Below are 251,547 nucleotides of genomic sequence, written 5' to 3'. Positions count from 1 at the left end.
GCAAAGAATGAGAGGGAAGAAAACTGTTCCTACAACTTGTCCCTTGTCTTTGCCACACGGTTCTTTGAACTGTGATGCCATACATAAGTTTAGAAAGTTTCTAATGAAAGAGTTCCCGATTAGACCCATACCCTTGGCTTTTCTACCCCAAAGTACGACTCACTCAGGAAATGGCGATTTCATCATTTGGGAGAGAAACTGAGTAATTTAGATCCAGAAACAATTCTCAAAATTTGTGTTATCTGGTTTGAGCAGTTTTAGAACATTTTTCTTTGTTTGGTGTGCTATGCAGAGGCCTCTGTGGACCTAAAGGTGACTAGGACTTAAGGTGTGTGCTCTGGCCTTTCCCTATTTCCCCTTATATTTTCATTACCTATCTCCTTCCTCGGCCACAATCTGAATACTGAGAGAAGTAATTATACTACTTAGAATAAACTTACACTCGGAATTTGGCAAATCCCTTGTCATATTTTTTCACAATAATCACAGGAAACCACTCATAACACCAGGAACCAATGTAAATAGGAAAATATTTATAATGGGGAGAGCCAAAGGTAGGTTTTGTTTGTTTTTAAATTGTGTTCATTAGAACAGGTTTTTCTGGATCCTTAAAACTGAGTGTGCATTCCTTGCCACTAAAGGCTCTTCCCCAGTCTTACAGCTGATAGTATCCAAAATCTTACCAAATTGCTTCCAATATTCAGCTCAAGAGGCCACAAGCTGGCAGTCCATGGGCCACATTTGTCCCTCAGGTAGATTTCCTTTGGCACATCAAATGATTTAAACATATGAGTGGTTATTAAAAATATGAAATTTCACATAAAGCTTGATTCTCAGACACATTTCCCTTCCTGGCAACAGTTGGCTAAAGCTGAACAGCAGCTGCCCAGATAGATTTGAGTACCAGGTCCCTGAGGTGCCCTGCTCCATGTTGCTTAAAGTGGCTACCTTACTGGTCAACACCCAAAAAGCATTTGATTTTTCCCACTGCTGCACTAAACAAACTTACATAATGTATAAATGCATTAAGGAAAAAAAAATCCTCTACTTCTTCCAGGTAGGATCTGTGTGATAATCAATCATAATGAGAACTTGCCATGATCTAGTTAATTTATAGGTGAGGGGAAATGATATTTTAGACCCCTGAAAGTATCTCTGAAATCCAGTTTGACATATTCATTTAATCTCACCTTCCCTGGATTCTCATTTACACTAACTCATTAATGGACAACCTCTGGATTCCCATTCTCTATGTGCTCACAAAAGCTCCAGTCACCTACGATGCAGGCATTCTCCCACTGAGTCTGCTGTTTGTAATTCTTTCTTAAAGTTTGAACTTCACAATGTCACACATGAACTGGACCAGGAGGTTAACTACATTGAACTAGACTGGCAAGAGAACACTAGAGTCTGTCACTTGCTATGGTTTGAAGTGTAGTGAATAAGACGATGTTTCACCTCCTCGTCTACAGTTTGCATTTGTGCAGAATAAAAGTATGTGCAGAGCAATCACCATGATGCTTCAAGGATGTTCTCCTAAAAGAACTCCAGTATCACACTATCCTTGGAAGTTTCACATGTTGTTCAATATAGAGTATTGGACAGACTTTGAAAATTGAAGTAGATCAAAAAGTATTAAAGCCAAAAAGGACCAACGAGTTATTAGCTAAGTTTTCAACTAAAAAACAAAGCTAAGGCCCAGAGAGGCCAATACATAGTCATAAACAAAACCTCATCCTTTCCCCTTTCCTACTCTCATGCTAATTGTATTAAGCTTTTTTTTTTTTTTAATCCTTCTAATAATATCTTTTCCTGGTTGAAACCCCCAACCCACTCATTGGATTGTAGCCAAAGGTTCACTCTAGAGAAGCTTTAATATTTAAATAAAGTCATGTTTGAATGTTTCCAACCTGGAATATATTGTTCAGACATAGAATATTTTTGTCAGTCTTTCTTAGTGCCTGTGGATTTTTGTGAAAATGTAAAAGAGGAAACTTATATAATATTTCCCTCAGAATTTTAAACTATATTTTCTTTACAGGTATTTATAATGTACCAATGCTTTTATCAGAATTTTAAAAAGCATAATAAATTATATTAAAGAACCAAAACTTTCCTGAGAATAAGAAAGTTTCATCCAATAAAATATTTTTGAAAGGCATGTTCCTCTGCCAGTGAAAATAAACGTATAATATGTATGTGTTATGATATTAAAAGTGACATTTGTCTAATAGCCTAATACAATGTGTTTAACATGCGTGGTCTTAGCATTTTTAAGGGAACTCCCAAATTATACACTTGTATTAACCAGAATATGTAAAATATGCTTATACATCTGAAGAATAAATGGTTTCTCACTAAGTTAAAAAGGAAAAAAAGCTCATGTTTCCAACAAAAACAAAATCTCCTTCTCTATGTTTCTAAAATGAACTATAAAAAAGAAAAATTGAAGACGTACATTAAGAAGATAATTCCTTTTAGGAAAAAAAAGCTAATTCATTTTGAGACAAATGGACTTTCTCAAAGTCAATTTAAGAATTTACTTCAACAGGTATGTTTCATTTTCCTTCATAGCTCAGTTTCTTACTATTTTTTCATTAAAAAAATTTTTTTAACACTTACTCATTTTTGAGATACAGAGAGAGACAGAGCACGAGCATGGGAGGGGCAGAGAGGGTCACAGAATCCGAAGCAGGCTCCACTTTCTGCGCTGTCAGCACAGAGCCCGTCACAGTCTCAAACCCATGAGCAGTGAGATCATGACCTGAGCTGAAGTCGGACACCCGACTGAGCCACCCAGGTACCTCTCTTACTTGTTTTGACAACATCCCAAGTTATTTGACTGAGTCTTCACTGAAGTGTTGAGGAAAAAAAGCAAAGCACAAACCAAAGGGACTTACTATGTGTAAGAGAAAGGACTTCAACACTTCATCAAAAATGACTTTTTTATAGGCCAGATACAGTAGTTCCACATTAACCAACCCCCCCCCCCCCCCCCAGCCAGAGGCCACTTATCAGAAGTTCCCAACTTCCAAGTTTAATCTCCCATCTTCAGGCCCACATTCCTCTCTTGCTTCAAACCTCCATCCCTGGAATGGCCACCCAGCCACTTCAGAATCTGTCTTCTTTCCAGGAGTTGGTTTTCCCCCAGACTCCATTCCTTTCTTCTGAGTTACAAATATTAATTCAAAATAAAATAATTTTTCCAGAATTCCAGAAGAACTTTTCTAACTGGCTTTTGTCCTCAAAGTCCAGCAATCTTTAAAGTCTACCCACCAGGAGGGCTGAAGATAGCTCTCTGGTTACTTTTGAATGCTCATTTGGTAACTATTAGATTAGCCATGTATAGGCTACAAATCCAAATCCAAATCCAAATACACACTGAGATAAACATTAATTCTTAAATACAATTTCAATCCCTAAGAAAGAAGAGTAATGTTTTCCTAACTGCCTCATAATTTTGTAAGGCTACAGTACTAATACACATGATGATGATGATGACGACAGTTTTTGGTCCAGCATTCTCAAGGCATGTGGAGGGAGGCAGCAATCACTTTCCTGGTTTCTATGCCAAACTTCTGCCATGTGTGTTGCTTCATCCTCTTGCCCCTGTGGGCCAAGGGTAGTTTCCTGGGTCATCTATGTTAAGCTTGACCCTGTGATTTCTTTTGGCCAGTGGACATGATACAAGCAAAGACCTTCAACGTGCTTATACAATTTGGCCTGGCTTTTGCTTTTCGGTCATCTAGGGCAATGAGAAGAGTGTGCCCCAGGGAACTACTGCCTCTTCAACCTGTTTCCAGAACAAATATATATGGAGCAGATCTAAATTCTGGATCCAAATCGAGCCAACTCACAGCATGAAACAGAGCTGACCAGATGAGGACTACCTGAAGAAGCTGAACTGTTACCATGGCAGTTAGGAGAATGAGAATAAATACTTGGAAGCAACTGAGTCCTGAGATAGTTTGTTATGCAGCCTTACGTGCAACAAAACTGACTAATACAATAAAAATTCCATTTATTCATTCCCCTATCAGTACCATCCCTCTCAAATTGTGCCTTCTTGAGCCTAGAGCACAAAAAAAAAAAAAAAAAAAAGAGGCAGTATTAAATCATACACCTCTTAATGCTGATTCCATAGCTGAAAAAGGCCTTGCCCAAGCTTTGAAAGTTTCATTTTTAAAGGTAAGTCTCAGCTTAGTTCCTCCTGAAATCAAAACTGAGATCATGAATGACTTTTGTACAGGTAATTTATTTTGCAGGTAATAGTGGAGAGCAGAAGTGACTCACACATACTTGAGAGTAGCATGGAATAATACTGATCAGCTCAGGACTTCCCAAAGACTAGAACTGATGTTTCAGCTGATAATGGCATTGGCAGAAGATAATTCAGAACAGACACGTAGGCTCCCCTTACTCCCCCATCCCTACCCAATCCAGTGCCTCAATACTTAATGTTATCTTCTCTCCAAAGTTAGATGCAACCCTAGGACAAGAGAAGAAAACTTGATTGGCTTACATCAAGTTCACACTATTTATTAGAAAGGGAACTCTTAATAGAACACAGTTCTGTTACAAAAAAAAAAAAAGAAGTAATTTTTGCTCACCTGAGTTTTGGCTTGCAATCTGTATTTATACAAACAGTTTATATTGCCTGTCCATTGCTACACATAGATATTATGAAATCATTACTCTATCCTCAATGTAGGACAAGGAAGTGACTATAATTTTTGTGTCTACCATTCTTAAGGCATGTAGAGAGAAGCAGAAATCACTTTCCTGGTTTCTATGCCCAACTTCTACAATGTGTGTTATTTCCACACATTATTTCCACAATGTGTGTTATTTCTGGAACTCCACAAAGCACTTTTACTCTCCTCTATACCCACATACCCACCACTTCCACCTAAGCCCATATTATAAGTATCTTCGTGAATGTTTACCTGGGGAGGGGGACATAAGTTCAGAAGGAGTTCTTATTCATGGAAGAAGGCAGGGGAAACATTCCCAGATTTGTTCCTGCAGCGTGGTCGTGATTGTTCCCTTCCACCTTTGGTTCCTTTATCCCTGTCCCTAGGAGTCCCAGTGACTAAACATCTAGAGTTCTAAACATCTAGATGATGTTTAGAAGTGAGCAAAATAACCTCTAGGCTTTGCCTTAAATCCTTTACAGTTACTTCTTGTATCATCATTTCTCCTTGTCCGGATACCACCAGGACCCAGCCCAAAACTTGTACTTAGAGAGGGTCTAGTGCTCTCCCTATTTCATGCACAATTTTCAGTTTATAGCAATGAGTGTCACTTGGATGTTCCACAGTAGTGTGCCAGTTTGTTTGGAAGTTTATTTTGGAATGCTTCTTGGATAGTACAATTTTTGAGCTGAAATTTTTAAGAGGGACTTGCAGTGAAAGAGAAATTCATGAGCTTTTTCAAGTTCTCATGTCAGAGGGAACCAGAATGAAGAAAACCCACATGTAAGACGTTGTCTTTTACCACAGAGTTCTCACAGGTGGGTCAAGCTCATTTTGTTTATCTGAACAGTCACTCCCTGGCTCCAGTCATTCTGTATCTACTAAACATGCATGAATGGACCCAAATATGCTGCCACTTTGTTATGATGTGATTTGCACTTACACAAAGCAAAAAGCCATAAGCCTTAAGCTTATCAATTAGTTGCCGTAAATGATGTTGTTCCAATCATTAAAGGGCAAAAAAAAAAAAAAAAGACAATGTAACAACACAAAGTGGCTAGGGGGGTGGGCTCTGCAGTCAGCCACAAGTCAAGCTGAATCCTGGTTCTACCATCTCCTACGTGTGTGCCTTTGAGCAGGTTATTTCACATCTTTAGGCCTTATTTCCTCATCTATAACAAGTCTACCACATACAGGCTTGGTATTAGGATTAAGTAAAATAATGCAGATAATTTAGTGCAGTTGCTGTACTAGTAAACGTTCAATAAATGTTCATTTTTATTATTAGTGACACTACTGCTCTTATTAGTATTGTGGTGTCATGAAAAGAAAATGGACTTTAGAGCCAAATAGATTCAAATTTGTAGCTCTTATCTATAAATTCAATAAAGAAGACAATATTAGAATCCATGAAAAAGAGAGGAATACCATAAATTGTCACTGGTCAAGATGGTGTTGCCTGGGGAACTGCCATTCCAATGTGAACTTTCTGCTCTTAAGGTCACAATGAAAACCATTTAATTGTAGACAATGTAGACCAGACTGCAATGACAAGGGAGTTCTCAAAGTGACAGTTGAGACTAAAAGAGTAGTCATGAGGGGCCACGGAAAGCCAGAAGTGACAAGAGAAAGGAGGTACCAGGAAAAGGAAATCATTTGTTTAATTTTGTCTTATGCCCAATCTTCTTTTGTGTATCAGTTGGAGTACTAGTTTTCGAATATAAAAAATTAAAAATCATTGAGAAGTACTGATATTAACAAAAATGAAAATCAATGAGTCCTTAGCTATATTCACAGTACAGTGAGTACATTTTCTAACTGCACTCTCTTAGAATTATAAAACAAATAGAAGATAAATAATTGTCCTTATTTTGTAGAGAGAAAGTTGAGGCAGTGAGAGGTGATGTAGTTTGTTCAAGATCACACAGATACTAAGGGGTGGAGTTGAAATTTTAATCTAGCAGTTATTCCAGAATCCAGGTTATATACCTATATACCTATATACCTATATATATAATACCTAATATTAGCAAGATGAAAAGGTGACTTAACATTTTAAAAGATATTAATAGTATGAAAATCAAATGAGTACTGTGTATCTTATACTACTGACTTTTCTCTACTATTTGAAATGAGAAATAGCTTTTATTATTACTACATTACTACAATATATTAAATACATATATCCTATGTTTTCAGAGGGATGAGTTAATTCATTAGAATAGGATATATTATTTCTAAAGTTTGCATTATTCTGCAAGTGAAATATTTTTACTTGAATCTCTTGAAACTGAGATTCAGAGAGGTTATGTCACCTGCCCAAAGTCACACAACTAGGCCAGGATTTTAAAACTGATCGGTCTGACCCTGTATTTTCACTATGCCAAACTGTTTCACTTTTTAACTTTAAATCTAAATTGTTTAAAAAAATATTTTTTTAAGTTGATGCCTTAAAAGGCAATCTCGTGCTTCCAGAAACAACTAGATAGATTTTATATTGCTTCTTTCCTTCAAATTTTGGAAACTCTAATAAATTTAAAAGTGATAGAAGGAGTTGTCCTTGTCAGTCATCACTCTGTGACCCATCTTGAAATAAACCAAAACTCTTCTTAGGGGAGCAATAGGCCAGCTCGACAGCTCAGACATCCTTTGAATAAAAAATCAACCTCATATGAATTTATACAGACCCAGAGCTGCCAAACCATATTGAGAATTGGGACATTACATTCTGGGCACAAAGTCTGAGTTTCTACTATGTTGAACCATTTTATTTCTCTTCCCATTCCTTGGTCTTTCTGTGCTGATTCCAATTTGCCCTTTTTCCCCCAAAGTATGTTCTTTAACATATTGATCAGTGGGGTATGCATGTGTGTATGTGTGAGTGTGTGTACTGAAAAAGGATTCCCTAGTCACATACATTTGTAAAACACTGACTTAAAAATTGATATTTTCATATTTCTTCATTGTATTTTCCAGACGTCCTTTTAGTATAATAGTATGAATTGTGACTGTTCAAGATGTGGATGAATTTCTCCAAACAGAATCTTTTTTTCTGGGGAGGCATTATTTTCCAGCTCTCTCCAGTTAATCATTTCCCAACTTGATTCTGGGTTTTATCAGAAGTTAGGCTTATGATCACCTCATGCCTGATCTTTTCTGAAAGCTTACAGCTCATGCTTTCTCCTCCCTCAGTGCAAAGTGCTGCATTGCCAGTCAGCTGACAGAAAACAGGTGCCAACTGTTGGCAAAGAGATGAGTCAGAGTCTATCAACCAATACAGGAGGATAGCTGGAACCCATCTTTTTGAGGGAAGACTACTGAGATGTGGGGAAAAAGAGGGAATCTACCAGTCACTCGTGTCCATACTAGATAGAGTGGCCACTGTCCCAATTAAGCTCAGTTTATCTCTGTGTCTGAGCATAAATTAGTATTTCAAAATATCTTTTTGGACAATAGTTACAACATGTTAGTAGTTCATACATATGGCTTTCTTTCTTGACTTGCAGATGATAATGAATTTACCTAAATTGTTTTCTTGCTACCACAGAGAGTCTCTGAATTAGAAAGTAGTTATCTATTTTTGTACCTAATTTCCTACATTTGAGAGTGAGTGCTGGGGAAGATTCTAGAAGAAGTATTGCTCCTTTTTAAAAAGAGATGCAAAGAAGGAAGTCTCTCTTCTTCATCCAGACCTCATTGTCCTGGATCTAACCAGATATCCAGACACCTTCCCTTATGTAGTAAATAGATTTCTCGAGGAGCTCCCTAGTTCCATAAGCTTCAGGTATCATAACACCTGGATCTGCCTCCTCTTCATCTTCCTAATCTAAGTCACCAAGTATATAAACTCTAGTTTTAATCTACCCACTTGTCTCCATCACCAATGTCACTATCCTGGTCCACACTACCATCTTCTTTCAACAAAGTTCTCACTTTCATACTGTGATGTTTCTAAACTGTGTCCTATCACATCACTCTCTTCTTTAAAAACCACTGTACTCAGGAAAAGACCAAAATTAGCCTGGCTTGAAAGCCCTAGAAGTTTTAGCTCTAACCTGCCTCTGTAGCTTCATGCCATTTTGCTGCCTAATTCACTCTTTGGCTTTTTTCTTTTACTGCAATGTCCCAAATGAGTCTTGGGGACAAACTATTCTGCAAGAAATGCTCTTTCTCCATACCTTTTCTAGTTAATTCTTTTCTATTTCCCATTCAGAACTCAATTTACAAATCCCTCTACTGGGGAAGCCTTCCTGACCAGTGTGCCAGATTAAGTCAGAACCTCTGCCAAATGCTCCCATATAGCATTCATCACAAGGGTGATCACATATCTAATTGTTTAGGGTGTGTCCCTGTGGATGGAATGTGATTTCCACTGACATCTCTCATGTTAACTGTTATATCCTCAAATATTAAAATATTTGTCTTAAAGAAGACAATATTAAAATAATGTCTTAAAGAAGAGGTGGATACTCAGTCAATACTTAGGCAATGTTATATTGAGCATTTGGTGTATCTACAGGGCAATGTTATGCTTTGAAAATGAGAAACTCGGGAGCCAGATTCACACTTCCCAAGCAGCATGGATAGCTAGTGTTAGCGTTCCCTTCCTAGAGATGCAGCATAGGTACTGGCTCCAAGGTGAACTAAGCCGAGGTGATTTCAATTCTGATTCTGTGACTTACTACCTGGGTGATACTGAATGACTCTTCCTTTCCAAGTCTCAGTTTATTCATCTATAAAATGGTGAGAGCAATTACACTTACTTCATAAGGTTAGTTGTTTGCTCATTGGCACATATTTATTAAACATCTACTGTATGTCAAGTGCTCTGACAGAGACCAGAAATAGAATAATCTGCTACATGGACATAGCCTCCCCACTCATGGACATTGTTTTTATCCATCTCTGTATCCGGAGACCTAGCACAATGCCTGGTATATAATAGTTTAATATGAGTTTGTTGAATTCTCTAATTGAGTTTATTTTCCCATCCATTTAATGTATATTTGAAATGAAATTGCCAAGGAGTAAAAGTAGATAACAGTCAAGCTGATATTCATGGAGGACTCAATGGGTGGCAGGCAGAATGCCAACCATGGCTCATGTGTTGTTTCACTTAATCTTCATTCAGTGATGTAGATCCACTTATCCTCATTTTACAGAGAGGGAAGTGGAGTACAAACAGCTGAAGTCACTTGATCAAGGTCAAGTAAATGGTGAAGATGCATCCAAGTACATACAGGTAACTTCACTATGTTGATTGCATCCTTAAGTTATATGAAACTCTAGGTGAGAATCCAAAGTCCCAGGGAGAGAAGAAATGGGAATAGAAATTTAAAGCTCACAAAGGGAAACACTGACATCAGAAAAGCAGCAGGAAAATATCTTTCTTTTCTTTCTCTGGCTATTTTCATCCAGCTGCTTAGTTATCAAGATCTTGTATAACCTTTTCCCTCTTCTGTTTTTAAGTTTTACATTAAGTAATAATAGACTTAACTATGTTAGACTATATTGTTTTAACCAACTTTACATAATAGGATTCAGTGCTTCAACTGATAACATAAGAATGCTGCAATTCTAAGTATTTTAATAAGGAAATGCACTTAAAACCAAATTATAGTCCGCTGATCATTTCCCAAACTGATTTCAAAGTACCCTGATGAAAAAACATACTATAAGGTAGACAAAGAAACCAGTCATATGTCAGATGTATTAAATACAAGGAAGCCAGACAGATGATGAGTATCTGAGATTTGAAAAGCAAGCATGTAACATGGCAAAGCAAACAGCCTCCCTAGGAGCCAAGGGCTGCAGTCAATGTCACATGTCAGCAGCCAAATCCAGCAGTCATCTGTGCACATGAACCAAGTATTAAACAGGCTTTTAAAGTTTTGGTTTTCTTTTCGACTTCTCTTATTTATTTGACTGTCATTGGTCATTACGCCCAATTTTACATTCAAATCAGAAGGTCATCCTAATCTATTGCTGAATTTATTTCTTGCTTGGTATAGCCTCATGGTATTCACATGCAAAATTCCCCAGCAATAATTTATTAGGGTAGCAGTTTTTAAGGTTTTTGAAATCAAGTCCCCTTTACATTCAATATTATTAAGGATCCCACAGAATTTTTGTTGATGTGGGTTATACCTATTGAAAAAATTAAAATGGAAAAAATCTATTTATTAATTCCAAAATTATAATAACAAGCCCATTGAATATTAATGTAAATAACATTTACATAACATATTTTTATGAAAATAAATATTTTCAAAACAAAAAGTTACAACAATAGCATTGTTTTATATTTTTGCAAATCTCTTTAATGTCTGGCTTCATAAAAGAAAGTTTGATTGTGTTGTCTACTTCAGCATTCAACCTACTACAAAATTATGTTTTCGTTGAAGTTTATTAAGAAAACGTAACCTCACATAGACATAACTGGAAAAGGAAGGAGTATAGTTGTAGATATTCTTGTTTGATACTACACCAAGACTCAACAAGTAGCTTCTTAAAATGTAGATATAATAAAGACTCTAAAATCCTATCAAGCTTTTTGCACTCTCTTAAACTAAAATCTGATGGTCTATCCTGAACTTTGAATAGAAGTTTTGCCCACACATAATTTTATAACACTGTTCATTGTTATTTGGAAAACATTGATTCCATGAGTAATCCAGATATTCCATGTGTTGACATATTTCCTCACACTATGATATTTTTTAAAAAACACATTAGTTAATATCATCAACAATCTCATACAAGTCTTTAAGTATTAAGGATCAGTCAAGCTCGCTTTATTCATTTGCCTGAAAACTTCTGTCAAATATCCAGGCCAGAGTAACCATAGTTTGTCTGTCAGTCATGTTTTTCAAGTAAAAATAGTATGCCATGAAAACAAATTAAAACAAAAACCCAATTAGTTCAAACTGCAATTGAAACAATTGCTTTTCTTCAAGACAACCATGAAAATTTGGTATACAGCAAAGTACTTTATATAGATTTCCCGTTTTGTCAACTAAATTATTAAAAAGGTACATATTCAAGGGTCAGTGTTTTAGTGCTTCACCAGGGTATTCTTGAGTGCCATTGTTTTTTTTGTTTTGTTTTGTTTTGTTTTTTGTTTTGTTTTCAATCTATGAGTGTGTGATAGTGAGGCAGGCAATGACTACTAGTACAGTTTGGTTCCACTGCCTTGATTCTTGCTATCCTGCTGACCATCAGTGCAAATGAAAACAAAGTGAAAAAAGCAACTAGTGTTATGATTACAATGAAATAGTTTCTGCTTTGCAGAAACCCTTAAAGGGTGTCAAGAGTTTGGGGACTATAAGGTGTCTATAGACTATACTTTGAGAGGACTCCAGGATTTTCAGTACTATGCTGAATACAAGTAGTGAGATTGGGCACCCGTGTCTTGTTCCTGATCCTAGAAAAAAACAAAAAAACTTTCAATCTTTCACTACTGAGTATGCTGTTAGCTGCGGACTTGTTACAGTTGGTCTTTCTTATGTTGAGGTATAGTCCTTCTATATTCAATTTGAGGGCTTTTATTTTCATGAAAGGATATTGAATTTTGTTAAAAGCTTTTCCTGCATCTATTGAGATCATTTAATTTTGATCTTTTGATCTTTCAGTCTATTGGTGAGATGTACCATATTTATTGATTTGCATATGTTTAATCATCCTTGCATCCCAAGGATGAATACCACTTGATCATGGTACATCATATCTTGACAAGACAGGACTCAAAATGTGGAAACTATTAAGACCAAGAGTGTTTTCAAAAGATGTGGGCAGCCATAGGTGCCTACTGTACTCACTGACACAAAGATTATTCAGATTAAAGTAGATAATATGGTGAGCCACAAAGAAGGCTTGGGCCAGTATTCTCATTGTCTGGTATTCTCCTCACCTGAAAAGGGCAAATCAGAAATTATTTCAGTGCATGGTTCTTTCCATTATACCTTCTCTATGTCAAAAATTCCAGAATAGATTCAATATCCATAGGCATATAAAAGATTTTTCTAGGATATCCTTTTCAAAAGGACCGGCTTGTTTTCTGGAAATAGATCTGTGTTATGTGGTCCTAAACATTTCCTACTGTTTTCTCACTTGTAATATCAGCAAAAATCAGATAAATATAAGGGGAGAACATTCTGAATCCAAAAAACTCTGCATTTGGATTGGAAAACATATGGCTCAGACAGACATTGCTTTGGTACCATGGAAACTCATATTTTTTCCACCAACTACATTTGAATAGCTGGCAATTATCCAATTTTTAGTGGAGTATAATAGGTTCTCTACACGAGGTGCCTGGTCTTACTGTTTTCACTTAAGTTTTACTGAAGTTATATATCAACTTGAATATATTGATATATTCAATATGTAAATTGAATAGCAAATCCTACTATACACACTCTGATTAGACAAAATATCAACTCTTTCTAGCAAAACTAACCAGTTCAAGAAGATAACACACAGAGTCGAAATTTTCTAGAATCGTGAAAGATTGAAAATTCTCATTCGGGCTTCTGCCTACTACTAAAATAGGAAAATAATCTCTCAAGGTACTTCCTCCAGTGAATCAAAGAATGAGAAGACTCCAACAACTCATTCCATAAATATGAAATCACATGTTCCATGTCCAGCACAACCAGCCTCACAAATGACTAAACTGCTATTGTGCTTTGAAATATTACAATTCCTTTCTTAAATGTGAAGTTATTCACGAGTCTGTCTTCAAAAGGACTAGCTGTTCCTATTCTCTGTGGAAATGTCCACAGGGCCAGAAATCTTCCAGTATATTAAACAATTTTCTGAAAGCCTTAGTAAGAGAGAAAAAACTTTCTATACCTCAGTAAGAAAGAAAAACCTGATGTTCCTGAAAAAGACAAATAGCTATACTCTCTATGGAATATTTTTGGAAAAAACTGAGAAGATTAAGTTGATCTACCGACATTAGAGAGTTCTACTGCCTTTGTCTACCTGTTTTGGCAGAGGAAAACACACCTTGCTACAGAATCTGAGATATTTCATGTCCTACCCTGCGCTTTACCTAAAGAGCCTGTTATCCATTATAAACTGTTCCTTAGTGTTCTCTGCCATCTCATTCCCATATCACAAGTAGAAATGATCCTGAAGCCTTAATTGGTTTTCATAGGTCATCATCACTGTCATCCAGTACTCTTTGAGAAGCAAAATTTTAAAAGGCAAGTAACGTAATCAGCTGACAGTGCTCGGCTTTTCCTTGTAAGACAATCCTGCCTGCCAAATGGAAAATATTATAATGGAAAGATATGCATGCCTGAATTCAAGCAGATGTTAAGAATTTTTTTCATTAGAAAGAAAGCAAACAAAAATTGAGGATTAGCTCAAAAGAGAGAGGGTTCATGTCCCAATTATCAAACAATTTCCTTTTTAGCTATGCCTGGACATTGCACTAAATAAATTCAAAATGAAATGCCAAAGCCAATGAGCAAAGAACTACTGCAGTTCAACTTAGGAACTGATAATAAAGAACAAAGAGAAGGATGGGCTCAAAGTGGGGTTTCAGAGATGTGGGGAACTGAGAATAACTGTAAGCTTACAGGAAGCCTCATGTAGTGACTCCATTCTTGTTTCCCAAGAGCTGGGTAAAGACAGATTGTCAGGAAATCAATGAAGTTCTATTTTGTGGGATTGAGTATAAATTTGTGAGACATCCAGGAGTTAATTTTCTAAAAGGATGATGCAGAAGGTGCTTTCTTTAGTGTGCACTGAAATTAAAATTGAAAAAGAAACTTAAACAAGGGTATTTTCTTGAAAGGAAAAATCAGAAAGTGAGTTAGAGGAATTTACAGCAGTGATAACAAAGGCAGCCAAGTATAATCCTGCTGTGTTTAAGGATTTTTTCTACTTATCTTCATTTTTATTATATTTTCAGCCCATATATCTGCTGTGTTATTAAAAGACTAATACAGATTGGCCATTTAGGCTTATGACCAAAATTACTCCCAATGCATATATATAATTTATTCATAATCTCAGCCAAAGGGTATTTATTGAGTACCTACTGTGTGCTAAATGCTATCATAGGCAATAAAGACCCAATACTCAAAATGGTTCCTTCCTTCCTGGAAAGTATAGGTCAGTAGATGAAAGAGACACAGCCTCTTTAAGATAATTGAAGGGACATGCTATTTCACACCCTGAGAATATGGTCACCTTATAGAATACTCTATCAGGATGTTACTGGAAAAATTGTTTCTGAAAGAAAAAAGAAGGGATAGAGAGGAGCAGTGTACCATGAGAAAATAAAATGAAAGTGAATATGCTAAGCCTCTGACTCATACCTCATTGACATTTGACAGCAATCTGAATGGACCTACCCTCTCCCACAGGATTATTCAAGTATCTACAGGCAGTGGGGATTTTATTGAACAACCTTGTTAATGATGACCTTCCTGGAAACTTTGCCAGAATCTCAGAGGGTTTTCTCCCCCTCTACCTTTTGAAGCAATCATGTTTTATCAGCTTTTCTACATAACGACATATGGAAATGAGCCAACCACGGAAAAATGACTCCATTTACTTAGCTCTGAGCTACAGATGGCCTGGTGAACACTATGAGCTAATGGAAAACTAACACAGGCTGGTCCAGGTCAACAGCTGTTTTCATTGTACCTGCAGCCTGGGAGACACAGGTGTATTTCATGGGCCTTATGTAGATTGCCATCTGCTCAATAAATGTTTTACATTTCCTTTAAATATGAAGATAAATACCAGGAATTGGAAGTGTAAGTGACTGTATTATGGACATCAACTTTGTTTCTTTTAATCCTACATGGGTGGAGAGCCCTCCAATTTGATTTACATTATGAACAGGTAAATCTATAACTTAGTACCTCAAGCTTTCTCATTCTTCGATGGGAGAAGTAGGGATATGTGCTTCCTTCTATCACTTTGCTTGAAGGTTTTTATTTATGTACTCAAAGTTTCACTACAACAAACCTCTCTAGAGTAACAGTTTTGCCATATAGTAGAAGCAATCTGGGTGAGCACTTATAATCCAAACTCTTTACCATATCCTCAACCCAAATATGGAGACGGCACAAACAAAGCAGCATTACCCTCTGTTCCTAGGCCTACCCATTACTGTGAATCAGTGCCCCTCTCCCTATGAATTTCAGTAGTCAGCATATATAGACTGGATGTAGTTGTAGGGGTGTGAGTTGAAGAACAAGGCTGGCCCTGGAGGGGAGGTTTGGCATTTCCAAGTTGTTCTTTTCAGTTTATAAGGGTTCATATTGCCTATTGACCCAAGTTTGTAGCCTTTAGCTGAACCTGCAAGATAATAAAAACAATTTCATTCAATGCCCTGTTATTTGTGTTTGCTTGTTTCTTCTCGCTCTTGCTTCAGAAACACCCAACAGAGACCATAGACTAAAATAGATACAGGTTTATCTTCAGATCATCAGGTTTACACAAGATTCTGGTCCTGGTTCTCTGACTGCCTAACACAGTCTGTTCTTGGGAAGTCATTTAAGCTCTCTAGGCTTGAGTTTCCTCACTATTAGGTTACTTTTATAAAATAAACTATAAGAGATACTCAATACCTCCTAAAATCACTTCCATTTCACTAGGAAAATGATGATAATCCCTAGCTGTTTGGATTTTCTTTTATTTAGTTTGAACTATATGAAGTTGTATTTTGAAGGTCAAAAAACAGTTGAATAGCACAAGTTCCCTATGATTTAACCTAACTTATCACATACTTTTTTATTGATCACCTTCTATTTACAAGGCATTATCAGACACTGGGGATACAGAAGTGAACAAAAAGGGATAAAGCCATGTTTTCATTGACCTTACATTCTAACTGGAGAAGACAAAGAATAAACAAATTAACAGTTGAAAATATGATGGTGGTGCAGTAAACAGTGCTAAGAAGGAAAATAAAGCAGGATAAAGAGACAATCACTTGACAGAAGGAGTACCAAACTGAAAAAAAGGGAATTGAGTGAAATTTACCTACTGTGCATTGACTAGTTGACACTCTCAGCTATCTTCCCTTACTCCCAGATTTCTGACAGTGGTGTGACTAGACATCATAAAGGAGATTAAAAGGAGATCCTTCTCTGAAGAAAATGATTGCTACAAGAAAAAAGATCTGAAGAGATGCACGTTGTATATTCATTAACAAAATAGCTCAGCCAAGTTATATTAGAATGAAGCTCAGTCCCACAGCTTCCAAAAGAGCTTTCTGGTGCCCAGTTTAAATATGAACGGGTATCCAGGACTGACACATATTTGAGGACAGCCATTAATTTCAAGGTTCAAAGAGAAAACTGAAAAGCAGAAAGAGTAATTAGAAGAAACAAAGTCTTCATAAGGAGAAAAAAATGTCAACAAGTTTCAACGTTCTGAGAGAAGAAACAGATATTTAAATGTTTAAAAAAACACATCTGGATAAGACAATTTTAAGAAATAAAATGTATGCCTTAAAAAAGGAAAAAAATGCAGTAAGAAGGTTGCATGATAATCTTCTAGGAAATAAGTCAAAGATAGAGAAAATATAGAAAACTAAGCAAAGATGAAAAATCAAAAATAGAAAAAATAGAGCACCTGGGTGGCTCAGCCAGTGAAACATCGGACTCTTGATTTCAGCTCAGGTCATGATCTCACTGTTCGTGAGACGGAGTCCCACGTCAGCCTCTGAGCTGACAGCAAGAAGCCTGCTTGGGGTTCTCTGTCTCCCTCTCTTTCTCTGCCCCTTCCTCGCTGTTTCTCTCTTTCTCTCTCTCAAAATAAATAAACTTTAATGAAAAGAGAAATAGAAAAAATTATAAAATGCATATGTCAAAAAAGACAACAATCCACAAGATCAATATACAAAATAATAAAAATTTAAGAAGAGAGAGAAGAGAATATGGGAGGAGAATAGGGGGAGATGAAATCAATTAAATAATTCAAAGAACTACTGACAAGTCATTGTAAAGTTTCAGAGTTTCTGGCCACAAGGAAATGAGCATTTTCAAAAAAGTGAGAAAACAGGGTTCACAGAGCAGCTATACTGGATTTTAGGGGGGAAAATGGAGCAATATTTTCTAAACATTAAGAGAAATTCTCAAGCTTGAAATTTCATACCCAGGCAACTAAATGTAGGGAAGATTAAATTATTTTTAGACAAGCAAGTTTTCAAAACATTACTTTGAAACTTTCCCATAAAAATAACAATGAACACTCTATACAAAGAAATAAATCAAGAAAGAATATGTAAGATCCAAGGAACAGGGGTTGTTGAGAGAGAGAACAAGAATCCAGGAAGATGGTGAAAAGAAATGCCAAGCTCACAGTTCTGAAGCATGCTTAGAGATCAGTCACTCCTGACTAGAGTGCATCATAAGGCTTTGAAAGGAAGAACTGAATGTTTCTAAGATTTGTACATAGGGGAGTGAGTTTGAGAATAATTATATAGAAACTCAAGCAATTAAGAAAAAGATAATTAGTAACTCTAGGAGAAAAAAAAACAGAAAGAAAGGGAAGAAAAGGAAGTGACAACATATACAATTAAAGAATATCATATGGTCCAGCTCTGAAAATGTTTATACAGTCATACATGAAAGCATAGGATATTAGTATAATAAAAAATGCATTATATGTGGATGAGGGGGACAGTGGGAGAGGGTATAAAAGCATTATAAACCTTCACCTCTCATAGTGGAAGTCAATGTTTAATGCCTAAACCTAAGACTACACACACACACACACACACACATACACACACACACACTATATATATATATATACATATATATGTATATATATATATATATGTAAATTTATATAAAAGCATATTATTCAAAGGAATGAAAGTGCCACATTTCTTCAATTCTGAGTCACCTTATTTTTCCACATTTATTTCAAAATCTCCATAATTAGGATATGTCTCAATCATTGGTGGTCTTGGTGTAACTGGCAGCATTTGTTGCCTCATCTAAACATGGGCATTGTCATTTAATGAAATGTGATCATTACCAAATGAATCAGATAAAAGAGATCAAAGTGGCCACCTCTGGGAAGCTGTAAATGGGAGGAAGTGTGGTGATGTTAAGGGACTGTTGTTTTAGTAACAACCTGAAATTATTTGACCTTTAAATTGTGTATATATATTTTTAAAAATATTAGAAATATTTTAAAACACAAATATTAAAAATTCCTAATGGTTGCTTTTCAGAGACGCGTCTTTAAAAGAACAAGTTTGGAAGGAGAGGAGTAGGGGCTCTTGCTTTATCTAGAAGGGGAATGGTGATGGCATCCACCAGATTGAGAACAATGGAGGCCATGGTAAGTTGTCAGATTCTGAATACAGATTTAAAACAAAGCTGACCAAATGTACCAATGCATGGAATACAGAATATGGGAAAAAAGAGGAGAGTCAAACCCGACACCTAAGTTTTTGCCTGAGCAGCTGGAAGAATGAAATTTCAGTTTCCTGAGATGGGGCAGACTACAGGAAAGCAGGTTAAAGAAGGGGGCACATCAAGAATGCAGATGGGACATATAAGTTTGGATGCCTGTTAAGATATCTGAATCGAAGTGAGACACCTGGGTGGCTCAGTCAGTTAAGCATTTGACTTGACTTCTTTCAGGTCATGATCTCAGGGTTCATGAATTAAAGCCTTGCATTAGGCTCTTTGTTTCAGTGCAGAGCCTGCTTCAGATCCTTGGTCTCTCTCTGCCCCTCCCCTATTCATGCTCTCTCTCTTTCTCTCTCAAAAAATCAAGAAACATTAATAAAAAGATACCTGAGTGGATGTGGTTAGTAGGCAGATTACACACACAAATCCAGAGCTTTGCTCTAGTGAGGCTGAAGATACAATCTGGGTTTGTTTCTTCACTTCCCTTTCTATCCCTTTTAACAGTATAGTCACTTTACCTGTTTTTGTAGATAGTAATAAACTAAGTCTTAGTTTTTGTTTATGTACTTACTCAGAGAAGAGTATTCAGGTTTTTAATCAATATTTGCAAGAGTTTGCTTCTTTCTGTATTTCAGTAAATGCTGGCCACAGCCACAGTAAGGCTGCACACCTGTCTAAAAACCTAAGTACTCCTTACCTAAATTTTGGTTCTTTTAGGAAGAATTAATTCTATTCTAGGTATTGCATTAAAAATGATGTTTTAACCTTGTTGGTGAAAACACATACTTCCTACTTGGAGAAAAGGTTTAACACCAGGTCTGCTATTGTAATGAACTTTGGAGGCCACATTTCTCATGTAACACAGTTCAATAAGCCTCATCAACCCCCTGGAAACAGTAGACTTGTACATTACTAGTCAATGACATTAGGTCTAATTCCTTGGAGCTCCTCCACACATACACATACATGCACCCAAAAGGAATTTAAGAAAAATGTATTTGAGTCACATGAAGCAACTCATGCTACTTTCTTCAAAATAACACTAAAATCAGGCCCTGATTTTAATCTCTCATCAGACTTTTTTATAAATGATATAACTAAATTCTACACCTAATATTATAGTGTATGTTAACTGAAATTTAAACAAAAAACTTGAAAGAAAAGAAAGAAGGGATCATTTAAATATATATGTGTATATTTTATGAATATATGTTTGCTTTAAGCAGAAAGAAATACAGCAGGGAAAAATTGTAAGCCAATACAATATTTTATATACGGGACAGGTAAGATGTGGGTAGAGGTGTATAGATAGGAAGGAGACTTCTCTGAGTCTACCTACTTGTATGATTTTGACTTTTGTGTTATGGGTATTTTTACATATTGAAAAGAAAAATTAAATGAACAGATAAAAAATGAGATATAATTGTCATATAACACTGTGTAAGTTTTAGGTATACAATGTGTTGACTTGATACATTTATATATGATTATAGTGACCAGTACTGCATTATAAACTTCAAAATTGTTAAGAGAACTAGATCTTAATTGTTCTTAACACACACACACACACACACACACACACACACACACACACACACAAAGGAAAGGATTGTTATGTGACATAAGAGGGATTAGTTAATGATACGGTGGTAATCATATTGCAATATATACATGTACCTCATCAAATTTTTTAATCCACATTTACACATTTCTCTTTGAAGAACACTTCAAGCGACACAGAGGAAATCCTTTCTAACCAAGAAAACATCTATCAACCTGATAAAGTCTTAAGCCCCTTAGAGAAAGAGAGACTTCTTTCTTCATTTCTACCTAGTCTTCAGGTATCACACTTTGTGTACCTCATGGGTGATGAGCAGGTCTGATAGACCCCTCCAGTATTCCAAGTGTGGAAATGATCCTCTAAGATTTGAGTGGCAATGTAGGGAACACAGACAAAAGGCTAATCTCAGATGACAGGTTAGGGAAGCACTCAGCCAACAGTTGTTTTGGTCTGTGGTTAGGGGCATTTCTGTTCACTCTGCTTCGATCCTTTTACGAAATATGGAGAACTTTCCATTTCTTTATACCTTTATTATTTTGAAGTTCCAATTCCTCCACCTCCTTCTTTACCCCTAAGCACTTAAAACATTTGATCAGTTTTATAGCAATATGTAGTTAAACATAAAAGAACAAGTGTGTTATTTTCACCTATTTCCAGTGACAATTTAAAGACTATTTTATACCAATTTTTTCTTGTTACACCCACACTACCTCTGCCCCCCCCCAGTGTTTCTTTCTTTTAAAAATGACTCCAGATACATAATACAGATGTGCAATAGAAATATACACCCTTTATCAGTCAAGATAAGTTGACTACGTTGTAGCACCAGCTCTAAACCTCATTGGCTTAAAACAAGAAGGTTTGTATCTTAGTCATAATACATTTCCCTCAAATGCCAGCTGAAGGCTCTGCTTCACATCACTTTGTCCTCACGCAGGGACCCAGCATGAGAAAGCAGCCACTAGCTACACTGCCAGTTGCCAAAGGAGAGGGTGAAAGCAGCACTGCCAAAATGCACAGGTTCTTAAACTTCTACCTGGAAAGGATACATGTGTCACTGCCTTACATTTCTTTGGCCAAAGCAAGGTGTATGACCAAACCTAACTTCAAAGGGGCAGATAAGTACAATATTTTGCAAGTGGGGCACTATTAGTAAACAGTTATACAGTCTATTATACACACTCAACTGAAGAGTTGTAACACCTCTACTCTTCTCTCAAAATCCCTAGTGATGGAGGTAATTCCTGTACATTTTGGCGAGATGCTGTTTAGAAAAACATCTCAATCCTGAGATTCAGTTTCAAGTCATTGTCTCAACTTCACTCTGTATGTTTGGCTAACAGCTAATGGGGTCACATTTTGTGGATAAATAAAGGTCATCGTCTCATTAAATGAATGTGTTTCAGACCACAGGAAAATGTGTGACATGGTTACCAAGGTTCTTCACTTATAATGAAGGTCTGAAAATGTCACCAGGGGAAACCAGGAGCCAATTTCAGGCTGGAAGAATTGGCTCCAATTGTGATTGTGCAACAGTAATTATGCAGTTGTTTTCCATCCCTCCTCCCTAATGTTATGCATGTCAGGAAACATGCTGTTCTTTTTGAACACAAATTCTACAGGGCTCAGAAAGCTATTTGGGGGAAAACCAGGAAAGAAGAAGTTGGAATGGGAATAGTGAAGAAAATATAAGGTCAGGAATCCTGAGCTTCCCTGTATAAAGTGACCTCAGTTTACTCAGTTGCCAATCAAGTGTGGATTTATATATCTGCAGTTTATCCATCCCCATCAGTGAAACCATGATATAATAATATGCATTTTGGTTTTTGTCCCCAGTTTCTAGCACAAAGCTTCCAAAGCTGTGGGAGTTTCTTTCTTTTTTTTTTTAACGTTTATTTATTTTAAGAGAAATAGAGTGGGGAGGGCAGAGATGGGGGGGCTCAAACACAATGTGGGGCTCAAACCCATGAGATTGTGACCTGAGCCAAAACTGCAAGAGGGACATTTAAGTGACTGAGCCAGCCAGATGCCCCCTTAGGAAATTCCTCAGTAACAAGGGTGAGAGGAGCATCTTTCAGCCACACCTGACTTTATGCTAATAAGGTGACCGTGCCTGGTTTCCAGAGGAACCAAGGGTGAGATGAAAGGGTTGGAAATTTCATCCCCACCCCCTGACCTCCAGGGAGGTAAGAAGGGTTGGGAGTGGAGACAAACACTAATGACCAATAATCTAATCAAGTGTGTGGATGAAATGAAGCCTCCATGAAAAGCCTCCCCAAAGGGGTTTAGAGAGCTTCTGGGTTGGTTAACACCTGGAGGTGTTGGGAAGGCATAGAAGTTCCACATCCCTTCTCCCATATCTTGCCTTGTGAACCTCTTCCATCTACCTGTTCCTCAGTTGTATGCTTTTATAATAAACCAATACTCTATGTAAGTACATTCTTTTCCTGAGTTCTGTGAGCTGTTCTTTCAAATTATCAAACCTGACGCAGGGAATTACAGGAACCTCTGATTACAGCTGGTCAGTCAGAACCCCAGGTGACAACCTAGACTTGTGACTGGCATTCTAGGGTTGAGCAAAGGATAGTCTTGTGGGACTGAGCTCTTAAACTGTGAGGTATGAGCTAACTCCAGGTCATTAGTGCCATAAGTGAATTATAGGACATTTAGCTGGTGTCCAGAGAAGTGAAAAATTGGTTGGTGTGGGAAAAACCCTATATATATACTTGGTACCAGAAGTGTTGAAGCTAGAGGAGAAAAGAGGAATTTTTTCGTTCACCATTTTTGTAGTCCTGGTCATGTGTGTAGATTAGACTCATGCTATTTTTCACCTAGACTATGACAGCAGCTTCCTACTTTTCTTTCCCCTCCAATCTCTTCCTTTCCACCCCACTTTCCCTGCAGCAGTGAGAATATTCTTACCAAAGCCCAGTTCTCATGGTGTCAGTCACTAAGTTTCAACAACTTAAAGCTAACCTACTTTTCTGTCTGTATTGTTTCAATCTACCTTCTCAGGTTTAATGAAGTATACAATTAAGAATTATGAAAGGAGCACCTGGGTGGCTCAGTCAGTTAACTGTGGGTATCTTGGTTTCAGCTCAGGTCATGATTTCATGGTTCATCAGTTCAAGCCCTGTGTCAGCTCTGTGCCGTCAATACAGAGCCTGCTTGGGATCCTCTCTCTCCCTCTCTCTCTGCCCCTTTCCTGCTTGCATGTTCTCTCTCTCTCTCTCTCTCTCTCTCTCTCTCAAAACAAATAAACATAAAAACAAAAACAAAACACACTGTGAACCTAAAAACAAGGCAGCCAGAAAAAAAAACATGATGAAAATTTCTCATCTGCAGACATGCCCTTTACTTTGCAAGATATAGGTATACCGACTCTTCTCCTCAAGTTTATAGGTCTCTCTGACCCAACTGGTTTTTGAAGGACTCATAGTAAGAGGCCTTCTAATAGAATTGGGAGACAAATACATCTTTAGCCAATTCCTGATTAATAGTTACACACGTTGCATTTAAAAACAAATGTAGGGGTGTCTGGGTGGCTGTCAGTTAAGCAACCAGCTTCAGCTCACATCATGATCTTGTGGTTTGTGGGTTTGAACCCTGCATTGGGCTCTTTGCTGACACCTCAGAGCCTGCTTCGGATTCTGTGTCTCCCTCTCTCTGTCCCTCCCCCATTAGCACTCTGTCTCTTTCTCTCTCAAAATTAAACAGACATCAAAAAAATTTTTAATTAAAAAATAAAAATAAATGTAGATCACTTAAAAATTACAGCAAAACATTCAACCATGTCAGGGTGAGGTCAAAGAAAAAGAAGAGAGATGATATTAAGTTATAATCACAGCAAAATGGTGAACTGTATTAATGACCCAACACAAATGTATCTTTAAAAACAACACCTCACGGGGCGCCTGGGTGGCTCAGTTGGTTGAGCGTCTGACTTCGGCTCAGGTCACGATCTCACCGTCCGTGAGTTCGAGCCCCGCGTCAGGCTCTGGGCTGATGGCTCAGAGCCTGGAGCCTGCTTCCAATTCTGTGTCTCCCTCTCTCTCTGCCCCTCCCCCGTTCATGCTCTGTCTCTCTCTGTCTCAAAAATAAGTAAATGTTAAAAAAAAATTTAAAAAAAAACAACACCTCAGTTTAGACTTGAGTAGCCAATAAATGTCAATTCTAGTTGGGCTTTATTTTAATTAAATTTTGCAATCCATCCCAATTGACTTGCCTTGGGTAAGGAACAGTTTGTAATAATAAATAGAAAAGAATGGTGTCTTTACTGGTTTGAAGAGAAAAAGAAAGAGAGAGAGAGTGAGAGAGCAAGAAAGAGAGAGAGCAAGTGAGAGAGAAGACAAGAAAAAGAAATCAGAGCAGTTTTTGTTTGAGTAATGCTCTGGGTTTTCTCCTCTATGACCTAATCCCTGTTTCAATCTTTGTTCCCAAACTCTACAGTTTACTCTCCAGAAACTTCATCTCCATGATAAACAATTCTATATTCTCATTTTTATCTTTGCTATACTTTGTGCTCATTATTAAACCTAAATTCCTTTGTAGTCCTTTCTAACAGAATTTGTTTATTTCTTAATGTGCCTAGTACTTTAGGTGGGAAGTGAGTCCAAGTTCCAGACAACTATTTTCAACCTTCTTCAAATCCTGGAGCTGCTGAGCCTCATGTTTGTTACTCAGCCTTACCACTGTCTATCCCTCTCATAGCTGTTGTCATTCACCCACCTTTTGTGCACTAACTGAGCTTTCCTTCAGACACTGTCCTCTATCCTCAAACTTCTTACTTTCTCTAACCCATAAACTCTTAGCAAATGGCCTTAACTCCTACTCAGGGAAAATAAGCCATCATATTGGAACATCATACCCTCAACTTCCCACCACCAAATCCCTAAACCCTCCCTTTCTCCTCCCTCCTGTTTCAGTGTGGAGATTGTCTTTTACCATAAAAAACCATCTCTCCATCTTGGCTTAGATTCTTCTCAGAGATCATGCATAGTAGTATCAATTCCTCTCCCTTTTATCTCTCACACACACATACTTCTTCTTCTCCCCGCATTTCCCTCTTACCTACTAGCATTAAGCTATATGCTCACTCTCCAAACTTAAATAAACAATGAAAAAAAAATCATCCCTAACTCCATAGCCTCCCCATCCATCATCTTATTTCCTTGCTTCCACTGTTCTGTTTTTTTATTTGACTTTATTTTCTCCCCCCGCACCCCCCTCCCATTCTTCATTCTAAATCTGGCTGCTGGGCCCACTGTCCGACTTGACATTGCTTTTGCCAATGTCATCATTTTCCTCCATGATACTACATCCACTGAATACTTTTGAATTCTCAGATTACTTAATGATGTGGAGAAAAAAGGCAAAAAATGTAGAAAAAGTTAAGTTTCCTTATAACTTACAGCCCATTGACAAGTACGTGGGATAGGAAGAGTGACCTTCCTCCAGGAACTCAACCTCCTAATTGAGGTCTGCTAGAGGCAAAAGGCAACCTTAGATTGACATTAGCCCAACCTCCAGGATTCTGTAAGTCTTCTTTAACATACAAAAATCCCTTTGGAAACTTCATTTATTTCTATCCCCCTCAACCCCCCACTGCCCCAAGATATATGCTAGCAATCATTCTCCAAACATATGGCTCCCTGATATACATCTGAAGGGTCTCATGACTAAGGATTTACTAGACAGTAGTAAATGACCTTATCTTACACGACAGCTAGCCCCTCAAGGTCCTGAAAACTTTGCTTCCAAATTTCTTAAAGATTTACAGCATTCCTAACCCCCTCTCAATTTATAAGTGTATCATCATTCACTCTTCACAATCCCAGTGCAGCTCTTTCAGTCCATGAGTTCTGTCCTTGTGCTTTAATAAAACCACGTTTTTTGCACCAAAGACATTTCAAGAATTCTTTCTTGGCTGTTCACTCCCAGACCCCCATGTTACATCACATCATTAATGACTCAGCATCTGCCAATTCATTGCAATAATCCTTTTCTCTTAAAACCCTGTCTGGGCATCATCTCTTTGCAACTCTTTTCCTGTCTCACTTGTTGGTAATTGCCTCTCATGAACCATTGAATATTGGGGTCTTAAATGGAGGACTATGTCTCAAGTCCTTGCCCTTCTCACCTTACCCTCTCTTTACATCATCCATTCCTATGGCTTTGTAGTATACACCATTGGTGGTCTGCAGGTCCCCTCAAACCACCTTAATAGTCTGTGGGCCTCTACCCTAGTTTTTGTCTGCTTTTGCTTTCACTGGCCTATGGGAACTGCCAGAAAAGTTTTGGTAGAGTTCTGAGGAAATGCTCTAAGGGCCTAGAGATGTGGGCATGCTAGACTGGTTCTGTTATAGAATACTGGAGAACCCATCCAATGATAGAGGAGGAAGAAACCTAGGCCTGGTTGTTGGTAGATCAGTTTGGTAGTTGGTACAAACTAAAAGTAGATTGGTCTACTGCTGGTCTCCCACACACTGTGTAACCCAGACATTGCTGTCATGATGGAAAATGGACCAGTCGCTTGAAGGGACTTTTAAGGTGCCAGCTTAAAGATGATACACTGTGATGCTGAGGTGTTGCTTTCACAATATACTTTATGCCAATGGTCATTATGTGTTGTCCTGTCTCTGATAGGTAGAATATATCAATCTGGAAGCCAAGGAGTGCAATTAGAAAGACTTCTTCAGTAATGTCATTCCCAGTGACCCACTGGTCACTCGGGAAATTTGTGCTTTTTAAAACCAGACCTAAGATACTTCATCTCTATGGTGACCCATATTGGACCCATAACTTTCTTATGAGCTCCAAATCTGAATATATAACCTATTTGATCTTTAAATTAGACACCTCATAAGCATCTGAAACCTCATAGACCCATGGTGACTACACTTATCATGGTGAGCACTGAGTAATGTATACAAATGTTGAATTGTTATATAGTATACCTGAAATTAATATCATACAGTACGTTATTTATCAATTAACAAAACTATCACACTCATGGCAAAAAAATCTTAATATCTGTTTGGTATGTATTCCTTATAAAAATAGTTCCCTATTAAAACATATCTTGTCTCAATCTGTTATTTAAAAGAGAGACATATAAAGTAGCATTATAAAATGCCTAATAGTAAACAGAATTCTGAGTATTACCAGCCACCAATAAAACTAATCCCAAGGTTCAGAAGTAAATAAGTACTTACAAAATTAAAAAAATACAATACCAGAAAAATAGACCCACACCTGCACATTATATGGAATCTATGAGATATCACTGGAAAAGCAGCAACCAGGTTATCTCCCCTCTGTACACACCTCTATATCCTGCCAATGAAAGACTTTTTGCTGGCACCTGCAGGGTCTTTTTCCTTGAAGAGGCAATGTACCTTCTTCCAAATAAGCGTACTCTAAGAAGGGGAATGTTCTCTCCCAGTGTGACTCAGGAGCTCCCTACTCTACCCTAAGCACTCTGAAGTCAGCATCCTTCTCCCAAGGAGCACATGCCAAAGATCCACTCTGGGGAAAGTCATACACTTCCACGTGCCGTTTGCAAAAAAACTGCAACACTTAGTTCCTCTCACTCTCCAGTCTGTGGTCAGGAGAGGGTTTTGTTTTATGGGAACCCAATACCGCACTCTCTCAACCCCTCTATCTTTCCCTTTTGTCTCTCCACAGAAAGGGTTCCCTCCCCTCTGAGACACCACCAGAAGGAGCCCCTTCTGCTAGTACTCAGATCAATTTCCTGGGTGTTCCAAGGTATCTGACCTCAATACAGCTTTGTTTGAGGGACAAAGAAAGCACAACATGCCCCTACTTCTCTTCTATCTTAACTCCTGCCTCTTGAAAGATTGGAATCTTGCCATTTGCAATGGTGTGGATAGACCTAAAACGTATTATGTTAAGTAAAATAAGCCAATCAGAGAAAGACAAATACCATATGATTTCACTCATATATGGAATTTAAGAAATGAAACAGATGAACATAAGGGAAGTGGGTGGAGAAGAGAGAAGAAAACAAACCACAAGAGATTCTTAACAATAGAGAACAAATTGAGGGTTGATGTAGGGATGTGGGCAAGAGATGGGCTAGATGGGTGATGAGTGTTAAGGAGGGTCATTTGTTATGATGAACACTGGGTGTTGAATGTAAGTGATGAATCACTGAACTCTACTCCTGAAACTAATATTGCACCACAGGTTAACAACAAAAATTTAAAAACAAATACAATCTTTCACATTGCATTATAAATATGTTTAATTAGTTCAAGTCATTTTAAAAATAAGGAAGCGGGCACCTGGGTGGCTCAGTCGACTAAGCTTCTAACTTCCGCTTAGGTTATGATCTCATGGTTCATGGGTTCAAGGCCTGCATCAGGGTCTGTGCTGACAACTCAGAGCCTGGAGCCTGCTTCAGATTCTGTGTTTCCCTCTCTCTCTGCCCCTCTTCCACTCACACTCTGTCTTTCTCTCTCTCAAAAATAAACAATAAACATTAAAAAATTAAAAAAAAATAAAGAAGAAGCATACCAAAAGGCATGTCATGCTTTACATGTCAAATGTTTGAGACTGACTGTTCATGTGAATGCCTTTTCAACCTATGATATGAAAGAAGTGTGAGTTATACAAGATATTAGACATTCAAGCACATGTATTTGTTCAGGCATTCCTTCTCTGAATATTTATTGAATGCCTGCTCTGTGACAGGGAACTTTCTAAAGTCTGAGCATCAAAGATAATAAGGAAGTTTCTGATCTGAGTAACTGGGTGAATGGTGATGCTGTTAACTGAGATGGGAAAAACTAGGGAGGGACTGGTTATGGCAAAATAAAAATACTTTTAATAAATTAAAAACATTATAAAATCACACATTGTGGAGTATTATTCTTGTTACTTCTATTTGAAATCCATTATCATTATTTACCAAATGGCAAGAAAATTAGAGTTGACAGTCCTGGAAGGAAAGCCAGAAGACCAGAGATCTACTTGTGGCTGGATAGCTAAATGGCCTTGAGCAAAACTCTTCCTTTCTTTTGGCCTCACATTACTCATTTATAAAGTAAGGTCTAAATGTCACATAAGATCTCTTCTGGGTTAAAAATGTTTTTACTGGGGCGCCTGGGTGGCTGAGTCGGTTAAGCATTGATTTCGGCTCAGGTCATGATCTCAGGGTCATGAGGTTGAGCCCTGCTTCAGGCCCTGTTCTGGTCTTGGAGACTTCTTAAAATTCTCTCCTTCTCTCTCTCTCTCTCCCTCCCTCTGGCCCTCCCTAACTCGCATGTGTGTGCTCGCTCTCAAAAAAAAATGTTATTACTGTTTAGGTTTAAATTCTGTAAGGGCATGAACATTCTCTGGGTGCAGGAATCTACATTCTGTACGTGTCTTAAATTTTTATGAAAGTTTGGAGGGTTTTGAAGAGAATGATTAAGCAATTATCCTTGACCTAACAACTCCACTCCTAGGTTCTTTCAGCTGCCTATCAAGTTATAGGCCACACTTTTTTTTTTTTAAGATTATTTATTTATTTTGAAAGAGACAGAGATAGTGTGAGTGGGGGAGGGACAGAGAGAGAGGGAGACAGAGAATCCCAAGCAGGTTCCACACTGCCAGAGCAGAGTCTGATGTGGGCTTAAACCAATGAAACCCTGAGATCATGACCTGAGCTGATACCAAGAATCGGACACTTAACTGACTGAGCCACCCAGGCGCCCCTATAGGCCACACTTTTGCATATCTCTCAGCAGCAAAATGAAATTTAACTTCAGCCACTTATGGGTAGCTTCCTTGTGCTGGCCTGTAAAGCACATACTTGTTGCTATAAAAGGAAATGCAAGGAGGAAAGAGTTTATTGTGTACTAACATCATAATTTTGAAATTAAAGGATATTTTAAATAACCACTCCACCCAAAAGAAATGAAAACTTATGCTCACAGAAAAACCTGTGTGTAAATGTTTATAGTAGCTTTATTCATAATCACCAAAACCCAGAAACCACCCAAATGTCCTTTACCTGGTGAGTGGTTAAACAGACTGTGGTACATGCCCATGATGGAATACTAGCCAGCTATTAAAACAACAAGACAACATAGATGAATCTCAAATGCGTTATGCTAAGTGAAAGAATTTAGACTCAAATATTACATACTATCCAATTCAATTTATATAATGTTCTAGAAGAGGCAAAACTATAGGTACAGGGAACAGATCAGTAGTTGCCAAGGGTTATGATGGAGAGGTTGACTACAAAGGTGCAACAGAAAAAAACATTTTGGGGTGACAGAATTTTACCCTCATTATGGTAGTTTTATATACGTCTCTTCATTTGTCAAAACTCATAGAACTGTTTGCCAAAGGGAGTGGATTTTCCTGTCTGTAAATTTTTTTTAAATCTGAGAAAAATATGACATATCCCAAGACATATTGTCTCAAGCACTTGCACTGAGTTAGGAATGGGAAATCAAAGGTCAGATCAAACATGGAGCGATATCGTGGAACTAAGTCAGAAACCCTAAACGAGCCCAGAATCAACATATAACCTCACTAGCCCCGTAGCCCCTTTTCCTGGAAAACTGGTGTCAATAAAATAGTACCATTCAGGAATAAATGTATCCAGTATATTTATTAAGCAACCATTGACTAAGGACTCTGTGGGTTAAGAAACTGTTTCAGGGAGAGGGAAATTAATGTAAATCAGTAGCTCACTGAAGCTTGCCGAAACCACAGGGACCAGTGAGGCTGCACAGACTCACTGTTAGGTATCATTCCCATGGAAATATCAGATTGATTACATCTCCAAGAAAGGCGTCAACATACTAAACTGGAAAAGAAAGTGATTTGCAAAATACAAATTGAAATTTATTTCCCTATCCACCCTCATACACATAAGCACATCAAGCCAGTGCAGAGCAGCAGAACTGAACGAGAAAGCCAAGCCATCAAGAGTCATCTATGTTGAAATGCTGACCCCTTGTGTCTGTAAGACATTAAATCATGTGATTCTGTGCTTAAACACTTGATCTGGTTTTTTTTGTTTTTGTTTTTGTTTTTTTGGGGTTTCTTTTTTTTTTTTTTTAGCTCTGTTTGTGTAATAATGAAGGAACCAATAAAAACAAATTTCAAATAGAATTCAGTCTGTGAAATTGTGCTTGACACAGAAAACATATGTTGGCTCTCTCCATGCACCTCGGCCTATCTGCCATGCACAGGTAGGTAATTCTAGTAACTTGTCACTTTTTCCATTTCTCCCAAGAAGGATACAATCATCAGAAGCAAATTAATCCAGTATATCCCCACAAACCCAAACAAAAATAAATGAAGACATAAAAGAGCCGATTTCTCATTAAGTCACAGTCCAATTGTTAGAATATTTACTCTGCCAGCCACCTGATTTTTACTCATTCTAATCCTAATTCTTTTTGTGGCATAGGAGCCACTACTTGCTTTCATGGCTAATACATGATTTGTTTCATGTGGTTGACACTTTATTTAACCTTGGACTAGTATTTTAAAAAAATAACTTGATTCACGAGAAAAAATTCATAATGGGAAAATTTTTCAAATATCTCATTTGCTCATCCATTCATCAACATGTTGAAATACTGGCTCTATGCCAGACTGTACAAGAATAACCTTTATTCCTTCCTCATCCCAACACCCCCTGTGCTCTTATAAGTGCCTCCCATCAGCAACTGTGTGTGTTTGCTTTAGGGCTTGTGTACTGTTAATATTGTTCCTTGCGCCATCTCCCAATCTGCCTCAAATGTGGGTCTGCCTTAAAGTTATCCCCTTAACCATTCAGGACTATGAGTTCTATCAAAGCCACAGAGGTAAGTGTAAAATTATAGACAAGTAGGATTTTCAGCCCAAGGCTTTCAGTCATCAATCAACTCAGCACATATGTATTAAGCATGGGTTTACCTAGGTGCCGGGATATTGTTTGATCAAACGTCAATAAAGCAACATCTTTTGTACATCATGCTACTACGTTCTGAACCACCAAGTAAAATAATGCTGATTAAAATGTACTACGCCTAAAATGATAGTCCTCTAGTTTGAAATTTATTTTGTATATCTTCAGGGATTTCACAATTTTGTCTGCTTTCAGCTGCAAAGCTTAGCAAATTATAGGCCACACATGTGTGTGTATCAGCACAATGAAAACTGAGCTTCATCTACTTATGGGCAGCTGGTTTGTATAGGGGCTATAAAACATACAGTTGTTGTTTTAAAAGGAAATGTGGAAAAGAAAAAAAGCCTGTTAAGTATAAACATCATAATTTTGAAACTACAGGATATTCTAACTTCCTCCCTTCCAAAAATGTAGAAAGGAACTTATTTTAGAAGACAAGACAGAACTTTAAACCGAAAACATTTTGCTTCATTAAAAAAAAAATCAATAAATTTTCCTTCTTTCTCATTTTTCCATGGACCATCAAAGAATTTATTTTGGCCAGGTGCCAGTACTGCAAAGGTCATTTGGAAAACTGCAGTCTAGAGCTGAGGTCTTCACATTTTTTTGCTCACGCATCCCCTAAAGGAATTTTTAAATCTATATATGTCTTATTTTTAAGGTGAGATTAATATTTTTCACTATCACATCATTTAAATAACTATAAACTATGTATAGGTATTTTGTAAATGTTGCTATCTAAAAGTGAAACTTTTATCATAGCTTGTTTTAAGAATACTGAATTGCAATCATTCTAGTGGCAAATTATTTGTTTCAATACCAAACATAAGCCCCACTGCCTTATTCCCATGCCTGTCTTCATACACAGTAACATTTTGTTTCAATGCTTAATCATAATATTATACTTTTAAAGAGATTAAAAATTTGTTTAATGTTTATTTTTGAGAGAGAGGGAGGGAGAGGGAGAGAGGTAGAGAGAGGGAGAGACAGAGAGAGAGGGGGAGAGAGAGAGAGAGAGAGAGAGAGCGCGCGAGCATGAGTGGGGGGAGGGGCAGAGAGAGAAGGAGACACAGAATCCCAAGCAGACTCTAGGCACTGACTGAGCTGTCAGCACAGAGCCTGATACGGGGCTCAAACCCACGAAGGCAAGATCATGACCTGAGCTGAAGTCAGCCACTCAACCAAGCCACCCAGGCACCCCTCAAAGACATTTTAAATGACAATTAAATCCATTCATGCAGTACCAAAAATGCACCTAATTCAGGAAGCAATGATAACTTGAATAACTACAACCGGGTTCCTGCACACTCAGGCATTTGCAGCATGGCCAACAATAACCGTGAAACATAGGTCAATATTAGTGAAGTGAAATTCCTGCGATTTGAGAAAATATTGTTGGGTGACTTCAGTGAGAGGGAGATATTTGTGCGGTATGACCAAAGAGCTGATCTCTGCTCACTTGAGAGAGAGAGAATTCAACTCCATCTTATTTATGACTCCAGCTGCCTTTCCATTTTAGAATTATAACCCGGCCCTTAAAGAGTCTCGCCACATACCTCAAATATGGGCCTTCAGAAAAGCAGGCAGGCAGTAGACACCAGGCAGTAACAGGTCTCCTCTGGATAGTGGTTCTCCCAGGGTGATTCCCCGGCCAGCAGCCCAAGCCTCACCTGCTCCCTTGTTTGAAATGTAAAGTCTCAGCCCCAACACAGGCCTGTTGAATCAGAATTTGGGGAGTAGGTCCAGCACACCCTCCTTTAATAAGACTTCCAGGTGATTTCCATGCAAGCTTAAGTTTGAGAACCACTGCCTCTGGGAAACTCCAAACCAAAGAGGAAAAGGAAGACTAAGTCATTCTGTGTGTTTCCTTTTTATTAAGCCATTTGCTTGCAAAGTCTTATTTAAATTTCCAGGAGGAAGTAAGGAGGGAAGCCTCTGTTCGTGCTTGAGCCAGAATGTCCGGGAGGGCTCACCTGGAGGCCATTGTGGTGGCAGCAGCAGCAGTTGGTGAAAATCCCCAAAAGGAAAAAGAATCTTGGAGAATAAGAGCCATGGGTCCAACTTGGCTTCCCTTGGAGAGTTGTACACTATCACCCCCAATTGTTAAACTTAGGAGTTGTTAGATGGCTTTCCTGGGGCACTGTTTTCTAAGGTGAAGGTAATGTGGAGTTTGGGGAAGCTGTTCATTCCACTAAATCATATTGTGAGAAAGTTCTTCCCTTTTCAATTTCCCTACACGCCTCAATATGTCTAAAGAAAGTCTCCATTTGGTGTCTTCAACACATCTTTACACTTTACCAAAAAAGAAGGAGAGAGTAAGAGAGACACAAAGTAAACAAAAGAGAGAAAGCCTTAGGCTCAGTGCCTTGGCAAGCTCCAGCTTTTAACTAGTTCAATAATATTTTCTTCTTTTCACCATTATTTCTTTTTGTGGCCCTCATCTATTATGGCAGAGGATACTGGTTTTCTATCTGAAGTCATCATCTAAAATTCTCACTTAAAGAAAGTTTACTAAAGTAAAAGGTACACCATTTAAAAACAACATGAAGAAAGTTATAGTAGAAGTGTTTTAAGGATATGGTGTGTAAAAAGTAACCAAGGCTGTAGGGTACTACCCTGGCACTTAAACTAATGACACTTCAAATTCAACTCCTCTCTTCAAAGAGACAATTGCTGTTTCTAATTCAGCCTGCAGGCTGGCTTTCAGAAAACCATACACAGACTACCTTGAGCCCTATTCAATCAGTTAGAACAGTTGATTTAAACGACGACAACAACAACAAACAAAACAGAGGTAAAGAGAAGAACATCAAATAATAGAAGAATGTGACCAAGATTTTTAGAGTACCATTTTTAAGATAAAAACTTGAATTACATTTATGGTAAACCATTCTTTCTAATGAAAATAAGAAGACACAACTGTCTCCATTACTAGTAGCAATTAAAATGCAAATAATTCCCACTGAGCATCATGATTATTTACATGCTGTGCACAAATTATCTTTCTGTATATAATCTTGTAAGCATTTGGGTTTAACAAGATATGGTTTTATTCATCCTACAACCAGGATTTCTCTACTTCACTATTTCTGTTTTTTTGTTTTGTTTTGTTTTTGTTTGTTTTTTTTTTCATTTAAATGCATCTTAAATATACTCACCAATGCTTCCCTTGGCATATGTGATGATGGTAGCTTTTGGATACAAGTTACTGACTACTCAGTTAAGTTCTATTATCATTCTGCATAAGGTTCAGCGTATACAGTTACAGCTGTAATGTAGGCCATTTCTTTTTTAAAATTTTTTTGACATTTATTCATTTTTGAGAGACAGAGACAGAGCATGAGTCGGGGAGGGGCAGAGAGAGAGGGAGACACACAATCTGAAACAGGCTCCAGGCTCTGAGCTGTCAGCACAGAGCCCGACGCAGGGCTTGAACTCACGGACCGCGAGATCATGACCTGAGCTGAAGTCCAACGCTCAACTGACCGAGCCACCCAGGCACCCCTGTAGGTAATTTCTAATGAGAAAATTGTCATAGCATGTATTTCATAGAGTTTGAAGCAATTCTTACATGCTTACTGGTTGGGAAGACATGGAAGTTCTTATAAAGCCAAATGAGTGATAATAGAAGCGGGTATACCATCCTCCTCTGAAGACTGATGCTTCAGTGAAGGCAGAGGTTCTGCAACTAGAGCTCTTTTGGCAACCAGAGAGGCTTTGACTGGATTCTTCTCGTTAACCCTTTGTCCTACTGGGATCCAATAACCACCCAAGTAAATGAACACCATGAATGTTACTGGATTCAGAGCCTATTACGAGCCAGCAAGCTGATTCAATCCTTATTAACAACCCATGGTTCCAGAGATTTTGAGCCAGGATTGCTGAGTTACTAACTCATTAAAAATGAACAGAAATAAAAATGGAACCAGACTGAGTGCGACTCAGAACAAAGATGATAAACGTGTTAACCACCAGAGGGGGTTGAGGGCAGAAGGAGCCAGCTGCTTTTAACATCAAGTTCCTTCTACAAAAAGACCTGAGCTGAAATGGAACTGTTTGCCAGAGGCTCCTAGAGATAAAGATGGGCTCCTGCAGAAAATGTTCCACATTCTGGGAAGTAAACAGCACAAATTAGATAATATTGTGTCCTTGTTTAATTGTTGCCATTGTGTCTTGCAAAATATAACTTGAGGCAAACAGCAAAGACATATCTTGCCTGAATTTCCTTCTTTCTCTACATGCTGACTGCTTACAAAGCCTTGCCCAGTCATCTTTTCCTGTTTCATAACCAAATGCCGTACAGTTTTTCTGTCATGTTTTCCCAGCTAAAAGGCCATGAGTTCTGACAAGACTTTAAGTGGCTGGGGGTGGAAGATATGATCCCACTGCACAGAACTGGAGGCATTTTCTCCCTTTCTGTCTATAGCTTTCCCATCCATCTCCATCAGGAACCTGGGGAAACTTCTCAGAGGGTCACCTGCACACTGCTCCTCCCAGTCAATCACAGAACCCACCTCAGCAACACTCCAAAGACTAGTGTGACTTCACCTGCATTGCACGAGTGTAGCTGTATAATTTGCCTACATACCTGTGACTTCAGGTTCTGTATCAAGTGCTCTTGTTGCTTAAACTCTGGGACTTTGTCCAAATATGACTATGTTTCTTAAAATCTGGATTTCTCTCTATTTTCAGATTTTCCCCAGCTCATTGTGTGATGTTAGCCTCATCACTTCAGTCTTCCACTCGTCCGTGTCCTATCTATGGTATGCAATGTTATGATCAATAATTATGAGACTTAAAATACTTCATGAGGATAGTTGGTATCCTTCACAAAATTCTAATGAGGAAGGTTTTGTTATTTATACTGTTTTTTCAATTTGGTTTCATTTAATAGATAACAGACACCAAGATGTTGGAAGAATTTTGCTAGGATAATGTGTTATCGTATTCAACTTGGCACTACATGTTCAAAAGCTTCTGATTGTGCTCTTCCCATATATACTATTCAAATCAAGATGTATAGCTAAAAGTTAGCATTGGCATCTGGCAGTAGTCAAGATGTTCATAATCACCATGAAAGCCAGAGACCTGGCCCTCATTATTTTGGCAAGATTAGGAAAGATGTTTCATTATATTTTTGCTCAAGTAATAGTTTTTATTTCCAAGTTAAGTGCACGTTTTGTTGCCACTTATGAAATTTAACAGAGTGTCCATGGGCAAGTGCAGAGCCAGGCAGTTGGAGAAGCCTCACCGCCACAACACACACAAAATGAAACCTCCTAAGGAGCCAGAATAGCACATGTATGAAGACAGAAACAAAGAATTGGCCTTGCCAGGGGTACCTGGGTGGCTCAGTGGGTTAAGCATCCGATTTCGGCTCAGGTCATGATCTCGTGGTTCATGGATTCAAGTCCTGCATCCAGCTCTGTGATGACGGCATGGAGCCCGGAGCCTGCTTCGGATTCTGTGTCTCCCTCTCTCTATCCCCCTCCCTCACTCACGGTCTGTCTGGCTCTCTCTCTCAAAAATAAATAAACATTAAAAAATGTTTTTTAAATAAATAAAAATAAAAAAAGAATTGGCCTTGCCAAAGTCCAAAGGTCTGGGCAAGAATGCCAGGAGCCAAATTTCTAGGGCACAAACAACCAGACGGAAGGTCTCCCAGGAACAGGATGTTCTGCAGCATTTCCAATTACCCTGGCCTCTGGGCAGGGCATCTGCTGCTCACAATGCAACCTCATCCCAGGGCTCACCTCTGGGAAGAGCAACAGGATATACCTCAGAAAAAGCAGCAAGACCATCCACCAAATCACATTTCCACAGATTGAGAATTCAGTCTCCTTAGACTGAATCTAAGAGCAGTTTTCTCTGAGGCAGAAGTGATACAAACAACTTTGCCCCCTCCGGACTCAGTGTTCAATACTTTTCATTATCTAAATATACTGTTAAGGGGCACCTGGGTAGCTACATCGGTTGAATGTGTGACTTCAGCTCATGTCATGATCTCACAGTTAATGGGTTCAAGCCCCGCATCGGGCTCTGTGCTGACAGCTCAGAGACTCAAGCCTGCTTCAGATTCTGTCTCCCTCTCTGTCTGCCCCTTCTCCACTGTGCTCTGTCTTTCTCCCTCTCAAAAATAAATAAACATGAAAGAAAAAAATAAATTAAAATAACTAAATATACTGTTAAGCCCTGTGAGTTACTTGCATTACGACCACAACCTGTGGAATTTGAAGTTCTATTAATATATAGTAAACCAAGATTATAAAGGAAGAGGGAAGAAGGAAATTAATAATAAATGAGGCAAACCATAGTGAGGACAGACAAAATAGCATGAGGTAGCATCTAGCATTAAGCCATAAATCAGAATTACGTAGCAGCAAGCAGATTCTTACCTTTGCAATATTTGAAACCAAACTTTGAAATGCATTTGAAATGAGAGCGAGATAAAACCACGTATTTATTTATTTATTTATTTATTTATTTATTTATACTTTTTTGGTGTTTTCAGCCTAGTACCTGGAAGATGGTACTGAGAATTTCTTGATGATTGCAGTCTAACAACTGTAGGGCCACGATTTCCAAGAATAAAAATATGGACACTGTTAGTAAAGTCTGTTAACTCCTTTCATTTCTCATTTCAAGACTGTGCCTCCATAAGGGATTCTGAGTAGACTAGGCTGAGACAGCCACACACACACCCCAACACACACACACATTTTTGAAGGGTTCCTTAGCTATGAAATCATAAGAAAGAATTCAGGAACTAATGTCTTTCATGTGTTCAAAATGCTTGGGATAGTCTCTTAGGTTCATCTCTCTGATAATGCCCACATGAGTTTATAAAGTTATACACAGTAACCTGATGAAGAGAGAGGTAAAGTGATTGGTGTGATGTCAAAAATCAGGTCCAAAGATATCTAGATCTGTAACTGAAAAAGATTCTGTCTATTCAGGTTGCCAGTCTCATAACAGAGCAGGACAGCCATGAATTTTGCAGTATCTTTCATCTGAAGAGATGGATGCCAAAGAGGGAATTAACATTCCACTGCATGGAAGCAGTACTATAAGCATACTACACACTGATGTGGTTCCCTGCATGACAGGAGATTTGCCTGATGTCCCCAGATTCCTCCAAGCATGGATAGAGTCACAGGAATGAAGACCTCTTGTCTCCCAGCGTGTGTGTTCCAGGCTTTGTGACATCTTCCTCCCAGTGTGACAATGAACACATATGGTGTCCAAATTATTTGTCCCTTTCTCTAACATACTAAGAAAATCTAAGGAATGAATTGCCATTGTAAGATAACAAATATGATTTTACCTGTCATCAATTATTACATAGAAATATAGAAGATAGTTGGCTGTTATGATGAAATGAAAGACTTTCTTCTTCTCTTGGTTGAAAATAGGGGAGGGGAAATCAGGCTAAAGGAGTGTGGCAAATTAAAGTAATGGCATATTAAAGTGCATGTGTGTGTGTGTGTGTGTGTGTGTGTGTATGATTTATTTTTGCTTTCATACTGGAATAGACTCTTGGAAACCCCATAGTAAGTTTTACTTACAGCTCAGTTTCATTTTCAGGTTTTCATGGTCTCAGGGCTAACGTCCTCTATATAAATTGAAACCCCAATGTCTTCCAAATTTCTTTTCAAATACTTTTAACTTTCTAAAGATGAAATGTAAATCTATAACTACTGCAAAACATCTCTGAGCCTAGTGTCTTGCATATATTTAGTGTATGATTAACACTTCCTGATATTTATGTTCCAATTTATTCCCCAAATATGCTTTCTGATAATTCATTTTGTGGATAGGGTCTTGCACACCTTGATTAACAGATGAGAGATCTAAGTTTGCAGACGTTAATGACAGAACCAGGACTAGAACTTGAACTCCTCAACTCCAAATCCAGGGCTCTGAGGTGCACCGTGTATTTTCTCTCCAAACACTATTATTGAAATTGATCAAATATTTGTGAATCATAATTAGTTATCTGGAAAAGCACATTTTGGACAAATGGCAGTAATAGTAAAGGTCTTACTATAAAATTTGCTTTACGTGAGAAATTGCAGAATATTTTAATCTTTTGCATTTGGTATGTTCCTTCCTGGGAAGCCACCTCTAGAGGGCAGTGCACTCTTCATAACAGATTCTCTGGAGTTTAAAGAACTCCCAGGAGTGAAAACCTAAAATGTTTGACATACTTATTAAGAGCTTTAAATCAAACAGGACACACAAATATCTTAGGTCCTGTACCCTTTTTGCCTGTGTAGGAGAGAAAGACGTTGAAATAGGTATGTAGCTTTGGCCTTTTCTCTTCTTTCCTCCTTCCCCAAAATCAAAGGCTCTAATATTTAAAATAAAATGAACTTGAAACTTCCCTTATAAGACCAACCTAACACTCTGAAGTAAAACATTTAATTTTAAAAGCAGAAGTAAAATAAAAAGGGAGAATGAGATGAGTGCACAGAACTACCGTCAGCTGAGTATTGCTGGAATCCAAACATTAGGAGCCAAGGCCTAGGAAGTAGGCAAGAATAGCCATGCTTGCCTGGAAAGGAAGTTGCACTTCCTCATGTGGAATCCAGGAAGCCATGGAATGGCTTAGCAGAGAGGGACAGGCTCAGATTTGTGATTTATATGGGTCATTTGAGTAGCTCTGCTAAGAGCAGAATGGAGGGGAGCAAGGTTAGAAACCAGGATACCAGTTAGGAGGCTGTTTATTAATTCCACGCAAGAGAAATTACATTTGACATAGGATGGCAATGGTGGGAGTGGCCTGGAGAGATGGTTTTGAGAAACCCAGAGGAGAAGAAACTATGAGGCTGTAATGCTCAGTTGGATGAAGTGGGCAAGGAAGAAAGAAAAATCCCAGCTAACATTTTATGACCCTGGTCACTGGGTAAAGACAGGTGGAACAACAAATAAAAATTGAGGTTAGAGGCAAGTGCTACTTAGATTTTGTGAAATCAAATCTGAAATATCTAAAGAGAACCCAAGTGAACAAGCCTGACAGGTAACAGAATTGGTGAGTCTGAAGTTTGGGGAAGAAATCTGAGTTGGGGATTAAATTAAAAAATCATTAGCATACAGGTGGTAGTTGAACCCCTGAGAGTGGATAAATTCACCCAATAAGAATGTCAATAGTGAGACTCTTCTCACTATTGTGAGCTGAAAGTGACGCTGAAAGTGAGCTGAAAACAGACGCCTGGAAACGTGAGTATGTAAGTGGTGGGTAGAGAGAGGAGCCTATGGAGGGAAAGGAACAGAAACAAGAGAAACTGGGAAAATATATTACTTTGGGGGACAGTGCTGCACATAACCAACATTGCCAAATGCTCCCTAAATGTATAGAAATACAAAGAAAAACATGGCCACTGAATTTTGTAATTACAAGAATAGTGGTGGCCTTAGGAGAAGATGCCAGGTTTCAGGAGGTGCACAGTGAATGCATGGCTCACAAAGTGGTCACATTGAGTTCAGATTACTCTTAAGAAATTTGGATAAGAGGAAAGAAAATGTGTGACACTTTCCAGGGGACATGAGGCCAAAGGTAGATTTATTTTCCAGTGAATGGAAGCCGAATAAGCTTGTATTCTGAAGGGAACATACTTGTGCAAGAGGAAAGGATGAAGTTTCAAGAGGGAGGTTGACTGTGGAGCCTGATTTGGGCAAGTATTAAGTGGTGGGCTCAGAACAAAAAGGGGGACCGCATCTTCTCAAACTGGAGAAAGGTAATGAGGGGTATGGAGAAGGCAAGAAATTAAAGGAGCTCAGGCTCAGTTGCCTCATTAGCAGGACAATTTATTGAGAATTTTTTTTTCTTACTCTTATTACTGTAGTAGTCTCCAATGAATGAACAAGTCAGGCTTTGTGTTGTGTTTTCCTGGTCTTGCCTGGAAGGGCTAGAATGACTTTTGTGCTTCTTGGGCAGAAAGTGAGTTTCTGGGATACCAGGATGGCAAGCTTCCTTCACAAGCTTTCCTTTGAAGTTGCTATTTAACTGAGATTCTACAAATGGTCATTAAACTTCCACATGACTAGGTTCATACGTAAGGAAGTGGAGGTAGACGTGGTATTGAGGTTGAAGAGGGTGCATGACAAGACCCTAGGGGTGACTTTTCTGGAATAGAAAAAGGGGCTAGTGGTAGCAAGTTGTGCAAGTGACTGAAGGCCAGGCCCTTCCCTGAAGCATCGCAGGATCTCTGAAGAGGTGGCATATGGTTGTAAGGGGTCCTGAGCTCCCCAGTTGTGAGACTTAGGCCACCATTGTTGAATTGGGCCAGAGGTGGAGCAGGGTGGATGGTCTTGGGGATTAGAGACTCTAGCCATAGAATGGAGTCTGGCCCAGATAATAAACAACTAAGTGGTGACCATGATAGGCTGCAGAAGGAATGTCTGTCCTCAAATTTTGCTGAGCAATCCTTCTGGGATGCCTGATAGCCCCTAGAGAGAAGGGGTACCAATAATGACTGCTGCTGAGCACTGCCACTCTTGAGAGAGATTTTTGAACTTAATTTTTTTTTAGAAAGTGCATATGACATTTCTTGCACTTGAATATCATGGAGAACCTTTATTCTAAAATCCCTCTGTTTTCTTGATAAAGCAGAAAGTTTGCAAATAGTAGGGAGAATATGTATGGAATGAATGTTGAATTGATAGTTTGAGACATATAAAATCCCTTTTTAAATGCAGAGTCTTTAGACTCATGAAATCAAAGAATGTTAACATCGGAAGAGACCTGCTGAATTCTCTAATCTTGACTTTGTGTCTCTCTTCCACACATATATTTATAGATGACAAAGCTCAGAGAAGCTAAGGGTTGTATCTCAGGCCATGCAGCATTACAGAACTTCAGCCTGTTTTCTCTCATTCTGTCTGCCCTTTCCAGCACCCATCTGGAGTGACACCCCCTTACCCACCGCTATTGCACCACAGACTCTGTCCTGACTTCAAGTCTTACCACAGAAGGTAAGACCAGCTTGGGCAGTCTAGCTTCCTTCTCACAGCTGACCTCTGGCAGCAGGACAAAGGCTTTGGACCTGGTCCCAGGCCTCACCTGATGGCTGGGAGGCTGCCCTTGCCAGAACCAGGCAGATGCAGGTCTTAGCTGTGCAATGCACAGGGAGGAAGGAGGGAACTGCAGACTCAGAGAGCAGAAAAGGCCCTGCACCTCCCATTCCTTTCCCCCAGTTCGCTTACATGAAGGGAACTCAGGTGAACCTAGGGAATCTAAATCAGTAAGAAACGCCTGATCATTCTGGTTTTTGTTTTTCCAAGCTCCTTTTCCAAACATACAGCTTCTCATCTGACTGCAGAAAACAGAAAATGCCTCTCTGTATTAAAATCCCCACCGAGAACACCCTGTATAGGTCACTGTAACGTGGACACACACTGAGTTCAGGAAGTGCTGACAGAGGCAAAGGAACCCTGTGCTCCTGCCTCCTGTTAACTGGCCACTCACTACTTCATGCTGAGGCAGGGGTGGGGAAGCAGCACTCTGTACTTAGCTGATGGGACATTAATGGAATCAAGGAATCCAAGGAGAGAAGCTATAAAAAGACTAGGGCTTCCCTTATAAAATTGGCAGCCCAAGCACCAGGTCCTTCAGGAGAGGAAGGGCAAACAACATGGACCAAAGTAGAAATCCACACCGTGAGCGTGAGTGCCGGTGACCAAAAGGAAACCACGTGGCGGAAGCTGACGGCACAGATGGGGTCCAAGTCAGGAGACCAAGTTAGGTGGGGAAGGAGAAGACAGGCTGGGTGCAGCCAGCCAATGCCAGTTTGCTGTGTGAGCCAGTTAATTTTGTCAATTATCCTTCCCCTGATTTGCACCTAGAAATAAAACCACTCCATTGCTTTGAATTCCTGGAGTTCCTATCCTTAGGCCATCCCCAAGTCAGGACCTATAAGCCAGAATTTAGTCTCAAAGATCTCTAAGACCAGGGCTTGAAGAAGGAAGGTAAAAATATTCTGCACGCAAAATGACTTTAAGGCCACATGATAAATTCTTATTTTAATAGTTATATGCTTATTTTTACAGTCACATACTAATTATAATAAGCAATACTAATTTTCCCCTTATGGTAAAAAATTTTACTCAAGTTAAAAAAAAAAGTTTGAGTCAATTTAGAGAAAATTATCCTGACAAAAATAATGAAGGTGTTATAAAACAGCCTGAAATCTGGGAAATGCTACCAGGGGAGCTTCCCAAACAACGAGCAGTGTCAGCTGCGGTCAGCTGTGTCTCACTGTAAGCCTTGAGAAAAAACGCACAGTTTGACGCATCATGTTATAATAAACAGTGTGAATCTTCCTACCCTGTGTAGACATCCTGGAGGTTTGTTTTTCTTTTGTTTTGTCTTTGGGGGGCTCTTTCTTGATCTCTTGTTTAAACTCCTCAGACAGGAGTGTTTTGTTTTCCCATTTTACAGTTGGGGGACTCCAGGTCACTTACAGAAATGGTGGTTAGGAGACCTATGAAGGGCTTCTGGTAACTAACAAAGGCCTCCTACAAAAAAAAAAAAAAAAAAAAAAAAAAAGAACAAAGCGTAAGGAGTAACTGTCCCACCTTCCAATGACATGATGAATGCTAAATACGAAGGCCACATTAATTTGCATAGGTGATATAAGATAGACTTTGGCCCACAAATGGTTATACGTGCATCTTTCCTCTTCATTTCTGACCAGAAATGCAAAACCAGTTAGAGGAGGATTTAATGCATAGTGATCTGTGCATTGGAAAGCATTCCAAATTGGTGACATTTCTGTCTATAAACCCAACCAGGCAGAGATATTAACTGGGTCCAGTGCCAGGATAAAGTTGAAATTCGGAAAATAATGTTGTCAAAGCAACAATTTCCTTAAAGTACAGCCTTTGTTTTAGGTAGTTTCTTTCAAAGGAAAATTAATAAAAGCAAGAAGAATTAGATCTACTTCACTGCTGGTGAATATGTAGAAATAAAGAGAATAAAGCTGCGACAGGGCATGAGCTGATCCAACTGAAAAATAAAAACATGAGTGATTTGGTATTTTGTCTAAAGGAATTGAATTTTTCTCAATAAACTGACCAAGTTTATTAATGCTTTTGGTAAAATCTCTGCCTGCCTTTCCTGGCTGCTTGCTTTTGAAGTGGGGATCCCACAAAACTCCCCTCTGTCAGCTTCTTCTACCTCCTTCTCCAGTCTGGTTTTATGGGGTTCTGCATATAAGAAAGGGAATGACAATGAAGCAAACAATCTGACAAGGAAAGAGAAGAGAACTGGAAGTGGAGATACTAGAACTGAGTGTTAGTCTCTCTCCAATTTGTGGCTGAAAGTTTTATATTCTGGGAGAAGTCACTACATCTGCCTGGTCCTCAGTTTTCCCGTGTATAAAAAAGATGGCAGGACTCCTGAGTCATGGAACATTCACCAGACTCCACAGGTTATGTAAGAACTACCTAAAACTTCTAAAATAAAATTCCCCTAAATGTGATGAATATGTAACTTCACTTTTCTGGATAGAGAACCCATTATTTTCATCTGATTTGCAAGTGTCAATAACCGCAGCCTTAGATGACTTTTAAGGTCACTTCCTGATCTCGTATTTTATTATTGCCACAGGCAGAGAATCACAGGAAGCAATAAATGGGCATGGATCAGAGTGACAGAAAACAGGCACAGAAGTTATTGCTGTCCTTATTCCTCCACCAATGCTAAGCATCTATCGGTTTTTTACCTATCCCCAAAGTCACTCCAGGATCCACACACCCATAAATAATGGGCTACTTCCCTGGAATAAGGGAATCCTGTGTGCAGAATACAAGGTGTACTACATTTGTTGTTATTATATAATAAAAGGATTTTTGGACATTCACAAACTAGATTTCCAAGACTCCTGCCACATATTATTTCAATTAGCTTTGTCTGAAAGGAAAATCCTTCATGACTCTATCAAGTGAAGCTACAGAATGAGTGAAGCCATATGTTGATTGTTAGCGGCTGCTTAAAAGCGAATGGTTTTGATTGCCTTCTAAAAGTACAGAGGCCAATAAACTGAAAGGGAACTGGGGAGGACAGGGGTGAGAAGTAGCAACAATAAAATGATGAGCTATTGAAAAGATATGGCAATTAAAAATCCAAAATTGGCACATTTGTCCATAAAGTAAAGCTCCCTGGAGACACCACCACATTCACTCTGTATTTACTAAGCTGAGAAAGGCAAGCCGACACTAACCCTCTCTGCTTCCTTGTTGGCACAGTAATAAGGAAAAGACAGAGGAAGAGCTTCTCTTCTATCCACATCTGAAAGCCCAGATAATGCTTACCAGACATGGGAAGAAAAGAGGTCTTAGTTTCAACCATATAATACTACTATGGTCAAATATTGGCAATGTCATATGGTGCAACCTAGTATACAGAATGCCTGCTGAGCCAGGACATTCTAGCTATTTTGGCATTAGCAAGGTGTTCCTGACTCATCTTTCTTTGACAGAAATGATTAAGACTCTAACGAAAAAGACAAGAGATGGGTAAATTACTGTGAAATCAAGTTGGCCCATTCTTAATGATTATAAAAGTGCTTTAAAAAGAAAGAAATGTTAAAATTTCAAGATCTCTCTTAAAGTAACTCAGGAAACAGAGTTATGCTTTTTACAGAATTCAGTTTAACAAATCTCTGTCCAGAGCCTATTTTCCACAAAGCACAGGTTGCTGGCTAATGGGATATTTGCAGTGTTTCTTGGGATTGATCTTAAAGGAATAGAGAAATTCTTCAATAAATAGGGAATAGCCATTACCTTAGAAATTATTTGTGAACAAAGAAAGGCTTCTGGATCATTGGCATCATCTGTGAAATTGTTAGGTTTTGTTTTTTTGTTTTTTGTTTTTTTTTTTTGTCTGGATATACCATAACTAATATCCAATTGCTGGCTATATAGGTTATTTCTAATCCATTTACATGATCAACTTTTCTATAATTAATAATATTCAATACTAAAAATAGGAGGAGTTGGCATAAGATTATTCTATGTAAAGGAAGTTTGACAGCTATTAGAGTTTAAAAGTTAGTTTACAATTTCTTATAAGTTTAGGAATGGATGAAAGAAGCATTTGGCCAGGCTGCTCAGCCTCTCCCAAGCAAGGAGTTTCTTGGTTCCTCCCTAATAAGTCTTATCCATGGGGTAAGACTACAGAAGGTCTTCATCTCCCACCAATCCAAGGGAAAATCAATTACCTTTATAAACTTTGTATTTAAATTATTTTGTAACTCAAAGTTCCTAGGTTTCCCTTAGAGAATTTATCAATTAAAAAGATCATTTTCCAAATAGAAAAATTTCAAGTATTGGGTAGCTTCTGCTGCCCCAGTTTTCTAGAAATATAACTAACATAGAACACTGTATTAGTCCAAAGTATATGACATAATAATTTGATATGTGTATATACTACAAAACAACTATGTAGTTAAGTTCAGTTAATATCCATCACTTCATGTACCTTCAGTATTTTATTTCTTGTCATAAGAACTTCTCAGATTTACTCTTTTAGCAACTTTCAAGCACACAATGCAATATTCTTAACTATGATCAGCACGTTATACATTACATCCCCAGGACTTATTTATCTTATAACTAGAAGTTTGTACCTTTTGACCTTCTTCCCCCATTCTTCCCCCATGCCCTGCTGCCTCTGGCAACAACCAGTCTTTTCTATCTATAAGTTTGGTGTTTTTGGATTCCACATATAAATGAGATCATATAGTATTTGTCTTTTCCTCACTTATTTAAGTTAGACTAATGCCCTCAAGATCCATCTATGTTTTTGCAAATGGCAGGATTTCCTTTTTTAATGGCTGAATACTATACCATGAAATATACATATATATAATAAATATAACATTTATATAGAATATATTATGTTTATATTTAATATTAATATAATATTTATATATAATATATTATATATAAACATAATTTGTCCATTTATATCTGTGGATGGACATTTAGGTTGTTTCCACGTCTTAGCGATTGTCAACAATGCTGCAACAAACATAGGGATAACATGTCTTTTTGAGACAGTGATTTCATTTGGAAAATACCCAGAAGTATTGGGGTTGCTGGATCTTATAGTAGTTCTGTTTTTAATTCTTTGAGGAAACTCCATATTGTTTTCCATAATGGTTGTACCAGTGTATATTCCTGGCAGCAGTGTACAAGAGTTCCCTTTTCTCCACATCCTTGTCAGTAGTTGTTATCTCTTGTCTTTTTGATGATAGTCATTCTGACAAGTGTAAGGTGATATCTGATTTCGGGTTTGATTTGTATTTTCTTGATAATTAGTGATGTTGAGCACTTTATCATAACACCTAGTGGTCACTTACTACTAGGTAAGTGTTTTCTTTGAAACAATTTCTATTCAGTTCTCCTGCCTAGTTTTTAATTACATGGTTTTTTTTTGTTTGTTTGTTTCTTGTTTTTGTTTTTTTGGGGTTTTTTTTTTTGCTATTGAGTTGTATGAGTTCTTTATGTATTAGGGATATGAGCTCCTTATCACATACATGATTTACAAATATTTTCTCACATTCTGTGGGTTGCCTTTTCATTCCATTGATAGTTTTCCTTTACTGTGCAGAAGCTTTTTAGTTTGATGTAGTTGAAATTGTTAAACCTTGACAGTAATCACTGCAGCTATTGTTGGGAGCAGAAAATTTCAGGGGCATGAAGACTAGACCTCAACTTACAGTGTTAGCATTTCTGGTTACTGGGCCTCTTAAAGAAGGGCAACAGCACAATAAAGATAGGCTCTGGCTTTGTTATTTTTAACTGCAGCTCCCCAGGGTATCTAGGCAGTGGAGCCTATGTTCTAGAGGGGCAACCAGTAAAATTTACAACCTCCGTCAGCAGACGCAGGGTTCTTGTTGGTCGACATTCCAAGGAAGGCCCATCTGTTTGTTCAGGTTTTTCCTGAGGGAGACAGAAGGGGATTGATTCCGTTTCATAATAAGTTGAAGTCACCTAATGAGAGAAAGCTTTGTGGTTGAGTCAAAATATTAAAAGAGATAATATGCTGACATTCATACAATTTTAAAATTCACAGCTTTCACCAATTTAATCATACACATGTTGTCACATTGTTTCTGAACATTTCTCCTATTAGTGCAATAGTGAGGCCACTTGTACCCCCACAAGTGTGAGTCCAAGGAAAATTCATACTCTCCACTGGACCCTCAGTTATTATCAGTGAATCCATGGGTATTATTAATAATAATATTAATAATACAGCACCTGGGTGTCTCAGTCGGTTAAGTGCCAGACTTTGACTCAGTTCATTATCTCACAGTTTGTGGGTTCGAGCCCACATCAGGCTCTGTGTGGACAGCTCAGGGCCTGGAGCCTGCTTCGGGTTCTGTGTCTCCCTCTCTCTCTGCCCCTCCCCTGCTTGCCTCTGTCTCTCTCTCTCAAAAATAAATAATCATTAAAAAATTTAAAAAATATTATTAATAATGTAAAGTAAATAGTAATAATAATAAATTTGGATAATAATTATAAGTCTAGGTAAAATTCTGTACCAATAAGATATTGTTCTTACCATTTGGGTTGGAGAAAAAGAACTCATGAAGCTATTTTTAAAAGTTACCAAATAAAATACAGATAGGCTTTTAGCAACAATTCCTAAAATGTATAATATGATCAATAATTAGTATTGGGGAAAGAGAAAAAGGATCTCAAATGGGATCGGGGGAATGAGTAAACATTAAGGAGGCAGAGTTTTAATTGATGGCTTCTTGTTTGGTTTCATCTTACCACAGTGAGAGAGAAAAGGTAAAGGGTACCAAGAGGAGAGCCAGGAGAAGCAAAAAAGAAGGAGCAGAAAATGGCATGTTTGAGAGTCAGTGCGTATAGAACAATTTGGCTAGAAATAGAGAACCAAATTATTTCTGGGTATAGGTAAAAGCTAACTCTAGTCTTAAGTTAGAGGGTTTGGAATGCTGTTGGAGGTAATATAACTTTTTCTCCAGTAGTGGGTTAGTGATAAACATTGATAAAATGTTAACTTGCTCTCCATTAAGATAATTGGCCTGGAATCTACCTTGGTTTCTGATGCTCTGAATAGAGAAGTACACAAATGTCCAGAAGAGAAATCTAGTAGCAAATAAAGACTCCATTTTTTAAAGTAGGTATTTCACATCCAAAAAAAAGGAAATAATAGCGAAATTCACTCATGTTTCCCACCTGCAAAGACAAATCAAAAGATGACTCCATTCAGCACATTAAAAGACTCATCTAGGCTTTCTGGGCTATTCCCTGTGGTCTGAGAGGTTGGTTAAGTGGCCTGACAGAGATGACAGATGCTTTGAGTTTTTAACAATTTTCAGAAAAGCAGTTAGAAATAGAAATTGGTATCACATGAATAAATCTTTAATAGTCAATAAAAAGGCCAAGGGAAGCTCAGCAGCACAAGAACGAAAGACAGGAAAAGACCAGATAAAAGTTGGGCAATTTTAACTAAAGCCACTCATTTCCTCACTTCTGAAACAGTTGAGTTGCTCATAGACTTCCGGGCTGATTAGTGTCATCTGGTGAAGGAAGCAGGATGGCAGTGAAGCAGAATGATCGTCTTCATAATAACTTAGGTCTGTATAGCACTTTATAAACTGTATACTTTCAAGTATGTGATGTGATTTAAAATGCTCAAGAATTGGTAGGGTCAACAGGATGGGTCTTATCCTCATCATAAAGATATAGAAGCTCTCCGTACCTATGTAAGCAACCATCCTTAGTTATTCCTGGAGTAAGTTGTTAAATCAGTCTTCCAACTTGTAGTTCAGTGGGCTTTTGACCACAAAATTGTTTCCTCTTCCTTAGAGGCACAAAGCAGTTAAAGGGATCCATATAAAGAAAACTTTCTCTTTTATTTTGTTTGTCCCTAAATGTCTTATAAACTTCATAACTGTTTCTAGAAATACTTTTCCTGCCTGAACCCACTAAGTTTAGGCCAGAATGTGGGAATCACTATACCATTCTCAAAGAAAAAGAATTAACGCCCTAAGGCATACTTTGTATAATGAATTGACATCTCTCCTAGGCAAAGCATGACACTAGTTAGTACCCATCCTTGGGACAATTGAGAAAACAGTTACTGAAATAGTTGCCTATGTTCTCAGGTTTGGATTAAGAACCCTGGTAGTACACTTATCTTTGAAAAAATAAGCCCCTTGATGACAGGAAAGCAGTTACACACTTCCTTCCCCACTTATACACTACAGAGGCTTATATAATAAAAGGACTGATAACGATAACAGCTGTCATTTACTGAGAATTTACTAGATGCCGAGGACTATGATTAAGTGTTTTATAAATGTTACCTGATTTAATCTTCATAATAAATTTGGAAGGCAAGTGTTACCATTATTGCCATTTACAGATGACAACTTTGAGGCTCAGAAAAATCAGTGAACCTCACCCAAAGTCACACATGGAATAAGGGGTAAAATCAAAATTTAAACTGAGGTCAGTTTCACTCCAAAACTGTTGCTTTACCCATTATACTAAGCTGCGTTGGATGACACACTATTGTTACAACAGGATGAATGCTTCTCTTCTACCTCATTCTCAGCTGTTTCAGAGAAAGAGCAGGCTCATAGGCAGGCTGACAAAAACACTGGTTGGGCATCAAATTGGCCCTTGACTTTTGGATCAAACTGAACGTAAGTATAAAATCATGAATTATATAAGAACGTAACTTGAAGGAATTTCAACAGATCATAGATTCCTTCATTCATCTGAATAATATTCACTGGGAATCTACTGTGTGCTAGATAACGAGCCAGATGCTGGAAAAAGAAAAAAATTATTTTTTTCTCTTTCTTTCTATCTTTCTTTCTTTCATCTTTCTATTTTAAATGTGATGAGCACTGGGTATTATATGTAAGTGATGAATCACTAACTTCTACTCCAGAAACCATTACTACACCATATGTTAACTAACTTGGATTTAAATAGAAAGATGAAAGAAAGAAAGAAAGAAAGAAAGAGAAAGAGATGAAGGGAGAGAGGAAGGAGGGAGGGAAGAAAGGAAGGAAGGAAAGAAGGAAGATTATTGCAATAGATTGAGAAAGAAAGGATGAGGAGCTGAGCTGAAGCAGCAGCACTAGAAGAAATGGGTTGAAGAGACATAATAAAAAAAGCCAGTCAACAGAAGTGAACTTTTACTATTAGACGAAGCATCTTGGCAGGTGATAGGGAGAGAGGAAGAGTCAGGAGGATCACATCCAGGTTGTTGGAATGGGTGGGACGAGTGACTGGGCAAGGCAGTGAAAAGATGCATTCAGTCAGGAGTAGTTTGAGATAGTGGTATCTGTAGAACCCCAGTCAATGTTCTGCAGGCTTTAGATAACATGGAGAGACCCAGTTATGTAACTCATCAAATTGGATCATTGTACCCCCAGCAAAAACAAAATCTGCCCATTGGTGGCATCCAGGTGGCCATTTTTCTCACCATGAAAAACACTGGCATTTTGAATTTATATTACTCTTTCTAAAAGATGGGAGCTGACTTGCTGCCAACCACAAATAAACTGTATAGGAATTATCTCTTTAATATATATGTTTTTCATAGAGATTCTAGTCTTCAGCTCTAATTTTCTACTGATCAACCATTTCTAATGCAAATATACAAAGGATCGTATGAAACAATGGCCAGCTTATATGTGAGAACCTGTTTACTCTTGGGCATCTGGGTGGCTCAGTTGATCAAGCCTTTCAATCTTGTTTTAGCCTCATGACATGATCTCACAGGTTTGAGTGGTCAAGCCCTGCAACAGCCTTCACCTGCTTGGCATTCTCTGTCTCCCTCTCTCCTGTCTCTGCCCTCCCACACTCACACTGTCTCTGTCTCTCTCAAAAACAAACAAACAAACAAACAAAGAACCTGTTTACTCTTGTCATTTCATAAAAGTTAAGTGGAATCTGGTCAAAAAGATGGGGTTAACAGTAGCATACCTTGTTGTGAAGGAAAAAAGAGTCCTTAAATAGCACACATTAAGAAACGATCTTTGTATATAAAAACTTGACAAAAAAGTTGTTTTTAAATGTTTAATTGGTCATCAGGCCCTTAGGGTGCAGTGTTACAGTAAAAAATGAAAAACTTGGGGCGCCTGGGTGGCGCAGTCGGTTAAGTGTCCGACTTCAGCCAGGTCACGATCTCACAGTTTGTGAGTTCGAGCCCCGCGTCGGGCTCTGGGCTGATGGCTCAGAGCCTGGAGCCTGTTTCCGATTCTGTGTCTCCCTCTCTCTCGGCCCCTCCCCCGTTCATGCTCTGTCTCTCTCTGTCCCAAAAATAAATAAAAAAAAAAAATTAAAAAAAAATGAAAAACTAAAAAATACATTCATCTTTACTCACCGTAATTACTTTGAATTGCAAATAAAAGATTACCACAAGGATAATATGAGGGAGGAAATTCCTTCTATGTTAAAGATTAAAGAGTGAAGGTAGGGTAGAAATGAACTGATAAGTATCATGTGTGTCTGAGTAAGCAAGAAAGGTGAGCCACAGAGAATCCTTAAAGAACATTGTAATTATGATTAGGATAAAGGCCCATTCAACTAGGCAGTCACATCTGGCTTCTAGTGATAACAGTCTGCATAATGGAAATAATAAGTTAAGGTAGTGAGATTGTTGAAGTCTCTTGTGAATATTAGACTTATTTCCTCAGTGAGTCAGACTTAGAATGTCAGAGAGATCAATTTTTGTGAATACAATTAATAAGGTAATTAAAAATAGAGACAGCTCAAGAGGATATTGCCTGATAATTAATAACCAGCTGGAAAGGATGAGGATCCTGGGAAACAGTGAATTAAATAAAGATCAGCATAAAGAACTTCTATCAATAAGATATGGGCTATTCTTTAAGGCAACCAAAGGTTAGTATTTGAAGGCCATCTGCTAACAAAACATAAACAGGGATTCTTGGAACTGTATGTCCTATAATCTTATGTCTTAGAGAGCCCAGAGGAAGGGTACTATAAATAGGTGGGAAAATAGAAAGGGGGATAACAATTGTGCGTAGAAAAGAGCACCTCGTCTGGAGTGAGGGTCCTTTCTCACCTCTGCTAGAGATGAGCTGTAGAAACTGGAATGAAGCACTTCACTTCAGAGCCTCAATTTCTTCATGGTCAAATTGGATGGTTGAACTCTATGACCTTTACGGTTCCTTGCAACTCTAAAATGTGAACTATAAACACAGTTCCTTAACAACGACAACCAAAAAAAGCTAAAAAAATAAGTACTTGAGCCAGAAAAAAGAGTGGTAATTGTTGGCTGTTGGTGTTGAACAGGTACCAACAGGCAATGAAGGCCTGGATTGTAAAGAAAAAAATTAAAAAGAAAAATATAAAAGGAATCATCTCATTTTCTCCAGTCATGCATCTGAAAAACAAAAATGAAAAATGAAGTGTGGTACTGTGGTTTATTTCTCTTTGTAGCTCCTGATACTTGTAACCAGATCATTTACCGTAATAAGCTACAACTATTAACAAAATGTCCCTTGTTATAAGAAACAACATAAAGCATTGACCTCAGAGTTCAATCCCTTAGTGACAATGTACTCTGGGAGCCAAAGGTTAAAAATTATAGGAACTTGTCCCACTAGAAAGTGTCTTTGCTAACCCAACACTCTGTGATTGGGTGAACACTTCTCTGAAGATAGGCATCAGATATCTTCTGCATGCATAGGCAAGCAAGGAAACAAACAGGTACCTGTCCAGACCTCAGTTTACCTCCCACTTCTCCAAAATGCTCCAAATCCTGAAAATCCATGGAAATTTCTAGAAGTTCTGTTGCTCAACATGGACTGAAGGGTCAGTAGAGGACCAGGGGAAGGCAGATGAACTATAAAAGTCAATTTTCCTCAGACCAGGAAGCAAGCCTATTGGGGGTGGGGGTGGGGGTGGGTGTCGAGCAGGGAGGGGATTAAAGCCCTGACACAAAATACTATATGAGAAGAGTAGCAGAAGTAAACTGACGGTCTCTTTCTCCTTGTAAATCCATTGTTAGCAGTTGAAGGGAGTCAAGTCTGGAGCCTGACATCATCTATTTAGTAGCGGAGCTGGGGGAAGCTATACATTCTGCCAAATTTGGTAACTTTTGGTAGTTTGAGGCAACGTGAGGGTTTTTAAAACTAGCATGTAAAGGTATCAGAGGCAGCAGCATGGAAACAAGTTACTGAGACAAACAAATAATGAAGTCAAACTGTAGAGATTTCTTCAAAGTCCGTGCCTACTGCAAACCAAAAACATGACTCCACCCCCTTGCTCTTCCTGGGCCAAAGGCTGTTGTGTATTTGGGTAGATAAGAAGATCTGAAATGTCTCAGTGCTGAACTCTACCCAAGGGTCTCTGATGGTATGTTTGCTCTTTCCCAAAAGTACCCAGGCACCAGTAGAATTGGGTGAGAATGAATATCAAGGCCAGTTTTCAAAGGGAAAAGGAGACACTTGGCAATAGGCAGCTAGTTAGGCAGGTGTAAGCAGAGAATGGCTCTCTTTGGGGCTGAGGGGGGTGAAGGGCAAGCTGTGAGGTAGGAGGGAAAGCTTCTTGTTGGTATCTCTGAAAATGACCACAGAAGCTTTGGGCACCTTCTGGCAGGACTGCCTCCTCTCCCTTGACTCACTGCACAGCCAACCAGCCTTTGTACCACCCTCAGGGCCAACCAGGAACCTCCAAAAATGCCACTGAAGAATCATAATTCCCAGCCTTGAGGTCCCACTTGCATCCTTCTGTCCCAAGCAGGGCACTGGGGCACACTTTGAGAGGTGATATAAATTCTAAGAGTAGAATTAAATTAGTTAATACATATGGAAAGCACTTAGGAAATGGCCTAGCACAAAGTAAGTGCTATAGAGTTAGCCATCAATACCATCATTTCCCTGACAGGGAAACCAAACACAGAGAACCCAGACAGTCCAACTACTGAGTACAGGTTCATAACCCTCACTCTTACTCAACAAGGAAGCCAAGAAACCAAGTGTTGAGTGATATGTCAACCGTCCATCATGCAAGGGGAAGACTGATTTCAAATTTAGGGCTCTTGACTCCAGATCTGGTATCTTTCCACCTTACCCTGTGGCCCTGGGTTATCATAGCATGTATGAGAGAATAAGCGACCAAAGTGAAGAGGTGTCTGCAACACAGCAATTGATCCTGTCTTTGAACAGAACCGTGAATGTCTGTCTCTATGAGATTATGGCCCTCTGGATCCAAGAGATGTAGGAGGAAGAATAGAGTCAATCAGTCCAGAAGCACTGTTTCTAAAAATTCACTGAGCTATTACCATTAAGTTATGTCTGACTGGTGTGTTCTGACACATTAGCAAAGAAGTACTAGTTCCCCACAGGGAGTTCTTTGCATTTAGCCGTATATACCAACTTGTGCTTGAAGTCAAAATAATTGCCCACTCTTGCTCTGGAAAGTTTCAAACACACAGTGACTTGCTACGTGTCCAGAAATTGATCACTTCATCATCAAATGAACCAGCCAGGGGAGCAATTGCTCCAACAGGAAGGTTAACAGGCGAGAAAATGAATAGTCTCATGGTTACAAATGTATTCTGCTGCCATGACTAAAAATTGCCGTGATTTTTTTAAAGTTCATATGCCTAGATATTTTACTGCTGAAAATGTCAAGCCACTGAGCTATTGTTATAATAACTGACCGCTCCACGATAGCATTTCATGACTGTTTTTTCTGTTGTCAAGTAGTCAGCATTATAGATTCTGAATAAATTTGAGCTACTGCTGATCTGCTTTCCAGCACACAGCATTATTGGCTCTGAAGGAAGCATTAATGTTGCAGACTGTGAATGTATATTATGAATAATACCAGGGTACAAATATTACCAAACCTTTATATGTGCTCTTTGTTTCCTAATAAAACTCATGTAAGGTCCTCCAAGGGGCCTGTCTCAGCTAACCTCAGAATTCACTCAGCTTATTAAGTTAATACAGTAACTTGCCAAGTCAGGGCTTCTCTTATTGTTGCTGCATGCAGTAGGATGTGATGGTTTTTAGAAGTGGCTTATTTAAAAGCTTTGCCCTTCCTTGGAAGAAGAGTTCATGTAATATGACTAAGTTATTATAATCATCATCCATATTCATTAAATAAAATTATTTTTCAAGTATATTACAGAATAAATATGCTAGACTTTAATTCTAAAACAGGACAACACCTTTCTAATGCGGGTATGCCTCACTTTAAATAAACCAATGGTTTTCTGATCAGTTGACTGCATGTGAAAGGCTTTCTTGGCAATGTCCAAGCTGGGTGAGTCCCTTGTTGGGTATCTGTTCTCTTACTAGCATCTGTTACTCAGGGGCTTTGTTGACTCATATATAGTCCCTCCTTAGGTACCAAGATAACTAGATAATCTTTTGAGACCACCCAGGTTTGGACAATTTTCATCCAACAATATCTAAAAAGAGATGTTATGAGTAACATTTCAGAAAATAAATGACCTTATTTGAGAAGAACCAAAGTAAAACTGGAGACAGAATTACTGGATAATGAAGTTAGATAAGTATCACTTACAGCATATGTAACCCAGGTGTGGCCTTATTTAATCTTTCCTCACAGAGAAATTAGTAAAGTCTTTGGCCCTGAGTGGCTTAGGTTGGAGTGTCAGCCCCTTTCTTGCATCATCCACCTTTGGGATTCCCAATGACACCCTGTATGGGGCTTTTAAGATTCTCTCTGCATTCTCTCAGCCTCTCCCTCTACTTACAGAAGGTTTTTTTGTTTTGTTTTTTGTTTTTTGTTTTTATAGCAAATGCTGTGGATTTCTTACTGCACTCTGCACTCTGGCTTTATCTCATACTGATAGTGTTGGTCTCCTATGGTGTGTTCTCTGCATCTAGTCCCAAATTTGCATATTTCCTCATTGTTAACCCGCCTCCTAGGTTAGGTCTCAGCTATATCTCACAATTCTTTTCAGCTGCACTGCAGAGCATCTCCTGGCTTCTGATGCGTTTGGGAAAAGAGATGGGCAGAGAAGATGTCACTCTGAGCTTCTAGCTATGCTTCAGCTGAGGCAGTTCGGCTTTGAGCTCTATTACTTGTAGTGTTCTGTTGAGATTTCATTCCAAACAAGATCTCCTTGCAAACAAACAAACAAATGGAGAAGTTTGAATACTCCATGATTGAAAGCCTCCCTTTCTTCACAAAGTCACCACAGGGTCAGGGAACTCACTGTTTGTATTCATTGTTCTGTTTATCTATTGATGTGTTATAAAACCATTGGAAACTTGGCAGCTTAAAAAGGAAACCATTTTATTGTACCTCCAGATGTTATGGGTCAGAAATTCAGGCTGGGCTTAGCTGGGTGTTTCTTTTGTTCCCTGTGGTATTGAAGGAGTTCACTTTGTGATATCCAACTCTCAGGTGGGTCCAGGGCAGGGGCAAGGGGTCCAAAACAGTTTCACTGTCATGTGGCTTGATGGGGATGGCAGAAAGGGTGGGCTTAGCTGGATCTGTCAACACAAGTTCCCACACAAGGCCTCTCTAGCATGACAGTGTCAGGGAAACTAGAACTCTTGGATGGAAGCTTATGGTTCCCTAAAAGAGTGTTCTAAGTGATGGGAAGTAGAAATGGAGACTCTCAGGGCCTTGGCTCAGAAATTGGTACAGCGGTACATCTACTATTATTTTTTTGATTAAAGCAGTTACATGGATTCCCACATTCAAAGGAAAAAGATAGATCTCTCATAAGAAGATTAGTATATATATGAAGCCTTCTTTAATCTAAGATAGATACAGACCTCTACATGACCCAAATGGCCACAGCACCAGGGACTTTACTTTTCTCCTTTGTTTCTGTCTCGGTTCTCTTCATGGTCTTGTAGTCTACACTGGCCAAGAGGATCATCCACCCGAATTGACCCATACTTGACAGTCTGGGGGAATAATAGCCTCACAGTGTCCATTATATATTTCTGAACTGACTTCCAAGAACACTGACTATTCCTATCAGTCATTCCAGTATACAAGATGAAGAGGTTTTTCTTTGACTAGGTTTGCCCTATAAGATACAGGACATCTAGTTAAATTTGAATTTTAGATAAACAAAAAACTTTTTTTTAAGTATAAGTATTTCCCAAATATTGCATGGGATATAGTCATACTAAAATATTGTTTGTTTAGTCTCATAGCCTTAATTATTTTGCTGACATGGCTAAAGCAATAACATATATATATATATATATATATATATATATATCAAAGTGCAATAATGGAGACAAAAATCACAGAATTCTTTTAATTCTTTGACTTTTATTTCCCATTGCAAGAGGTTTATAATTCACTGAGTGGATGAGGGTGAGAGGAATATAGTTCTATCTGAGGTCAATCAAAGTTTATACCCACCACTTAGCCAAACTATATGTGAATGTCTTTTATTAAACAAAAATTTCTGTTTAGCAGTTGCTTCAATCATTCCCTTTCTAAGCTGAAGAAAATCTCTACATTTAAATATAGCTATATGAAATGCCCAGAGTCAGTCAAAAATATTTATTGTGTACAATGTGTTAACATAATTAACATGTGGTTCTTGCCTGGTAAGAGTTCAGAATCCAGGGGAGATACATATATCTGAATAGATAATCACATGCCAATGTGATTGATTTTCTAACAAAACAAAAGCAGAGTTCAGTGGGTGTGACTAATAGGACTCAGGGAGTTTGGGATCTTAAAGGAGGTAACATTTGATCTGATCTTGAAAGACAAGTAAGAAATTCCCAGGCAGAGAAGGAGAGCAAAGAGATTTCCAGCAGGGATTAAAAAAAAAAAAAAAAAAAAAAAAAGTAATGAAGTCATGAAGGAGCTGCTATACTTGTGAAGCAGAGAAGGTTCCAGTCTAGTTGAAACTAGAAAGGAAGGACGAGAGCCCCACTCACTAGGTCTCACTCATACTACTACTACATAGGAAAGATTAGGGATGGCCTCAGTCCACATCAAAACTCAGTAACAGCAAGACAAAGGGTAATAAGAGCAAGTGATCACAGGGCCCAACAAATAATCAAAGGTAAAAGGAAAGATGCCTAACTTCTGTAAGGATAAAAGTAAATTGCTGCTATAGCTCTAGAAACTTTTATTCCCATCTTGCTGCAGCAAAAGCCAATTTTCTATGTGAGGCTGGTTTGGAGGGTTGCATAAAATAATTGACTACCTTTCAGTTTTGGAGATGATGAGCAGAAACATTCCCCAGGTAGGGATTACCCTGCCACACTGTATGAGGAAAAAAAAAGAGCAAAAGCTTTTAATGATTTCATTACACATCCTGTGTGAGCAAGATTTCAATCTGGCTAGAAAGCAAAGATTCTGTGCCTGCTAAAGCCATGTATACTTGAATATTGCATAGTCATAATATATGATTAGCGACAGCCTAGTGGTGCAACATCGGTAGGAGAACATGGTGAAGAGCCAATGTCCAAGTCTAACAAAACGACAGAAAGTGTCAATTATTTGATGTGTCTTTCATAACTGATCTTAATAAACGTAACTATTAAAACTTGAAAGACACAATGAGAGACCACTACACATCTACTAGAATGACTCAAATTAAATATATATATATATATATATATATATATATATATATATATATATATATCAAAGTGCAATAATGGAGAAAAAAATCACAGAATTCTTTTAATTCTTTGGCTTTTCTTTACCATTGCAAGAGGTTTATAATCTCATATAATCTCACTGAGTGGATGAGGGTGAGAGCAATTTAGTTCTATCTGAGATCAATCAAAGCTTACAACCACCACTGAGTCAAACTATATCTGAATGGCTTTTACCATATATGACAATATCAAATGCTGATGAGGAAACAAAGAGGCTAGAACACTTCTATTTTGCTGGTGAGAATTCTACTTTGGAAACAAGTTTGACAGTTTCTGGTAGATGTAAACTTACATGTAGGTTACCCTTAGAGACATGAAAACCTATGTTCACACAAAGACCTGCATATGAATATTTACAACAACTTAATTCATAAATACTAAAAGCCAAAAACAAAACCAAATTTTCACCAACTAGTCAATAGATAAATTATGTTAGAGCCACATGGTAATAAAAAAGAAAAAAACTACAGATACATGCACCAACATGGACGAATCTCAAGAGCATTATGCTAAGAGAAAAAGGTTTGACTCAAGAGACTACATACTGAATGATTTAATTAATATGTTATTATAAAAAAGGAAAAAAATTACAGAAACAGAAATCGGATCAGTGGTTATTGGTAGCTGGACAGGGGAAAGAGTTTACTAAAAAGGCTTATAAAAAATTATCCCAGATCTTGACTTTGGTTGTAGTTACATGACTATATAGATTTGTCAAAATTCATTAAACTGCACACCTAAAACACATGAATTTTATTGTGTGTAAATTATGTCAATAAAGAGCAAAATAAACTTGTATCTTTAAAAAAAGAAAAAAATAACCAAACAAGATATGAGGGAGCATTGTCCTGAATTTTCATTTGAGTATTGGTTTGACTATTTCCAGCTCTGAAGCTTTTTGACCCTTATTTAAACTTTTATTGACCATAATTATATCCTAAGGATCATATTCAATGGCATACTTGAAAGTCTATCAGTCATTTGTACCAAGTTTGAGAGAATTTATTTCTATTGACTATGGCATCCACTGTATGTGATAAACAAACATCTCTCCTATGCAGCTACAGAGGCCCTAGTTGTGTGCCATCTTTGAAGAGATTGAGGAAATAGTCACTTAAATCATTTTCTGTATTTTATGGTTTAGATGAGGAACTGCAGTTGATTCTATATCTTATATACATTAAAACAGCAAAAAAGAGACCTATTGAGAATATTAACACAGTGGTAGCCAAATAAGTTGTGTATTTTGAGCACTTCATTTTATGAAGTAGTTCTGAATACCACAGAGGGAAACATGGAAAGGTTTCTTTTACTACTTTTTCTCTGCAACAGTGCTTTTGCTTTCTTAGTTAGACAAGTCTCCAAACACAAAGCCAAGACTAATTCACCAGGGCAGCCAGTGTTTCCCTTTAAAAACAGGTTTCTTATCTTTCTTGTTTTGATAGTCCTGGTGTTCTGATGTAAAACTCCTGAGGTGTTCCATCAATAGACTAGGCAGTGGTTATTTTATGAATAGCTAATCTAAGTTAATAAATTGCTCATCAAGGGGCAGAAAAAAATCAGTGGGTCTTGAGAAACACAACAAAGGAGTAACCCTTAGACGAATTTTCTACAGTGACATCTGAGGCATGTCTGGAGACATCTGGCACTAAGTTTACAAACAAGTACTCATCAAGTGAGAGATAAGGAGAAAATCTTAAAATCCATGTAGCATTGAAATTTTAAAGCACAATCTTATTTAGGCAAGTTTTCCATTAAACTATGTACTGTGAATGTATGTGTGAACTGCTGGTTATAATATTAGTTGGTATCAATGTCTTTCACCCAGTGTTTCTGGCAGCAGTGCTTTTATGAAATATGCTGTGCCAACAAAGCAGTAACTAATGTGCAGTAGAGCAGGGAGGAGGCTCACGGCCAACAGGAGCATGGGGGCTGGGCAGGCATGAAGTACAACTTTACCAAAGAGCAGAACATTTTGATGTTTCCCAACACTGATTTGTTCTCCCAACCATTTCAATATGCTACTGGAAGCCACAGCCAAAAAGTTTCAAGTGACTTTATTAGAATATTTCAGTCTTATTAAACTGCCTTCCTTTTGGGTGCCCTGTTGTTTTGATCCCAGGTACTGAATCAATTAACGAATTAATAGGACTTTCTATAAATAGAGGATTCCTCTATTCTGCATTTAATTTTTCACACACACACACACACACACACACACACACACACTTACCTTACGGTCCCAAGAACTTTGCATGTTATACAAATCTTCTCCCTGACTGAAATTGTTTAAAGTGGCTAATACCCAGACTCTTTATTCAAGTATTTGGCATTAAAACTATTATTAGTTTAAATTTCAATTTTAGAAGTCCTAAAAGTTGACTTATAGATTAAAGTTTCTTTTCATTCAACCCATAGCCAGTGGTTTCCGGTAGTCTGTGTATTTGTCAGGCATAGTCTGGATTTGTCCTCAGACACTGGAAAATGATGCTAATATTCTTAAATTACAGAATTTATAATAATAGCTAATCTTTACTATGTATCAGGCCCTGTCACTTTACTTGTATTAATTTATTTGGACTTCACAGCAATCCAGAGAAGTAGGTATAATTACTTTAACAATGAGAAATGAAGTCAAACATCCTTCTTGTATTTATAACCCTGTCTCTGCCATCTAGTTGAGCAATTATACTTATCTTGTGTTAGACAATGAGAAACAAAGACTGCCTAATAGCAATTTGAAACAAAGATGAATTTATGGGATTTCCTGGCAAGGAAGATCTGCATTACTCAGGTCAAGCAGTTCTCTAACCAAGCAACAACTGAAAGGACCTGATTTAGAGTCAAAGGAGGAGAAAGGCAATATTCTAAGTCCAAGCTGCTAAATTGTGGATTATTTCCCTCGCTTTGCAAATAGTCATCTGCTGGTTTTACATCACTGATACAGAGAAGCCAGGTTTCTAAACAAGTCTAGGATGAGTTATGAAAGATTCCAGTGGGCATAGGGTCATCCAGCAAACATGCTAGATGCACATGCTTAAACTGTGGCTAGATTTCTATTTCACATCCAAAAGATACCAGGTGACAACACCACATCTTTATATTGTGGTAGGAATAGCGTCTACCTGGAGTGAAATGGAAGCGAATCAGGTGCTTCTACATTTCTCTATTCTCTGATGACACAGGCACACTCAATACAGAAAGGACCATATGTGATCAGCTCCAGCAATTTCTAATTTGCTTACAAGCTTCATATTTGGAAACTATTCTACAAACAGTGCTCCCAAGATTTATACAAAGTGCATAATAAACAGAGAAGGAATGTTTTTCTCGTGCCTCCTAGGATTTTAAGAACTTGGAATCCTGGCATGGCCATAGCACAACTCAAGGAACAGGGAAAAAAGAGCAGAAACAAAACAAAACAAAAGCAAGATAGCTATTTTGGACTACCTGAGCCTAGTCCACCTTTGGCCCTTTTGTCACTAGCAAAGGACACCTTTCTAATTCCCACTATTTTAGGTTATTTTTCTTCTAAGTTAACAGCAGGACATAGAGTGTAAAAATATGCCGGCAGCTGGTGTAACTCCTGTAAAATGTCATCCCAAGAACAATGTTTCACATCAAACATGTAGGGGATGAGATAAGCACAGGCATTAATCCAGTACTCTCCCTCACTGCCAGCAGAATGCCACAGCAGTAGCAAATCCATGAAACACAAGCACAAGTCTGTGGAGAAAAACCTCACTCAGGGTAGAAATAAGAAAATGCCTATTAGGTAGCTTCCTTCCTTAAGCCCCAATTTTTTCCTTTAGATTGTTCTTTTGTATAAGCAGTTGTTCCCTGAATCTCCCTTTCAAAAACTAATATTCCTGGAAAGAATAAGCACCTAGCCATATTAACTCCCTGGCCTAAACTTTCTGACTAATAGTGACCCTTTGTCAAATGTCACATTTCATAACGGACCGACTGAAAAAGAAAGCAGCCTAAATATGTAAAAACCACAATAATAACAACAAAACAACTAACTTTCAGCTTGTGCATTATAAAGAGTTTCTAAGATTGTAAGTCATGGTTCACATTGAAATATTGTCTAGCCCTAGAACTCATATGATTTTAGAACTGACACTGGAGGACATAAAAATAATTCAAAATAACACAATACCCAATTACCAAAAAATCCAATACAGAGAAGCAATAGAAAAGTATTAGTTGGTGCCTAAGAGAGTGGTCAGCAAGCCAGTATGGAATGTGAAGATGGGTCAACTGTCTAGGGTTCCTGTCTCTGAAAACTAGTTAGTCCAGGATGCAAAATGAGGCACAGATACCCAAGACATATTTTCATTCAAACCCACATTATTGCAATAGTTTGGATATAGCCAGCACAGCTGATCAGACATCATCAGGAGAGATTTGATTCAACTGGCAGACAAGGGGTCAGAACTTTACCGAAATATCTCTGTTCAGTTTTTTTTCACAGCATTCTTGGTTTACCCATTCTATATATTTTCAACTGCTTGATTAGCATAGATTCACTATTCCAGTTGTCTTGCAGGAAACAAAAATTGTAAAGCCCTAGCCTCTGCACCCTGAGAATTTGTCCTCTAGATACAGAAGAATGCTTCAATAGAAAAAAATTTGCAAATGATTATAAGGGTATATGACAACGACCATAAAGTACTATCTTAAAAACAAATGCACAATAGCTGATTTACCTAAAAAAAGTAATCAAGTTAGGAAAAATTCAATAAGAAAAGATTTCCTGAATAGAGACAGTTTCTCTCACATTTTATTTTTAAAAATTTTTTTTCTCATCTTTTTTTAAAATTTAAATTCAAGTTAGTTAACATATAGTGTAGTATTGGTTTCAGGAGTAGAATTTAGTGATTTATCTCTTACAAATAACACCCAGTGCTCATCCCAAAAAGTGCCCTCCTTAATGCTCATCACCCATTTAATCCATCCCTCCACCCACCTCCCCTCCAACAATCCTCAGTTTGTTCTCTGTATTTAAGAGTCTATTATGGTTTGCCTCCTACTCTGTTTTTATCTTATTTTTCTTTTCCTTCCCCTATGTTCATTTGTTTTGTATCTTAAATTCCACTTATGAGTGAAATATGATATTTGTCTTTCTCTAACTGACTTATTTTGCTTAGCATAATACACTTTAGTTCCATCTACATTGCTGAAAATGGCAAGATTTCATTCTTTTTGGTCACCACGTAATATTCCATTGTGTGTGTGTGTGTGTGTGTGTGTGTGTGTGTGTAAACATATATATATATGTATATATATATATATATGGATAATCAAATGTGTGTATATACACACACACATACACATACACGTGTGTGTGTGTGTGTGTGTGTGTGTGTGTGTGTGTATACACATTGTCTTATCCATTAATCAGTAAATGGACATTTGAGCTCTTTCCATAATTTGGCTATTGTAGATAGCACTGCTATAAACATTGAGGTGCATGTTTCCCTTCGAATCAGCATTTTTGTATCCTTTGGATAAATACCCAGTAGTGTAATTGCTGGGTCATAGGATAGTTCTATTTCTAACTTTTTGAGCAATCTCCATACTGTTTTCCAGAGTGGCTGTACCAGTTTGCATTCGCACCAACAGTGCAAAAGTGTTCTCCTTTCTTTGCAGCCTCACCAATATCTGTTGTCTCTTGAGTTGTTAATTTTAGCCATTTTGACAGGTGTGAGGTGTTATTTCATTGTGGTTTTGATTTGTATTTCCCTGATGATGAGTGATGTTGAGCATCTTTTCATACGTCTGTTAGCCATCTGGATGTCTTCTTTGAAAAAGTGTCTATTCACATCTTCTGCCCATTTCTTAACTGGATAATTTGGTTTTTGGGGGTACTGAGTTTGAAAAATTCTTTATAGATTTTGGATACTAACCCTTTATCTGATATGTCATTTGCAAATATCTTCTCTCATTCCATCGGTTGCTTTTCAGTTTTGTTGGTTGTTTCTTTCACTGTGCAGAAACTTTTTTATCTTGATGAAGTCCCAATAGTTAATGTTTGCTTTTGTTTTCCTTGTCTCAGGAGACATTTCTAGTAAGAAGTTGCTCTAGCCACCAGTCAAAGAGGTTTCTGTCTGTGTTCTCCTCTAGTACTTTAATGGTTTCTTGTCTCACATTAGGTATTTCATCCATTTTGAGTTTATTTTTGTGTATGGAGTAAGAAAGTGGTCCAGTTCCATTTCCATTAGTTTGGAAACCAGTTTTCCCAATACCATTTGCCGGAAGAGACTGTTTCCCATTGGATATTCTTTCCTGCTTTGTCGAAGATTAGTTGGCCATACATCTTGGGTCCATTTCTGGGTTCTCTACTCTGTTCCATTGATCTATGTCCTGATACATTTTAAAAGGGATTTTATAGACATGGATTTTCAGGGAGAAGAGTGGAAGGTACCAGCATAGGCAGAGATACTGTATTGCTACAAGTAGAAAATTTTGTTATGGAGAAATAAAAAAGGATCTAACCAAACCAGAAAATGTAGCAAGCCTTGTAGAAGAAAATGCTGTAATGTGGAATCTGCAATTCAATTAGAGCTTTGTATGTTGGGTAGTTTTATTCTTAAAACAACATGGTTTCTCTTAAAAAGGAAATATTATTCTAAAATTTTGTGTAAGTCTTTAGATATTTTATAGCATTTATTTTCCCTCTAATTAAAAAAGTAACAACTCTTCTTGGTAGAAATGTGAAAAATACAAAGGACAAAGAAGAGTTTTAAAATCTTCCATAATGCCACTACTTAGACTTCACTGTTAATGCTTACAGCCTTTCAATCATTTTATTCTCTGTGTGTGGTTTATATGAGATGCTTTATTGTATACAAAATAGATATCTTACTTCACATATAGTTTTATATATCTTTTCCATTTTTTTTGAGGGTGAGGAAGGGCAGAGGGAGAGAGAGACTATCATGACCTGAGACGAAATCAGGAGTTGGATGTTCAACTGAGTGAACCAACTAGGCATCCTGTATCTTTTCCACTTTTAATATTTTATAATTAACATCTGCTTGGGGTGCCTGGGTGGCTCAGTCATTTGAGCATCCGACTTCAGCTCAGGTCATGATCTCACGGTTTGTGAGTTCAGGCCCCACATCAGACTCTGTACTGACAGCTCAGAGCCTGGAGCCTGCTTCTGATTCTGTGTTCTCCTCTCTCTCTCTGCCCCTCCCCCACTCGTGCTCTTTCTCTCTCTGCCTCTCAAAAATAAAGAAAACTAATTAAAAAAAATTTTTTAATTAACATCTGCATTATGTGACATTTTTTCTGAGACTTTTTATATTGCTCTGATTTCATTAATACTTTTTCCCCAATTTCCATTATTTTTTACAAATAGGAGAAACTGTAAATAAAAGCTCGTTATGTTGTCTGAAAGGAATAATCCTTAGCTGAATGAATCACTTAGCTTGATATTAGCATATTTTGGTTCCCTAGATTAAAATATTCAGAGATGACTACATTAGTAAAGATTTGATACACCCTGATTCTGTGAGATGATAAGGAACTAACCCCTGACTATTAGTTCCAAATTTCTTCTGGGCTTTTAGAGTGTGTTCCTGTTTTACTTTGGGAACTAGAAGTCTTGTCTTCAAATTAATGATATACTTTTCTTTGCCATTGTCAGTGTCATTATCAAATCATACTTATGAAATAATTGGGTAACAACACCAAGGGCCCATTGGTTCAAAATATTGTATTGTAATACTACTCTTCCATCACTGCCAAAGTCCAGCATGGCCCCCTTCCAAAATCAATTGATCCTACTCAGGCACCAAAGCAGTAGTTCATTTTTACTACATCTTCATGGTGGGCATACCATTCAAAAGAGAGATATAAAAAGCACTATTATGTTAAATGTGGCTATTCAAGATGACAAATATTTTTCTTCCTGAAAACAAAATTATCTATCTATCTATATCTATCTGACTGTCTATCACCTCCATTATTCATTTGAGTCTATTATTGGAGATTTCTATCTATAGTTTACTTGCTTCAGTATTCAACATAGTAACTGACATCAGGAAGTATCTTTTCACTTAACAGTGAATGTTCCACAAATAGAGAAACATAACATTGGAGAATGTTTCCTTATTAACTGATGAAGCTTTCTTCTGGGGATGCTCACATGTCCAGCAGCTTTGGCCAGGTGTCATAAGCAGATAAATATTTTATGCCTTGCTCTCCCTCTATTTCTGAAAACTTAAGGAAAAGTTATGGAATTGAAACATTTCAACATAGGCAAGAAAATGAGTCCAGGCAAGAAGGTATCTATGCTGGATGCTACATAGAAGTGTTTACCTTCCTCTATCATGTAGACTAAGGTGACCTGGTGGCTAGAAATGTTCAATGTAAAACTGGCAATTTTGACTGATGACTTAGTTTTGCTTTTAATGGCAAAGTGTGTAGAACATATTACTTAGGTTTGGCCACTTGCAAAAATATTGCAAGACAAAATATTTTCAGCACTCAACAAAAATGCTTGCATATTATTCTATTAGACTCTGCAAAGGGAAATTTTCAGAGACTGGTAATTTCCTTTTGTTCATAGCAATATATGTTCCTTCTCTATGGATAGGGAAAAACAAATCAGATTTTTCTCAACTTCCTGGGAAATACAGTGAGAACTGGTTCAGCTGTACTTATGTCATTTGAACAAAAAGAGTCACTTAAAAACTTAATGCAATAGAGTTCACAGAATTTCAGGAGAAAACTAAAATAATCCCTGAGGTGAGCTCTATTGAGGAAGCATACTGCTAAATTTTTACAATGGGAACAAGACATTAGTTTTCTTCTCCATGCTCTCTTCCTTGTGTTTCTTCAAACTACCAAGTGAGTGAATATATAAAGGAGCTGTATATACAGATGAAAAACATGCATGCACGCGCGCGCGCGCACACACACACACACACACACACACACACACACAACAGTAGGAAAGATTTAACTCAAGTCAATCCATGGATATAGAGCAAGAAAATTCCCCCAATTTTTTTTAAAGTTGTAATCACTTGAACATTTTGTAGAATAATAAATTATAAAGCCTGAGTCACCATGAGTTGATTCAGTAAAATGAATACTTTAATAGAATAAAACTTACAATAAAAATAGTAATTATGTGTAAGTATATGATAATGAGGCTTAAGCTTAAGAACTACACATATTCTAAATACTATTTAGCACAGCAATATTAAATGTTTCTGGCGTTCTCTGTAAGGAGAAGAAGAAACTGTATGGAAGTCCTTAAGATTAATGGATCCATAATACAAGGTAACATAGAGAACGTGGTCTGCCCACTTTCGGGAAATGGGACTCCAGGGTATAAATGATGCAGCACTAAGAACCACAGATTCTTCTTCACCCCACAATCATCTTTCCTCAGGCTGCCCTGTTGCCCACATCCTGGGGAGCACCATTAATATTATGTTCCATGTAAATGGTAACCACTGGAACTATGCTACAGAAAACGATGTCTCCTACTCAAAGAAGAGTATCAGGAGGAGTTGGTTATTTTAATACCCTCTCCCCACGTACACTTCAATCTTTCATTCAAACATATATTCAACAACCATTTGTGGAGAATTGTTATTAGTTGATATTCTTTTAGTTAAGATGTAAGAAAACCCAATTCAAAGTAGCTTAATTTAAAAAAAAAGGAATTTATTGTTTCATGCAACTGAATAGTCCAAGGGTATACTAGCAATTAAGCAAATAGCTGGTATCATCAGAATCCTGCGTGATTTTCTCCACTCCTTGGCCCCACTTCCTCTGTGTTGACTGTTCTTTGACAGTATTTTGTACATTGTTTAGAGCTGTACAAACTACTAGAAGACAAAATTTTCACTTAATAATCACTTTCTCCTTCCTTTATGAATTCTAAACTCAACATAATTATCTTGTGAGACATTAGCCTATCAGTCAATAGATGAATACACAATTTGAGGAATAAAAGTGACCACACCCATAAAAGAAACAGGCAATTCAGTCTGAATCAGGATTGCTGGGGTGGAGCTTGAGCACCTGCATTTTTAATAGCTCTCTGTGTAATATGTATGCATAAGATCACTGGTCTGCAAATTCAACACATAGCACTAAGAACTAGTTTTCCTACATTTGTGAAATGTCTAAAGGAATTCAATAGTTATTGTCATATTAAAACGTATCTAAGTTATACTACAGCCAAACTTTTTTATTTGTGGCAGTCCTAAGAGTGGATGTTTCACATTTTCTAAAACACATAGGATCCATAGAAGCATCTCAGCTGTTATTAAATTTAATTCTCTGTGTTTACTCCCACCTTCAGATAACTTATATTCACATATAATTTTAGGGAAAAATCTGGGTAAAACTTGAAACCCCAGTATGAATTGTCAGAAGTGTGTTGGCATAGTATTTTTGAGATATTAACATATATTCCTTTTTTCTCCGAGCATTTCCTCCAACTCTTCCTCCCTTCATTCAAAGAATATGACTGAGAGGCAGGATAAAACAAAGCAAAAACAGAGAAGTCTAAGAGTCTTGCTGGCTATAGTTTTCAAGTACTTAAGAATTTAAATGAACTGGGGCACCTGGGGTGCTCACTCAGTTGAGTGTCCAACTCTTGATTTTGGCTCAGGTCGTGATCTCATGGTTCATGAATTGGAGTCCCACCTCAGGCTCTGCACTGACAGCACAGAGCCTACTTGGGATTCTCTCTCTCCCCCTTTCTCTGCCCCTCCCTCACTTGTGCATGCATGTGCACTCTCTCTCTCTCTCTCCCTCTCTCTCTCTCTCTCTCTGTCTCTTTCAAAATAAATAAATAAACTTTAAAAATTAAAAAAAAAGAACTTAAATGGATAATATCTGGAGTAGAGACAAAATACTCAGAAAAAATAAGAAAGAAAAATTCCATACCTACCACCTCCACTTACCACCTCTACCACACAAATACAGACAAGAGAGAGACAATAGGAGACATTTTGGAAAGTCCTATAAGGAAGACCCGATGGGTCCTTGGAGAGAAGGCATAACTGTAATGAGTTTAAGATGAGAATACAGAAACCCAGAGTCTCTAGTGCTTCCTTATCCCAAGGCTTGGCACAAAAACAGCAAAAATTTTCCTGTGCCCCACTCACTCATCTCCACCAACACTAGCACAGAAGTAAGAGAAAGAGATGGAGAAGCTAAGAGAGCCACATGGACACACATAGAATTTTATACTGTCTTGACTCAGCTGACTAAAACTCTTGGTCATTTGACATGTGCTAAATCTGTCTTCTGGAGAAAAAATGAACTTGGCAAAGATGGACTGTCATTTAAAGAGTGCAGGACCACAAAACTTGAGCCATTCCATTCCCAAAAGATAATCTGTATATATTACCCAGGGAAGAAAAAAAAGGATTATTAGACAAAGATTATTATTAGACAAAGCCTTTACATCTATTCATAAGAATTTTTATATGCTTGTGTATTAGGTAGCCACTGCTGCAATAACAAATTATCCCAACTTAATGGCTTAAAATTATAGAAATTATTTATTATCTTGCATGGTTTCTGTAGGTCAAGAATATCAGAGTGTCTTGGTTATGTCATTTTGGCTCAACTATGTTTGAAAGATCCCACTTCCAAGATGGTTCACTCACATGACTAGCAAGTGCACCTTTGCTGTTAACAATTGGCCTCAATTCCTCTTCTCCACAGAGTTGCTTGAGGGTTCTCATAACATGGTGGCTGGCTTCCCTCAGGAGAGAGGTTGAAGAGAAGGCAAAGCAGAAGCCACAATGTCTTTTATGACCAAGCTTCAGAAACTGTACATTGTAACTCCCTCAAGATCTTATTGGTTACACAGGTCAAGCCTACTGATTATGGGAGGAGATCACATAGGATCAAGAATACCAGAGGGTATGGCTCATTAGACACCACCTTGAAGGTTGACTATCACAGCTTGCTGCTTTGTAATATTTCCACTACATAATAAAGGATGTTTGACCCAAATGAAAAAAAAACATTCTAATAAATGTCATCCCTGTCAATCATCTCAGATATAAAAGAGAAAAGGAGTTCACCTCACTGTGAAAAGGAAGCAGTGTATAGGTTGTGTTTTTTGAACTTAACTCTGAATGAACTTTTTTGTCCATTTCCCAAAGGCTATCATAACCATATCATGTGGATATAGAAATCTTCATCTTTGTTGCTTAGACCAAAAAAAAATAAAACATGAAACCTCATCAGTAAAGCACTGAGAAACCAGTATGGATATATCTGATTTTAATTTTATTTTCAGTAGAAAATAAAAGAGGCATTGCTATAAAAATTCTTCTGATTGGGGCACCTAGGTGGCTCAGTTGATTGAGCAAATGACTCTTGGTCTCCACTCAGGTCATGATCATGGGGTTGTGGGATCAAGCACCACATTGGGCTCTGCACTGAGCATGGAGCCTGCTTGAGATTTTCTCTCTCTCTCTGCCCCTCTTCCCCATTCACTCTTCTCTCTCTCTCTCAAAAAAAACCACAAAAACAAAAACAAACAAAAGTACACACACAAAAAATTAAAAAAAACACCAAGAAAGAAAGAAACAAAAAACCCCAGAACAAAACTGTTCTGATTAATATCCGTTTCCTAAAATCCTAACCTTCCACTCACTGCTTTATGAAAATAGTCAACTAACTTAGGACCCGGCAAGGAGAATGGAGTTTTTCCTGATCTCTGTCCAGAGAATTACCAGCAGCAACTGGTGTTTACCAATAACTAAAAGAGAATTTTTCTACTCCCACATCTGTGCCCTGGTATTACATAAGGCCCCCAAGCCTGCGTATAACCGTGGAAAGGTAGGTAAAACACAAACAGCACAATGAAAGCTTAATTTTATCTACATAAAACAAAACAATTTGGTAACTTAATCCATTTGGCCACCACATTTAGTCAACTCAATTTTTTAAAAAAAGTCTTCAAAGAAGGTTTTAAACAAAATTATGTAGTAGACTCTTCTATTAAGAATAGCAACAATTGGGGTTCCTGGGTGGCTCAGTCTGTTAGGCATCTGAGTGGCTCAGGTCATGATCTCACGGTCTGTGGGTTTGAGCCCTGTGTTGGGCTCTGTGCTGACAGCTCTGAGCCTGGAGCCTGCTTTGGATTCTGTGTCTCCCTCTCTCTCTCTGCCCCTCCCCTGCTGGTGTTCTCTCTCTCTCTGAATAAAAATGTTGAAACATTTTTTTTTAGAAAAGAATAGGAACAATAATAAAATAAATCACTTGCATGTTAAGCACTATACTAGGCACATTTTTTTCATCTCATTTGTCTCCCCCAAAGAACTGAAAATTGTGCATTATTTCTAATTTTTACATGTGAAATCTCAGAGTCGGAAAGGTTAAATAACTTACCCAATAATATTTAGTAAAGCCAGCATTGAAATTCCTGACTCCAAAACCTATGTTCACTCCACTAAGCACATTATCTCCAATAAAGTGGTCTCCTTTCTGAACACAAGGCAAATTTAAAATATTTTGAGCAAAATATTTACAATAGAAATATCATATGCATAACATAGAAGTAGAAAAAAAAAGTCAACTTTGTCCAAGCCATACAAATGGAATAAGCTAAAAAATTTTGCTTCATGTATTCAAGAATAGTATTTTACTTGTTCTTGTAATATAGTCATATACCCATAGTGTCCTAGTCCTTTGGAAAATGAGATAGTTCAAATAAATAAATAAATAAATAATTTAAAACTGTATACATTTATTATTTTAGTACATAGACTTTGGAGTCAATATTAATCTATTCATGATTATATGATTACTATTTTATCGCTTCATTCTGTGCAGCTGAATCACTCCTCAGAAATTTTTTTGTTCAAGTATAATTAATATACAGTGTTATATTGGTTTCAAGTATAAAATATAATGATTCAACAATTCTATCCATTGCTCAGTGCTCATAATGCTGTGTACTCTTAATCCCATTCACTTATTTCACCCATGCTCCCACCCACCTCCCCTCTGACAACTACCACTTTGTTCTCTGTATTTAAGAGTCTGGCGTTTTTTGTTTGTCTCTTTTTTTCTTTGTTCAATTGTTTTCTTAAATTCCACATATGATTGAAATCACATGGTTTCTCTGATTGACTTATTTCATTTAGCATTATACCCTCTAGGTCCATCCCTGTTTTTACAAATAGCCAGATTTCACTCTTTTTTATGGTTGACTAATATTCTGCTCTGTGTGTGTGTGTGTGTGTGTGTGTGTGTGTGTCTACTATTTCTTAAAATTTTTTTTAACATTTATTTATTTTTGAGAGACAGAGAGAGACAGAGCTGAGCAGGGGAGGGGCAGAGAGAGAGGGAGACACAGAATCCAAAGCAGGGTCCAGGCTCCAAGCCCTCAGCACAAGGCTCAATGCGGGGCTCAAACTCATGAACCATGAGATCATGACCTGAGCCGAAGTCAGACACTTAACTGACTGAGCCACCTAGGTGCCCCTACTATTTCTTTACCCATCCATCTACCGATGGACACTTAGGCTGCTTCCGTATCTTGGCTATTGTAAATAATGCTGGAATAAACATAGGGGTCCATATAACTTTTCCAATGAGTGTTTTCATTTTCTTTGGATAAAGAAATTCCACTAGTGGAATTACTGGATCATATGGTAATTCTATTTTTAATTTCTTAAGGACCTTCATAATATGTTCCACAGTGGCTACACCAGCTTGCATTTCCACCAACAATGCAAAAGGATTCCTTTTCTCTACATTTTTGCCAATACTTGCTATTTCTTGTGTTTTCGATTTTAGCCATTTTGACAGGTCCATGGTGATATCTCATTGTGGTTTTGATTTGCATTTCCCTGATGATGAGTGATGATCATTTTTTCATATTTCTGTTGGCCATTTGTATTCCTTCATTGAGAAAATGTCTATTCAGATCTTCTGCCCATTTTTAATTGGATTATTTGTGGGTTTTTCAGTGTTCTATAAATTCTTTATATATTTTGGATATTAACCCCTTATTGGATATATCATTTGCAAATACTTCCTCTCACTTAGTAGGTTGTCTTTTGTTGATGCTTTCTTTCACTATGCAAAAGCTTTTTATTTTGACTTTTGTTTCCCCTGCCTGAGGAGACTATCTAGAAAAATTTGCTACAGCTGGTATCAAAGAGATTACTGCCTCTATTTTCTTCCAGGAATTTTATAGTTCACTTCTCACATTTAGGTCCTTCGGCCATTTTGAGTTCATTTTTGTGTATGATGTTGAAAGTGGTCCAGTTTTCCCAGCATCACTTGTTGAAGAGAGTGTCTTTTTCCCATTGTAACTTCTTGCCTCCTTTGCCATCGATTAATTGACCATATAAGCCTAGCTTTATCTTCTCGGCTTTCTATTCTATTCTATTAATATATCTCATTTTTGTGTCAGTACAATACTGTTTTGATAACCACAGCTTTGTAGTATATCTTGAAACCTGGGACTGTGATACCTCCAGCTTTATTTTTCTTTTCCAAGATTGCTTTGACTATTTGGGGTCTTTTGTGGTTTCATAAAAATTTCAGGATTATTTGTTCTAGTTCTGTGAAAAATGCTGTTGGTTTTGATAGAGATTGAATTAAATTTGCATATTGCTTTGACTTGTATGTACAATTTAATAATATTGTACAATTTAATAATATTGGTTATTCCAATCCAGGAGTATGGAACATCTTTCATTTATTTGCGTCATCTTTAATTTCTTTCATCAGTGTTTTAGATCTTTCACCTCCTTGGTTAAGTTTATTCTTAGGTATTTTATTCTTTTTAGTTCACTTGTAAGTGGGATTGCTTTCTTAATTTCTCTTTCTGCTTCTTCATCATTAATGTATAAAAATGTACCTAGTTTCTGAATATTAATTTTGTGTCCTATGACTTTATTGGATTTATTTATTAGTTCTAGTAGTTTTTTAGCAGATTCTTAGGGTTTTCTATATGCAATATGATGTCATCTGCAAATAGTGAAAGTTTTATATCTTCCTTACCAATTAGGATGCCTTTGATTGATTGATTGATTGATTTTTTTTTAATATGGAACATTTCATGAATTTGTATATCTTTCATGCACAGAGGCCATGCTAATCTTACCTGTATCATTCCAATATTTTAGTATATGTGCTGCAGAAGCAAGCACTATGTCTTTTTGCTGTCTGATTGCTGCGGCTAGGACTTCCAGTATTATGTTGAATAAAAGGGGTAAGAGTGGACGGACATCCTTGTCTTGTTTCTGATCTTAGAGGAAAAGCTCTCAGTTTTCCCGTTGAGTATGACATAACCTGTGGGTATTTCCTATTTGGCCTCTATTATATTAAGGTATGTTCCCTCTAAACCTACTTTATTGACAGGTCTTTTTTTAAATGTTTATTTATTTATTTTGAGAGAGCACCTGCGTGCATCCACAAACACATAGCACACCCACAAACACATGCATGGGAGAGGGGCAGAAAGAGAGGGACAGCACAGACTGAGGCGGCTCAAACTCAGGTGCCATGAGATCATAACGTGAGCCTAAATCAGGAGTCAGAAGCTTACCCAATTGAGCCACAGAGGCACCCCATGTTGACAGTTTTTATCATGAATGAATGTTGTACTTTGTCAACTGCTTTTTCTGCATCTATTTAAGTGATCATATGGTTTTTATTCTTTCTTTTATTGGTGTGATGTATCACGTTGGTTGATTTGCCAATAATGAAGCATTCTTGCATCTCTGGAATAAATCCCACCTGATCGAGGTGAACAATTTTTTTAATGTATTTTTGGATTCAGTTTGCTAATACATTATGGAGGATTTTTGCATATATGTTCAGCAGAGATATTGGCCTGTAGTTTACTTCTTTAAAGTGTCACCGCTCAGAAATTTTTAAAATAGTTTTTTTGCAAATCTGAAAGGAGAAACAGTATTTTTTAAGTTGTTAGAATTCAGTTCTCCAATGACTTATTTTCAGTACTGCTGTACCTCACCAGCAGCAGGCTGGCATTGATGAGAAAACAAAAATAATTATGCAATTATTATGAAACTCTGTTCAAAGGTACTTTTTACTTTACAAATGGCAGAGGAATGGGTGAAGAACCGGTCCCCTTGTCCCATATAATTTCCTCCAAAGTATCTGTAGACATATAAGAAAATTTATAGCATTAGTTCAATGTGCATCCAAGATTTTCGTGCTCTTAAGGGTCAGATTCACTGTGCAGTTTAATAACCAAAATCCTTCCCACAAAATAAGAAAAGGATGGAAATTCCATCTGAAACTCAAAACAGCTTTTTGAAAAGTAAAAGTTTTTAAAGTTTAGCATATTTATGTCTTATTTCACTATCTTCAGTGTTTGGATAATTCCAACAGCAGAATTAGTACTCAAAAATCCCACCAGAAAAAGGGTTTCTGTTTCTAAGGCTACCAAAAATACTCCTTTTGTAGGATGACTTTCATCACTATTAAAGAGACAACAGATATGACTGCACTTGAAATACTCATCTTGCAAATTCCTCAGTTATTTGAACTTTTTGATCTCTTGTAAGTGCCGCTACCTATACAAATGTGATTTTATTTTTTAGATGTGCCTAGACTTTCAATAGAATCTAGAACAGAGGTAGAAAAAGTTTCAATGTCCTCATTTAAAGAGCTTTCTCTAATTCTTACATTCAATAGAGGATTAATGCAAATAAAGCTGAGGGTTACATGGAACCCAACACCCCAGGAAAGAATCCCAGAGTGTGCTTATTGGTTTTTCCTAACCATTTTCTTTATGGGCTCATTTCACATCGATCTCACACCTTGGATAAAATACAGGTCTGAAGGGTCACTTGAATGAGAGATTTTCCTCTTTTAACACCGAATAGAAATTGAAGGCTTTGATATTGTCATGGAAATGACTCTGTAAATAGCACTCAAAGGCCTATTTTTCAAACCAGAATGAGCTGGAACAATGTTTTCTTTTTCTTTTCAGATTATGAGATTGGAGTTTGGGTAGGGAGAACCTCTGGTCAAGATAGTGGGAGGAAATGGGGAAAAAAGAATGTGCCTGAGAGAATTCCTCTCACGTATGCCAGCAAATTGTATAGCACAGCTTTATTCAAAAAAGATGTTTGTCTTGTCCTTCAGGTACACGAATACACAGCTTGTTGAGAACTGGACAGGAAAGGTAAGAAAATAAGAAAGAAAAAATGGAACGGATCATTTGTCTCTGAGCCTTAGTTTTAAAAGGCAAGTTTCATGCTGGAAATGACACACACAAACATTAAAAAAAAATTCTACTTTTGAAAGTAGGTAATTAATTTTTAAAGTAGGATTTGAGAAAGAAATAGATAATGTTTCAGCAAATATTTAAATGCCTAGTTAAATCAGTGTTTATTTTGGTGTTTGTATCATGTAGAATTTTATTTTCTGTTAACAAACTGTAAATAAATAAAACCTTTAATTCTCTTAATTAAAAAAATTAAAAAAGAATAAGTGGAAGCAGGGAAAGGATAATGAATTGTTACTTTAAAAAATACCCTCATACAGAGACTATTAAATGGGATTTCAAGTGTTAGGATCTCAATATTATCTTAATTTCTGCCCTTCTTAACAATTTTTAAAAATAAAAATGCAAGGGTCCTCTCCATTTCAGACAAATCAAACATTTTTTAGAGAAACTAACTTAGAGAAAAATTCCCAGATTTAAACTTTGAGGATAATTTAAAGCTAATAATATTGATTACTGGTGCAAAATACGGTGTTTTCAAAGTCACGATACAGTCCATATCCTGCTTCTCACTTTAGGGGCACATTCTTTTATAAAACACTCTTATCAACTATTTTAATATTTGTTCTTTGAGTCCAAGAAAAAGGTATAGGAAATTCTCACAACAGCCATCCATCAACCCCTCCTTGACCTTCAAGAAAAAGGTAATGTTTTGTCACTGCTAAACAGGCTTAGGGAATGCTTCTGTTGGTCACCTAGCTTGTGGCAACTAGAGGCAGTCTAAAAAGTATTTAAAGCATCTTAGAATGAGAGATAATGAACAGTTACTATTGAATTTTAACAGTAGGAGTTTCCATTTTAAAGTAGTCCAGCTAAATGGAATGAGTATCTAAATTCATTTGAATTCGATTAACTTATGCCCAAAGGCAACTCATATTATATGGACGCAGTCCTTCCAGTTGGAGTTGGAAGTACTCAGACTCTTAGGTGAGAAGCCTCTGTTTTTGTGTTAAAATCTGCAACTGGCTTCTCAGCCTCACTTTTAATTCAGTTGTGTCCAACCCAGTGAAAGAACAGAGTGGTTCGCTATTCTCTCTATTCAAAGACATGACTTGCATTTAGAGGTACATTCATAAATGTTTGAGAAGTGTGCTTTTAACATTAATCAAGAAATTACATAAAATGAACTGAGTGCAACCTCTATTGAAGATTAATATTTAACACAGAGCACCTATAAAGATAATGATTCTATCTTCAACAGACAAAAATAAAATAAAGCACTGAGTAGTTCACAAAAAAAAAGAAAGATAGAAAGAAAGAAAAAGAAGAACAGAGAAATCCAAAATAGGGATTAGGCAAAATAAAAAAAAAGAACTTTCCAATGACATAAAGATTGAAATTAAGATTCAGGAAACATTCAAATCCTAGATATATTTAAATTTGTCTCTATTTTAAAGAGGCTGAGTCCTTTCCTAGAAGCCTCATGCCGATATAAGGACTTAGGTAAAGGTGGGGAAAATGGAACCTTCTAAAAAACATTGAACTTACAAAGGGCAGTAACAGGAACTTCTCTTGTAAGGAAAAATCTAATGCACTCTCCAGTGCCAAACACCTTGAGTTTAATCCTGTTAATCAAGCCTGAAATAGGGCAAAATCTTAAATTTGTATAGGTCTTAATAGTTTACAAAGCTTTTTCAGTAAATCTATCCCCTTTAGCTATCTATTTTCTTCATGGCAATTGTTGATACCGTTAGGGTCAGGCGTAAGGCAGGGTAAAGATAAGAGTCAGAGGCTAAAAAATTTTAGCCGTCAAAGGCTTTATTTGGGAACTAAGGTCTTGGGCGAGGTTCCATGACTCACGGAGAGAGAGAGAGGAGTCAGGGAAGTCGCACCCAGGTGTGGTGGGGTGGGGTTTTTAAGCTGCAGCCGTTCGGGGGTTTAGGTCCGGGTGGGCCTTTTTCGAGTCAGGTCGTGCTGTCGCTCGGTGATTGGTTGACCTCCAATTCGTTCTGGCAGCTACTAGGGGCTTTTCCTTCGGTTGTGCTGGCAAGATGGCCGTCCCCTCTACTGTGGTTCCAAGGACATCCTAACAGATACCTGATATATTAGACATTTATTTGTTTATGTCTTTATTATCTTTGTCCTACTGCTAAAATGTCACTCCATAAAAGCAGGGATGTTACCCTGAATTGTTCAATTCTATATTCCCAGCATCTAGAACAGTGTTTGGTGCATAGAGGACAATAGATTATTTGTGAAGTGAATAAATTCAGTAAATTAAATGGATAAATACTATTGCATTCAACCTTTGAAACCCCCTGGGAAAAAGACATGCATTTCTCACCACCTTTACAGATGAGGAAACCAAGACTCAAAACAGTAAATTATTTATAATAGTATAAACAGTTAAGTGGGGTCAGAGTTATAATTAGAAAGAACCAGGTCCTGGGGCACCTGGGTGGCTCAGTTGGTAGAGCATCCAACTTTGGCTCAGGGGGTTTGAGCCCTGTGTCAGGCTCTGTGCTGACAGCTCAGCCCCTGGAGCTGCTTCAGATTCTGGAGCCTGCTTCAGAAAGATTCTCCCTCTTTCTCTCTGTCCTTTCCCCACTTGCACACTCTCTCTCCTTCTCTCTCAAAAAATAAACATTAAAAAAAAAAAAAAAAAAACGAACGAGTTCCCTTGTAGTATTATTTTTTTGCTGACCTGTGCAAAGGGACTAGGTTATGGGTAGTCAAAGATTACTGCCATCAGAATCAACTCATTTTCACTTTCCATGAAGATGAAAAGATTCAAGAAGAAAAAAATGAATAAATTCAAGTCCTCTAAAACAATAGGTACCACCCTTTCTCAGTTTTCTTTCCTCTTTGATCACTTCCTAAATTAAATTGCCCTGCTGATGTGTCTGTTGTCTCAGCACCCACTTTGCGTTTATGATTTCCCTCCTGGTATCTTATTTTCTATCCTATGTAATTACTATGGCTACAGGTATCATTTACTGAGCCCCTTTTACACAATATTAGTCATTTTCACTTGTTCCCTCACAACCAGGAAACTGCAGATCTATCAGGCTTCAAAGACAGGCTCTTTCCCCACCAGATTGCCTCTATGAAAAGACCTGGCTCCTAGAGGCAGCTTTTGGGAGGCCTAGAACAGAGTCCCCTCTCACCCTTGACAAAGGAACTCGGCAAAAACTTAACCCTATACTGGTTAGCTGCAGGGGTGTTGTGGCATAGGAGTGTGACATGGGCAAAAGGACACCTGATTATTAGCACTCCAGGATTCCTAACAGGTTAGAGGTATCTGAAACTCTCCAGCCCATCAGGATTTGATTTACAATTGCAGTGAGAAAGAAGGTAGAGATTCAACCAATAGTTATTTTAGCAGACTCTGACCCTGATGGTAATGGGTGGATCAACTTTATCCTTCTCCTTCATCAGTTACACCAAAACAGTTTTGTAAAGATAGCATGCTATCCTACACTTCCACCCCCTGCTCTTTCTTTCCTTTTCTTCTCAGTGAAACACTAAGTTCATTCCTTTTAGAGCTAATAGTAAGCAGCTGCAGAAGAGGACAGCTCATGATTCTCACATCCCTCCCAATAGCTCATGCAGATTCTGCTTCTAAACTGGTGCCTCCCATTTTCATTAGAGTCCAATCTGGTGCTTTCTAAACAATAGCTGAAGAAAAGAGATGGGGAGACACAACTATTTCAGTCATTAGGTTTCTGTCCTTGAATATGCTGATCAGACCATAAAAATAATTTTTTTCTGAACCTGACCTTCAGTTACTAACATTTTGTGAAGTCATTTGAGAAAGGAACCAAGTTAAATAAACAGGTGCACTGGTGGATTTATGACACTGGACAAGCAAGATACAGATGCTTGGTATAAGGCCAAGTTCTGGGCTCCAAGGGGCTTCTGCATATGTATAAAGACAAATAGGAGGAGCTTCAGAAGCATGTCCTAGGACAGGGCTGAGATCACAGTATTTCTTTCAATTGTTAAACAGTGTGTGCTGCGTTGAGCTTTAGTCTAGACAAGATGGAAATGATGCTAAGACTATTCATCAGCAAGGATGAACCACACAGCTCAAACAACAGAAAAAGCCCTGCCAATCAAAAGGTCAGAGAGATGGGAAAGACAGGGAGGTTTGGATCCTTCTTGAGAGTGAATCCAAATACCCTCAGCTAGGAAGATACTTGGAGTTATTGCACGTGCAGATGATGGAGATATTAGAGAACACCTAAGTCATGTATGTGCCTAGATACAAGGCGAAGAACCACTTTACATTTGAGCCATTGTGTCTTTCATACTCCATTTTGGATAAATTTTGTTTAGGGAAGACCAATTAACCAACCTAGGCTTCAATCAATGTTAATTTTAGTTGCTTGTGGAGGCTAACATGATGAAAACTATAAACAAAAAAACAAACAAACAAACCAGGCCCCATTCCCTGGATATTCTGATTTAATTGGTCAACAATGAAATCTTGGAATCAATTTTTTTCTTAAAATCTTTTAGGTGATTCTAAGGAGTAGCAGCCAAGATTGAAAAGCACTAACCTGACAAAATAAGCAATATTTTAAATAACATATTTAGTAAATATTCCTAGAGTTGTGATAACCTCACAATGATTTTTTTTTAAAAAGACAATATGTGGTTATATTGCAGTTATGATGAATATTTACAAGAGTCATGGAAAATAAAAAGCCTTCCTAGTATTACACCAATGGCTTACTGAGGGATGGCTATTCAGAAAGTTGTAAGAATGGGTACCTGAAGACTTCATGGGACATTGATGTCTTACAAGCCATACATTATTTACATCTAGACCCAAATGTGAGAGGGAAATATCTTGTTTAAGCCATTTCTATTTTACTTTTTTGTTATTTGCAGCAGTAATTAACTGCTAATAAATCCTAGTTAATTCAGGCTGCCTTCATCAGGATGTCTATCACATGAAGAGAGACTGCCCAAGAGTGAAGACAAAACAGAGGAAAGTAGAGCAAAAAGAAGACAGAATTCTGTTGATACAATTTGAGTCACTAGATCTAGCCATGCCTAAAGTCATACATTTCAATTTTTTAGTTGTATAAGTGAACCTATTTACTTTTTTTTTTAATTTTAAAAAAAAATTTTTTTTCCAACGTTTATTTATTTTTGGGACTGAGAGAGACAGAGCATGGACGGGGGAGGGGCAGAGAGAGAGGGAGACACAGAATCGGAAACAGGCTCCAGGCTCTGAGCCATCAGCCCAGAGCCCGATGCGGGGCTCGAACTCATGGACCGGGAGATCGTGACCTGGCTGAAGTCGGACGCTTAACCGACTGCGCCACCCAGGCGCCCCCCTATTTACTTTTTAAAGATATTTTAAAGTTGAGTTTCTGTCATTTAAAAGAAAAAGGTCCAGATCAACCTAGCAATCGTCAAGAAATATGCTCTCAATAATGTATTAATGTATATGACATTATTTTGATCAATTGTGGGCTATGGAATTGGGAGTAGGAATCAACTTATTCAGATCTCCAGATTGTCAAGCAAAGGAGAGATCTAAACTGACATCTTGGTTACATTAGCATCCACATTATTCCTTTACTGTGGGCATCTTATTTTTATTATTTTAAAATACTATATGGGACTCAAGTGGCTTCCAAGAGTTAAGACATTTCCCTGGAAAATGGTAATTTAAGATTTATCTGCCTTCAAATTACAGGAGAGACCAAATGATTTTGAACGATGAGAATGGAGGCAGACCAGTTATGAGTAGGAACTGAGAAAATGGATGCCTCGTGGCACAAGAAATAAATAGGAAGGGACAAAAGTTAAGAAAACGAATTCAATTTTTAGCTTTAACATATTTATGTCCTACTGGTATTTTATATTAGTAAAGTACTTTGCAGTTCATGACATATTTTCACACGCTATCTCATTTGACACTTAGCTATAATTCTTTGGAGTTAGTAAAGCAGGTAATTAGTTTCAGCATTTTACAGAAGTGGATATGAGGCTTAGTGTGATTATGGGTCTCACCCAAAGTCACATGGGTGTCAGGGAAGGGTTCAGAATCCAGATTTTCTGATTAACAGTCTAGTATTGATGTACCAGGTCTCTCTGTACACAGAGATTCACATATAAACAAAGTTTTCTTTTCAGCAACTTTACTCATTTGTTTATTAATTTGACTTCATTGTTCATTGTTTTCTTTTAACTCATGACCTCTCCTGAGTAGTGATACAGGCTAAAAGACAGAACTTCAGCCTGAGATGAATCATCTTAATAATGCAGTATTAGAACCAAGGTGTGTGTGTGTGTGTGTGTTTATCAAGGGAGGGGAGAGAGGAATTATCAAACAAAGACCCCCAAAAAAACACAATCTTGAGTCTCATAGAATGGATTTATGTTAATTTTTCAAATATTTTCTGTTCCTTGCCTCCTCCAAAATGAGATCACCTCTCATTCATTCTCATACCAGTAGCCCTGATAATTTTAATAATTTGCCATTTCAAGGAGCCATGGGAAAAGAAAGGAAGTTGCTTTTAGACAGTGTCTTATTCAAGCAAACGGAAATGGTTTCTGAACCGCAGAAAACAAATAAACATGCCTCTCCCTGGAACTTCACTAGTGTTTGCCTGTTGTCTGGCACTAAAAAGTGTGCTTTAAAATAATGGTTCAGTGTGGGCCTGAAGATTCTGAATGCTAGTGGGGCTATCTAAACTCTAGAAGAGAGGATGTTGACTGTGTATAGGACCACTGAGCTTGGACAAACTCCCAAATGCTGGATGTAAAACCACATGCTAAATGTCTTTCCATACAGCAAAACGAAATGCCAAGTCCTTAATGGTCAGCTTTGCTTTCACAATTTCCCAAGTATGTTTCATTATTGCTCAAAATATAAGGCTAGCATACTATGTATATAGCCATAGTATATGACATCCATCAAGACACAGATGCTTGGCATTCTGGTGACGTTGTAAAGCATTCTAAAGAACTATGCATTTTCTGTTATCATGTCCATTGACATACCTTTCATCCTTTACTTGTGAATTAAAAAATGTATAGTTTGGAATTCTGTGGGATCCCATTGAATTCCTTAGGACCATGGTCAAACATAGCTAAATGGTTATCCTTTTCCATAATATTATTCTTGGGCATGGAAGGGAGTATCTTCTTAATAAAGGAAAATTGGCAAAGAGACTTCTTGCAGTGCAGTCCTGGTCTGGCACAAAATGTGAGGCGCCAGGGATGCAAACATCTCATCTTCAGATCCTTACCTGGCAAAGATGCAAGAGGACATATTCCCTGGCGTTGCTCAGCAATCTGCAGCACCATGGTAGGTCTCAGGTCTTTGGACTGACCTTCTCTCGGATGGTAGAAATCCAAAGTAAAGCAATGTGACCTGGCAAATGCAGGATCCTGGAGCAGAGCGTGTGATTTCTTCCATTCCTATGGAGATCCTCATTTGGCTGAAAGTCCATCCAGGGACAAAGTGTTTCCAGATCTTTGGCAGAAAAAGAAATGCCCTCTTTTCAACTTTCTTTATTTCAAAGAAGTATAATGCTGAAAAGAAAATGTGAGTATCTTCTATACTTTTGCTATGGCAATAACAGCCATATAGATCTTAATGCTTATACAATACTGGTGTTAACAGTATCTACTTGTAAATAAAATCATTTAAAGAATATAACACTTGTTTTTTTCTAATCTATAGAATATAAGATGAAATAGTAAATGAAATGTGTCTGCATATGTGTATATATGTATACATGTGCAAACATGTATGTGTGACATAAAATGTGATGAAATATGTACATATGCATACATGCATAATATGTGTGTATGTGTGCACACATGGGGTGTATTGAGCATGCAGGATGCATGAGATATAATCACAAAAAGCCACTTTGTTTTTGTTTGCTGTCCTTTTTAGTTGGAGAACATCTTCCTCTACCCCTGGATAAAAATAAGCAATCCCATGCCTGTTCTTCCACATGATGTGGAAAATCCTACAATCACTTTAATTTGTAAAATACAATTTTAATCCAGAAACTAGAATTTTCAGGTCAATATATGAATCAGTGTGGTAAAAGCTGTCATTCCTCACTACTCTGCCCTCATCCCGTTTTATAGGCTTGTACATTCTTCTCTCAGCTACTGTGAAAATGGCCTATGAATGGCTCTGAGAGAATTCTCTCAGGAGAACTGCCATCAGCTGACAAGTGCCATCTTTCCTGGGAAGTTATGATACCACTCCCCTACCTCCCCCCCACATATGTATCAATAACTGATTTTAAAGGTATGAGAGGTCAGACCCTGGTTCCAGGGGAGAAAATTCTGTTGTGTAACTAAAGTTGCATGTACCCTGAAATCATACCCTGGCCCCACTTTTTTACTTTTCTTATCCTTAAAACTTAATGACTTTTTCGGAAGAACACTCCTCAAAAATTTGTTAGTCCTGAATTTTACACTCCTCTCTGCTTCTAGAGAACTCAATGTGAGACAAGACAAAACAAAACAAATCTCCATTTCCATTTAAAGTTAAGATTTTCCACCACCCACTCAAGATAGAGTTGTCTGCAGGAAGTTCACCAGCCTTCAGAGAAGGGGAGGCAGGTTATTTAATATTATATTTCCAGCATACCACTACTTTACTCACCACCAGCTACCACTAATTATCAAGTAATTTTCCTGTATCTCTTGAAATGAATATATTATTTTTTAAGACTACAAATATATTGTAATACACTGATATTTTCCGACACTGCTTCTGGTGGGGACAACATCTTACATAATCATGACATTGTATAGATTTTGAAGCTGTGTTGTTAGGACACACTCTCAACACTTTAGTCTCTGCTTCTCTATTTCCCATCATATTATCTAGAATTTTACTTTTGGGAAGGTAAGAGGTTTTTGGTTTATTTGTTTGTTTGTTTTCCCTTTGGGCTCTGATAATCTTTTGGACAAAATAAGCTTTACCACATTTATCTAATCATCTTTATTTTCCATATCTTTTGCTGTGTCTCCTAGAATTGCTTTTCTTCTTATTGGAATACTTCCTCCAAGAGTGTTTACAATGTGGTTCTTTGTGAGACAAACTTGGTATGACTGAGAACATCTCCATTAAGCCCTCCTTGGTGCTACTGAAATCTGGCTGTGAGTGTCCTCTGGGTGGCAAGCACCAAATTTTGGGGCCCTTTGAGGGATGCCCCTCGCTTTGGAACCTCCACACTGCAACAGTGCACCTTTTGGTTGACCTCTTGTGAATCCCCCCAGATCTTGACCCAAAAAGTACACCCATACACTCTTGCTTCTGGGGTCTCCTGGCCTACAAAGAAGGGAGGAGGGAGGTTCTTTGAAGACAACACAAACCTGTTTATCTTCTCTTGGCCCACAGGAATCTCATTTATCCTCAGACCTCCAAAATGTTGGTTCCTCCAACTTACTGACTTCTCTCCTCACTGGGTCCTTATGGGTGTGTTGTCCTGCCCACCTCTCCAAGGCAGGAAGAAGACACTGAACACACATTAGTTTCTTTCAAATTCTCTTTTATTGCTACTCCACTCTAGCACTGAGGGACTCATGTTCTGCAGCTCAGGAAGCCTTCTTTGATATTTTCACTCTTCTGTTACTGAAGATTAGGAATAAAACGCCTCTGACTTTTCAAGAGCATTACTAAAAAGTAGGACAATGGAGTAAAGCCTTCAAAGTTTTGAGGGAAAATGTAATCTGAGGCAAAATAATCTAAACATTTATACTTTGCCAAGTTATGGAAAGAATAGAGATATTTTCAGACATAGAAGATCCCGAAAACTTTATCCAACATGTACTCTTTCTCAGAAAGTTACTAATGAATATATTCCACTGAATTAAGGGAATTAAGGCAAGAGAAGGAAGAATGGGATCCATAAAACAATCTAACCCAAGAGGGAAGCAAAGGGAATTACCAGAATGATAACAGGAGATCTCAAGACCAGCCACCTAGAGAACAACTTGCCCAGATTGGAGGTGAGAAGGCTTTGAGACAGACGTCTTTAAAAAGATGATACTGGTAAATCAAAACCTCAATAAGATATCACCTTACACCTGTTAGAGTGGCTGTTATAAAAAAGACAAAAAACAGCAAGTGTTGAAGAAGATGTGGAGAAAAGGGAACCCTTGTACACTGTTGGTGAGAATGTAAATTGGTGCAGCCACTATGGAAAACAACATTGGGGCTCCTCGAAAAATTAAAAATTGAACTACCACATGGTCCAGCAATTCCACTTCTGGGTATTTATCCAAAGAAAATGAAAACACTAATTTGAAAAGATATATGTACCCCTATGTTCACTGCAGTATTATTCATAATACCCAAGATATGGAAACAACTTATGTGTCCATCAATGGATAAATGGATAAAGAAAATGTACACATACACAATGGGATATTATTCATCCATAAAAAGAATAATATCTTGACATTTGCAACAACATGGGTGGATCTTGAGAGCATGAAGTGAAATAAGTCAGACAGAGAAAGACAAATACTATTTAATCTCATTTATATATAGGAGAGTTAGGGGACAGGTGAAATGGGTGAACAGAGTCAAAAGGTACAAACTTCCAGTTATAAAATAAATAAGTCATGGGGATATATGTACAGCATGGTGACTGTGATGGATAATACCATATTATATATTTGAAATTTGCTAAGAGAGTAGATCTTAGAAGTTTTTATCACAAGAAAAAGAACTGTAACTATGTGAGGTGATGAATGTTAACTAGACTCAATGTAGTTATCATTTCTCAATGTATACAAATATTGAATCATGTTGAAACCTGACACTAATTTGTTATATGTCAATTTTTTCTCAATTAAAATAATTTTTAAAAGATGACATTGTCAGAAAATGGAAGTGTTTGAACATGAGAGGAGATTTGCATAAGAGGAAGTTTGGAGCTAATTATGTTAAGAACACAAAAAATAAATATATGAATAAAATAAGACTATAACTCAATAAAAACAAACCAAAAATATGCAGGAAAAGAAAAGTAATTAAACTTTAGTAGTACATAGTACATTTGTAAGTAGTTTACATAATGGAAATAATGTAAATATGGAATATTTATTAAACCAAAATTACAGTAACACTATTTTAGCAGAATGCAAACAAACTAAAAAAACCTCTCATCTTCCAAAGTTTAAAGTTAAAGAATAATGACCCGATGTGACAAATTAAGAGCTGTTATCACGAGCATACTATTAAGAGATAAAAGTGTTTGTTTGTTTGTTTTTACTTTATAAAGTCTAAAAGAATAAAATAGTGTTTGTATCTGGGGTGCAGGAAATAGAAGGGAACTCCAATTTTTCATTTTTAAAATAGACTGTAGAATTCTTGAGTATTTGTATTTTGTACCTACATTTGATAGAAAATAAAAACTAAATTAAAAAATCAAAAGTTAAAATATGGATTATTTAATAACTGTCACTGGAATAACTGGTTATCCATGAAGGAAAAGGAAAAGTAGGTTTTTTACCTCTCACCATCCATAAAAATAAGTTCAAAATTATTATAATACCTATAAAGCTTTAAGCCTTTAAAAAAAATAGGTGAATATTTTTATGACATCAATCCAAGGCAGATTTCCTTAAAGGCAGAATACTATAAGTGCAAGGGAAAATATTGATAAATCATATTGCACATTACAATAAAAATTTTCTGTACTACAAGAAAGTCACCATAAGCAATGCTGAGACAAGTCACATATTGGGAGAAGATATAATTGCTAAAATATCCAGAATATATGTGAAATTCCTACAAATAATGATTAATGTAAGAAGTTCAATAGGGAAACAAATCAAATAATATAATCAGACAGTTTGTTGAAGAAGAGATCTCAACAACCAATAAATATAAGAAAAGACAGGCAAACATAAGGATCAAATTAAAATCAGGAGAAATCATTATACACCAATGGAATGAAGAGGCCGGGGGAGAACAATATGAAAGCTAATAACTCCAACTGTTGTAAAGAATATGGGGAAAAAGAATTTATGTACCATCTGTGGCAGAACAAATTGGTACAAATGCTTTGGAGAAAAATACACTAATACCTAGGAAAGCTGCAAATGTGCACATTAATTAAAGTTCTGATATATCCTTCAGACCTAGAGAAATTATTGTACCTTTGGCCAAGGGAAAGTCACAAAGATATCCTTTACTGCACTTTTTAAAATAGGGGGAAATGGACAATAACCCCAATGTCCATAAACAAGGAATGGATGAATAAACATGGTGTGTTCATACAATGGGATACTATGCACCTGTTGAAATGAATGAACTAGATTTACATGGATAAATTTTGGAAACACACTACTGAAGACATAGGACCAAACTGAAGTTGTGACATGGTACGTATGATTCCATATGTGTGAAATTTTAAGGCACAGCATAATACTATATATGTTCATGGATAGATACATACAGAGTAAAATCTGAAAACTTGCATGGGAATGCTTCCCAACAAATTCAGGACTGTGGGACTCTTGAGGGAGGGAAGGAGGAATGGGAAAAGAGATCGAGGAAGGACAGTATTAGATGCACTCACAGTGCTTGATTACAAACACCAAAACAAAAATGGTCTGAGGCAAATAAATAGAAGGCTAATATTTGTTAAATCCAAGGAGGTAGATATGTGGGTATCAGTTTTGTCTATTTCCTGCATGTTTAAAATCTTTAACAACAACAGTGCAGAGGGATATGTGCCAACTATCAGAACTCAGGCCTGTTTCTGGTGGCCACTAAACAGGTGCGTGCTCTCAGCCAAATCCCTTAGCATCTTCCAATCTCAGTTCCATTATTTGTAAACGGAGAGGAACAGCATCTCGCCCAGCCAGCTTCAGTGTTTAGAATATGACTAAATGAAATAATATATGTAAAGAGCCATTTCAAAAATTTTTTATAGCTAAATAATGAAAGAATTATTACTGTTTGCATGTTGACATGTAAAAAATGAATACCCATAAAAAATAATAATACTAGTTCAGGGGACTGATATCAACACGTGGTATATCTATTCTATGGGTTTTGTATTGCTTTTTTGACTGTACTCATCATCTTATCCTGCTCTGGAAGCTTGACAAGGAGAGAGAGAAAATGAATCCCATCATGGCTTCCAACTCTATCCCCTAAATGCTCTAAGGATTCGAAAGAGTTAAAGCACAAAGGTCAGCCAGCAACCAGTGGGAGAAAAACACACTGCATGTAAAGATGATATTTTAGGAAATGTCAGTTTAGTGAAAAAGACTGCTTGGCAAAGGAACACAACACTTGCTTCTACTTAGAGCTTTAAAAAATTTATTTTAAATAATAGCATTGGAAAAAAATATATGCAGTAAAGAAAGAACAAAAGAAAGAACTTTTTGCCTATGTATTCTTCTCAGTTAGGCTCCTCTTAATAAATGAACTCTCCTCAAAAACATTTGTTAGATAGAAGCAATTAAGGCTGAAGCTCTATCCTCTCTTCACTAATTAATTATAGCAAATGAGCCTGTAATGTGCATCATAACAACTTAATAAGCTGGGCCAAACTATTTTAGATTCTGCTATGCTAGTATTTCATCATTGCTGGGCTATTTAAATTAGGTAAGTACTATTCAAACATAAATAGCTTTTGAATTACCTGTGTCCTTCAAAATAAACTCTATGTCTTGAGCAGATGTGCTATTTATGTGGAAGGGGTGACAGCATCGAATGACCTAGAAGGGAAGACCGGGAAAGGAGGAGGAGACAGGACAAACATGTGAGCTCACATAAACTATCATATTCAGTAATATAATATCCATCCCTCCTGCAGCATATCACACTTGCTGACCGGATGCCATTCCAACAAATTTTTCAGTATTTGTTGGACCTGAACAGTGGAGACTCCGATAGCTACGTTAGCCTCTCTCTTTTGACATCATTTGTTACGTTATCAATTCTCTCCTCAAATGTCTAACTGAACTTGGATCAAAGGGTGACTAATACAAGCTCTTTAGCAATGTCTCCGCTTTTAATGAAACTTTAAAGGCAGTTAATGACTCACTGAGTCAATGAATAGACTTTGTACATCTGGGGATGAGTTAAAATATGGCTTACTGTCAATGAAAGAGGCGAAGGCCCCAGACCAGCTGTGAATTATCTCAAACATAATTATATGAAACTTTAAAGCGCTGGTTTCTCTCAAATCAAAGGTCATTGTGCCTTCCAGGTAGTTAACATCTGCTACTACCTCAAGGTGGTAATAGACTAACTTCAGCAAAAGTCAAACAGATTCTCATCTCTCCCTCCTTAAAGCACAAAGAGTTCATTGCCGATGATGGTATAACTCAGGCACTTCCAGAAGGGATGGAGAAAAGAGGGTGGTGTCAGAGAACAGGTCTAGGACTCAAGCTAGATCCATCAGGTGGTCTCTTCTGTGGACCCTTCATTCCTGTTCATCACTCATACCAAGTTTCTGTAGGACATACAGCTAGAGATTTTCACCATGGAGTGGAAAACACAGTGTAACAATTCTCTCAAAATGTTTTTGAAACATGAACCATTTAGAGGCGGAGGGAAACATACCAGTTTGAAAGACCAGAAGAAATTTTAAAAGCAAAGGCCAGTGACCAGGAGAAATAACTGTCTCGTTTCCTCTTTGTTTGTTGTCACACCCATCATCTCCATGAAGTAATGGGTGAAAATGGACACACACGCACACACACGCACACCTGATATTGGATCTAAGGACACATTTTATAATGGCAGAAACTGTATTTCAACACATTTTTTGATGTTCCAAAATACATTTTACCCTCAAATTTGTGATACCCTAGGACAAGAAGTAAATATATATATCTGTGTATGTATATACATGCATATATATATATATATATGCATGTATATACACCTTTCAGGAGTTATTCTTTCAGTAAATTTTTTGGGCAGAATCAGGACTGAACTGTAAAACTGGGGCTCTAACTCATTTCTTCTCTCATAATTTTCCTCTCATTTCTTTCTCTTCCCTATGCAGGACCTATGTTAGCAAGTCCTTGATAAGATGCCAAAAGATAAACATTTCAAGTATACATCTATTTCTTAAAGTCCACTCCCAAATCTCAAATCCTCCAAAACTCAAATGGTATGGCAGTAATGATGGATGGACAGACATAGGGATGAGAGAGTAGACAGTCGAGCCGCAATGCCCAGTATATCACAAGTGACGAGAGATCTGCATGTGTTCACGCTTGGTCAATGCAGTAGCACATTCAAAGGCATTCAAGCCCTTGAGAAATCTGTTCCTTGAATTATACATTTTTATAAAAATGTTCTCTGTATAGAAAAATAACTAAGCAAGCAATTTGGAAAGACTTGGGATCAGTTTAAATCCCATTGATGCCTCAAAGGACATGACGTTTCAGTCAGCAATATACAACCAACTAAATTGTTTTCTCCATAAAGGAGAGCCAGTACTTTTCTTTTTTAATGTTTATTTATTTTTGAGGGAGAGAGCAGGGGTGGGCAGAGAGAGAGGGGGACAGAGGATCTGAAGTGGGCTCTGTGGTGACAACAGCAAACCTGATGCGGGGCTTGAACTCACAAACCATGAGATCATGACATGAGCCAAAGTTGGCTGCTCAAGTGACCATGCCACCCAGGCACTCCAAGAGCCAGAACTTTTTATATACCTTTGTCAGTCATTGTCAGGCAATAAATACACTAGGTATTTGCTTAAAATAAGAAAATGAAGACAGGGCCAGACAACCTAGCTTATTTTATTTCTGTGGTTCCTACTATTCTCTAGCCTTTCTTTTCTTGGCTGTCACATTGCCCGTGTGGTCTTTAGCAGAGCCCAGAATGCTCCAATAACTCTGTTAGTTTAATGAGTTTATCCAACTCACCTAACCATGGAAGGCTTCTCTGAAGTTCCATGACTGTACTTCACAGAAGAGCTTGGCAGCCTTGAATTCCAATAATATAAAAGGCCTATTAAACAATAGCTCATTTGATTTAAATCAAATTTATCAATGTCATATCAACTCTAGAACAGCATTGTCATTTAGAAAGCAAGTTCCATCAGGGTGGGTTCTTCTCTAGGCTTGTTCCTTCTCTTAGTATTAAGGCTGACTGCCTTTTGAGGAAGATATAATTGATGTAAAATATTTTCTCTCATCCAAAGACTTACATTAGTTATTCAAATTCCAAAATGACTATGCATAATCTTCCTTGAATCTGTTCACACTTACTATATATCAGGTTATTTAATTTTAGTGAAATCTTCCTCTTGTTTTGAGAGAACAAATGTTCGCTTTACTAGCAGGTAACAACAATTTAAGAAAACAACTGTATTAGATTAGCCTAAAAGGAGAGAACTGATTTTCCCAATGACATTATATTGGTTAAAAAAAGGGGGGGGGGGTATGAAAATAGCTAGAGAAAAAAATAGGATAAGAAATTTGTCTATATGTTATTAGAATAATCGTGTTAGAACAAGTGGCAAAAATTACTTGTATATGGCCAACGAATACAACAGGTGCTCAACTTCCATAATCACTAAGAAAATGCAAATTAAACCATACTGCATCCTGGACATATACCAGAATGCCTAAAATGAGAAGATGGAAAGGAACAAAGAGAGGCACCATAACTCTCATACACTGCTGATGGACCAGAGAATCAGTGCAACTACTCTGGAAATCTGTTCGGCAAGTTATCTATTTAAACTGAATGCTCACATATCCTATTATCTGACAGCTCCACTTCTAGGTATATTCCCAACAGAAATACATATATACATTCACAGAACTACATGTATCAGATTGCTCATAGCAGCAATTGTAATAGCCTCAACCTGAAAGCTACCCAAATGTCTATCAACAGTTGAACATATAAATATATTTGAGTTTATTCACACAGTGGAAAACACTACAGTTATGAAGGTAAATGATCTACAGTTACACCCAACAAAATGAATGAATCTCACAAATGTTGTGTTAAAGGAAAGAAGCCAGACATAAAAGCCATACACATTCTATGATACCATTTATACAAAGCACCAAAACAGGCGGAACAAATTTATGCTTTGTTGATGTTATTTGTTAACACTGGTGTGAAGAGGAAGTCAGTGCTCAGCGAATAGGAGTACTTGCCATCCTCTATGCTTCTGTGATCTCCTGGTGGGAAGCCCTACCCCAAACACTACACACATGCTAAAATTAAGACAGGTTTCCAAGTGAATTCTGATGTTGAAGCACATGACAAGCAGGCATGAAACCGTGGAGATGTACTTAATGCTGCTTCTAGTGAACAGAAGGACTGTGGGCTCCCCATTCCCCCAACACAGATGCCCTGTGACCTTTACTACTAGAGAAGTTTCTCTTTAATTCTTCCATTTCTATCCCATCAAAGCACAGAAAAATACTTTGATTTAGGCTATGATTAGAAAAACGTGTTAGGTGTGATGTGGTGGGGCCAAGGATTGGCAAGGTGGGTGTGTGGGGGGGTGTACAAGAAGATGAGAAGACTATTTAATGCATTTGCCAAAAACTATTATAGACATTTACTTCACACATAATACTTAAGGGAAGTTGCAGGTGGAAGTCTCCTTTCAATTTGTTTAAACTCTTCACAAACAGACCACATAAAGGCTAAGAAGTTATAAACAGAGGCTACTGCTGCAACTGAATACAAGTTACAACAAAGATAGCCCAACACATATTTAATGATGTGTATAAAGCTACTTGTGCTGAGTAATAATGGAAAATGGTACACATAAGTAGTTAAATAAGGATTATTCTTATTTGGTCAGGTCTTTCTTATTTTTCTCTTCTTTTTATTAATTCTACACTTGTAATTTATTACATGGCAGGGACCTTTTTTTTTCCTTCTATCTTTGTGCCCCTATGACAGGAGCTGGTGCAAAAGGTTCTCAACAAATGATGTTGAACAGAAGCAATGCCAATATAGATTATTTATCTTAAAGCTCTTTCTCTCATCAGCATTTCCTAAACTCTACCCATCCACAATGGCTGTGACAGAAGCCTTCCTAGGACCCCTTACCGCAACTCTTTTGTCTTCTTTACCTTCTGACACTTTTTCAAGTGCTTATTACTTACCATCCACAACACCCGCCCTTTTCCACCTACAATACTCACCTACCTAGTGCTCTGAGTTCAAAAAGTCTGGAATCAGCAAAACTCTATGATATATGCAGATGACCAATCAATAAGGGCTGTGCTTCTTAGCCCTGCCTGCACATTACAGTCCCTTGGGAAACTTTAAAAAATACTGATGGTTGGACCCAACTCTCAGAAATCCACATTCAGTTTGTTTGAGTGAATCTCTGGCAGCTGAGTTTTTAAAAGTGCACCAGTTACTCCTGATGTAGCCAGGGCTAAGAACCATTGCCTAGATGATGAACACATATTCACTAGACATGGGTAAGAACCATGAACAAAGGAGAGCACAGGAGAAAGGACAATAAATATGGACTCTGGGCATCTTAAGAAATAAAGGAAGAGATGTAGTAGGGGTGGGGAGATAACCAATTCAGCAGAGGTCTGGTATGGCAGAGTTTGGGCTTTAATGAAAAGAAACTGACAACTCCCTGATATATCTCTGCTCAGTCCTGAGCAGCTACTAATAGGTGAGATTCTTTCTGATGGTTCTATTCAGTGTACTTAAGTCCCAATTTTTTCAATGTTCATTTATTTTTGAGAGATATTGCAAGCACAAGCGGGGCAGGGGCAGAGAGAGAAAGACAGAGAGAGAATCTCAAGCAGGCTCCATGCTGTCAAGTGCAGAGCCTGATATGATGTTCAAATTCACAAACCGTGAGATCATGACCTGAGCCAAAATCAAGAGTCTGATGCTTTAACTGACTGAGCAACCCAGTGGACCGCAAGCCCAATTTTAATCTGGTGAAAAAAGGAAATAGGACAGAGCACATGTTTCGAGGAGTATTTTAGTAGTTGTCATGATTGCTTTTATTGTGAATTTTGGTTTCTAACAGTGAAGACTACTTCCCCAAGTAAATTTCAAGTGCAGGCTTTAGAACCAAAGAAACCTAAGTTTGAATGCTGATTTGATCCTTTTTAGTCACAGATCTCAGACAATTGATTCTCTGGGACTCAGTTATTTTCAGTCTATAAAATGGGGATGATAAAATCTACCTTGTGAGGCCTTATGAAGATCAAATAAGATAATAAAAAAGAATGTTCCTGACAGTGTGAAGATACACAATATTCTTTACCTTCCCCTCTAGATAAGACTTATCTTTCAGACATGTATTGTCTAATATGATATCCATTAACCATGTGTAGCTATTTAAATTTAAATTTTAATTAATTAAAAGTATTTACAATTAGAAATTTAATTCCTCAGTTTCCCTAGCCATATTTCAAGTGCTCAGTAGCCACATATGGTTAGGGATATCTACCTATAGTTTATTGGACAGCACATTATATGCCATTTCCATCACCGCAGAAGATTTTAGTGAACAGCACAGCTATACTACCAGACCTCACTTACATGCAGCTACATGAGATTCCATCCATAGAATTCACTGGCCAAGCAGAGAGGTACAGAGCTAAATGCTTCTATCAGAATATTCCATGAGTAACACACCTGCTTTTTCTTGGTGTTCACTTCCATAAAGAATGGGACATAAAAAGAAGATGTCGAGAAATTTGAAAATAAGCCTGGTTTACTTAGCAATTGTGCCGAGGCTGAGCAGGTTATGTCAGTCTTTAGCTTTGCAAAAGCAAATAAAGCCATCCAGGGTTGTCAAGCAAAGGCATATTTGCCATCAATTTATTTATTATTCATACACAGCTTCTAGGCACTGTACCGGTCAACTTTGAATTCATTTCCCTGGCAACCTGGGATAAATTAAGCAACATGACAGAGTCATGAGGCAGGGAGCCTTTGAGAACATCTTAACCCATCATCTCAGACTTTGAAGTTGCCTTTTATCTTAGATACTATGCCTAAACCAGCCTGCCAATGTGTCATCTGAGGCCAACAGTCTCCAGATCACTAATTCAGGTCATGACTTGTTTAAACAAGAAAAGCAAGAATGTGATGGGTCACAGGGTGTGGTTGTGCAGGCTGTGCACTGCACAACTCCATGGAGTGTCATTTACATAGTTATCATAGATTTGAATATTCATTCTGACAATTTGCCCAGAAAATAGCAATAGTGTCTTAAACAAGGGTTTAACTTTTTTTTTTTTAACTTTCATTAAAGTTTTGTATATATTAGCCATGGGGTAACTGGGTGGGTGGGTTGCTTTAAAGCAGAAACAAACAAAAAAGTAAATATCCTTAATCTAGGGGTAATTCAGCAATGGGGCCGAAGAATGTTCTGGATATCCATAGCAGTCTTTGTTCCAAAGCTGCTGGAAAAAATCTGCCTCCTGATTAACAAAACTGGACCTCAACTGCTGGATTTAGAGATATTCACTGGTTCTGAACAGGTTTTAGCACTGACACAGTGGTTCTCAAGCCTGACTCTACAATCACTTAGGGAATTAAAAAAAATACTGTATTCTTAGAAACAAACAAACAAAAATGCAAAACAAAATCACAAACTGATAGATACAGGGAACAGACTGATGGTTGCCAGGGGCAAGCAGTAGGGGGTAAGGAAAATAGGTGAAGGTGGTCAAATTTCGGATTGTGAAATAAATAAGTCACGGGCATGTGACGCATGGTGACTACAGTTAGTAACCACTGTATTGTATATTTGAACATTGCTAAGAGGTTAGATCCTGAAAGATTTTATCACAAGAAAAAAATTGTAACTATGTATGGTGATGGATGTTAAATAGACTAATCGTGGTGATCATCTCATAATGTATACAGACATCAAATCATCATGTTGTACACCTAAAACTAAAATAATATGGCAATTATATCTCAGTAAAAAAGAAATACTTGATTCTGAACTCTACCTCAAACCAATAAATGAGAATCTCTGTGGGTGGGTCCTGGGTACCAGTATTTTGTAAAAGTATACAAGGTGCAGCACAATGGATAACTGTTCCTCCAGCAGATGGAAAGAAGAGGAATCTGACATCCCCAGTCTGGGCAAGTTGTTAAAATGGAAGAAGATCTCTTAAATGTATTTTATGGAACTTTGAGTCAGTAGAAGCAAAGATAAACTGAAAGGAGACATTTTTGAAAAGTAAGCAATATGATCTGGTATTCATGATTGTGGAGTGGGTCTTTATCATTCAATTTTAAACTTTAGAACTGTACTGCAAATGTAAAGAAGTAGCATCAAACTTCATTGATAAGGTGTTATGGAGGGCTCAGGTTGTGCTTTAAGTATTTGAAGAAGCAGGGAAGTAAATGACCGAGAAGGAGAAGGGGAAGGCCCATTTGTGAATGAAAATGAGCCCTCCACTAAGTCCTTCATGCTGGAGGCTGGTGATGGCCTATAATATACCAAGTGCCCACTGACGTTCCCAGAAGGTGAATGGTCCAAAAGGAACAAAAGCTATAGTGTTAAGGCCTTTGCTTCAAGAATGTACAGAAGTTGCAAAATGCATTCCTGAAAGAATTCAGTAATAGGAGTTTCATGTGTATGAAACATGAGGTTGCCATGATATTGCTCAGGGTCCTTATGTAGCACATTTACATACAAGTCCACAATGATGCATCAGTGGCCAGAATCTGCCTACTCATGATCATATTCTACAAAGCCGTTGCAAGTTCCTTTACACCACTTTGTGTGTAACGTATCACACATGTCTTGTATTATGTTCAGTTGGATACCTATCAGCAGATGGCAGGGAGCATACTTTGTGCACTGCTGTATTTCTCCGGGTGGCTTGCACACCACCTTCCACATGGTGAGAAACCTGTTAGAGAACTGTGAAGAACAGATAAGCAAAGAACTGACCAAAGGAAATGCAGTGTAATCATTTAGTTCTGGAGTCAGCAGTTACCCAATGAATCAATCAATAAAGAACAGTGCATGAGATTGTTGCTTTGAAGAATGCTACCAAAAAAAGAATGAGTGGTGGGGCTCTTAGGAGAAGACCCAGGAAGAGTGTCTTCCACCATCCGCTATCTATCTGGCTATAAATGGCAAGCAATCCTTAACAACCTTTTAAGCAACTAGTGAAACATCAACACTAAATTCAGTAATCTTGCCATTTCTATCACAAGATATCACAACTTTCTTTAACTTTGAAGTGGACTCTAACAGATATATTTAAATTTTCCAGGTGGGAATCTTTCCCTTTTTAAACCCAAATAGATGTTTAACTTGCTGATGTTCCTCCATGTAACATACAACATATTTAATGAGAAGCCAATAGCTATAGGGATCTCCCTACACTGGGAGTAGTGAACTTGAAGCATAGTAAGCCATGAGCCAGGATCCTTGTAAACTCAGATTAGAGAACAAATTAATTTTTCTGTTGCCCTGGACTTTTCTTCTTCATGAAGACCTGCACCTCAGCCCAGAAAAGAACAGCTCACTGAGAGCAACGATCCACACAGCTGCTACAGATGTGTTCCTTCTGGCAGTGCTACACATGCTGCCACCGTGTCCCTCTCCTGTCTTACAATCAATCAAGGACCATCTGGGATGCCTGTCCCGAGCATGCACAATAGAAAAGAAGACAGCATCAGACAGCACCATGTCCCCCACATGGGAAAGAGGCCATAATCATGTTATCAATTAATCAACCAAAAGTAGTGCATTCCTGATGCCCCACATCTGTGCGAGCCCTGCCTGCTGCTGGTTTCTCTGGGGGGAATACTGCAGAACATTCAGACCAAAGATTAGATCAAATAGTAACAGGAAAATAACAAGGAGGTATGTATATATTTCAATCACCTATATTGGCTTTCAAAATGGAGCAGCTCGTTGTACATCCAAAGAGTATCCTATGAAACAAACAAGGACAACCAAGCTGCTTGGGAAACAGAAAGATATCTTACTCATGTTTGTATCCCCAGAGTGTAACATGGTGTTCATGTTAAGTATACACGATAGGTATCCAATAATGCTTGCTGAATAAATGAATGAATGAATATCTTACATGAAGATGGAATCAGAATAGCCCTTAAAACTTAACTACCTATTATAGCCTCCATGTAAAGAACAACAGCACTAAAATTCTGTGGATTTGGCCACTTGATATTACTACCTTGGCCACAGCTAATCGGTCCAGAGATTTGTGTTAAGGCCAAAGGATCATGTATAAAAGCCAAACTGCTCTGAGGCACTTTGGTTTAAGACATCTCAATAAAAGTGCCCCAGATTGGATAGTGGCCAGCAAACTCCATCAGATCCTCATCTCTCAGTGAGTACAAACACGAGTCGCACAGAAGAGTGGGTCATGGGCCCTGCTCTTGAATATGGCATGGTGATGGGCTTCTGGAAGACCAGGGTCCAGAGAGGCTGACTGCCAGTTTATAAGGAAGCCTATCACTCCAGGCAGCTTTTCCCTAACCGTGTTCTGAGAAACAGAATTCTGAGAGATGTAAGTAGATACTGCTTGATAACAGTCTGGGAAATGCTGAATGCCATGTCCTTTCTTGATTAGTCACAATATCCATTTGCACATTTAAGTCTCTTAAAAATCTTGCTACAAGAAGAGAGAAAGAAAGAAAGAAAGAAAGAAAGAAAGAAAGAAAGAGGGAGGGAGAGAGGGAGGGAGAGAGGGAGGAAGGAAGGAAGAAAGAAAAGAAGGAAGGAAGGAAGGAAGGAAGGAAGGAAGGAAGGAAGAAAGAGGGAGGGAAGGAGGAAGGAAGGAAGGAAGGAAGGAAGGAAGGAAGGAAGGAAGGAAGAAAGGAAGGAAGGAAGGAAGGAAGGAAGGAAGGAAGAAAGAAGAAAGAAAGAAAGAGGGAGGGAAGGAGGAAGGAAGGAAGGAAGGAAGAAAGGAAGGAAGAAAAGAAGGAAGAAAGGAAGGAAGGAAGAAACTTTAATCCTATTTAGCAGAGGGCCCTGAAGCCTTTATGTTACAGCACATGTACCTGCTAAAGTGTAGGGTAGGATACCTGATTTGAGAAATGGTGCCCTAAAGTGACCTGGGTAGATCTTTCCTCATAATTTAAGTAAGTCTAACTAAAGTATTGCCTTAGTTATGAGGCTTTAAAATATTATCCCCAGAAAATGAGCCTGCGACTTGTAAGAAATAATCCACAGCCTTGGTCAAAATTAGACCGAACTCTTTTCTATAAAGCAAAGCAGTTGCTCAAATTGTAACATGAGTCAAAACTTTGGGTTCCAAAATTTTTAAGACTTCATGACTTCATTCAGGAATCCTAAAAACAACTGTGGTCATCACCCATTAAAAATGCAACTTTCACAGTGTTCCACAGACAGGGAGATAAAAGTCCTTCGAACTGATTTATTTTCATTAGCGCCTTGCCAGTAAATATGTAAACAATTTAAACCAGGCAAACACACATGCTGAGCATAATAAAACCCATCTTAATTGCTGCTTTACCAGCGAAAAGAACTCTGAGTACTTTGTCCAATAAATAAATGATCTATGATTCTTCTTGTCATTTTTCTTCTCTTCAGTAAGTTTAATAAATAAAAGTGATGGTTTTGGAAAGTTTTAGGTCAGCTCTTCCAATTGTAACATTCCTTCATTTAAATATCACCACAACATTCCAAACTTTGAAGCAAAAACTGTTTCCTACATTTATTTTGACACATATCATAAAGCAGCACTGATAAAGCTCAGTCCATCAGCTCTGGCTGGAATTTTCCCTGATCCATGCCTGCTTCTTACCTTTTACTTTTTTTCAGTTCCTTCCTTCCTCTCTCCAACCCTTACTCTGCCCCAGATTCTGACGCATTAAGCCCCTGGTAGGAAAATGAATTTTGTTTTTTAATCGTTTGATGCCTGCCACATAAGCTACAAGGAAATGCATTTTAACTCATCTAAAAATTCTAGTTAGGATCATGAATAACTGAAAAAGGCTTAGCAATGAGCAAACATGCCTCCCATAGGAGAAAAAAAGGTGAGAATGAACTCCAGTAGTTACAGGCACATAAATTTCCTGGTCTGTTAGAGATCAAAAACAAAATTAGTGTTTTGATGGAGAATTCATAAAGATAGAAGTAAAAAACAAAACAAAACAAACAAACAAAAAAAAAAAAACACCTGGGGCGCCTGTGTGGCTCTGTCAGCTAAGTGTCCAAACAGCTCAGGTCATGATCTTGTGGTTCACAGGTTTGAGTCCTCATCTGGCTCTGTGCTGACTGAGAGCTTGAAGCCCGCTTTGGATTCTGTGTCCCCCTCTCTCTCTCTGCCCCTCCCCCACTCACACTCAGTCTCCCCCTCTCTCTCTTTCAAAAATAAACATTAAAAAAAAAAACAACTATGAACAACCATCAATTCTCACTAGCTCCCAAAATAAAATAAAATATTCCTGAAATTAGACAGTCTTCTCATCATTCAATGCCTACTTTTGGAATTAACAGAGTAACTCTGGATAAGGTTGTAATCACTGTCCCAGTAGTAAAATTCAAAGTAAATTTTATAAATTTATGTATGTACATACATAGTACATGGCCAGCTTTCACTCTTAACAGCTACGGAGGCAACGATTCTTGAATTCAAAAACTGCTATTTAATGTGTCAACATGGTAGTAGGGATTAAATAAGAGGAGAATATAGTAAAGATGACACAAGTTTGTATAAGTTATTAGGATCAATGAGGAGAAACAAGAAAAGCCATCCAGAGGGAAGAAAACATGAGGCCAAAGAAGAAAACGAAAAGAATTTAGTTTCCATTCCTACTCCTTATAAACTGTATTAATATTCATATTAAGCCCTTTATTGCTTCCACTTGTATTTTGTTTCTGAAATGAGTGATAACACAAAGCCACCTAGATAACATCAGAGCATACTAAGAGAGGAGAAAATATATACAGACGGTCACCAACTTTCAACAGTTGGACTCACAACTTTTTGACTTTTTGATGGTGTGAAAGCAACACACCTTCAGTAGAAACCACATTTTGAATTTTGAATTTTGAATTTTGAATTGTCATCTTTTCCCAGGCTATTGATATGCTGTACGATACGGAGCTGGGTGGTGGCAGAGAGCCGCAGCTCGGGCAGCCGTGCTGTCGCGGGATGAACAACCCAGACGCTCACAACCACTCTGTACCCGTTCAGTCATTCCGTTTTTCATATTCAGTAAATAGTCAAGATATTACATGAGATATGCAATACTTTATTATAAAATAGGCTTTCTGTTGGATGATTTTACCCACCTGTAGGCCAATATGAGTGCTCTGAGCACTTTTAAGGTAGGCAAGGCTAAGCTATGATGGTCAGTAGTTTAGGTGCATTAAATACATTTCTGACTTATGATATTTTCAGTTTATAATGGGATTATTGGGATGTAACCCCATCGCAAGTTAAGGAAGATCCTGCAGTAGTTTTGTGCTTTGGAGAAAGGAGATGGACAGGGTCAGCACATGGACATTTTTGTAAAGTGACTGGAAGGTCATTTCTATCTCTACATGCTCTTCCCAAGGTTTGGTCTCTCACCCTGAATTAGTTCAGAGATAAAACTATCTATTAACATTCAGATAAGGATTGGAGGCCATGGTAAAAAAAAAAAAAAAAAAAAAAAAAAATTCGAGTTTATAGCAACACATTACTGATTTGATCCCACCCCATCCCACCCGACCTCGAGGAATTGCTGTGACTTGCCAGAAACTGCATTTCTCTCCTTTCTAGTGTGTGCATGTTTCCTAGCCTCTCGCATATAGTGTAAGAGGCAGGTAAAATGACATCGATAATGCATATAACAAAACATGAAATTTTATAGTATTCCTTTGAGATAAAATATACTGCTATAGCTTTTGATTTTAGATTTCAGATAATCAAGTTAGTACATTTCAAATACATGCAAAAGAGAGAAATGCAATCTTTTCCGTTGAAAACTCCTTAATGTCCACAGCAATTATTCATTTGCCTGCAACTTTTTTTTCCTCCAAAGAATTTAATAGCAACAAAAGCAATAATGATAATAATATTTAGCGCTTATGTACTAGGCACAATGGCATGGGCTTTACTTACATTATATCTTCCAAACTATAACAAAGGAACTATTATCATTTCTGTTTTACAGATAATAAAATTGAAGCTTAGAGAGGTTAATGATTTACCTAAGATCACATGGCTCATAAGGAAGCTAAACAAGAATGTGAATTCTGCTCTTTAATTCTACTGCCCACACATCTTATCCTAAAGAATTTGAGAAATGTAATAGGCATTACCACCTACCCATAAAAGGAGAGTACAGGCATTCTAATCATGAATGTATAAGTGTTGAAGTTAATACACAGAGAAGTGTAATATATAGGAAAATGCATTCTAGGTAATTAGAAAATCTGACTCTTGATTTCAGCTCAGGTCATGATCCCAGGGTCATGAGATCCAGCCTGGCATCAGGCTCCATGCTGGGTATGAAGCCTGCTTAAGATTCTCTCTCTCTCTCTCTCTCTCTCTCTCTCTCTCTCTCTGTCCCTCTCTCACTTGTACACATGTACACATTGCTCTAGAAAGAAAGAAAGAAAGAAAGAAAGAAAGAAAGAAAGAAAGAAGGAAAAGAAAATCTGATAAGTATTTAGAAAATTTGATACTGAACCCCTTCCATATTAGCCAAAAATTCCTAAAAAGGCCAATGAGGGTTCAAATGTTGTAATACCCCATTGATTGTTTTAGGGCGTCCATTTAAATTTTTTTTAACGTTTATTTATTTTTGAGAGAGAGACAGAGCATGAACGGGGGAGGGTCAGAGAGAGAGGGAGACACAGAATCTGAAACAAGCTCCAGGCTCTGAGTGGTCAGCACAGAGCCTGACGTGGGGCTCAAACTCACGGACCACGAGATCATGACCTGAGCTGAAGTCAGAGGGCATCCATTTTATTTTCCTGAATAGGCACAGCTCTAATACAAAGGGGCAAAGATAGATGGACAATCGAGGCTCTGGGCAATCAAACATATTTACATTCCTATAAATTTCATTTTAGGAAAAATCTACTCAAATATAAGCATCAGTTAAGTGTTTAACACATTTGACTTTAGGAAGCTGAATTAAAAGCCAGGGTCACAAATGCAAAGCAGTTGTTTAAGCTAGGTGGGATAGTCATCCAAGTGGTGAAATTTAAGGTATACAGAAGACTCTTCTGCTTGAAATATTTTCTGTCCTCACCTGAATGTCTTCATCATACTTTGCCACACTTATGAGAATCTCTGTTAGATACTGATTTTGGAAATTCAAATGACAATATGAGCCATTTATTCTTTAGTGCCAATTAGCATAACTTGATTATTTTGCTTTCCAACAGAAGTGGGAGTTTCTAGCCATTCTTAGCCCTGGTTGCACATTAGAATCACCTAGGGATATTTTAGAACAATGCCAATGTCTGGACAACCTGGAGACCAGGCAGCAGTATATTTTTCCAGCTTCCAAGGTGGTCCTAGTATGTGCCAGGCTTGAGAGTCACTAGTGTAGACACTCTATCTCCTGTAAAGAGAAAAAATGTTTACTAACCATGTTCACTTTTTCTGTTTTTAGCACTATATAGAAAACTCTCTTACAAAACTTAATACATAAATAACTCATTAAAATGTGAAACTTACCAAGAATTAACATTTAGCTCTCTCTGCTATTATCCACTCATCTATATATGGATAGTTGTGTTGCCTCCATATCTTGACTACTATAAATAATGCTACAACATAGGGGTGCATGTATCTTTAACAATTAATGTTTTGTTTTCTTTGGGTAAATACCCAGTAGTGGAATTACTGAATCATATGGTATATCTATTTTTAATTTTTTGAGGAACCTCCATACTGTTTCCACAGTGACTGCACCAGTTTGCATTCCCACCCACAGTGCACCAGGGTTCCTTTTGCTCCACATCCTCACTAACACTTGTTCTTTCTTTCTTTTTTTTTTTTTAATTCTAGCATTGTGACAAGTATAAGGTGATATCTCACCGTGATTTTGATTTGCATTTCCCTGATGATTAGTGATGTTGAGGATTTCTTCATGTGTCTATTGGCCATCTGTATGTCTTTGGAAAAATGTCTACTCATGAGACCTTACTATTTGTGACAACATGTATGGACATAGACAGTATTATGCTAAGAGAAATAAGTCAGTCAGAGAAAGACAAACACTATATGATTTCACTTACATCTGGAATCTGAACAACAAAACAAGTGAAAAAAGCAGACTCTTAAATACAGAGAACAAATTGATGGTGTTCAGAAGACAGAGGGTGAGGAAACAGAAATAGATAAAGAGGATTAAGAGGTACAAATTTCCAGTTATAAAATAAATAAATCATAGAAATGAGAAGTACAGCATAGGGAATATAGCCAATAATATTGTAATAATGTTGTTTGGCAACAGTAACTATATCGAGGTGAGCACTATGTATAGAATTGATGAACCAATATGCTGTATACCTGAAACAAATATAACATTGTATATCAATTATACTTAAAAAAAACATTTGTTGTAATACTTGTTCACTTGAAGAAGTGTACAATACAAAGGTAAGTTCTCATAAGTGATAGCAGAAACAGTTTCTTATAAATTTTTATATTCTCAGAATTTAGCACAATTCCAAGCATATAGTTAAGGTACTAAGTAAATGAGTAATATTTATTAAGTAGATGAATAAATGAATGTATGAACGAATGATAGTAACTGGAATTCATAAAGAATACAGCCTAATGATTATAAGGCAAAAACAAAAGGCATCCTTGGGCTTTCTTCCCTAAAGTTACTATTGCCTTTATGAAATTAGTAATCATATTCTTGGAGCACCTGGGTGGCTCAGTCAGTTAAGCATCTGACTTGGACTCAGATCAAGATCTTGCGGTCCTTGAGCTCCAACCCTGCGCTGGGCTCTGTGCTGACAGCTCGGAGCCCCAAGCCTGCTTCAGATTCTGTCTTCCTCAATCTCTGCCCCTCCCCCACTCATATTCTGTCTTGCTCTCTCTCTTTCTCAAACATAGAGAAACATCAAAAAAAATTTAATCGTATTTTTAATTCTATTTTGTCACTTCTTCCTTGGGTTTGATACTAAAACTGCTAAAAAAAAAAAAAAACCTTCAGTGACTGTGAGTTAAAAATTCTGTTAGAGTCAAGTTAGAATATGGGAAGACCAGACACAACTTGCACTCATCCACCTATTCCTGGATTGTAGTTTTACATTTGATTCCTATTTCAGAAAGATGGGTGTTTGGAAACTACATAGATAATAGGTTGTAGGATTTTAACTCTAACCTGCAAATGAAGAAGAAAACAGAAGAAGGAATATAATCTTTAAGTTGGCCTTAATATTGTCTGCATTCCTGGTGCTGAGATCATTTTATGCCTAGAGAGCCCAGATTCAACCAATGGATGCTTTTCTCCAAGTTTTGGGAAAAAGTCAGTTACTGTACTGTAACTGTATAACCTGTACTGCAAAGTATAACCTGTACTCATGAAACACAGCCAAGGCCCTTGTTACTACCACCACCATCTGGCTATAGTCAGCTATAGTAGCACCATAGTTGAGCTAGCTAAGTATGAGCTTCTCTGTAGCCAGAAAGGATATATTTGTTGAAGTCTGTTATATTCCAATTAATCTTATTTCATCCCCTTTCATTTTCAGAGACCAGCTGCGAGTTCCCAGGACTCTTTGTAGAGTAAGCATGCATATTCTTTGGTTTTACTTATAGTTTTTCCCAATGAGTACCACTATGCTTTTGTTTCCCGTCTTCCAGTAAAATCTGAGATCCTTTGGACAGAAAGCAAAGTTGACAGCAAGGTGGTTAAATAAATTTTCTAGGTGTTATCAATCCCAGAAAGACTCTGTACTCTAGAATAATTTCTTAGAACATCTTGGCACTAATACACATATCACAAAGGACTTCATTCACTGACTTCTACCTTCCTAAAATGACCTTACCACTATACCACTTACTCATAGGTATTTTAGTAAATCATACCCTTTGAAGATAGTTTTTGGATCTACCACATGTGTATGTTGGTTATAGTATAAAGCAGAAAAAAATCCAGGAAAGAGCAGACTTTCAGTTCTCAATGGGTAGGAAGCCTTGGTAAATATTAAGATTATTGACTCTGAGCTCAAATGAGTTGAATAAACAAAGTTCTGCCCAAGTTAGAACTGCTCTCTACTTTTTCTTTGGTATTTCAATTAATTGGTACCATTTTCTAGAAGTCAGATTTCCACCCAGATGTAGTCCCATTATACCCTTCAGGGTCATCTAGTATCTAGACCGTTGTTGAAACAGGAAAACCAGACTTCAGAAGGAGACTTTTAAGAGAACATCCTGATGCAGACTGCCAGCTGCCTACCTTACATCTAGTCTACCCTTTTTTCTTATTGAAAGGATCCTGCTTTCATTCAGGATGGAATGAAACCTTGCTTGAAAACTATATTTCCTTTCCTCTCTTACATTGGAGTTAATCATGCGGCTTGGTTTTGCCCAAGAAGTAGAAGTTGCTGTTAATGCGTCGAAAAGAAGTCCTTAAAGGGGGAAGCCAATTCAGGAAGTATGCACCCTGATTGCATTAGGCCCTTCTAATTTTTCCTCCCTCAAGAATGAGGATTCAACAGCTAACCAAACGGTCACCTCCAAAATCTGAGAATGAGAATCACACTTGCAAGATGGCAGAAGGTCCTGGAACCCTGAGGAATTTGCTGAGTCATCATGTTGGCTCTGGGCTATCTAGTGCAGAATTTGTTTTATATGAGAGGAAATATACCCCTTTCTAGTTTAAGCCTGTTACTTGTGGCTAAATACAGTTTCTAAATGAAATAAGTTTGGTTCCAAAGTTTATAATGCATAACATTAGAGAATTTGAAATCATGTCGTTTGAGAAAGGTTGAAGTAACTGGGAATTTGTGTCTGCAAAATGAAGGGTATGGAGAATGTAGAAAATATATTCAAATATATGAGCCACTGACATATGAAGAGACATAGAAGTCAAAGTAGGAAGGATGGGTGAAGGCAAAAGAAGCAGATTTTCAGCCAAACCTAAATGATCTTTCCAATAACCATGGCTCCTCATGGATAGGGTTGCCATCACTGGAGAGGTTCAAGTATTACGATGAATGTCTGCTTCATGGAAATATGGTAGAGGAGATGAAAACACTGAATGAGACAGCTGGGAAGGGTGATGCTTACTTAAATTTCCACATCTAACCTAGAGAGTCTATGAATCTATGAGTTCCTAATACCCAATTTGCTTAAATACAAGAAATAATGACTGAACGCCTGTGAAGTAGGTTTTATTGCTTTGCTTTGTTTATTGTATTTACTCCACCTAAGATGTATGCCACTTGTAGGCCACTTCCAAAGTTAATTTTGGAGGTGTATTGTTTGTCAGAATTTTTACAGAGATTCACTTGCAGCTAGGACAATCTAAGCATTATTTATAAACACTTCTTACACCTTTACCACCTGCTGGGCACTGAGCTTCATGCTTTAAATTGACTATCTATAATTTACAACAACCCTATGAGAAATGTAGTATTATTACTTCCCCTGTTACAGGAGAAAAATAAGGCAAAAAGCTTAAATAATTTTTCAAGATCATATAGCTAAGAGTGATGCCAGAATGAAACTCAGCAATTAGACTTCAGAATCCCTTGATGAACATATTATACACCTACTCCATATCTGGCTTCCAGAGGCATATCCACATAAGGATCATAATAAACTTGCAAATGAATTACAGGTAGTATAAAATCAACCCATAAACTATAAAGACAAATGCCCTATGTATTTGAATAGTTCTTTAGCAACACTTTCTTCTTTAACATTCAATGTCATTTTACCCTTATCTGTAAATATCACCCTGTGAAAAACAAATCTGGAATAATACACATTAAAATAGCATATGGAAGCTATGTAACAAAAGTCATTATTTAGTCCCTGGATAAATTGGTGAAGAGTTATGAGGCCAGCCTTTCTCTACAAACAGCTACACTTACCTTTCTAAGGCAGAGAAGCCCCAACAGGAATGCAAATCTTCTTCCACCAATAAGTGAATAGAGGCCCACAAATTAAAAAATCTCAAAAGTGTAAGCAGGCAATAATTTTTCACAATAAATCAAAAACAAAATTAAAAAGCCACATGTCAATTCCATACCTGAAGAGCAAAACATCTCTTTTGCAAACAATTCAGACTCTTACATTGCCAGTGTAAAAATATGAATTGTACAAGTTGGCACATTACAATTATTTCATTGTAGATCATTGTTAGGATTTACAATTTGTCCTTTAAAGGCTGAAATACTTGATTAATTACTTAAAAGAAAAAAGTCACTGATATTACAACTAAACAAACTAAACTTTAATTATTAAACACCTTTTTATTCTAACCCATTTCCATCTAGTTTTATTTTTAAGTCTTTTTTGAATGTTATCCTATTTTTCCACTTGTTCTAATATATTCTGATTCTGTCTTATTACGATTCTTGTCTTGATTTGTAATGATAAACTCAGGATTGGAACTTTGAAATCACTGACTTCCAACATGGCCAAATATATGACACATGTTTCATCTCCCTTTGGCACAAAAGCCTGGTGCATTCCGCTTCTCTCACCATGGATACCATTCCATTTAGTTCAGCCTGAACCATGCTGACTACAGACGTTGAAAGCCCAATGAACCGTTAAAACAGTTTTCCCTCTCCTTACACTCAATCAATGTGCACCAAGTGATCAAGTAGCTAAATGAAATATACTTCATTTAGAATAGGCCCAAAAGCTTCAGGAGCAAAGGGGGAGAGAAAGAGAGAAAGACAGACTGAGAGAGAGATAAGATTTGTAGAAATAAAGGAGAAGACAAGAATGCATGGTAATCTCTATCATATTTAGCAGTTAAGTTTATGGTGTTAATGGCAAAGAGCAGAAAGCCAGGAGGAAGCCCTTCTCACTGACTTAAAAGATATATAGATAAATAATTTGCTTTGGTGATCTGTCTCCTGGAATGAGGTGTCCTGTCTGTCGTCACCAAGGGGCTACTGTGGGCTGAGCCTCTAAGCCAGGAATGTCGTTCCTCTTGGACTCAAACAGTTGCTCTGTGGCACTGAACTCCTTGCCCAGGAGAGTAACCAGAGAAGTGGTAGTTTTCTTTGGAGATTGGGCATTAGTCCTTCTTTGCTCCCATAAGATAACCCAGCAGGTGCTTTCTTTGCTCTAATTATCAGCAAACAGAAAAGGGTTGAATTTTCCTAAGCTACCAACAAGCCAAGAGTTTGTGTGGCTATGACAGCTGCCAAGTGATTTTCTGGGGGCAAAAATAAAATAACAGGAAGGAGAGAAGTCAAGTCAGCCCAGGTTCCAGCATTGCTGATATCCTGAGAGGGAAGGAAAAATCAATGTTCTGACTGTTTGCTCCACATATATCAACTAGGCATTTTCTACCTTTCTCTTGACCATGAGCAGGTTAAAAATGAATATGTTGGCACATGTGAACAAATGCTCACTCCAGGTTTTATGTTATAGACAATAACTCTTCAGTTAGTCATAACTAATCACTCCAACAACTCAGTCTTCTGAAACACAGTCATATACCAGTAAACAAAGTAAGCATGTAAACAAAACCTTCTGGGCAGCCAGAACATATGTCATGACATTCATCTCCCAAAGCTGGGACAGTTACCCCAGGAGAGACAGCCAAACCTTGCCCAGAATCTGGCTCATTCTAAATAAGACCTGGTTCTAAAGTTTGGCTATTTCGTACTGCATCCTGCAAAGGTTAGCACCAGAAAAGCAAAGGGAGGTCCTATCCACGCAAGCGTACTAAGAGCAGTACAGAGGCAGCTTGCCCTCAAAGAGATGGAGTCAACGGTACCATACAAGCAAACCCAAACGAGAACAACAACACAAAATAAACATTGCAGGAGGGAATGATCTACCTACTTCTTCTTCAACAGCTTCCTTAATACAGTGCACTACGCAGTAAAAAAAATCCTATTTTAATGACAATTCTGAATCATCAAGAAAAATACAAATGTTCAACACTTTGTTTCTGAAAGCAGTGGAGTTTTAATACTTTTTAAAATAAAGTTTTGGCACTTCAATAGATAAAGTTCCATTTTCTGGAACCTCCACTAATTACTGACATTATCATATGTCAACATCTATCTTTAAGGGATGTGGTCACTTTTCTAGCTGCCTAATATGTGGCCAGCACACAGCCAAGCTGGAAAATGGGAAAGTGGATGAAAATGTCAAATTCAGATTACTACATGGTAAAGCTGGCCATTTTGGGGGGGTGGGGAGGACGGAGTCTTTAAAAAGGTAGATGTACCGAGAAGCTTGCCCCAAACAGGGGTCTCACTCTTCTAAAACACGCTAGTGCCTATTCTCTCACCACACACAACAGCAACCGTGCTGCTAGAGTGAGGAGGGAGGGTCTTTTCTTTTTCACAAAGGACTTAGATTTGTAGCTTGGAATCCTAGCTGGTCTTCAGATTATTTGTTAAGAAGGCAGATTTCCAGAATCCACTCTTGGACGTGCTAGTTTGAGATATTTGGCAAGGGCCCTAGAGTCTGCATTTTTTAAACCTCAGCCAGGTTTAAAACCAATGATCTGGATGCTATGCTTTGGGAGACACTTAGAGGGCTTGGGCTTCTAGTTCAGCCACCTCCACCTAGAGGGATCTCTAATCCAAAGGGCAGTTGGTGTTGCCTCTTGAGATATGCTCATATTCCTGGCTCCCACTGTGGACACAGAGAGCTGAGTCTCCCATAGGAGCCTAGTAAGACTCCTAGCTAGCACCCTAAGGAGTTCAAAGAGATAAGATGGAACAAAGAACATAAAACTAGCCATAACTGGTTTTTCTATTATAAGGTGATGGATCTCCACTCACTATTACCACCAGAAAGTGTTTCAAAGGAAATAAAAAGGAAATTGGATACTTTACTACATCTAAACCAGTTATGAGAAAAATAAAGTTTTGTTCTTTAAGTTTTTTCAGGAAGCTGACACTGATGGTCAGACGTTCCAACTGTAATCATTTTCGAATCTTCTGCCACTCTGCTTAATAATAGCACAAACTCACACTTAGGTACTGCTTAGCCTTTTTTGTCCCAAATAGTTTATGTGGGTATTCATACTCTCTGTCTGGCTTTGTTCTTTTCATCAGTTTAATCTTACACATAAATGCTATGGTCCCCTAACTGCACAGATTTTTTCAAATACGATCTCATGTAGACCAAGTCTTTAAAATAAAATGAATCATTAGTAATGAATTTGAATATACAAAACCATCCAGCATGGGTAGAATCAAAACCTGGTTATGCTTCTTTGGCAATTCAGCTTCCAGAGTGTCTACTCATTACCTTTATGGTTTTTTCCATTACATGAAAAGCAAACATTGATATCTCTGAGCACACAGAAAATTTCTTCTGCACCAACTAAGTAAGTTCTACTGGCAATGAGGCAATGTGTTTAACCTCTTCCCTTCTATTACTTCACAGAGATAGCATATAATGTAAGAATAAGGGAGGGAAAGTATTTAATTGTACACTTCTCTGCACAATTCTTATTATGAGTGCTAGAAAAGATAAGGATAAAGATGCTATAGATTTGTCTATAGATGCTACAAAAGTTTCAACACAATCATTAGGTTCTAGCTCCTTAGAGGTGGTGATTCTGGCTATTCATCTCTGGCACTATACAGTTATGCCCAAAACATTAACAACAGCATTGGTGTATTTGGGGCTGTATCCACTTTTTAGAAGTTTCCAGCCTTCTTTATCAAGTGACATTGTTTATATTCCTACTACATAGTAATACCCTAAATTAAGGAAACTAAAATTTTCTAGAACTTAGAAAGATTCCCAAACATAGCACAGTATGAATGTACATTAGATGAGTAGGGTAGATTGGGATTAGGGGAAGAAGGAAAAATAAGAGTTTTCTGGAGTCAACCGAAATAAACTGTGAGCAATTATCTGCACAAAAATGAGAAATACTTATTATCCTTGCCCTTAACTAGTAGACATATTTTGGATGTAATCTAAATAATGTACAAAATTCTCCCTTCTACATGCTATTTTGTCATCCTTACTTCTTAAAACATACTCCCCAAAGCTATATTTATAATACATTTATGGAGAACTTACCCACATAGTCACTCAATAAATACTTAATGAAAGAAGGATAAACACCACGTAAAAATTACAACCTCACATCCCAAGCACAGAAACAAAGAATTTCACACTTTAAGAAAACCAAAATCTCTCATTTTACAGAGTACAGACTTTGTAGTGAGCAGAACTGGGCTAAAATTCTTGTTAGCTTCTAACAAACAAGTCTCAAACATTCAGCTCTGCCATCTATAAAATGGGGTTAACACTATTCGCAAACTTGCTGTAAAGACAAAAAATAATATCTGTAAATCTCTAAGCATAGTGTCTGACATATGATTTTCACAGTGTTGATAATGAGTTTTCTTTAAGAATACTACTGTGAGCAGAGTTACTGATTTCCATCATTTTACATGTTCCAACTTGTTCCTGTATCAGATAATTATCCTATGGCTTTATTACTTTCTTGGACATAATTTCTCAGAAAAATAAAGCACTATCTTTGGAATGAGTAAGATAATATACTCCAAAATACAAATAATTTAAAACATTTAGAATATTACTTAATTCCACTGTTTGGAACTTTACTGAAATCTTGTCTCTATCAATGAAGATTTTTGGATTGCAAGGAACAGAAAGTTAAGTCAAAATACATTTATTAGAAGGATACAGGGTAGCTCATAGAATTGAAGGAAATACTTTATAATCAGTGACAGAACTATGTCACTGTAGGGATCAAGGTAGAGAAACTAAGGGACTATGTCTATGGCAATGTGGGCAGTACAGCTGGAATCATGTTTCCATACTTTGAGTAAAGGGGCACCTTATTTGATAGCCACACCAAAACAGGGTAATTTAACCTGGAAAAAAAATCAGAGTAATTTAACCAAAAACAAAAAAACAAACAAACAAACAAACCCAAAAACCCAAAAAGTTTAATCTTAGGGGCTGAGCAGACAAAATCCACAGATGTCCACTACATTTGATAAAGCCATATGCTTGGCTCTGGAGGATGCATGTCTCTATTTCTAGTTGGCAAAATATTTTCTATTAGTGATAAGTGCCAACTAGCATTTAGGAAGTCCAAAAATAAAGTGCCTATGCTCCAGAAATTGAAGCTATACTTTATGTTCTATTATATATGTGGACAGGAATATAGCAATACTTAAAATAAGTATATGATTGCACACTGATTCCAGTTATTAATAAAATAAAAAATCACATGTATTTAGCAAAAAAATACTTAAAAGAAAATTTAAACTCAGTCAAGTTTAACTTTCCCTGACTCCACTAAGTCTAGGAACCATAAAGAGAGGAAATTCTTCCTCCATTACTCCAGGATTAGTGAGATAAACATTCTCCCAATCTCTTGTTAAGCCCCTGGTAAAATAATTCCTTCATTGATTTACTCAAATAAACAAGATTTCCACTGCCAGAGAGAAAAAGACCTTTCATTATCCTAAGTACTTCAGTTTTCCAAAAACAATTCTGATGTCCGACCTGGAAAGGAAAAAAAGCAGTCGCTGCCGATAGATTATCATATTATAATGTGAGGTTCCTGTAGGAGGGTAGGAACCATATTTTATTGACCCTTATATCCGATGTTCCTAACACAGGGAGAGCACATTGAAGGAATGCAGACAAAATTTATTTTACAAATGAAAGAGTAAATATTTGAACCTATTTCAAGAGCATTTTTTCCAATCACAACCTGATTGTCATTGTTGCCATATGAAGTATCTAAAAATGTGAAGAAACCTCATAGTTTTCAACATATAGATAAATAATACGAAAGTCCCATAAAGACAGTACCTCTTAAGCTCAAGATGGTATTCATTTTTTGTTCAGCCATTAGCTTTTATTTGTTTGTTTTTTATATGTCTGCTATGTTCAAGTAAACAGGTGGCTGTTAAAGATCTAGATACGTAAATCAGAGCACAGGTGCCTTACACCTCCATTCTCAGATTTCCATTGAAATGTTCAAGGGTTATAAAAGACAAACGAAAATCAGCTTCAAGTTAGAAACTGGGAAGATGTCATTCACAAAGTAGAAACTGAGAGGAGTTTCAGCCATAGATAAAGTAGATCAGATAAAAGTGGATAAGACAAGTCACTAAAGAATAACTCGCAAATTCTCCTGTGCACAGTCAGTCACTTACTTGGAGGGACAAGAACTGATGGCTGGGGGATCTAAAACAGCCCAGAGTGAACACAGCCCTTAGGCTTCAATTTGCGGAGGTGGAACATTGGCATTTGAAAGGAGTATTTCTTTTTCGGGTGTGGAGTTTGGTGAGCTCTTTATAGATTTTGGATACTAGCCCTTTGTCCGATATGTCATTTGCAAATATCTTTTCCCATTCCGTTGGTTGCCTTTTAGTTTTGTTGGTTGTTTCCTTTGCTGTGCAGAAGCTTTTTATCTTCATAAGGTCCCAGTAATTCACTTTTGCTTTTAATTCCCTTGCCTTTGGGGATGTGTCGAGTAAGAGATTGCTACGGCTGAGGTCAGAGAGGTCTTTTCCTGCTTTCTCCTCTAAGGTTTTGATGGTTTCCTGTCTCACATTTAGGTCCTTTATCCATTTTGAGTTTATTTTTGTGAATGGTGTGAGAAAGTGGTCTAGTTTCAACCTTCTGCATGTTGCTGTCCAGTTCTCCCAGCACCATTTGTTAAAGAGGCTGTCTTTTTTCCATTGGATGTTCTTTCCTGCTTTGTCAAAGATGAGTTGGCCATACGTTTGTGGGTCTAGTTCTGGGGTTTCTATTCTATTCCATTGGTCTATGTGTCTGTTTTGGTGCCAATACCATGCTGTCTTGATGATGACAGCTTTGTAGTAGAGGCTAAAGTCTGGGATTGTGATGCCTCCTGCTTTGGTCTTCTTCTTCAAAATTCCTTTGGCTATTCGGGGCCTTTTGTGGTTCCATATGAATTTTAGGATTGCTTGTTCTAGTTTCGAGAAGAATGCTGGTGCAATTTTGATTGGGATTGCATTGAATGTGTAGATAGCTTTGGGTAGTATTGACATTTTGACAATATTTATTTTTCCAATCCATGAGCAGGGAATGTCTTTCCATTTCTTTAAATCTTCTTCAATTTCCTTCAGAAGCTTTCTATAGTTTTCAGCATACAGATCCTTTACATCTTTGGTTAGATTTATTCCTAGGTATTTTATGCTTGTTGGTGCAATTGTGAATGGGATCAGTTTCTTTATTTGTCTTTCTGTTGCTTCATTGTTAGTGTATAAGAATGCAACTGATTTCTGTACATTGATTTTGTAGCCTGCAACTTTGCTGAATTCCTGTATCAGTTCTAGCAGACTTTTGGTGGAGTCTATCGGATTTTCCATGTATAATATCATGTCATCTGCAAAAAGCGAAAGCTTGACTTCATCTTTGCCAATTTTGATGCCTTTGATTTCCTTTTGTTGTCTGATTGCTGATGCTAGAACTTCCAGCACTATGTTAAACAGCAGCGGTGAGAGTGGGCATCCTTGTCGTGTTCCTGATCTCAGGGAAAAAGCTTTCAGTTTTTCCCCGTTGAGGATGATGTTAGCTGTGGGCTTTTCATAAATGGCTTTTATGATCTTTAAGTATGTTCCTTCTATCCCGACTTTCTCAAGGGTTTTTATTAAGAAAGGGTGCTGGATTTTGTCGAAGGCCTTTTCTGCATCGATTGACAGGATCATATGGTTCTTCTCTCTTTTTTTGTTAATGTGATGTATCACGTTGATTGATTTGCGAATGTTGAACCAGCCCTGCATCCCAGGAATGAATCCCACTTGATCATGGTGAATAATTCTTTTTATATGCCGTTGAATTCGATTTGCTAGTATCTTATTGAGAATTTTTGCATCCATATTCATCAGGGATATTGGCCTGTAGTTCTCTTTTTTTACTGGGTCTCTGTCTGGTTTAGGAATCAAAGTAATACTGGCTTCATAGAATGAGTCTGGAAGTTTTCCTTCCCTTTCTATTTCTTGGAATAGCTTGAGAAGGATAGGTATTATCTCTGCTTTAAACGTCTGGTAGAACTCCCCTGGGAAGCCATCTGGTCCTGGACTCTTATTTGTTGGGAGATTTTTGATAACCGATTCAATTTCTTCGCTGGTTATGGGTCTGTTCAAGCTTTCTATTTCCTCCTGATTGAGTTTTGGAAGCGTGTGGGTGTTCAGGAATTCGTCCATTTCTTCCAGGTTGTCCAATTTGTTGGCATATAAGTTTTCATAGTATTCCCTGATAATTGTTTGTATCTCTGAGGGATTGGTTGTAATAATTCCATTTTCATTCATGATTTTATCTATTTGGGTCATCTCCCTTTTCTTTTTGAGAAGCCTGGCTAGAGGTTTGTCAATTTTGTTTATTTTTTCAAAAAACCAACTCTTGGTTTCGTTGATCTGCTCTACAGTTTTTTTAGTTTCTATATTGTTTATTTCTGCTCTGATCTTTATTATTTCTCTTCTTCTGCTGGGCTTAGGCTGCCTTTGCTGTTCTGCTTCTAGTTCCTTTAGGTGTGCTGTTAGATTTTGTATTTGGGATTTTTCTTGTTTCTTGAGATAGGCCTGGATTGCAATGTATTTTCCTCTCAGGACTGCCTTTGCTGCGTCCCAAAGCGTTTGGATTGTTGTATTTTCATTTTCGTTTGTTTCCATATATTTTTTAATTTCTTCTCTAATTGCCTGGTTGACCCACTCATTCGCTAGTAGGGTGTTCTTTAACCTCCATGCTTTTGGAGGTTTTCCAGACTTTTTCCTGTGGTTGATTTCAAGCTTCATGGCATTGTGGTCTGAAAGTAAGCATGGTATAATTTCAATTCTTGTAAACTTATGAAGGGCTGTTTTGTGACCCAGTATATGATCTATCTTGGAGAATGTTCCATGTGCACTCGAGAAGAAAGTATATTCTGTTGCTTTGGGATGCAGAGTTCTAAATATATCTGTCAAGTCCATCTCATCCAATGTCTCATTCAGGGCCCTTGTTTCTTTATTGACCGTGTGTCTAGTTGATCTATCCATTTCTGTAAGTGGTGTATTAAAGTCCCCTGCAATTACCACATTCTTATCAATAAGGTTGCTTATGTTTATGAGTAATTGTTTTATATATTTGGGGGCTCCGGTATTCGGTGCATAGACATTGATAATTGTTAGCTCTTCCTGATGGATAGACCCTGTAACTATTATATAATGTCCTTCTTCATCTCTTGTTACAGCCTTTAATTTAAAGTCTAGTTTGTCTGATATAAGTATGGCTACTCCAGCTTTCCTTTGGCTTCCAGTCGCATGATAAATAGTTCTCCATCCCCTCACTCTCAATCTAAAGGTGTCCTCAGGTCTAAAATGAGTCTCTTGTAGACAGCAAATAGATGGGTCTTGTTTTTTTATCCATTCTGATACCCTATGTCTTTTGGTTGGCGCATTTAATCCATTTACATTCAGTGTTATTATAGAAAGATACGGGTTTAGAGTCATTGTGATGTCTGTATGTTTTATGCTTATAGTGATGTCTCTGGGACTTTGTCTCACAGGGTCCCCCTTAGGATCTCTTGTAGGGCTGGTTTAGTGGTGACAAATTCCTTCAGTTTTTGTTTGTTTGGGAAGACCTTTATCTCTCCTTCTATTCTAAATGACAGACTTGCTGGATAAAGGATTCTTGGCTGCATATTTTTTCTGTCTAGCACCCTGAAAATCTCTTGCCAATTCTTTCTGGCCTGCCAAGTTTCAAAAGAGAGATCAGTCACGAGTCTTATAGGTCTCCCTTTATATGTGTTCATAGCAGCACTCTCAACAATAGCCAAATTATGGAAAGAGCCTAAATGTCCATCAACTGATGAATGGATAAAGAAATTGTGGTTTATATACACAATGGAATATTACATGGCAATGAGAAAAAATGAAATATGGCCTTTTGTAGCAACGTGGATGGAACTGGAGAGTGTGATGCTAAGTGAAATAAGCCATACAGAGAAAGACAGATACCATATGGTCTCACTCTTATGTGGATCCTGAGAAACTTAACAGGAACCCATGGGGGAGGGGAAGGAAAAAAAAAAAAAAAGAGGTTAGAAAGGGAGAGAGCCAAAGCATAAGAGACTGTTAAAAACTGAGAACAAACTGAGGGTTGATGGGGGGTGGGAGGGAGGAGAGGGTGGGTGATGGGTATTGAGGAGGGCACCTTTTGGGATGAGCACTGGGTGTTGTATGGAAACCAATTTGTCAATAAATTTCAGAAAAAAAAAAAAAAAAAAAAAAGAAAAATAAAAAAAAAAAAAAAAAAAAAAAAAAAAAAAAGAAAGGAGTATTTCTTGATGTCCCTGAACTCTGACAGAGGCCATACCAAGCAGTAAGACTACAGCTGGGAAGGAAGCAGGGCACAGGTGCAGCTTATATAAAGCACAAGGCAAGTTGGCTAAGAAACAGGCAGTAAAGAAAGCTGGACCCAGAAATCTGACACCTGCACAGCACCTTCACCAAATATGGAGGGAAAAGTACACAATCAACATTTCTCTGCCCAAGTACCCAGTGTCCACCTCATTTCTTTCTCCTCACAGGCTGTGGAAGTTGGCTTTGTGGACCAATAACAAAACTGATATCAAGTTGCAGTCAAGGTTAAAAACAGAAATCTGGAGCCTAACCTACCAGTTTGTGAGCAGTACCAAACATGGGTAGTCAAATGTTCACGCAAAAATGAGAAGCAGGGAGAAAAAGTACTGAACTAGAGTTATAAAAATATTCTATGGCATAATAAGTTGAAGGCAACATTCAAGATGAAAAAAAAGAAAAGCAAGGACTATACCTACTATATAGGAAATAGGAGAAAATATTAGAAAATATGTGCTTCATGTCCCCAATGAAATTAAGAAAACATGAACTATAAAAGGTGAAATGAGGTTAGAGTACAAACTATATAGAGGTTTACTTGTGGAAAAGGCAGCAAAAAGAAAAGGGGGAGTGAAAGGGACCAAAAGATGCAATATCATAAATCTGAGAGTAGGCAATAAGGATAGAATCAACACTGCAGAAAATAAAATTAGTGATGTGAAGAATAAAATTAAAAGGTTCTTTAAGAATGCAGAGAAAAAGGACAGATTAAAAGATGAGAAAAAATGTTATTAATGGATGATAAAAAACAAAAATCCAATCTTACTATTATTTACACAGTATCAGAAAAAATTAGACAGAAGCAATAAGTAAAGAAATAATATAAGAAAATTGAAACATGTTAGAACACAAAAGATTCCCTAATATGGCAGATTCCCAAAAGAAGACCAACACCTCTTGAAATTTTAACATTTCAGGAGAAAGAATGAATGCTATGTGCATCCAGGCAGAGAAAAGCAAAGCTAGAAAACTTAAAATAGAAATTTAATACATTTCTAATATTATTTATTTAATAAATAAATTTCCATAAGCAGAGATGAGAGATTCAAATGCCACCCTCCTCATTAACTCCAGGGCTCAAAGGAACTCAAAATTCCCATTAAAAGACAACTTAAAAATAAATATCAATAGAAAATAAGTAAAGGAGAGTGATAGGCAATTTATAAAATAAAATTAAAATTAATAATAAAATAGCAACATACAGCACTTGTTTTGTGCCAGGTGCTGTTTAAATGGCTCAAACATATTACAAGTGTTCACATATATAAATGGCATTTACATAACTAATTACTCAATAAGTTTATCAGAAATTGAACCTCACCAGTAGTTAAAAAAAAAATAGAAATTAAAGCAACAATAGGTTGTTTAAAAAATATATTATGCTATCAGATTGGCAATGATTACAACCATTAATTATAGCTATTGGTCCCAGAGCAAACATTCTCACTCATATACGTTGGTAGAAGAGTAAATGACACAACCAATCTGGCAGGAAGTTTGGCAAAACTTATCAAAACTTGATAAACTCATCTCCTTTGACCTCCCCCCCCCCCCATATAATTCTCTACCTGGAAACCTCTGCTGAAGAAATAATAAGGTTGTTGCAAAAAAAGTTATGTACAATCATTTCCAATGCAGTATTTTTATAGGTTCCTGTCTTTATTCATTTCTCTGTTTTATTACATAGTATAAACATAGATATTAGGAAATATAGGAATAGATATATAAACATAGAATATAGGAAACAACATTAATATTTATCAATAGTAGATACTTTAAACAAATTATGGTATATCTAAATTGTGGGAAATTATACAGCTTTTAAAAATGATGACATAGGTTTGAATTTTATGACATTAAAATATTACCTGAAAGTGAAGAAATGTAAAACTGCATATATAGCACAATATCATTTTTAAAAATACATATGTTCAGAAGGAAAAAGAGAGCAGAGGAAAAAGAACAATCTAAAAGGATATACCTCAAAAGGTTAAAATCTGTTAAACCTGCTAGTCGGATTACAGATGGTTTTCATTCTCTTGTTTTACTTTTCTGAAGATCATTTGAAAAAATAACACTGTATCTAATTTTTTAAATTATGTGAGATGCCTTAAGCTGCTATCAGCAATACCTAAGGTTTTATTATTAATAAAAAACAATTAAAATGAAAGAAATAGACATACAATTTCAACAAATTAGAGGGTGAAGCAAATCTAAAGAACAAAAAGAATTAATTAAAGGTAAAAATATATTTTAATACATTAGAAAATGAAAGAAGAACAGATTTAAAAACAAATCTGTGAGCAAATTTTTTTGGATAAAAACAAGCTTTAGGAAAAATTAAGAATGTGTAAGAAAGGAGACAAATCAACATATATAGGAGATTTTTTCAGTTGTTAGAAATATTACATATAACTTTATGAAAATAAACTTAAAGTGTGAATACAAATATGTTTACAGAAAAAAAGAAAATTTCTAAAATTGAATCAAGAAAATATAGACAAACCCATAAAGATCAATGATCACGAGAATTTAAAACTTTCTCAAAGATTATTTTTAGAATATGGTTCTAGACCCCTTTAGTTTTTATATACAGATTATAGAAAATTTGCAAGGAATTGACAGTTTTCAAACTGTTAGTAATGGCTTTCACAGGCTAGAAAAGAATGAAAAACTTCAGATACCATTTTAAGAAACTAATACATCTTATTTTGGACAAAATTAGAACACAGATATATCATCTACCCCACCAAAAAAAAGCTCAAACTCACATTTGAAAAAAGGTTCATATATGTAAAATTCTACCAGAGACAAACCAAGAATACTAATCTTAATAGGAAGGTTCTAAGGTGACTCATCATTTCAGAACCCTTCCTTTCAGGGCTATATTTCTCTCTCCCTGAAAAATGAGTCTCTTGAGGGCCGCCTCAGCACATGATGCAGATATGTGAACTCCCATTGTGGGCAGACTTCAAACAGTTTTAGTTTCTGTTGAACATGAACAAATTTTAATCTTTCTAGGGGAGAGAAACTTCTAGGGTAGTAACTTCACTCACCAGAAGAATCTGGGTCTCAGTTTCTCTTTGAGAAATGCTTACACAACTACAATTCAAACACACTGGGATGCCGGGGTGGCTCATTCTGTTAAGTGTCTGACCCTTGATTTTGGCTCAGGTCATGATCCTACGGAATGTGATCAAGCCCTGGGTCTGGTTGTGCACTGAATGTGGAGCCTGCTTAAGATTTTCTGCCTCCCCCTGTCTGTGCCTCTTCCCCACTCTCATGTTCTTGTTCTCTCTAAAACAAAAAACAAACAAACAAACAAACAACAACAAAATATATATATATATATAAAACTAAAAACACAAAGTTACACACAAAACAAAAACCAGGCCATAGAATTCGGAGGAAGAAGATACTACTTCTGATAGGAAGAATAAGGGAGCAGGAAAAGCAACATTTGACTTGGTTCTTCAAATGCAGTGTTTGGACATGTTTGCATCATCCCACATAGAGAAGAATGTAACAAAGACAGGCAAAGAAGAATAAGAACCCAGGTCCAGTCAGTCATGATCATAATAAATACATTGTCCAACTTAGGGTTGCCAGATAAGATACAGGCCACCAGTTAAATCTGAATTTTAGACAAACATAAAATTTTAGTATAAATTATGTCTAAAACACAGTATTTGGGAAAAACTGCCCCAGGACCGGAAGTGGAATATCAGAAAGTTCAAGAGGAATGTCTTTCACATGCTTTTTAGACATTCATGAAATATTTTGTTTTGACTAGCCTCCATTCCTTACCCCTCAACTCACAAACTCAGAGGGATACATTGGAAGTGCCCACCCAAACACATTTCAGATACAACTAACTCTGGGCTGAGAAAAGGAAAGGACTCCTAAAGGAGGCAGTCCTAGAGAGGCAAGTGTATGTAGTGAGCCCAACTATAGTCTCTGACCGGGCATGATGCACAGCAAGCTCTCAGAACTGGCAAGTGTATGCAGGTCCAGGCCAGGAAGTAAACTTCCAGACTCAAGGTGAAGAATCCGTGAGTTTGGCAAAGACATCCACTTTTCTTTGGACACATCGTTGAATTGTGAGTTCTAAAAAGGAAATAGAGCTATTAAGGTATTTGGTATTTCCACAAAACTGTGTCCAAAGATGGCTGTGATAAATATTTCCTAAGAATAGGTAATTCTAAAAACAGCCACAATATAGCATAGCAGTTAAAAAGTTGAGACCTAAAGTCAGACAGAGCTGGGGGGTGTGAATCCCAACTCCATCCATTGTGGGTTAAATGAACTTGGGCAGAGTGCTTGTCATCTCTGCAGACTTAGTTTCCTTTCTGTAAAAGGAGGATAATAACAAGGTTATTAAATTAGATAATATATGTAAAGAGCCTAGCTCATAGTAGTTGCTCAATAAGAAGCAATTATAATATTCCATTGTTTTTGATGATATCAAAAGGCAAAAGAAATCACAAGAAGGAGAACTGTTGATCTTTCTAGAATTTCTTCATTCCATTGGGAGAAATCACAGATCTTGTGGTTTAAAATCAAGGCCCTCATAATTGAGGATAAATTCCAGCTTTCTCAGGTGGTCCAATCTCTAGAGTGCTAGGATTATTCCCAGGTTTCTGCTGCTGGAAAAAGAAACCAGAGTTACCCTCAGAGGAGTCACCAGGGAGGAATGGAAGAAATGAGCTCGAGTCCTTGAATAGCTTCAAAACAGAAGGATTTTCAGAGGCAGGGAATTTCTTAGATTCCAAAAAGATATTTGAGAACTATCTTCCCCCAGAGGGAAGAAACTAGGTCATGTGCTCTTAACCCAATGAGGTTTAGGGTCACAGTTTAGCTGGCCTTAATTAGCTCCAAAAAAAGCCCAGAACTCCTGGGATTAATCCAAAATCAAGCAAGCAGAACTTCTAGTGGAGAGATCCAAGCTCCAAATGTAAGTACTAGTTTCAGGAGAATGAATTCAAATCTAGGACAGCTTCTGAACAATTACCATTTAACTAGCATTTACATGTCCTTCCCACAATTCTTTTTTATAGAAAAGGCTCAGTTGCCACCAGAAAGTTAAGTTCTGTGAAGGGATGGACTGTGTTTGCCCTTTACTGCTGTATGTCCAAGGAACGGCAGAGTACCTGGTACATAGTTGGTGCTCAATAAATATTCACTGAAATAAATCATTTAAAACCACACAATGAGTTAGTAAAAGGACCTGGATGTTAACCCTGGTCTGACTCTAAAAATCACACTCACCTCTAAGTCATCCTACCAGCCAAGGCAGACGTAGGCCAGAATAGACCCCAAGGCAAACTCCTGTGCTGGCTGTCTCCCTACAAGCCCTCCTGGGGTCTACCAAACTGAACCAGGAGTGCTACTTGGAGGGGTACCCTTGGGAGAATGTATGAATCTTGAAATTCTGGCAGATATCACTAGTTGCCTCTCAACACCTATTTTTCCATCTTTCTCTTGCTAAAAGATCTATCCAGATCTTGATCTAGATAGGTGACAAAGTTTCCATTTTAAAATATTCACCTTCTAACAATACTTGGTATCTTAATTATGGTAATGATTTAATATTGTACACAACTGTATACTTTATATGCATGCAGTTTATTGTACATAAATTATAAACACACACACACAAACACAAAACACATACAGTCCCAGACTTCCTGTGATTCACTTCTGGCTAATGAGATGTAAGCCTAAGTCTACTAGATGGAACCTGCATCAAAGCCATTACATTACTGTTCAGTTGGAACAAACTTTTCACCTTTTGAGTTTTCCTTTTCTTTATTCCTAGACATGGAACAACCATCCTGAGAGAACAAGGACAAAAACCTCAAGCTAAGACTGGTGAAATAGGAAGCTAGAAGGAATCAGTTTTTGATGACTGTCTGGAGATGCTGAACTGCTTTGGTCTTCCCACCTCCTGATTTCGTGTTTTGTAGGCAAAATAAATCTCTATTTGATGACCTGATAGTGTATGGTTTTTTCATATGCTGCTTGCCATTGCTCAATGACAATATTCCCAAGGAAAGCATAATGAAGATAACATTGCACCGTTACTCAAAAATCTTCAATTGCTGCAGAGTATAATCCAAAGCCTCCCCAGTCTCATTTCCTACTTTTGTCTTCCATAAACATGCCCTTCCAGCTCCAACAGGCTCTTTGCCCTGCTCCAAACAAGTAATATATTTTAAGTTAATGTTGTTCTCTCAACCTGATATATCTTTCTTCCATAATCTTTTACAGATCCTGGAAGATTCAGAAAGTTGATACAGGCCAGAGTTAGCCAGTATAAGACTTGGGAATAAAACTTATGTCTCCTGAATATAATCCAGACACTCTTGCCCTAAAGACCCATTTCTGGACTAGGAAGATCAAATGCTCTGCCAAGAGACATGATTTATTCTTGGCTTTTTTTTAATGTCGAAAGCTCTAACTTTATAGAAATGATTAATAAATTACATTTATTTGAAATATGTCAGAATGGAAAGGCTTATTTACAATAGCAATCATGAGAAAAACTAGAATTCTAAGAATGTATTTTCCTGTTCTACAGTGACTGATTACACATGAAGATATAGGGCTCCTGTTTTAAGTAGGCAATAGAACATATATGTGAATATGTTATGTTGTCTCATAGTAGAAACTATAAAGGCTAAGCATTGTGTTCTCACATTCTGTGTGGTGGCCAAACCCCAAAGTTATTGACCAAAATGTTTAATTTCCAGAGCTACTTGTTATGTAACTAGGAGAAAGTAATTAAACCTTCCAGTTCATCCATCTGTCAAATAGAAATAATATTATATTTGCCATCTGTCCAGCTTTTAGGTATGACAAATATTGATGAGAGGATCTAAATTAAATATGAGGCTTTATGTCACCTCATTTAAGAGTTTATCAGTATTGAAAATTCTACAAATCAATTTTTATTGTTTTTGTTGTTTGAAATATTTCAAATATAACAAAAGCTAATTTTTTGCTACTCCTATCAGATGTTAATATTAGTCCATATTTGCTTCATATTTATTTATTCTGTTAATAAAGTATTCCAAATACAGCTAAAGTTCTAATCCCACCCACATGCCTTCCCTCTCCTCTTTCCACAGAGGTGTTCTGACATTTTGAGGAATCAATTATATGTAAGACTGCATAATTTTACTAAATGTGTATGCATAAATTAATATACAGTACTATTTTGGTTTTGAAGTTCCACATATTTTATATCATATATACATAACTTTTAGTAATTTGCTTTTTTATTGAATATTTTTTTTTCAAATCTATTCATATTGACACATACAGATTGATGTAAGTGCTTCATTTTAATTGTCAAATAATAATAACCTACAGTTAACTTATCCATTCAATAACCAGTGAACAATAGGTTGTTTCTCATTTTTTACTATTCTAAGCAATGGGTACCTATGTACACATACAGAAGTACTTCTGTAATATACATAACTGCTTTGCTACACTTTACTACAGTTTTATAAAATTATTTTAAAAGCCCTCTAGGAATTTTGATTGGGATGGCATTGAAGTTTTAGATAAATTGGAGAGATTTAATACTTTTAGGAGTCTTCCTATTTATGAACATGGTATGTCTCTGCAAATGTTTAAATCATTTCTTCTATGACTTTAAATAAAGTTTCATAATTTCATGCATGAAGAAAGGAAAAGTTTTTGTGACAGTTTTTTTCCTAGGCATCTTATACCTTCTCTACCTCTCTCTACACTACTCCCCACTCTCCCTGTCTTAGCTTGTTGCTCTTTTGAGTTATACCATTTTCTATATTGCATTTATACAAGGTCGTCCTATTACATACAAACTCTACTGAACTTTTTTTAATGTTTTTTTTAATTTATTTTTGAGAGAGAGAGAGGAGTGGAGGAAAGGCAGAGAGAGAGAGAGAGACAGAATCTGAAGGAGACTCCAGGCTCTGAGCTGTCAGCACAGAGCCCAATGCAGGGCTCAAACTTGTGAACTGACAGATCATGACCTGGGCCAAAGCTGTGTGTTCAATCGACTGAGCCACCCAGGCACCCCTCTACTGAGCTTCTTCAATATTGAATTTCTTTGTTAATTTTGTATTCAGAAAATCAGCTGAACACTATTTAAAATGCCATTAAACCACAAGGGAAGAGAACAAGAGAAGAAGAAAGGAAAAGAAAACTATAAAAACAATCATAAAACAAAGAACAAAATGGCAATAAATGCATACCTATTGATAATTACTTCAAATGTAAATAGACTAAATGCTCCAATCAAAAGACATAGGATGACTGAATGGATTAATAAGCCATACCCATCTATATACTGCCTACAAGAGACTTATTTCAGACCTAAAGACACACACAGCTTGAAAGTGAAGGGATGGAAAAACATACACCGTGCAAATGGAAGCAAAAAGAAAGTTGGGGTAGCAATACTAATGTCAGACAAAATAGACTTTAAAACAAAGACTGTAACAAGAGACAAAAAGGACACTACATAATGATAAAAGGAATAATCCAACAAGAGGATATAACAATTATAAAAATCTATGCATCCAACATGGGAGCACCTAAAATACAAAAAGCACCTATTAACGGACATAAAAGAAGAAATTGACAGCAATATACAAATAGTAGTGAACTTTAATACCCCACTTACATCAATGGATAGATCATCCAGAGAGAAAATCAACAAGGACAACAGTGGCTTTGAATGACACATTAGACTAGATAGACCTAAAAGATATATTCAGAACATTTCATCAAAAAACAGCAGATTACACATTCTTTTCAAGTGCACATAGAACATTTTCCAGAATAGATCACATGTTAGGCTACAAAACAAGTGTCAATAAATTTGAAAAGATTGAAATCATATCATTCATCTTTTCTGACCACAATAGTATGAAACTGAAAATTAATCACAAGAAAAAGTCTGGAAAGTAAATAAATACATGCAGGCTAAATAACGTGCTACTAAACTATGAATGAGTCAATTAAGAATTCAAAAAGGAGGGGCGTCTGGGTGGCTCAGTCTGTTAAGTGTCTGGTTCTTGATTTCAGCTCCAGTATTAATCCCATGGCTCATGAGCTTGAGCCCCACATCAGGCTCTGTGCTGGCAGTGTGGAACCTGCTTGGGATTCTCTCTCTCTTCCTTCCTCTGCCCCTCCCCAACTCATGTTCTCTCTCTCTCTCTCTCTCTCTGTCTCTCAAAAAAAAAAAAAAAAAAAGAATCCAAAAAGGAAATTAAAAAATGCGTGGAGACAAATGAAAATGAAAACACAATGGTCAAAAGTCTTTGTAATGCAGCACCAGTGGTTCTATGACAGAAGTTTATAGCAGGGGTACCTGGGTGGCTTATTCAGTTAAGCATCTAACCTTGGCTCAGTTCATGATCTTGCTGTTTGTGAGTTCGAGCCCTGCATAGAACTCTGTGCTAACAGCACAGAGCCTGGAGCCTGCTTTGGATTCTGTGTCTCCCTCTTTCTCTGCTCCTCCCCCACTCTCACACTGTGTCTCTCTCTCAAAAATAAATAAGCATTAAAAAAAAGATTTAAAAAAATGTAGAAATCTGTTGCATTTCTATACACTAATAATAAAGTAGCAGAAAGAGAAATTAAGAGAACGCATTTATAATTAAGAATACCATTTACAATTGCACCAGAAAAAAACACCTAGAAATAAATTTAACAAAGGAGGTGAAAGACCTATACCCAAAACCTATAAAACATTGATGAAAGAAATTGAAAGGCACCTAGGTGGCTCAGTCAGTTAAGCATCTGGCTCTGATTTTGGCTTAGGTCATGATCCCACAGTTCCTGAGTTCGAGTCCACATCAGGCTCTGTGCTGACAGCACAGGGCCTACTTGGGATTCTCTCTCCCTCTTTTTCTGCCCCTCCTCTGCTTTCTCTCTTGCTCTCTCTCAAAATAAATATATAAACTTAAAAAAAAAGAAAATTAAGATGAGACTAATAAATAAAGATGTTCCATGCTCACAGAGTGGAAGAAAAGATTATTGAAATGTCCATACTACCTAAACAATCTACACATTTAATGCAATCCCTTTCAAAATACCAACAGAATTTTTCACAGAACTAGAACAAATAATCCTAAAATTTGTATGGAACCACAAAAGACCCTGAATAGCTAAAGCCATGAGAAAGAATAACAAATTTAGAGGTACCACAATCCCAGATATCAAGATATACTACAAAACTACAATAAGCAAAACAGTATGGTACTGGCACACACACAAAAAAAGACACATAGATCAATGGAACAAACAGAGAACATAGAAATAAACCCAGGCTCATATGATAAATTAATCTATGACAAAGGACGAAAGAAGATACAATGGGGAAAAGAAAATCTCTTCAACAAATGGTGGTGGGGAAACTGGATAGTTATATGCAAAAGCATGAAACTGAACCACATTCTTATACCATACACAAAAATAAAGTCAAAATGAGTTAAAGACCTAAATGTGAGACATGAAACCATAAAACTCCTGGAAGATAACATAGGCAGTAATTTATTTGACATTAGCTGTAGCAACATTTTTCTCCATATGTCTCCTCAAGCAGGGGAAACAAAAATAAAAATAAAATGTTGGGACTACACCAACCTAAAAAGCTTTCACATAGTGAACGAAATTAACAAAATGACAAGGCTACCTACTGAATGGGAGAAGATATTTGTAAATGATATAACTGAGAAGAGGCCAATATCTAAAATACATATAAAAAAACTCATACAACTCAACATCAAAAAAATGAATAATCTTATTAAAAAATGGGCAGACCTGAATAGACATTTTTCCAAAGAAGACACACAGATGGCCAACAAACACAGGAAAAGATGATCAGCATCACTTACCATCAGGGAAATACAAATCAAAACCAAAATGAGTTATCATTTTGCACCTGTCAGAATGGCTAGAATCAAAAAGACAAGAAATAACAAGTGTTGGTAAGGATGTAGAGAAAAAGGCACCCTTGTGCACTGTCAGTGGGAATGCAAATTGATGTAGCCACCGTGGAAAAGTTTGGAGTTTCTTCAAAAATTAAAAACAGAATTACCATATGATTCAGTAATTCCACTACTGAGTATTCATCCAAAGAAAATGAAAATACAACCTGGAAAAGATACATGCACCCTTATATTTACTGCAGCGTTATTTATAATAGCCAAGTTATGAAAACAACACAAGTATCCATCTATATCTGAACGGATAAGGAATATGTGATACACACACACACACACACACACACACACACACACACACACAGTGGAACATTACTCAGCCATAAAAAATAATGAAATGTGCCCATTGGTAATGACATGGATGGACCTAGAGGATACAATGCTAAGTGAAATGAGTCAGACAGAGAACAACAAACACCACATGATTTCAGCCTATGTGGAATTTAAGAAACAAAACAAATGAACATAAAAAGAAAAAAAAGAAAAAAAATGAAAAGAAATTCTTAAATACAAAAAACATACTGGTGGTTGCCAGAGGGGAGGTCATGGGAGGATGGGTGAAATAGATAAAGGGGATTAAGAGTACACTTCTCATGATGAGCACTGAGTAAGGTATAGCACTGTTGAATTATATTGTATACCAGAAACTAATATAACACTATATGTTAATTATACTTTATTAGAAAAAAAAGAAAACATATTCTAAAGGTCCTCTTTTCTACAAATATTTTTGGATTTTCCAAATGTCCTTGTCTGCAGATTGATTCCCATGGATTTTCTTTCAAACAAACATATTAATTGTGGAGTAGTACAATATCACTTCTTTTTAATCATTTTTCAAACTTTAGTTCTATATTATACTATAAATCTTAGCTGATAAAATAAAACAGGAAAAATAAATAAATCACTACTTTAAAAAATGAATTTCAACTACTAACAGGAATTTTAAAAAGTCATCTCATTTGATGAAGCAGCACATAATGAATACCTACTATCTATTAGTACAATTAGCTGTTTTTGTAGGACCTAAGGCCAATAGTCAAAATTAACTGTAAATACTTCAAGCAACTTCTTAAAAATGCAAATCGATGGTAATTTCCTAGTTTATTGTTATTTGTTTATCTAACCAATTTGGGATCATTTTACTAAAGACAGAGACAAACTCTAGACAGCCCTTTTCCCAAAAGATTATCTTTTACTCATGAATAGTTACATATTCATTAAGTAGATTATCATAAACATGAAAACCTTTTTCTAATGGAAATATTATTGTAAATGGTAAATTCCCACACTAATCCATAACATACCAAAATTAAGTACAAAACACCCTCTTTCAACTATATGGAACCATCATATATAACCTATTTTTATAGTGGTAATTTATAGTGCAAACATAGATAATCTTGGGTCATAACCATTTATCTACTTTTTAATTTAGATATTTTAGATAAGTTAAACTATTTTCATTTAATATTACAATACAAGCCTTGAGAAAAACAAATAAGTTTTGTTATTTTCTAGGAACTTTGTAGAACAGAAATCATAAAAATTCAGTCAATAGGGTTTTTCTACTCTGTATCTGTGTTCTCAAATTTAGTTGCTTAAGATAACCTAGACAGGGGTCCCTGGGTGGCTCAGTCGGTTAAGTGTCCAACTTTAGCTCAGGTCATGATCTCATGGTTGGTGAGTTGCAGCCTCACATTGGGCTTGCTGCTGTCAGTGCAGAGCCCACTTCAGATCCTCTGTCTCCCTCTCTCTTTGCTCCTCCCCCACTCACACTCCATCTTTCTCAAAACAAAAACAAAACCAAAAAAAAGAATCACCTAGATAACTATGGGAGCTGATGGATATGTTAATTAGCTTGATTGTGGCAATTATTTCACAATGTATGTGCATATCAAAATGTCAAATCCAATTCATGATCCTTAAATATATACAATTTTTATTTGTTCATTATACTTCAATAAAATGGGGAGGTGGGAAGAATTATATGGTGACAATATAAAATTGTACATTGCTTCAATCTTTTGCCACCCTCATCCTCCTGAGATATTGATTCATAGTTCTAGTGTGGGATTGATAAATTTTCATTTTTAATGAGTACTCTTCCCTCAAAATGCTGATAGGAATTGAGCACAGCTCATACGATGAGAGGCACTTCTCTAGAATAAGTGTGCACCCGAGGTTGTGGTCTCTGATTTTCTAATCTTTTTACCACCAACATAAACCAAATTTTCTTTAAAGCATAATGGCTCAATTGGTATCCCTCTCATCTCTCCATCCAATCCTGATCAAGGAAAACAGCTTAGGCACCACTTGTAATTAAGATTGGCACCCTGCCTGCACCAGGTTCTTATTTTACATAACCTCTTGGTAATTTCCTTTGTTCTGACATCCGGTGCCTTAGTGACAGCACCTAAATCTGGGAAATGCCAAAATTCAATATGGAGCTTTTTTTGGCTTTTTTTTAAGTGCTTTTATTTAAATCCAATCATTTTTTGCTCCACAATGAATATGATAAATCATAAAGTTTTACCCAGTGTCATTGTTTGTATGCTATTATATCATAATTATTCTTAATGGTTTTATTATGATATAATTTATACCATAAAGTTCACCCGTAGAAGTGTGTTCAAGTATACAATTCAATGGTACTTAGAGTTTTTTACAAAACTGTGCAACCATCACCATAATCTAACTTACAAACATCTTTATCATCCCAAAAAGAAGTCCTCCACCCATTAGCAGTCACTTCTCATCCTCACTCTCTGTCCCACAAACCCTAGTCAACCACTAATCTACTTTTTGTCTCTAATAGATTTATTTATTCTGTGTTTTTTGTATAGATGTAACCTTATAATACGTGGTCTCTTGTGACTGACTTCTTTCACTCAGCATAATGTCTTTGAAGTTCATGCAAATTGTAGTATCCATCAGTTCTTCATTCCTTTTTTGGCCAGATAATATTCCATGATATGGGTATATAACATTATGTCTATCGCTTCATCAGTTGATGAACATTTAGGCGGTTTCTAGTTTTTGGCCATTATGAATAATACTGCTGTGAGCATCCATGTACAAGTTTCTCTTTAGCCATATATTTTCAGTTCTCTTGGGTATATATATACCTAGGTATAGAATTTCTGGGTCGTTTGGTGACTCGATGTTTAACACTGAGGAGTTGCTAAAGTGAGGCTGTACCATTTTACATTCCTACCAACAATAAATGAGCATTCCAATTTCTCCACATCTTTAACAGCACTTGTTATTGTCTTTTTCATTATAACTATTGTAGTAAATATGTAGTATCTCATTGTGGTTTTGATTTCCATTTCCCTAATGGCTAAAGATGTTGGGCATCGTTTCCTGTACTTTTTGGTAATTTGTATCTTTTTAAAAGAAATATGTATTCTTATCCTTTGCCCATTTTAAAATTGGATTGTCATTTTATTATGGAGTTGTAACAGTTCTTTATAGAGTCTGGATTTATTTTCAAATATATGATTTGCAATTTTTTTTTCCCAGTCTGCAGACTGTCTTTACACCTTCCTGCTGGTGTCCTTTGATGCACAAAAGTTCTTTAATTTTGATGAAGCCCAAGTTAATAGTCTTTTACTACTTGTGCTTTTCCTGTTGCATCTAAGAAATCATTTCCTAACCCAAGATCATGGATATTTACTTCTGTATATTCTTCTAAGTTTTATTACCATGATGATGTTTACAGATGTGATTGAATGGGAAGAGAGATTTAAAGCGGTATGATTAGAGAGCTATTAAGAGAAAACATTTCAGTTACTTAATTTTACAGATAGTAATTACTAGGATTATGGGATAGTTCCTAGGCATTAACTCTAACTATAAATACATTGACAAAAAATAGATAGTACCAATAAAGAAAGAACTGCAAAGTCATGGTAGGCCTAAAGGAACTTCAAGGGTAGGTAGCAAACCTGGATTATTGAGAAGTCATAGGAAGACTTTGTGCCTCAGCACAGGGCAACTGTGGGGGACACTTGAATATAGCAGCTCTGACAGCTGTCAGCCATAAGCAAAAAGTCAAGAACCCCAAGTCCTGCTCTCATACTCCAGGGCATTGGTGAGACAGAATGGAGTTATTTCCACGCTATACAAGAAGTAAAGGCTTGGAACTATGCAGGCTTGATCCTTCATTTGTCACTGTGAGAATGGGAGGTTTATTTTTCTTCAGATAGTAGAGAGCTATGTCTAAGCACAAGTAACTATCTGCTTTGTCACCATCCCTGGCACTCTACTGATGCTGGCTATCTCTCAGGCCCAATGGCCAAATGCCAAAGATGATTGGTCAACCGTTCTCCATGTCCAGGTTCGAAGAAGGATCCAAAAGATATTATTATTCTATAATAGAAGGAACATAGGTAAGGATAAAAGAAGAATTTACTGATGACCTGTCAAAGTAACTTTATCAGAGAAATAATTTTGAATCCAGTCTTTCCCCTTTATATTTCCTACATTGTGTGAAGAAGAAATGTCTCCTAATTCAGTGAATAGATTACCTATGTGAAAAATGGTAACTTATGTTGAAACATAATTCCTTCCCTTCAAAACACAATACAAAATAATCATGCATAACGTTCACTGTGAACTATTTTGCACACTGCACGACACATTCAATACATTTAGAATCCTCTAATTTAATTTTATCAAATGTTTCTATAAAGCAACTATACCTATAATACTACCATGGTTATGGGACTCAGGAAGGTATCATGATTTAACATTTGTATCTCTCTGCTTCTCCAAGCTTCATTATCTTTATTCTGTTGCTATTGCCATGGAAATCATGTATGTTTTTCCAATGGAGACTTAAATTTTCATTAAATATTTGCTCATATTTTTCCATTTTGATATAATTTTATCTAGTTGTTCCTTAAAACAATCTTCAGGATAAGAATTTGAGTTTTGAAATACATCCAACTTTGCAAGCATGTTGCAAATTCTATTAGTATTAATGTGACTCAGAATAGTTACTTCTTCTCAAATCCAGACTTTTAATATAGAAATGAATCATCCCATAATCCTGATCTTATTCTGTCATGCCCATCTATGCAAAGATGGTTTATAAGATTTGTGAAATTTCCTTTAGCTAAAGGGATTGCAAATGCAGGTAATAGTCTAAAGGACAAATAAAATTTACTGAAGCAACACATTTAAAAACAGGTTTAATCAAGACAATAGCTCATGTGTTCATGTGGAGACTAACAGGGTAGAAGTAAGGAAAATATATTAAACAAGAAATTAGAAGACCCAAATTCCAATCAAGACTATGCTACTATGTTCTTTTACAAACTTAAGCAGATTAATTAATTTCTCAGGGCATAATAATTAGGAGTGTACAGAGATATGAGTAACAGGAAAACTGACCAAAAGTAGCTTAAGAAATAAAGAATTAATTGTCTCATGCAAGAGGAAAAGATATTGATACAGAAATACTAATTTAGTATAGTGGCTGGTTCCAATTATCAAAGATCCAAACTCTTTCCATCCTCCTACTCTATTATCTTTCTATCCTTAGTCTTGCCATCTCATAATCTCAAGATGGCTGCCAAGTTCCAGGTATCACACTCCCATTGAAAAATAAGATTTTTATATGTCTACTTTGTCTTTTAAATAATCAAATGGAATTTTTTCCCTGAAATAATCCAGCCGATTATCCCTTATATATTGTTGCCTAAAAGTTGGTCAAATGGCCACCTTTATATATGAGAGAATCTGGGAAAGTGAGTATCTGGCTTATCCAGCCTCTATAAAGGGAAACAGACAAAGGAGCCTCAGGACTGTGCCTATAAATGTGAAAGTTGGGTAAACTGATCTCTCCGGTGTGGCTCTAGACTAATGAGTAACTTTTGAAAATAAAATGTCATGAAAAACAAGTGACCTGAATTCTACTTTACATATTTTAAGAGGTGTCGGTTTTTACCAAATCCTTGTGATAGCATTCTCTGTCATCTCTAAAACAAAGCAAAACAAACATCCTCCATCCACGATTCCAAAATTCTAAAGTGAACAGTCTCTCCTCTTCCCTAGCTAGAAAAAAACAAAAAAATAAAAACAAAAATCCTTCTAAGTGGTCCAGACACTGAGTCATTCAATTTAACTGTGATGGGACTACACCTATTTTTGAGATTTTGTCATTGTGGTTTAAGAACACTAACTATCTGCAGACACTTTGAATATTTTTCCCAACACAACTCTGAGTTTATGCTGCACTAAATTTAAAATGCAAAATTAACGATGTAAAAGGCTAAATAAATAATTCTATTATAAAAAGCACAAGTGATCATATTCTTAAAAAATTCAAAGAATTCAAAATGTATTGAATTTGTCCAAATGACATTCCATTAGTGTCTCATACTTCCGTGTGATATTACACGTATCTGTGCTTCATTTTTCTGAGAGTTACACAGCCACCCACTATTATTAAAAGCACTCCATCACCAAATAAATATGTATTCTGAAGTTAAAACAAGATACTACACGAGAAAACTTTGGAAGCCAGAATGTTGCCAGCTGTGAGTGCCAGATGTGATTACAGAGCAACAACAAACAATGATGCAATCAGCCTATTGGTTAGCCAGAAACTGTGAACACCCAGAAAAGGTTCTGTCTGAATACATACTCAATGGTGTGTTCCAAACTACTGTGCAAAAATGCTTGTTTTATCCAGATACTCTATGGGAATATTTAGCTGTTACATTGTAAATGCTGTTATTTTGGTTTCTAAAAATGTCATGACAGGAAATGATTTCAGGGAGGAGTTGCCAAGATGGCTGTTAGGCAAAAGCAAGGGTTGGGGGGGGGGGGCTGTTAAACCCAGAGAACAAGAAGCTGGAAAAGTTGAATACACCACTTACTATTTGCAATAAAGTAGATTCTTAAAATCCAAAAAAAAAAAAAGAAAAAAATTTTCCCCTCCAATTATCATTGCCAAAAGGATGACTATGGTTTAAAGAGTGCTTACTGCTCATTGTCACAAAGGTTATAATGTTTCTGCTCTTGGACAGGGTGTCTGCTGTTTCCCAGACAGTACAGCAAATGCGCAGTTGCAGCCTTTTGCTAAGAATTTCTACAGGTTCAGAAATGCCCATTCTCATGGTATTTTTTTATTTTTTCCCTGTTTGAGAAGTACAAGGTGAGAATACCTGAGGACAGGTAAGAATAGAGGTTGGTCAGAAAGTAATTATACTTAATGTCACATTGGGAGTTTGACCTTCCTCAGAGGGCTGCTAAAGTAAATAGTTACAGTAAATATTAACTGAAGAGCTATAGAAATTCAAAGAAAAAGAAAGGGGAATGGGAAGAGGAAGGAGGAGGGAGGGGAAACTAATTTTTTTTCCCTTGAAGAGATTCATGTTATAGAACAGCTCTTTAAGTATAAAATTCTTAGTTTAGCCAACTTATTTCTCATTAATGACATTTACTAATTATATGCCTATCTTTAAGTAATAAGTTGTTTTATTTTACTACTGTTTCTGTTAGGTCTGCAAATAGTCAGATATTACAACAGACCCCTAGGAAAATCACTTTAGATATAGAGAAAAAATAATGGTTATGCCATAACTCATCGATAAAACTTTTCAGAAAAGTGTTAAACATGTCTAATTTTACTTTCCTGTTTTTCAGGTAAACTCAATGTCCTCCCCTCTTCAACAGCAAGATAAACGAACTTTTTCAACCATTTATTTTTAGATTCCCACTTAAGATCCTTTACTATCTAGTGTGTTCCCCATGTGCTTTAAGGTATAAGTTGCATACAATTTTATTACTCAAACTATTATCCCTATATTCCCCCCATATTACACACTGCTTTACACATAAGTGTTAGCATATATATATATATATATATATATATATATATATATAATTGGAAGCTTCCATAAATCTTTTTTTAGCCCAAAAAAATAGATAGTGAGTAAGGAAAGAGGGAAGGAGAGAAGGAAGAAAAAAGAAGGGACGCTAAGGGGCACCTGGGTGGCTCAGTTGGTTGAGCGTCTGACTTTAGCTCAGGTCACTATCTCATGGTTTGTGAGTTTGAGCCCCACGTCAGGCTATGTGCTGACAGCTCAGGGCCTGGATCCTGCCTCAGATTCTGTGTCTCCCTCTCTTTCTGCCTCTCCTAGCCTGTGTCTCTGTGTGTCTCTCTCTCAAAAATAAATAAACATTAAAAAAAAGGAAGGGAAGCTAAGTCCATAAATATTTATTAAACACCATTGTTGGCAAATGTCAGAAAGGTGAATCAACTGCCTCTTATATTCATGTTCATAAAATGAAGTGATTTTAATTTTATTCCATATATATAATATGATTTTAACACAACAAAAGAGGAAAAATAAGAGCCAACAACACAATAATACAATTATAGGAAAATATTATCAAAAACTTTATGCCAACAAATTGGACAACATGGAAGAAATGGATAAATTTCTAGAAACATAAGGACATAGAAATGAAACAAGAGGACATAGAAAACTTGAACATACCAATAACTAGCAAAGAAATTGAATCAGTAACAAAAAATCTCCCAACAAACAAAAGTCCAGGGCCAGATGGCTTCAGAGACAAATTCTACCAAACATTTAAAAAAAAGTTAATACCTATTCTTCTCAAACTATTCCAAAAAATAGAAATGGAAGGAAAACTTCCAAATTCATTCTATGAAGCCAGTATTACCCTGATACCAAACAGGGATACCAAACCAGACAAAGACACCACTAAAAAAGCAAACTACAGGCCAATATCCCTCATGAACATGTATGCAAAAATTCTTAGGAAAATACTAGCAAATCAAATCCAACAGTTCATTAAAAGGATCACTCACTGTGATCAAGTGGGATTTATTCCAGGGCTATAAGGGTAGTTCAATATTTGCAAAACAATCAACGTGCTACACCACATTAATAAAGGAAAGATAAGAACTTTCAACAGATGCAGAAAAAGCATTTGACAAAGTATGACAGTTATTCATAATAAAAAATCTCAACAAAAGCAGGGTTATAGGGAACAAACCTCAACATATATGAGACCATATATGAGAAACCCACAGCTAATAGCATCCTCAGTGTAGAAAAACTGAGAGCTTTTCTTCTAAAGTCCAGAACAAAACAGGGATGTCCACTCTCAACACTACTATTTAACATAGTACTGGATGTCCTAGCCACAGCAATCAGACAACAAAAAAAGAATAAAATGCATCCAAACTGGCAGAGAAGAAGTCAAACTGTCACTATTTGCAGATGACATGACACTCTATGTAGAAAACCTGAAGGATGCTACACACACACACAAAACATTGCTAGAACCGATACACGAATTTAGTAAAGTCACAGGATACAAAATCAACATACAGAAATATATCACATTTCTATGCACCAATAATGCACCAGAAGCAGAAAGAGAAACTGAGGAATCAATCCTATTTTCAATTACACCAAAACCATAAGATACCTAGGAATGAGCCTAACCAAAAAGGTAGAAGATCTGTACTCTGAAAACTATAAAACACTGATGAAAGAAATTGAAGATAACACAAGAAAATAGAAAAACATTCCATGTTCATGAATTAGAAGAACAAATATTATTTAAATGTCTATACTACCAAAGCAATCTACACATTTAAAGTAATCCCTATCAAAATACCACCAGCATTTTTCACCGAGCTAGAACAAACAATCCAAAAATTTGTGTGGAACCACACAAAAGACCCCAATAGCCAAAGCAATCTTAAAAAAGAAAAGCAAGGCTGGAGGCATCACAATCCCACACTTCCAGACCTCAATATTAGAGAGCTATAGTGATCAAGAGGATATGGTACTGGCACAAATATAGACACATAGATCAATGGAACAGAATAGGAAACCTACAAATGAACTCACAATTATATGGCCAATTAATCTTCAACAAAGCAGGAAAGAATATCAAATGGAAAAATGGCAATCTCTTCAAAAATGCTGTTGGGAAAACTGGACAGTAACACGCAAAAGAATGAAACTGGACCACTTTCTTACACCACACACAAATAAATTCAAAATGGATGAAAGACCTAAATACAAGACATAAAACCATTAAAATCCTATAGGAAGACATAGGCAGTAACCTCTTTGACACTGGCTGTAGCAACTTCTTACTAGATATGTCTCCTGACGCAAGGGAAACAAAAGCAAAATAAACTATTGAGACTATATCAAAATAAAAAGCTTCTGCACAGCCAAGGGAAACAATCAACAAAACTAAAAGGCAACCTACAGAATTGAAGAAGATATTTGCAAATGACCTATCTTATCAAGGGTTAGTATCCAAAATATATAAAGAACTTCTCAAACCCAACATCCAAAAAACAAATAACCCAGTGAAGAAATGGGCAGAACACATGAATAGACAATTGTGCAAAGAAGACATACAGATGGTCAACAGATATATGAAATAATGCTCAATATCACTCATCATCAGGGAAATGCAAATCAAAATCACAATGAAATACCACCTCACACCAGTCATAATGACTAAAACTAACAACACAGGAAACAACAGGTGTTGGTGAGGATGCAGAGAAAGGGGGACCCTCTTACACTGTTGGTAAAAATACAAATTGGTGCAGCCACTCTGGAAAACAGTATGGAGGTTCCTCAAAAAGTTAAAAATAGAACTACCCTACGATCCAGAAACTCCAAAGGATACAAAAATACTAATTTGAAGGGATACATACACTCTGATGTTCATTGCAGCATTATCAACAATAGCCAAAATATGAAAAGAGTCAATATGCCTATCAACCAATGAATGAATAAAGAAGATGTGATATACATATACAACGGAATATAACTCAGGCATCGAAAAGAATGAAATCTTGCCATTTGTAATAATGTGGATGGAGCTAGGGAGTATTATCCTAAGTGAAGTCAGTCAGTCAGAGGAAGACAAATAATATGATTTCACCCATATGTGAAATTTAAGAAGCAAAACAAACAAACATAGTGGGGAACAAAGAAAGGAAAACCAAGAAACAGATTCTTAACTACAGAGAACAAACAGGGTTACTGGAGGGGGTGGGGGGTGACTGGGGGGATGAGTGAAATAGCTGATGGGGATTAAAGAGTGCCCTTGTGATGAGCACCAGGTGTTGTATATAAGCAATGAATCACTGTATTGTACACCTGAAACTAATATTACACTGTATGTTAACTAACTGAAATTTAAATAACTTGGAAGAAGAAGAAAAAAAGTCTGGCTCAGAAAAAATAAGTCACTCATAGTTACTAAATTTAGCACTTCACACTTTAATAAGTGTGCTTATCTAATTATTTGTTCATTTATTCACACATAAAAATTAATTTTATAAAAATATTTCAACAATTCAATAATCCCAAATATCAGGAAACTAAACCAAATTATCCCTCATTATTATTCTGGTATGTAATAGTTTTTAAATTTGGTTTTCTTTCTCCTATGTATTCCAAAAGCATCACTTCTGGATAAGCAGGTAAATAGACAATTGGGTTAAAATTAAGGAGTATAAAAAAGTCAACTAATGTGTCAAAAAAGGATTTTTCTTATTTTATTTTAAATAACTATTATAAAAATTAGACTGTTAATGGCATTGATTAATGTGTGAAAGAAAAACCACGCTTTACATTTTCTTTTACAGTAAATGAGAGACTATAACTCAAATAGATCTGGAACTTGATTTTTCATTTCTCCACTGAGTCAGTATTGATTTCTTTAATCTTTTTTAAGTCTTTTTTGATTCAACTAGTGTTGGTCTATTTTTCAGATCTGAGGCATTCCTCATAGAAATGCATTCCTTGTTTGTCAACCAACAATTTAGATAAATGTCAAGTTCACATACCTAAGGAGAAGAAAAGTGTTTCTAACAGCCATCCGTTATCAGTGAGGACAGAGTTTGTTGTCATTTAAATGCTATATAGCACCGATACAACTGCCTCAGAAGTCTTGAAAAATAAATTTGTTTCCTGAGGCATCTAAAACACAAACATTAGAGGTCAGAAACAGAGTAATAGGGACTATAAACATACATGACTGCTTAGCTACTATTGTTCAGAAATTAAGTATAACTCAAGGTGTGGTAGGTTAATGAAAAGCTAACTGGATGGAGGAAGTAGCAGAAAGGAAATGTGTACTGTAGGTGAACAGCTTATAGACAAAATGTTACAGAGCTGAGGTTATGTTGCACCGAATGGACCTGAATTTATTCTAGATGTATTCTTGGCTAATTTTACTATTATGGTGAGATAATTAGCACTATAACACTGTAATTTACTGTTATTTATTAATTTAATATTAAATTCAACATTCCAACAAGAAAATCTTATATACAATTTGGGCCACAAACTAAAAACACGTCATTAACCTCCAGGAATTTCTCTTCTTAGAAAAGAAACCATATTAAAAATAACAATAACAACAGCAAAAACAACAACTAATTGTAGTGTAGTATTTTAATTAAGTGATCTACAAAGCAAGTACTAATGACTGAAAAGAGGGTGACATCATAATATGAAGGCACTCTGGCAAGGATCTTATGGTAGATACTTGCTGGTTTGGTGCCAGCTGATGAAGTTCCTTTGGGAAACTAGGTTGTCTCAGTCCATGTGGATGGGTAGGCCTTCACCTAATACACCTAATACTTAATACAGGAGTCAGAATGCATGGCTCAGATCTGCAAGGTATAACACTTAGTTCCCAATACATATCAACTGATTCAGGGTTGGGTCTGTGAGCCTACTTGGCCACTTCAGACTTGAATTCAGCTACTTGTTTGAAAGCCATAGTAACAAATGCTCGTTTCTTCAATCTACATGAACCCTGAGGAAATCTCTGGCAACTATCTTGTCTTCAGGTGTCATCTGAGAAGGTAAATAAGAATACTGTTGTTGCCATTATAAGTCACCGCAAATTTGGTGGCTTAAAATAACAAAAATTTACTTTCTCATAGTTCTAGAAGCTAGAATTACAAAGTCCAGAATCAAAGTGTTTGCAGACCTATGCCCCCTCTGAAAACAATGGAAAAATCCTTCCTTGTCTCTTCATTGCTTCTGGTAGTTGCAAAAAATCCTTAGTGTACCTTGGCATGTAGATGGATTACTACAATCTCTGCCTCTGTCTTCACATAGAATTGTACTTGTCTCTCCTGTGTCTCTGTGTCTTGTGTTCAAATCTATGTTTCCTTATAAGGACTTTAGTCATTGAATTTAGGGCCCACCATAATCAAGTATGATCTCATCTTAACTTGATTACAACTACAACGATCCTATTTCCAAATAAAGTTATGTTCACAGGTATCAGAGGTTAGGATTTTGACACAGTTTTTTGGGGAAACAAATAAAATACAATAAGCTAGAGATGACATGGTGCCTTTGATGTCATCTGTAATAACCCAATACTGCTTAATTTAGAACTAAAAATATATGTTTTGAATGAAATTAATTGTAATCTCCTTTTGTGAAGCATGTGACTGATGACACAATAGCACTTAGGGGTGCCTGGGTGGCTCAGTTGGTTGGGCATCTGACTTCCACTCAGGTTATGATCTCACAGTCTGTGAGTTCGAGCCCTGGGATGGGCTCTGTGCTGACATCCCAGAGTCTGGAGCCTGCTTTGGATCCTGTGTCTCCCTTTCTTTCTGCCCCTCACCCACTATCACTCTGTCTCCCTCTCTCTCTCAAAAAAAATAAATATTGAGCTGAGGAATAGAAGATAAGGGAAGATGGCACATAGGAGGACGCTGGGCTCACCTTGTCCAGCTGATCACATAGATTCCACCCACATCGGCCTAAATAACCCAGAAAACCGCCAGAAGACTAGCAGAACAGACTCTCTGGAGCCAAGCGTAGACAAGAGGCCGATGGAAGAGGGTAGGAAGGGCAGACGCGGTGCGTGCTACACAGACTGGCAGGAGGGAGCCAGGGTGGTAGAGAGGCAGCCCGGCAGGCAAGGTGGAGCCCCCAAAGTCTGGCTTGCAAAAGTGGAGGGCCGGACTGCATGAGTTCTGACAGCCAGGGGAACTTAACATCTGGAATGTTAAAAGTCAACAGCTCTGCTCTCAGAGCCAGGGAGGGTGAGAGGACACCAGGAGGGAGAGTTGTTGAGCCCGGGAAGACAGAGCTCAGCTCAGCGGGGGAACAAAGGTGCTGGCAAACACCATTTCTCTCTCCCATCCACCAGCGGAAATTCCAAAGGGAACAAGTTCCTGTCACCGAATTTGCTTGCACCATGCAAATGCACAACTCTGTGCTTCTGTGCATCCATCCCTCCAAAGCGGCTTGCCTCCCGCCTAGTGCTGCAGGGCTCCTCCTGCAGGGGACCAGGGATGGCAAACCTAGCTAAGCCTGCCTCTCCCGCTCCTGTGCACCTTGAGGATCCACCCCTTGGCCAGAACCCACCAAAGCAGCACCACAAGCCTGGCAGTGTGCAAGCAGCCCAGACAGAGGCCACACCCCTCCACAGTGAGTCCTGTCCCTGGGAGAGGGGAAGATAAAGTACACACCAGTCTGACTGTGGCCCTCGTTGTGGGCTGGGGGCAGACATTGGGTCTGACTGTGGCCCCACCCACCAACACAAGTTTCTCTGGACAGCACAGGGAAAGTGCCCTGCAGCATGGAGCTACTGCAGGGACTAGCCAAAACGATGAAACGGAAGAATTCTCCTCAAAAGAAACTACAGAAAGTAGCAACAGCTAATGAATTGATCAAAACCTATTTAAGCAATATAATGGAAAAAGAATTTAGAATAATAGTCATTAAATTAATCGCTGGGCTTGAGAAAAGCATAGAGGACAACAGAGAATCTATTGCTACAGAGATCAAGTGACTAAAAATTAGTTATGAGAAATTTAAAAATGTTATAAATGAGGTGTTAAATAAAATGGAGGTGGCCATAGCAGGATTGAAGAGGCAGAGGAGAGAATAGGTGAATTAGAAGATAAAAATATAGAAAAAGAGGAAGCTGAGAAATAGAGACATTAAAAAATCCAGGAGTACAAGGGGAGAATTAGAGAACTGAGTGGTGCAATCAAATGGAACAATATCCATATCATAGGAATTCCAGAAGAAGAAGAGAGAGAGAAAGGGGCTGAAGGTATACTTGAACAAATCATAGCTGAGAACTTCCCCGATCTGGGGAAGGAAACAGGCATTGAAGTCCAAGAGGCACAGAGAACTCTCTTCAGACATAACTTGCATAGATATTCTGCACAACATATCATAGTGAAACTGGCAAAATACAAGGACAAAAAGAGAATTCTGAAAGTAGATAGGGATAAACGGGACTTAACATACCAAGGGAGACACATAAGGGTAGTAGCAGATCTATCTACTGAAACTTGGCAGGCAGGAAAGGAATGACAGGAAATCTTTAATGTGATAAACAGGAAAAATATGCAACCAAGAATCCTTTATCCAGCAAGTCTGTCATTCAGAATAGAAGGAGAGATAAAGGTTTTCCCAAACAAACAAAAACTGAAGGAATTCATCAAAACTAAACCAGCCCTACAAGAGATCCTAAGGGGAACTCTGTAAGTGAAATGTTGCAAGGACCACAAAATACCAGAGACATCACTACAAGCATGAAACCTACACATATCACAATGACTCTAAACCCATATCCTTCAATAATAACAATGAATGTAAATGGACTAAACGCTCCAACCAAAAGACATGGGGCATCAGAATGGATAAAAAAAAAATAAGACTCATCTATTTGCTGTCTACAAGAGATTCATTTTAGACCTGAGGACACCTTCAGATTGAAAGTGAGGGGATGGAGAACTATCTATCATTTTACTGGAAGTCAAAAGAAAGCTGGAGTAACCATACTTATATCAGACAAACTAGACTTTAAATTAAAAGCTATAGCAAGAGATGAAGAAGGGTATTATATAATAATCACAGGGTCTATCCATCAGGAAGAGCTAACAATTATATATGTCTATGCACCGAATACGTGAGCCCCCAAATATATAAAACAATTACTCACAACATAAGCAACCTTATTGATAAGAATGTGGTAATTGCAGGGGACTTTAACACCCCACTCACAGCAATGTATAGATCATCTAGACACGTGGTCAATAAAGAAACAAAGGCCCTGAATGATACATTGGATCAGATGGACTTGACAGATATATTTAGAACTCCGCATCCCAAAGCAACAGAATATACTTTCTTCTCCAGTGCACATGGCACATTCTCCAAGGTAGATCACATTCCGGGTTGCAAAACAGCCCTTCATAAGTATACAAGAATTGAGATCATACCATGCATACTTTCAGACCACAATGCTATGAAGCTTGAAATCAACCACAGGAAAAAGTCTGGAAAACCTCCAAAACCATGGAGGTTAAAGAACACCCTACTAAAGAATGAATGGGTCAACCAGGCAATTAGAGAAGAAATTAAAAAATATATGGAAACAAACGAAAATGAAAATACAACAATCCAAACGCTTTGGGATGCAGTGAAGGCAGTCCTGAGAGGAAAATACATTGCAATCCAGGCCTATCTCAAGAAACACGAAAAATCCCAAATACAAAATCTAATAGCACACCTAAAGGAAATAGAAGCAGAACAGCAAAGACACCCCAAACCCAGCAGAAGAAGAGAAATAATAAAGATCAGAGCAGAAATAAACAATGTAGAATCTAAAAAAACAGTAGAGCAGATCAATGAAACCAAGAGTTGTGTTTTTTTGAAAAAATAAACAAAATTGATAAACCTGTCGCCAGGCTTCTCAAAAACAATAGGGAGAGGACCCAAATAGATAAAATCATGAATTAAAATGGAATTAGTACAACCAATCCCTCAGAAATACAAGCAATTATCAGGGAATACTATGAAAAATTATATGCCAACAAACTGGACAACCTGGAAGAAATGGACAAATTCCTAAGCACCCACACACTTCCAAAACTCAAACAGGAGGAAATAGAAAATTTGAACAGACCCATAACCAGCAAAGAAATTGAATCAGTCATCAAAAATCTCCCAACAAATGAGTCCAGGACCAGATGGCTTCCCTGGGGAATTCTACCAGACAGTTAAAGCAGAGATAATACCTATCCTTCTCAAGTTGTTCCAAAAAATCAAAAGGGAAGGAAAACTCCCAGACTCATTCTATGAAGCCAGCATGACTTTGATTCCCAAACCAGAGAGAGACCCAGCAAAAAAAAGAGAACTACAGGCCAATATCCCTGATGAATATGGATGCAAAAATTCTCAATAAGATACTAGCAAATCGAATTCAACAGCATGGAAAAAGAATTATTCACCATGATCAAGTGGGATTCATTCCTGGGATGCAGGGCTGGTTCAACATTCGCAAATCGATCAACATGATACATCACATTAATAAAAGAAAACATAAGAACCATATGATCCTGTCAACCGATGCAGAAAAAGCATTTGATAAAATTCAGCATACTTTCTTCATAAAAACCCTTGAGAAAATCAGGATAGAAGGAACATACTTAAATATCATAAAAGCCGTTTATGAAAAGCTCACAGCTAATATCATCCTCAATGGGGAAAAACTGAGAGCTTTTTCCCTGAGATCAGGAACACGACAGGGATGTCCACTCTCACCACTGTTGTTTAACGGAGTGTTGGAAGTTCTAGCATCAGCAATTGACAACAAAAGGAAACCAAAGGCATCAAAATTGGCAAAGATGAAGTCAAGCTTTCACTTTTTGCAGATGACATGATATTATACATGGAAAATCCGATAGACTCCACCAAAAGTCTACTAGAACTGATACATAAATTCAGCAAAGTCTCAGGATACAAAATCAATGTACGGAAATCAGTTGCATTCTTATACGCTAATAATGAAGCAACAGAAAGACAAATAAAGAAACTGATACCATTCACAATTGCACCAAGAATCATAAAATACCTAAGAATAAACCTAACGAAAGATGTAAAAGATCTGTATGCTGAAAACTATAGAAAACTTATGAAGGAAATTGAAGAAGATACAAAGAAATGGAAAAACATTCTGTGCTCGTGGATTGGAAAAATAAATATTGTTAAAATGTCAATACTACCCAAAGCTATCTACACATTCAATGCAATCCCAATCAAAACTGCACCAGCATTCTTCTCGAAACTAGAACAAGCAATCCTAAAATTCATATGGAACCACAAAAGATCCCGAATAGCCAAAGTAATTTTGAAGAAGAAGACCAAAGTAGGAGGCATCACAATCCCAGACTTTAGCCTCTACTACAAAGCTGTCACCATCAAGACAGCATGGTATTGGCACAAAAACAGACACAGAAACCAATGGAATAGAATAGAAACCCCAGAACTAGACCCACAAAAGTATGGCCAACTAATCTTTGACAAAGCAGGAAAGAATATCCAATGGAAAAAAAGACAGTCTCTTTAACAAATGGTGCTGGAAGAACTGGACAGCAACATGCAGAAGATTGAAACTAGACCACTTTCTTATACCATTCACTAAAATAAACTCAAAATGGATGAAGGATGTGAATGTGAGACAGGAAACCATCAAAACCCTAGTGGAGAAAGCAGGAAAAAAACCTCTCTGACCTCAGCCGTAGCAATTTCTTACTTGACACATCTCCAAAGGCAAGGAAATTAAAAGCAAAAATGAACTATGGGACCTCATCAAGATAAAATGTTCTTCACTGCAAAGTTAACAGTCAACAAAACTAAAAGGCAATTGATGGAATGGGAAAAGATATTTTCAAATGACATATCGGACAAAGGGCCAGTATCCAAAATCTATAACAAACTCACTAAATTCCACACCCAAAAAACAAATAATCCAGTGAAGAAATGGGCAGAAGACATGAATAGACACTTCTCTAAAGAAGACATCCAAATGGCCAACAGGCACATGAAAAGATGCTCAACGTCACTCCTCATCAGGGAAATACAAATCAAAACCACAGTGAGATATTACCTCATGCCAGTCAGAGCGGCCAAAATGAACAAATCAGGAGACTATAGATGCTGGAGAGGATGTGGAGAAATGGGAACCCTCTTGCATTGTTGGTGGGAATGCAAATTGGTGCAGCCACCCTGGAAAACAGTGTGGAGGTTCCTCAAAAAATTAAAAATAGATCTACCCTATGACCCAGCAATAGCACTGCTAGAAATTTACCCAAGGGATACAGGAGTGCTGATGCATAGGGGCACTTGTACACCAATGTTTATAGCAGCACTTTCAACAATAGCCAAATTGTGGAAAGAGCCTGAATGTCCATCAACTGATGAATGGATAAGAAATTATGGTTTATATATACAATGGAACACTACTTGGCAATGAGACAGAATGAAATATGGCATTTTGTAGCAATGTGGATGGAACCGGATAGTGTTATGGTAAGTGAAATAAGTCATACAGAGAAAGACAGATAACATATGTTTTCACTCTTATGTGGATCCTGAGAAACTTAACAGAAGAACATGTTGGAGGGGAAAGGGAAAAAATAAAGTTACAGAGAGGGAAGGAGGCAAACCATAAGAAACTCTTAAACACTGAGAATAAACTGAGGATTGATGGGGGGGTGGGAAGGAGGGGGAAAGTGGGTGATGGGCATTGAGGGAGGCACCTGTTGGGATCAGCACTAGGTATTGTATGGAAACAAATTTGACAATAAATTTCATATTAAAAAATAAAATAAAATAAAATAAAATAAAATAAAATAAAATAAAATAACTAAATATATATATATTTTATTTATAAACAATGGCATATCAGCTCTTCTTTCTCTGATAAATCATACTGAACAAGCACATCAGGCAAAGTGTGTTGGGTTTCTCTGCTAGAATAACTGAAATTGTGGTCCTTTTATTTCAAATAATTTATTAAACTCAAGGAAGAATCAGAAAAAAAGAATGTCAGATGATCTCATTAAGTAACCAACTAAGCTCTAAAGTATTTAGAAACAAAATGAACCAAATAAGCTAAATCATTTCAGATGACTTACTAATCACAAATATTTTCAATGGCTTAGTTATATCTAAATGATATTTTATTCATTAAGAAATATCTTATTAAACTAAACATTTGATATAGTCAGAAGACCTAGGTTTTCATCCAGACTCTGTCACTAACCAGCTCTATAACTTTAGAAAACACCTCTAACTGCTCTCGGTTTCTTTCTTCTGTAAAATGAAAGGTTGATAATCAAGACAATCTCAAAGGTCCCCTTTCCTCCTCAAAAAATGTTTGCATTAAAAAATTCTATTTTTTATCATAATCATTTTAACATTTGCATACCCTGTTCTGCACAGATCAATAAAAGCAATTAATAATAGGTGAGTACTACTGTGCCTGAAGGTGTCTTTTAGCATGTGAGAATAAAAAGCATGAGGAAATTCTACGGTCACAAGATGGCTGCCACTCACAAGATGGCTGCCACAGCTCCAAGCATTACATCTTCAGAAAAAAAGTCTAAAGCAGTTAAGAATAGTAAGGGTAGAGACTCCTTTTATATCTGTGTAAAAACTTTCTGAGCAAATTTCTCCTCAGGTTCCATTAGCCAGGAATGAGTCACAGGCCCATGCCATAGCAACAAAGGAAAACGGGAGAATCAGTATTTAGCATTTTCAGCCTTTGCATGAGAGACAGGCTCTAACAGCACAAAACAAAGAGGAGAAAGAGTTGTTCATTAGGCGACCAGCAAGGTCAGCCAGAGACTCCTTGCCCCACAAGAAGTGACATTAGAACTTTTGTAATAGATTCTAACAGCCCCCTACCATGGTATAGTGAAAGATAAAAATTTAATTGATAACAGTTTTTGTCAGTCATGCTACAACTTTGGTGTGGCCTAGGCAATGCAACTTACTACCTGTATAACCTTGGATAAATTATTTAGCATCTCTAAAGTCCTCAGTTACCTCATCTATAAAACAGGTATTATACATCAAATGTTTGTTCTGAGGATTAAATGAGAGAACATGTGTAAAGTACCTGTATAGTTCCTGACATACAGTAGATACAAAATAAATGTTAGTTTTCATTCTCTTTTCCCTTTCCCTAACTTAGCCTTCCACACTCCCCTTAGAAAGAAATCCTTTAATTGATTTATATTAATTATATGTAATCTAATCTATCTCCCTCTCCTCCTCCACCTCTCCATCCCTTCCCTCCCCTTCACCCATCTCTGTTTCCTAACTACGTACTTCTAGAAAAGGAGCTGTGAGTAAACCATTCTTAAAAGTGGGTTATAAATGGCCTGTAAGAGTATTTATTTTGATGCCTATCTCCAGGAATAAACTGGACAGACATCTCCCTGGTGAACTTCCTTAGGAAAGGCATTAGGAGACACGGTCACAGTGAGATAAGAAGGTTGTCTGGAATTGCTAATCTACTGATGTTGTCCAGAAAGAATCATTAAGAGGAGATTGATTCATGATGAAAAATAACTAAAGGTGACAGGAGAACTTAGAACCCCGGCTGATATTCACCATTTGTGGAAAGTATCCCCCTTTCCCAACTCCCATCACATTAGGATAAAAGGCATTGACACATGTAGCTAGAAGAAACTTTCCTCAATCATGAAAAATATTTAGAGAGCCCACTACATATAGTGACTAAGCTAGGCAATTCCCCATTTATCTCCCCTGGCCAATTCCAAATCATTCCCTATCCATACAATGGCTACTTTTGGGTCATGAGACAGGAACAACATGGATGAGATGCACCAAACAGTTTTGAAGGAGGACACTGGAAAAGAAATATATAGGCCCAGCTCATGAGTGTATAACGGAAGTAGAAGGGGAAAAAGAAAAAACAGAGATTTTCTTGAGGAATGTGATTGTATGTTATGCCTTCCCTTTTATGAGTTCAAGATATATAATTTAGAATTTTGATTTAAACTGAGATTACATATTTTCTGTTGTGATGTAGTTCAAACAATTCACCACATGGGCCATGACATTATATACACTTAAAATATAAAAATGTGATAGTATTTCATTTTCACTGAGCACTTATCCTGTGCCAGGCATATACTATACACTCTACACACATTTCTTCATTTACTCCTTCATTTATAATGTGCCTAAGACAGGAACACCTATTATCTCCATTTTCTACTGTAAGAAATAGATTTCCAGAACAAGGTCTCTCAGACAGTCACTCTAAATTCCACCTGATACTGCCCCAGCTGGTGCCTTGCCTGTGTATTGCCCAGTTTCCTGTGCTTATCTCTAGGGTCACACTTTACATACTGTTTTGAAATGAGCTTTTAACTGGTCTTTCTCGCCAGCTGGTTTAAGTTTTAGATCCTAAACCTAGTACAACGTAGGAGTTATATAAATACAAAAATACAGATCAAATCAATGAAAAAATAAACTGGAAAATAGGCTATACAAGAAGTACTAAGTTCAGAAGAAGGGAGGTAACCACCGATTGCAGAGGGTAGGAAAGGCTTTGTGGGTGAGGCAGGGTCTGTGCGAAGCTTGGAAGAGGGAGAGGATTTAAATGTATAGGGAAGATGGGAGAGGATTCTGGGAAGAGAATATTTTAGCAAAGGCCAAATACCTTGAATGTTTTTAGGTACTAATTCTATCTCTCTAAGAGAATATTTTAAATTGTGTAGCTTATTATGCCATAGAACAAATAAACATATTACATTATTTACATGTCAGCCAGCCCCTTCTTCTGGACCAAAGGCATGAAATGTCGTTTCTGCTTCATTAAGACCTTTTTCCACGTCAACAATCCATTGAAAGCATAAAATTGCATTGAGGTCAGAAACCCCATGGACAACTTTCATCTAACCATATATACTGCATTCATAAAAAAAAAAATTAAGGGAAAAATGGTAAATATTTCAAGATTAAGTAATCAAGTACAGTTTACTACACAAAAAAAGTGAATATGGAATGCCAAATGTAAAACAACAACAAACAAACAAAAAAACCTTAGTGTAAATCAAATAGTGTCCCCAAAATGAGTCTCCCATTTGAAACCCAGGAAAAACCTTTAATTTTTTTTTCAAAATCTTTTAAACAACTGAAAATGCTGATGTTTAAAAAAGCAAGAAGCCACTTATTCTTGATTTTTATTATTCATACTCAGAACCTTCAAGAAACTAGGATAAGAAATAAAACATAAGAAAATAACTCTTGTTTTACTTTCAGAAATTTTTGTTAAAATGTAATATATATACAGAAGGTGTTCATATTATAAGCATACAGCTCTCTGAACATATGCATGTGATAAATGCCTACCTCAAGAACAAAACATTCAGAGCACTCCAGAGGTTTACCCTTTCCTTTCACTCAGCCTCCCTAAGGATAACCATCTCCTATTTCTAATACCATAGATAAGCTTTGCCTGTTTTTGTATTTTATATACAATGGGTATATAAGTGGGTCATATATCATGTATTATTTTTGGATCTGGATTCCTTTACTTAACAATATATTTGTGAGATTCAACCATTATGGTTGTGGGTAGCTACAGATCATTCATTCTCATTTTTGTCCAGCAATAATTCTCAAAGTGTGGTTGATAAATGTAGGTTAAAGTGTGGTCCAAAAGTAAGCAATTTTCATAAATATTGTAACATATAATTTATCCTTTTTGCCGTATTGATATTTGTACTGATGGTACAAAAGCAAAAGTGGATAAAATTGCTGGCACCTTAGCATAAATCAAGGCAATGACACCAAATTGTACTAAACATTATCCTATCATTGTTCAACACCATGCACCACCAGTAAACAAAAACATAAAACAAAAAAATGACAACTGTATTTAATAACTTCTTTAGTAAAAAAAAATATTAATTACATTAGCTCTCAACCCTTGAGTACATGTCTTTTCAATATTCTGTGTGATGTAAAGTATGCATAAAGTACTTCTACATAGAGTACAATGGATGAAAAAAACTCATTAGGAAAAGCAATGTGAGTTGCAAGCTAAACTAGTCACTTTTGTCATGGAACACAAATTTACTAGAAAGGACTGACAGGAAAACAATGGTTATTGAATCTGAGTATTTAGCAGACATTTTCTCAAAAATAAATGACAGGAACCCTTAACTTTAGGGAAAACTACTGGTAGTAATTTATGTCAATGACAAAACCTCAACTTTTTAAACAAAAATTATGATTTGTACAACATGTCCACCACCATGAATTTGACAGCTTCACAACATTTAAATACTTTACTATATGTGATTTTTAAAATATTATATAAGGAAATATGTAAGCATTTGAAGGCTCTGCATAAGTCAGTGAACCAATGTTTTCTGAATAATGAATGCCTAATACAAATCATGCATTAGTACAAGATTAATTCAAAGTCCAGGACAGACCAATGGATTTAACATATCAGACTATCAAATGTTCGTTGATATGATTTCAGTATCCACAATTACAATTAACCTTTAAGGAACTACCACTTGTCAAGTTTTAATGTAGTATCAAAGAAAGATATCCACATGTATTTGAAAGGAAGGAAGGAAGGAAGGAAGGAAGAAAGAAAGAAAGAAAGAAAGGAATTAAGAAAGAAAGAAAGAAATTATCTATCTATGGGAGACTGTATCTTCTTCATATACTTTAAGTAAAATATATAACAATAGATCAAACGGAGAAGCAGAGATTAGAAACCAGCTATTTTCTCATAACCCAGTTGTAAATAGATTGGAAAATGTAAGATAACACCTCTGTTCTCATTAATTTTTTTGTGCAAAATAAAGTACTTTTTATAAAAAATAGCTATTTATGTTACCATGCAATGTGTTTAGTGTTGTTAGCTTTAAATAATTTTATAATAAATATTCTTTAAATTTCTCACTTTTAAATCACAATGTGGTAAACATGAATAGCTATAATCCACATAATCAAAAGCTCTTTAAAGTCCTCAATAATTTTTAAGCACATAAAGTGTCCTCAGATCAAAAAGTTTGAGAACTTCTGCTATACAGTATTCCACTGTAAGCAGAGGTTTAATTTTAACAGTAATTTCTGGGAATATTCTTGAGATAGTATATATTTAGCTTAATTTCCTCATCTGGCCTTTCTACTTGTGGTTTCTTCTTCTCTCCAACCCTTCTTACACTGGGCCAATCAGATCATTCGCCAGTCCAGTACTTACAGCGGCTGTTACATCAGGTGCATTTTCTTCCTCCTGGCAGGAATATCCCAGAAGACTTTACCAAGAATGTAGGACTGTGCTGTGGCTTTAAGGATTTAGCCAGAAGGAGGTCAGAGGAGGACAGAGCAAACTAGAGCAATGTAAGCAAAGGACTTTTTCTTGGATTATGGACATGGTTTCCTGGGCTTCTCAGTTTAACAGCATCTTCTAACACCAAATATAAAACAATTTCCCTGTGTCTCTGCAACACATAACCTAGTTTTATTCTCTTCAAAATGCCTATCACTCCCTGGCTTTTTTTCTCGGTTTTATTCCTTTATTTTCTTTGCTCCCCATTGCTATTCCCAGAATGAGAGCTTGCAAGATTTTTCTACTTTGTTTACTGTCTGGAACTGTCTCTGGAACACAGTAGATATCTAATATATATTTGTTGAATTGATTAATCCCTATCTCTTCAGAAGCCTTTTTAATTTGCAATTATAAGAGACAAAGGAAAATACCAAGATCTAGAATTCTGTTTTATTTCGTGGGATACTAGTCTTTCCCCCATTTGGGTATATAAGAAAATAATGGCATAAAGTATTTTACAAAGTTTCCAGGAGCTATATTTTTACTTTAAATATTGCCTCTCCTTTTCTTGGTCTCATCCCATTATTCCTAGCCATATACATAGTTGCTGCTAAATAACTTCACAACTCGTTGGAAATCTATGACTTAAAAAGAGTGGATTTCCAGCACACTTATTCTAAAGTATTTAAGCTCAATATGTATAGTAATTTATATATTTAATTATAATTTATATTCTCCATTCTGATTGCTAAATGTTTTCAATTTATGAGAATTTTAACATGTGATCTTGTACAAAAGAGCATACTTCCTGAGACTGGCTTTTAAGATTTTTGAAACCAGAAGAAAATATTTTTATTTAAATGTTGGCAGTATGCTCAATATGTACCAACATAGAAATTATCCAAGGTATACACACACACACATAAAATGAGAAGTAGAATAGTATATACATTTTTTTATTTGTATTTTCTTTTTAAAGGAAAAATTTATAGTTTTATAAATGCTTGCATGTGTGCAGACTGGCTTGGACATAAGACAAAAGACAACTGGAGAACATGGTTGCCTCTTGGGAAGGAGATATAAAGGGGGAAAGGGTGGGAGGAGATTGACTTTTTAACATGTCCTTTTTGGTAGCTTTCAAATTTTGTGTACTTATGTTCATCACTTATTTAGAGATTGGCAGAGTCAATTAAAAAACATAACCCAACCAAATGCTGTGTACATGAAACTCACTTCAAATATAATACAGGAAGGTTGAAAGTAAAAGAATAGGAAAAAGATATATCGTGCAAACATTAATCAAAAGAAAGCAGAATGGGGCGCCTGGGTGGCGCAGTCGGTTAAGCATCCAACTTCAGCCTGGTCACGATCTCGCGGTCCGGGAGTTCGAGCCCCGCGTCGGGCTCTGGGCTGATGGCTCAGAGCCTGGAGCCTGTTTCTGATTCTGTGTCTCCCTCTCTCTCTGCCCCTCCCCCGTTCATGCTCTGTCTCTCTCTGTCCCAAAAATAAATAAACGTTGAAAAAAAAAAAAAGAAAGCAGGAATAGCCATTTTAATAACAGATAAAGTAGACCTAAGAACAAAGATTTACCACAGACAATGACATGACATAATGATAAAATGGTCAGTCTACCAGGAGCACAAGGCAGTCCTGGATACGTATAGCACCAAACAACAAAACTACAAAATAATTGAAGCAAAAACTAGTGGAATTAAAAGAAGCAGACAAATCTATAATTATAGAAACTTTAGCATTCCTCTCTCAACAACTGGCAGAAATCAGATAGAAAATCATCAAGGATACAAAAAATTCTATAACACCATCAACCAAAATGTTCCATAAATGAAACAGTCCACCCAACAACAGCAGAACTCACATTCTTTTCAAGAACAATAGAACATACACTGAGAAAGACCATATATAAGGTCACAAAACAACTATCAACACATTTGATAGAATTTAACATAAGACTGTGTTCTCTGACCACAATGGAAGCAAACTAGAAATCAATAACAGAAAAACAATACATTTTTAAACAACTCATGGCTCAGAAAGATGTCTCAAGAGAAATCAAAGATTACATTGAAGTGAATGAATATGAAAGTACAACGTATCAACACTTGTGAGCCACTGTTAAAGCAACGCTGAGAGGAAAATTTATAGCACTAAATGCTTACAATAGAAAAGAGGAAAAGTCTTAAATCAGTAATCTAAGCTTCTACTTGAAGAGCCTAGGAAAAGAAGAAAAAAATAAACCAAAATTAAATAGAAGAAGGAAATTAAAAGAAAAACAGAAATCAACTAAATAAAAATTTGATTTGAAGCTGGCGGTGTAGGAGCACACTGAGCTCACCGCATCCTGCGGATCACTTAGATTCCACCCACACCTGCCTAAATAACCCAGAAAATTGCCAGAAGACTAGCAGAATGGATTCTACAGAGCCAAGCATAGACGAGAGGTCCACGGAAGAAGGTAGGAAGGGCGGAGAGGTGGTGCATGCTACACGGACTGGTGGGAGGGAGCCAGGGCGGAGGGGCAGCCTGCCGGCCAAGCAGAGCCCCCGAGTCTGGCTTGCAAAAGTGGAGGGGCTGGACGGAGTGTGTTCAGACAGCAGTGGGACTTAACATCTGGAAGCTTATAAGTTAACAGTTCTGCTCTGAGAGCAGGAGGGCTGGAGTACAACTGGAGGGAGAGTTGTTGAGCCCCAGACAACAGAGCGCAGCTTGGCGGGCAACAAAGGCGCTTGCCAGCGCCATCTCCCTCACCCATCCTCCAGCCAAAATCCCAAAGGGAACCAGTTACTGCCAGGAAACTGGCTTGCACCCTGCAAACACGGAACGCTGTGCTTCTGTGGATCAATCCCTCCGGCGGGTATGACTTCCTCCCGGTGCCACAGGGCCCCTCCCAAAGCGGATCACGGAGGATAAGCAAACTGAGCCTGCCCCTCCCGCCCCCGTGCACCTTGCGGTACCACCCCAGCTAATACGCCAGATCCCCAGCACCACAAGCCTGGCAGTGTGCAATTAGCCCAGACCGGCCACACCACCCCACAGTGAATCCCGCCCCTAGGAGAGGGGAAGAGAAAGTACACACCAGTCTGACTGTGGCCCCAGCAGTGGGCTGGGAGCAGACATCAGGTCTGACTGCGGCCCCGCCCACCAATGCAAGTTATTCAAGACAGCACAGGGGAAGTGCCCCGTAGCTCCACACCACTCCAGGGACTATCCAAAATGACGAAACGGAAGAATTCCCCTCAAAAAAAACCTCCAGGAAATAACGACAGCTAACAAACTAATCAAAAACGATTTAAATAATATAACAGAAAGTGAATTTAGAATAATAGTCATAAAATTAATCACTGGGCCTGAAAACAGTATAAAGGACAGCAGAGAATCTATTGCTACAGATCAAGGGACTAAGGAACAGCCAGGAGGAGCTAAAAAATGCTATTAACGATCTGCAAAATAAAATGGAGATGACCACAGCTTGGAACGAAGAGGCAGAGGAGAGAACAGGTGAGCTAGAAGATAAAGTTATGGAAAAAGAAGAAGCTGAGAAAAAGAGAGATAAAAAATCCAGGAGTATGAGGGGAAAATTAGAGAACTAAGTGATGCAATAAAGAGAAATAATCTACGCATAATTGGTATTCCAGAGGAGGAAGAGAGAGGGAAAGGTGCTGAAGGTGTACTTGAAGAAAGAATAGCTGAGAACTTCCCGGATCTGGGGAAGGAAAAAGGCATTGAAATCCAGGAGGCACAGAGAACTCCCTTCAGACATAACTTGAATCGATCTTCTGCACGACATACCATAGTCAAACTGGCAAAATACAAGGATAAAGAGAAAATTCTGAAAGCAGTTAGGGATAAACGTGCTCTAACATATAAAGGGAGACCTATAAGACTCGTGACCGATCTCTCTACTGAAACTTGGCAGGCCAGAAAGGAATGGCAGGAGATCTTCAATGTGATGAACAGAAAAAATATGCAGCTGAGAATCCTTTATCCAGCAAGTCTGTCATTTAGAACAGAAGGAGAGATAAAGGTCTTCCCAAACAAACAAAAACTGAAGGAATTTAGCACCACTAAACCAGCCCTACAAGAGAACCTAAGGGGGATCCTGTGAGACAACGTACCAGAGACATCGCTACAAGCATGAAACCTACGGACATCACAATGACTCTAAACCCATATCTTTCTATAATAACACTGAATGTAAATGGACTAAATGCACCAACCAAAAGACATAAGGTATCAGAATGGATAAAAAACCAAGACCCATCTATTTGCTGTCTACAAGAGACTCATTTTAGACCTGAGGACAGCTTCAGATTGAAAGTGAGGGGATGGAGAACTATTTATCATGCTACTGGAAGTCAAAGAAAAGTGGAGTAGCCATACTAATATCAGACAAACTAGACTTTAAATTAAAGGCTGTAACAAGAGATGAAGAAGGACATTATATAATAATCACAGGGTCTATCCATCAGGAAGAGCTAACAATTATAAATGTCTATGCACCGAATACGTGAGCCCCCAAATATATAAAACAATTACTCACAACATAAGCAACCTTATTGATAAGAATGTGGTAATTGCAGGGGACTTTAACACCCCACTCACAGCAATGGATAGATCATCTAGACACATGGTCAATAAAGAAACAAAGGCCCTGAATGATACATTGGATCAGATGGACTTGACAGATATATTTAGAACTCCGCATCCCAAAGCAACAGAATATACTTTCTTCTCCGGTGCACATGGCACATTCTCCAAGGTAGATCACATTCCGGGTTGCAAAACAGCCCTTCATAAGTATACAAGAATTGAGATCATACCATGCATACTTTCAGACCACAATGCTATGAAGCTTGAAATCAACCACAGGAAAAAGTCTGGAAAACCTCCAAAACCATGGAGGTTAAAGAACACCCTACTAAAGAATGAATGGGTCAACCAGGCAATTAGAGAAGAAATTAAAAAATATATGGAAACAAACGAAAATGAAAATACATCAATCCAAACGCTTTGGGATGCAGTGAAGGCAGTCCTGAGAGGAAAATACATTGCAATCCAGGCCTATCTCAAGAAACAAGAAAAATCCCAAATACAAAATCTAATAGCACACCTAAAGGAAACAGAAGCAGAACAGCAAAGACACCCCAAACCCAGCAGAAGAAGAGAAATAATAAAGATCAGAGCAGAGATAAAAAATATAGAATCTAAAAAAACAGTAGAGCAGATCAATGAAACCAAGAGTTGGTTTTTTGAAAAAATAAACAAAATTGATAAACCTCTAGACATGCTTCTCAAAAAAAAAAAAAGGGGAGATGACCCAAATAGATAAAATCATGAATTAAAATGGAATTAGTACAACCAATCCCTCAGAAATACAAGCAATTATCAGAGAATACTGTGAAAAATTATATGCCAACAAACTGGACAACCTGGAAGAAATGGACAAATTCCTAAGCACCCACACACTTCCAAAACTCAAACAGGAGGAAATAGAAAATTTGAACAGACCTATAACCAGCAAAGAAATTGAATCAGTCATCAAAAATCTCCCAACAAATGAGTCCAGGACCAGATGGCTTCCCTGGGGAATTCTACCAGACAGTTAAAGCAGAGATAATACCTATCCTTCTCAAGTTGTTCCAAAAAATCAAAAGGGAAGGAAAACCCCCAGACTCATTCTATGAAGCCAGCATGACTTTGATTCCCAAACCAGAGAGAGACCTAGCAAAAAAAAGAGAACTACAGGCCAATATCCCTGATGAATATGGATGCAAAAATTCTCAATAAGATACTAGCAAATCGAATTCAACAGCATGGAAAAAGAATTATTCACCATGATCAAGTGGGATTGATTCCTGGGATGCAGGGCTGGTTCAACATTCGCAAATCGATCAACGTGATACATCACATTAATAAAAGAAAACATAAGAAGTATATGATCCTGTCAACCGATGCAGAAAAAGCATTTGACAAAATTCAGCATCCTTTCTTAATAAAAACGCTTGAGAAAGTGGGGGTAGAAGGAACATACTTAAATATCATAAAAGCCGTTTATGAAAAGCCCACAGCTAATATCATCCTCAATGGGGAAAAACTGAGAGCTTTTTCCCTGAGATCAGGAACACGACAGGGATGTCCACTCTCACCACTGTTGTTTAACGGAGTGTTGGAAATTCTAGCATCAGCAATTAGACAACAAAAGGAAACCAAAGGCATCAAAATTGGCAAAGATGAAGTCAAGCTTTCACTTTTTGCAGATGACATGATATTATACATGGAAAATCCGATAGACTCCACCAAAAGTCTGCTAGAACTGATACATAAATTCAGCAAAGTCTCAGGATACAAAAATCAATGTACGGAAATCAGTTGCATTCTTATACACTAATAATGAAGCAACAGAAAGACAAATAAAGAAACTGATACCATTCACAATTGCACCGAGAAGCATAAAATACCTAGGAATAAATCTAACCAAAGGTGTACAAGATCTGTATGCTGAAAACTATAGAAAACTTATGAAGGAAATTGAAGAAGATACAAAGAAATGGAAAAACATTCCGTGCTAATGGGTAGGAAGAATATTGTTAAAATGTCAACACTACCCAAAGCTATCTACACATTCAATGCAATCCCAATCAAAACTGCACCAGCATTCTTCTCGAAACTAGAACAAGCAATGCTAAAAATCATATGGAACCACAAAAGACCCCGATAGCCAAAGTAATTTTGAAGAAGAAGACCAAAGCGGGAGGCATCACAATCCCAGACTTTAGCCTCTACTACAAAGCTGTCGTCATCAAGACAGCATGGTATTGGCACAAAAACAGACACATAGACCAATAGATAAGATTAGAAACCCCAGACGACAAACGTATGGTCAACTAATCTTTGACAAAGCAGGAAAGAATATCCAATGGAAAAAAAGACAGTCTCTTTAACAAATGGTGCTGGGAGAACTGGACAGCAACATGCAGAAGATTGAAACTAGACCACTTTCTGACGCCATTCACTAAAATAAACTCAAAATGGATGAAGGATGTGAATGTGAGACAGGAAACCATCAAAACCCTAGTGGAGAAAGCAGGAAAAGACCTCTGTGACCTCAGCCATAGCAATTTCTTACTTGACACATCCCCAAAGGCAAGGGGATTAAAAGCAAAAATGAACTACTGGGACCTTATGAAGATAAAAAGCTTCTGCACAGCAAAGGAAACAACCAACACAATTAAAAGGCAACCAACGGAATGGGAAAAGATATTTGCAAATAACATATCGGACAAAGGGCTAGTATACAAAATCTATAAAGAGCTCACCAAACTCCACACCTGAAAAACAAATAACCTAGTGAAGAAATGGGCAGAAAACATGAATAGACACTTCTCTAAAGAAGACATCTGGATGGCCAACAGGCACATGAAAAGATGCTCAACATCGCTCCTCATCAGGGAAATACAAATCAAAACCACATTCAGATATCACCTCACGCCAGTCAGAGTGGCCAAAATGAACAAATCAGGAGACTATAGATGCTGGAGAGGATGTGGAGAAATGGGAACCCTCTTGCACTGTTCGTGGGAATGCAAATTGGTGCAGCCACTCTGGAAAACAGTGTGGAGGTTCCTCAAAAAATTAAAAATAGACCTACCCTATGACCCAGCAATAGCACTGCTAGGAAGTTACCCAAGGAATACAGGAGTACTGATGCATAGGGGCACTTGTACCCCAATGTTTATAGCAGCACTCTCAACAATAGCCAAATTGTGGAAAGAGCCTAAATGTCCATCAACTGATGAATGGATAAAGAAATTGTGGTTTATATACACAATGGAGTACCACGTGGCAATGAGAAAGAATGAAATATGGCCCTTTGTAGCAACGTGGATGGAACTGGAGAGTGTGATGCTAAGTGAAATAAACCATACAGAGAAAGACAGATACCATATGTTTTCACTCTTATGTGGATCCTGAGAAACTTAACAGAAACCCATGGGGGAGGGGAAGGGAAAAAAAAGAAAAAAAAGAGGTTAGAGTGGGAGAGAGAGCCAAAGCATAAAAGACTCTTAAAAACTGAGAACAAACTGAGGGTTGATGGGGGGTGGGAGGGAGGGGAGGGTAGGTGATGGGCATTGAAGAGGGCATCTTTTGGGATGAGCACTGGGTGTTGTATGGAAACTAATTTGACAATAAATTTCATATAACAAAAAAAATTAAATAAATAAATAAATAAATAAATAAATAAATAAATACAAATTTGATTCTCTGAAAAAAATCAATAAAATGGACAAATCTCTAACAAGACAGACAAAGGAATAAAAGATAAGCCACATATTACCAATACCAGAAATTTTAAAAGGGATATCATTATAGACCCTGGATAGTACAGGAATACTGTGAATAAGTGGACACACATAATTCTAACAATTTACAAGCAATGGACCAACTGTTTGAAAAGTACAAAGCACCACAACTAACCCACTATAAATAGATAATTTGTATTGTCCAACAATTATTCGGTAAGTGGTTATTTCATGATCTAAAGATTCATCACTTAAAAGCTAAAAAAAAAATAATAATTAAAGCTAAAAAAATAATCTCCAGTCCTGGGGTGCCTGGGTGGCTCAGTTGGTTAAGTGTCTGACTTCAGCTCAGGTCATGATCTCACAGTCCATGAGTTTTAGCCCCACGTCCGGCTGTGTGCTGAAAGCTCAGAGCCTGGAGCCTGCTTCGGATTCTGTGTCTCCCTCTCTCTGCCCCTCCCCTGCTCATGCTTGTCTCTCTGTGTCTCAAAAATGAATAAAAACATTTAAAAAAAAATCGCCAGTCCTAGATGTTTTCACTAGAGAATTCTTCCAAATATTTATAGGAGAATTTAAAAACCAATTTTACACAATCTCCCAGAAAACAGAAGAGATGAGAACCCTCTCAAGTAAATTTATGAAGCTAATATTAACCAAATAACACACAATGTGAGTGTAGAAAAGAAAACTACAGGCTAGTATCACTCATGAAAATACATGTAAAAGTCCTTAAGAAAACATTAGCAATTAGAATTCTGCAATAAATATAATTATATACCATGAAAAAGTAGAGTTTATTCCAAGGATGTAAGGTTACTTCAATATTTGAAAATCAGTGCAATCTGCCATATTAATAGTCTAAAGAAAAAAATTATATGATCATATCATTTGATGAGAAAAACATTTGAGAAAATTCAACACTCATTCATGAAAGAAACTCTCAGAAACGTAGGAATAGACAGGAACTTCTTAAACTTGATGAATTTAATATTACACTGAATGATGAAAGGCTAACTGCCTTCCCTCAAAGATTACGAATAAGGCAAAGGGGGCGCCTGGGTGGCTCAGTTGGTTGAGCATCCAACTTCGGCTCAGGTCATGATCTTATGGTTCGTGAGTTCGAGCACCTCATCAGGCCCTGCGCTGACAGCTCAGAGCCTGAAGCCTGCTTCAGATTCTGTGTCCCCCTCTATCTCTGCCTTCCTCTGCTCTCACTGTCTCTCTCAAAAATAAATAAACGTTAAAAAAAAATTTAAGATTAAAAAAGGGAATTAGGCAAAGAAATATGTACTCTTATTCAACATAATAGTGGAAGTTGTAACCATTAAAATAAAGCAAGAAAAGGAATTAAAAAGCATACTGATCACAAGGAAAGATTAATAAGACTATCTCAATTTGCAGATAACATAATTATCTACATAGAAAATTTCAAGAAATTCATAAGAAAAGCTTTAATCATCAAGACAGTATGGTACTGGCACAAGAACAGACACTCACATCAATGGAACAGAATAGAGAACCCAGAAATGGACCCACAAACCCATGACCAACTAATCTTTGACAAAGAGAATATCCAATGGAATAAAGACAGTCTCTTCAGCAAGTGGTGCTGGGAAAACTGGACAGCAACATGCAGAAGAATGAACCTGGACCACTTTCTTACACCATTCACAAAAATAAACTCAAAATGGATGAAAGACCTCAATGTAAAACAGGAAGCCATCAAAATCCTTGAGGAGACAGCAGACAAAAACCTCTTTGATCTAGGCCGCAGCAACTTCTTACTCAACATGTCTCTGGAGGCAAGGGAAACAAAAGCAAAAATGAACTACTGGGACCTCATCAAAATAAAAACCTTCTGCACAGTGAAGGAAACAATCAGCAAAACTAAAAGGCAACTGACAGAATGGGAGAAGATATTTGCAAATGACTTATCAGATAAAGGGTTAGTATCTAAAATCTATAAAGAACTTATCATACTCAACACCTAAAAAACAAATAATCCAGTGAAGAAATGGGTGAAAGACATGAATAGATACTTTTCCAAGGAAGACATCCAGATGGCCAATCGATTCATGAAAAAATGCTCAACATCACTCATCATCAGGGAAATACAAATCAAAACCACAATGAGATACCACCTTACACCTGTCAGAATGGCTAACATGAACAATGCAGGCAACAACAGATGTTGGCGAGGATGCGGAGAAAGAGGATCTCTTTTGCATTGTTGGTGGCAATGCAAGCTGGTGCAGCCACTCTGGAAAACAGTATGGAGGTTCCTCAAAAAACTAAAAATAGAACTACCCTACGACCCAGCAATTGCACTACTAGGCATTTATCCAAGGGATACAGGTGTGCTGTTTCGAAGGGACACATGCACCCCCATGTTTATAGCAGCACTATCAACAATAGCCAAAGTATGGAAAGAGCCCAAATGTCCATCGATGGATGAATGGATAAAGAAGATGTGGTATATATATATATATATATATATATATATATATATATATATACATACAATGGAGTATTACTCGGCAATCAAAAAGAATGAAATCTTGCCATTTGCAACTACATGGATGGAACTGGATGGTATTATGCTAAGTGAAATTAGTCAGAGAAAGACAGAAATCATATGACTTCACTCATATGAGGACTTTAGGAGACGAAACAGATGAACATAAGGGAAGGGAAACAAAAATAATATAAAAACAGGGAGGGGGACAAAACCCAAGAGACTCATAAATATGGAGAACAAACTGAGGGTTGCTGGAAGGGTTGTGGGAGGGGGGATGGGATAAATGGGTATGGGACATTAAAGGAATCTACTCCTGAAATCAATATTTCACTATATGCTAACTAATTTGTATGTAAATTTTAAAAAATAAAAAATAAAATTAAAAATGATAAAAAAAGAAAACTTCTAGAAATACTATGTGAATTCAGAAAGGTCACAGGATACAAAATTAACATTCAGAAAATCAAGTTCATTTATATGTACAAGTATGAACACCAAAATTATAAATATACAATACCAATTACAATCATTCAAAAAATGACATACTTATGTGTAAATTTAACACTATAGTACTGTATTGTATTTGTATTTGTATGATGAAAACGGCAAAATGTTGATTAAAGAAATCAAAGCAGATTTAGATACATGGAAAGACATACTGTGTTCATGGACTGGAAATTGCAACATAGTAAAGATGTTACTTCTTAAATTCATACACAGTTGATCCTTGAACAATGCAGGAATTAGGGATGCTGATTCCTTCCACATACAACTTTTAACTTTCCAAAAACTTAGCCACAAATAGCTTACCGTTGATAGGAAGCCTAACCCATAACAAAAAGAGACCATTAACAAATATTTCTATGCTATATGTATTATATACTATATCCTTAAAGTAAACTGGAGAAGAGAAAATGTTATTAACAAAATCATACCAAAAAAATACAGTTAGAGTACTATACTATGTTAAAAAAAATGTGTTTAAGTGCATATGAGCAGTTCAAACCCATGTTGTTCAAGGGTCAACGGTATACATTTAATCCAATTCCCAGACAGAATTTTTATAGATACAGGCAAGCTTATTCTTTATAAAATTTATGTGAAAAGACAAAGAAACTAGAATAGCTAAAAAACCAAAATTTTAAAACAATAATAATGGAGGAGAAATCAATCTACCCAATTTCAAGATTCATTGTGCAGCTACAATGAAAGTATGTGGTCTTTGTGGAGTGACAGACACACAGATTAACAGAAAAGAATAGAAAACCTAGAAACAGATTCACACAAATATGTCCAGCTGACTTTTGACAAAGGTGAAAAGCAATTTAATGAAAAAAGGAAAGTATTTTCAATCAATGGTGCTGGAGCTGTTAGACATCTATAGGAAAGTAAATAAATAAGAACTTTGACCTAAACCTCACATTTTATACCAAAATTAACCCAAAATGGATGATGGATTTAAATGTAAAATCTTGTTACCTTTTCTTTAAAAAAAAAAAAAGTGTATTTATTTATTTTGAGAGCTAGAGCATGAGCACCAGTGGGGGAGGAGCAGAGAGAGGAGGAGAGAGAGAATCCCAAGCAGGCTCAGTGCAGTCAGCACAGAGTCCATTGCAGGGCTCAAACTCACAAACCATAAGATCGTGACCTGAGCTGGAATCAAGAGTTGTACTCTTAACTGACTGAGCCACCCAGGCACCCCTGTTACCTTTTCATTGTTAGTGAAAAACAGGAGAAAATATTTGGGATTGAGGTCTAAGTAAAGAGTTCTTAGGCTTGACACCAAAAGTACAATCCATAAGAGGGAAAATTGATAAATTGGGCCTCACAAAAATAAAAACTTTTGCTCTGCAAAAGACCACATGGGATAAAAAGACAAGCTACACACTGTAAGAAAATATTTGCAAATTATATATTTGGCAAAGGACTGGTAACTAGGGTATATAAAGAACTCTTAAAACTCAACAGTGAAAAAACAAGCCATCCAATTAGAAAATGGGTAAAAGACATGAAGATGTTTATCCTTGTCACAGCACTTGTTTGCAGACCACTTGAATTTAAAGACTATAAAAATTATATGCAGATATGAACTTCACACGCTGGACAAGAAACCAAAAAAATAAACAGGCTGTACTTTGGAATTCCTAGTAATGATGTTATTTGGGAGTAAATAATTCAGACTGTTTAGATGCTGAACTAATAAATTATAGGACAATTTCTGTGGGTAGACTAGGGTCTTCCCCATATGGCATTCCCAGTGTCAGTCCCAGGAGGGGTCTGACCTAGAAATATGGGGTCTCTGGAGAATGGCACTTTTACTGGAGAGATGAAAACCTCTCTTCTCCCTTGAAGCTTCTTGGGAGAATTTAAACATTCCCAGACTGAGCTAGCAAGTGAGAAATCATCCCTTTAGTCACCCTGAGACATGGCTGGTCCTAGAAGCTCTGCCATAGATATAAATTATACTTCCCAACATCACTGTGGTCCACTCCCATGTTGGGTGAAGTATGTGGAAACTTGCAGCCTGGTCTCTGCTGTGTAGAATTAGAAGAACTGGTTTTTGCTTTGGACTGAGTAGCTAAGGGTACAGAAAGGACCCCTGCCTTCCAACACCAGATCGGAAAGATGGTTAAACATCCTTGTACATCAATTTCATAAAAGTCACTGACAACAGAGGCAACATGTGGTGGCTTTGCAGAAAGCCCAAATGAAAGAACACACAAGACATGCTCCATCCTGCATATCCTCAAAACGGCACCCTTTGGAACACAGGAAAAGTTGGTGGAACATTTGAGAGTGGTACCAATTTTGAGGCAATCAGGCTGGTCTGTGAGACTAGAGCTCACATCATTTGGGTTATTTAGGGGAAATAAGATAATATTTTGTAGTCATTGGTTGTTGAGGCTGGTACACTTGGGTTTCACTAAGTTAAGAGAAAAGCTCACTCTCCCCTTTTCAATAACACAATGTCTTTTCATTAGAAGCCTGAAATAGCCGGGTTTTTCTCTGCTCTTCCATTCCTTTGAAACCCTACTCATAATTAGCTTCCCACAACTCCTAGGTTTCTTCCACCATTACTCATCATCCTGGTCTATTTGTGTTACAGATTATGATTTTCAACCTCCATTGGCTTCACCAAGGTTAGTACCATTTTGTTATTTTAAGTCCATATTGCTAATCTTTGGGGAACATACCTACTTCTCCCTTATTACTATATTTAGAACTTTCAAGTAAGTCTGATAATCAAGAACAGACGTTCTTAATCTGAGGTCTTGTGGCTATGGAGATGCATGGATAAAATTCAAGCTATCTGTGATTTTGGAGCAGAAAAAAAACCTCATCTTTGTTTTCATTAGCTTCTATTAACTTCTATTCATTAACTTCTATTGAGAATTTCCTATTATTAATGCAAGCAACAAATTACAATGAAATAAATGGAACATAAAAGCTACTTTTATACTGCATTCTAATTGTTTCAAGTATCTCAAAAGTCACTTAATGTTCTTCACTAGTTAAAATTATGGTTGTTATTAGATGTGCCAATAGATCCTATTATTTAATATGTTATATCATACATAATATCAAATATATATTATAAATTGAAGAAATATTTTGATAACTATTTCAATCAACATAATTGGTTTCTTCTGTAACCCTATAGTTTTATCCAAAAAAACAAAAAACACCCTTATTCTGGGAAAGGATCCACAAGTTTAACTGTCCAAGGGAATAACAATAGCACAAGAATGATTTAATAGTTTTGGAATAGCCAAATGTCTCTACAACACAATGGCAAAAAACTGAAACCAACCTAAATGCTCAATAACAGAAGATCGGTGAAATAAATTATGATACATACCTAGAGCAGAATATGATGCAGTTACTCAACGTAATATTATAGAACACTGCTTAATGGCATACATGGGTAGGTAACACAACATGTTATATAAAAGAAAAAGTTGTACATGTGATTATTTTTTTGTAAATCAAACACATATATAGTGTATTCTGCTTATACTACACATATATAGAAAATGGGTGTCAAGACACACAAAAAAATGCAAAGGGTTATTTACAGATGGTGAGCATTATCAGTAATCTTTCTATTCTACTCATTTGTGAAAATTTTCTATCAACTTACAATTATTTTTTGCAAGAAAAATAAATAAAAATCATCTTTCAAAGAAATGAAGTCCTGAGAAACAATCCAAATGAAATGTTAATTTCTACCTTTGATCGGCTGTACATTCATTCATTCAGCAAATAAACTTCAGCTCAGTGGTTAATGTTACAGAATGAATTAATGTTATCTACAGGATCCATTATCATAATGAAAAAAAATCTACTGATTTTCATACAAATCATTTAGCAGCTGAACCAGCAAAAATTTTAATTAATTTAATTAAATTTAATAAATTTACAAATAATATTAATTTATAATATAATATTATAATAATATATAATATAAATTTAAATTAATTTAATGATTTATTAATTTTCTAGGCTGTGGGACCTAAAGTCCAGTCTGTCTTTAGCACAAGTATCAGATATTCATTTCTTTCAAAATTGTGTCCTACCTACCAATAAATAATTTTGTCTTCAGAAAATCCTTTCTGTTTTGTTTTTGTTGATTTGAGATTTTGTTTTTCAAGTTTCCTATAACAAATAAAAATAAATTTAGATTCTCATCATACAAATCCTATTAAAAAATAAGCATATTTTTATAACAACATATGTTTCTGAATTCACAAGGCCCACAACAAAAACTTCTGTTTTCATAATTGTGCCATACTTTAAAATTTTGAGTAATTCTGAATCTTACTGTCACTGGAAAAGATATTCAGTTATTTTATTTTTATATCTGGGTGTTAGGAATTCCAAAATGCTACTGAAATAAATATGCCTATCATACTCCTTATATATTAACATTTTGCTAACATGTTATATGATAACATTAGCTGGGAAAAATATACTAAGTTTTAAAAATGCTCCTAACTACAGGTTTAAACCTTTACTAAAGGTTTAAAATACAACTCTTCTAAAATTAGACATTGATCTAACATGAAAGATGTGAATATAAAGTAATTGGCCTGATATTATTGTTTTTGTTCATAAAAGCACCAGAATTTACATAAGAAATGATGTCATCCCCTCTGAGTAGTCACCTTGGGAGACCACATGCTAACTTCCTTGACATTTGCCTTTGCACACAACAATTTTAGCATCTTTCTTTTGGACTTATCTTTAGTCTGTTCCTTTTTTATTTTAAAGAAATGTCTTCAAAGGCAGCCAAATTTTGTCTTTTAAAGTTGGATGTGATCTTCATCGATGGCTAAAAGTAATCTAGGAGATGGGGCCCTGGATGTACCAGCTAGAATGAAGTAGATATGAAAGAAGGATTGAGGAAACACAGTGTGACACTTTATGTTAGGGGTGATATTCCAAGTATCCAACAAAAGGTATTTCAGGACACAGGCCAATCAAAACAGATGTTACTGGAGCAAGGTCCTGGAGTACCCTAACCAAGATCCAGATAGTAACTTTTTAGTAGCTGGGTTGTGCATTGCTCTAAAGAGTCCTGGAAGACAAAATGTAGCAGTGGGGATAAGTGGGCATTTGGGAGTTTCTGAGCTGTGGCATTTACCAGCCAACAAAGATATTTAAGGTATTTTAATGTCCACTGAATATTCCAAAAAGTGAAGAGGCCACTGATGTTTCTGTGTGTCTGGGGCATTGACTCTGAAGGCACTACCCAAGTGTTGTTTGAAGGTGTTGAGAGCAATAGTATTGGAATAAATGTGCAGGAAACCAGGATAACTATTTTGAAGGGCATTGCTTATCTGAATATTTAGAGTCTCTAAATTCTTTAGAACAGGCACCATGTCTTTTTCACTTTTTCTCCCTATAACCTAACATATTAGCTTGGCATATAGTGGTTGCTTAATAAATATGTGTTGAGTGAATGGCATGTTTGTTAAAGAAAAATAACTTCAAAATAATATCTCCTATTTAAGACCGTTTACAATTTTTCTTTTTTAAACCTGTAAACTCTTCATTCTATTAGAGATAACTCTTTTTTGTTTGTTTATTTATTTATTTTGAGAGAGGGAAAGTGAGTGGGGAGGGGCAGAGAGGGAGAGGGAGAATGCCAAGCACAGAGCCAAACGTGGGGTTCAATCCCACGAACCACAAGATCATGACATGAGCCAAAATCAAGAGTTAGACACTTAACCAACTGAGCCGCCCAAGCGCCCCTATTGGAGATAATTCTACAAATTGCTTTAAAGAGAGAAATCTATCAATATTTATTTCTGACTCAAAATACTTTGGATAGCTGCCTAATTCTCTCTGGAAAGCAGTCCTTTTTATTGCTCCTCTAATTTTTCACATGAGTTTAAAAGCCACAGGTAAATGGGAACCTGTCTCTAACTTCTTGACCTTCTTATCATTTCTAGACACAAAGAATTTTCCTTTTAGCAGATAGGACTTGAGGCTTTCTCAAGGCTAGAGTTGCTATACCATGCTGTCAAATATTTACAAGGCTATGGGTATCTCGTATTATGTACTTAATGCATCATTTGTTTCTCCTAACATCCCCTTTTATAGCTGAGAAAACTGGGTTCTGGAGGACCTAAGCAACTTCCCCACATTTGCACAGTTAGTAAGTGGTGAAGATATGTTCTGAATTCAGGCAACTTGATTCCAGAATTGAGCACCCTTGACCAACACAATATAAGAAGGAACAAAAGCTTACTTACCATTAATCAACATGGTAGAAATTGAAGGATTTCCCATACCTTAGAGCTCTCATTACATTGACTCAAAAAAAGTAGGTTTAGGAAGGGAGATTTCATTTTACATACATTTTATAAGTGATACTGAACACATATGATGTTGAGGAACTGTTCTAGGTTCTAGGAGGGCAGGAAAGAGACCCAGTCTCTTACTGTTTTAAATATAGTACCTAGAAACTTACTCAAGTCTTCTAGGGCTACTTTTTTCATTACTCCAAATGGGGAGGGAAAAAAAAAACTGAACTCCTGTGTTCAGTTTGAATTTTGGATCCTAAGCAATAATCATCCTTGATGAATTGCATAATAGACATATCTCTAGAGGGGAGGACATCTACTGTTTTCTTCCTTCTGGATTCCCTGGGTGAATATCTGATCACCTTTGACACCCTATGCTTATAACAATAGCAACAGAGGAAGGAGGAGGTGGAGGTCACAGTGAAATATATAGACTGTGTGGAACACAGGTACCATATGATCATTCCGTTAATGTGGGCAGCATTTTTCTGTTACTCTGGGGTTACCCTGTATAATGATGGTATTCAGAGTCAGTTCCCCACAGGCTAATTATTTCATATATGAATTTTAGGTTTTAGGAGGCATTTCAAGTTATACAGTAGCCTTATGTATTATCATAATTTGGAATAATAGAAACATTAACTTTGTACCTTCCTTGAACGATTAAGCTGTACTTTAAAGGGAGGTTAATAAATAACCAACGAGAATGCTACTAAAGAACTAAACCATGAATAGTAACCTGTACTAAATGCCTTAAGCAAGCTGAAAAATATAAGAAAACCCTTTTTATTTTATTTTTTTTAATGTTTTTATTTATTTTTGAGACAGAGAGAGACAGAGCATGAGCAGGGGATGGTCAGAGAGAGAGGGAAACACAGAATCCCAAGCAGGCTCCAGGCTCTGTGCTGACAGCTCAGAGCCCGAGGCTGGGCTCGAACCCACAGACTGTGAGATCATGACCTGAGCCCAAGTCGGACGCTCAACCGACTGAGCCACCCAGGCACCCCAAGAAAACCCTTCTTAACCATAAAGTATTTAAGATGTGCTGTAAGATTGGTCTTTTTTTTTTAATGTTTATTTATTTTTGAGACAGAGAGAGACACAGCATGAGCAGGGAAGGGGCAGAGAAAGAGGGAGACACAGAATGTGAAACAGGCTCCAGGCTCTGAGCTGTCAGCACAGAGCCCAACGCAGGGCTCGAACCCACGAACTGTGAGATCGTGACCTGAGCCGAAGTCGGACGCTTAACTGACTGAGCCACCCAGGCGCCTCTAAGATTGGTTGGTCTTTTATAAGTGGAGTTGGTGACTCCATCTCATGTCTGCCCTAAGATTTCAAGGTAAAATAAGAGTTACTAACAACAACAAAACAGTTCTTTTCCATTTTCCTCTAAAACCCAAAATTATCAATATTAAAGTCATCCTAATGTTCTCAATTATTTATTTTTAATTATTTTTTATTCTATGATGAATAGCCTTAAATCTCCATTTTGAAACAAAGTACAATATAAATTTAAAAAGAAAAGCAAACGGGGCGCCTAGGTGTCCGCTCAGGTCATGATCTCACAGTTCCAGTTCATGAGTTTGAGGCCCGCATTGGGCTCTGTGCTGCCAGCTCAGAGCCTAGAGCCTGCTTCAGATTCTCTGTTTCCCTGTCTCTCTCTCTGCCCCTCCTCTGCTTACACTCTGTCTCTCTCTTTCTCTCTCAAAAATAAAATAAGACATTAAAAAAAGATCAGACAAATACATAGGTAAATCATAATCAGGATATTTCTTTCTTTCACCTGAAGATTTGATCTGTGGTAAACTAAAATTTTCTTTGGGAGAGATCATGTTTAAGTGACATTATATCACTATGATGTGAAAGAGTGCTTGACTAACAGCATATTTATCTATAAAATAAAAAGTGAGATATGCCAGCCTTTTCTGAGAGCCAAACGTGCCAGAACTTTCCCTTGTTCTAATTTTGGCCCAAGAACAAACAAGAACCTTTAAAAAGCACCAAAAGCTTTGTCTTTCAAAAGCAAAATGCTGAGGTACATCCATCTTCTACCTTCTGAGAGATAAATCATGTTTAAATCTAATATTTGAAAGAAACCTCTCCCTTACACTCTTATTATACTGCAAGGCAAATAATCAAGTTAGTCATCCAGTAGTCACATAACCCATAAGAATAACATGTTAAAGGAGTTTTGTCAAACGTATTAGAGAAAACCAGCCCGTTTGTCTCATGGATTGTTTTTGATTTTTCTGATCCTTTAAACTTCCTCTCCTGTGTTTCAGTCAGATCATCAGATCAATAATACCTGATGCTCAAACCTTGAGATTTCAGGCTCAGGAGTGATACAGCACATGCAAAATAGGCATTGCAACACACAATTGGGTTTTGCGGAAACTATGGTGTAATATCCTGAAAAAAAAATAGTTTCAAGTCATAAAAATGCAGTGCACTGACCCCCTGGAGAGAATTGTGTCCACGGGTCCGGGAACGACGTCTGTTGTCCAACACCCTCACCCCACGTCTGAGCCCTTGTGCTCCATGTGGTTTTTCCCTCAGGGATCATTATTGGGTTTCATAATGATTAGTTTGTGTATGAAAAAGGAAAGCTCAAGACTGTAATTTCATACATACTTAAAAAAAAGCGTATAAAGAAAATTCAGTAGTGAGACAAGTAATCTCCTGGAGCCTGTTGTGACCAAAAGTCTACCTGCGAGAAGGCTGAGCTGATAAATGAGTGTCTCTACATGTATGGGGACAAACCACAGAGAGGAAAGCTTTGTGTCCCTTTGGCCTAGGGAGCTCTGCTCTCCTAGTTCCCCACCCTTTCAGACACAAGGAGAGCACCCACAGAGAAATGGAGAGCAGCTGTTACAGCAAATGAGTATTAGGGCCATCAGAATCAAATTTAGTGACAAAAATAGGGGGAATATTTCTTTTAATTTTGGCAACCACATACTTAAAGAAATACTTTTTGGTAAAGGTGTAAGTGAAGGGTAGATTGAGGAAAAGTGGAGCTGAAAGCAAGGCCTGGGGGTAAAAAGTGCATCAAGCAGAGAGTACCGGGAGGAGGAGGAGTTAAAGCCACATCAGGGGTTAGAGAGGCAGGTGCGCATACCTGGTAAAGGTTCTTCAGCCTTACACATGCAAAGTCTCCTTTCCCTGCAGATTCCCAAGTCATCTCACCTGGAGAGGAAGCATAACCTAGAGAGTAGAAAAACCTGGCTGTAAATCCTGGGTTAGCCCCTCACTCTCTGTGGGACACTGAGCCAATCACTTACTAGTTCTGCACCTTAGTTTCCTCATCTGTGAAGAGGAATAACTATAGGAGAATTAATCCAAGAAAATACCTGCAACATTGCTTGACACATAGCTTAAGAAATGTTAGATTTTAGGGGTGCCTGGGTGGCTCAGTGGGTTAAGCGTCCGACTTCAGCTCAGGTCATGATCTCGCGGTCCGTGAGTTCAAGCCCCACGTCGGGCTCTGGGCTGATGGCTCAGAGCCTGGAGCCTGCTTCCGATTCTGTGTCTCCCTCTCTCTCTGCCCCTCCCCTGTTTATGCTCTGTCTCTCTCTGTCTCAAAAATAAATAAACATTAAAAAAAATTAAAAAAAAAAGAAATGTTAGATTTTATATTATATATATAATATATAATATTATATATTATATTGTATTTTATATTATATTATATTATATTATATTATATTATATTATATTATATTATATTATATTATTATTTTATTATATTATCAACAGCCATGTCAATATAATTTCCCTTCCAAAACAAACGTGTTCAAAACACGTTGCATCCCCTCCAGCTGTACTTAAGACTTAATGAAAAGGAAAGGTAACTTCCTCTTTTTCCCTTCTTTTAGTAGAATAAACTAAGGAGTTTTCTATATTTTTATTTGTATTCATCTCTGTATTCCTCTACATACAAAAAGTAAATCCTTCAAAACAACAGCATAAACATTAACATCCTTGTGTCTCATAGAGTAGACAGCTTACTAGGGGAGAAGTAGGAGCCTGTGTTCCTTTGGGAACAGAAAATTAAGTGGTAGAAACTGAGAAAGAGAAACCTGTGGAAAGAAGAAAGGAAATGGCAGAAACAACTGAAGATTGGTCTCTGGATTTTTACTGGGATGGATGCCATTTGCCTTGATAAACACCAAACTGTCCTGCCCAGTCATCTAACATAGTGAGTCTCAACTGAAGATGGTAGTAGGCTAAAAGCTGAGAAATGAAACTAGCGATAGTGCTGGACATATGATCATCAGCCTGAAAGATACAAGTTGAGGTTCAATCAGGTTGTAAAAGTCATATATGTGCCCTTCTTGACTGAGAATGTCTGTTGAAAAGGGTATATATGTGATTTTCATATACAACCCCTCAGTTGAAAGCTTTAATAAGCAGTCATCACCTTTAGACTGAACTAACACAACAGCCTTCGAGCTAGTCTTCCTCATTTCACTATCAACCTGACTGTGGTCCATTCTCTACACAGACCCTGAGTTATCTTTGTAAAATATGAAAGTATATCAATCTCTGATTAGAAACTCTCAGGCAATAAATTCAAATTCCTACCATAACCTGTGAGATCTTGCCTTCTCTGGCCCTTGTCTTCTTTGTAAACTTCTTTTGTACTATCCAAGTTTTCATTAAATAGTGCTACACTTGCATCTCAAGTCCCCTTTTTATTATGGCCTCAGTGCCTTTGCACTGGCTATTCTCTCTCCCTAGAGCTCTTCTCTCACAGCTGTTCACAGTGACCAAGTCACCGCAAATATCACTCCCATTTCCAAACTACTCCATCTAGAGAAGGGACCCCCAAAATTCTCTGATCCAATTTAAGTTTCTTTATAGCACTTGTCACTAGATAAACTTTTTATGTATTTTTCTGCAAGTTTATCTCTTTGTCCTTATCATAACACAGCATCATGAGAACAGGAATCTTGTTATATCCAACGTTGTGCCCGGAGTAAATTGTTAGCTTCCACTAGACTTTTGTTGAACACATAAATTAACAATATGCAAATAGAGCCTAGATGCTAAAAGAAGAAAAGGTACATGTGTCTATGAGAATATATTTCTAAAGGATTGAAAGATTCAAAAGATATTAGGAAAATGATATCTCAGGGATTAGACCTTCAAAAACTTTTGAGCAATGTTTATATATCCAATTGATTAATGGCCTCTGTCTAGTTTCTTATGCCTATAATTCAGGACCTAGCCTCCTGTCAACATTTGAAAGCCTTTTAGATAATCTATATGGAGAAGCTTAGGATAGAAACTCAACAAAGACAACAATCCAGATCAGAAGTGCAGACTCTAAAAACAAGTAAGAAGAACTTTGGGCATGATAATTCTACTAAGACTCAATCTATAGCAGAATGAAATATTCATGAAAATAAAAAAATATTTTTAAAAAATGTCCAATGAAAATCCTCTTTCATAGAAATAAACATATATTTAATGCCATTTTAAGCTAACATGAGATTTGAGACTGGAAATAAGTCATTGATCTTGTAAATAAAAATTTTGGCACAAACACAGTATCTGTTTGGAAAGTTTACATATCTATATTTCATAATTAGGTTCATGACTTATTTTCCTCATGTGAGGCTAATTCCTCTTTGACGCTCAAAGCAAATCTTGTTTTAAAAACAGGTCAGTGTTCTCAGTTTGCACTGATGTTCAGATAACTAGTTGTTTCAGACATAACTTTTAAGTAGCCAATAATAAAGTATGTGATATTAAGTGTATATTCAAATATTGATGCCATAACAAAATGCTAAGACTCTGGTGTTTACTTCATCTGATTGTTTTCTAAGGCTGTAGGCAATTTAACTCAGAATTTTCTGAGAGGCCTTTTAAACATGAAGATTCATGAACCCACTTCATAAAGTTTTGTTGCTATAGATCTGAGATCCAGGAATCTGTATTTGTTTAAAGGGCTTCCAAGGTGTTATGGAGACCTGCCAGGCTTAGAAAATAGTGATTTTAACCCAGCCTCCAACTAGGATGAGAACACTTTCATACACATTCCTTGTTATTCAGATATGTTTTGAGTTCTTCCAGAATGGGCAATCTCATCTCCATGTAGTTTGTTCACCTTTATTGGAAAGGTCTGATTGTCAGAAAGCTTTTGATTACATTAAACTGAAATGGGTCTGCCAGTGATTTCCTCACATAGGTCTAGGGCTGCCCTCTAGCATAACAATGGTTATTATACACCAAAGCCCTTCATACATTTTAATATAGCTTTCAGGTCCACACAAGTTTTTCTTCTACTGCTGAACAATCAGCTTCCACAAACAATTACTCACAGATCCTTTAACATCCAAGGTACCCCTGTGTCCCCCACCATACCATCCATATTCTCTTTTCAGAGCCTTCCCCTCCACCACTGTCAGATCTAGAGTCCTTAAAACAACTATGAACCACTTGACCCTGCATAGCAATGCAGCAACATGTTACCAGAGATCATAGGGAACTGAAACATTTCTTATACTGTTGGTTCTCAAATGCTGATATACCAAATGATGCCACAATGTGAGGACATTGTCACCAGTCCTTGATGAAATGAGAAAAGTGACTAAGTTCATTCACTCTAAAAGACTGTACTTTTTTCTCATACTATATCCCGCTCCAATCCTTTTAAAATTTAATGTTTTTAATGGAACAATAAGGGTCATTGGTTGGTTGGCTGGTCTGTTCTACTAGAAAGTCAGCTATCCTAGGTTGATGAGCCCCATTTCTTTAAAAGTTGTATTGTCCATAAAGACCAAAATCTGGGAACCATTGCCCTAGCTTTGCCTCCCTTGGTGACATACTAGTAATCTCCAATCCAACTTTTGTTACTAGAACACTAACCACATCACAAGCCACAGTGCCTCACAAGTCATTAGATCATTAGAATCAATGTAGTTTTATGAAAACACAGATTTCCAGGGCACACCATCAGAAATTATGGTTCAGGAAGTCTGAGGCCTGGTATCTGCATTTTTAAAGGTCCCCAAATGATCCTGCTGATCATCTAGGATTAGAAAGCTCTTTCATGATGTGCATTTATTCAATGGCTCTTTTATGTATTTATAACTTAATATCACCAGGAAGCAGGATTGATTAGGAAAGCAGGAGTCTGGTCAAGTGTATTAAAGCAGCCAAGCAGATCTTGATATATAAATATTTAGCCTGCACCCTCCTTAGGTATGAACACATCTGCAATTGTTATCCTTCCTTTCTTTTTTAGCCTTTCCGTTATCAGGACAGATTCTTTGGTTTAGGTTTAGACCTACTAGCTCTACCTTCCCAATTCCACCCAATAAACTGACCCAAACACCTTGGGTCATATCAAGATTCCTACTAAAAAGTAGTGCCAAGAATTGGATATAATATTAATACATAATAGTCCCCTTAATATGGACTCTTAACCAAACTCTGTTAATATAGCTTCAGATCACCTTAACTTTTATAGAGGCAGCCACACACTAATGTTATTTAAGGTTTGGACCAATCCATACTATCTGGTTCCACCTGAATTCAAAGAAGTTCTCCTTCATTCATTACAACTGATGCTTACAAATACAACACTTCAAGTTATAAATTTTTATCACATTTCCTTCAGTATATTTTCAACAGATATCATTTTCAATTCTAATTTTACCCTCCAACATATTCTCTTTTATAGAGAGTAATGGGCCTTATGTAAAGTTGAGAAATACAACATCTTAGCTGTCGTTCAAATAACTGATGACATGTTTTTCAACAGAGATAGCAGAAAATACAGTGAATCTTGTTGATTCTGCTTGGAAGTAGCAAATGTCACCCCTCACATTCCATTGACCACAGCAAGACACAGCCAAGCCTGACACTGATGGGGTGGGAATTTTTGAAAACTAGGGTCATATGTACCTTTCTCCATTCTTTTGAATTTTTTCCTCTGTTCTCCAAAATTTCTCAAAGAATATGGTAGCACTATGATGATATCAATGAGATTGTTTATTTCCTAAAACATAATTTGTCAGGATCTGGGAATTTGAATTCATCTAAAATATTTGTTATCATTAAACTCCTCTCATTGTATATATCATTGTATATATCAATGACCTCTTAATGCAATGGTCCCTCAATGGTACCAGCTTAAAGATCATTCTTCTTGGTATAGACAGAAGAAAAGCGGATGTGTAGTGTTTTCTTTTAACATGATACCATCATTCTCAAGCAATGGACCTATAATTTTCATCTATCTATTGCTCTGAAAATAGCACTAAAATTTGCTGCTGCTGTCTCTAGTGGTTTTGTGAGCCTCAGCTAATCTTTGGCTTTAACTCTCTTGAAATTTTTATCCTAGTCCCTTGTATTCCCCTTAGTTATGCTCTCCCACCCACAATTTACACAGATATCTTCCAGATTTATCAGACAAGTTCTCTACCTGCAAATATGCCAGGTTCTCTACTGCCTCCCAATTTTCTTTCCATTGAGAAAATTTTGAATTATGTGGCCAGAATTTCATAATTCAACCTTCCTCATCACCATAGAATTACACTCATTTTTTGAGACTCTTCTGGAAAATGTCTATTTTTTAGGAAAATATGTAATCAGCTTTTATTTGATACTCCACCTTCCTTCTATCAAGGGTTTTAATTTTTATTTTTTTCATCATGATAAGTGTACTCTATAATCCCCATCCCCTTCCCCCATGTTCCCACTCCCCTCCCCTCTGATAAACATCAGTTTGTTCTCTATAGTTAAAAATATGTTCCTTGGTTTCCCTCTCTCTTTCTCTCTCTCTTTCTCCCTCTCCCTTTTCCTTTGCTCATTTGTTTTGTTTCTTAAATTCCACATATGAGTGAGGTCATATGGTATTTGTCTTTCTCTGAATGATTTATTTCACTTAGCATTATACTCTCTAGCTCTATCTATGTTGTTGCAAATGGCAAATTTTCATTCTTTTTTATGGCTAATAGTCCACTATATGTATATACCACTCTTCTTTATCCATTCATCTACCGAGGGACCCTTGGGCTGCTTCCACAATTTGGCTATTGTAAATAATGCTGCATTTGGATGCATGTACCCCTTTGAATTACTGTTCTTGTATTTTTTGGGTAAATATCTAGTAGTGTAATTCCTACATAATAGGGTAGTTCTATTTTTATTTTTTTGAGATTTTCTTAATGGCATGATACTAAGAGGCAATATAACATAAAGGTTAAGAACTCAGTCTCTGTGGTTGAAATTTGAATCTTGTTTTTGTTTGTTTGTTTGTTTGTTTTGTTTTGTTTTGTTTTACTTAAATCAACAAAGTCCTAGGAATATAAAACACAAAATCCTACAAATGAGTGAAATGAAGCACAGAAGACTGCAGTACAGAGCAGAAGGGGACCACAGTGAAGGGCAGAGCCTAACTTTCAAAGGGAGTTTGGAAAGTCTCCCAGGTCAGAGCAAGTAGGTTATAGTGGTGACAGTAAAAACAGGGATATCACTGAAAGTCCTTCAATAAAGTAGCTGCACTAGTTGTCTTTCTCTCTCTCTCTCTCTCTCTCTCTCTCTCACACACACACACACACACACACACACACCACAGCCCAGGATCTCTGCATGCACAATAAAAGGCAACACAGTGTTCATTCCTCCAAGATAAAAACAGTGCAGGCACCTAAAGGAATTGAGTAAGCTTCCTGGGAAAAGTACAGGCTGCTACTATGAGCTCTGATTTCCCAGTCCCTTACCTACTCACCCTTAGGCAAATCCTGCAGATAATAAACTCTACCTACAAACAAAGAGCCTTCAATTCAGAGAAGAGACATCATGAGGAAAGAAACTTACCTAAAGAGCAGCCAAGAAAACTTGCAACCCAGACCTGGAATAATCAACCTAAACATGTAGCCTAAAATAAGCACTAATAAGCAAGGACCACCAGACATATGAGGAAGACTAAGAGTATTAAAGAGAAAGATCTAGATAAAATCAGAGTTATAGACTCAGCAGAATATGGTGGACATGCAAGGAACTGAAAAAGTCTTTTTTTTTTCATTCTTATTAGACTACTCATAAGTTTGTAAATGATGTCATAATCTTAAAAACAAGAACAACAATCTACAAAAATGGGAAAGATCACAGTAAGAACCAGCTCTTAAAAATATTTTAAACATAAAAATCAAAAATTCATAAAAGAGCAGTACACATTTTTAAAATATCATAATATAGAATGAAAAAATAAAAAGATGAAACATATGACAGAGAAGATAAGAGACACAAAGTTCAATGTTCAGCAAAATAGGGGACCAGAAGGAGAATAAAGAAATTGGAAAAAAAATAAATTATTAAATAAAAAGGAATTGGAGCACATAAGTGGCTCAGTCAACCAGTTAAGCCTGCAACTGTTGAATTTGGCTTAAGTCATGAGATCAAGCCCTGCATCAAACTCAGTGCAAAGCATAATGCCTGCTTGAGATTCTCTCTCTCTCCCTCCATCTGCCCCTACCTCACTTGTTCCCTCTCTCTCTTTCTCTCTCTCAAAATAAATAAATAAACTTTTTTTAAAAAAGGAATAAAATGCAGAAAGACACAAGACATCACACTGAAAAGGCCACTGAATATTTTCACCATCTTACATAGTATTGAATCAATAGATACATTTAAATTTGAGGGAACAAGAAATAAAACATACTACTATTGTAAATGAAAAAAGTAACAACAGAAAGCCTAAAATTAATAATATAATACCCAACATTGGGAGAAAGAATGGAAGAAAAGTTGAGTAGTGTTTCAACAAGTTAAATCTACAACATTCACAGCAGAAAATCACCAATAATAATTAAAATTGGTTAATCAATAAATAAGTTAATAGGTTATATTCACTATAAACACAATAATAAACAAATTACTATGTTTATATCAGAAACCATTAAAAAAGTTAAAAGTGATTTTAACTATGAAGAATAAGATTTCCAAAAGACAGAGAACAGTATATTTTGCCACTGAATCTTTACAGTAGGTGATTTTTTTTATCGTTTCACTCTATTCAGGTTAGCACTTTTTTGGGTAACAGAAAGTCTTAGGCCTATATAGACAGCAAGTAATGAATCACGTGACGAAATAGTATGACCCATGGCCGGGGTCTATGGGAGAATGCAGACAACCCCAGGTGGAAGAGTAGATCACTGACTAGGCTGACAAAAGGTGAACGTCATCCATTGGGTAAATACAAAGGCATCTGAGTCTCCTTCCAAAACCCCAGGCAAGAATGTTTTCAGCTTGACTGAACTGCCAAGTTTCCCATACCTTAGTAGAGTTGAGATTTTTCATTGAATGCCATGCTGCCTCTATCAAGCTCAGGTTTCAGTACCTCTAATAAGCTCCACCCTTGTGTTAGAACTTAAGGATATAAAACATGATATTTTCATAGTTGTTTTTAACTTGAGTTGAAATGTTTACTTCAACAAAAATGTCCGTATGCCTGCTTCATGCAAGGCACCATGGGAAATACACATGTAAACCAGACAGATTGGGTTCTCTCAGGCAGTTGAAGAACCACTAAAGTGAGAGAGACTTGTACGCAACTAACTTTAATGCAAGACCAAATGCAAGTGAACTGAAGCATAAAGAGGGAAGAGAGAGCTTCCAGTTTAGGAAGGGGTCAAGAAAGACTAAATGAGGAGCTGTCATAAGTGAGCTGGGATTCTGGCCCTTGCGTCAACAGGATGCCTTCAGGCTAGTACTGTGACACAGCTGTGACTTGGGACGCAATCTGAGAGTGATATTATCTGAGTTGTACCTAGCCAAAGACAACGTCGGTATCTCTAGTTTGAAGTGGCTCTGAATTTCCGTGAGTTAAATGCTACATTCAATCCAAACACCTTGCTTACCCACACATATGCATTTTCCTTGGAAGATACAAACTGGTAAAGTACAGAACTCTGTATTGTAGTATAAGTGAACCAGAACTCATTCATAACTCCAACTAAATCTAAATTTCTGTGTTGTTTCTATTTTTAATAGCATTTCTCAACATATGTTCATGTCCATGTGTTACATTCTACCCTCAAATCCAGAAGATTAAAGAACCAGAGAATGTTAAAATTGGAAAGGATCTTGGCTATTAATCAATATAACCCTATCATTTTACAGATGAAGAAACTAGGCCAAGATACAGTAAATATGACTTCCCAAGCTTTCGTAACCATGAAAAGGAAAGACTGGACTTGAACCAAGTTTTGGAATGCAGGACCAGAAGCTCTTTCTCCTGGATGCTATGCCAAAAGAAAAATGAGAAGATGCAAAAAAAAAAAAATCAAAGATGATAAAGAAACAAAAAGTAATGCTTAATTAAGTTACTGGAAAACTGGCAATAGATCTAGAATATCAGTGTTTATGAAATAAATTCTGAATAACTTTTAAGGGATCTATTTTTCTTGAGATTTTTAAAAAGTTTTTATTTATTTATTTTGAGAGAGAGAGAGAGAAAAAAAGAAAAAAACAGGGAGGAGCAGAGTGAACCCCAAGCAGACTTTGAGCAGTCAGTACAGAGCCCAATAGCAGGGCTCAAACCCATAAACATGAGATGATGACCTGAGCTGAAATCAAGGGTCAGATGCTTAACTGACTGAGCCACCCAGTTGCCCCTTTTGATATTTTTTTCCACTTGGACAATATATATTGGCTACCAAAATACAAATATTTCTTTTCTATTTTAATTAATTTTTAAATTATTTAAATTATTAAATAATTGTTAAAAAAAACAATTTTTGCTCTGTTAAATACAGGGAAATGGTAATTAGCTAATCATCCATTACATATCATTTTTGTTTCATCAAAGCAAAAATAGTGGGGTGCCTGAGTGGCTGTCAGTTAAGCATCCAACTCTTAATTTTGGTTCAGGTCATCATCTTGCAGTTTGTGAGTTCAAGCCCCATTTGGGGCTCTATGCTGACAGTGCAGTCTGCTCGGGATTCTGTCTCTCCCCCCTCCCTTCCACCTCCCCCCCCAGTTCATGTGCTCTGTTTTTCTCTCAAAATAAATAAATAAATAAATAAATAAATAAATAAATAAACAAACAAATAAACAAACTAAAAAAAATAGGAATTAGTTTTAAAATAGGTATTCTAGAGCACCTGAGTGGCTCAGTGGGTTGAGCATCCAACTCTTGATTTCGGCTTAGGTCATGATCCCAGGGGGGCATGGGATCAAGACCCATATTGGGCTCCACGCTAAGATTAAGATTCTCTCTCTCTCTCTCTCTCCTTTTTCTCCTCTCCCCTGCTTGCACTATCTCTCTAAAAGTAATTAACTAAATAAATAAAATAGCTACTCTTGTATTTTTAAAATAGACTATATTAGAACAAAGACTGTATTATATTTGTTCATTACTATCAGTATATCATATCATTGCACCTGGATTATAGAATATACTCAATAAATAGTAGTTGAATAAATAAATTAATTAATACCATATTGCATTGGAATTCTCCGCCAACCTTTGTAAAGCACACATTATGTCCAATACTTCTATGGTAAAAATCTGATATGATACCATTATTTGGATGAGTTCAAAACTTTGCCTACCCTTGATAGAAAATCAATACATCCTTTCCCAAAGCAGACTCCATGATTAAAGGCCTTCCTCTAGACCCAGCTGTAAGTAAATCCCAGGTGAGGCCAGAGCCTGTATAGAAGTAGAACAATGCTACTGCTTTCCTCTCGTCCTTACCCCAACCTGGGGGAGAATTGTGGAGGTAAAGCTCACACCTGTTTCCACACCCTGCTCCTAAGCTCAAATAAGGACTTCTTGACTAGCCAAGAGTCTCCAGTTCAAATCACCAGAAACCTTCTCAGTAGTGCCCTAGAGACTACCAACAGGCTAACTAGGAGACACGTTAGGAATTGTGGAGGGAACTTCTAATCCACAAGGCTGTTTGCCAGGGCATAAGACATGGAAGTACATGTCAGAAAGACAGAGAGTGGGCGCCTCGGTTGCTCCATCAGTTGAGCATCCAACTCTTGATTTCGGTTCAGGTCATGACCCCTCTGCCCCTCCCCATGATCTCTTTCTCTCTCAAATTAAAAAAAAAAAAAAAATAATAATAATAATAATCTTAAAAAAATTAAAAACTAAAGAGAAAAGAGAGGACTTAAAAAGTTTTATCAAGAATATTAAAAACCTCCCTGTGGGAGTTAATGATGAATAGATACTAAACATAAAGGCATTTATTTAATAATGAAAACGTTTGCAATGTTATGCATATAAATAAGTTAACACAGCTCTTGTTATTTTCTTCATCCATTTTACAGAAATGACAAAAATGTTTTGAAAACTGATGTCACTGAGGTTTTGTAACTGTTTAAAAAACAACAAATGAAATGACTACTTCTAATCTTTTTTGGTATGTTTATACAATAAAAAAAGGAATGTTATAAATAGCCTCTAACTTGTCTGTTTTAATGGCTGCATATTTACATAAGTAACTATAAATGAAATATTACATTTGATCTTTTTTTTCAACTATTTGTATGTAAAGTCATTTAAAGTATAAAATGATATTTTCCCCTATTCTCCTAGTGAGGACATAAACAAAAACAAACATTGAGACAAATAAAAACGCAGGACAAGAGTTAAGGAAATCGTGTTCTTCATAAACCGGCTTCTACCACTGAGTCACCAGTGATGTTCTACCTATCTGCACCTCACTTACCACCATCTGAGAAACAGACCTGAATCACAGTGATGCAATGGAAGGATATAAGGAAAACCAGCAAACAGTGGTTTACAAGCCTCGCTAACTTCCTTGTAAGGTTGACTATGGCTCTTCAAGACCATTTGATGCCCCATGTCCCACGTCCATCTCAGAAGGTGACAGCAACACCAGGAAGAAGGCAAAAGACAAGGGCAGGTCTTGATGCACGTGTTCTAGAAACTCATCAGGATTTGGCCACACCCAAGAAAGGAAAACTTGGCACTAACTCCAGAGAGAGAAAAATCCTAATATATAAATTTTGTGCTTTTCTAATGAAATTGAATCAAGGACTAAAAGTAATCTGGAAAATTTCAGCCCAAATAAAGATTTTTAAGAGATTTTTTTCAGGGAATGGAGAAATAACAACTTGCCCATTTTATAAATGTGAATATATTTCCTGTTGTGAATATTGTAAGACACCCATTCCTACTTCTCTGATGGCAAGAAGAGAAAACATCTACAATAAGGGTATAAGAAAAAGAAAAAGAAAAGCAGGATATTCAGTAACAACTTCCTATATAGACATACATTAGCATATAGAACAATTATCTTGAATAAACTGAACATTTGTTTAGCAGTCTGGCTCTTTTGTACTTTAGCAGTTTGGTACTTTTCCAGTAGGCTACAGGATGGATTGCTGAACTTTCCAGCAAGGTCAGGGGGATCTGTTTGCTCAGTAGGTTGATCCGAGCTGGATTTACTTGTTCCTGCATCCACTGTTCGCATGAAGAAATTACACTTTGAAAATTTTCTTCAACTACAGTAATTAAATGTTACCATTGAGCTAGTGATTTATTTTATCTGAAATGTGAAAATGCTTTATTTTGTTTTTATCTTAAACATTTTTTACCTCAGCAATTTTTTTGTAAACATTTTCTTTAATGTGTCCTTCCTTTTCTATTCTCATTTTTCAAATTTTCCCGTTTCTCATTTTAACTTTTTTTCTTTTTTTCACTTTCTAAGGAGTCAAAAAGAAGTAAAAATGGACATAAGCAGAAAAGCCTCCCTGGAGTAAATGCTTGCAGCATGACTTTCCCAATAAAGTCTTCCACACGCAGGGCAGATAAAGAAATAAGAAGCTGAGAGTTGTGAAGAGACACTGGCTCCTGGCTTATATTTTCGAAGTTGGACCTTTGATATTACCACCCAAAGATGCTCTACATAGTGTCAGAGATGGGCCACAATATTAACAGAAGACATTTATCTCACTACTTTAGATTCACGGCCCATTGCCTGATTGTACCTCTTACATACAGTCTCCTACAAACAAATATTCATTCATATATATATATATATATTCATATTTGTATCCTATAATTGCTAATAAATAACAAAAAAATTTAAACTGTATTGTTTTCTGTATCAAAGGGATAATCTGTTAAATGTAAGTATATGAGAATGTTACTTTGCATAATCCTGTTTAAACACTTCCTCATTCTAAACTATACCTAGAGCCTCAAGAAAAGCAAGAAGAGGCCTTTTCAAACTTTGGGATAAGCTGGTCACAGATTATACCAAATGTGTTATAACTCTGAACACGGTTCATGCCACAGAATTCTTTTTTTTTTTTTTAATGTTTTTAGTGTTTACTTATTTTCGAGAGAGAGACAGAGAGACAGAGTGCAAGCAGGGGAGAGGCAGAGAGAGTGAGACACAGAATCTGAAACAGGCTCCTGGCTCTGAGCTGTCAGTGCAGAGCCTGACGTGGGGCTCAAACCCACGAATCGAGAGATCATGACCTGAGCTGAAGTCAGACGCTTAACTGACTGAGCCACCCAAGCGCCCCAGATGCCACAGAATTCTTTATCTCACTTTTATATTCCAGCATCTCGAAACCACCTACTGTTCTCTAAACATGGCAAGCTCTCTCCTGCTCTTGGACATGTTATTCCTTCTCCCTCAAATATCATTCTCTACTTCATCTTACTTCTCTCCCAAGAATGATTCAGTTCAACTCCACCTTCTCTGTGTGACTTTCTCTGATAACCCCTACATTCATTCACTTGCCAGGCACCAAACTAGATGCTAAGTTGGCAAAATGAAAACACCACACCTGCCCTCAAGATGCATGCATGACAGGGTCAAAAGGGGTACTTCAGGGAACATTTTGTGATAGGGGCAGGAAGAGGGTCAGGGAAGTTTTCCTGGATGAGGTAACAGCTGAATCAAAATTTGAAAGAGATGTAGAAATCACTTAACAGAAGAAAGGAGGAGGGGAGGTCATTCAAAACAGAAACTGTATTTCTGTTAGGCAAGAGTGGGGAGAAAGAATGCTGATTGAATTAATATGCCATTCAAGGGAGTTCAGAGTTGTTGTTGTTGTTTTTTTCCTTTATTGCAATAGGGATCCTTTTAAGCAGAAGAATGAGATGATCAGATAAATCTATCAGAAACTATAGAGGGTGCCTGGGTGGCTCATTCAGTTGGTTAAGCATCAGACTTTGGCTCAGGTTATGATCTCACAGTTTGTAAATTCAAGCCCCACTTTGGGTGAGCTCAAGCCCTGCTTCTCTCTCTCTTCTTCTCTCTTCCCCTCTCTCTGCCCCTCACTCACTCGCACTCTCTCTCTCTAAAAAAAATTTTTTAATAAAAAAAGAAACTGTAGAGATCATATCAGAAAGAACAAGGCTGGAGCAGTCAAGAGACTTATTTGTAAAGGAGATAATGTGTGTACTTAGCATGGGAATGAAGAACATGAAAGAGAATTTTACAATTTGAGAAAAATAACAGAAGTGAAATACCTTGGTGATAGATTGGGTGTGGTGAACAAGGCATGGGAAGTAGTCAAGAGGGAACCCCAGGTTTCTCTGCCTTCTTGCTGGGGTGGACAGTGGGACTTTCACTGAGATCAGTAATTCAGGAGGAGGAACAAGAGGTGATTGGCTCGGTTTTGAATATGTTGAACAGGAGAGGCCTGTGGAACATCCACGTTGAGAGGCAAGTGCTCATTCCTCTGTGTGTCCACTACTTGTTGTATTACCTCTTGTTACCATGCTGGGATTGCCTATCTTCAACCTCTAACTTTCCCGAGACAGGAAAGACTGTCCAATCTAAACAAACCATCCCTTTAGGGTGCCTTCGGTGAGCCCACGCTTCCCATTACAAAAAAGGCTCTCCCATTTTCCCTGTCTCTCATGAGACCAATTCCAACTCAGAACAAATATCATGTAAGGGCAGAAGCTCATCACCCCTTCTACAGACAGCAAAAACATGCAATGAAGAAAGAAAGGCTATTTTCCCTCTATTTTAATTCAATTTTAAATTCTATTTCCCACCCATTTTCAAAGGGACCATTGTTTCAGAAGAATTGGGTACTTTCTAAGGTAAATAAATAGAGTGAATAACAATCTTGTTTAAGATTCCAACTTATTAACAGAAAACATGTGTAGACTTAAGCATTAAAAATAAATATGCCTTTAAAGATGACCTGGTAGGCTTCTTACCTGCCAAGAACAGAGTTCAAGACCTCAGAAAGTCTGTTTTCCCAGAAACAGTAGATTATATTGCTAATGATGGCAAGGGCAATAAACCATAAGTTTTTTTTTCTCCCTATAATTTTGGTACTATTTAGGTGAGTTTTGTAATAGACTGAAATAAGAGAAGTACTCTCGAGAATGATCTTGGGTTGTGAAAATTGGGTCTATGATTTCATCCTTTGGGAGAATGTTTCCAGTTCCTGCTTTTCTTTCCAGACATGCACGTTTGGCATGATTTCTTCTTATATTTGAATGATAGTTCAGTGATCTTGGTTGTGTTGGTATGCACAAATATAAATTAGAGCATTTTCTATCATACATACTTTACTTGGGCATTTTTAATAAAGTGTATAGTTCTTTCTTTCAATGTCCTTATTTATTCCAAAGTAGAGGACGATTTCTAAAGATTGTTATGAACCAACATACAGCAGAATGTCTCCAAATGGACCAGAGGGAGTGGCAGATCAGAGGCAGGTCGGTTTGTCGAAGAGAAATTGATGCTGTCCTCTGCATTCATTGACTTGTCTGGTTTTCATAGGGAGAATAAACAGATGAGTCAGTTTCTCCTTCTTCTAAGGGACTCTACATGATTAGGGTCAGAAACTCAGCAAAGAAAAATCCTCTCTCATTTTATAAGGGTGAGATGATGAGATACTACAGTGATTCATTTCAAAGGTGCTGGCTATTTTCAAACAACTGCTGAGAAACCTTGCTGTTCCCTGAACTTGGGAGGTTGGTTCTAGCACATGCACAAATTCTGCTTGCCATATGAGCAAAAGTGAGATCATACGGGTTGATGCTGGCAGAGTCTCTGAGAGTGCAGTAATTCATGCTGTCAGTTACTATCAGCAGCAATTTGCTTCTGGATTGGTTCCTGTGAGCACTCATGTGAGTATTCTGCACAAAGGACCAGAGTGCAATATTCTTTTGGATTTCAGGGACTTAGTGCAGTTTCAACATATAATCAAAAGTGCCACGTAGTTCACCACCTCGCATTTTGTTTTAAAGAGACAGAGGCTTAAAATGTGACTCCTTTCTTCTCTCCAAAACAGGAAGTTGATGGCACTGTGGAACTATCTTTAGAGCAATCTGTTGGTGCTTCAGTGGAATCTATCCAGTTGGTAAACAGTAGAGTAGTTTGTTTGTTTTTTTAACAAAATGTCATTCCACTGTCTCCACAATAATAAAAATGAGAACTTTGTTTAATCATAAAACTTTATTTATTAGAATCAACTCTTAGTTACTATATGACATATGATCAACTCTTACTAACTATAGGGTAAATATGATGAGACATGAAAAGATCCCTTGAACTGCTTGGTATTGTAATAGCATATTCTTCCAAATTAAGTACAATTTCCACAAAGTTCTGTGGCAGAGAAGTTTGGATGCTGCAGCCCTAGCTTACAGGCATAATATTAACAAATCTCTGTGAAACAATAAAACTTCACTGACTTCCAAAGAGCTTTAAGATATTCATATCCCTCTTGCTACCAATCTACCTACTAGTCTCTTTCTATTTAAAGAATACTTACTATTGAGAATTCATGGGATTCAGGGTTATGGAGCAATCCTGACCAGAAAGGGTATAGGAGGAAGGAAAATATAATCCTTGTGTGTGAGAAATGGTAGTTTAATTTCACTCAGAAAAGTGAAGGGTATGCCAAAATCTCAAGTGCCACTGTCACTGACATATATATATTTTTTGGTATTAACCTATAATCTCTCAAGTGTTCCCAGTTGAAAGATTTCTTCCATATTATATCCAGCTCAAAAATCTTCAAAATCTTAGCATTTTACTTGATTAATATTACTTAGCCATAAAAAAAGATGAGATCGTGCCACATGCGACAACATGGATGGACCTAGAGGGTATCATGTAAATAATTCAGACTGAAGAAGACAAATACCATGATTTCATTTGTGTGTGGAATCTTAAAAAAAATGAACAAAAAAAAAGCAGAATAAGGTGTGAAAATACAGAGAACAAACTGATGGCTACCAGTGGGGAGGGGAGGCTGGGCAAAATGGGTGAAGGGGAGCGGGAGACACAGGCTTCCAGTTATGGATGAATTAAGTCATGGGAACAAAAGGCACAGCATAAAGAATACTGCTAATGATACTGTAATAATGTTCTATGGTGACAGATGATAGCTACACTTGTGGTGAGCATAGCATAGTCTATAAATTTGTCAATCACTGTTGTACACCTGAAACTAATATGACATTGTGTGTCAACTATACTCAATAAAGAAAAGAAAGAAAGAAAGAAAGAAAAAAGAAAGAAAGAAAGAAAGAAAAAAGAAATGAGGGTAGCCAAAAATAAAAAAGAATTGATGTTTATTATCTACTTTCCCCTGCCTCTAGAATATAGACAGAATGAAGGCAGGGATTTCTGTCTGTTCACTGATGTATTCCCAGTGCCTAGAATAGTGCATGGCGCATAGGAGGTATTTAATAAAAATGTGTTGAATGAATGAATATTTTCTTTTTCTTCAGCTCTAAAGTCCTACCTCTTTAACAAGTCTTACTAGACCCTCTGTTATTGACTTCTGCTCATTCTGCTAGCATCCTCTCTCTCATTTTATAATTGTGCTTGTGTGCTATATAATTCGGCCAAATGCAGATTATATGTGGTTTCTTAAATGTACCATGTTGTCTCTCCCTGGGGGCCTGTGCACACGTTCCTCCATGTCGAAGACTTTTCTCTCCTGCTCCCCTGCTCCTTTCTCTGGGACACTTCTCTTTGTTCTTCAAGATCCAATTTAGAAGTCTCTTATTTCAGAAAATCTTAACCTGGTCTCCAAAACAGAGCTAGACAGGCTCTAGTATCCTGTGTTTTCCATAGCAGCACTTACCCATTTGGACTGTCATTGCTGTAAGGCAGTGACATAACTAGAGGCATACTGGTATTTGTGAAATTATCCATCAGTATTTAAGTTTCAAAGGAACTCATAAGGAAATTAGCACTGAACCCTTAGAAGTGGCATAAAAATATTTTAAAAGAATAATCAGGATGTACTGTAATAAAGTCAACAGTGTGAGAAAACTAACGCATTTCTAAAACTATTGAGTAGAAGCATCACTCTAGACTAACCATTAAAACATAAATAAGCAGCATCTGTGTGAAAGCTAACAGATTGTTCCATAGTTGCCTTTTGTTATCCAAGTCTTAGCAAAATGTCACTGCCTCAGAAGGGACATAGCCAACAATCCCATGTAGATCTACCCCGGTCACTTTTTATCCCATTGCTATGCTTACCACCTTCATTACAAGTCTATGTCTTTGATATTATCTTAATCATTTCTGTGTTTACTAGGTTTTTAGTTCTGCCCTTCTCAATAATAGTCTTCATGAAAACAGGGACCTTGTATGTCTTTTTCAGTACTTTTCATTCGCAGAACTTACATGAGTGTTTGACATTCTAGCAGATGATCAATAAAAATTTTTTTAAATGAATGTACAACAAAGAACAATTATCATCTTGGCTAGTAGGATGGTTTCACTGGCACTGGTTGCTTGCACTTCACCAAAAATTCACATGTACCAGTAGGTTCTTATCAACTAAAGAATCCTAACCAATGGAAAACTACTATTGTGTATTGTAGTGACTTCATTAACTCAAGTGTGTTATTTTATAATTAGTTTATACTCCATTTTCTGAGGATTATCATTTGAGTACTAATAATAAATGTACTGAAAGTCTTGTTTCATAAATTTGAAAAGCTTTCATTGGTTTTCTTTTGGTTTGATACATGAAAAGATATATCTGAAGCTAAATGGTTTCTTGCATAAATTAAAAATCCAGTCAAAATGTGTTGTCTCCTCACATGAAAAAATGCTCCACATCACTCATCATCAGGGAAATACAAATCAAAACCACAATGAGATACCACCTTACACCTGTCAGAATGGCTAACATTAACAACACAGGCAACAACAGATGTTGGCGAGGATGCGGAAAAAGAGGATTTCTTTTGCATCGTTGGTGACAATGCAAGCTGGTGCAGCCCCTCTGGAAAACAGTATGGGGGTTCCTCAAAAAACTGAAAATAGAACTACCCTATGACCCAGCAATTGCACTAGGCATTTACCCAAGGGATACAGGTGTGCTGTCTCGAAGGGACACATGCACCCCCATGTTTGTAGCAGCACTATCAACAATAGCTAAAGTATGGAAAGATCCCAAATGTCCATCACTGGATGAATGGATAAAGAAGATGTGGTATATATACAATGGAGTATTACTCGGCAATCAAAAAAGAATGAAATCTTGCCATTTGCAACTACGTGGATGGAACTGGAGGGTATTATGCTAAATGAAATGAGTCAGTCAGAGAAAGACAAATATCACATGACTTCACTCATATGAGAAATTTAAGATAAACAGATGAACATAAGGGAAAGGAAGAAAAATAATATAAAAACAAGGAGGGAAACAAAACATAAAAGACACTTAAATATAGAGAACAAACAGAAGGGTGCTGGAGGGGTTATGGGAGGGGGGGATGGGCTAAATGGGTAAGGTGCATTAAGGAAGACACTTGTTGGGACGAGGACAGGGTGTTATACATAGGGGATGAATCACTGGAATCTACTCCTGAAATCATTGTTGTACTGTATGGTAACTAAGTTGGATGTAAATTAAAAAATGAATTAATTAATTTTTAAAAATAAAGCTGAAGTTAAAATTTAATAGCATTTTTAAAGGCAAAAAAATGTGTTATCTTCCTATTGACTTGATAGGAAACTATTAATATCAGTTAGCCTAGATGAATCTGAAATTAATAGAAAAGGATTAATTGAGGAGGAAAGTTTTTGAATTTATAGAAGGTTGAAAATATTTAACTGCATACTTGGGTGAGATGTTAGAATACCACACACCCCATTCGGGAAACCAATTATAAGGAGTATGAATGGTCAGATCCAATTAATTCTACAGTAAAACCATGTAATTACAGCTTTTACTCATTTTGATTGATTAGAAAGAGAAGATTAACAAGATTACAAATCATGAGCCAGAAGAAAGAAATTGTATTACCTCTAAAAATTTTTAAACAAATTAGACCAAAAAAAGGGTCCTAATTTTAAATTACCAACTCTAACTAGGGAGGAAAACGCATCAAACTAAATTATAACCTGTGTCTAAACATTAAACTTTTATAATTCAACTAGAGGTAGACTTGCCATACAGAGAGATGATTGTGACTTGCTTTTCCATCCCCTCATAAGGAAGAGCAAGAGTGATCTCAAGTGCATGGAGAGGGGAAAGAATAATTGCAAACAACTGGCATAAGATCTTGTTCACAGCTATGCAACAAATGTCTGTGGATTGGTTAGTTAATAAACTGTGCAAATTAGAGGATGAACTTCATAGCAGTAACCTGACCTGCTAGTGTATGGTCCAAGAAGAATCAGAACCAGACTTCCTTTATTGAAACAGAACCAAATAATCAGACCAGAGGAATTTGCTAAGTTTGGGCAGCCCAAAGAGACTCTCAGGAATCTCAATATCTCTCTGCATAATGTCCTCTGTGCTATTATGCTTGATAGCGTGCCCTTTATCCAGAGTCTCTGAAGTGGCTACCTTCATGACACTTGAGTTCAAGATGAATCACTTAGTAGGCACGTGACTTTAAAAAGTTGACCTCTCAGGGTGTCTGGGTTTCGTAGTGGGTTAAGCATCTGGCTCTTGATTTCGGTTCTGGTCATGGTCCCACCGTTTAATTTGTGAGTTTGAGCCCACACTGGGCTCTGTGCTGACAGTGTGGAGCCTGCTTGGGGTTCTTTCTCTCTCCTTCTCTCTCTGTGCTTCCCCTGCTTGTAGGCATGCGCGCGCTCTCTCTCTCTCTCTCTCTCTCTCTCTCTCTGTCTCAAAATAAATAAATAAACTTAAATAAAACTTAAAAAAAAACCGTTGACCTCCTCAGTTTAAATTCCTAAACTATAGGGGTACCTGGGTGGCTCAGTCAGTTGAGCATCTGACTTCGGCTCAGGTCATGATCTCACAGCTTGTGAGTTCGAGCCCCACACCAGGCTCTGCTGACAGCTCAGAGCCTGGAGCCTGCTTTGGATTCTGTGTGTGTGTGTCTCTCTCTCTCTGGCCCTAACCCACTCACATTCTGTCTCTGTCTCTCTCAAAAATAAATAAACATTAAAAACATAAAAATAAAAATAAATTCCTAAACTATAACAATGAAAATAGAAACTCAAATACCTAATAGATTTTTTGTGTTCAAAACAGCAACTTACATAAAGCCTTTTTCATATTGTAAAACTTCCATACAATGTAAGTTACTATCCCATGTACCAAATAGTTACCAATATCCTCTAAATGCTGTCATAATATCTATCTCTTCTAGACACATTTTCAGAATTTCTGGTATTAGTATTTGAGGGTATTCCAATTGGGTTACTATATTATCTATTTTACGCCAAATGTTAAACTTCTGCAATTTAATTAAAATTTCTTGTCCAGACCTAGCCATCGCTTGCTCCATTGCTCCCTTCTCAGTACCTGCTCTGGGTGTCCCTGAGGGTGTGCTGCGGGCCAGGGGTGGGCCCAAAAAGTAGGAGGCAGAAGGGAACCAGGTGTGGGCATCTAAGTGTCTTAGCACCGCAACGGTGGTTAGAACTAGGAGAAGGAGAAGACTGCAAAGATAGGCCCAGGAGCAATGGTGTCCAAAGAGAAACAAGGGGTGAAAAATGTCAACATGGAAAATGCCTAACAGGAAAATGAAGGAGAAAAAGAGAGCCCCATGCAGGACAGAGAGGAATTATGCAGTTTGGGAGGGAGTGAAGGCCAGAACTGTGGAGGAAATGTCAACCTGGAGTGAGTGACATGACTTGTCCCTAATTTTTGAGCCATACCTAACAAGCATATTGATCACAATGAAGTGGGAGATGTTGTGGGAAAGTTCCTAGGACAGATGATGTAAATCAGAAGAAAGAGTAAGGGGCAGCACAGGAGGCACTTCCAAACTCCTGAACCTGATAATTATTATGACTTTTGCCTTATACCTTGAATGCTAAGGTTTCCCTGAGGTTAATAACGTGGCCTATGTTCTATAAGCTTATAGTTTTGTGATTTACTTTTTCTGTAAACCTTTTAGTGTTTCCACTTAAGAGTTTGTAATTATTGTTTTGTCTCAGTGTAAAACTTACTGTCCATAGGGCAATTTCAACCAGTTTTGGGAAAAACTATTCTTTTCATAATATGATATTAATAAAGCAATTTAAAAAGCAATCTCGGGAAGGGTGCCTGGGTGGCTCAGTCAGAAGAGCATGAGACTCTTGATCTCAGGTTGTGAGTTGGAGCCCCACCTTGGTGTAGACATAATATATGTGTGTGTGTGTGTGTGTGTGTGTGTGTGTGTGTGTGTGTATATATATGTGTGTATATATAATGTAGAGATTATTATATATTTTTTTAAAAATTCCTTGTCAATATCATTATTCCAGTGACAATTTTTCTTGTACTTTTTGCAAATTGTTCAGGTTTTATGTCATAGTACCGAACACATTTGACATTCATGCAGACCCTTGTTAAATCCCACAACTGCAAATAATATAGTATGAAATTTCTACCATTTTAGGTGCTGCATTACTTCCAGTTTAACATCTCACTCTTATCAGTACTTGTGCAGTAGATCTTTGTCACTTTTTGGGGCCACCCCAAATCTTTTGAACATCTTGAGCAATCTCAAGCTTTTTTGTCACACTTCCACAAAGTAGAAGCCAGAAACTCACTTTCCTAGACACCAGGTACCTATTTTACTATGACTACCAACAAGAAACATCCCCATGCAACTTGGATTCATAAGAGAACACTGTGAATTCATAAGCAGAAACCACCTAAAATTCATCTTCTGGTGAGTATAGTTGGATAGGTACCCAGCATTTGGGTGCAACCATGGTAGAAATTCTGGCATCCACTGACCAGAATCAGCAATGGAAGTTATGGTATCTGTGTTGAGTAATGATGGCAGTGTGGCTTCAGCTGGAGCCATCAGTAGTCTTCTTTAGGCACTGTTCCTGAATGCATGGCCTCTAAGCCTGATTCCTAGGCTCTTCTAGAGAATCTATGAACTACACGATATTCTTTAGTAAATTCCTTTTCTGTTTAACTGAAAAGGAATTTGTTTTTTGCAACTTAAACAACAAATATATATGACTATGAATTATTATTCTCTGTGTTTTTTAATTTATTCTGAAATATTTAAGACATGTACAAAAGCCATTTCTTTTTTACTCTTAGAACTTTTCCATACACATCCATCACTGGAGGTAGCAACTGGCCTTCTTCTTGCAGAAAGATGGTCAACATTTTACAAGCATAGAGGCCTATAAACAGAGATGGAAGGGCATTGAATTGGTGGTGATACTCACTCACTTCCTAGGAGACTTGCTCCCACATCCCAGCTTCATATGTGGAATTCATACTTTATATGCTGGATTACTCTAAACCAATTACATTTGGGATCACTAATGAATAATCTAGAACATCATATTCAATAATCCCAATGGTCTATACTACTAATACAAAACCTGCAATTAGGTTTATTAATTTCTTAGAAATCTGAATGCATGGAGGAAGACAAAAAGTTTGGGACTTGCATGATCTACCTTCTTGTCTACACTATTTAAATCAACCCCATGTGTGCCAATGTTACTCTGCAGTTAAACTATCTACAGTTAAATATTCAACAAACTTTTTGAAAATGAAAATAATTATTCCATCATTTTAAGATACAACTCAGAAGCTTTTTCTTCTAAAAAAAGATATTTGTATGGAACACTTAAGTCATTTGCTTTGGTGGCTCTGAATAGCCTGTCAAAGCAGAGAGCTGTCCTAGGACACAGAAATTGAGACATGACCTGGAGGACACACTGCTAGAAGGATGGACAGACCCACTGCTGTGCAAAAGGAGACTCATTCTGGCCCAAGAGAGCTGATTGTTGAATTTTCAAGAATTTCTCAAATAATTTGTGAAACACTGCCATTATTAAAAACTAAATCATAGAAATTTACAACTAAATTCATTAAAAATAAACATAATGAATTCTCAAACATGTATTACAATAAATCTTAAAAAATTCAAAAATCATCATTTTCTTAATTATTTTACTACATTTATTGTTATCCCTGCTCTTGGGGTTATTTACATCTACTGTATCTGAATGGAGAAAATACTGTGTAAATGGGGTGCTGCTGCACTTTTCTCTCCAATTGTCGTTGACACAATGCTTAAGTATTTATACTATGGAAATTGACAAAAGCTACCAGTCAGGTCTTGATTGATTGTTTTGTTAATTTTCTAGATTTAAGAAAGTGATGAGAATGTTAATGAATAATGAAAGTGAGAAAATGTGAAGAATGTAGATTAAATCAAAAAGGTGTCATCTTTATGAGTAACTAAAAACAAACAAAAAAACCCAAAAAGCTTCAGGAAATGTTCTTAAAGTATTCAAAAATTATTAGCTACTTCAGCATCCATTCATGCCATAGATGAACTGAAATTCTGACGCAGGTCTTCACTGAGTCATCCTTGTTTTATCTGTTAACTCACATGAAAATACAAGTGATGTTCATGTCAAGACTATGTTCTTTCATCAGTTGCAACCATAGGTTGGCTAAGAATACTAAGAATACTAGAATACTAAAAATCAATAAAAGCAGTCCATAAGAATCAACTGACTAATATGAAATTTACAATAAAGAATATTTATACTTTGTTATTTGTAACAAATCTTTTATATATACCAGAAAACTTTATAATAAATGTATGTACATACACATGAATTTATTTCCTTGGCAGCACACCACGGGGTAGATGGGCATTTACTTAGCAAGGGAAAAAGAAAAACTTATATACCCTAATCAGTACTTAAAAAAAGAAAAAGAAAGGGGATGGAAGGAAGGAAGGGAAGCAGGACTGGAGGGAAGACATGAAACATAAATGGAAACAATACATACAATTGATTCTTACATTATATGACTCTTTAACATTCTTAGTATATTTCCATATAGACTTAGTCCATCTCTACCCTCGCACCCCCCCCCACCCCACCCCTGTCACACACACACACATTCTCACCAGTGAACGGGCCCTCAATCCAGCTGTGGCTCAGGTTTCTGCTCTACCTTTTTTCTCCATTTCTTCTGTCTTCCCTTACCACCAACCCAAAGACAATGTTTCTTTACCTAGTGGGAAAAAAGACTGAGGAATCTGCTGAGTTGTCAGATTTCCACTCACTTTCTCCTCTCCTATCACCCACTTGCCTGACCACTCTCAGAGCCTTTCATTTCTCCTCAGCCACTTCTAATTTTCTCAAAATCAAAATATTTATAAATATAACCATTAAATGGCAGTAACTTCAGTACCAAACCATGTGTACATCCCTTCTCCGAATTCCCAATTTTCATGTCTCACCAAGGCTCCCTTAGCCTTCCTCATGTCAGTCCTGGACCATTCCAGGATCTATTTCCCACTACAACACCTGGTACTTCTTCCTAACTCACAGACTCAGTGCAAAAAGAGAGAGAAAAATGGAAAATATTTGATCCAGGCATATAACACTTATTCACATTCTTGGCCAACCCAAGACAGGACTGCAACCAGGTACCATTTGTTTGCTTCTTTGTTTGTTTTGTCTATTTCCTCCACACACCCTCCTTCTGCTTTGTGGTTGATCATGTTCTTCATTGAAACTACTTCCAGACTGTGGGAGACCATGTCTGTCTGTTCTCTTCTGTGCCCCCATTGCACAGAACAAAACAGAACTCGGTGAGTCAACCATCTTCCTGATCTTATCTTGTAATGCTTCCTCCAGCAAATCTTACTCCTCATGGGTTCTACTGTTTTAGACTCTGCTAGATGATGGGCTAGCCAGATCAGTTGTCCAGACTGGAGCCAAAATGAGGTTGTACCCTAAATATAGCTTCATTTTAATCCATAGGAAAGAGTACTTCAGCTCTTTCCTTTTTATGGCAGTTGACACTCTATACCTTATATTATATTTATATATGACTATGTCTCATCTCCCACACATCTCTGTGAGCAAAGGACTGATATATTTACTTTTTCTACATTCTACATAGCTTGTACACAAATGTACTCAATACATTTTATCACTTGAGTAAATTATACATACATCTATCTATCGATCTGTCTACCTACCAAGCAATTGGTAGATAAGAGTTTAATAAGGACAAATTAATAGAAGGAAAGTAGCATTAGAAAGGAGGCTACCTACTGTCACCACAAGTAAGGTTAGCCCTACCTACACCAGCCTCCCCAGGTAGGGAGAGAGGAAGGCACACAGTAGAAGGTGCTAACACAAAGGGTCTCCCAAGTACCTAGACTGTAAAGAGTAAGCATGGTCCACATCCTCTCTGCTGTTTAGCTCTGAACATGTTGTGGGGATTTCATTAGCATTTTCAAAAAATTACAGTATATTCACCACAGTGGAATCTCATGATTTAATTTTTTTCTTTTTAAGTCTAAAGGTAAGTCCACATCACACTTTAGCTGGGTCCTAGACTTTTGCCAGTTTGAGCACACCTGGCAAGCAAAACAGCTGGCTTGAACAACTGAAGGTCACAAAATGCAAAATTATGAGTGCTACTAAATCTAAGCATTAATCATATAATCAGGGTAACTAACCTAACTTTCAACACACAGACTGTGGCATGAAATAAAAACAACTGCCATTTATTCTACATTCTCCTCACTAAGGGCAGCATTATCTACTTAAAGTAGTGCTGACAATCATTTTCATGAAATACACATTTATCAATCTTTCATAGGAAATCTCTTGTGATTAACTGCAGCATCTACTTCTGCTTACATATCAGATGTCAGTGCTTACTGCACATTCATATGATAAATATAAACCATAAATCGTCAAATATGCTGTCACCAGTGTTCTCATAACAATAACCCTATGGGAGAGAAGGCCGCTGTGGCAGAACTGTAATTTACAGTCCTTACCCAGGACAGAAACATAAGATTCTTGATTTTTCATTTCCTGTATAATTACCGCCCATCCCCCTTAATCATATTATAATAGATCCTTAAACATAATGTGAGTAAAGACCTCTGGTCCTGAGAGCAAATGAAATGATGGTGAGGGTGGCATAGAGATGCAGTTATTAAAAACAGGTTAAACAAGGATCCTCCTAGCATTTCAGATCGGCAAAAGAAGCAGTCAAAGGCTGTTGCTGACAGACACAGATTGTATGATAAAAAAACAATAAAAGGCATTGAAATAAAATTCACTGTAAGTCTTCCCTGGATCAATCTGTGCTTACCAATCCATGACTGACTCTTTTCATGGTCTCCCATCTCTTTGGTTAGTCATAAGTCTTTCCAGGATACAGACTGGATATGGGTGGCTGCAAAGGTGTGGCAAGATCTTATTTAAGTTCTAGTTGTCATGGTTAGGCCAGTTTTTGTCTCGAGATTTTATTTGGTTTTTGCTTGTTTGTTTGTTTTTCCACTGGTATTATATTTCAAGAGCTGCAGTTTGTTTCTTTTGTGCAATTTTTGCCCTGGGAAAATTAAGAGTAAAGATTATATATGGAACCAACTGGAGACTTCCTTGATCAAAATCTGTTCTTTAGATGAATGGTTATTATTGCTGTCATGCCCTAAATCCACCTGCTTGAGTAAAGAAAACATTTAAGATAATCAGCTTATATTATGTTTACAGGATATGACATTTTGATTTGTATTTTTTATGCGTCTATTTCTGTAAACACCATGGCTTGCACACAAAGGCTCAGAAAGTAAAAAATGCTAACATAACACAACCAAGAAAAGTGAGAAAGCCAACTGCTGGTGTATTGGGCTGAAAATTTTTGAACTCAGCTCTCAGCTGAAGTTCTCTTTATGAACAATGTTTTTGCTGGCAGTTTCATGCTTCTCATGTGTAGCCAGCTCCCTGCTGCCATGATGCTGTGAGTGTGGCATCCGTGGCACCCTGACCTGTTGTCTGAGTAGTGTAACAGAAGGACGGTTTAGGACATCAGGCCTCTAGAGCCAGTGAGTATGCTTTTGGAAGTATGTCTTTTGGGAGTTTTCAAAGAGGTTTTTCCAAATTCAAAACATCCATGGTCAAATTAGGACAGCCTTCTCAAACTCAGAGAATATCCTTCTGGGAGATTTGCCAGATCAAATCCTATCATCCAAATTATAAAGCTGGAGCAATCTTAGAAATTATCTAGTCCAAGCCCTTCCTTTACAGATGAGATAATCACGACCCATGGAAGTTAAGTGGCTTGCTGCTGATCACACAGATAGGGCAAAACCAGACAAGATTCCAGGTCTTTCTGGTCCAGGAAACAGTTAAACAAAATGTTCTGTTATAAATTGAAAATAATATGTCTTAATTTTGGAACTTAATAGTTTTTTCAAACCATTCAAAGGAGGGGGTGTGAACATAATCTAATGAAATCAACAAAAAACAATTCAAGATACAGTAGAAGATTTTTCACAAGGCAGTACACAAAAAATTTCCAAATGAACTGCATAAACAGTTTTACAACACACATATTATTTTACTAGTAAAAGTATAAAATATATTGTAAGACTTACAGTATTCAAATAATTTTTATGGGTAGAGGAATTTTAACTAGTTTAAGGCCTTTGCTTTGGCAACTAAACCCAGTGACATGCAGTTTAAAAATATCACAGAAACTAGGTTTGAGGGGATTGTGCCCCCCAGGGGGGCCTTTGAAAAGAAGGTGTCTGAGAAATTCCAGTCAATTCATCAAGTAGCATAACGAGATGGTGAATAATAAACTTCTTTATCTAGTCCATCATTATGTTTAATTTTTGGACTTTGAAAAAGAGACACAACCAAGATCAGAGAGTGGTTTAAAATATTTTATTTCTTCAATGCCAACATGCTTAATTATTTCTCCCTAATTGGAGCTCAAATTCAGAGAGTTATTTGAAGTTTATTCATCATCCAAATTACATATAACTATTTTTTTTTCTTCAGAAGTTTGTACCATTTTCAAGACATCCACACATTTCTCTAAATTAGGTGGAAGAGACAGTATACTAAAGAAATGAATGTGATTATAGGCAATGAAATCACAGGCTGGAGAGAGATCAAGTGAAATCAATAGAAAATAAATTTCCTGACCTGTGTTCCTTTGAAGGCTGAAGTAGGAAAAGAGTCACTACAGATACATTTCTGTCAGTCCATTTTTAACAATTCTGGTGCTGCCCAGGCGTCATATCATCTCATGAGTTAGTCCTAAGACCATAATGACATAGGCTATTAGGCTTCAGGGGTAAGTTCAAACAGCAACATGTTAATATTTGGTCACATGGTTGCCCTAATTAAATGGATGCCTTCTTGGAGCTTCAGTGAGTGATTCCACAAGTTGGAAAGACAACCCTGAGAATGTATAAGCAATATGTCAGTAATCAGTAACTGGAGGCTAGGGCTTAATTCTGGAAAGCTCCAATGACCAACATGATACAAAATATATTTAATAATATTTACTTTCCCTGTATGTTAAAAGATCAAAAACTCCCCTTCGAGTTGATAAATAGCTGTGGTTCCATACCCCCTCACACATCCTTCAGTGATTTCTCTCACACTGGACTCTCTGCACCCAGAGGGATTGTGCCTGGCACAAGGCCCAGTTGCAGCTCTAGGTCATAGAGTGTCAGATACTTTGAATGTTACTGCTGGTAGAAGTTTCTGAAGCCATACAGAGGCCATAGGGGACTTAGGTTTGAACAAGAAAAGTCCTAAGAGGGTCTTACCCAGGTTGAGGGGAAGGTGGGAGAGAAGAGTTGAGGAGAAAGAGGATTTAACCTGACTATGTGTCGCAGAAAGCTGCCTGGGGGCAGGTATGGGGCATCTAAGAGGCAGGCAGGAATGTAGGAGAGTGGACCGGGCCCCTCATTGACTGTGGGAAGTGACACAGCATGCCCAAGGCAAGAGCCACCGAGATTTCCTTCTATACACACCTCTCACAGTCCCTAATAATCCCACGAGTTTTTATGAAAAATTATGTGAAAAAAGGTCTGACAAAACATGAAAGGGAAAATTTGTCTTCTTTTTTAAAATTTATATTCTTAACTTGGCCATGACCATATTTCCCATTATTTCCCTTCAAGCTGAATTTGTTATGAAGGTATGGAACCAACCAAACATACTACTTATTTAAAACTGTACAGCCTCTCATGTGTGATGGGCAGGGACCATCCATTGCTCTGGAAAACAGGCCACCATTATCCCTTCCTACTAGTTCCTATCATTCATTTTTTTTTAATGTTTATTCATTTTTTTGAGAGAGAGAGAGCGTGCACGAGTGGGGGAAGGACAGAGAGAGAGGGAGATACAGAATGTGAAGCAGGCTCCGGGCTCTAAGCTGTCAGCACAGAGCCTGAAGTAGGGCTTGAACTCAGGAACCCCAAGATCATGATGTAAGCCAAAGTTGGATGCTTAACCAACTGAGCCACCTAGGCTCCCCCTATCATTCTTTTATAAGGAAACATCACTCATCTCTTCTGTAACCAAGAGTGGGTACACACATGTTGTAAGACTTTTTAAATTTAGATAGAATGTTGGTTCTTGTCCATAATTCCTATCCACAATAGGATGAAATAGGATGAAAATAAAATTTAAAAATTCCTTAACCCATCGGCAGCAAAATCTGAACTCCGGAGAAGAAGAGATCAAACTCCCATGCAGAAGAATACTAAATAATTCAGATGCTCCACCCTCTAGGACAGGGAACATAATCCCCCACTCCTTAAGTATAGGTCATGCATAGTGACTTCCCTTCCAAAAACACAGAATGAAAAGGGAAGAAAAATGTGTAGCTTTATAGTACGAAAATATGACAAAAAATACCACAGCCAGGTAATCAAGGTCAACATTAACAGTGATAAGTCATGCTGATAGTATGTACCCTTCCGATGTGATGAGAATGGCACTCTCCCTCTGTGGTCAAACCCATAACCCCAGTCTAATCTTAAACCATCAGACAAATCCCAACTGAAGCATAGTCTATAAAATATCCGACATAACAACAAAATGTAATGGAGTGGCCTAGATGGACTCGAGGAACAGAAAAAGGATATTAGGTAAAAATTAAGAAAACATGAATCAAGTATGAACTTTAGTTAATAATAATGTATCAGTCTTGGCTCATTAATTATGGCAAATATGCCATAGTAAAGTAAGATGATAACAATATTTAAAACATAGGGGAACTGTGTACTATCTTTGCAATCTTTCTGTAAATCTAAAACTGTTCCAAAATATAAAAATGTATTAAAAAAAATAAACTGACCTGGATTAACATGAGGCTATGTATGCTTTTTACTTATCACATAGTGATCAACAGGTTTTGCTATGAAAATGCCAATGTATTTAATAACATGGCGCTGCCTCAAATATTCCCAGTGTAATGCAATATATGGTTTATATATGTATTTCTACAATCCAAAAAAAGGTATTAATTCGGGAAACATCTGGCCCAAAGGTTTCAGATAAGAGACCATATACCTGAAATACTGTTAGTGGTAATAATGTAATTAGTAATGCATTTCAGTTGTATGGCAGCTTTAGTAGACATTTTCAGTTTAGCCTGAAACTCTAGCCAAGATTGATAACAGTGATAGGAATTTTTGGTTTACTATGTTTCATACAATTATGTTTATATAATAATCTAATTGGACCCTTAAAATCTGTAAGAAGAAATTCTTACACATATTTTTGAAGGAGGTAAATGAGGTTCAGAAAGGTCAAGTTGTTTGCAAGCAATGTGACTGAGAGTCAGATATAAAGGACCCTCCCGTGACGTTTTCAGGACCCAACATAAGAGTACAAATGATAGTTCCCCAGCCCAGTGCTCTACCCTGTCTTTCTTCCCACCCTACATCCATCCCCTTCAGGCCGCATTCTGTGAAAGTTTGGACCATCCTGCCAGCTTATCTCTGGCCCCAGTGTGTTCCCAGTAGCCTGGGCAAGGAATCCAGAATTCTGAGAGCACAGGGACAGTGGTTTCAGGTCGGCATGTGTTCTTGGCCACTCAGAATTCTCTATGAGGAGGGCTGTGTCTGTCAGAGGGTCAGAGTGAAGCATCAAAAATGGGAATCTAGGGCCTCACCTCAAACTCCAGATATAAGGGTTATAAGGCTGGTATTCAAATTCATGTTTACCTGACTCAAATGTTCATGTTCTTGCTACTATAATGTGTCATCAAGGAAAAAATGTGCCTAAAGACCACAATATCAACCTGAAAACCGATTTTTGAAATACATTGTATTGGTAAGGAATATCAAAAAAAGAATATCTTGAGGTCTAATATTCATATAGAATACTGGCAAGAGAGACTAGTTACAAAGCACTCTAACTCAAATTTCTAAAAAAAAAAAAAAAATGAAAATCTTAGATCCCTAAATCACCGAACTTTGAGTTTTAAATACATTCAACGAGGACCTTCTGTGTACCTGGCAGCCTGTTTGGGGACTGGCTCCTGTATAAGGGGCACAGATTCTAATGAGGCAAATTATTTCCCCCCACCAATAGGAAAGGGGGAAAGACTGCACAAATTCCTCTGAAATTCAGAAGTCACTTCTCTATTTACAAAACATTCTTTAATAACAAAAATAGCTGATTTCTTACACTGTCTGCATTTGTCAGTTTCTCTGCTGAGTGCACGTTGCTTGGATGGTGAATAGATATAAAAACTAGAGACATGGAAAACACTGGCAATTTACATTGTACTGTCCTTTCTTGGTCTTCACAGGGAGCATATTTTACCTCTCTCTTTACCTCCTTGGGTTGACTCTGTACACATGACTACTAGATGTGTCGGCAATGTAGATTCTGTCTCCCAATCAGATAGTTCCTTGAAAGCAGGGGCTGTCGGTTAGACCTCACTTCCTGGGAGTCCCCACAAGCCTGGGTGCCTTACTCCCTGCCCCAAAATGCTCCATCCCCTGGTGGAGACCGAGTGCCAGCTGGAACGCCAGCAAGGCTGGGAAAGTGCCATCAGCACAGGCACTCGCTGAGGTCACCGTCTGCTTGGGATCTCAGCTTTAAATGGTTGAGTCCACATTCCTGCAGAGACTCTCCCCAGGCCTTCTCTAGGCTGCCTGTTCATCTTTCTGCTCTTTTTATTTCCTGAGTGAACAAACTTTTGCCAGCAAAGGCAAACCACATTTACAATCATTGTGTTAAATTGAGAAGGTATATCTGCCCCTAGTGACAGAATTGTTGACATCTTACCTCTATTATTTTGGATGGCATGCTTACAAGTAGCCTTTTCTCAGCCTTACACATAAACAAAGCCCTAGAACAAGTTAAAAGGCTTTCCCTCCCTCCAGGGACTGTCAGGGGAGCTCTGTGTTTCTTTCCCCAGCTGTCCCTACACTCCATAAAAGGTCACCAGCACACTAAAAGAGACTGCTTGTCATGGAAATTCTCAGAAAAGGAGAATGTTATCTGGGACCATCAAGAGCTTGAGGGCAGAGGACAGGAGCTTCCTCACTCTTTACAGATTTTAGATCTTACCTTTTATCAAAGTGTTTTTTTCCCCAACAATGATCAATTAAGTCTTAAACCTCAGTGAAGGAGGTATTTATCCTGTTTGTAGATGTGGCATTAAACTCAGTGCCCTGCACAAAGAATGAAAATACCTTTGGTTGAATCCACCCAAATGTTTCCTGGACACTGATCATAGGATTCCACACAAACTTTACACATGCTGTTCCCTCTCCCCTGGACTCTGCAGGCACCTCCCTCCCCCAACTCCCATGAAACACAGCACAACTGACTCTTTCTGATTCATTACCATTTCCTGAAAGGTCATCCTTATTGAGCTATCTAACTAGGCTCTCTACCACTACCACCCCTCCCCACTATTCTTTAAGAACATAGTTTCATATATATATATATATATATATATATATATATATATATATATATGTATATGTTTATATATATATGTTTTGTATATGTTTATTTATATATATATATATATATATATATATATATATATATATATATATATGTTTATATATATGTTTGAGAGAGAGACAGAGAGCATGTAAGCAGGGTAGAGGGGCAGAGGGAAAGAGAGAATCCCAAGTAGGCTCCACGCTCAGTGAGGAGCCCAATGCTGGGCTCAATCCCACAACTCTGGTATCATGACCTGAAGGAAAATCAAGAGTCAGATGCTCAATGGATTGAGCCATCTAGGTGCCCCCCATATTTTATATTTTACTCATTTACTAGCATATCCAGGTTAAAGGAACCTGGATCAGTATGTCATGAACCCAAAGTGATTTATCCTCTCCCACTTCTGGGAGATTTAGCCTTCAAATCTGCTCAACTTCCTATGTTCTTCCCTGTTGGGAAGATAATGAAAATATCCCACCAGTCCCATAACTGTCCTAGTCACTTCCCAGTCATAAACAAATAGTCAATTTTCTTGGGTGACTTTAATATCAAGACTCTAAACCTAAGCTAATGTACAATTTCTCCCCTCTGCCAGCTCATATCTCCTTCAGGCTTGACTTGTCGAGGAAGCCAGCCTTTGTCAGCTTTTGTCAGCCTTTGTCAGCTTTCTCACTTTACCTCTTCCCATCCTGGGCCCTTTCAAGTTGGGGCAGGGGATGGAGGAGGATAGGGGAAGACAGATCTAACTTGTCAGATTTGGCTGTAATCTGGAGTTGATACCTCTGTACTTGGCAAACACCCAAGCTTCCCAATCCTGCTCTTTGTGAAGTTTTCAGAGGCTCCCATCATAACGGATGTCTTACCTACAATTGCCTTGCTAGGCAAGACTCTTTCTGGTTGGTCCCATAAGAATTTCCCCCTCATTCCCATTGAGCTGCCCCATTCCAGAGGCCTTTTTCCAGTCACCTCATCCTTCCTTATGGTCCTCTTTGTCAAGTTACCTTCAAGATGACCCCGTCTGGTCTTGTCTCAGTCAGTTCTCACCCAGTCAACTTTAAAAGTACTGGCCAATCCCAACAGAGCCATTTTTTTTTTCTCTCTGCTGCCCTACCATATCCCATTCCTACCCTCACTATGGCTTCTGCTTTGAAATGCCTCAGATATCAGTCCTTAAGTCCCAAAACTCCAGGAAACACAAAACAGTGCTCTCTCAGACTGGTTCCCTAGAAGCCTCCCAACTAGGTTTGAAGTCAGCCCCTTCCTGAAGTGAGGACAACTACACAGCACAGTGACAACTCTTCTTAAAGAAATTCAAACAGCACTTGAATCTCTCAGCATACTAAGCCTTCTCTTCAATGCCCTGAAGGTGGATGATGGGTTCAGGCTGGCAAAACCAGTTCTGAGGTACCCTTTTTTCAAATCCTGGAGAGGTAGTCTAGCACTTCAATTTAAAAAGCCAAAGAACCTGACACCTACTGTTTTGTTCTTTGGTGCCTCAGCCGAAACTGAGACAGAAATATCCTGTTACTCTTGTTTGTGGTCATTCTCTCCCATTAAGCTATGAACTCCAGAAGGGCAGGGACCTTAGCTGTTTTATTCATTCATGTATCTATCAGAGCAGCCTAGGAGAATTCCCTGTGTAGATTCCCAGCGGGTGCTTAATAAATGTTTCTTGAAATAATGAATATATAATAAAATAAAAGTGGTGATGACGCAGATACCACTTTAGTGAAAAATTAAAAAAAAAACTGAAGAGATTTTTATATTAATCAATAAAATACCTGATCTTGAAATAAATTACCTTGTGATTCCCTGCCTTGAAAGAACCTCCTGAAAGACGGAAGTCTAAATCTTAGACCAACAGTTTTCATTTTAAGCCAAAAAATGCCTGAGGCACAGACAACAAATGCTTACACAAGAGTTAACAGATTGGATGCTGGCTGATGATGCTAATATCAATTCTTTGTCTAGACATGCAATGCCAGTTCTGCTGACACATTCTTCCAGAGCTTTTTTGCAGGATGTGAAACTGGCCCCTGGGTCAGTGATATTCAGAATTAAGCCTGAACTCTGCAGAGAAAACTCTTCCACGGGACTCCAACCCCCCATACTCTGCCCTTGATGAATTTTTACCAAGCTCTCTTCCACAAGGACAGGTGGAGAAATGGGGAGGCACCACCGTATTTTATTGAGATTGATGCCACATCCTTCTTGTCACTAGGTAAAAGGGTGGGAGGAGACAAAGAAGCTGAAAAAGCAAATTTCTCAAGATTCATTCCATGGGAATCCAACCAAGTACATGGGGGTGAGGGTGTACATGAGGGCTACTACCAAAATAGCCTAGCAAACACCCTCCCTACACAAACATTTCTTCGATCCATCAGTATGGTAGTGGGTAGGAGGAGGTGGTTTAGAGTTCAGCCTCCAGCTCTGGGAAGAATGGGAAGCAGGGTTGTAGAGAGAGCTTGGCCTTACAAGTTTGTTCCTGCTTTGCACACTCAGCCTCCTCATAGCCAAGCCTTATCCCATAATCCCCTTCTATGATCTTCAGCAGAGCTGATGTCAGAGAAAAGATCCCAGATGCCAAGTCAGAACCAAAGAAACTGTCTCTCATAGCAATTGCATTTAAAAATAAATCTTTAAAAGAATGCTAATTTTGGTTATATTAAGATTTATCTAAGGAGGATCCCTCCTCACACAAATATAACAGTTTCAAAATTCTGCAATAGAAATTGAGACCTTAGGAAACATCTGTTCTGATGCCTCACATTTTACAAGTGAAGACACTTGTAAACTTCGTGAGAGGTTATGTGACATGACCAAGATCACACAGCTCTCACTGAAATCTGCTTCTTCCAACTGTAGTGTCTTGCTTTTTCCAATTCATTATGCTGCTTTCTGTGTATACGTAAGCCCGTCTTCACCTATCCCAGGTATGGAATTGCAGCTATACTTCTGAAATGGATCAGATGAATTAATTTAAATAGTCTCCAATTTTTATAACTGCACATCATGCTATTGCTCTAGCAAATATTAACATAAGACAGTGTCTCTACCTTCAAAAAGTTAACTTCTAAGTTACACAAGCTGCTTTGGAATGAGCATTTAAACTAAAGTTTAATCCTAACTCTGCCTCTGACTCACCAGGACGCTTTGGACTAGTCATAAAATTGTCTCAGTTTCTTCATCTGCTCATTGGGAAGAATAATGCTGATCTGTCACTTGTTAATTTAAAGGAGCTGCCAGTCTTGTAGCCACTAAATAATTGTGTGTGTGCAGGGGGAAATCCTATAAAGATTCTAAGTATAAACTGAGACTATGTAACAAAGCCATCAAAGTACATAACTCAGATGCTTTCTAATAATCATGACATATAGAATTTTAGTTCACCAAAAAAGACAGGTGACTGCTACCAGTCAAGCACGTTCCTGCAAAAAACCACCTCTTCGCCATATTGTTTCAACATATCAGAGATGTTAATCAAACCTGTAGAATTTAAGGAACAAAATTGAAATGGAAATTGGCCTCAAAGCTAGTGAGACTGGGTGTGTAGCATGTTCCAAAGGTTTCATCTGCCAAATAAAGTCTTCTCATCAGCAGAGGGGAAAAGGAACTGCTTTCCCATGACCAAAGAGTCTCTGTGTGGCTGGGAATCCTGTTCGCCACTATCAGTTTTTGTGGGATCACCACAAAAAAAGAATTCCAGACAGAGGTAGGCAACAACAGTAAGAGGCAATCCAAAGAATAAAACCTAAATTGTGCTTTGTTTCTCACTGACAATATTCTTTACTATATTACCTAAGACTCAGCTAACAATGGGATTTGTACAGATGGGCTAAAAATAAATTCCATTCCTTTATTTTCAAAAATGCCCACAAGATGATTTTCAAAGTCCTGATACTACTTATTGCCAGTGGAATCCAGCACCATAAATAATTGCTTTAATAATTACCGAAAGAGGGGCGCCTGGGTGGCGCAGTCGGTTAAGCGTCTGACTTCAGCCAGGTCACGATCTCGCGGTCCCGGAGTCGGGCTCTGGGCTGATGGCTCAGAGCCTGGAGCCTGTTTCCGATTCTGTGTCTCCCTCTCTCTGCCCCTCCCCCGTTCATGCTCTGTCTCTCTCTGTCCCAAAAATAAATAAACATTGAAAAAAAAATTTTTTTTAAATAATTACCGAAAGAATTATGTGCTTGGCAAAATTGGCAAAGAAAAAGAGATGGCATCTTACTTAATCAGTCCTTAATAGAACAACTAAAATGGCCTAATAACGAGGGTTTACCAAATTATTTGTAACAGGAGATGAAGTTTTCACAATAAATTTTTCTTTTGAGATAAGATATAATTAGACACTGTGTTTAATGCCACACGGACAATTAGGAATAAAACAAAAAATTACTCATAGAAGAGAATGAATATTTTTTAAAGGAATAATAATGTTTGAATAACTATAAGCAGAGGTGTACATATGGGTTTGAGGGCTCATGGGATTCTTTCTACATCCAGCTCTGCCTAACCACAGAACATGGACACTAAAGTTAGTCGGGTGCCATAGTGGAGATAGTTAGGGCTTACTAGCTAACTGTGTCCCCCCACCCTACATTTCCCCGCCTAATTTGCAGTTAGGTGGGGGTCATGCAACTAGTTCAGACCAAAGGACTCTGAGAGAAGGGAACCTGAGTCACTTCTAGGCTGGGGCAGTTAAGAGCTGATGTGGCTTGCTTATCTCTTCTCTTCTCTCTTCCCCTGCATCAGCAGCAAAGAGGCACATGTTCCAGATGCTGTAGCCCCTACAGAGGAACGCTACTGACTCATATTGGACTTGACATAAGTAAGAATAAACCTTTGTTGTGTTAAGCTAATGAGATTTCAGGGGCTCATGTTGTAGCACTAGGATGAATTACCCTGACAAACATAAAGGCCCTATGTTAATATGTTCATGGTGGCCTGAAACTTAAATTTATACTATTGACACTAGGCTTTTTAAAATACTATTAGAGGGAAAATAATATATTTCCTTCTTTTTTCCTCTTTTCCTCACTCTTTCTGGCCCTGCACAGTCTAAGGCAGTGGTTCTCAAAGTGTGGTTCCCAAGACCATTAACATCAGCATCATCTGGGAGTTTCTTAGAAATGTCAATCCCCTGGCCCCACCCCAGGCCTGTTTAATTAGAAATTCTGGGAGTGTGGCCCAGCAATCTATATTTTAACATACCCTCCTAGTAATTCTGGTGAACACTTAAGTTTGAGAAACAATGAACGGTCTAAGGTAACCTTTCCTTGAGTCCACCTGAATGTGATCAACATGCAGCTATTCTTCCCCTTTATAAAATATGCATTCGGGCAGATTTTGAACTTCCCAGGCCTTTTTATGCCCCTGTCTTTTTTTCAAATGTCAGCTTTTATATTGATTAGCTATAAACAGATTTACTATAGCAGATTAAAGATAACTGTAACATCTTTGTCACTACCTCCACTGAGAGGTGAAGTCTTCTTTCCTCACCCCCTTTGAATAGAAGTGGGGCCTGTGACTGCTCCCGACCAATAGAATGCAGGGGAAGTAAAGTCGTGCACCTTTTAGGCTAGGCTTTAAGAGGACTGGCAGCTTCCACTTCCTGCCTTGTGAAATCCAGCAGCCATGCTACAGGGAAGCCTAAGTAGCCATAAGGAGAAGCGTGGAAGGCCTTGAGGAGAATCAAGACCCCCACCACCACCACCAGAATGCCCCACTGAGCTACCTGCTGATGGCCAATATTACCTGTCCACTACCATCTTGGCCATCTTGCATGCTCTGGCCCAGGTGAGTTCCAAGATAGCCGTATCCCCAAGTGACCTCATGTGAAGCAAAAGGACTCAGCTGAACCCATTCAGCCCAGAGAATGAGGAGATATAATATAATGATTGTTGTTTAAAGCCACCAAGTTTGGGGGAAGAGGGAAGTTAAGAAGCAATAAAGAATCGAAACATTCACTTTCATTGTTTTTGAAAAGCACTATCTAAGTCAAATTTCAATAAGGTCTGATTAACCAAAATTCTTCTGTCTCAGACAAACTGACTCCTTGGCTCCTTACAATGGTGTTTTCCTAATATTTCCCTCTCCTTAGGTTTAGCTACAATAATAGGCAGCTTCTCCATCCTCAACTCTGAAAGCTTGCAAGGATTTCTCTACTAGCTATCCAAGAAGTTTCAAACGGAGATCTGAGTCTTTTGCCTCCCATATCCATAACTATCAAGAAGAAAGAAAAGGAAATAGAATCAGTAAGTTTATAGCCTCATCAGAGGATCTCAATATAGTTGGGGGAGGAGTCAGATTTTACTACTTAAATAAACATTTTCCTTTCCACATTCACCCCCAAGTATAGTCATCAAATAAGATTAGAACCTGGTTACCAGAAAGCTTATAGCTGCAAAAATCCTAGTTTTGAATTTTTTATTGAAAGAGATACTTGCAAAATGAAAGAAAACTAATATTAAGTGTTCATATCCACTGAATGATGGCTAAAAACAGCTTCCTTCAACGGGCTGACTATTACACATACATAACAGAATTTAGGAATGAATTATATAAGGCTAAGAGTCAAAAACTAAGCATTCAAAATATAAGTACATTCCCAGAAGCTATAAATAGCAAAGGACCAAACTTGCAAAGAAATTGCACCCAAAAACATGATGCTGGGCAGTAAGCTCCTAGACAGTAAGTAACATATATTAGCTCTCTATTCTCACGATCCAACACCATGTTTGGTATATGTGTTTATGAATAAATAAATGAATGAGAGTCACGCAAAGGAAGAAACAAAAGAGAACAAAGTGAAGAGGAAGGAGTGATAGGAAAAAGAATCAAATATAAATCCCTCTAGGAACAGATATCACTGAATTTTTCAAAGGTGCTTTCTCAACTTCAGCGTTCTGATACATAAGCAATTGGGATATAAACCTTGGTCAGCACATGTAAAACACAGCAGCTAAACAGGCCCTGCAGCTTTGAGCTCCCAAGGCAAGTCAGACCTCAGCAGAGGAGCAAGGCTTTCAGCACCTTAAAAGGAACTAAAGGAAGGAAAGTTCTCACACTCCTTCCAGGCCAGTCCCTAACATCTTTAAGAGAAAGGATTTGGTAGTCATTTCATAATAAAAGGGGTCACCTGGAATTAAGAGGAAATCAATTCTATATGTACAGAAGCCTCTCTCAACCTGGAATTTTTAATACATCAAAATTATTTTTTTTTTAGTTTATTTATTTATTTTGAGAGAGACACAGACAGTGTGAGCAGGGGAGGGGCAGAGAGAGAGGGAGAGAGAGAGAATTCCAAGCAGGCTTTGCACTGCCAGTGCAGAACCAGACGCAAGGCTTGAACTCACAAAACTGTGAGATCATGACCTGAGCCGAAGCCAAGAGTTGGACGCTTAAGCACCTGAGCTACCCAGGCACCCCGATACACCAAAATTCTTGATGGTAACTTTCAAACATTAAAATTTCCACACTCCACACCACAAAAGGGACAGATTTTCACTTAGGACAATAGTCATGTGCTAACAGTCATGGTTGTTGTTTATCAGCCATTAAAACATCTATTTATCTTTTTTATAAATTTCTTTTCATTATTTAATTTTATATAAGTTTATTATTTAAGTCATTGCTCATTTTCTTACTCTAATCCTCAAAGACCATCCTATCAAGTATATGTATATAAATAAACATTTATTTATATATATTTAAATATAAATATTTATATTTATAAATATAAACATTTATTTATATATGTTTAAATATAAACATTTATTTATATATATAACATTATATATATGTTTATATATATATTTATATTTATTTATATTTATATTTATATTTGCCATGTTTTACAATACATCAAATCAAAGAGTCAAATTTTGGACCTGTAAGAAAATGTTTTTTACAAGCTAATCCCAATCATTTTATAGATAGAAAAGTCTCAGATCTGCAGAGTTGAAGTAACTTAACCTTGTTAGAGTAAGTAGTTACCAAAGCACTACTGCTGATGGATAAATTCATCCTTCGGCAATCACGAGGGAAATAGGCAGCTTGGCACTCTACCAGTCCCTGGGAGAACAAGGATGAAAATGGAGTCACTCTGTTATCCTCTTACATGTATTGTCTATATATCCATCCAATTATTTCCTAGCATATTCACTGAATTGTATTATTTTCATTTATAGCAATTTACCTTTAAGTCATTACAATACCTTTATTTGGACACAGGGGCAGATAACATAATGTCCTTTATGGAAACTCAGACACTGTCATGTTGACTGATATTTCAAAGAGTCTGACAAGTAAGTCAGTGGCACGAGAGTGCCAAATGTCAGGGTCTGTACTTAATCCAACTAGATCACACTATTAGAAATAGATATCCTTTTGAATGTCTGATTGGATTGGATTAGGTAATAACACAATAACTAGCAAGCAGCAAGAGCCAATTAGTATGCACCTCATGAAGGTGTTTTGTATGTGCCTCGTTTTGAAAGAGGAATGTGAGGTTGCCAAATCTCAGACAAGTCATGTTTATTCCTGTACCTGAGCTGCTGAATGATACAAAATTTTCTTGAGTAAATTTTTAAATCTTTTTCTGGCTGCAACTCTACCCCATCTCTGCTCACATCAGTGCATTAAAGGATATACAGTCAAAAGCTCGCTGTGAGCTTCAGAAGAAGAAAATAAATTCAACGACAAGTAAAAACAGGAAGTGCCATCCTAGTATAATTTAACATTCACAGTTTTCAAAGTCTGACAAGAAACTCAAATTCCCACACTCTGCTCAAAGGAAAATACTATCTCTTTGCTTAATCTGGCTTTTATTCTGTATCTGTAAAACATGGAGTAAACTGATCTGGCAATTTTATGCTCAATTTAGTCAGTGTAGTGCACAATTCAAGTTTCAAAACATAATATGATACAGCCAATTGGGTGTTTACATTTACCAAATTAACTAGATCATTGCTAAATCATTTCCCTTTGTTCTTTATGGGTATTCTCCTAAGCATGCGAATGTATGGGATGTACCTATAGTCACAGAGGTGACAAACAGTTATTCAAGTTGTCAAAAGTTGAATGTATACCCCGCCCCCCAAAAAAATCAGCATGTAAACTGGCCTGATGCCCACATCAAATACTCCCCTATGCAGCCTCCTAACATGACTACACATAGTCCCTTGGCCCTGTCTCAATGTGTCCAAAACCACATGCACCTGGGTCATGGGGCTGTAAGAGACTAAACTCATCTATTATAAGCCACTATCTCTATTAATAACTCGAATTCATCTTCACAAACTGTAGGGCTTCTCAGGAGGGCACAGAATAAATCAACAATACCAAAATCAGCAAGACTATACATAGCTATGGCGATATAAGCTTAACAAGATCAAACATTTTTAAGAGCATTTGATTAGGCTTTCTGGGGTGTGGGGTGGGTGGCTGCCATTGCTTCTTCAGGTAGATCAGCTAACTCTACCTACCTGGGAATGGGTAAAGAGCAGTACTCTTCTTATTCTGTATTAATCAAATCATGTTTTCTGGAGGAAAAGATGAAATTTATACTGGTAGTCACGTAGAGACACTATTGTGATGCATCTACGTTATTTGAATGGAGAATGGGTCTAATTGAAGAATTCCAACCATTTCTATGCAGCAAGGGAGGTTCAGTTGCTAGATCTCCAAACTTTTCAAGAGAAGCCAGAAATTAAAACTTTTGTTATAAATTTTCCTGACTTATTTTAACAAAATAGGTCTATACTTAGTTTGGCCAATGACCACTGGTTCAGATGTCTTATATATACACAGGGATTTTTATTTACTTTATTTTTTAATGTACTCACTATATACTTATTTGACCAATCCTTATTTATTTATGACAATCCCAACATTAGTTTAATTCTACACAATTTTCTTGAGTCAACTGGCTATAGTTCCACTATGTGCTAACTAAAGAAAATCCACCTATGAATAAGATAACATTTCTGACATAAAAAAGACACAGCAGAGAAAAGTCAGGAAGTAAGGTGTGTTGTAATAAAGGAGTGTATTCAGGATAAATGGGATGAATTTAGGGAGTTAATGATGGCAGATGAAGTGAAAAAGACCAGGTAGCAAAGGCCTTATATGCCATGGAGACGTGGATACCAGCAGCTACCATTTACTGAACACATAAAATGCACCAAACCCTGTGCTTGTATTGTGCTTATACTACCTAGGTTAACTCTCATACCAACCTCGATGAGGAAGGAACTATTATTATCTCCATTTCATAGACGAGGAAACTGAAACTTAGAAAGCTCAAGTAAACTGCCCAAGAACATGGCTGTATATGGCAGAGTCAAAATCTGGGCTCACAACCTGCATCTAATTCCAAAACCTATGTTTTCAACCACTATGATATTGCTAAGGAATTTGGATTTCAGCCTACAAGTAATGGAAAACAAGTGAAGAATCTTAGGCCCACATTATCCTATTCCGTTCTAACATTCCATGAGCTAAACAATGGAAAATATGATTACTGTTTTATATCTGGAGAAATCAAAAAAGGATAAGCAACTCAAAGCAAGGGAAACAACGGTCTCCCACCACACAAATAGCTCAATTTCTAGCCCACGACTAATTCTGGTTTTATATGGTTGGCAAATATTACCTTTTAAACACTTGGTATGCTTTCAAGCAATCATACTTCTTCAAATTCAGAAATTCCAAGAGCACATTCCCAGTTAAATCCTCTTCTCAGCAGAACCTTAGCTATTTCTAGCCAAGTTCTTCCTAATTTGTGATGTAAATATGAGAAGTACAAAATAATTACTGGGACAAAGGACAGCAGTCATCAACCTCTGATCTCTGACAACTGTGTGTGTAGGACATACAAATCCCATCTGAATGTCATAATGAAATAATATTATACTAAGAATTTACATACTAGTAATTTAATAACATTCCTTGGGTTGACTTATAATTGCTGTGAAGCATTTAAGCACTCAACTTTCCAAGTTATAGCCATAATATTTTATTCATGTATGTGAAAGTTTGTCTCCATCAAGTTTCCCTGCAACAAAATTTAACACCACTTTTATTATACAGGTCAAGGCTAATAGTTAAAAAGAGATTACTTATTTATAACAGTGCTATAACATGGTTGGATCAAAGCTATGACCAAGATATTTCTTTGCTCACAGAATTAAAAAGTTGCATAAATGGAAATATATTCTGGTCACTTTTGTTCCCCAAATATGTCACACAGCTAGAGAGTGTAATTCTAATGCTTTCCAGAATGAAAAAATACAGTAACTTTCTCCATAAAAGATAAATAACAACCACTTGTTCAGCACTTATAAATATGTCACAAAGATCCTTTGAGAAAGGAATAATACACCAACTTTTTCAGAGAAGCAAATTGAGGCTCAGAGAGGTAAAAGAACTTTTCCAAGATCAAAAAACTAGGAAGAAGTAATCCCTAGAAATTGAACCCAGAAAAATCCTAAGTCTATATGTTTGACTGCTTGGAAGTCTTACACATTGGAGAGAAAAATAAACGAAGAATGGAAGAAGTGAGTGATACAAAGCAGCTCAAGGTTTATCTAGATTATATATAATCCTAGATTTCCTAGATTATATAATGTAGGAAAATGTTGGGAGGGGCGCCTGGGTGGCTCAGTCAGTTAAGAGTCCAAGTCTTGATTTCAGTGTAGGTCATGATTTTACAGTCATGAGATCAAGCCCCATGTCAGGCTCTGTGCTGAGTGTGAAGCCTGCTTAAGATTCTCTCTCCTTCTCCCTTTGCCCCTCCCCACTCTCACATGCTCTGTCTCTCTGTCTCCCCCCCACCTCTCTCTCAACAAAAGTATTGGGAAACAAGTGTAAGATGTTTATGAAAAGAGAACAAAATATAAATATAAATTATAGAATGGGGAGATCTGCAAAATCTGTAACAAGCAGAAAACTAGAGATAGAAGGGAAATTCCTCAAACTGATAAATAACCTCTACGAAATAACTACAGCTAACATCATACTTACTGAAAAGATAATGGATTTTTTCTCCCTTAAATCCAGAATAAGATGAGAATGCCCCTCAAAATTGTCCAGGTCATCAAAAACTAGGAAAGTCTGAGAAACTTTCATAGCACAGAGAAGCCTAAAGAGACATGACAATGAAATGTAATATGGTATCCTGGGTGGTATACTGTAATAGAAATAGGACATTGGAAAAAACAACTAAGAATATCTGACTAAAGTATGGGCTTTAGTTAATAACAATGTATCAATGTTGGTTCATTAATTGTAACAGATACACCATACTAATGCAAGATGTTAATAACAAGGGAAATGGGGCAGGGAGGATGAGGGTCATATGGGAACTTTCCATACTATCTTCATAATTATTCTGTAAATCTAAAACTGTTCTAAAATTAAAAGTTTATTTAAAAATACAAATATAAAATTGCTAGTTCTAAAAGATAAAGAACTATAAATTGAAAAGAAGAAAACAACTCAAAATAAGAATAAGCAAAGGCTTTGAGCAGGAGAAAAATCCAAATGGCTATAAAATTTAAACAACCAACCAAAAAAACAAAAACAAAAACAAAAACAAAAAACAAAAACAAAAACAGAAAACAAAAAAAGCCCAACCGCATTGACCGCATCAGTGGGCAAAAGGTATAGAAATTAAAACATGATACTCTTTTTTAAACATCAGTTTAGCCTACATTTAAAAACGTAAAAACATCCTTGGGGTACCTGGATGGCTCAGTCAGTTAAGCATCTGACTTTGACTCAGGTCATGATCTCACGGTTCATGGCTTCGAGCCCTGCGTCCAGCTCTGTGCTGATAGCTCCGAGCCTGGAGCCTGCTTTGGATTCTGTGTCTCCCTCTCTCTCTGCCTTCCCCTCCTCAGCTTCTGTCTTTCTTTGTCTCTCTCTGAAAAATAAATAAATATTAAAAAAAAATTTTAAGTAAAAATATCCAGTGTTTAGAAAGATGTAGGAAAATGGACATATTGCTGATGGAAGCATGATTGCTAGAACCTTTCACAAAGTAACGTGGTGATATCCATTGCAAATAAGAAATGCATATAGATCTTGACCCAGCAATTATCTTTGGGGAATCTATCCTACAGCATTAAAAGCCCCAGAATGAATGGATATATTCAAAACAGGTCTCACTGTAAAATTACAATAATGTAAAACAGTATTTTTAGTGGTTAAAAAAATTAAAAGCAAATTTAATGTCCATGATAAGGATAATGATTAAATAAACTATAATATATCCATACTATTAAGCAGCTACTAAAGAATATGACATATACCTATTAACCAGAGAGATGCTATGATGTAATTTTAAGTGGTAAAAGAAAATTACAGAATAATATACCTAGTAGGAAAGTAAAACCCTCTACATGTGTCTCTATGTTTAAATATTTTTGGAAGACAACACACCTGGCTGAGTTACCACAGGACAGTGAAGTTCTGCTTTAGACTTATTCTCTTATTACTCCTCATACATACAGATAGTAAAATTAAAATAAAATAAAACTTCAAACATAATTGTCCTATGTTGACTTAGCTGCACTGTATTCAAAAAAAAATTAATGTCAGAGCCTCAGAAAGGATTGACATGATCACTTTCTAGAAGCAACAGTGTAACACAGTAAAATGAGAAGATATTCTCCATGGGACCACAGTAACCTATTTTCTGCATCAAGAGAAAAAGCACCAAGTTATTTATTTTTATCAGTGACCTACATAAGGGAAATGAACCCAGTAAGTCTGCATTTGCCTCCATATGTGTGCAACTGTTAATTTTCTAGAAGTTGGGCAAAGGATGCAAATTGTGACAAATTCAGAGAAACAGCATTTTTGAAAATAAAATGAAGTCCAGTATATATGAGTATCAAAACATACACAGGAGAACCAAAAACAATAATTTCAATCAATAACCATGACATCAATAACCATGGGTAGCATCTGAAACCAGAAGTCCAGTCAGCAAGAGTTGGAAGATATAATAAATAAATATAAATCCAACTGGGTAACTCTAGAAAGAAAAAGCCAGAAAAGAGAAAAGCTAGCAGAACATTTATAAACAGCTCTGTTAAAGCTTCATTCAGCAACACAGATGAAAGATGGTATCTGAAGCTATTCAACCTAACTATTAAACATTTGGCTATATTTAAAATCATATACTGTTTGACACAAAGCAATGCCAATGCATGTTTTGAAGGAAAGGGGAGAAAAGAAGAGAAGGACAGAACAAGGAAATTAGAAGAAAAGTAAATGATGAAAGTGTTCAATAGAGAAACAGTTACTCTTAAATTTGAAAAACTGTAAAAAGGAAGAATTTCTAGAGTTTTTGTGGAAAGAACAAACAGAAATAAAACTACAGTTTTCTCGCCAACCTGGTTATCCCTAATCTTGCAAATGGAAGGAAAAGATGTCCCCCTCAGAGTAAAACTCCAAACAGTGAGTTTTTATGAGAAAGCTTGAAGCACACCCACTGGACTCCATAGTAACTTTTCCAGACAAGTGGATGAAAGATAAGATACTACAAGGAGCAAGGCACAGAGGACTCTACGTACCAAATAAGTATATCAGTGTATTTCAGATTAGAGCTTCGGAAACATTAAGACAAGAAGCAAGAGTCAGGCCCCAGACACAGAAAAATTATAATGATTTCTCTTGTAACCAGGCCTGTCACATAAGGGGTATATATTAACTCCAAAGCATCTCACAAAGGAACATAAAACGTCTTCAAAGCCTTACTTACACCCAAGGCATTGGTTTCGGCAAAAAGAAGAAAGAGTAGAAAAGAACAACCTGTGACCCAAACAAAAGAAAAACTAATATTTGTAGATTTGCAAATGTATACTCTGATTAAAAAGCCACTTTTTTTTTCTTGTCAGAGATGTCTCAAAACTCTCCTGAAAAAAATAGAGTTTTGCCCCCAGAAACTTGAAGTTTCTCACAGCAAGATAATTTTGAGAGAAAAGGGTGTGAAGAAGATGCAGAGGGGGCAGCTGGGAGGCTCAGTTGGTTAAGCAACCAACTTCAGCTCAGGTCATGATCTCATGTTTTGTGGGTTTGAGCCCCACGTAGGGCTCTGTGCTGATAGTTTGGAGCCTGCTTCAGATTTTGTGTCTCACTCTCTCTCTGCCCCTCCCCCACTCATGTTCTGTCTCTCTCCCTCAAAACTAAAATAAATGTTAAAAAAAAAAAAAAACCCAGAGTAATGGGAAGACTACTGGAACAGGAATCAGGAAGTTGGGTTCTAATCTTGGCTCTGCCTCTGAATCACTGATGGACCCTTGAGTCTAACATTCTCTGTAACATGAGAGAGGTGAAGTATCCTACTGCAATACCCCATGTATTATAACTGAAATGTGTTTTGCTTCTTGTTAAATGGAAACTTGCTTATACCTATGGTTCTAAGTTTGAGACAATTTCCCATATTTTGCTTCAAAACGTAAGGGTATAGTCAAATTTTAGCCAGATGATTTTATATACATTCTTGTAATATTTTAAATTCTATACCTAGAACTGCAGTGGTCCAGGCCAGTGGTTTTAAAAACTTGTTTTAAGATAATGAACCCATTGGTCATCAAGTTTATTACAAAGGGGACTGATGTACAAATAGAAAAGGAGAGCTTCTTGGGGTGCCTCAGTGGTCAGTTGGTTGGGCATCCAACTTCGGCTCAGGTCATGATCTCACAGGTCGTGGGTTTGAGCTCCATGTCAGGCTCTGTGCTGACAGCCCAGAGCCTGGACCCTGCTTCAGATTCTGTGTTTCCCTCTCTCTCTGTCCCTCCCCCACTCTTACTCTGTCTCTCAAAAATAAATAAACATTAAAAAACATTTTAAAAAGAAAAGAGGAGCTTCTTTATTGAAGACAAGGCAGGGATATAGGGAATGAGGGTGAGGAAGAGTAGAGTTCTTCTTCCTCTACTTCCCCAACTGTGCTTTTCCAGAGACCCTTAAATACTGCCACTGAGAGCCCAAGAAAGTCAACATTCTGGGACAGCTTATCACAAAGGACTAATGTAGGTAATACATATTAGAAACAAAGGTTGAGGAATACAACCCCATTTAAACTACCGCAAAACCTCTGTTTCTATAGTAGGGAAACTAACATCATTTGGCCTTCACTTGGTGTGAATTAATCACAAACACAAATGCAAATGAGGGCATGAAAAGGCCACTACAGCACTCTGTGATAAAGTGAGTTTCCAGGGGATCCACAATATGCTCAAGTGAATTTTTTCAGAATACTATAAAAATTAAAATACAAATACGTACCCAAATATGTATTAGAAGGGTATTAACCAGTAACAGGAAAACATGGAAGAATAAAAGTCACTGGTAAAGGTAAATATATACTTAAAATTAGAGTATTCTAATAGTAAAATGGTGGTAGGTAAATCATTTAAAATTTTAGCATAAATGTCAAAAGATAGGAGTACTAAAAATAAGTATAATAATTGCTAAGGAATATACATCGTAAAAAATGTTAATTGTGAAATCAATAACATAAAATATGTGTGGAGGGCAGTGTAAAAGCATGCAGTTTTTGTGTGTATTTGAAGTTAACTTATTAGTTTAAAATAGACTGTTATAAATATAAGATGTTTTGTGTAAAGTTTATGGTAACCATGAAGCAAAAAACAGTAGTAGATACACAAAAGATAAAAGAGAAAGGAATCAAAGCATAGCACTAGAGAAAAGGAGAAGAAGAAGAAGAAGAAGAAGAAGAAGAAGGGGAGAAGGGGGAGGAGGAGGAGGAAGAAAAGAAAGAAAATCACAGAAGAAAACAAGAGATAAAGAATGGGATGCCTGGGGTTCAGTTGGTTAAGTATCCAACCCTTGATTTCAGCTCAGGTTATGATTTCACAGTATGTGGAATTGAGTCCTGCATTGGGCTCTGCACTAACAGTGTGGTACCTGCTTGGGATTCTCTCTCTCTGTCTCTGTCTCTCTCTCAAAATAAATAAACATGAAAAAAAGGGAGAGAGATTAAAAAAAAAATGAACAATGAATTACAAAGCAACCAGAAAATTATTAGCAAAATGGCAATAGTAAGTCCATTCTTATCAATAATGACTTCAAATGTAAATTAACTAAATTCTTCAACCAAAAGACACAAAGTGGCTAACCAGATAAAAAACAAGTCCCAACTATATGCTGTGTACAAGAGAATCACTTCAATTTTAAGAACAAACAGACTAAAAGTGAAGGTATAGAAAAAGACATTCCATGCAAATGGAAACCAGAAGAATTCAAGGATAGCTATATTGATACCAAACAAAATAGATTCACTGTAACAAGAGACAAAGAAGGTCATTATATAATAATAAAGGAGTCAATTCACTAAGAGGATGTATTTGTATATATTTATGCATGCAAAAATAGGAGCAGCTAAATACATAAAGCAAATATTACAAGATCTGAAGAAAGAAACAACAATGCAATAACAGCAGGAGACTTTAATACCCCACATTCAACATTGGATAGATAATCCAGGTGGAAAGTCAATAAGGAAACATTAAACTTAAATTATATGTTAGGCTCTGGGCACCTGGGTGGCCCAGTCGGCTAAGCATCTGACCTTGGCTCAGGTCATGATCTTGCGGTCCATGAGTTCAAGCCCCATGTTGGGCTCTGTGCTGACAGCTCAGAGCCTGGAGCCTGCTTCAGATTCTGTGTCTCCCTCTCTCTGTCCCTCCTCTGTTCATGCTCTGTATCTGTCTCAAAAATAAATAAACATTAAAAAAAACTTAAAAAAAAATTATATGTTAGGCTTGACGACCTAACAGACATATACAGAATATTCCATTCAATTCTAATACACATCCTTCTCAAGTGCAAATGGGACATTCTCCAGGATAGATAATATTTTAGTCCACAAAACAAGTTTCAATAAATTTAATACTGAAGTCATATCAAGCATCTTTTCCAACCACAAAGGTGTGAAACTACCAATCAATTATGGAAAAAAAAACTGGAAAATTCACAAATATGTGGAGATTAAACAACATGCTCCTGATAACCAATGAGTCAAAGAAAAAAATCAAAAGAGAGATAAAAAAAAATATTTGAAACAAATGAAATGGAAATACAACATACCAAAATTTATGGAAAGAATAAAAAGTTTTTAAATGATAAACAAACCAGACAAACGTTTAGCTAGACTAAGCAAGAAAAGAGGACTCAAATAAAATTATAGATGAAAGTGAAAACATTACAACCAAGATCACAGAAATACAAAGAATCATAAGATACTGCTATAAACAATTATACACCAATGAATTGAACAACCTAGGAGAAATGGATATATTCTGAAAATGATGCAACCTACCACTGAATCATGAAGAAAGAGAACACATGAATAGACAAATTACTATTGAATCAGTAATCAAAAAACTCCCAAGAAAGAAAAATCCAATACCAATATCCTCACTGGTGAATTCTACGAAACATTTTAAAAACAAACAAATACCAATATTCGAGGAAAAAACTTCCGAACTCATTATATGAGGACAACATTACCCTGATAACAAAGCCATACACAGAACAGAACATATGAGGAAAACAAAACAAAACAAACAAACAAACAAACAAACAAATACAGGCCAATATCCCTGATGAATATAGATGTAAAAATACTCAGCAAAAATAAACCTGGAGGGTATTATGGTAAGTGAAATAAGTAAAAGAGAAACACCATATGATATCATTTATATGTGGAATCTAAAAAACAAAACAAATGAACAGAGAAACAAACAGAGACAGAATCATAAATACAGAGAACAAATTAGTGGTTGCCAGAGGGGAGAGGACTAAGGGATGGGCAAAATAGATAAAGGGGATTAAAAGGTACAAACTTCCAGTTATGAAATAAATAAGCCATGGAGATACAAAGTACCATGTAGGGAATACAGTCTATAATATTTTAATAACATTGTACGGTGATAGATGTAACTACACTTACCATGGTGAGTATAGTATAACATACAGAATTGTCAAATTACTATGTTGTATACTGAAACTAATGTAACACATGTCAATTATACTTAAATTTAAAAAAAGAGAGTGAGACAAGATGAGGATAAAAAGGCAGATAAAAAAAGTTTTCAGCAAAATATTAGGAAAAAAAATTCAACAGTACATTAAAAAGATCATACACCATGATCAAGTGGTATTCGTTCCCAGGATGCAAGGATGGTTCAACATCTGCAAATCAATTATATGATGCAGTGCATTAACAACATGAAGGATAAAAATCATATGATCATCTCAATAGATGAAGAAAAAGCATTTGACATCATCAACACCCATTTATGATTAAAATAAATCACTCTCAACAAAATGCGTATAAAGGGAACATACTTCAACATAATAAAGGTTATATATGACAAGCCTAGGACTAATATGATACCCACTTATAAAAAGATAAAAGTTTTTCTTCTAAGACCAAGAACGAAACAGGGATTGCCATTTTTATTCAACACAGTACTGGAAGTCCCGAGCAGAGGACTTGGGCAAGACAAAGAAATAATAGGCATACAAGTAGGAAAGAAAGCATTAAAGCTGTTTCTATTTGTAGATGGTATTATATATGGAAAATCCTGAAGATTCCACCAAAAAACTGTTAGAACTAATCAGTGAATTCAGTAACATTGCAGGACACAAAAGCAATATACAAAAAACAATTGTGTTTTTATACAACAACAATGAACTACCAGAAGGAGAAATTAAACATTCCAATTTACAACTGCATCAAGAAGAATAAAATACATAGAAATAAAGTTAACTGTGAAGAGAAAGACCTGTATACTGAAAACCATAAGACACTGATGAAAGAAATTAAAGAAGACACAAATAAGTGGAAAGATAGCCCATGCTCATGGATTGGAAGAATTAATATTGTTAAATTGTCCCTACTACCCAAAGCAATCTACAAAATCAATGCAATCCTTATCAAAATTTCAATGACATTTTTCACAGAAATGGAAAAAACAATCCTAAAATTAGTATGGAACCATAAAATATACCAAATAGCCAAAGAAATCTTAAGAAAGAAAAACAAAGCTTGAGGTATTAGACGTCCAGATTTTGAACTATATTACAAAGTTATAGTAATCAAAACAGTGTGGTATTGGCATACAAACAGACACATAGATCAATAGAGCAAAATAGAGAACCCAGATACAGGCCAGGCATATATAATCAATTAATTTGTAACAAAGGAACCAAGAATATACAATGGAAAATGGACAGTCTTTTCAAAAAATGGTGTTGGGAAAACTGGTAGCCATATATAAAAGAATGACACTGGACCTCTATCTTATACCATACACAAAAATCTACTGAAAGTAGATTAAAGACTTGAACATAAGACCTAAAATCATAAAGCACCCAAAAGAAAACATAGAGGTTAAGCTCCTTGACATCTGTCTTGGCAATGACGTTTTGGATTTGACACCATAAGCAAAGGAACAAAACCACAAATAAATAAGGAGGACTACATTTAACTAAAAAGTTTCTGCACAACAAAAGAAACCATCAACAAAATGAAAAGGCTACCTATGGAATGAGAGAAAGTATTTGCAAACCACATATCTGATAATGGATTAATATCTGAAATACAACAGGGACTTATAGCAACACAACGTACAACCCAATTAAAAAATGGACAAAGAATATAAATAAATACTTTCCTAAAAATAAAAAAATACAAAATACAGATGGCCAAAAGGTACATGAAAAGTTATTCAACATCGCTAATAATCAGGCAAATGCAAGTCAAACTGCGATGACATATCAGCTCACACCTGTTAGAATGGCTATCATAAAAAAGACAAGAAATAACAAATGCTAGTGAGGATATGGAGAGAAGGGGAACTATGTACATTGTTGGTGGGAGGAATGTAAATTGGTATAGACACTATGGAAAACAGTATAGGGGTTCATCAAGAAATAAAAACAGAACTACCACACAATCCAGAAACCCCACTTCTGAGTATATAACCAAGGGTAATGAAACCATTATCTGAAAGAGATAATAGGTACTGCCATGTTCATCACTGCATTATTTACAATAGCTAAACCATAGAAACAGCCTATATTTCCAGCCATGGGTGAATGGATAAAGAAATTGTAGTATATACATACAATGGAATATTACACAGTCTTTAAAAAGAAGGAAATCCTGCCACATGTGAAAACTTAGATGGATCTTGAGGCCATTGTGTGAGGTGAAATAAGCCAGAGAGAGAAGGATAAACATCGCATGGTATCACTTACAATGAAACCTAAAAAAAAAAAAAAAAAAAGTCAAAAGTCAAACTCATAGGAACAGAGAATAGAAAAGCACTTGCCAGGGTCTGGGGGCTGGAGGAAATAAGGGAATGTTGGTAGAAAAGTAATACAAACTTTCAGTTATAAGATGAATAAAATCTTAGTATCTAATATGTAACTCAATGACTGTAGTTGATAACATTGTATTGTATAATTGGATGTGGTAAGAGTAGAACTTCACACACACACAAAAAGGCCAATATATAAGGCAATGGATCTGTTGATTAAACTTGATAGAGGGAGTCCTTTCACAGTTTATACATATAAAATCATCTTGATATGCACTTTATCTTACTATTTCATTTTTCAGTTATACCTGAATAAAAAAAAAATAGAAAAAACTATTAGAATTGCAGATCCACAAGAAAATGCATTTCACTGTCTAGAGTTCTACTAACTTCTCTCTGATTAAAACTGATTTCAGGAAGGACGATACAGTTTTATTTTTCCTTCTCAGGACTCTCTAAGTTATATGTCATATTTTTGAAAAGTCACTTAACTTTGGAGGTGAAGAATGATTAACTGGCACAGACTTCAAGGACAAATACATCAACAGCCCATTTCAGCCCAATCTGCGTGCCTACTAGGATTCAGCCATGGATGGACCCTTATGGCAATAAGAAGAATTGCTCCCCACCCTATCAGAGGCCTATTTACATGACTCAATTTTTAGGAAGTTCGTTTGGAGTGGGAAGCAGAAAAGATCTATATGAAAGTCAAAATATGGGATAGGCCCATGGATTTCTCTGAGCCATAGGAAGAGGCAAGTAGGAAGCCAGTGGTTTTCAAAGGCACAAAAGGACATCCAAATAAAGAATCTTTTTCACTCAACCAATATGTATGGGGTGCTTATTATAAAATGGCAATGGGAATACAACTGTGAAAAAGCCACAGGCTCCCATCTCTGATCAGAAGAGAAATAGCACGTAAGTAAGTTATAAATCTTAACAAGTGCTACAAAAATAAATAAATAAATAAATAAATAAATAAATAAATAAATAAATAAATAAATAAAGCAATGTGGTAAACGGGGACAATTTTCAATAGAATAGAAAGGGAAGACCTCCACAAGGAGGGATATTTGAACCTACATGGAAGGATGAGAAGATGGAGATGGAATGAGAAGGAGAAAGACATGTCCAGGAGCAGCAAGAACAAAAACCCTCAGGCGGGAGAAATCTTGGCACCTCTCAAGTATAGGCAGGCAGGGTGATAGAAGCCTACTGAGAGCAAGTGATACTGAGTGAGGGGCCAGCTACTCTTCACCACTGCAGGAGTTTGCATTCCATCCTCAGATTTATGGGAACTCACTAGAGGATTTTTAAACAGAGACTTGATTTTATTTACTGTTTTCATAGATCACTCTGCTATGAAAGGAGCATGGCAAGAGCGGTGAAAGGGTGGTTAGAATGGAGATTACCATTCTTGCAGTTATCCAGGAAGGAAATGATGGTGTTCTAGGATCAGGAATAGTAGTGACATAGAAGACAAGTAAATGACTTCAAAGTTTATTTTGGAAACAAATACAGAATTGCTTTTGGGTTGGTTATGGAAGGTAAGAGGAAAAACATAGTCAAGCATGAGTCCTAGGCTTTGGTATACGTGTTGGGATGTATGGTAGGATTTCAATGGGGACTGAGGGAGAAGTTGGTACAACATTGGGAGCATATAACTTGAGATGCTGACTAATGTTACCCAGACATCAGCTGGAGGTTCTCTAATTTCTGAGATTTAGGTAGTACACCTTTGAACCCTCAGTTCTATAGTATGAGGAGAACTAGAACTCCTCAAGATTTCTTTTTTTTTTCCCACAAGGGTTTAGAATTTCACCATTATCCTGTGTATCTGCCTCCTGTGTCCTCATCTTCTACCTCCATTCACCCCTGTCAACACTTCAACCTCTTTTTTTTTCTTTCATTTTTTTAAAATATGTGTTTGTTTCCTTGTTTGGTACATTTATTCATAACACAACTAATGGCATGGTATATAACGTTACAGGGTTGGCATACTGATTTCAACTAAGCATAGTTAATTGTAAGGGATGCCATATAATACCACATTCTTGGTGGGGAAAAGATAATTAGGACAATAATATTACACTTAATACTTTTTAGAAACAGCTGTGTAACATTTGGGGTTGATTATATATAAGTCTTTATGCTTGTCAAAGCCATGGTACATTTTCTAAATGACTTCAGGTTTTCACTGGAGTCCCTGTCACTGAAGTCACATTGTTCTTAGAACATTTAATGCAGAAAAACATCTCTGATGTCATTCTAAACCCAATTATTTTCAAATGGTACTAGAAATGGTACCAAGTTCTTTATTTCATGCATTCCTCCTGTGCCAATGATGATCACTCTTATATCAAGGTCTTCAAATTACTGTGAACAATTTCTTCCCAATAAATGCAGTGACTCAGGATAGCTCCTAACAGGAAGCATGTCCTGTTATAATTTCTGCTTCAACTCATCTGCTGCAGAATCAGCCAAAGGCCGGAGAAGCAGGACATCCCAGCTTCTTGCAAGAGACCTATGGCAAACAGTATGTGCTCCTGTTGATAGTTGCCTCTCTCACCCATAAGTTCACAAAACAAATCCACTCATATCCACTCCATTCAGCATCTTCTGGATCTTTACTCATGTCAATGAAGATCTGAGGTGTCAGCGAGATCATAGCCAGACTCATAACTTATTTAAAATCTCCACAGATTTCAAGTGAAAGTATGTAAAACTATCTTAGGGAGTATTAAAAATCATTAGATTACATTTTACTTTTACTAAAAAATATTTATTGTACACTTATAATAGGCCAAGAACTCTAGGTGCTAAGGAAAAATAACAGTACAAATGGACACATATGCTACTATCAAGCAGCTAAAGGGTCTGAGGGTCTTTGAGCTTTTGTTTTGTTTTGTTTTTGTTTTTTTACATTTTTTTAAATTGAGGTATAAGTGACATGTAATATTATGTTATTTTCATGTATACAACATAATAATTCAATATTTGTATACACAGTGAAATGATCACCACAAAATAAGTCTAGTTACCATCTGTATTACACTGTACTATACAAAATTACAAAAAAGTGAAGTTTTTTTTCCTGTGATGAGAAACAAGATTTTAAGATTTACTCTCTTGGTAATTTCAAATATGCACTACAATACTATTGATATAGACACTATGCTGTACATTACACATCCATGACTTATTCACTTTATAGCTGGATATCTGTATCTCTTGACCCCCTTTACACATTTCACTCTCCTTCCAAGTCCCCTTCCCCCCCGCACCCACCATTCTGTTCTCTGTATCTATGAGTTTAATTTTGTTTGTTCTGTTTTGTTTTCCAATGTTTTTATTTGGGTATAATTGACACAAAATGATACCTTCATTTTAAGTGTATAACATAGTGATAGGACAAATTTATACACCACGCTATACTCACTACAAGTACAGCTGCTTTCTGTCACTATGCAACACTATTAAAATATCATTAACAATATTCCTTATGGTGTGTCTTCTATTCCCATGACTTATTCATCTATAACTGGAAGCTTGTGTCTCCCACTCCCCTTCACCCATTTTGCCCAGTTCCCCCTCCCCTCTGGCAGCCCTTAGTTTGTTCTCTGTATTTTTAGTTCTCATTCTGCTTTTTGTTTGTTTATTCTCTCTCTTTTTTTTTTTTTAGATTACACATGTAAGTGAAATCATATGGTATTTATCTTTTTCAGCCTGACTTACTTCACCTAGGATAATATCCTCTAGGTCCATCCATGTTGTCACAAATGGCACAATCTCATCCTTTTTTTCATGGCTAAGTAATTTTAATCAAGTAAGATGCCAAGATTTTGAGGATTTTTGAGCTTGATGTAATACGGAAGCAATTTTTCAACTGGGAACACTCAAGACATTACAGGTTAATACCAAAAAATATATATGTCATTGACAGTGGCACTTGAGATTTTGGCATACTCTTCACTTTCTGAGTGAAACTAAACTACCATGTCTCAAACAAATGGACTTTTCCTTCATCCTAAACACTTTCTGATCAGGATTGCTCCATAACCCTGAATCTCATGGATTCTCAATAGTAAGTGTTAGTCAAATAGAAAGAGTAGTGGCTAGATGGGTAGCAAGAGTGCTATGAATATCTTAAATTTATTTGGAACTCTATGAAGTTATATTGTTTTGCAGAGATTCTTTAATAATGTGCCTATAAGCTGCAGCATCCAAACTTCTCTGCCATAGAACTTTGTGGAAGTTGTACTTAGTTAGAAGGAATATGCTAGTATAATACCAACCAGTTCAAGGAAACTTTTCATTTCCCAAAGTATTTACCCTATAGGAATTAAGAGTTGGTCATATACGTGAGTTGAATCTAGTAAGTGAAGTTTTATGATTAAGCAAAATTTTTATTTTTATTACTATGGAGTCAGTGGAATGATATTTAACTTAAAAACAAACAAACAAACATATGGGGGTACCTCAGTGGCTCAGTTGGTTGAGTGTCTGACTCTTGATTCCAGCTCAGGTCATGATCCCAGAGTGGTGAAACCAAGCCCTGCATAGGGCTCCATGTTAGAGATGGAGCCTGCTTGGGATTCTCTCTCTCTATCCCTCTTCCCATCTTCCCTGCTCACATGCTCAATTTCTCTTTCTATAAATTAAAATTAAAATAAAAATATTAAAAAGAAAACATTTTAAGCCTACTCTACATTTTACCAACAGGATAGAATCCACTGAAGCACCAACAGATTGCTCTAAATATAGTTCCACATTGCCATCAACTTCCTTTTTTTTTTTTTTGAGAGAAGAAAAGAACCTCATTTTAAGCCTCTGTGTCTTTAAAACAAAATGCAAGGTGGTGAACTACAATGACAATTTAGATTATATGTTGAAACTGCACTAAATCCCTAAAATCCAAAAGAATATTGTGCTGCTTTCAATAGTGGCTGCACCAAAGTACATTTCCATATATCCACTATATTACAAAGGTATAATAATTAACAGACTATTTTGATTACTTAGTTTTATAATATAGTCATTGAATAGTATGACCATCTTAACAATATTCATTCTTCCAGTCCATGAGCATGGACTATCTTTCCATTTATTTGTGTATTCTTTAACTTATTTCATTAATGTATTAGTGATTGTATGTTTCTAGAAATATATCCCTTTCTTCTAGGTTGTATAATTTGTTGGCCTATCATTATTCATAATAATCTCATAATCCTTAGTATAGAAATACTGTGGTATCAGTTGTAACTTCTCCTCTCTCATTTCTTGTTTTATTTATTTGAGCCCTCTCTTTTTTTCTTGGTGTAACTAGCTAAAGGTTTGCCAATTCTGTTTATCTTTTCAAAGAACCAGTTCTTAGTTTCATTGATCTTTTTATATTGTCTTTTAATCCCTATCTCATTTATTTCCTCTCTTATATTATTAAGATTGGTCTTATTTCTTGAGCTAGGCCTGTATTGCTATGAACTTCCCTCACAGAACTGCTTTTGCTGCATCCCATAGATTTTGGTAAGTTTTATTTCCATTTTCAGTTGTCTTTTATTTCTTTGTTCACCCACTGGTTATTCAGTAGCATGTTGTTCAATCCCACATATTTGTGATTTTTCATTTTCTTCTTGTAACTGATTTCTTGTATCATACCACTGTGAAAAGATGCTTGATATGATTTCAATCTCCTTAAGTGTAATGAGACTTGTTTTGTGGCCCAACATATGTCCTATCCTGGAGAATGTTCCATGTGCACTTGAGAAGAATGTGTATTCTGTTGCTTTTGGATGGAATGTTCTATATATGTCTATTAAGTCCATCTGGTCTAATGTTCATTTAAGGCTGATGTCTCATTAATGATTTTCTGTCTAGATGATCTATCCACTGATATAACTGGGGGTATTAAAGTTACCAGGGGCTTTATTTTATCATTCCAGCTACAAGAGGAGTCAAACATACTCAACCTAGCCTGGGTCTCCCATAAGCCTTTAAAAAAAAAAAGAAAAGATTAGGAAAGTTCTAATAGAAGCATTGCCAGTGGCCTAGCTTTTCTTTTTTTTTTTTTATAATTTTTTTTTTCAACGTTTATTTATTTTTGGGACAGGGAGAGACAGAGCATGAACGGGGGAGGGGCAGAGAGAGAGGGAGACACAGAATCGGAAACAGGCTCCAGGCTCTGAGCCGTCAGCCCAGAGCCCGACGCGGGGCTCGAACTCACGGACCGCGAGATCGTGACCTGGCTGAAGTCGGACGCTTAACCGACTGCGCCACCCAGGCGCCCCTGTGGCCTAGCTTTTCAAGTCAAGCCTCATATTAAGTGAGAGAATATATTTAAAAGTCTTCGTGCATTACCTTCTGCAACGTAGGCACTGAAACAGTGTCAGTCATCCATCCTTTGCCATCCTTTGTTTGGTATATTCAAAGCAAGTCTTAGTGTCCTCCACTGGAGTCCTACAAGTAAATTAAGCCCTAATGCCCAAAGGCATCCTTTGGATATAATTAATTAACTTCTCTCTTATGCATCCACAAAAGTACTACCTAAGTATCACTCTTGGGAGACTTGATAAAACAAGCCCTCAAATCATTTTCAGAAAGGCTTACTTCTCTCACACAAGCCTCAACTGAAGTTAAGAAAGATTGGAAGACAGTATCACTTTCACCTTCTATTTTTAAAAGCAGGGTTGATCTGGGGGAAATACCTAATTTGGTAAAGGCACCGACCCTAGAACAACAAAAACTAAACGAGAAGCCACAGAGTCTCTAGAGAACTAAAGACTCAAAAGAGAAAAGTTAGACTCACTGAAGGTGAGTGTTCTAAGGGAAACAGAATTGTGCAGAGGCCAGAGCCAATGAAACACCAGTTAGACTAAAATCAAATATGGTACAGCTGACACCAAAACAAATGCACCCATTCAAGGAAAGAGACCAGAAAAACTTAGAAAATATTATGCTCCTCTGTACTCTTCAAAGGGCCCCGAAACATCTAAGATAAACTGTTACATGCTCACATATTCTACAAACAATGTTCTAATCACACAAAGGGAAATAAGGCATGCCCCCAAAAATCTCAAGGCTGAGAAGTTACCCAGATGAAAAAGGTTTATTGTCGGAAGTTAATTTAAAATTCTATAAAGGGCTTAAAAACATTTATTCTAATTGCTCAGAGTCTCTTTCCCAGAAAGGAAATGACCTAACTCAAGGACATAGAAACTCATCATGGCCTTTTACAAAGTTGACAAAGACATGACAAAATTAAGTTGTAGAGACACATTAACATTTCTTAAGTAAACATATAATTGCTTACTTCCATATAGTTCAAGTGCATGGACTGCACATGCAGTAATTCATGATATACATCTATCATTACTAGCAAACTTTTACCACAAATCAACTTTATGCAAGTGATGTAAAATGAGATTTATATTTAATGCACTATTGTAAATTGCACCAATTGCCAGTGTTAACACTGGCAACATCAGATGCCAAAAAAGCTCTTAAATGCCTGGAAGGAGAATGCTTTCCAAAAGTGTTAGGAAAATAAATAAATAAATAAAAGGAATTGGGAACAAAAAGAAAAAAAGAACCTTCTTGTCACTTAATATTCTGTAGGAAGTCCATAAAGTGTACTTGAAAATAAAGAAAACAGATATTTGGATTTTTCAGTCAAGGGCAGAAGAAAGCAGGCTGCCCTTCCCTCCTCTCTTTTAAAGTTACTCGGTATAACCTGGAGGTCTGGCTAACACAAATCATTCTAGTTTTCAGGTACAGCAAGTGGCAACACTCAAGTATATTACCTCATTTTTAGATGAATTTGCCATTCACTTTTAAAGCCAACAAGAACAATAAAAGCTGACCCCTTAAAGTACCTGTCTTCATACAAGCGAGTATTGAATTTCACAGTTTCATAAAAATTATAATTGTAGCAAGATAGCTAATGATCTCCTCTGACCACTCTACAAATTTTTAATCAGCTCAGGTAAAATTATCTTGGGATGGGGCGCCTGGGTGGCGGAGTCGGTTAAGCGTCCGACTTCAGCCAGGTCACGATCTCACGGTCAGTGAGTTCGAGCCCCGCGTCAGGCTCTGGGCTGATGGCTCAGAGCCTGGAGCCTGTTTCCGATGCTGTGTCTCCCTCTCTCTCTGCCCCTCCCCCGTTCATGCTCTGTCTCTCTCTGCCCCAAAAATAAATAAACGTTGAAAAAAAAATTTTTTTTTAATTATCCTGGGATGATTGCAAATAAAAATGTCTGCTATGCCCTCCATAATCTGTAATTTGACATTTGATAATAATGCTAAATTATTTCACCATATTTTAAAAGCCCAGGACATTGTTCAAGTGCCACTGCCAATGAAGATTTGGATAACCAACATATTTATTCCTTTGACATACAAAAGACCTAAATGTTTTTAAAACATGGAGGACCGACTCACCTTCTTCAATTAGGAATGATACGGACTAGGTGTAAGTTTTAGATCCAACTGAGTTCAAAACATGATTTCCTAATTAACTAATTTTATGATCTTAACTTCTCAACAGTTTTCTCACCTGTAAAAAGGGGGGAAACCCTCTATATACCACTGCTAAGGGGATTAAAAGAGATGATTTACAAAGTGTTTTGCACAATTTGTGGCATGTATAGAGATGAACAAATGAGAGCTGTAATTTTATTGTGGGGAAAGAAAGGATGTTTAGAATGCCACAGTTTTAATACGTAAAAACATATCACCTTTTATTATATTACCTTGGTTTCAGGAAATATTTAATGTAGCTTATAAAGATATTTAAAATACAAAGTCCCTAAATCAAAATGTAAATACAAAAAAGAAAAAGAAAGATGAGGTTAATTTTTAAAGGCAAAATGTCAGAAAAGATGAGCTTTATCAGTTATATATAGTATAATTCCTAAGATAAACAGAATGATTATTTAGGAAAATAAATCAATAACTGATTAATTTAATTGACACTAAAGCAAAGCAGGAATTTTTTTTCTAAGAATCTTTTTAAAAGAGGGCAAAAAATGCAATGAAAAATATCTTCAACAATATCCTTACAAAAGACAAATTTCACATACTTTCTCAATATAGGCACCACACCAAATTTCAGTGACACGTTTTTTAATAAAATCAGAAATCCCATACTAGTAACCAAGAGCACTTTTTTGAATTTGAGAAATTAATATTATAAGTAGACTTGGTACTGTGTTTACAAAGAATTCCCCAGAGGGTCCATTTCTGCACGAAGCAGAAATCTATAATAGACAGACATCATCTCATCAAACAAGCTCACCACCCTCTACACCAGTCCACCTGGAAAAGGGTTTTCATAGAAGAAGGAGAAATCAGGCACTTTTTGCCTTTAAATAACTTGAATGAGTGGAAATCATTTTTATAAAGGAGATAAGAATTACACTGGAAATCATAACTCTAAGATCTTGGTAGAATTTAAGCTTTATCACCTCTCATATTTGTTAAATTCTGTTTTCTCTTAGGATATATGATCAAAACTCTGAAGATGAAAGGGGAAACAAATTAGAAAGATTGCATTCCATACCACTGCCAGTCTGGAAAGGAGGAAAGGTGACAAGGGGAAAAGACAGGAAGTCCTCTGGAGTAGACTCTGAAATGGTCCTCAGGGTCAGCACTTGGCTAAAGTCAGGCAGATGAAAAAAAAAAAAAAAAGTAGAGACAGATAACAGAAAGAATAATAATAATGTTTGATCTTTATTAAGTGGTAACTGAGCACTTTAAGTATCTAATTTCAAGCTCATAACAATCTTATGAGGGAAGTACTATTATTATTCTCCCTTTTTGCCAATAAGGAAACATACAAAATCATTTGGTAGCCCTGCCACATTGTTTGTGAGTGGCAAAGACAGGCTTCAAAGGCAGGCACTCTAGCTCCAAAGCTCTCTCCCAATGCCCTACACCACATAAAAACTGCACTCACACAACTAATACAGTGTCTCACCACCTAAATCAGCGTTGAACTTTAAAGAGCTAACCTTTAGATGCCTGCCCAACCACTGGGGGAAATCACTGAGGTCACTGTCAATAAGAAGTTATAATTATTCATATCTATTCATGAAATATGACATTTATAGATTTCTTAATCACCAGGCTAGGAACTCAAAAGTTCACTTTTGAAATTTAAGGGCACTTTAGATATCATGTAAAATGTTAAGCAAAAACCTATCATCAACTCTGGAGCATACATATCCAATAATTGCTTTGCTCTTAAAGTCTGCAAAATCCTCCTAGTCAAAATAACAGGCTTGGAATAATCTGCACAGAATCTAAACCTGCTTTGGTAACATATGGGCAGTTTAAGATACACATGTCCCTATCACGACATTTTGTTCAAAGAATGGGCATAGTCTTTTAAAAAACTAATCAAGGGTAAAAAGATAACTGCAATACTAGTCATTAAAGTCAACTGATGTCCTATTCAAATACCAAGGGACAGGGTAAACAAGGCAATAGGAAATAAGATGAAATGAGATTGAGATCACTTTACCAGTATCTTCAGTCCACATTCCACATTATTATGCATTAATAGGTGCTGTAATCCTCATTTCTGTAAAACAATTTGCATTGTTCTGTTACTATTCTAACTTGCCTAACATTTATAATGGGATCAATGTTGAAAGTGTTTATTGTTGCTATTAACAAATACAAATATGGGGCGCCTGGGTGGCTCAGTCGGTTGGGCATCCGACTTCAGCTCAGGTCATGATCTCGCGGTCGGTGAGTTCGAGGCGCCCGTCAGGCTCTGTGCTGACAGCTCAGAGCCTGGAGCCTGTTCAGATTCTGTGTCTTCCTCTCTCTCTGACCTTCCCCCATTCATGCTCTGTCTCTCTCTGTCTCAAAAATAAATAAACGTTGAAAAATAAATACAAATATGAATGACTATTTCTCATTAAGCAAATAACCATGTATAACATTCCTCTTTTGAAGGTACCAGGCACTTAATATGTGACAAGAATAAAAAGAGGAACACAGAAAAAAAAGTGAGGTCTCTGGCTTTAAGCAGTTACATGTTTAGATGAAAAAAGTGAAATTTATAATTAATTACAGTTAAACCTGAGTCAATCATATAGTTGAAGATACTTAGAATTAGAGAGTATTAAAAAGGAGGAAGGATTAAACAATGTTTCAAATTTTGGTATTAGATCATTTAGAGAAAAGCAAAAGGTACAATTGAACCGCCTTAAAAGTTTCTGGCATCATTAATTAGCTCTATCTCTACAAAAAAATTTAGGAAATGGGGAAAATTTTGTCTAAGCAAAAGTAAGAACAAACTTGATGATCAGGATAATTAAATTTCGATGAGAAAACTTTTTCATATCTAAAATTCTGAAAAATTATCAGTAAAGCAAATAAATACTGCCTGCTTTATTGACAAATCCAATTGGAAAAATTGTTTATGGAAAGAAGAGAAAACGGAATAGAACCTCAGGCCTTGGGACTCTAAGGAGAAGAGAATTAAAAACATCATGAAATAGGCAAAGCAGAGGGGGAAAATTTTAAGTAGACAATTTTAAGAAAAGACAGGCCCCCTTTTTTAATATGTTTGCAAACCTTCAATAATACTTCTAATGTACAAGCATTTACAAAATCATCTCTCAGTTTTTCCATCAGGAAGATGAACAATAGGTATATTAGCCCAATAATTCAGAAGACACTTCCATTATGTTGAATATGCTATTAAAACTATTTTATGACCTGTGGACCCATACCAACCTTCAGGGATCTCCCACTGAGAAGCCAACCTTGGAAAAAAACAACTTTGTGATTAACCCACCAAGTAAACAATCCTCAAGCATATAGCCCAGAGCTGATTTTTCCATCACGCTGAGCTTTATTTGGAAAATAGCCACTTAAAATAAAATTCTAAAATCCATCCCAACAACATAAAGTTGTCAGAAGCTTGATTTCTGAATTCCTTATTATTTTAATACTATCAACCAATGAGTCTTTAGGAAGGAAATCTTTTATTGGAGGTTAATAATGTGTTCATTATGCCTACCATACAGTTAGCAAAGAAGAGAGAACTGGCTTGGAGTTAGAATAAAGAATGATAATCTCTTAAACTTCAGGCTTCCATGCCTCCTGACTTAATAGAAATGTAGTGAGAACATGCTAAAATAATGGATACAGGTGTTTCTCACAAAGTTGTTCAAATTCAAGTAACTACTATTATAAACCTAATGTATGTATCCTAAAAATTTCTAAGTGGCATAATAATAAGAATAGAACATATCAAAGAGATAATGAATGCCACTTTTATAGGTCAAGAAACTAGATCACAGTAACAAACCATCCCATTAGCATTACCTGATTAAGCAGGTATGGAGGACCTATTATGTGCTAGGCACTGCACTAAGCACTGGGGACAGAAAACTTAATAGGAATGGCCCCTGCCATCTGGAACTTATAATTACTCCACTGACTACAAATGCACACTATCTTATAAATAATGAAAATGATAACACTGTCTGAGCTGAACAGTTATTTTATTTGGCTTCACATGTACAAGAACAGCATTTATTGAAGCACAAAATAAAATAAAAATGGAAAAGTGATGCTGCCATCTGAGTATCCATTAAAAAGCCACATAAAAATCACATTTACATTAATGTGTAAGATTGACTAAAACAAAAAACAAACAACTGCCCCTCCCCCCAGAAAACTCCAGTGAAATGTTGCTTGGAGGTTTTAGATAATTATCTTATTTCTTCAGTTGATATGTGCACATGAAGTCTGGGTGTCAACTCTCAATCCCCAGCAAGATTTCCTCAGATACATGGGTGCAACAGAACCACTCCATCCCCAGGTGGTTTTCATTTGAATTTCAGGTCTCAAACAAGATAGACTTGACCTTAAATGGAATTTATCTAACTCAAATATTTCAAGTGCCATTTATTATTTTTATGAAAAATTTAAAAATTCACAATTCTCTTGGAGTTTGGCAATTCACAATCCAAGCAAGAAATTCTGGGTTCCAGACTTGAGTTATAAAGGAAAAATGAGAGCATCTCAGCATTTCAAAATTGCTAAAATTCAGGAATGAAAAAATTCTCACCATGTTATAAAGAAGTTAATAAGCAGTATTCTCCCAAGTTTGCAGCAAAATCTTTCCTCTACTTCTGATAAGAAGAATGCAAGCTAGTTTTTGTAGCTAAAAAGAGTAGTTTTTCAAAACTTATATTTTTGTCTCTGTGATTTTTTTCCCAACTAAACTGAAACTGACCAATGAGATTTTGAAAGGACTCCATTATTTAACAGTAACCTATAATCATAGACATTCTCTTCAATCATTGAAATAGCTTAAATAATTAGAAATAATGATTAATACCATTTGAATCCCCGCCAATCTAAAAGGCAGAATTTTGCAATAGGAAAGGAAAATTAGAATGCTTAATTGCAAGAGGAAGAAAAGAAATATTCTGACTGAAAAAAAAAAAACAGACTAAATTTAGATTAGAATTATATTCATCTTTTTGTCACAATACCACAACCATTTGGTTTAACTGGTGTATGTTGGGGAAGGGGGAGTGTGGGGAAGAGGATGAAGGGATCAAAACATCTTGCTTAGTATTAGTCTCTCCTCATGTCCTCTAATTCCCTCCAAGGAGTGTTCCTGGGAACACTGCATTGATAGCCCATGGCTGACTGACCAGGCAGGCACAGACATATTTTCCTATCCTGGAAATCTGTGCCTCTAAGAGAACTAATAACATGATCCCATTCCACTTACACTTCAATTGAACTTACAAATGAAATTTGCAGACTAGGATGATCAATTGTATTTCTTGGCTTGATTCAACCTCAGAGCTTCACCTCTAAAATGCTGACTGTGTAAGCTTGCTGAAACTAATCTGAGTCTTTCTTTAAGCAAGTTCTGTCCTGATCAAGTTGTTATTTTTTGGTTTTGATTTCATTAAAATGAATATGAGCTCAAATACTGGGTGGAGTTAGTCCCTATGATTATTAGAAACTACTTATCCAAAAGACTGAAACCATGACAGGATTAGATCCTGATGACTGTCCTATTTAACAGTTATAACATCTAGGGATAACAACAAAAACTAATATTTATTATATCCCTATCCTGTGACATGCACTGTGCAAGATATTAAGGATACAAGCCAAATGAAACATAACTGTCCCCAAAGGGGCACATCATTTATACAATGAATTAACATGCCAAGCACTATTCTATATGTTGAAGATACAGAACTGAACATTATATGGCCTTTTAAAGCTAACATTCCAGGAACATAGAAAAGCAACTTTTAGAAAATGACATGGTCATTTTAGATGGTGAGAAAGTTCTATAAAATAAAATTTAAAAATAAGCTGGGACTTCCAGGGAAGATAGCAGAATAGGAATACCCTAAGCTCACCTCGTCCTATGAATACACTAGGTAACCCACAACAGTAACAAGCCAGAAAATGAACCAAAGAACTGGCAGGATAGACTCTCCACGACTAAAGGTAGAGAAGAGACAACATCAAAGAGGGAAGGAGGGCAGAGACATCGCTGGGAGCTAAAGAGACCTGTGGAACTGTCTACAGGAGGAAAGGAAACCAAGGCATGAAGAGAGGCAAGAAACAGACCTTTATCCCTAAAACCCCAGGCATAGGTAACCTGCATGAGGAAGGCAAATCCCTCAAAACATTTGGCTTTGAAGCCAAACAGGCCAAGAATCTGTAGGGCTTAACACCCAGAACTTTACAAATTAGCAGGTTTGGCTCTGGGACAGCCAGGAGTGTGATAGGAAACTGAGTCCCCACCCTTAAAGAGGCAGAACAACAAACAGTGCTACGGAGATACAGCATAGAAGCAACAGTTTGAAAAATGCCTGGGATACACAGGTGGGAGATTTATTTACTGATCTCAGAGTGTGTGCTGGAAGGGTAGGGATCTTTGGGAGACTTTCCCAAGAACAAAAGAGCAGGTGGGCACCACTTCCCTTCCCCATCCCCCTGCCTAGACACAGAAACCTGCAGGAATCAGTGCAGTGCCAATACTTGCTACCTCTTGCTAACAGCATGCCCCACCCCTGCATTCTCCTGCAGACACACCCCTTCCAATATACTCTTGGCAGGAAACCATCCAAAGAGATGCCACAACCTGGCAGTGTGCAAGCAGCCCCAACAGGGAACTGTCCCGTTCCAAAGTGATTCTGCACCAGGGAGAGGGTAAGACAGCCACACACCCCAGTCCCATTGTCGCCCCAGCAGTGAGCTGAGGGCAGACATCTGGTTTGATTAAAGGCCCTGCCCACCAGTGAAAGTTTCTCAGGGGAAACACAGGGAAAGTGCCCTACAGTTCAGTGATGCCAGCAACATCTCTGGCAAACTCCTGGTTTGACTCAAGACCAAGGCAGCCCCAGACTGGTCCACTAATGACACAGGAACCAAACCCTACCCACAAGGCAAAGAGAGCCATTTCAGAAAACTGAATTTAAGGCAAAATCAAGGCAGCCACAACAGTAGGGCACACATGACACACATGAGACACCCCTGAAGCACAAGGTTCTGATAAACAAGGGACTTTGCACTGAATGGAACTACAGGACCTTTTCTTCATAAGACACCACTACTTATTGGTGGATAGGATATGAATAGGAGACAGCTGAATTTCCAAATACATAGAAACGGACACAGAGAGTTAGACAAAATGAGGGGACAGAGGAAAATGTCCTAAATGAAAGAACAGGACAAGAGACCCAAACAAAACAGATATAAGTAATGTGCCTGGTAGATAATTTAAAATATTTATCATAAAGATACTCACTGGACTTGAGAGAAGAGTGGAGGACCTCAGTGAGACTCTAAAAAATGAGATAAAAAAACATAAAAAGAACCAATAAGACATGAAAAACTTAATAACTGAAATTAAAAATATACTAAAGGGAACAAATAGTATGCAAAAGGAAGCAGAAGCATAGATCAGTAGCCTGGAGGAGAGAGTCATGGAAAGCAATCCAGCTGATCAGGAGAGAGAAAAAAAAAAAATACAAAATGAAAATAGACTTAGGAAACTCAGCAACAACATCAAAAGTGTAATAACACCCACATTACAGGGATCCCACAGGGAGAAGAGAGAGAAAGGGGAGCCAAAAATTTATTTGAAGAAATAATAGCTGAAAACTTTCTAAATATGGGAGCGAAAAACAGAAATCCAGATCCAACAGGCATAGAGAGCCCCCCCCCCAAATCAACCCAAGGAGGTCCAC

General features: G+C 37.1%; 4 long non-coding RNA genes, 1 other non-coding gene and 1 pseudogene across 10 annotated transcripts; 1 reads left to right on the top strand and 5 right to left on the bottom strand.

Moving 5' to 3' along the window:
- Positions 1 to 54,461: 54,461 nt before the first annotated feature.
- On the bottom strand, positions 54,462 to 95,413 carry LOC125154841 (uncharacterized). Its single transcript, XR_007147957.1, has 4 exons — positions 95,347 to 95,413; positions 93,105 to 93,180; positions 86,715 to 86,941; positions 54,462 to 54,982 (listed from the first exon to the last, which is right to left on the bottom strand). It is a non-coding gene; the product is annotated as an uncharacterized LOC125154841 (long non-coding RNA).
- Positions 77,287 to 77,395, bottom strand: LOC125147163 (U6 spliceosomal RNA). The gene has a single exon (XR_007145035.1). It is a non-coding gene; the product is annotated as a U6 spliceosomal RNA (small nuclear RNA).
- Positions 95,414 to 137,338: 41,925 nt separating the features above from the next.
- Positions 137,339 to 156,749, bottom strand: LOC125154918 (uncharacterized). The gene is made up of 3 exons (XR_007147990.1): positions 156,600 to 156,749; positions 145,824 to 145,956; positions 137,339 to 138,319 (listed from the first exon to the last, which is right to left on the bottom strand). It is a non-coding gene; the product is annotated as an uncharacterized LOC125154918 (long non-coding RNA).
- Positions 156,750 to 179,937: 23,188 nt separating this feature from the next.
- Positions 179,938 to 226,739, bottom strand: LOC125154659 (uncharacterized). Of its 6 annotated transcripts, XR_007147893.1 has the most exons (9): positions 226,683 to 226,739; positions 225,963 to 226,080; positions 224,593 to 224,714; positions 223,424 to 223,626; positions 221,934 to 222,011; positions 209,154 to 209,267; positions 207,313 to 207,552; positions 205,097 to 205,203; positions 204,468 to 204,556 (listed from the first exon to the last, which is right to left on the bottom strand). It is a non-coding gene; the product is annotated as an uncharacterized LOC125154659 (long non-coding RNA). The 6 variants fall into 6 exon arrangements; XR_007147907.1 differs by lacking the exons at positions 204,468 to 204,556; positions 223,424 to 223,626 and adding an exon at positions 179,938 to 179,988; XR_007147877.1 differs by lacking the exon at positions 223,424 to 223,626.
- LOC125154593 (protein BEX4-like) lies at positions 201,674 to 202,024 on the top strand (annotated as a pseudogene).
- Positions 226,740 to 244,859: 18,120 nt separating the features above from the next.
- LOC125154961 (uncharacterized) lies at positions 244,860 to 251,142 on the bottom strand. Its single transcript, XR_007148007.1, has 3 exons — positions 251,106 to 251,142; positions 245,817 to 245,876; positions 244,860 to 244,948 (listed from the first exon to the last, which is right to left on the bottom strand). It is a non-coding gene; the product is annotated as an uncharacterized LOC125154961 (long non-coding RNA).
- Positions 251,143 to 251,547: the final 405 nt, after the last annotated feature.

Source organism: Prionailurus viverrinus, chromosome A1 (assembly GCF_022837055.1).
Source record: "Prionailurus viverrinus isolate Anna chromosome A1, UM_Priviv_1.0, whole genome shotgun sequence".
Classification (NCBI taxonomy): domain Eukaryota; kingdom Metazoa; phylum Chordata; class Mammalia; order Carnivora; family Felidae; genus Prionailurus; species Prionailurus viverrinus.
The sequence above is the reverse complement of the archived record's forward strand: the minus strand, read 5'-3'. Positions and strand labels throughout refer to the sequence as shown.